This window comes from Onychostruthus taczanowskii, unplaced genomic scaffold, assembly GCF_017590055.1.
Source record: "Onychostruthus taczanowskii isolate IOZ18803 unplaced genomic scaffold, ASM1759005v1 scaffold17, whole genome shotgun sequence".
Classification (NCBI taxonomy): domain Eukaryota; kingdom Metazoa; phylum Chordata; class Aves; order Passeriformes; family Passeridae; genus Onychostruthus; species Onychostruthus taczanowskii.
Window position 1 is genome coordinate 11,771,980 of NW_024498906.1, and position 276,593 is coordinate 12,048,572.

Genomic DNA, 276,593 nt, shown 5'->3' on the forward strand with positions numbered 1-276,593 from the left:
GCCCTGTGCTGGAAGTGTCCTTTCGGACACCCACTGCCATCCACGGCTTGGACCGTCTCAATCCAAACTCAGCCGCTCCATTTCCACATCCCTCCCGTTATCATTGCAAGGCCAGAAGGAACAAGCAGAGGCTTTTTCCCTCCCTGTAGGCACCAGCAGCGCGAAGAAAGCACAAACCCCGTGCTCTCGCCCACCGCCATCCGTGCCACCCCCGGAGTGAAGGAATTTGTTATTTAATGCCATCTGCAGTGCCCGGGGCACGGCGGGCACGGAGCTCGGGGCAGCAGAGGCTGCACAGCCAGCACGCTGCCCCTCCTGCCAGCAGGAGCTCTCTGGGCTTTCTGGGGCTTTTGATGGAGGGGCTGCAAAAGCACAAAAGCGTTTCCTGGCCTCTTTTGTGCTGTTTGGGCTGGGAGAGCAGGGCTTGGGGCAGCGCGGTCGGTGATGCTCACCCTGCCCACCCCGAGCCCTCTGTGTGGACAGAGAGAGACAAAACTGACCCCAGCAGAGGCCAGGGGCTGGGCTGTGGCTTGTCCTTGGCTGTGGCTTTTCCTTGGCTGTCCCTGGAAATGCAGACAGGGCTCTGCTGCCCTGCAAAGGGGATTTGTATGGCTAGAGGGCTGAGTGGGTCCCAGAGCTGGGCTGACCCTTCAGGCTGAAGGCAGTGGTGCTTCTAAAGCTCCCAGAGGCAGCAGCAAGGCTGTTCTTTCGGGAAGTGCAAGCCTTTGCTTCACATCCTTCCCCTGCCAGCTTGGAGCAGGCACTGGGAGTCTCTCAGGAGAGCCCTTGGCACTGCAGGGGTATCCTGGGGCTTGTCCTGTGGGCTGTCCCCTCAGCTGTGCCACAGCCTGTCCCACACCCCACTGCCCACTCGACTCATTCTCTGGGCTGTACTGCAGTCTGTCCCACAGCCTATCCTCTAAACTCTGCCAGATGCTAACGTCCCACACCCCACTGCCCACCCGACTCATTCTCCTCTGGGCTGTATTGCAGTCTGTCCCACAGCCTATCCTCTAAACTCTGCCAGATGCTAATCCCTCAGATTACTCCACAGGTGATCCCCATGGCTACAGCTTCTCCCACCTCAACAGCCCTTCCACAGCACACCAGTCAGGACCTCTGGGACCCACCATCCCATACCCTGCTCTGCCAAGCACTGCCTTGATCCTTGTTTTGCTGAGTGACTTCACTGACCCAGCAGGCTCCTGAGGAAGATGGCCACGATGACAAAAATGCAGCCATTTGGAAAGAGACAACAAGAACACTCACTCTTGGGGATGCACGTGGGACATTTGGGATTGTAGGCAGGATACTGAGCTCTCCCACTGTGATCACCCATTCCAAGAGTGGTCAGACATCACTGGTGCATTTCAGGATTTGATCACACCTCACTGAGATATCTAATGACCAGAGTCTCACACTGGTGAGAATCTACTTTTTGATTTTTTTTTTTAAATGTGACCAGCTTATCCAGTCAGCAAAAGGACAAGCTCTGAAATCCAGGTGATGATCCTAGTGTGCCTCTCCACTGTCCTTGTCCTATCTACTCTCCCTGTGTATTTAAAATTGTGTTTCTTAAGCTCCAGCACACATCCCCCTCTCCCTAATTACATTAATACTTATTGGAAAAACTGCTTTGCTGTACAACTGCTGACTATTGCTCTTTTCAAGAACTTCATGCAGAAGTGAATCTTCAAAAGCTGAGCACTCAGAAATGATGACAAAAGCCTGGTGCAATCAAAGGTCCAGTTTAAGACCAAGCTTTAAAGAAGACAGAAGATAACATTCATCAAAGAGAGCGTGCAGCTCCAGCAGATCACTGCCTTGAGCAGGTTTAACCTTCCAGAGTCTCCTTATTTCAGTGTACACTGGGCAATGTGGGGCAAAAATTATTGGGAAGCATTATCCTATCTCATCAAATCCTTCAAATCCAAGAGCAAATCCAAGCAGCACAGTGCCAGACAATGATTTTCCATCACTTGCCTTAGAGGAATGTTTTGCCCAGCTCAGGGCAGTACCAGGCTCTTGTGTCCCTGACCACATCAGGTGTTTCACAGCTTGCTTTGCCTCCCCTATGTTTTTTACTGAGGCCAACACTCTTCCCTCTGTCATTCCCAGCCTGGAATGTGCCTTTTGGAGAGCTGCAGGGTCAAGCCTTGGGCCCGGGGATGTGGCAGTGCCCCAGCTGTGTCACTTACCCCGGGGGTGCTCCCAAGGGGTGACAAAGGCACTTCTGTCTCCCAGCCCTGGTGTCAGCTCCGCGTGGGTGGTGCAGAGGCAGCTTTGTAGGGTTTGCAAGGAGTAACCAGAGGATGTTCAGATCCCACATTGCCCTGGGACTGGCTGCTGTCGAGGCACAGCTCAGCCAGGCTGGCTTTGCACGGGCTGAGATCTCCCCCTGCTGCAAACCCTGCTCAGAGGGCGAGGGAGAAGCTTTAGGGATGAAAAGAGCTGCTCAAGTCGCTCTCCATGCAGGCCTGGCGTGGGGTGGCTCATTCCTGTCCCCTCCCTTCTGTGTCTTTGCCCAGCCCTGAGGTCACTGTGCTGGCACAGCCCTCAGCCCCTCTCAAACCTGGTTTTCTTGCCGCAGTCAAGAAATTCAGTTTGCAACCCTTGCAACCTGCTGTGTGCATATCCAGACCTGGGGACTGCACAGCAGGGATCTTCAGAGGGGTTGAAATGGGGGGAAAAGAGACAGAAAATGGAAAACTTCCAGTAAAAGATTTTGTGCTTTGAAAAAAAGTTTGCCTAGAATTAAAAACAGAGAACAGCATTTCTTTGAAATCAACTTTTTTCCTTACCACTTCCATATCCAAGACTTCAAGTGCTTTCTTTGCCCATTAACCCCTTCTGCTGCAGGTCCCTGGTGTGTGTCTGTCTGTCTCCAGGTCCCCACAGACCCTGAGCTGCTGCTTCACCTCCCCATGCTCCAACCTGCCAGAATGCCAGATTGCCCCTGGAGCTGGGAAGGTTTTCCTTTCCCTCCCACAGCTCCTCTTCTCCCGGCTTCACTCAGTCTTCTCTCCCTCTTTTCACCCTTTTTGGTGTTTTGCCATTTTTGCTTCTAGGTTTGTTTTTTTTTTTTTTTTTTTTTCCCACAGCAGGGAAGTCATGCAGGCTTTCTGCAGGAATGAACTTTCTGATTTATGCTGTTAACAGCCAAATGATGGCTGTGGCAGTGGGAGCTCCTCCATGCAGAGCACCCCTGACCTTTCCAGCCCAGCTCTCCCTCCTCTCCATAAACCCACGGAAAGAACATGGCGTGCTGCACATGGAAATTTTACCTCATTTCTTTGCACATTTCTTTTACACTCTGCCAGATTTCCACAGGCCCAGTCCTGGAAGTGATCATATTGAACCTTAATTAGAGAATGACTGATTATTAATATTAGGACCTTTATAGGATTTGTCCACACAGGCCCTGAACACCCTGGAAGTGGCGTTTGGTCCCTCCCCACTCAGCAGCACAGCTCCCCATCTCACTCCTGCCTCCAGCCCCATTTTTGGGTCCTGTTGCTCACCCCAGCCCCACTCGCAGTCCACACAGCGCAGCCATCATGCTGGTTTCCATGGCAAACCCCCAGGAACGTGGGCTGGAGGGAGCTGTGACATCTGACGTGGCTGGTCCGGGGCACTGGGGTGCAGGAGCAGAGCTCTGTGGGTGGGAGATGTGGGATTACTCACCCAGGAGCCAGCTTTGCTCTTCACTCCAGCAGCCTTGGCCACCCTGGTGATAGTGCTGCCTTCTTTCTCTTTACAGCTGTAGGGAAAATTCTGGTGCCTAGCAGTAATTCTTGCTGTGTCTCAACACTCAGAGCCAGTTAATGGGCTCAAATCCCGTGGAAGTGAGAGCAGCCATCCCTGGTACTTCACATAAATATCTGTGTGTGCAGTGCTCAAGCCATGGGCAATCCTTCCAATTTATGAAGCATTTGTCCAACACAACATCTGGCATTTCTTGGCTTTTCTCTTTTGTCTGTTGAGGGAAAAACCCTTTTTTCTCCTGCTCTGTGTTAGCAGCTTTTTCAGTGATCTGTTTTCTACACCACTTGCAGTTCCTGCCAGGTGCCAGGCTGGTTTCCTGGTCTCCCAGTGGTGCAGACACACTGCCTTTCCCTGCTGGGTGTGGAAGGAGCTCACTCTCCACAAGCATTTCCTTCCACTAGAGCAGAGGCACCAGGTCCTTGGCACAGCCCACCCTCCATCCTGGTTCCACTTTCCAGTGGAATTCAGTTCCAATTTCACCTCCAGGAGCCACAGGACCCCAGGAATCTCCATGCTGTGCCTGCAGAGAGCCTTGGCCACCCTCCTTTCCATTGCATCCTCTCTGCTTTATTTCCAGCCTCCCTTCCTTCTCTGCTTTCCATTTCCTACCTCTTTGTTTCCCACTGCCATCTCCTCAATCCAGCTGTCTGTTCCTAGACTTTCATTTCAAGCAGGAGAGAGCCAGGAATCCTGTCCCAGGCACCTCTGTAGGATGTGGAGCTTGCAGGGCAGAGCAAACACACACACACACACACACAGGGGCCCCAGCTGGCTGTAATGACCCTGCTGCATCCCTGGAGCAGAGCTGCTGGGAAAGCCCAGCTCCCAGAGCTGTGTTTTCATAAGGTTATGGAAGAAATTAAGAGACCCAACTGGAACTTTCAAGAGCTGATGAGAAAAAAATAAATGAAATTAAGTGTGCCTGGAGTCACCCAGTAGATCATTTAGAGGGATGAGTGCCAAGAAGTGGAAAAATCAATTCCCTCCACTGGGCAAGGTTGGCTCGTGCTCTTGGCAGCAAAGTCTGAGCAGGGGCTGCAGCCCATGATCCCAGACTGGAGGGAAGGGATGGCTCCACTTGAAGAAATCTGCCTGGCATTTTATGTGGTGCAGGAAAGTGAAGTTTCTTCAGATGCCTGTTTTTGGGAGGCTGCCATGTGAGCAGCTCGGAGCTGTGCAGTGACTCACTGTAACTCAGCTCCTCCATCTCCCCGACAAGCAGATCTCAGACATCCCCAAATCCTGGCAAGCCAAGGATTAACCCAAAGGCTGAGGGCTGCTGATCCTGCTGCCAGCCTGATGCAATCTGCCCCACAGCTCACAGAGCTGGGGACAGGGGGTGTCTGTGCAGAGACCTGGCATGGGCAGAGCACGAGGGGATCCTTGCCTCACCCCTGGGAGCCTCCTTGCCTGCTGACCACCCCTCCCACAACACCAGCACAGCAGCAGGGATGTCTGCAAAGGGTTTCACCGCTTGGGGCTGCTTTTCAGTGGGTGGGACATTGTCCCTCAGCTGCATCACTTCAGAGCCAGCCATGTGGAATTCCTGGAGGGTCAAGCCAGTCATTCCTGGAGGGTCAAGCAGACCTTGCACAGTTCTTTGCAGTACATTGAAAATTAGACTTTCCATGTTAACATTTTCAAAATAGCAGTCTTCATAAATAGCTAGATAATCTTTCAGATAGATGACATTTTTTTCTGTGATATAGGCATTTTCTCTTTTTTGTTCTGTTTGTGCAGGGCTGTTTCCATTAACGGGCTGTTTCCATTTTCTCAATAGAAGAGATGAAAGAGTCTCTCAGCTTTTAGGGAGGGAGGCCAAAAAACCATCACAGAATCCGTGTGAACAAGATGACAAAAGCCTCCAGTACCACTGAAACTGTCTGATCTGCTCTGCCAGAACATTGGAAGCCAACATGAAATGGGGACATTTTTAACTAATTCCCAAAATTACGAATACTTGAGTGTCACTTTTCCTGGGAGTCACACAACTCTCCAGAGCGTTCCTACCATCTCCAAAAGTCCCAGGTCATGACAATCAAAGGAACTAAAAAGATTGGATGGCAAATCATTACTGTTTGCCTTCAAATAACACATTTATGCCTCTTTTTTTGGTTGTCTCCTCTTCACTGAACCTCACTGTTCATCCATGTCAGGTACATTGGATTCCCTCTAGAACTTTGAGAGCCAGAAACTCTCACTGAGGAAAATTGAACTGAGATTTTCTTGCAGTAAGACAATCCAATTTCCTGAGGAAACAGTAAACATCATGGATTAATGGTATGGTCAGGAGAGAGGGCAGCGCTGAAGTAATGCAGAAAATGAAAGGGAAGTATCTTATGGGGGGAGGGAGTGCCTCATACAGAACTTGAATTTCATTTTATTTTTTGATTACTTTTCACTCTGCTTTCTCCAGCCTCCATTTGATTGGACACAACCCAGATTTCACCCCAGTGCTGGGTTTCAGCCCATGCTTCCCCTTCCCTCCTGCACCCTCCTTTTCTTAGAGGTGGCCCCAGGCAAACCTTTTCGTGAGAAGCTTCTTCCTGAGGGGCTTTGTTAGAGGCTGGACCCTCTCCAGTCACAACACAGCTGAAGCCATGACTCCCTCCTGGTCCTTCATCCTCCTCTTTCTCCTTTTCCTTCATCTTGGAATGGATTTCACTGGATTCACACTAATTCATTTTTTACTCCCTAGATTCTATCCTCTCACCTTCAGCTCACAAGCTGGACACTGGATGTGAAGGCTTTCCTCTGCTTGGACCTTAGCCCCTGCCTGAAGGACTCCAGTAGGCAGGAAGGAGGTTTTCAGACAAGAAACTGAGATCAGGAACAAGAAACGGAGATCAAGGAACTGAGATCAAGGACGTACAGAAATAAACACACAGAAATAAAATGAAAACCCAGGAGCCCTCCACTAAAAAGGACACAACGTTGTGCCTGCTCTTTTCTACAACCCCACACTTTTTCCTGCACTTTTTCTCATTTGTTTTTCCCTGCTGCTGTTGCAGCATCACCATCATCTCCTCGGGCCAGGGCTCTGCTCCCCTCTCTCTGCCTGGCTCCGCACTCCTCCCCTGCCCCACTTCACTCCCTTCAATCTGCCATCCAACCCTTCTGCCAGCAGAACCACCAGCTCTCTGCCTCCCTCTGCCCAAGGAATTGTGCCCAGGGGCAGCAGCAAAGCCCAGAATCACTCAGGATTCCTGCAGAGGAACCCCAGCCCTGCTTCCCTTGGAGCGTGTCAGCGCCTGGCGCTGGGGAGAAAGCCAAAGGCAACACACCTCACTTTGTTTCTCTCGCTAAAATGGTGCTTTTGGTCTGGTTTATTTCTCCACACTGCTCTCCCCTCCTCCCACCCGAGCACATCACACTCCCAGGGCGAGTGACTGAGGCTGGGGGAGTGTTTGGAGGATGGGAGCTGCTGTTCAGTGGAGCGCCTGGGTTGTGAGCAGGTCTGTGAGCACAGCCATGCCTGGCAGAGTCTCTGCAAAGCTTGAAGGCATAACCTGCACCATGAGCAGGCTTCCTTCCCCCTCAAACACACACACACACTCTGAGAGTGCTGGTGGCTCCATGAATTCAATACTGCCAGCGTGTTACAGCATCACATTGCAACAAACATCCCCATTAGCATTGCTGAATGTTAATTTTAGGAATTCCCACTGAGTCCTCTGCAAGGATACACAAACCTCCAACGAGATTAAGACATCCCAGCACTGCCCATGAGGAGCCCCACACTCTCCTCATGTCTTTGGGATCCAGTTTCTCCCCAGTGCTGCCTCTGCTGCTCCCTGGGTGCATCCGTGGTCCCTTGGGAGCCTGCTGGCTTCAGAAACCAGCCCTGCCTCTCACTCCAAAGCTGAGGAGGTTTAAACTCAACCAAATCCTCCTGAAGCCATCACTCAGGATCACTTTGAGAAAGCATCCTGCCCTTGGCATGCCAGCCCAGCCTCCAGCACAAGCAAGAGCTGCTGCAAGGCAGCTCAGACATCTGCACAGGCAGAGCCCAGCAAAGGCTGCTCCAAAACAACCCAGGATGTGACTCTGGGTGAATCAAACTGTAATTCACAAAGTAATTGCTTGGGCAAACCTGCTTGAAAACAGGCTCATGCCACAGAATACTAAACTTGCATGGAAGGCACACAGCACTACATCTTTATTTATTTATTTAATTTATTTCCGCAAAAATAAGACCAGCAAGGCAGTTTATCACGGGGGTGGTGGGTTTTTTTTTGTTTTTTTTTTTTGCTGTTGTTCCAAGCAGAACCCATTAAAGTGGACAATTCCAACTGTGCTTGAAAAACAGAGACAGCAAAAACAATGCAGAAGGCAGCTCCTGATGTTTACAGAGATGCACAAGGTGAATGTACCAGAGCTGCTAATCATACCTTCTGACTGCTTTTATGGGTCTGGGAAGCCTGAAAAAACCCTGTGTATGGGAACCAGTCTGCATTTTGGAATAATATTTCCCCTTTGATGACACAGATTTAGATGCTGCTTTGACAGATGCATTATTTCATTAGAGGATTTCAAGCAGGCAAACAGGGGAGCTTTGTTTTCCCTGTTACTGTAAGGCTTACATCATCTGCAACCTTTCTACCAGGAGGTCTCATTTCAAATGACAGTGAGTATTGTTGTGAGAAATGCATGTGTTAGTTCTGCTTCAGATGTCCACGGGATTTCATCCACCCCAGCTCCATTTCTAGGTGCTTTGCTGGTCATGGATTTCACCCTCCTCAGAAGATTATTTGCTGACACCTGGGGTAAGTTTAGAGCTTCATGATATGCCTGACAGGGATTTGTATGGGAATTTATCTGATTTAGCTCTAACACAGGTATCTGTCCTAAACCAAACATCCTTTGGCTTCTTTGCCTGCACCCCAGATTTGTCAGTCACCCTGGCTCTGCCTTTTTGGGCTGGGGACATCTATTTTGAGAACTGCCACTGTGAAAATCAGAGCAAGGAAACCCAAAGGTTTCTATTTTTCTGTGCTTTCAGCAACTGCACAGATTTACACAGGCAGACACACAAACCAGCTGTGACAGTGGAGCTCCCTTGGTGGCAAACAAGTGACCAAAATTTGGAAGAAAGAGTAGGCTTTTGAGATATTTTTTTACCTCTTTTGTTCTTTTTTTTACCATATTGTCTTCCTTTCATGTAACTGAAAAGCTGCAGCCAGAGGGAGAGGGGGAGGAAGATTTTATAAAGACTTTTAACAGCAATGGCTAAATTGAATCCCATTGTTACCTCTCAGTATAAAACCAAACCTGCAGATTCTGTCACAGAAGGACACAGCATTCAGCTGCTTCCAACCAGATGATCTGAGCAACTGAAGAATAAAATTCAGAACCTGCTGTACTTACTAAGCTGAAGCCTCATGTGGCCTGCGGTGAAATTGGGTGACTCAGACTGGAATATAATATATACTATAATAATATACTGTGTCCTTGCAGCAGAAAGAACAGCAGTGTGTTTGGTGGAAGATTCAGAGGGAACTCACCCCTTCCAAAGGTTTTGCCTGTGTCATTCAGCTGTGAGGGGCTGCCCACACCAACCACCCTTCACATCACAGGGAGCAGAAGGGGAGAACTCTGACATTATTATTATTGATCCCTTTGTTCCAACATGCAAACTCAGCCTGCTGCTTCCAGTTCTGGCCCCAAGGCTAGAAGCAGCTGCTGGTTTCTGAATAACCCATGAAATTCAGAGCACCTGTTCAGGGTTTAGGTACCAGATAAACCGAGAATAACTCCAGCCTTGTAACAGCATTCCAAAGTTCATTCCTACATGGCAGCACATGTGAAGTTGGTTTAGTGTTCTCCTCTGCTGAAACAAACTGGACCAAAGGGAATATTGTGGAAATGTGGGTATTTGTCAGCTGCTTTGTAAGAGAAGGAGGGAGAAGAAACCCTTTGTAAGAGAAGGAGGGAGATACCCCAGTATCATCATGAGGTGAAGAAAACATCCTTAAAATCCTCAACCTTAGGTACAGCATCAAGAGACTTGGGACACGTTCATAGCTGATCTCCTGATGCAGGAGTTGAGCAGGATCCTCAAATATGCTGAAGAAAGTTTGGCTCCTGTGTTCCCAGTTTACAGAGCAGCCAATGTTTCACTGCAGCCAAAGGGGAACTAGTAGACAAAGGAATTACAGAGGGAAAAAAAAAAAAAAAAAAAAAACACCCCAAGCATCAACTATCTCCTTATTCCAAACTGGAAAATAACCAAAAGAAGGGAGACAAAGGAGGAAACAACTAACAATTTATAACAAACCAGTTTGTTCAACTCTTGGGCAGTGAGACACAGCCCAGCACTTCAGGTCACTGGACCTGAGGCTGAATTCTACCAGCACCTAAACCCTCCCCTTCCCTCTCCCCAGCCACAAAGGAGGTGACAGTCACATTTTTAACTCAGCAAAAGTAGTTCAAGGTCCCCAGAGCCCCAGAGCAGCAGACACAACCCCCAGGAGTGTCTGCAGTCCCTGCAGGCTGTGACAGCAGGGCAGGACGTGTCCCCACCATCAGGACATGTCCCCACCATCCCCTGCAGGCTGTGACAGCAGGGCAGGACGTGTCCCCCCCACCAGGATATGTCCCCACCATCCCCTGAAAGCTGTGACAGCAGGGCAGGACGTGTCCCCACCATCAGGACGTGTCCCCACCATCCCCTGGCTGGCTCAGCAGAGAGCAAAACAAAACCAGCCTCGCTCCAAGGTGAAAAGGGTGTAGGTCAGCAATCAGAACATCCTGTCAGAGGTTGGGACAAGCCATGAAATAATCTAATCTAACATTTACACAATACACAGGCCATACATTTAGTTTAGACCAGAGAATGCCACCATTACCCATCCTGAGCCTCATCATTTGATGGAATTGTGATCAATCTTCCCCAAATTAATTCTGTATGAAAGCCACCAGCCTCCAAAAGCTCTAAACACCCTCTGGTTTAATTTACACCCTCTTACACCTGCCTAATCCTGAGCAGCACAAACCACCCCAGGCATCAGCTGCTGCAGAAACCTTCCAGCAGCAACCAGAGAACCCGAGCCTAAACACGAGTTCAGCCAGAGTCTGAGGCAGCACAGCATTGGCACAGCACGTGGGAATCCCACTGTTATTCCAAGGATGCTATGCCAGAAGCATGTGCAACCATCTCCTTAAAGGAATGGCAGAATCCCTTCTGGAATTTCCCTTACAAAACACACAGGATTAAGTCTTGGTGCACGGAGTAGGTTTGTAGAACTTACAGGCAAAAGGAGACTCAAGGCAAATTATGGACACAACACTGCTGTCCCTGCTAATTATTTACCTTCTTCCCACCCTGTAAACTCCTCCTACACACAGAGACAAACCCCCTCAGCCTGTCCAGCAACAGCCAGGGCTCTGATGAAGATTTTCACATTTTCTGCCTGCTCCCCATCAGGCAGAACAGAAATTGGGATTTGAGTCTCCCTTCTTTTGTAAGGCCCCCCAGCTATTATTTGCCTATTCCTAGGAGGCACCTCAGGCACATTTTAATCAGAAATTCTGTAACCAGGAGTTGTTCTCCTTTCCAATCAGTTTTCCCCCAGTGCATCTGTGGTTTGGACATTGTATGTCAGGCAGATGCACAAAAACCCCCACAAACATTTTAACAGAATCAAGACAATAAATGTGGGAGATGATCAGTGCTAGAGAGAAAGGATGAAGCTTTTCCATGTCAATTCCATATACACTGAAGAGGAAGCAAAGCAGACAACAAAAAAAGTCACCTTAAAAGTACCATAGGAGGCACACTCAGTCCCTGAGTCAGGCCAATGTCCCAGCAGGAATGTCTGTCCTTCCAACCAATAAATGGAGCATTTCTTCAGGGAGATGGTAAAAGATAAAGTACTCAACACTTCTCTGTTTAGAACAGAATCTATTTTTATTCAACACAGGATGGTGAACGGATAAAATTCACAATAATCAGCATTAAAAGAAAACCAAGAAACCAACCCTGCAGTTGCATTTAAATTTGGCTGTACCTACTGGTCACTCACATTTTTACATAGAAAATTTTGTCAGTCTTGCCCATTTCCAGATATAAACACCTGATACTAACAAAATACACAGTTTATTCACTATTTGGGGGACCTTTAGGGTTTTTTAAAATAGAAAACCAAATCTTTATCTTTTTGTCCAACAGATTTGTAGCTTGGAGGAACTGAAATGTAATCTGTCATTACCAGAGTCACTGCAGTGCAAAAGCTACTCAAATAAATAAATAAATAACAGCAGCAGCCCCAACAAGTAAAACCCAAAACACACTTAAATATCTTCAGAAATACAACCAAAAGCTTTTTAACATCAGACTTCAGCCCACAGGGGACAGTTTCTCAAAATCTGAGCACAGCAGAGCTTGAACTGTTTCAGGAAACTAGCATAAAGCTCAACTCATACTTTTGGGGAAGGGGACTGGAATGCCCAGCTAAAGTGATCCTCCATCTCCCTCCCCACACAGGCAGTGAAGTTGTGCCAGGACAGCTGTTTTGGGTTTGCAATGTTATTTTTGCCCCATCAGATGCTGTTTCAGCAGTGCCCCAGGTTCAGCAAGGAGGAGTTGGACATTCCAGGAGCAGTTTCCCATCCCAGGAGGATGGAAGCCCTTCCAAGTAACATTGCTGCACAATTCTGTCACATTCAACCACAGCCCAAGCACAGCAGATTTTTAAGCTCAGTTGTTGAGATCTTCCCTGGTTTACTCAAAATGTGCGAGGTCAACCTTCCCTCCAGGTCAGGGCAGGGACAGGACCCTCCTGGAGCTCCCTGCAAGGACCTGGCACCTTCCCTAAGTCCCTGCGGGGTCATCCCTGCACCTCTGCCCAGCAAAACAGCTAAAAATGAGCCCATTCTGACACTGCTCAGGTCAAGAATGATCAAAGGTGCTGGATCAAACCAGTGAAGCAACTCAAAGACTGAGCAGGTACAAACAGCCCTGGAAATGAAGTGTTAGCAGCAGCTGATGGGACATCCCTGAATATTTTGCAGGGCTTTTAAAGTGTTTTGCTAATCAAGTGTAAAGACTCTTGCACTGTCTCACAAAACTTAAAAAGCACAGAGCAAGACAAAGGTCTAGAGCTTTAATAAATACACTTCAGGATAACGCAGTTTAAATTACCTAATCTTTGTGATCCAAGTATAAACACCCCATACAAAAAAAAAAGTCTTCTTTTCACTTTGTACATCTTAAAAAAAGGCAAAACAAAATCACAGAAACATTCTGTTTGCAAAGCAGACAGCTGCACAAAGAAATGATATGTTCTGAAGACATTAAACTATCTATTTTCTGGGTAGCACTAGGTACTCAAATGTTCTCTTACAAACTACCACCCACACAGGTAATTTTTCTCCTCTGATATTTTGGCTCCAAATCTGAAATCCAGAGCCACTTGGGAGAGATTTGTGGATATTAAGGCCCAGATCTGATGAGGACTTCCACGTGCACACAGCAGCACTGGAGCCCCACAGGGACCCCTGGGCCAGTGGGCACCAGAGCAGCTCCCCCTGCTCAGTCCTGTGGTGCTCACAGCTCCCTGCCACCCCAAAGAAACCCCTCTCATGTCAGCCCAGCCTGGCAGGGAAGTTAAAATGCACAACCATTTTAAAATGCCCTGAAAAAATCATTAGAGCCCCCACTGGAAATTCTGACTCACAAACTGCTTTTTGTTGCTTAGGACTCTTTTTTTTTTGCATAATCCTAATGGAGGACTAACATCCATCCAGAGGATCTGTGAAAACTGCTAACTGCAGTACACAGCGAGAGTAAATTCCATCTTATCACCTACCAAAAGGCTGGATGCTGTCCTTGGGAAGTAGAACTGTAGCCAAAAACTAATAATACAGCCAGGTGATTATTGTCTGAGCAGCTTCAAACCCTAATAGCAGCACATCTTAACAACCAGCTGATATTGTCCTCTGTAAAGTGATGCTCTCAGTGTACACAGATGAAGTAAGAGACACATTGCTCACTGACCCTGGGACAGGCACTCACAGACTGTTAAAATTCACCTTCCTCCTGCTCTAGCTCTGCCTTGGTTGTTGGCAAATACACAGTTCATAGTTTCAATTAAAAACATCCTATCAAAAGAAATAAAGAAGGCACTTGGTATTTCTCTTTGGCTCAGCTGAGGCGTGCTGCTGAAACCCTCCCCAAGTCCCCATCTCTTCTCTGATGAGCAGTGGCCATCCTGAGGTACTTATTCATGTGCAAAGATCAGAGCTTCAGGGATTTGCCACGCCTCACACTGCTCCCAGCAAACCTGCAGGGCTCTTCACCACACAGAGACCCTTTAAATACAGAATGAGGTGTCCCATGGGGTTTTCAGGGAGCAGCTCCATCCACTGGCACACTCCTCATCCCAGCTCTGGCAGCTCAGTGCTCTTTGAACCTGGGGAAGAAAAGCAAACAGGCAGGAAAAGCTGAGGTGTGAGGCAGAACAGACACCAAAATGCAGGATCCAGCCCCTGCTGTGCATTTTTCTGTTCTTTTCCATTTTACTTCTCCAAAATTCCACAATCAAGGGGCTCAATTTAGATTTTGTGTCTGGATTCAGTGGATTTTTTTTTTCGCAATTTGAAATACTGTAAATTCAGAGTCACCCTTTTCTTTAAGGAGAATTTTGGGAAAAGTTACATTTTAAACTATTATTAAACACGGGGCAGGTAATTCTCCACCTGCACAATGAAACCCATGGAGGATTAAATATTTGGGAAAAAAAAACCCCACAAAGAGACTGTGACAGAGGTGTGTTTTCAGATATTTTTCCACAAGAAGATGTTCTGAAGGAAAAAGTCCATGGTTTGAAAACACCAAACTGAGGTTACTCTTTTGAAGCAGAATTAAACCAGACAGAAATGGATCTACACAAACCTTAAGATCTCCAGTCTACATTTAGGTTATACAGGACAAAGGCTGGAATTGATCTTGAAGGTCTTTTCCACCCTTAATTACAATTTATGGCTATATATGGAAGGCTTAGACATGTGTTTTCAAGGTGTTATTAAAGAGCAGCAGCCATAGAAAACACTTACAGGGTGTGATCTGCATGACACTGAAGTTCCTTCTGGATAAGACGGAGTAAGAGCTGCAAAAACAATCACAAAAGCTCCTTTAGTATCATCCAGATAAACAAGAAGCAGAATTATTCATTGTCATTTGGAGAGTTTCTCATTTGAAACATTACCCTGCAATGCTGAACTGAGTTAAAAAAAATAAAGATTCACAGATGCTCAGTAATGTTTGGTAGAGGAGCTTTCACAGCAATCAGGCAAGAGGAAAATAATTTCCTTTTTGCATCTGAGAGATCCATTTCTTCATAAAAACCACAATGGTTTTCTGGTTTTACTTTACCAGGAAATGTGTAAAGAAACCAGCAGAGGGACCCCGAGGCTTCAAGAAAACGTGTCAGAAAGAAATTTTGGAGCATGGGAGTATTTTAGCTGCTATTTGCAAAAACAACTGTGTGTGAAAAGCTTCATCTCACAATTAGTCAAGGTGAGTACAGACAGTCACATTTGCTTGCCTGTGCAGCATCAGGAATTTCAAGTGCACTTTAAAAGGATTATTGAGATAGCAGCAGGATTTTACAAATACAATTTGATGGTTCTCAGGTACATTAAAGACAGAATTGGAGCTTTCAGGGTTCCTCACTGTTTCAGGTTATGTTATCCTCAGAATCTCACTATTATAAATGTAAGTTTTCTCACTGCTGTAAGTATGAATGTTTTAAGAAGTTAAATATTTTCAAAGGCACAGAAGTGGCTAAGAATGACAGAACTGAACACCACACAAGAGGATAAAGCCCCTTCCAGGCACCCCTGGAAAAATAACATTTGAACACAGGTATCCTCATACAGCACTGCAAAAAGCAGGAAAAGCAGAACAGTTATGCAAAAAAGAATTTATTGCAACTGCAGAGTCAAACCTCTCAAAACCAGAGCTTTGCACAGGCATTTTAATTGATTCCTAAAAGAAATGTGACATTTTAAAATTTTAATCAATAACTGTAAGAGAAAAATAATGAGAACTTTATCTAGGAAAAATATGACCACCTCCCAAGCCTCACTCTGCAGCACAAAATACCAAATACTGAAACCAGCACAAAGCAGGATTTGCTGCTGTGGATAAAGCTGCTAACTACCAGTGGCAACACACTTCAGCTATGAACTCACCTAATTTATTTAATTTCCACAGAATCACTCCTAAACATGAAAAAATTACTTTTAAAGTCGGTGTTTAAAATGAATTTAGAAGAAAAAAGCCTCAGCTGTAACTCAAAGTCTTTCTGATTTTCTAGTGTCAGGAGGGGAATGGTCTGACACTCTCAGCTCCTCTGCAGGAGCCCAGAGCTCAGTGCTTTGGACCAAGGCAGCACCTGTGTGCTCTTCTTTCCCCAAACACCTGCTCCTGTTACTGTCAAAAGCCAGGATTGCCAGTTCTTCATCTAATTTAGTACAGCTGTTTCAGGGCCCATCTGGAAAATGTGGTGTATTAACTTTCAACAGCTTCATTATCAGGGTGATTTTGGTGATACAGCAATGCAGGAAAACGTTTTTTTAATGGCTTTGACAAACTGGCTTTAAAGACAACAGAAGTGATTCTTCTGTGAGTAGAATCCGAGGCAATTTCTAGGTCTAAATGTGAAGGTTTACTTGCAATTATGCCTGCTCTAAGCTGCTCAGCCAGCAATTAACAGCTGGGTATTTGCTCAGGAACTGAAGTTCATCAGAATTGATCTGCACTTTTGATTAAAATTAGATAAGAATTTCAAAACAAGCAAATTTGCTGTTAGACTGAAAATCTCCTACACCACTGGAAGTCCAATACAACACAGGATATTGAAATGGCAAAAGGACAATCTGCATTTTGGGATAGTTTAACACAGAGGAAAACCACATAATCTAAATTTTTAGACTTACTAGCAAGGCACATGCATCTGCCACCATGAGCATGTAAAACACGTTGTTCCAACCAGAAGGGGAAATAAGGCCAGCCAGGAGAGGCCCCAAAGCTGCACCTGAAATATAAGATTGGTATTATATTTTGGTATTTTATATTACACACTGTCAGAACTGTGCAATGTAAGATTCACTGTACTGAAATGTAGTTATTCTGGATTAGAGTATCTATTTTTCCACCTAGTTAACCAGTATTAAAACGTCCCAGTAAGTGCAAAACATTACTGGTACAGATGGGAAGCTGGAAGACTTAAGATGTGTGATAAACATGTGCCTTTGGCTCAACAAAATGCTCATCCTGTATTAAGCTGAAATTTACTCAGTTTCCCTTCCACATGGAGGGCATAAATAAAATATCCCTGATCCCAGGACAGCCCAGTGCCATCTCCTTTTGCTGTCTGTACCCAGTATCAGTTGATGCCTTGAGAGGCTGGACAGAGTTAAAGGAGTAAAGAAGGGATTTATTGAAAGGCCCTCAAAGGATGCACCTTGGGCAGTACAAGAGCCTGGCCATGACTACACCCAAGATGGGCACAAATTTTCACACTTTTATAAATTTTGGTCCATTTCCACGTTGGGGTTAATTGTCCAATTACAGCTCCAGGTTGTGCAGTCCCATCCTCCCAGATTGCTCTCCTCAATTCCCTGTTGTTTGCACTTTTTGGGCCTGAAGCTGCAATGGTGCCTTTGGTTCTCAGGCTGGAAAAGGATCATTTTGTCTGATTGAACTGTGAAGACAACTTGCTAACACTTTATATGAAGTTCAGAGTTCTGTACGAATGCAGTACAAATCTGGAAAATACCAAAACTAAAACTTAAGGCATCACAGTGATTCCCCCCCTTCCTCCCACCCTCAGCTGTGGGATCACCGGAGGTTTCAGGTGAAGTTTGTGCTATTGCCCATTTCCAAAACTGTTCTGAGTCCTGGCAAAATATGACCTGAAGAGCCCAGTTTCTCCAAAATGCTTTGTTTTGACGTGTCAGAGCTGGGGCAGGCAGCCCTGGCTTACCCACAGATCCTGTCCCGTCGATGATCGCCGTCACCGTGGACAAGGCCCTCGAGTTCCCCTTCAGGCTTTTATGGGTACCCTGGAGGGACAGAGATGGCTCAGAGCCATCCTGAGCTGAGCTCTGAAAGAGCCCTGACAACAGCAGACATCTCCCACCCCTGCACATGGGCTCTGTGCTGGGGAGATGTGGCATTCACATTCTCTGGAAAAATCCCTTCCCCCAGGACTTTTCTCCGGGGAAGCTGAGAAGCCTCAGAGAAAAAGGAAAACAATAATTATCTCATTTGCTTCTCCTGTGTTTTGCTGCTTAGGAATGTGGTTGGAGATTGTTTCATTGGTTTCTGCTGTGAATTATTTTGACTCATTGGCCAATCAGTGCCAAGCTGTGCTGGGCCTCTGGAGAGAGTCACGAGTTTTCATTATTATCTTTTCAGCATTCAGTAAGTATCCTTTCTGTATTCTTTAGTATAGTTTAGTACAGTATTCTTTAATATAATATAATATCATAAAATAATAAATTAGCCTTCTGAGAACATGGAGTCAGATTCATCATTCCTTCCTGCCACGAGGGCACCCCACAAATACAACAGGGAGATGCCTCAAGCACCTTGCAGTGTCAAGGCCAAGGATGAAATGGGCACTGCCTGGGGGTCACCTGGGTCTTGCCAACACCCCCAGGCCAAGGACAGGGCTCCACAGGATGCTTGGAGACTTCTGCCCTGCTCCTTGTCCTGTATTTAAAACATTCCTGCATTTAAGACAATAAGAGGACTTTTGCCTCTTGCTTGGTGTCCTGAAGAACCAACACATTACAAAACAAACTTCCAAAGTCTCCCTGCTGAGCAATGTTGGTGTTTTCACATGGCATTTGGCTGACCTGATCCTGCTGGAAGTGCTGGCAGCTTAATTACCTGAACTTTTTATTTTCACACACCTTTACTTGTGTGCCAGATATACCTTTCTGATGGGAATTAAATCACCAGCTCATGTCTCACACAGCTACAGCTCCCCCAGTCATTTAAAAATGCAAAATACAGAAGGGGACAAGGCACCTGCACAGAGGCCTGGCTTTGCAGGCAACCTTCAGATTCAATCTGGGCTGTCACCCACAGTCTTGTGAGTGGTGAAGAATAATTTGTAAGCCTCTCACAAGCATGGCACTCACTCATACTAAAACACAACCTCTAAAACAAATCTGAGTGGCTGAGTACAGCACTTCCTTTTTCCAGCTCCTTACTCCTTTACTTTGGGACAATGCAGCCCCTTCCCCGGTGACCCTGCAGAAGTCAAAAGGCTCTCTCTGGAGGCCAAATGTCACAGGGAAAGCCAGACTCACCAAGTCAGCAGAGACAGCAGTGGTGATCAGGGCATAAGGGCCATTCACCAGGGCACCACTGATAAGCAGCATCACTGTTCCAAGTTAAAAAATAAAGGAAAATATGATTTGCATGAGAAACTGTTCACCACAACAACAGGAGACATCACAGCCCACGGCTCCCAAGTGATTTAATCCTTCTCTGCCTCCCTGGACCCAATACAGAACTGGAAGAAAACCAACATCCATTCCTCTCTCTTTCCAGTGCTCACTCCATGATGTGAATTCTCAAACATACCAGAAGATGGGGCTGAAACAAAAAGCATTCCCAGGGTCTTTACTGATCCTGGGAGGTCACAGAAAGGGGAATATTTGACCAAACTGACCATGAGGGCAGGGGCTGCTCACAAGATACACCCACAAGTCCCTTCTCTCCTTGTAGAGCAGCAGAGCACCCTAAAAGTGAAGGAGGCCTTCAGGCAGGTGAGACACCACTGCCTCACTCCTGTTCCTGTTTCTGGTTGGAGGTAACACACAGAAAGCCACAGGTGAATTCTTCTATTCAAGTGAAGTTAATGCTGCTGTCAAAAGTACTACAGGCAACATTTAAACATCTCTGACATTTGGCACAAGGGATATTAAAAAGCCTGTGCTGACACAACAAGCTCCAGGAAGACTGATGATATTCATTAGATCTGTTCTCTTGCCACCCCTTACTCATTTCCTACCTTCCTACTTCAACCTGTAAAAAGCCTGAAAGACCAGATTTAAAGAATTTGATTCTGTACTTCCTCCTCTAAGGAAAAGATAAAATAGAAAACAAAGGAAAAAAAGGAAAGAGCATCAAAGGTCATAAATGCAAAGTTCATGGAAAGCTAGGCAAAATAATTTAAAAATACTCACCTACAGTAGCCTCAAGGCCCATTTTACTGACTGCAGAGAACATGTATAGCTGCAAAGAGAATAAATAAGCACTGAGAATTCCAACACATGGATTAATCCTGGGTTCCCCATCTGCCCCATGTTAACTACAAGATATCTTAGCTGGTATTACATGAAAGTTCCAGGTTTTACTAAACCCTTTTAGGCCACAGTAGAATGACTGATTGGATACAGAAGGGAGATAAGGGGTAGGATCCCATTCCTCTATGTCCTTTCAGAAAGAAGGGCTGTGTTATGGGATCACTCAATTTTAAACTCTCCAACTGCAGCTTCAACACAGCACAGAATACAACTCATGAAAAAAAATCAAATAAAAATGTCTCTCTCATGTCAATCTGCTGGTTTTCTAAAAATTACAGCCCAGAAATTTTAGCCTTTGAGGAGCTAAAATTCTGGCTAACAACTGAACATCATATTTTACAAGAGAGTGAAACTTTCCATATATTCTGTAACAAAAAAAAAAAAAAATACATTAGACTTGTTTAGTAAACAAGCTTGTTAGCTTGTTTAGCCCCAGTATCTATACTTGCTCAACTTTTCATGCCAGTTTTTAATCTGGCCTGGACTCTTTAGACCCAGGCTGGGAGATGCTGCCTGCAGAAGTGTCCAGGGAATGGTGTCACAGCTGAGGGACAGGGACAGGCTCTTACTGTGGGTGCCGCAAGCAGCAACATCATTCCGCAGGTCGATGCCCTCTTCTCCAGCCTGTCTGAAACCAGACCTGCCAAGACCCTGAAACAACACACAGGTGTGAGGAGAACATTCAGGGTGTGTTTTTCACAAGACATCAGTTTAATTTAATGCAACACAACCCAGTGGTTTTTGCTGCACAGTTACACAATTCACACAGCAACATCCTCATGAACCCAACCACTTCTGACCTGAAGACAACAGAACCAGAACTTGTTCCTCCTCATTATTTATGCCAAATATCCAAGGAAAAAAACCCTTTTATCAGGTGCCACATGGCCCTACTGCTGGAGCTCTGGTGTCCACACACTGGTCTCTTAATTCCTCACATGCAAATAGAAAACTTGGTTCTCTGTCCATGTCCCACTGCAACCTGGGAAATAAACTAAACTGTCTGCATTGGCATGAAAGTTTATTCAGTGGTCACCCTGAAAATTATTCAGGAATAGCCTAGTCCTTATTATTATTATGATCTCCCAATTTTATCACATACAGTTATATAAGGCATCAAGAAAAAAACAAATCAAAACACCGGTGGCCATTAACCTTTGTGCCCAGGAGATCCACACCCCTGAACAAACAGGGACAGTTCTCTCAAGTTAGACTGACAAAAGGAAGAATTTTGATGGATGGTGACTAAGATTCATGGGCCAGAGCTGATGGAGATAAAATATTCCATAATTTGTCTGTACTGGATAGCAGCACTGGCTGTGAAGGTATTTTACTAGATTTTCACTTTTAAACACAACTATCAGCTCAGTACCTTTACTGCCACTTTTCTACAGTAGAAATAATGAATATGAACTATAAAATATGTAAGCTCTGTATACCAGAGCCTTTCCTGGTGTGATCAGGAGTGAAATAACATTAAAACTTACCAAAGATCCCACCCACATCAAACAGCGTAGAAAGGTCCCCAGCTCTTTTGGCATCAAGATGCTCTGGTGAGAGAAGCAGAACATTTGTCTCATTTCTGGATTACAAAACATGGAAATTTCAGCAGTCTTGTAATGCCAGGGAAAGGCATCTTACAGCAGAATTCTTCCTTCAGATAATCCACAATAAGGTGACATTGTGCAAATTACATTAAAAAAAAAAGTAGGTATTCAGCAATACAGACTTTTGAATGCAATTCTCACTGGGAGACATTTTACCACTTTTATAACCACAAAATTACAGAATTATTTGGGTTGAAAGGGATCTTCAGAGGTCATCCAGGGCAGCCCCTCTGCCATGAGCAGGGACATCTTCACTGAGATCAGGCTGCTCAGAGCTCCATCCAGCCTGAGCTGGAATATTCCCAAGGATGGGGCAGCCACAGCTTCTATGGGCAGCCTGCTGTAGCATTTCACCACCCTCACTGCAAAAGATTTCTTCTTTATATCTACCCTTTGGTAGATATAAAGAAGAAATTTGGATTTCTTCCAAATCTACCCTCTTTTAGTCTAAAATCATTACCTCTTCTCCTATCACAACAGACCTTGCTAAAAAGTTGGTTCATCTTGCACTCTAAATCAATACTGAACAGATAAACTCATTTACATTATTTTTACATGTTTTAATAGGATACTTCAATCTTAAAAAAATTGTTAGAAAAGTAAAACTTTTTGATTTGTTTGCAAGAGCCAAAGAGACAGCATTTATGCCTGGAATTATTGAAGATAAGCCAGACACTTCTGTTTGTTTTGAAAATGCCCTCTCATAGCACTGAATTCATAAACCTGCTTTGGTGACTTACAACTCCCCTGCTACTGCAGCAGAGAAAGCCTCTTTCAGAAGCAGAAATGTTTATTTTCTTATTTATTCCAAGCTCCTATTTGCAGAGACTCTGCAGGTATAATTCTGTACCCCCTTCCTGTAAATACTCACCCACATTTGTGATGTAGAGGGGAAGCCAGAAGAGGAAAGTGTAGCTCACCAGCTTTGCAAACAGGAGACAAAGGGAGAACTCCACAACTCCCTGAGAGAACAATGAAAACAGGGAGTTATTATCTTAGAGCTATTTAGAGCTCTCACAGACCATTATGAAAATGGTTTCTAGGAAGCATTTAGGCTTTTCTTTTTCTCTCATGAATTCCCAAGAAGCATTCTTTCCCTGAGAGCACAAAGCTTGCACTCTGAGCAGACTGTGGTATTTTACTTAGATGTTTCCTTTCAATTGTACTGAACTGCCTGAAGAGAGAACACTAAAATGGTACTGAATAACCTGAGCAGAGAAGACAGAAATGAATGGGAAGGACTTTATACTGTTTGGGAACACCTGCATCGTTTATTTCCCTTAAGTAAAGTTGTTATACAGCATGATAGCAGGTTTGGAGCGTGTTCCAGAGAAACTGGCATCTTTTTGTGCTCTTTATCTCCTTCCTGCAGATGGGTTCAAGATTTTTCCCTTATTGTTCAGCTCTGTAAAAAGCCAGTAAACCAGTGTGACAGTTCAGATCAGAACGTGGTAAGAGCACATCACAGACTGAGCCATGACCTGTGCAAAGTTCCAACTTGCTCCACCCTCTTTCCTGCTGAGCACATAAAAGTGCATTTACTGCACAGAGCTGCACCTAAACTGCCAAATTACCCCACCTTCATTCCCTTCACCAAACTTCTTGTTTGAAAGCAGATTTCTTAAATCCCTGGTATGGAGGGCTGCAGTTCCCCTGAGGAACAGCACACACTCCACATGCAGCTGTGACCCTTCCCAGCAACAGGCAGGACAAACCCCACGGGCTTTCAGAGATCCCAGCTGGCAGCAGCAGCAATTTGTCACCCACTACTTCCACTTTGCTACAGGAAAAACAGTAGAGGATCAGACTGAACATGATAAAGAAGATGCAGGAATACAGTGGTTGGGTGCAGGATTTTTTTTTTTAACTCCACACATGGTCCAAATCAATCTGCAAATAATCCTACTTCTGTAATCAGGCTTCAGGTTGAGAGGAAAATCAAAAATGACAGGTTCTGACCTCGAGGAAACTTCCTTTCCTTTACCAGCAGTCCAAATGTTTGGGCAGCCTGAAACTTCTCAGACAAGAGACTTTAAAGCTTTTTGAAACAATGCTGAGGAATGTAAAAAGGGGAGCCACAGAAGGAAGTTTGACACACAGAATAGCTCAGTTTGCTATTCCACCCTTAACAACTACAAGTCTACTTTTAGAACAGACTTTGGGACAGAATAAACTATTTCAGTCAGAAGGGACCTACAGCAACCACCCTGTCCCACTGCCAGACCCCTTCAGGGCTGACACAAGTTGAAGCACACTGATAAAGTCATTATCCAAAGGCCTCTTGAACATTATCAGAGAGAGATCAGCAGCTCTGTCTCCACTTCCCCTCCTCAGGAAGCTGCAAGGAGCAGAGGTCCCATCTCAGCCTCCTTTCCTCCCAATTAATCAAGCCCAAAGCCCCTGCATGTCAAGACTGTGATGTGAAGTTAACACCCATTACTGCCCCACCCAGCACTTCATGGAAACATGAATTCTGAGGCAAAGCTCCATTCTGAAGAGGAGCAGCACAGGCACTCACAGGTATCCTCAGGGCCCCAAGGAAGCTGATGGCTGATGTCCCATGCCTTCCTTCCCCAGTGGCCACGCTGCAGTTCTCACTGTCGGGGAGTAAATGCTGCATCTCTGCATCCTGCAACGTCCCCCAGCAACAGGTAACAGAGAGAAGAGAACAAAGAAACAAAGTATGCATCAAGAAATCAAACAGCTCCAAAATAATTTTTAGAAACAAGTACCTAATTTGTCACAGAAAGCTACAACTTTAAAAATGTCTTGGTGTGGACATCCAGAGCATACAGAGAGAGCAGAGATTACATTCAGAATATCAGGTGGTACCTGTGTGCATGCAGTCCATAACAGAATCAAGTTTCTGTTCTACTGAAGAACAATTTCAAGTTGCAAAACCCCCACATAAAGAATACAATCAATGGAATAAAACAGTTTCCAATCTTCCCTCACCCCATCACATAAATGTGGTCTAATTAAAGCTGACAAACTACTCAGTCCTACAACATTGTATACAAGAAATTTCTACAAGGATACATTTCTGTATAAAATAATGCATTATCTTCTTTCTGTGCAAATACTAAGTCAGATTTTCAGGCTCTGTAACATCATCTTACTGACCGATTGAAGTACAGGCCACCTTTCCACATGAATTATAGACAGTGAGAGCTTTATGTTAAGCAATCACTTATATTTTTTTCAAGTCTGTTCCATTTGAGCATTGCAATTCCCAAAATATAAAAGCCTGGAGTTCACCAGCGTTGCCCACTTGTGAATTCTGAGTTCTTTTCTAGTACTAGGAAGGATTTAATTCAAATAATTCCACTGGCTGCTAAGAATACTTGTGGAGCAAGTTACCAAGAACAAGCCATCCCAGTGTAGCCAGGAGGGTTTATGTTATTTTTAATCCTCTACCAGACTGAAGTGAACTCTCAGAATAGAACTGGAAATTTACATCTTACAGCTGTACACAGAAAAAACCCATCAGGTATAAATAGCCCTCAGAAGTTCTTTTACAACTTGGAAAAAAGATGGGATGCAGCTATCCTCACTTTCACCTGCTTGCTGGGAGGCTTTACCAAGCTGTGCACTTTTCCTGTTTATGTATTATACACATTGTCCTCCTTCTCCTAATTCTTCAGCATCTGAACAAAGCCTCAGTGAAGAATTAAGCCTCAAATATATATTTGACTGTAGGCTAGAAAGGATATAACAGCAGGCTGTTCCATTTCCAATGCTTATTGCAAAGATGAAAACTTGGATTAATATTTGCTAAGCTGATGGGGGAAGAAAAAACCGTAAGTGCTGGAAAAATTCAATTCTGCTATTTTACATTCACTGATTCTAAATAAATTCTGTTTTTAAATAACATCATTTAGGAGAGGGCACCAGGGAACCATCTGGACACCTGAGCCCAGACACTCAGCATAATTTTAGAAGCTGCCATGCAGCATCCAAAATTCTAGACATGATTTTTAGATGGTATGCAGGACTTACAGGAGTCCAGTGTCTGGGCTCAGGAGATAAAGCATTAACCAGAAGACAGAAAAAACATCTAGGGACCTTGGACATGGCCCTGCAAACGTATGTCATGGCCCAGGAGTCACTCCATCATCATATAAACATTTCTCTTCTGAATTACTGGAGCAACTTCAAAACTTGAACTATTTTAACAAAACAAATTCGAACCATAAGCCTTTTTTTTTTTTTTTTAATGAGAGAGAGAGAGATGAGAAACAGAGGGAAAAAAGGGTTTAAGCAGTGAAGCTCCCCACCAGATTCTAGATGGTGTCTGAGTATCCCCTGCACAATCAGCACAGCAAACCCAGCCAGGGCTGTCTGAGGCAATGCTGCTCATTGCTCAGACAAGCAGCTCTCAATCTGTTTTAGAAGAATGGGCAAATATTGCAGCAGAGGTCACCAAAGTCCAAATAACTTATTTAAACTCATGCTGGAAACTTTTGTCAATGATCTGGGGGTTTTTATGCTGCACACAGCTAGAGGATAAATAAACCCAGCAGTTTGTGCTTGGCAGAGATGACTTGTACAGCCTTGCCAGCTTGTCTCAGAGCATGATTTGGCATATGGGACCCTCTTGATCACTGGGGAAGGATTCATTATCCCACAATTTTGTGTCATTTTTAAGAGGCCAACCTAACACAAGCAGCAATGGAGGCACAGAGGTATTCAGGTCATGCAGCCAAAACCACATTCTGCTTTCAGTCACTGCAGATCCTGGGTATTTGCTCCCTTTTTACAGTAATTGCAGAGGTCAATGAAAACCCAGTAAAAGCTGCCATTCCAGTGTGCTTGGAGACCAACCCATAAATGCAAAACATCTGCAGTTTGTAGAGGCTCAAGAGCTGTCTGTGAAAATCAGCTCCAAATAACTGCACCACAACCCCTGTGAAAAGGGAAGTTGTTCAGCTTGGCTCTGACAGGAAAAATTTGTTCTTCTGTCACTGGCAGAAAATCAGGAAGCCCCAAAGAGCAACAAAGAAGGGGATGTAATGATTTTATTAGCTTCTTTTTAAACCTTGTTGAGATCCCGTATTACAAACACACCCCAGCTGGCAGGGAGGAGAGAGAAGGGGGGATATTCCCAGGATTGCCAGCAGCTCCCCCAGGTCACTGTCTGTGCTGTCCCCCTGTCCTGCTCCCAAGGGACACCAGCCACTGGGACAGGGGTACATTTTCCTCACCCTTTACTAGGCAGACCCTTCACAAGCTGCAGGAGCAGAGTTATAAGGAAATCTGTCTTCTGATTTGCTGATTACTGTGGTTTTTTAGCTTTGTCATCCTAATTTAGAATCACAGATCAGATGGGGCTGGAAAGGAATTGAAGATTACCCAATTCCAACCCCCTTCCACAATCCCAAATTGCTCCAAGCCCCATCCAGCCTGGCCTTGGACACTTCCAGGGATGGGACAGCCACAGCTTCTCTGGGCCACTTGTTCCAGTGCCTCACCATCCTTTCTTCCATATATTTAAAAGAATTTCTTCTGCGAATTCCATTCTGTCTGAAGACACCTGCTGATGTTCTTACATCTGCCCTTACCTTCCAGCTGGTTGTGAAATAACACTGACAAATGGCTTCTGGGCTGGACACTGTTGTTGGGCAGCTCAAAACTAAAATAATTAACTCAGTACAGATGAGGGGTTTAAGCTGTATTGAAGTGTTTCCCCAGCAAAATTTTCAAACTTTTTTACCAACACTGATTATTCCACCCTCTGAATGCTCATTATTATTCTATGGGCAAAGGATAAAGAGAACAGGAAGTTTCTATTTTCCTGGAAAAGTCTGAAAGAAGTTTAAAAAAAAGTTATCCTCTCAGGATTACAATGTGCCAAGTGTACTGAATACAAACACGAAATTTCAAATGGAAATTTTCAGTCCATGTCCATCACAAGATAAAATGGTATTCTGCCCACAAAATGGACAAATCCAGAATTCATTTCCTAGTGAGAAATAGGAGCCCTTATGGCTATGAGTTTTAAGCAAGATTTTTTTGAATAATTGTGTATTTTTAGAACTCTCCATCTCCACATATAATCGTGTTAAGTACAGACAGCTTTTGAAAGGAAAAAGGAGACAAATGAGACCGCGAGGACAAGACACAATATACATAATTTAAATATTTCAAGTGGGCTGCCTTTAAAGTATTTTGCAGCGCATTATTTTTGATGGGATTGTGTCAAGATCACAAAATAAAAAAGACCAATTGAGCTAGCACTGCCATCTCACACAGCTCAGTTTGCATTATTTATGGCAGCTAATGTTTATTTCCCTCCTCTGAAGTTACATTTGTGTGTGAAGATGGAAGCAGATTTCACCATCATAAAAAGAGCAGCAATCTTTACAAACAGTAAAGGTTCCATGTGAGCCTCAAGAAGTCTTCTATGCTATTTTACAGCATTATTTTCTATTTTACCTGAGGTTTGCCATTTTCCTTAGCATTTAAGGTTGGCATCTGGATTCTGCAGCGAGAGGCGCCGTTCAGGAAGGATTTAGAACTCTAAAAAAGAAAACAAACTCTATTTTGTTTTCTGCCTTTTTTTTTTAAGGATTACATTAATGTCAATCATCTCTCTGGAACAAGTTTTTGTGCATTGTAACATAAACATAACCCCAACTGGAGCATCTTTAATTTGATGACCATGTGTTTTGAGATTTTCAAGTGCTTACACAGACCTGTAGCAATGGACATAAAATGCACTCACCAATTGATCTGAAGGGTTATTTCACACTGGTTTTATACAGAATGAGCTGAATTCAGAGCACAGTCGTGCTCCTCTCAACACCTTTAGCTGCTTTTTCCTCTACTGAACTTACTGACATTGCAAACAGTTTTTGCTCTTAAGCAGATGATTCCAGTAGCAGCTACAGAATTGATTTGTTTCATGAAAACCTTGATTTTTCACTTTCCTAATCCTTTTAAGAGAAAAGTTCATCCCTTTAGCTTATATTCTGGAACACTAAATTCTTTTCGCCCATAAATTCTTGTGTTCTTGTGGACAGGAGTATTGATGAGGAGTCTGAAAACCTCCAGCAAGTTCCAGAAGAAAAAATGAGACAAAAAGCTACATTTTAGGCACCAGATGGACTTTCATTTTATCCTTACTTATTAACAAGTACATTCCTGTGTCAGATCATACCAAAATTCACTGGAAAACACCACTGGAATTCAGTGCATTCACTGGAAAACACCTGAGATCTTTATCTTCATTCTGAGATCTTTAGTCTAAAAAGATTTACCAGGGACAGGTAAATTCAGATTTGTCTGCTGAATTAAATATACAGCTCTAAAGCAGGTTTGCAGTCAGGTATGGACAACCTATTGCTAAGTCCAAAAGAAGCACTGTGTATTCCTCAGGGATGAGATGCTGAAGTGTCTAATCACACACTGGATGCCACATTGAAAAACAAAAATCAAGACAGAACAATAAAAAGCCCTACAAACTGTGCCCCAAATAAGCCCCTCCTCAAGCTCACCACCACAAATAAAAAAAGAATGCAAATCCTCACTGAACAATCCAGCTCAAAATCAATCACTGGGTAATTCTTCCCCCTTGCCAAAAAAAATCAAGAGTATGTATTTCAGTGTTTTTTACACAAATTGCCCTTCATCAATCAAATCCGTTCTAAGAAGAAAAAACAGTTTTGAGGATAAACTGTAGTATCTCTGCAGCTCAGTTCAGAGCTGAGGCACAAGCAGCTTTGGACATGCATTCTTTAAAGTGAACCAACAACAATCGAGCCCCCAGGGTCTGATAAAACAGATTTTTAAGTTTTATCCTACAGAAAATCTGAGTCTTGTCAAACATGTGATTTACAAGAATCCACATGGAAGAAAATCCATCACCTAGAGACAAGTCATCTACATTTTTAATCAGCAGCTCAGCAGAGGAAAAATGAATGACTTTTTCATTTGACTGTCAAAAAATAAGATTTACTACACAGTAAGGAGAAAATGTCTAGGGAAAAGGACTAGACTGAGAGGCTGCACATTTAATACTTAGGCTTGTTCCTCCTTTCCAGGAGATAAAAATTACAGCCTGGTAATTTTTAAATGCACAAGCACTTTGCAACAGGAGTTCAAGGGAGGGAAGTTTTCCGGGAATGCGAAGTGGAGACAAAGGAAGTTCTTAAGAGTACAAAGACAAATCTGTATGAACATGATGTAACTATTGGGGAAAAAAAAGGCACAGGGAGAAAAGATGAGAAGCAGTAAAACCAGTTCTAAATCACATTTCCCAAAGGGGAAATAAAAAATTTAAATCTCTTTAAGTTTCATAAAGGAAGTGCAGCAATTCTGAATAACACCCACTGACTTCTCACTTGCATTTGTCACAGGTACAGCCCTTCAGAAAGTCAAGATTAAGCCTCCAACGCCAGCATTTAGAAGCACTTTATTGTCCTCAAGTATTTATTTGGAAACAAATTTCAGATGGGTAAATCAGAGCCAAGATGAATTCAGGCAAATGAAGCACAGCCCAGGAAACCAGAGAATAAAGAGAAAGAACCACACGCTCAAGGCTCTGTGCCTGGCTCTCCATCTGTGGTTTTGGACAGCTCAATGAAATCAGATTACTCACCACTACAAACTCTGGGGAAATATTGGGCTCACGACCATGCTGCAAATAAACATTAGATCAAATTCATCCAAGACTGACATCACACAGAGAGGACTGTGATCTCTCAATCTTAATATAAACCCTTCCCTCGTGCTGAGCATTTATTTTAGTGCTGTTTAAATTTAACTGGCCTCATTCTTCCACGAGGAGATTTAGTTTTTAGTGCAGAACTGCCTGCACCCACCCAGGACATCTGGCCAAAATTACCTGCCACAGCTTTAGGAGAAAAGCAAGTGTGTATGTTTATTGCCTCAAAAAAAGGATTTCTAACTAGTTGCAAAAGCACATAAGGTTGTTCAGGTTGAACAGAATGACTGAATAAAAAAAAAAAAAGACAGCAGGTATTTTACAGCTGCCAAATTCTGTCCCTTGTACAACATAGATAAAATATTTTCCCCTATTTTACTACATCAACCTCCCTTCAATTAGCACTCGCTTTTCTTTACAGTCAGAAGCTGTCATCACCACATCTACATCTGGACATCTTGAACTCCTACTTAATTAATTTCCTTAATTTCTAAGGCTACCTGTCTGTGGTGAACAGAAGCTGTGAGCCCCTTCCACAAGGGTTTAGAATCCTTGCAGACCCCTCAGGAGTGAAGTATTTGGGCAGTTCCAATGACATCAAGCTCCCCAGGACAAGGCAAACCTCAATCTGAGGAGGGTCCAAGGCAAGTGGAGAAGGCTTGCCTTCCTGTGATAAACTCCTCCCAGATTTCCAGATGTGACATGGGAATAGGGAAGGAAGAAGTGATGCCTTTTGCTCTGCAGGGTGAGGTTTCCAAGGAAACAGGAGGTCAAATGCATCCCACACAGTGAGAGTGAGCCTGGGGCAGTGACCCTGCTGCTGCTCTAGTGAAGGCTGAGTCAAATGCTCCTCCTTTTCTGCAACTGAGGAAATTTGCTCCTAAAATACTAAATTTTTTGTTAAAAGTATCATGATAAGTAGATATTCCATGTCAGAATTTTCCACACTAGCCCACTGAGCCATACGAGCAACACACTGTGCAGAGCTCTTTAGTTATGCTTTCCAGTTAAAGTGTATTTGAAACAAATATTATTTATTTCCATAAGGCTTAACAGGATATTCTGTAAAAATGATGCTCTGAACTACATAAAAGCTAAGGAAAATGGGACTCTTAACATAATGGAACTCATAGCAGGCAATGAGAGTCACTTAAAATACTCCCACGCTTGACAGAAGTTACTTCTAAGAAATGAAAGAGAAAGAAAAGGAAAAAATACAGAGCATAGTGTGAGCCCACCTTGTCTCACAGGAATAAAATAAGAATAGGAGTTCCACACACCATCAAAAGCATTCAGAAGCTTTATCAGAAGTGCTTCATATGAAGATAAAAAAAAATTAACTGGAAAAGAAGAGAGAACACAGACTAGAAAAGTTGCCTTCAGTTCCTATTCAAAAGCATTTAAAATGTAAAACTCTATTGATCTAAAAGCATTAGGTGGTAAAAAAAGAGCAATAAACCTTGTAAAATCTACCTGTGAGACTGGCAAAGAAAATGCAAGGTTCACATGACTCCAACATGTACAGACAATGTCCATGTGGGATTCCCTTGGGACTTTCACCAACAGCCCTGACTGCCCTCAGACATGGGAAACCTCATGGCCTGCCCTGCCAATCCCCTCTACTGCTCCAAAAAAATACCTGGAAATGTGGCAGATCTCTACTACTCCAAGAAAATACCTGGAAATATGGCAGACCTGATTGCCCAAGGGTTCCTGGGAGCCTGGAGCAAGAACTGCTCCAGGTTTTGGCCGCAGTAGAGACAAACACAGGGCAGAGTCTCGGGGAACATGAAACAACATCAACCTGTGAGCACAGTCCTGAACAAAACTGGGCCAGGAATGACATTTCTGTCAGGAGAAGTTAACACAGCTGGTCTTCCTAATGCTCTCTTTGTTGCCTTTCCTTGCTTTTTACTTTTCTCCAATTCCATTTGGATTGCTTTCCTCCTCTTGCGTTCATGAGGCAGAAAAGGAATCATCTCACAAAGTAGCTTGGGACTTCCTAGGAAAATCTTTCCACCTCTGACACAACATTCTAAAATACTTAATAAATAAATAATATTTATTACTTATTTACCTACCTTAACACTAAATACTTAAACAAAACACCCTACAAAGATGCTCAGGAAGACTGAAGAAAAGTAAGAAAACCCAAGAAAAAGCAAAAAAGAAAAAGAGATGAACAGCTTTTACTCGGCTTACTGTAAAATCAACTGTTCCAAAACAAATTAATTCACCTCTTGATTCATTTACTTTGAGAGAAAATAAGATCCTGGTTTACCAGTGAAGCACAGAAGAGCAATAATTGCCTCAAGCACAGCATCAGTTACAACAGCCTGGCAGAAAGAGCCACACACACAATGTGATTCACAGAACCATCTTAATAAATGTGTCTATTAGGAGGCAAAAATCAAAAAAGAAAATGCATTTACTTACATTGGATGGTGTGCAGGAGCAACTGACATCTTTAGGATCTGAAATGAAATACCACACATAGCTAACAGTGAAAACAAGCCTAAGAAATCTCTTAAAATACTTTTAAATAGTGTAACTTACTGACAAGAAACTGACAGCAGAGATAAAAAGTGCTACTCCGGCAGTTCAGCTAGTTACAGAATTCTAGTTATATCTGCCAAAATTCACCTCCTGAGACAGGACAGTTACAGTAAAACAAGCATTCACATCTCTCAGTCTGCACAGGGACAGGATTCCTCTTTACTTTCTAATTTAAAGTGCCAAAAGCTGCTCCCTCAGCTGCCTGCTGCAGCTGATGGCACAGAGGATGAGGATGGTGGGGGCTGAATGGCAGCACAGAACATGCACTGCAGCCAGGTGGGACCTTCTGCCAAGGGACATTTACCAACACAGGGGGCTGGTGACAGGACACTGGGCTCAGTTCTGAAGGGTCACTCTGTCAGGGGAGCTGGGGAGGGGTCTGGGGCACAAACCAGATGAGGAACAGATGATGATGAGGGGGCTCACCTGGAGAAAAGGGGCTCAGGGGTGTTTTATTGCTCTCTGGAATTCCCTGCCAGGAGGGGACAGCTGGGGGGGTCGGGCTCTGCTCCCAGGAACAGGGACAGGAGCAGAGGGAACGGCCTCAGGCTGGCCCAGGGGGGACAGCAGCAGGAATTTCCCCATGGAAAGGATTGTTAAATACTGGCAGGGGCTGCTCAGGGAGGTTTGGAGTGCCCATCCCTGGGGGTGCCCTGGGCTGGGGTCAGGGTGGGCATCAGTCAAAGCTGGACTGGGTGACCTTGGAGGGCTTTTCCAACCTCAGTGATCCTGACTGGATAAGCTCTCTGAAGGCACACAGGCTCTTCCCCACCAAGTGTTCTGGGAAGAAGCTCTCTAAGCAGGGGCACAGCTGGACCCTCCATGGCTGCATCCCAGGGAAGCACTCACGTTCAATGAGGAACAGGAAACAAACGAGCCCCATGACAGCCACGATGACCCCAGGCACCACAAAGGAGAGGCCCCAGCACGTGGACACCCAGTAAGCAGCAATCAAGGATCCCAAGATATTCCCCACTGAAGTGTGTGAATTCCAGACTCCCATGATCAAACCTCTCCTGCATTAAAAAAAAAAAAAAAAAAAAAAAACAAAACAAAACAAAACAAAAAAAAAAAAAAACCAAACAAAAAAAAAAACCCCAAAACACAAAAACATTAACTATAAGCATTAATCTCTTGAGAAAAGTGTATCAGAATAGCTGTGCAGCTGTGGTGTCAGTGAAATGTATCTCATGATCTTTACCTAATCATTTATTCATATTACAATCTCCCCCTGGCAATTTCAAGGCACCTAAATATTAATAAAACTGTTGTAAATACTCTGTGCATGACAGAATTTATCCTGCACTTAGTGGCATTTAAAAACACCACTAGGGCTTGCATATTTCTGGATAGTTTCTTTGATTAAAACAAATATGCTGATGTTGAGTAGCATGTGGACACCAAGTCTGATGCTTTTGGGAATAAAAATCCTCCTGCAAACACATTGCACTGATAATGTGATGATTGCAGGGCATGTCAGACTTGTCATGCAGAAGAAAACAAACTGTAGAGGATATGTGGAGCAAATTCAGTATTTTCTGATCCCATTCTGGACTTGCTGGGCTCTGGGAGAAGATGACACCTGCACCAGCCGCACACACCAGACTCCTGTCTGCCTGGAAATCCCAGATTAGAGCTGCTGCCCATCAGCTCCATCTGAGCTAAGGTAAAGCACAAAAATCCCACTCAAGTCATGACAAAAGGGATTTTTTTTCCCCTTTTAAGTCATGGGAAAACTGCCTCGCAGGATTTTACCTGGAGCAGCCCAACTTGAACAAACAGAATCTTTTCCATGGCCTGAAGACAAAATCTAAGAGTTCTGCTCATGCTTCATGGAATTAGAGCAGAATGAAAACAAGGACCAGGTCACTGACATTTAAACCAGAGCCCTACTCACCAGCCCACTGTGTGGCATCCTAAAAGTAAAGGATGTTGCTTTTGCACAAAGCAAAGCCTGAATAAATGTATTTATTTTGCACAGACTCCCCAGTCTTGTTCAATATTATATGATAGTTACCATTCTCTGCATTTCCTAATGGAAAATTAGTTTGAGGCTATATCTTTTTAACTATCCTGTGGTTTATATAAAAATCAAACACTGAATTTCAGTACATCCTTCTCTGGAACTGATTAACAATAATGCTCCATATTTACAAAGGATGGTGCCACAGTAGCATTATTATATGCTACGTGCATCAACCATTATCAGAGCCAGTGGGTTTGGCATGCAGCTCTTGCAAAATTTATGGAAAATGACTGTATGGTGTGACAAAATAAACATCATGAGTGATCACTGTGCAGAATTAAGATAAAAAAACCAAAACAAAAAACAAACTAAGCTGATGATTTAAAGACTGTAATAAAGACAGGTTAAATCAGTTGCCATATGTATTTTGACTTGTAAATTAAATTTTCAAGTTTATGTAAGTGTGTTAGAAAAAAGGACAGTATACAAGGGTATTTTTTACAGTTATGCCCTGACAACTGTTTTGCAACACAAATGAAAACACAGGAAATTTCACATTAAAATGGCATAATAACAGCCTTTACTAAGAGTAGTTTTAGACTGTTTATATTTACAAGAATTATTCTAATACAATTCTGAAATAATTAATCTGAAAAAGAGCTACCTCAGAACACTGTTTTGACATGATGAGGGAGACAGTTTAAAACCCATATATAAATTAAACAGCATAACAAAGGAAGCTCCTCTCAAAAAAAAAAAAAAAAAAAAAAAAAAAAAAAAAAAAAAAAAAAAACCACCAAAAAAACCCCCCAAAAAACCAACAAACCCACAGAAGCCTAAGAAAGATATTTAAATAGATATTATAATACCACTGGCAGAATGTATTGATCTGTACTTCCAAAGCTGTGGATTTTGTATCATTTACCTTCCTTTTCCAAACCAGTTGCCAATGCATGTCACGACACTTGGCCAGCCAGTGGTCTGCACCAACCCATTGGCTATCTGAAAGTATCAAAAAAAATAATAAATAAACATTTTCTGTCATAAACCAGGTTCCTCCACAATTCCTTCTGAGTGCTGCACTGGGAAAAGGAAGTCTACACAAATGCACTGAGTTTAGAAACTTACTGGGGGGGTTTTGAAAGCATTTCTTTTCCCCCCAAGAATAAAGAAGTTACGAAGTTTTGCAGAGATTCTTCCCTCTACCTACATCTCTATAATTAGTTTATGATTTAAATCACAAAATACTGTAATTCAGTCACATATTTACCAAAAATCACACTGATCTGAGCTGAAAAGAGAAGTGAATTCCCCACAGTCAAGCAGCAGCATAACACTTATCTCAACTTAAGCATATGGCAAAGCATGTTTGCAATCAAATAAAGCAGAAAAAAGCCAACTTCAGGGGAGACTGGATAACTTTAAAATGCTTAACAGACATCTGTAAATAAACTGAGAGGAGGAATTTAATTTAATATATTCAGGGTGAAGTAAGAACTATTTCAGTCTCCACATTGCACAGAACATTAACTCATCTCAACTGCTAAAAAGCTCCCTGTCTACAACTGCACCATAACACAAATATCACAATACAAAACCTCACGTGCACAGCAAGCATTTGAACATGCAACAAAAACCAACCTCAATGCCCCCAACAAAAACCAGCCTCAATCCACCCAACAAAAACCAACCTCAATGCCCCCAACAAAAACCAACCTCAATCCATCCCACAAAAACCAACCTCAATGCCCCCACCAAAAACCAACCTCAATGCCCCCACCAAAAACCAACCTCAATGCCCCCAACAAAAACCAACCTCAATCCATCCCACAAAAACCAACCTCAATGCCCCCACCAAAAACCAACCTCAATCCACCCAACAAAAACCAACCTCAATCCACCCAACAAAAACCAACCTCAATCCACCCAACAAAAATCAACAGGGCTGAAGGTGTGAGACCCCCCTGGAGTTCAGGGCTCACTGACCACATCCCACAGGGCAGAAACAGTCAGCTCAACCCTAGAGGAGGCATTTCCTGTCCTGGAAAACCTCTGATGCCAGAGGGCTGGGGCAGTGACAGGTTAACTGGTGACAAAGTGACAGAAGTGCTGTGCCAGGTTAGTATCTCTCCCTGGCACCTTGCTCACTGCCATGCAGATGTGCCAGAGGTGAGAGTGTTACTGCAACAGCACAGAAAGCAGCAGTGCAAGGTGCAGACCTGCTCAAAATGGCCCCAGTGCCAATCCTACTCTGGTCCTGACCTACATTCCATTTTTGCCAGTGGTAAAAATTCTTGTGGCACACACCTGACCAGAGTTCTGAAAGATCTCCCACAGTGAACCTGGTTACATAAGCTGCCTGCTCCCAGCCACACCAGTGTGGGAGACTGCTCATCGTTAGCAGTGTACATGGAATCTTCCTGCAGAGAAAGCCAGGATGTGTCACTCAGGTCTTGGCAGACTGACAGAACTAAACATGCTTGTTTCAAAACTCACCCCTATTTAAGCTTGCAAAGATCTGATTGCTGATTTGACACAGAGTGAAACACATTAACTTGCTTTCAAAGATTTCTTCCACTAAAAAACACCCCACCAATTTTCAAAAATAAAGCCTGGGGGTACCCACTCTATCACTTCTGCCTGTCATCAACAAGATATTCCAGCATTTACATCCTCCCACCCAACCATCACTGTGTGCAAGTGAAAAAACCTCAGTATTTCCCCAAACAGCACCATGGGAGGAACTCTGAGTGTCTAAATTCACACTGTGCCTACCTGGGCCATGATGTAAAACCACAGATTATGCACATTATAGAAATAACCCAATCCAAACATTGCAGTGAAGAGTCCACTGGCCAGCATCCCCCCTGTCAGGTAGTAGCGGATGGGCAGCCGCTCTCCGATGAGTCCACTTGGAATTGGGGAGGAAAGAGAGAGAAAAGCCATCATTAAAAATGAGATCACACCCCAAAAGCATTCACAAATGAAGAAAATGTTGTGCTGTTTAGCTCTGGTTGAGGAGAAACTCTACTGGTAACTGCTGCTTGCCTTTGCAGCAGCGGAAGAGCAATTTTTAGCACTTGACAGGGGAAAAAAAGCCCCAACAAAAGTTCATTAATTGCTAAGTTCTGACATCTGCACAAGCATCTTTCAGGGAGATGCTCATCTGGAGCATATTCAAAGTCATTTACCTACAGAGTCATCTCCAAATTATGTGTCTCCAGCCACAGAAAGTGATACTTGTCTCCCTTGCTAGCGATTCAAGTCATGAAGGTTCTGGCTTTAGTCAATTAAAAGAAGCATCTCCCAACAGCAGCTAAGACTGCACACTTCAGGATGAGTTTGGTATTATTTTTAGGAGGTGTCTGCTCCCATTCTTTGACCAAAGAAAGCCAGGACAATCATTTTAACCCAATGAGTGCAATTTTGACACTGACTGGAGATTGACTGACTGATTGATTTACATTATGAAAAAAAGACAGGCTAAACTTCAACCTGGAAAATATTCCAGCACAAGGCAGTCAAGATTGGTGCAGCTAAAAAGCTTTCAGTGTATCAAAGATTGATACCACTGGGGCTCAGATTCATGTTGGCTGAAACCCTCAGCAATCAATTTCTCACTCTCCATCAGAACCTCTGCAGTAGGAAAGCACAATGTAACACAAAATTCACACAACCTCATAAATAAACAGCAAAGAGAGTGGGGCTTTACCTTAAATACATCCCAACTGCATATGCACACAAAAATGAGTAATCCAGCGCTCCCAGTAGCTGTTTGTAGTTGCTCTTATCTAAGAATAATTTTTGAAACAAATTGTCACTTTAAATGTACTAATCATTTCCCAACCATTTTAGATACAACCAGAAAAATCTCAGTGAATGTGCACCGACATTCAATTTCCAATAGGCACATTCAGACTTCAGCAAACATTTTGCCAATGTTTTATTTAACAAAAAAATATGTTTCTGCCTCCAAAATATCAGGAAAATATTGGCAGGCTCACGCTAAACTCTACCTTATTTAAAACAGAATTTTGGAAGAGAAGAAACATCAGTTATTAGCAAGGTGCCCTTTTCTTAAAAGGCCTTAGGCAAAAGAAAATCCAAAATCCAATTTAACAGACTTGATTAAAAGTGGTAAGATAAGTTGCAAAAACATGAGGTCCTCACAGTAAAAATGTCTAAAAACACCACACCATAATCACAGAGGCTTTTAAACAATCAGCTCAATATTTTTTAAGTATTAAGTTATTTAAAATATTAAGTTATTTTTTAAATATGAGTAAAGCCTTTTGTATTTCGTTTTCCAGCTAGTCACAAAGCACAGAGAAGTTCTGCTCAAAAAAACCCCAGAGCTCTGCCCTGTAGAGCAAACATCCATCATTACACCTAAATGGGAACTGCAGGCAGGACAGAGGGAGCAAAGGGGCTCCACCCTGATGGAAACACCAAGTCAGCTCTCAAGGGACCTAAGCTCATATCCAGACAGTTTGTGCATTTATTTGCAATAAATTGCCACAATTGCTATTGGCTTTGAGCACAAAGACACAGATATTAAAACAAATTCCTTCCTCCTGTGTTTTTCTGGTAAAACTCCCAGCTTTGCCAGAAAAACACCTGAAGGAACAAGTCTGGAATGCCATTCCAAAGGGGCAGCTTGGCAATAATGTCCATGGAAAAAGGACATTTGGGCTGAGAAGTCTCCATTTAAAAAAGTCAGCCAATATTCCAGACAAACAAACTCAATTCCCCCTTAGTCAGGGGACAAGAAACACTGCCCAGGTTTAAGTGCATCTCACCTGGGGGGCTGAATTTTTCCAGCAGACCCTGCAGCAGGAGTTAATACACTGGATTTTCTCCCCAGAAACCCCAGAGCTCTGATTTTTAATTATCTTTGAAGAGAGCAGGACTTTTTTTTAATTGCTAATTAAAGACTAATTACAATGTATGGCTACACAGACTGGGGTGGACTGGCACATTGACAGAATGGACTAATCTGTTTCACTGATGTTTCTGGTGGCAATAAAAGTGTCAAGGAGCAATTCAAAGTCTCATTTAAAGTCAAATATGGTTAAATTAAAATTTAATTGTCCAGTAGGCAATTTTTTTTTCTATTCAAGTCAAATACCAGGTTCATGAACTATCCAGTGAGTTGTCAAGTCTCTCCTGCAATAAAGTCTCCCATTTTTCTTCATTAAAATGGAGAGAAATATATTCCTTCAGGTAGATAAGGACTCTGCAAAGTTCCAATTTAGATAAGCACCAAGTAATTTCACTTAAAAGATTGCTTGAATTAAACAAGCAGGAAATAATGATTGATTTTATTCTTCACCCTTTTTTTCTAAGCAGACATGCTAAAGACAAAACCCATTTTCGGACTGAAAACTGATCTACTGAAACCATCTCTTAGATATAACAAGTAAAATAATATCACTTATTTAAGTGACTTTAGCAAAAAAAAACCCTAAGGTAAGTCACAACTTCACTTTCTGTGGAAAAATCAGTGAGGACATGGAAAACAAAACACTCCTTCCATGCACATCCTTCACACATGAAGAAATAGCTAATTATGAATATATAATGATTAATACAATAATTATGAATATCAGCTCATTATTAGGAAAGAAAGATATAAAACCAAAAAAAGCCAAGCCTTACCAAATGGCTCCCATCCACACTGAGAGGCATTAAATGGCTTTTTGACAGGCTGGATCTGGGCAGCATATTCCTTGTAGGAGTCAATTTCAACTTGACTTGCACAATGCTTATGCAGCTCTCCCTGAAACAGAAAGGACATTTGAAAATAGAAAAATCACTTGCAAACTGGGGACTGATAACTCACCTACAGCAAGAAATGTAACCATTCTAGATTTATATGTACCTGTGTCAAACCTACCAAAATCAGTAAAATTGTTGGCCCTTATTAATTGCGTGGTATTTTGCTGGAGGAAGCCACCATTACATGGTTAGAAAAAAAAAATTCTATAGTAAACTGGTGTTTCTGACAGTAAAAACCTTTGAAATTCTGCAGTAACATCAAGTACTTTGCCCACTGTTACTGCTCAGTTTTATGCAATGCAGTACTGGGGGATTTGGTTTGTGTTTAGCAAGTTATAAACACTGAGGATTAAAGTAACAAACCCAGAATTTGAGAATTTGTGTCACAAGCTTGACTGGGAACAGCCACGAGGGTACAGAAAATGATGACCATGGTGCACAACAGTACTGGGAACAGTCTTGTAAATGCCAGTGGAATGTTCAGCTCATCAGTTATGAGCAACTTTTCTCAACCATAAGAATGCAAACCTCTCAAATATCCCTAATTAGATTCATTCACATGAGTTAAGTGTAGGCACAGCTGCTTCCAGCCCAAAACCCAGACTTACATGCAATATTCTAGGTGTGGTTTCACTAAAGTTTATCAAGCAAATATCACTGTGTGCCAGCTTTATCAGTCTTTCATCTTGAAGGCATTTCAAGTTAAAGGTTAACCCTGCCTTTCACAACAGGAAATACTGAAAAAGACAACAACATCCTTGTCTGACAGGAGCAGGAGGATGTTTGAACAAGGACACCACCTCTCTTACCTTCACTATACTGATAGGTTTCCTTGAGAGATGGAAGCTGGCATACAGCAGGAAGGTGAGAGAGAAAATGAAAGCTCTATACCTACGACAGAAAAGAAAAAAAATTTGAAAATTATTTTATTTAGATTTTCTTTTAGCACCAAGTCACACAAAACCATTACACAAGTCATTGATAATACTGGAATAGTGGAAGACAACTTTCTTGAGTTCTCCAGCAGCCGGAAGAACCACCCTCCCAGTTATGCTGCTTCCCATCTGCTCTGATGTGGCCTTGGCAGGGAGGCTGGTGGCACATGGGGACAGGCAGGACAACGTGGCAGGGCCCTGAGCCCACAGAGCTGACATGCCTGGGGTGCAACCCTCCTTTGGGGGCTGTTAAATGTCAGCTCAAAATTATTAAACACCAGCTCAACACACAGATTCCACACCTCCCTGTCTCATTGGGTTTGGTGGTATTGCTAGGACATAAGTGATGGCTCTCTTAATTGTCAGTTTGGAGAATTCCTCCTTTTCTTACTGCTTTTAGGATTTAATTTTGCCTTCCTCTAAAACAAGAGAAATCAGTAATTTCCAGAGATGGACAATGGGACTGACACTGGAGCACACGAACAGAATTGAGCAGCTTTGGGATTGGGAAGGAATTCTCCTTTGTGCCTCACTGGGATCCTGGGTCTTCCTCTACAGTTTAGCTGAATTAAAAGGGCATCTTAATTTCACTGTCACTGCAAGCATTAAACACAGATAATAATCTGATGTATTCTATCCTCTATCTGTGGTTTCAGTTGTTTAAGGAGAGCATTTTGTGGATTTGTGCTTTTAGAAGCACCCAAAGTGTCTCCTGGCTCTTTCTAACCTTGATCTTAAAATTAACATTGGTAAATGTAAGTACATGTATACATACAAATATCTGATTATCACACTGTCTACTACAGTCCTGATTTGTAATTGACCTTTTTCAATAATTTTTTGCCTTATGAACTTTTACACAACCAGAGTCTTGTTTTATAATTCTGGCATATTCACAGGAAAAAGAGTCATCCCACAAGCAGAGTTATTTACCCTCATGACTGAAAACATCCTCACAAGGGATAAAACTTCAATTACTTTGTTCCTGCTGCTCAACCAGTGAAAATGTCATAAAATGATTCAGATGGAAAGTGCTATTTTTTATTTGTTATTTTTTTGTTATTCAGACACAATTGACTCAGTATTCTATCTCAGGAACCACATGAACTAATGCCATAAAACTTCCTGGATAAGTTTTCCTAATGCAAGGAGGATTTCATTTTTGTTTGGTTTTGCTGGGGGGCTTTGGTAGCTTTTATTTTAATATTGCAGTAGCAAAAACTAAAACCATAATTGAACAAGTCTGTATCACGCATCAAATTACTGGGGAGAAAAGACACTTCTGGCTGAGAAAAGAAAACTTATCTTGAGCACTCCTCCCACCTAGGATCTTGAAAATGCAATTTATTCTTTCAAATACATACCTTGCACAGAAAAGGCTAAAAAAAGCTTTATTCTCTAGCATGCTTGACTAGTAAGGGTTTGCCTGGGTTTCCCAGCAAAGAATCTCACTTTTCACAGGTCAGCAATATTTATTTATCATACAACTGACTGTATGTTCTTCCTGGATGTATTAAACAATGAGAAAGCAAAAACTCTGAGCAAGGCAATAGGTACAAACTCACACTGTCCCCAGCAAGGATCACCACCACCACCTCCAGACTTACCACTGATCTCGTGAGAATGAAGTGATGAAACGGATCCCAGGAGGAAGCTGAGCCATCTACACTACAGCTGCCACCAGACTTCAGGTGACACAATTACGGACGCGTGGCAGGGTTCTTTGTTCTTCTGGAAGTGTAACAAAGATCCCCCAAAGCCTGTGGATTCCACAAATGTGGAGTTTCTGCTGCTGGGATGATCTCCTTCCAGGTTTTTTTTTTCAGGCTGTGGAGTATCTGCTGCTGGGATGATCTCCTTCCAGGTTTTTTTTTTCTTCTACCTTCACTCACGACGTGGCAAATTCTTCACTCTGCCTTTGTTTACTGCTGATGTTCAAATAAGAGAAGCTGGTAAGTAAACAGTCTGGTCGAGATATTGGGATATTTTCTAACCATAACATTTGAATCAGCAATTATCCATTTCAGAGGCAAGTAATTAACATCATTAAACTTCACATCAAAAATGCAGTGGAGAATTTTAAGCCTATATAAATTTCAGCCTTCTCTGATTTTTCTAATTTATTTTGAGAGCTCAGCATGGTACAAAGCAGTGGAGAGACAAAGGAAAGATGCACTCAGAACTTGATCCAAAGCCAGCTTATATCAGAACACTCAGCTTTTGTCCCAGAATGACTACGAACAGGCAACTCCCCAGCTCACAAAGATCTGTTTGAGCACACCAGGAACATTTATGAGCTTGCAATTTGCTCAAAAACGGCTGCAGTGTTTCCAGCCTGGAATGACAGACTCCTCCAGCTTGAGAGTGGGTGCTGCTAAACAATGCTGCCAGCAAGGCTTGACCAGCACTCCTCCTTCCATTTCCCTGGCTCAGTATCAGCACTGCACAAAGCTCCACATCATCAGAAAGCCTTGGAAAAGGAAAAACCAAGTTCTTTCACCACTCTGAGCTCCCTACACCTGCAAAAGGCAGGACCACGTGTGTCCTCAGAATACAGAGAAAAGCGAGACTGCGGCGGTTTGGTTTAAACTCTCACAAAGTTCTTCCTGTTTGTTCCAACATGGGCTGAGGCCCCATGCCAATAAAAACCCCCAGATTTTATTCCAGGTGCTGCAGCAGGAACTGGCTGCACTGTTACCTGGCAGCTGCTGAGTCAGGTGGCCAAAGGAGCTGTAGGCAAAAGGCGTGACCACAACTCACAAATGCAAAACCAGCAGGATGCCAGGGACACTCCAGGGTCTGCAACGACCCCACAACCCTCCTGGCAGCCCTCTTTAATGCCAGCACAAGCCACTGCCATGCTCCTGATGGAAAGCTGGCATGATTCAGGATGAGCTCTTCTGGTAAACAACGGGAAGTGAGTGAAAGCATGAAAGCACAGCTGCCAAACCCAGGGCTGGTGTTGACCTGGGAATTCTAGGGGCTGCCACAGGGCAGGTGAAGGTGGGAGACTCTGCTCTCATCTTCACTGCCCCATCTTACTACAAAAATCAAAGCTGCTCATCCTCAGCCAGGTAAGTGACAACAAACAGGATCTGCCAGGTCCAAGCTGGCAACTCGAAAGCTTCACCACCCACCCAGGCTTTCTCCCCAGGAAGAGAGGAACATTACCCCCTCTTTACAAAACTGAGTATCCCACCCAAAGATCAAGGCTCTGCTCCTTGATGCTAACACATTTTTGTCATACCTCTACTTTTTCTACAGTGCCCTGGTTCAGCCTGCCACCTTCCTACCCTGAAAGTGAATTGACTTGCTAATCTCGTTTGGCATGTTCCACCCCCTCCCTGGCCCTGAATCAGATTGTGCAACTAATCAAACCCCATAATCATTCCCGCCCAACACAGGTTTCCTATCTCCTCTCTGAGGCTGTTGAGGTTAGAGAAAGTGCAACCCTACCCCCTCCTCCCCTCTCCCAGCCCCAGATAAAGATCCCTGCCTCCCTTGTGTCAGACCTTGTCGTCCTACAGCCATGGCTCAGGTGCCTGATCCATCAGGAATCCTGCTCTGAAATACACCTGATCCAACAGGGAATATTAACTCATTCCATGGCCATAAAACTGCCACACAGAATAAATGCAAGGCAGCAGGGGGATAAAGACAAGGACTAAAAACTGGGATTGCCCCTTACAGCCACAGCTGGCTAGTTAGGTCAGATTTCAAAATTCCAATTTCAAAACAGCTATTTCTCATCAGTAGTCTGTGTTTGGTTGAAATGAGATGCAGATAGCTCCAAGTGGGAGAAAAAAGGTAAGGAGAAAAAGAGGTTGGCACAAGAAGATCACAGCAGGAGTGAATTTTTCCTCTGGCAGTAACAGATTCATTTCAGGGTGATCCAAACCCCACTTCTCCTCTCTCACAGTCCTCTCCAAACACTGAAGTTATTTCACCAACCACACCAAGTGAGCTGACAGAAATACCTAGTGGGGAAAAAACCTGAGAAGCCAGCAAAGAACAAACACCTGAGGTCAAACACTTCCTTAAACAGCTCTCTTAAAATATAATAAGATAGGGCAATCATCATTATAGCAAAGCAATTGTTTAGCAGGTTACTATTTAACAGCTCTAGTGCAAGCAGGAAAAGACTTCACACGTCTTACAGAAGGTTTCAGCGCTCAGTGGTCACGCCAGGTTGCGCATCTGTTCACCTGCTGCACAGATTGTACTCACACCACCTCCCAGCAGCGTATCCTCAGGATAAATCCCATCCCAAGGATCCCAGTGACACCCAGCAAAGATGACTGGACTATCAGCAGCACAGCAGCCTAACTCTATTTGACAGGCGTTGATTCATTTTATGTACTGCAGGCAGAAACACCTGAATTCTCATTTACATCTCAATAACTTGTTTCTGTCTCCACATATTTCTAAGTTCCTCTGACATTCATGTGCATTTTAATAAACATAAAAAATTTCCTCCAGATGATGCCTTAAGTTTAAACTTTCATATTTTCCAGATTCTGTACTGCATTAGTATAGAACTCTGAACTTCATATAAAGTGTTAGCAAGTGTTTTGAGACAAAAAAAATCTTTTCCAGCCCAAGAATTATAGCAGCTTCAGGTCCAAAAACTGTAAACAACAGCAAACTGAGGAGAGCAATCTGGGAGGATGGGACTTCATAACCTGAAATGGACCAAAACTTATAAAAGCGTGAAAACTTGTGACCCGGGGTCCATCTTGGGTGTAGCCCTGGCCGGGCTCTTGTACTGCCCAAGTCGCATCCTTTGAAGGCCTTTTTAATAAATCCCTACTTTATTCCCTTAACACTGTCTAGCCTCTGTTCTAGGTAGCCTCTCAAGGCATCACACATAAGCAAAGAAATTTGTGGCAATAAAACTAGCAGGTTGTAAATTTCACCTTTTACTGGAGATTAAAGCAGATTTTAAAAACCAAGCTATACTTCAGAAATCACACTAATAGGCTACAACACATAACCAGTAGTTCATCAATACAATTTTTTATTTTTCAGTTTTACTGATGAAGCCCAGGGACAACGTCCCATTTAATCACTCATTTTTTCTCTATGTTCTTTCATTTTCAGCAACTATTTCTGCCGACAGCGAAACCAACCCCCCACTTCCTCCTTGCCGTGCTACAGCGCACAAAGCCACATCCCCGTATTTACTTTGAAACAGTATTTACCTTCCGAACTCGGTATTGCCCCTTCGCTGCAGTGGCTGAAGCATATACCTTCCTCCCTATTCCAGGAAAGCAGTCACCGGGGAGCGGCTTGTTCCCCCTGCAAACACGGCACAGCCGGGATCAGCAGTGCCGGAGGGAAGGTCCTGCCCGGGCACAGAGCAGCTCCCCGGGGCTCAGATGGATTCTGTGTCTGCAGACAGCGGGTAACCAAACCCTCCCCGGGGCGTCCTTAAGGGCTCACAGCGCCTTCGCACACACGCGGATCAAGTGCAAATTGTGCTTAATACCCGGCAGCTCTGCACCTGAGACAGAACCTGCCAAATCCATCGCTCCGGCGCCTTAAATAGCCGCGTTCCTTCTGTGTAATACAGGGGGAAAGGGCTCCCCGTGCTCCGCCACAGCGAGCACACGGTGCCCCGGGACCCGCAGCACCGACCAGGGCGGCTCCGGCCATTCCAAAGGTCAAGGGCAGCGGGAGCCGAGCCGGGGAAGGGACAGGCACCGCCTTCCCCCGGGACCCACCGGCAGCGCCGGGCTCAGTCTCGGGTCCCACCCGGAGTCTTTCTCTAACCTCAGTCCCTGAGGTCCCACCGCACCAACCTGCGGTGCCACCCCCGAAACCGAGCAGCGCCTCCCGAACGACCCTCCCCGTCCAGCAGGATGGGGGCTCCGGGGAAAAATACACGGGAGAAAAGGAGACAAAAGGCGGCGCAGCGCCGGTGACAAGCAGGGTGACTGAACACCCGAGCCCGCAGCCGCCGCTGCCCGGCCCGGCGCGGCCCGACCGCCGCTCCCGAGCGGCCCCGCGGCCGAGGAGCCGCCCCCGCTCCGCCCCCGCCGCGGGCTCGGCAGGTGCGCGGCCGCCCGCACAGCCTACCCCGGGCTGCTGCTCCCGCCGCCGCCGCTGCCTCCTTCCTCCTCCTCCTCTCGCTGCCAGCCTGCCGAGCCGAGCGGGCCGGGCGCGGCCGCCGATCGCCGCCCGCCGCCGGAGCTGCGCGGCGGGACCCGGCGGCCTCGGCCCCTCCCCGCCGCGGAGGAGGAGCCTGCGGAGCGAGCCCTCGGCTTTGGGAAGAGCCGTGCCCGCAGGTCAGGGAGGTGATCCGGCTCCGCTGTTTAGAGCCAGTGAGGCTCCTCGAGTGTGCTGTGTCCAGGTCTGGGCTCCTCAGGACAAGAGAGATGTGGAGTTCCTGTAGCGGGTCTAGCGGAGGCTATGAAGATAAAGGGACTGGAGCATCTTTGTGTTGAGGGGAGGCTGTGGGAACTGGGGCTGTTCAGCCTCGAAGATGAAGGGACTGGAGCATCTTTGTGTTGAGGGGAGGCTGTGGGAACTGGGGCTGTTCAGCCTCGAAGATGAAGGGACTGGAGCATCTCAGTTGTGTTGAGGAAAGGCTGTGGGAATTGGGGCTGTAGATGAAGGGACTGGAGCATCTCTGTGATGGGGAAAGGCTGTGGGAGCTGGGGCTGTAGATGAAGGGACTGGAGCATCTCTGTGATGGGGAAAGGCTGTGGGAGCTGGGGCTGTTCAGCCTCGAAGGAGATAACTCTAAGGGGACCTCATTAATGTGTATAAATATCTAAAGAAGTGTGCCAAGAGGATGGATCTAGACTCTGTTGATGCTGAGCAACAGGACAAGAGGAATGGGCAGGAACTGATGCCCAGGAAGTTCCACCTGAACGGTGACTGAGCACTGGGACAGACTGTCCAGAGAGGGTGTGGACCCTCCCTTACTGGAGATACTCCAGAACCATCTGGACACATTCCTGTGCCGTGTCCACCAGGGAGGTTGGACCTGTGACTCACTGTGGTCCCCTCCAGCCTGACCATTCTGTGATTGTCGGACACATTCCTGTGCTGTGTCCACCAGGAAGGTTGGACCTGTGACTCACTGTGGTCCCCTCCAGCCTGACCATTCTGTGATTGTGAACTGCTGCCCCAGGCCTCTGGCAGGGCCCCAGCTCACCCCTGTCCTGCCAGAGAGGGAAAAGATGCTCCCTTGTCCCTGCTGTCCCCATCTGTCACCCCAGCAGCCTCTTCCTCTCCAGGTGCTCCAGAGTGGTGGCTGGACCCCTCTGCACTGCCCAGCTCTGCAGTGGGATGCCCAGCCTGGGCAGGTGTGCACAGGTGCTTCCCTGCAGCACACACATGAAGGTATTTCTGGTGCCAAGTGTTCACAGATCATCTGAAAGCCGAGGGAAACATTCAGGAGGACTTCATTAAAGAAGAAAGAATGCATTTACTTTAGTTGTCTCCTGGTTTCCTGATCCTTCAGTGTTTCAGAAACCCTATATCAAAGGTCAATTTATTTATATAAATGCAGACTTCGTGCTGCAGGTGTGTTTCTTCATCATGGCCACCTCACCAGAGCAAAAACCCCTGTGCTATTTCCTTCATCCAAGACTGAATAGCTGCTAAAGTTACCTCATGCAGGTTTAAGTTTATCTGTGTAAGTCTGTCCCTTGTAGAGCACCAGGTTCCTGACAAATGACCCCCTTAAGGCTTCACTGAAGTGTCTGATGTTGTTCTCTTTTCCCTCTCATCTTGCACTGCCTGTGCTGGGAATACCAAGAAAAGAAACTGACTCCCAGTGTGATGTTCCTTAGGCTCCACATGTCAAACACTTAAGACATGTGCTCAGCTTTGCTCCATGATCCCAGGGCACCTTTCCTTCTCCTTCTCCCAGGAAGTAAAGGAACCCTTCACCCTTATTTTCACATTTGCAGAATCAGGGTCTCAGAGTTGTACCTGAACCATTGCAAACACAGGTGGGTGCTGTAAAATCTGCTGCTTTAAAGCTTGTTGGTGGCAAATACTGATAACATCTTTCTTGCTGAGATTTGTAAGTGGTGAATCAGAGCTTAAAAAAAAAATTCTCTAAATGCTACAAATGTCCTACTTGGAAAGTTAATGCACTGCTCTTGATTATCACCAGTCTTACCTTCTGAGGAGATGATTTGCATGAGTCATGTGGCTGCACTTCTGCACCAGCACCAGAAGGAACCCAGGCACTGTCTATTCAGGCTGGTGCACAGACACACACACAAGAAAAAAGATTTGTCTTCTTACAGCAGAAAAGGTCAGACCCATCACAGTGCATCTGTATACATGGTTAGCCATCCCAATGATCACAACAGCTATTCATCATCATGTGAAATCCTCATTTTGTTTAAAATTGCTGTTGCCTTGGCCCTTTTTAAATTCCTTAAAGAATTTAACCTTGCTTGAGTATCTTACTATTCTGTTACAAGCAGCTTGCAAAAAGCATGATCCAAACAGCCCCAGAAAACCCTGATACTTTTCATACTTAAAGCAGAAACTGCATCTCCCATTCAAATAAATGTTTCCTGTAATCCATTCCCCTGGCATCACTGAAACCTGCTGGCTGCCACACTTGGCACAGCTGCTGTCTCTGCTATGCCAGCGTGGGTCACCAGCAGCTACAATTGCCAGAAGCCATGAAATAAGTAGGAATGCAGGGAGAGGCAGCAGCAGGAGCTCGTGCTGCTGGTTGCACAACAGCCTCACAGAGGGGCCAGAGGTCGGGCAGAGATAAAAGGAGATCTACATGGTTAAAAAAACAGAACACACACCCACAAGGTTTAAAATAACATGTGTAATCTAGAGCCTCACAGAAAAAACAAACAGAAATCACGCTTTGCAAGTTGCTTTCCAGAAGGAAACACAAATGAAGGGTTTGGTCCAGGAAATTGTTGTGTTGGGTTGAAAGTGTGGCAGCGGTTTGGCTTTTTAAGCCCTGGCAATGTTTATACCAGAGGAAATAGAAAAGGACGAGTTCTTGTCTGCAAAAGCAAACAGAAGTAAAGGTGTATGAGTTGGCAGATGCTTTCATGTGCTTGTGATGGTGCTTCTCTCAGAAGAGATAATCTAATTTCCCAGCTGACAGTTAAATTTTACTTTCACAAGTGGTGCTCAACTCCTCAAGTCCAGACAAAGCAAAACACTTTGAAGTCAGTGGATGTCAATGTCGCCTTTCCTTCACTGAACAGGTGATGCTGGCTGAGCAGAGGTCTGGATGCCAACTATTGCATCCCTTAACTGATTAAAATACTTATTTTCTTTCCAGTAAATTGCATTAAAAATACCTTTTATTATTCATAATTGCACAGTTGGAAAAGACTAATCTGTTTGGCCACAGAGTGATCACTTTGTCTTAGGGGAATAAAAAATTCATAACTTATTTACATAATAATGGGTTGTTAAATAGTATTTGGCTATCTAAAAATTGATATTTACTTAGACTTTATTCCTGATGAGTAGCAGGATTCTGAGAACTGATATAATCACGATTTTTGGTTGCCTTTATTAGTTTTGCATGCTTTGTTTTCCCAACAGAGCAGCTGGAATATTGTATAAGCTGTTGACATCAGCACTGGGTGCAATCCAGATACAACCTGCCGTCGAGCTTTGGCAGACAAAAAAAAATAAATATCCAAAGGAGCCAAAAAAAAGAGAGGCTTTGAAGGTTGTACCTGTGTGTTTGGCAGTAGATGGGAACTTGGAGGGGCTGGAAGCTGTCGAGCTGAGTTAGCACATTATGTCCTGCCTGTTGAGAAATTCTAGTGCTGGCTCAGTGCCACACTAACATGACCACAGAATTTCCACACTGGTACTTTCATTGCCAGAAATCCAGTGGGAATCACCAGCTGGAAGCTTTAAGAAAGACATCAAGCAGAGACCACTGGGCCAGCACAGGCTTTTCCCCAGCAGAGCAGGGCAGTACCTGAGTACTAAACATGACTTGTGAAGAAAACACCCTGCGACACGTGGAACACGGGCAGGGAGGGGCAGTAAAACTGTGAAAAGATGCCTACATAAAGATAGATACTGGTCAGCCTGGAGGAGACAATTAGAAATAACAGCATTTATTTGAAACCTGGGAGTTGTCTATTGGACTCTGCCTGTTCTGACTCTTCCCAAGGCTTTCCAGAGAATGGGATGGTTAAACCACCTCATGCTGTCTAAGGAAGCATCTGTTTAAAAAGTGGCTGTAGCAGCAGTGGGGTTTTTTGGGGATCTGCTGAAGGGAGCCCTGGGCAGAGCTGCTGCATGTGGCCTGGGATCAGTGGCTGCTGGAGAAGGGATGGAGGTTCCCTGGAGCAGCTCTCACACCTTCAGCCACCTGCTCAAAGAAAAATGAACAAGAATGTTCTGAGAATGCAGAATTTAAAACAAAAACACAACCAAAGCCAAAACACAACCAAGCTGTATTATTATAGATGGAATCTGTGAAACACCATGTAGACCATGGTCTGTTACAAAATGTGAATCTATTTTGAGGAACTTATCTTGAAGAATTTAATTCTGCTTCCTGCAGGAAATGGGATTGTTTTTCTTCTTATTTTGCCCTTATTTCTACTCTTAGATTTCCTGGAGAACTGGGTGGAAGTGCAAGATATGGCTACAGAAACAATTGCTGAGGAGTAAACAGAGTAAACAGAGTGAATTGGGCAGGTAGGCTGCTGGCAGATTTCCTTTCTCCTTGCTTTCAGACTTGATCACTGAAGGGTACTTAGATAAGAAGGAAGCACTGAGGCATATTGTAGCAGAAATCAAATCCCAGAACCATGGTAAAATAAAAAACAGACCAGAACAGAGCTTACATTAAAGCAATTGTCTTGCAGGTCATGAATAAGAAGAGGATGTTCGAAGGTATTGGAGCTGACAGGCATGAGGAGACAGCAAATTAGTCCCATCTACCTCAATCATTTCATTATTTCTATTGAATTAATTCTGAATTATTAGATTAGGACTTCAGGGGGTATAGACAAAAGGATTGGGCTGCTTGAGCTTTATGTCATTACAAGCTCTGCCTGAATAAAGAGGCTTAAGCTTGGGGTTTTATTTAATGCAGAAAAAACAAAAACCAAAAAACCCCAACCCCAAAAACACTTCCACAGAAAAATAGATAAAATTGTAATATTGGTGCTGCTTTATTCTTATACTGACCATAAGATTTTTTTTTTTTTTTTAATCTCATGAATGCAAACTGCTTTCTTGGTATCACTAGCAAGGCTGACTGTTGTCAAAGTCTTGAGAAAAGACATCAGCAACAATTTCCTAAATGGAACCACAGGGACCTCTGTATGTTCCCACTGCACTTTAGTGAAAAGGGAGATCCCTTAGGTAAAAGGAAAAACCTGACAATTTTCCCAGATGTCTGAAGAATGGAAAGCAGAATGGAATGGAATACTTCAAATTGAGCAGTGAGGTCAGAGAAATGGGAGGCAGGATATAAATACAACAGAACATTTTCCCTTGGATAATCTGCAGGGGGGGAAATGAAAGGTCATATTTAGCCAAGAGACAAAAAAAGCATTATCTCTATTTCAAGAATGGCTTTCACACAAACTTAGGTTTTTGAATTGTCCTGCCTTCAGGATATGCAATATTAATTGTACTTGGAGGAGGCAGTTGTAAACTGAGTGGCTAGAAAGGTCATTTGCTAGTTCTTCTGACTTAGTTATGAGCACAAAAAGAGGCTATCTTTACTTGGCATACACACAGAGTAAGCAGATTTCATTTTGCCTGTAAAGAGCTTAAAAAGAGCTGTGTGGAGAGAAGTTCCCATTTTGCAAAGGATTTTGGCATTTCAGAATCTTACTTAATTCTCAGTTGGATAAAAAAACCCAGTATGTGGAACTTGGAGAAAGTAAATTCCACTTTGTCCACTGTTTGTTCCCATTATCTCAAAAAATATTGAAAGTGTACCTGATGACATTGCAGAATATTAAAAAGACCTGAAATGCATATTCTGAAACAAGAACTCCCCTTAGGATATTATTGCAATTCCCCAATCCCACATTTTTCCTCCAAAAAGGCTGTTGAAAACAATCTGGTTTATATTTAAGTGTCAGGAGGAACAGATCTCATTTCCTTAAGTTTTTTCCTGACAGCTCCTGTTGACACTTTGCTAATATCTGTTACCAGCCATGCATTATACTTTCATAAGGAGAAAAATGGAAATTGCTGTCTTCTAAGAGGGAAAAAAATATTTCCTTGCAGATTTCTGTTCTTTAAAATCTTGTCAAGAGACATAATCCTGCCCAGGTCTGCCCTACCAAAAGCAATGAAGGATCACCTGCATCTCAAATTGAGCCCAGAGCAAAACTCAAACTGACTTCAGTGCCAAGGACTGGCCCTCCCGGAGTCACCAACTCTGTCAGGAATGACTGAGTAATGTGAGAAGTGAGGAAACCACTTTTGCCTGTGAGTCAGGCAAATTATCTCCAGTCATCCTGTTAATTTTGGTGGCAGCAGATGAAAAGGCAGCTCCTAGAGCCCCACTGCTGGCAGGGTGGGGAAGAGCTGGCCCACGAGGCACTGCCCCTGGAAGAAGGATGCATGGTAGGACAGGAGCAGAGATCAGTGAGCTCCTGAGGGCAGGAATTCCCAAGTGCACTGAGTGGGAATTAAGCAGCATCCTGTCTTTACCATATCAGAGGCTGTGTGTGCACCCTGCTGTATTTTTATCGCCCCTTCGAAGCAGGATGCTGATTGAAACACAGAGGTCAACAAATAGTCCTGTAGTTTTGAATGTTCATTGTGTGTTTTCAGAGCTTGGTCAGTGCTGGAAGGAAGTGTTCAGGTTGTTTCACAGGCCTGGCACAGCAGCATTTTCCCTGCAAAATCCCTGAACTGCAAAAGTCTCCCCCTCCTAAGAGAGAGTAAACTCCAAGGAGAAACAGGAGCATAACTGGCCTTAAAAGTGCTTTTTTGGCCATTTCTCTCTGCAGAAGAGCTGAAAACCAAAAGAGGAGCTTAAAATCAAAGTGAGGACCTGCAAAATAGGAGAAAAGGACATCCAGGGCTGTCCTCTCCCACAGGAGGCACATTCTGACCTCTTCATTCCAGCAGCCTTTTCCTTCCCTGTGTTGCTGTTCCTTCCCTCTGTTTTTAAGCACCTCTGGCAGCAATGGCTTTGGTTTTTAGTGGAGCTCTGGCTCCCTGTGGGGCTTCTGTCAAACTCAAACCAGGAGCTTCCTCAGGGTCACTCACAGCTGTGGCAGCTTCTGCTGTCCCTGCCAGGGTGACTGGCAGTGCTGGCAGCTGCCAGCTCAGCCAGCAACAAGGGCAGAGCAGGTAATCAGCACAAATTACCTCTCGGGACTTTGGACAAATCAAACTTGTATACAAGATCAGCAGGACCTTAGGAATATTGCTCCTTTGACAGAAAAGGGAAAAGAACAGGAGAATAAGGATGACAGCAGACCTCCTTTCAACAGTGACATAGCTGAAGCTTAACTTTAATCTGACATTGAAATGCATCCAAATTCAACTAGAAGACAAAAAACTACAAAATAAATTCTTCTTGTCATTAATTATATAGAAGCTGTAGCTGTCCTCACAAGACACTTTCTAGGTATAGAAGACTTTAAATTATGCCTCCCTCATTTAAGTAAAATGATCCTGTTGTAAAGACATTTATTCTATCTGCCACTTCTGGGTGTTGAGCTTTTTAACTTCTATAAAGAAAGAGTTCTTAGCTGCTTCTCAAGAAAACTGAGCTGCTTCAGACCCTTTTCCTTCTTCAGAACTCTGAAACAGTAAGCAAGAGCAGTTAATGATCATTATTAGTGGTCATCCAGGGGAGTGGCTCTGATGTCTTGTCACTGATGTCTTGTCACTGCTTCCTGTTTGTGTCACAGCTGTTCCCTGAGCCACGTCACCTTCCATGCCAAAAGACACGTCTGGTTATTTTTGTCCTCGAGTTTAACAGGGAGCACCTCCCTATGCATTCCAAACATTAATTCCCTTGTCGCTCTGAGCCTTGGTGTCTGCTTAGAATTAATTTGCCGTGACAGACCAAGTGAGCACTTTTATAATTAGAGGCATTACCTTATCATAGCTAAAAGAATTTAGCCAGTCTTAGGTGCAAGGGAGAAACAGAGGCATCACCGAGATGTGCGCTCATGTCAGCTCTGCAGGAGGTGAGCAGAGCAGTGTTTTGCATATTCTGCAATTGCTTATTAACAGTACATTATGCAAATTAGGCTTCCCTAGTCAAATGCTGGGAGTGTGCAGGAAAGAGAAATAAGCGTACATTTTGGAGTCAATACACGTCTAATGCTCTGCCAGCTAACAAAAGTTAATTTCAGCATTCTTAACTGCTTCAAAGGCAAAGTGCTCTCAAATGAGAAACTGAACGTTAACTCAGAAGCTGGAAGGGTTCCTATGAACACAGAGGTATTTAGCAATAGTCTCTTCCTTTTTTTCTTTACCCAACTGAAGTCAAAAAGAGACTTGCCACAGAAGTGACACCTTATTACTATTCACACATTATTTAAATACTGGCTATTTAGATTCCTGCTTATGAAAAGGAAGAAACCCACCTGAATATGGTGTATCTTTGTAGAGTGATGACCCTGGGTTTTTTTCTGGTTTGTGTGGTGGAGCTTTGATTTAGGGCATAAGGTGACCTCCACCCATTTTCCAGCCACTTGCCAATCCTGTCTACCTCAGAAGCATCACCTGCTCTGCCCAGTGCTTGTCTAGTTCACAGCTTTTCACCAAGAATATCCTTGCCTGGCTCCTCTTGTGAATCCTTGGCCATTAAGTTACTGTGCAAAGTGATGGTGAGGTGATTTGCCTGACTCCTGTACGAGAGAAAACAAGAAGTGGACTGGTACTTCTGAACATCAATAAACCCACACAAAAAAGAAAGGATCTAGGTGGAGGAATGGGTTTAAAATCTAAAATGTTCTTTTCAGGCCAGACCAGCTGAACTGCTGGGAGCTCTCAGAAGGCTGAGGGGGGTCTCAGGTCACATCCCAGATGTCACCAGTTTCAACACACAAAAGGTACTGGCTGGGAAAAGCTGAGGGGAAGAGGCAGAGGGCTGGAGTGACCCCTGGAGATCACCCAGTCCAACTCCTGCCAAGGCAGAGTCACCCAGAGCAGTGACACAGAACACATCCAGGTGGGTTTGGAATGTCTCCAGAGAGGGAACTCTGTGTCCTCCCTGGGCAGCTGTTCCAGAGTTCTGCCACCTTCCACGTAAAGAAATTCTTCCCCATGTTGAGGTGGAACTTCTTGTGTTTTATTTCATGGCCATTGCTCCTCATCTTGATGCTGGGCACCACTGAACAGATTCTGGCACTGTTTTGAAATGAGCCTGGGCAGCAGTGGGGGGAAATATTCAGAAGAGCTTAAATCTGTGAAATAGATAACAGTTGATGGGCAAACTCTGGGTGATGTCCATGTGTTAGAAAAACCAATTAAGAGTTTAGGGCTTGACATACTTTGTGCTGTCAGACCTGGAGAAAGAAGTTAGCAGAGCCTGGGAGGGAAATTTATTGAAGAGAACTGAACAGAATTTATAAACCACGTTACATAAAGCAGAGATGCCCTGTCTGGGAAAAAGATAATAAAAAGACTGAAAAACATGGACTAATTAGCATGAGAAGCGAGAAATCAATAACAAATCGAAGACAGAATACTAATTAATGAAGAGAACTCTGTGAATTGTAAGCTAGTTAACATTAATCTCTTTGCCAAAATGTATAAATAAATAAGCATTTTGATGACTGACACACATTGCAGGGAGCCATCCCCACGTTCCTTCAATGCCGAATCATGAATGCCGCCTTTCTAACAAGCAGCTTGGAGAGTTTATTTTTATATTATTTTTATATTTATTTATTATAAATATAAATAATAATAAATAGTATATTTATATATAATAAATAATATATTCATTAAATATATGCATTATTATAACAATAAATTATCAAATTTACTATATTATATAATGAAATATATTTATTATGAATACATATAATATTTATATTTATATTTATATTATTATATAAAATTATATTATTATATTATTATATTTATATTTACATTATTATATTTATATTATTATATAAACATTATTTATGTTATATTATTATTTGTATTTATTTATTTTATGCTTCCCGGCGCTCGGGGTTGGGCTGTCGGGCAGGCCCCGCCACCCTCGCTCGGTTGTCACAGCGACGGCGACGCCGCGGCCATGTCGGACCTGGGCTCCGAGGACGCCGACGAGTCCGGGGAGGCCGGGAGAGACATCGGGGTCCGCGGAGCCCGGGAGGAGCGGGAGGGCAGCGGGGAAGGGAAGGGGAAAGGGAAATGAAAGGGCAAGGAAAGGGAAGGGACAGGAAGGGGAGCAGCCCCGCTCGGTGGCCGCGGGCAGCCCCGGGCACGGCGGTCTCGGAGCGCGGCTGTGCCTGCCCGGCTTCTAACGCGGGTTTGGAACAACGCGTCCACGCTGTGCAGTTGTGTGCCAAGAAGGCTGGGGTGCCGAGCTGGAGCAGCTTTCCTAGGCAGCTGTGTCCCTCTGATGAGCTGGACTGTGCCAGGCCCAGCCCTTTAACCCTTTTCCCTCCGCCAGGAGTATGAAGGCGGTCGCGATGGCGAAGGGCAGCGGCACGGCTTTGGGAAGGCGCGGCTGCCCAATGGTGACACCTACGAGGGGGAATACGAGCATGGTTTGAGGAGTGGACATGTAAGACACCGAGCCTGGCTGTGGTTCTGCTTCTGCAGTCGGGTTATTTGGGCTCTCTGTTGAAACAAGCGTGAGAACTGACAGATGTTTCATCTGCTCAGGGGACCTACAGGTTTAAAAACGGTGCCCTCTACACCGGGAACTACCTTGAAAACAAAAAGCACGGCAAAGGTGTCTTTTTTTATCCAGATGGATCAAAATACGCAGGTAAAGCAATGAACACAATTGCAGGGATTTCTGTAGCCAAAAGGACGCGTTCCCCTCTCCACCTCCCCCCACAAGTGAAAAGAGAGAGTGAATTGGAGAATGTCTTATTTTAAGAAGACACAAGATATTTTCCAAGAATATATATTTCTACAAGATATGTTCCTCTTATTCTCTTTTCAGTAACAGTTCTGAGGAGCTTGGGGTTTATTTATGGGGATTTATGTCAGGACATTTATTAGGTCTATCATTGAAAAAAATAGATTTCTTAATAGAGTCCTTATTTAGGGATTGGGACACCTGAAGTTTGAAGAAGTAATGAAAGTTAGAGTTCCCCTGCTTGCTGGAGAGTACCTGAAACAATCAGATTCTATCAGTTAAATTTCAAAGGACAATATTTCCCCCCTCATTTCTAAGCTAGGAAAGAAAAGACATTCACATTGTGAGGGCTAAAAGCTGAGAACAAAAAGAGCAGCCCAATCCTGCCTTGCAGGAGCATATGCACTGATTTTTTTTTTTTAATTTAAGTTTGATTAGAAGAATAATGAAGATAGAAACCATCTAGCATCCTTCTGAATAGATGTGCCCCAATACTGACAGGACAGCTTCATCAACTGAGTCAAATTAAAGTAGCTCCTCTTTAAATTCATGTGGAAATGTCACATTATCTAATGCAACTGTGACACATTACAAATTCAAGATACAATTCAAAGATAGAACTGGGTTGTTATGTGTTCATAATGGTAATAGAGAGTGATAACAGAGGCAGGTAATTATGGAAAAATGGAAAGGGAGGTCAGGCAGCAGCATAAATACATGTGGAGAGGAACAGATGAAAAAAGAGCAGGGGACTCTAGAGTAAGTGGTGTAAGGAATAGTGAGGAATCCCAGCAGTGCCACAGCATTATTTTCTTTCTCTAATACTTGTATGATAACATTACAAACTGGCCACAGTGAAATAAACCAGCTCATACTGCTTTTATCCTTTTGTCCTTGAAGGAGACTGGGTGCATGACCAGAGACAGGGCTATGGAGAATATCTGTATGCAAATGGAGACACCTATACTGGAGAATGGGCTAACAACAAGAGGTTTGTTTCATTCCCACTGGGATGTTTCAGGTCACCCAATGGCATTAAAATGCAAACATTATTTTCAGAGCATGTCTGACTGTAGCAAATGAGGTCCAGGGGTGACCTTGGCAATTTAGTCCAGCTTGAGTAGTTTCAGCTGCTTAATTAATACAGTTTTAATATCTTAATTATAACAGCCTAAATTCTTAATATTCACTGGTATAAAACAAAATTATTATTTTCTTCCTAGGCATGGGCAAGGCACATATGTCTATAAAGACACAGGATCTAAGTATGTTGGTTGTTGGGTAAATGGAATCCAGAGTGGACCAGCTGAGCTTATCCACCTAAACCACAGATTTAAGGGCCCATTTCTCAATGGAAAGGTAAGTGTGCTTTGTATTCATCTGAACAGTTAGCATGGAATTGCCTTAATATAACCTATTTCCATTTAAAATAAGAAACTAGGCTTCTGATCTTTTGTAGTATTTCCTGTACCATAAGTGTAACATGAAACTGAATTATTCTATAAACACAATGCCAAGTTTCTTTGCAACATTGCTTTCAGACGGTAGCGTTACTGATTATTGTATGGAATTTGTAGTAAAGGATATTTTACACTTCTGTGCTTAGAATGGATTAGCTGTTCAGTTCTCCTGATGTTTTTGTATTTTTATGCAGCCTTCAGGTCGTGGCAAATTCATCTTTGATATCGGATGTGAGCAGCATGGTGAATACATACAACCAGTGCAGGTAAAAGAAATAGTGCAAGAGCACTCAGTAAATCAAATCTATTGTTGAGGAATATCTAACATGCCTTACAGACAGTGATGTGAAAGTAGATCTTATGAGTCAAAAAGGGTGGAAACTCCTGCATTCTTAAGAACTAAATGAGGTTTCATTTTGCTTTTTTTTTTAATGTTTTCTACTGTGTAAGCTTTGAAAAATACAAGGTGTGATTTTGCACTGCTTGCAGATGTGAATCCTTTCTTCTTAAAAAGAATCAGGACTTTCCCAAAACATTTGAAGCTTCAAATCACAGAGGAATATAGATATATTTGTATACACATTTAGCCTCTATTGCATTTTCTTCTGAACACCAGAAAAAAACGAGCAGTATTTTTTGTGTTTCTGAACTGCTTCAAATGGTAATTTCCATCAGAGTCATGTTTGGGAAATATGTCCTATTGTTGTTCTGGTCATGTTAGGAGTTTAATATCCACAGCTTCTAATAATTGTAGGAAGTGGTTGGGATCAAAGTCTGTTTTCTCTTCTTTATGCATGAATATTTTGAAACATATCTGTTTGATATGGTGCAAAAATAGCTACAGAAGAAATATATTCTAATATTAGTTTGATTTTTTTTTTAATGGTCACATTTTATCTTAGAGTTTGCTACCTCTGTTGTCTGACACATTAGTTCCTGTTACACACTCTTTGAAAACTCTCTGATGCAGCAATCATTCTGAAGGATAAAATAATCATCAAAATCCTATCCATTGTGATAGAGATTTGCAAAGCTTGAAGACTGTTTTGTTTTTTTTTTTTTCTTCACTAAAAGCAAGAGATCCTCAAATCAAATGCCAGATTCATAGGATTATCCAGAGTAATGTGTGTTTCATTGGTTCAGTTGGGAATTCTTAGATGAGTTTTTAAAGCAAAGGACAGTGCTGTCACTAAAGTAAGATTAAATTTTGCTCTTTTGCTTTAGTTGAAGTAATTACAGAACAAAGCCCCTTTAAAAAAAAAGAAGAAGAAATTAGCTAATAATACAGACAATGATTCAATTATTGACTCCTTCATATTTGTAGAAAAAACATTATTTTTTTGAATTTTAAAAATATTTTCCCATTTCAAAACCATAAGCTCTGTGCACAATCTTACTCCTTCCTAGATCCTTTCAAATGTCCTCTCTAGGCAAAGACTGAGGCAGAAACAGCTGGTTTTTTAGTCTATTTCTGTGTGAGACAGACAGTGGAGCATCTACCAGACAGAGCATCAGGTAGCAATCATCAGTAACAGCCAACTGACTTGATCAGGGTTCAAAGTGCAGTTCTTGCCCAAGATTTACAGCTGCTGAAGTTCCTCCACCTCCAGATAAGGAGGTTCCTCCAGATAAGGAGGTTTTAGTAGACTAACCCATCATCTCAGTTACTGTCTGTAGGATGAGATTTCATGAATTCTCTTCTAGGAAAAAGAGGAGGAAGAAGAGGATGAACCACCATTGCCTCTTGAACCAATATGGAAAGCATCAGAAATTACCAAATTAACACCCTGGTCTCCCCATGATGAGGAGCTACTAGTCCCCAGAGAAACAGCAGGTGCAGAAGCTGAAGAGGAGAAAATTCTATCAGCTATAGGTTTGTTCTGGAAACTTCATGTTTTGGCTGTGGTGACCATTGTTTTACGGGTTTAATATCAAGTGATGTGAGAGGGGTTTTGTGTTGTGTTTTGTTTTTCCTGTGATTTTCTGTGTATTGAATGTTTGGAATTTCCAAGTGCATTCATAAACTGCACAATACGTGTTTATGTGTTTTATTTCACATAGCATGAGATACAACTGTCTTGGGAAGCCTGTGAGTTATTTAACTCTGTGTCATGGCTTATTATACACACTTGATTATAAACAGAGAAGATATTGTGGGATTTCTTATGTGAACAACAACTGCAGCCTTCAGTAGTACTTAGGAGCTATTACATGGAAACAAAGGCTGAATGCCAATTTGTAAAATTGGTTTTCTTTGGTATTTCTAATTTCTTGTATTTCAGATACTGAGGAGGGTGGGGATCACCGAGCAGGTGATGCAGGAGAGGAAGGTGAGGGAAGGAGAGAAGAAGAAGTAAATCAAAATCAGGAGGATCAAGGTGAGAAATGGGGCATGTGTGCTCATTCTTTAATTAGCAGTCAGGGTTTGAAATTGTGGATGTCAATCAGCTGAAGCCATGCTGCTGCTGGGAGACCATGGGAATCTGCCTTTCATACGGAGGGCAGTCCTCTGGAGAAGTGAACTATGAGAAGTTAAATTCATATACTGCAACAGAACAAATTAAAAGTGACACTTCTGTGCATATACACTTGACAATTTGTAAGAGATTGAATTTCCAAACTATTTTTTTTTTAACAAAAATGAGAGAAAAAATATCAGACCCTGAGAAGTCTGGGAGTTTTGAGCACTTCACTTTTCTCTCATGAATACAACTGTGTATTCTTAATTCTTCCAAGTGCAGTTCAAAAGCAGGCGAAACAAATATGAAGAAACAGATTTTTGGTGTTGTTATACCTTCTGGTTTGAATAGGGTTTGTTTCCTCTACAAACCAAGGAGATTTGAAATTCAGGTGCTCAGGTTTTCTTCCAGGCAGTTCAGAAGCCTGTTTTAAATACACAGTTACAAGCAGCAACAGGGATGCATCCATGTTTACTCATATTTAGCTTATAAGCCTCCAACCAATTGTGTTCTTTCATTTATTATTAAAATTTAAAATCTTACCTATAGGATATGAAAATATCAGATAAATGTATCTATTTGTAATCAGTCCATTTTACAATAAATCCAAGCCAACCACTCCCTGTATGGATCAGAAAATACATTAAACCATATGAAAATGCCTGGAGGTATACACGAAACATTTAGGTCAGCTCTTGTAGTTTTCAGTTTATTTGCTTTTAATTTTCTGAGCACCAGCTCTGAAGGTGTTCTCCAGCTTCAGGGCAGAACAGGCAGCTGGCTGACCTGGTGTGTGGGACTGACATCTTACAGGGTTCCTGGGCTTGGGTCAAATCCATGAGAAATTTCAGCAGATTATAGCTCTGCTTTGGATTTGGCAAAAGTGCATTGAGCCTGGTTTGTCTCAAAGACCCTTGCACTCAAATAACCATTTGGACTGAACTTGATTCTAATAAATTTTCTGGCCCACCACAACAAAGCAGTTCTGGTTTTCCCAGTGGCTTTTCTAGGGTGTTTTTTGGAACAAATGAGCTCAGGTGGCTGTCAGATATGGCACAGAGGCAGATGCCAATGCCTGAAAACACAGCAAAGTGATAGATTCAAAGTTCCCTCCAACTCTTTATTTCCAGAATCAAGGAGTTGGATGATTTTAAACATTTTTCAGCATAGGTCTCCATCAATAATTAATGATGCAACATATTGTTCCCCTTGTCTTTAGGTTTAGCAAGATTAAGTTATAGGAAGAGGGAATGATTTGAAGAAAATATGCATCCTGTGAAGAGCAGATATAACAAAATCTGTTTTCTTTGCAGCCTGGTATTCCCTGCCCCTTTACCATCATTCTTTTTCCACACAGTAATTCCCTCTTTTTTGTTCTGCAATCCTTGTGATGTCATCTAACCAGGAGGCATTTTTTGGCTGTTCAGAGTTACATATGGGCTGGCTGGCAGTCAGTGTGGGTGTACTGAGTCTGTCTGCCAGCTGACAAACAATGTAAACAGCTTCAAGTACTGGCATTGAAAGGCAGTGGGTGAGGAGGACTGAGGTGGCCAGCAGAGTTCTAGAGTTATGTTTTAGATTACTGGGATTACTTTGCAGTGTTTTATAATAAAATACATCTCTATGCTCTGTCTTTCCTTCTACTCCCCAGAAATTACTGATTTTGGAGGATGAAAGAGAGGAATTGGGTACAACTAAAGGAAAAGACCCCAAAAATGAAATTTCTAAGTAGATGATTTAGTGTGGTAAGCCTGCAATATTTTTGTTTGTAAAAGGGTATGTTAAGATGTTTTGAATAAACATTTCTAGGTGCTTTGAATAAACATTTCTGTCGGTGTTCTGTCTGGAATGTGTATCTTTGGACTTTTTATACTCTCAGATTCTCACAGCAACCTCCTTTATTTAATGTAGCCAGTAATGAGGTGTCAAATCCAGTGTAGAGTTATTCTCCTCTGTGGTCCATGGCACACACTGAAATGGTCTGGAATTTTAGTTTCCAGCAAGGAAAAGACGTTCCTACCCTTTAAGGCAAAGCTCTGAAGGGGTTGAAAGCCAAATGGAGCAAGATCTTGTAATGACATTGCATGACCAGCTTTCATAACGTAATCAAGGATTGTTTTAGCATGTGGATTGGGAAAAAAAATCAGGCGAGGGTCCTTCACTGGGAGGTGTACTGGGTAAAGACAGACAGTATGAAAGAAACAGAGCAGGCAAAGAAAGAAAGAAGAGAAAGGACACAAATAGCACTAAGCTGAGAAGGTGCCACTCTGAAATCCAAAGCGGAACTTCCTGAAAAGGAATGAGACAGAAATAAAGAAATCTGAAACTTTGGATTACTATGCAAATTTTCCCTTTATCACAAACCTCCTCCTGATAACAGCAATCATGCAGCACAGTTTTCAGAAAGTCCTTAGTTCTGAATTGATGTGGCAGGCTGTGGACACAATGAAACATGGAATGGGATTTCTCCTCCTTCCAGTTACTTTGACATCCTCAGGAGAGGAGGCAGCAGGAAGAAAAGGGCAGCTTGCATTCACCCTTCAACAGGATGCCTGGCAGGGGGAGGAAAGGTCTCGTGATCTCTGTAGTTGTTCCCACAAGGATGTGAAGGCTGATACCAGAACCACAAGGGTCACTTTAAGGGGTGCCTTCTTGCATTTGTTGGGTATTGAGGGGCAGCACTGCAATTTTATTCACTGGGCTTTGTAATTCTGCCGCAAGCCAGGTGAGTAGGCCTTGGCCTCCTGGACACAAAAGATTCTGTGCTCTTTCTATTTTGGAGGAGAAAGCCAGGCCCATTGGTAGCCAAAGCCCAGTGCCCAGAGGTGACACTAGCAGGGTTCTTTATTGTATGAAAAGATGTGTGGGGCTGTTCATTTAACTCTGCAGTTGTTGCTTAGTGTGCAAACAGCATTGCTCAGTAACAGTGAGGAAGGGGAAACCTTTTGTTGTATGAAAACCGACAAAAACTCTGAATTTGACACTGGTGCCTTTGGCAGGCTGCTGAACACCTCTCCTGGGCAAGTGTCCCTAAGGAAGGTCCCTCTCACAGGGGCCTGGGCACATCAGGGGCTACAAGTGCCAAGTCTGTGGCTGCTCCATGCCGGTTGGCTGTTGTATTCCATTTTGTTTAAATGGCATGCCCTGTCTCACCCCTCCGAAATGTATGGACCCCACCTCAAAACGAACTGCAACAGTTGGCTGTTGAAGGGATGTCAGCTGTGGCCCTTTGTGACACGGGTGTGTGGTGCCAGGGCCACTGGTGACACAGGACATGATGGTGCCTGAAATAAATAGGGCAGGAGATCTTTCTCCTTTTTAATGCCTTTATCAAAAGGAATCAGCTCAGGTGGGGAGAAACCGACGAGTCACGCCCACGCCGCCACTGCTCCCAGGAGTGGCACGCAGGCATGGAGGGAGAGGGGACAGAGGGAGCTGGCATGGGTTCGGAGGCAGAGGCCTGAGGGCCAGGGCCGGGCTGGCAGCTGTTCTAAGGTGGCCGCCTCCTTCCCTCACAGCCGGGGCACAGGGCCATGGCCCTGCCCCACACAGCCCCAGCTGCTCCCCCAGCCCTGGGTTCCCCCCCAGCCCCAGCTGCTCCCCCAGCCCTTGCTGTCCCCCCAGCCCCTGCCCTGGGTGGCTGGAAGCCATTAGGGAGCAGGGGCAGGGGGCAGTAGTGGGGACAGAGCTGCCACGGCCACAGACTGTGGAGTGGGACTTGGCCAGGGAGGAGAGAGAGTGGGAGCCCTACTTGGGCCAGGAACTGCCCCAGTGGGGAAAGGAGAGTGTCCAGGAGCTAGAGCAGTGGGAATATAAGAGATACCAGGGGTTGCCCCAGTGGGGAGATGTGAGAGTCCAAGAACTGTTCCCTTGGGAATATGAGGGACATAAGGAGCGTTCCTGATGGGGAAATGAGAGTGTCCAAGAGCTGGACCACGTGGAATATAAGAGATACCAGGAACCTTCCCACTGGCAAGACATGAGAGTCCAAAAACTGTTCCCTTGGGAATATGAGGGACATAAGGAGCGTTCCTGATGGGGAAATGAGAGTGTCCAAGAGCTGGACCAGTCAGAATATGAAAAACACCAGGATCTTTCCCAATGGAAAAATGAGAATGTCCAAAAGGTCTGTGAATGGGAATATGATAGACACCAGGAGCCTTCCCAGTGGAGAGATGTGAAAGTCCATGAACTGTTCCTGTGGGACTATGAGAGACACAAGAAGCCTTCTCAATGGCAAAATGAAGGTGCTCAAAAGCTTTACCAGTGGGAATGTGAGAGATACCGTGAGCTTTCCCAATGGGAAGGCTCCATTGACCAAGAGCTGTATAAAGAGGATGTCAGACGAGACCCAGAGCTGTCCCAAAGGGGACACAGGAGAGACATAGAGGAGTTGCAGAAGGGTGGGGAAGAGATCACCGCCTGCACCATTTGGATCAACCCCAAGTACCCACAGCTCCTGCAGGACCCCGACGCTGCTCCCCAGGACTCGGCCACGGCAGCAGCTTCTCCTGCCTTGGCTGAGCAGGTGAAGGCAGCAGGGGCACAGAGCCAGGGCCCTGCCCTGCACAGCCCCTGCTGCCCCGCAGGCCCCTCAGCTCCCCAGGCGGGAGCCCAGGCCCTGAGGGAGCAGCCGGCTCCCCCCAGGAAACGCCGGTCCCGCTGCAGGCGGGCGCTGCGGACGCTGCTCTTCTGGCCCTGCCTGAGGGCACAGCCGGACAATCGGGGCCCGCTGCCCGCACCAGGCCCGGAGCCTGCCCGCTGTCACACGGGCTGCCTCTGATGGCCAGGGGTCGGGGACATCAGTTCCTTGTCGGGAGAATGGCCCGGCTGAAGCCTGGGGCTTGAGAGGCACCGGAGATATCAGAGCCGGGGGCAGGTGCACAAAGCCCGGGGAGAAGGGGCTCCTGCTCAGAGGGGACACCAAGGATGCAGGAGTGACAGCCACAAGGACACTCGGCACGACGTCCCAGATAAGGACAAAACTCATAAAGCCGCCTCAGCAACTGTGCTGAAATCAGCCACAGCTGGGGAAAAGGTGCTTCTGGCACAGGGAGATGGCGACCACCAACTCCTGGCCCAGTGACCCCAGAAACCCAGCGAGAAAAAAGAAGAGATAGACTGAGCACAGAGAAAGACTAGTTAGCATAAGAAGCAAGGGAATCTTTAAACCAGTAGAAGAAAAGTATCAATACTGAGATATTAATGCCAAGATACTAATATTAATTATTAAGTTATTGCAAATTAATATTATTCGATAATAAGATAAAATATTACATCAGTATTTAATACATACAGAAACAAAATACCATTATAAAATGCAAATACTGATATTGTATAATATATAATATTTATAATATCTATATATAATAAATATTGAGAAATAATATATTTTGAATATTTTAGGATAATATCATATATGTAATACATTATATAGAACATAATAGTTACATACAATATAAATGTAACATCTAAATATTTAGATATGATGCTAAAATGATAATAGTTCATGATAAAGTGAAAATAATTTAAACAAAAAATAATATATTAATTTAATAAGAGAGCCATATAACTGGTAGCCAATGAACACGAATGCTTCTTTTGTTCCCCTCAAGAGCAGCAGTGTCTGTGTCATCATTTCGTGTCTTATCACAACACCCCTCGGTTCCTTGAAGAATCATTTGTTGGGGTCAACCTCCTGGCTGGGTGGCCAAGAGCAGCCTCCCACAATGATAATGCACAATATTCTCTACCAGTAAGTTAGAGTCACAGTACAATCACTTCAGGTAAAGAAGTGTCACTTTTGGACGAAGTGATTTTGATGCAATATTCCATGCTGAATTGGCATATGAGAGATGTTATACACTTTACTTTTTCTTCATCATCTCTAGAACATCCATTACTTTGAAGGCTCAGGATGTCAGATTTACTACAGATAAAAATCCCAACTGAGAAAACCAGGTGGGCTTTCTTCTTCAGAGCCAAACATGGACCCAGCTCAGCTATGGAGAGGGCACATGGTCCAGTGGCTGCCCTTATTGCTGTGATCCTGAGAGGCAGCACTACAGAGCACACAACTTCCTCCCTTTCTCCTTTCTCTTCCCACCATCCTCCTACCCACTCCTGGGACAGACGGTTTTAGATTATATTAGAACCTCTACTATCTCTGTTGAGGATGCTCTTAAGTTAACTGTTGATATGAACACAACATCCATCTACTGGATATGATTACATGGGACAGATGAATCTTCCAGGGCAGGAGCACCTTTACATTTCCTGCTTTCTGTACAAGATCATTGATTTTTTGAAACGACCCAAAAACCTGAACTCATGACCAGAGCAATTGCCATGTAAATATCTGTAGTTTGATGCAATTCTCCAGACAGTGTTGTAAAGCTGTCAGAGGTGCAAACTGAACTGCTAGGGGGTTAATTAAAATTCTGCTTGTGAAGCCTGTGATTCTTCTTTGTTTGTTTGTCCTTCAGTCCTTCCCCAAGGTCTCTCTGGTGCCATCACCAACAGCAGCTCTGGACATTCCCACACCTCCAGTACATCCAAAGCTGCCAGCAGTGTCTTGCACGCTCGCACACAGCCCTCACAGTGACACACTGTGCACTTATGTCTGAGCAGGGACAAGGAACATTTCTGCTGCTGCCAGAAATTGTGAACTTCAGCAACTTCCCTCAAGGGTGTCCTCCTCCACTGCTCCACCCAGCACAGCCCCTGCAATCCCTCCACCTCAGGTTCAGGCTCTCACCTCTGCTGATATCCCATTTTCCCTCCTTAAAAGGGAGCAGTCTGCACACTTCTTCCTGCAATTCCTTGGACGTGCCACCAGGACCAGCACACACCTCCCCCAGGGAAGGAGCCCAGAGCCCTGGGAGAGGCTCGGACACAGCCTTCCCCTGCCCAAACCCTGTCTAGGCTGTCACCAGCGTGGTGCCAGGGGAAATTTCTCCCGGGTGCTGGAGATCAGGCCCAGTGGTTCATCAGCCTTGGTGTTGCACAGTTGCCACTGCTTGGAGGAGACTTTCTGCCATTCCCCAGCACCCACACAAATTACCAACAACTCTGCTTGCTCTGCTCCCATCTCCCAGTGGGAGAGGCATCCTGACAGAGCAGACAAAGCCCAGTGGTCCCTACCAGCAGGCAGATAATTACTTAACATTCAGCTAATGCAGCTTTTTGAAATAAAAAAAAAAAAAATCAAGAAAGCTTTTTTTTTTTTTTTTTTTTTTTTTTTTTTTTTTTTTTTGCAGCTTTTTTTATTTTTTTTTTTTTTTTTTTTTTTTTTTTTTAATGCAGCTTTTTGAAATCAAAAAACCTGTCAATCAGGAAGTGGCTGACGGGACACAGCAGCTGCAGAATCCTCCTAGAAGCTTCCAGAATCAAATGGAAAGACACAAATAGTAAATTAAAGGTACAGAGCAAGGCAGAGCTGCACAAAGTGTTGCACAAGCACTGAATTCCACTGACGGATGGTTTTCTCTCTTTGTGCAGGTGAATAAAGCTGCTCTGAAACTTTTTTCCCTGAGGGCCAGGGTCTCTCATACTTTGGCAATTTTAGTATGAATATTAACGGGCCTGGAGCCTTAGGTAGAGAGTTGCCAGCCAGTAGCAGTTTGCTTTTGAAGTGAAACAACCAGGTTGGGCCCACTGGGGATGAGATATTGTACTGGTATTGCTGAAACAGGACTGACATTTCCTAGCTCTTCACCTCAGAGCAAGAAATCAATATTAAATTTTTAGTTTAGCAGAAAGAGGAAGAAATTTTAACAATTTCCATTTCTCTACAACTCAGATTTCCAACAAAAATGTATCTTGAAGTTTGAAAGTTAATGATAAAAATGAATTAAGAGAAAGTGGAGATAGGGAAACCAGTCATATGAAATAGAGTTTATTACTTCTTCCTTGCAATTTTTTCTGCTGTCAGAAATATCATAGTGATAAAATTCCCATACAATCTTTCTTGTCCTATCTTACATTTTGTTTGCAATTTCTTGTCACACAGATGTCCCCCAATGCTTACCCCAGTGAGCATTTTTAGATGAATTATCTTTTCCTATTTTTTGCTTTTTTTAGATGAAGAGTTGTGCTGCATTTCCTTATTACTGTAGCTAGATCAAAGCTAACTTGGTCTGCTAGTGTTGTGGGGAGGGGTTTAGTCTTTTTATAAGAAAATTAAGATAATTAGTTTACTTGCTACTTTTGTTATAGTCTGCTGTAAATGTGAGGAATATCTGCCCAATGTAATTCCAAACTCACTTCCATTTTAACATCATCTTCAAGTCAAGCTGAGTTCATTCTTGGATAGTTTAAATTACTTTTTTCCCCTGCAGCACTGTGTGTTAGTACATGAGTGACCTCCAGTGGTATTCCTGAAAAAATAAAAAAGCCTCCTGCCTGGAATACAATCACGGAAAGCTGAGAACATCTGCATCTCTAGTGTGTTACAGGTTGCTCCTGAGAACAGGACTTGCTCCTTTTGGAGATCCCCCGTAAGTAAAAAAGATGTTAAAAATCCACTCAACTGTTTTGTTCCTGACCTGTAACTTAAAATTGTGCAAAGAATAGACATATCTACTTCTCTGACTCAGCAGAACTGTGCATATTCCTTGCACCGTGCCAGCAGTATTAATTCAGGCACAAGGAAAAAAGCTTTGGAAAAATCAGGATCAGAACATTCATAGCACGTTTTATCTCACTTTTCAGAAGAATTTGTCTCAGATGTCTTTCCAAGCTCCTCTGCCTAAAAGTAGTCCCAAACAATACAATTTTTTATGTTAATATCCTTTCAAAGGGTATGGAAGAAGCATTGTTGTTAAAAAAAATTGCTGCTCTTCCTTCTCATCCCTCAATCACACCAGACTTTATTTAGCCCTATAAATCTGAGGTTGTTTTCCCACAAGGGGTCACCATAGATTAGCCTCACTGCAGGTCTTCATCAAAAGAATTTGTGTTCTCACATTTTAAGATACAAAGAAAACATTCAGATTCTCAAGGCAGTACCAAAAGCATCTATTGAAGCACATAACTTTATAATAAAATGGATCCAGTGAAAGAAAATTGCAATGGAGCAAAGCAACAACTAATTTTAGAAGTTGCATAAAAAACTCAAACCAAACAAATAAACAAAACCAAAAAAAATCCACAAAAAAATCACAAAAAACCCCCCAAGAAACTGGAAAATAATTTCCTGTTTCTTTTGCTTACCACAAAAATAACTTGGAAGATTCCAAGGACATTTTCTTCATTTCACCTGTGTTTAGTGATTAGTCTTATGCTGTGTACACACCACATTAGGAATTCTTTCTCTCTCCCAAGCACCAGATTGTACAACCAAGAAACCTTGTATGTTAAGGGCATCATTTCAGCTCTGATTTTAAAAAGTGTTTAAAGCTGAATCTACGCTCATGGGGTCCCAGGAAAGCCAAAAGCAGGGTCCTCGTGAGTAGAAGAGCTTGTCCTTGCCCTTCCATTATTAAGACTGAGATAGTTTCAATGGGTTCCTGAGTGTGCTGCCTGTTCTTTCTGTTCATGTTCTTTCTGTTCAATTGACTCAAACAGCAGACATGGAGAAGTCTCTACAACTTTAGTACAGTATTTTGTGACTAAGCATTTGTCCTCACCACAAAAGAAAACTTAAGTTCCCAAAACCTCTTTTAAACATACTCTGAAGTTTAATTCATTGCTTTCACTGAAGTAAAATGCATTGGAGTGCATCTGTATAGAGAATAAAAGAAAAGCACAGAGGCATTCTGGTTCGAGTGCTTTAGGAATCTGCCTGTAAGTACATTCAGTTTGTCAATAGTGTTGTCCATGCACTGTGGGAATCTGATTAAATGCCAAGACTGGGTGGAGCAGTAAAATCCATCCCCTGTAAGAGACAGACAGACAGACACTTCCCCCAGCCACATCCTTCTCCCGTCCTGTCACCTGCCTCTAGGGAGCTGCACACATTCATTAAGGATAGGAGGTGCATGGATAATAACAGGATTAGAGTGCCATTAACTGGCTCTCATTAACATTATTTCTGAAGACCAGAAGGACTGAAAAAAAAGGAAGTTTCATTGTTATGTTATACACAGTGGCAGTAGCATAGGAAAGCTGTTAAAGAAAGAAGATTATGCTGTTAAAGAAATGAGATGATGCTGTTCTTACAGGTTATTTGTCACCACAGACTCACCCTGACAATACATCTGATGCCATTGGGTGAAGGGAGAGATTGCACTTGGTATTTTATTTTGGTATTTTAAAGGAAGACAGAGATTCTTAAACCAAACTGGTCTTTGCAGCCCAATCTAGGATTAATGTATAACAACATTATGGAAAAAAACCTTGTTATCTCCAGAAAGGTAAAAGAAAATTTGTAATGAAATTTAATATCACTAATACATTAAAAATGATCAGTCTTTTAAATCACTTTGCTGATTTTCTTGTATAATACAGCCCTTTCTTAGCCAGACCTGTGAACCACTGCCCTCCCTGCTGACCACAGAGGAACCAGGCTACCACCTTCAGAGGTCAGAGCAAAACCATCCCTCACCAAACCCGCCTCTCTTGGCTGATAGCAAGTGTGTCCTGGGCTGAGACGTGGAGAAGTAGCCAAGCCACAGTCCTCTCAGCACTGCAGTGGCGTCCTGCTTCCCCTGAATAAGAAAATGTTGTGGGGACCTTTGGTGTTTTAATCTTTTTCTAGGACTGCAGCTGCAGCCACCCATCTCCTGAGCTTGAGTCCTGTGCCCTTGCTCATTAAAGACCTCCTGTCTTAGCTCTGGGACATTTGACTTCCACTTCAAAATTGTAGCATTGTCAGAAAAATGAGAGTTCAAGCAACTCCACCCGAGCTGGAAAGTCAGAATGAATCATTGCAGCTGCACAGATGAGATAACAAAATATCAACACCCAAAGATAAAGGTGTCTGTCAGACTCTTCTCGGCCAAAAATTGCAATGTTGGATGGGCTCCTCTGCATGCCCCAACGGCTAATGGCATGCAGGGAGATGTCACATAGGAGCAGGTAGTGAAGAGTGAAAGTGAAAACATTTTTAGATATGCTCTGAGAGAAATATTTTCATTTTTTCCTTTAATAAATGAAACACTTGTACTTTCCTGGAGGCAGTTATCTGATAAAAAGAAAGGAAAGCAGGAGAAAAATGGACAGTGGAAAGGCATGTTCCTGTTTCTGCATAAAATTTCAAGGCTACATTCTGTTAATTAAAAAATATACTGGTTTTAGGCCTACAAAGCATTTTCCAATGTCTTTAGTTTGTACAAATCAGCAAATAGCAAGAAGCTGAGATCAGCAATTTCATCACCTTTCCAGGTGCTCCTTGGCTTCCTGTCCTTTTGGTGCTCGTCTGGAGGGAGGCCTTACCCTGGTACCAGCTACCTGATTTTGTTAAGTGCATCAAGGTTTTTATTATACAGCAGCAATTAGTGGCTTTGTTGCAATATCTCTTAGCTTTACCACAACTTTTTCTATTTTAGTCTAAGTATCAGTCCTTTTGTTACTTCATCTCTTTTACTCTTCTAGGCATCTTTTATTTCAATGCTTTATTTTGCTATTGGGTCAGAAGTTCCAAGCTGCAGCTGGGAGCACACCTGATGTCCCCCAGGCCTGTCCTCTGGGAGGGAGCCACCCAAAATCAGGGAGCAAAGGAGCCTGTCGGGCCAAAGTGGAAGGGTCTGGGTGTTATTCCCTGGGATTGCCACAATGTATTTTTAGTTATGGAGAAATGCCCAGAAATGGTCTGTTTTGTGCATCACAATGGTCCAACTAGGAATATTCATGTGTGTGAATAAATACACATTGCTATGTGGATATCCTGCTCTGCTTCCTGCTCAGCTTCTCCAAGAATGATTAAAAGTGAATGAGAAGGAGAAAATATTATTGTGCTGTGCCAATTGATCCATGTTAATTGATCTAAATCTCTGGGGTCAGACCTTTGGTACAGGGAATTTTGTTTGGGTTGAAAAGGACCTCAAAGATCATTTAAAGATCCCCAGGGTTGGGACTGCTTCCTCCCTGGAAGTGCCTGTGGCCAGGATGGATGGGCCTTGGAGCACCCTGGCATAGTGGAAGGTGTCTTTGCCCATGGAGGGCGTGCAACTGGGTGATTTTTAAGTCACTCCCAAGCCAAAACATTCCATCATTCCATGGAAAGAACTGGAGCACTTTACAGCACAAATTAATTTTTACTGACTTCTCCCAGGTTCATTTTCAGGGTTCATGTCCCGCTCCAGCTTTTCTTCAATCTCCTTTGCTTGTACAACAGCAGGAGCCAGAACCCTCAGGTGCCACCAGGTGCCATCCCAGCGACTCCAGGATGAGGAATAAATGGCAGGACTGGGAAGAAGAAAGCACCCACCCACATTTTCCAGAGGGAATGGAGGCGAAAGAAAGGAAATTGCTTTCCCAAGGCTGCCTGGGAAGCCTGGCAGGACTTCTTGCAGTGGCTGTACCCATCCTGCCTGGCTTCCTATTCCTACCTAAAACTTTGACTCCATCCATCCCTTGGCTCCAGCACCTTTGGAAAAGCTTCCCATGGGATGTGTTCCTACCCTGCCTTTTGTTGTTGCTGCTCCTGCTGCTGTGCTTTGTGTATGAAAAGGATTTTTCCAGCCTCTTTCTCTGCCCAGCGAGTTCAGTTGCAACCACGAATCCAACAAAGGTCAGAATTTCACAACCAGACTGCACCAGAGAAGAAACGCCTTGTTCAAAAGCAGGATGTGTGCCTGGTATTTGCATGGTTACCATGCAAATGATTCCAAATTTCCAGCATGGATTCAAAACTATGCCACAACCAAGGGGGAAAAAAAAAGGAAAGAAAAGGAAGAACAATGGATAAATAGAATTGTATTTTATAATTTAATAATACTTTCAAAAATGATGTGAATATTTAAACTGGCTGATGGGGCAGGTGCTTCCCTGAATTACTTTTGGGGAGATGAAGGCCACCCTGTCTCACATGTGAGCAACATTTGGAGCAGAAGGGAGCTCCTGCTCAGCTACAGCGACAATAATCTGGTTTTAATCTGCTCTCCATCCCACTAATTGCACGTGCAGGAATCTCTTCCAGCTCCCCGAGGAGCCCTGCAAAGCCCTTTGCCTTGTCCTCCCTCTCCCGCTCCTATCCTGGGGCAGCTTCAGCTCCAAAATCTCAGGGGACCCCTCTGTGTACAGGAGGCTGAAACTCGAATTTCCCCTCACCCCCAGCTTGATCCAGGCTTTAATAGAATTCCCTGATTCCTATAATGAGGATTTCTTGTCCTAAAGAAGCTTGAGGAGGGTCTGATGGTAGCAGGAAAATCCAACAGGTGTTTCCAGCCATTCATGGGGAGTACCCAACCTCTGCAATCCTGTGCATTATTCCTTGGATCACCAGCGGTCACAGACCGGATGCTGAACCTGAGAGTGGAGGTGCTCCAGCAGGATCCAGACCTGGAAAGTATCCAGAGCTGTGGGAACCCTGGATAATCTCAAGTGCCTTCATTCCCGACCTGACAGAAGAAAAACTAAGCCAAGAACTGGAACAAAAGCTGTGAAAGTTTTGGATGCTACACTGTAACCCAACCCTGCTGATGAGAAAAACCAGTTTGTGTGTGCCCTTCCAGTTGTGTTACTGGGATCTCAGCAAAACTGGGCTCTTGGATTTAGTCAGAGCTTTAAGAGACAATCCAGCAGTGGAGAATCCTGCCTGACTCTTCATCCCTCAAGTGCTGCCTGAGTGACTGAGCTTCAGAAGCTGGCTGTCCATCTGTGTGCCATCTCCAAACATTCCAAACACACCTTGGCCTTGTTTAGTGCAAGGACCTGCCTGGAAGAATCCTGGATACCCTGACCACAGCCAGGAAATATCCACTGCTAAATATGACTTAGTTTTTAAGTGTCCTCTATGATCTGTAAAGATCCTGCTTAAGTCTAATTCAGGATCTGCTTTGTTGGTCTGGGTTTTGTTCTAGCTTCACCCAAATTCTAGGTTTGCTAGTTTTGCAAGTTGTCAAACTCGTGCTGGAGTGTTTTGTTGAGCTGTAAAACTTTGTGTAGAGCCCAGCCTGGGGAAGAGAAACCTCTGGGGTGACCTCAGAGCAGCCTAAAGGGGCTGTAGGGGATCTGGAGAGGGACTTTCCATAGGGAGAGCAAGGGGGAGTGGTCTGAATTGGAAAGAGAGCAGGTTTGGGTTGGATTTTGGGAAGAAATTCTTTCTGTCAGGGTGGTGAGGCCTGGCACAGGTTGTTCAGAGATATTATAAATTCCCCATCCCTGGAAGTGTCCAAGACCAGGATGGATGGGGCTTGGAGCAGGGTGGGATAGTGGAAGGTGTCTCTGCCCGTAGCAGGGAGCTGGAATTAGGCGATCTTTAAGTTCCTTTCCATCCCAAACCATTCCCTGATACTTCAGTACAGATTTCAAATTCTTCAATTAAGTTCTTTTTAAACCAGCTTCCTGCATGTCAGGGTGAGGAGGCAAAGTGGGAGGTGATGGCTGGAGAGCCACTGCCATTCCTCGCAGGGGTGTTGATCCCAAACAACTTTGTGAAAAACAGAGTTTGCTCCTTAGAAATGTTAAACACTTAATAATAGGATTAAAAAGGACAATATTTCTAGCACTGGGATGCTTTTGATGAACAGCCAAAGAGCACCAAAAAACTTAAAACCATGTTTTCTCTGTACAGTAACATTGCTGGCGGTACATGCATATTCATTAGCTTATACATGATTTGAATATTCCTGAGAGTTTTTGATGCTGCAGGGGCTCTTTGTGTTTCAGTTTCCCACCCTGACTTATCTGTACGAGATCAAGTCAATAAATTTTATTCCTTCCTGTGGTTTCATTCCCGTTGTATCACATTTTCTGATAGGAGGAGTTAACGAGCTCTTCCCCGGTCTCCAGTGTCTTGTGTCACTGTTATCACTTGGAGAGCTCAGTCAGTGGATGGCTTTCACTGTTCCTTTCGTTACAAAAAGCCTTTTAGCATCTTATGTTTTGCTAAGGTCTAGAGTACAATACATTCATCACACCACTATTTCTATAAGTGATACAGAAATATCATATTTATTACACTACTATTTCTATGAGCTATACAGCACATACTTAAGGATAGTAAATATATTATATTATCATTATATTTATTTTATTATAGTATATTTTATATTATATTAACAAGCAGCTAAAAAAGTTATAATTTGTACCATATCTAAATACTTATGATCAATAATAAAATGCAAAAGCTAATACATAAATGCAAAAGCCATTTATGGCTTCTTTTTTTTTTAATTTATGACCATTATCTGGTCATTTTTATCAGCCTCCCATGGGGTGAACAGAAGGAAGGACAGGGCACAGATGTTTTGCAGCTGTGGTGGGGGACTCAGGGAAGGAGGAGAAGCAGCTGCTGCCTCTGGAAGAGGGAATGTGCCCTGGGATAGGGCACAGTGCCAGGGCAGGGCTTTGCACAGAACTTGCAATGTCCAACCCAAATTTATCAATTCTTTATTTCCTTTCTCTTTGTTTTTTAACTTCCTCCCCTGCTTCTCTCCCGGGTCTGTTGTGTGGGAATTGTTTTGTGCCTCTCAGATTCTGGTGCCCTTGCTGGCTGTGAAGTTTAAGGGTTAATAATAATAATGAAAAAATAATTAAATAATAATTAAATAATCATGTTGGATTTACTGGTCTTTCCATGCCATGTCACTACCACAGAATCACAGAATATCTGAGTTGGAAGGGATCTTAAAGATCATCCAGCTCTACCCCTGAGAAAGTAATTGGAAAACATCCTAAGAAATGCACCATATTTTAGGACATAAATGTTGTGTCTTAATGAGATCATCACAAATACAAATTCTTTGCTCAGTCAGACACATGCTTAGAAGTTCTGACCAGCATTTCCAAGAATAATTCTAAAATTTAGAAATTGAAATTTGAATTGGTGGCATTGCAGTTTGGAAAGGTCAAATTCCTAAAATTTAGCAAGGAAGGGGAGAGGCAGGTGGTACCAAGAAAGGAAAACAGTATATTAATGTAACACTCAATATATTTATTGTACTTAATGTAATTTTACTTAATACTTAATGTAACTTATCAGGAGTCATTGCTGAAACAGTATCATCCAAATCTGAACAGTTTTCTTTTCTCTCACCTTGAATAACTGAATTAATGCATTTCCCTTGATTTTTTTTTTTATTCCAGCTGCTTTGAGCAACCAGGATTTTCTGCCTGCATGTTAAAAAAAAATAAAAATAAAAAATTAAATTAAAAAAAAGAGAGAGAAGGGGAAGAGGGAAGAAAAAAAGGGGATGGGGAAAATGGAGGGAAGAGGGGAAGGGATGGCAAAGGAAAAAAACAAGAAGGGAAGGGGAAGAGAATCTGAGGTTCAATAATGTTTCCACAGTAGATGAATCCTTTTCAGGCACAATCCTGTATTTTACTTCCCATGGATATTTTCATTTTCTTTGTTTGGTTTGTTCCTTAGTTTGCTGTCACTGGACTAAAATTCCTCCAGCACAATCACCTTTTCCAAGCAAACAGACAGTTCCTTAGATGGAACTCCAGCCCTGTACAAATGTGACACCCAATCTCTTGTAAAAACCATAAAAATGTCCCAAAAATGCTTTTTTTCCCTAAATCCACATAGTAGTGTAACATAGCATAGCTAGAGACCATAGCATAATAGAGACTGTGAAATGTTGAAGTGCTTTTTCATGTCACTAGCTCAGAAAAAGGTGCAAAATAATTAGGTGACTTCCCAGATTTGGGGACTATCTTCTCTGAAAGACAAGATAACAGAAACAGAAATCAAAGTGCTGAAAAAATAAGAAGAATTTACTGACCCTCGTTATCAGGGAGTGAAAATACTGTAGGATGGAAACAGAAGAAGAAATAAAATATTTTAGTTTCATCTACAAGACGGCATGAAGACAAGTCAAAGGTTAAAACCAAACAAAAGAGCATCTAAACTCAAAGGAATGTTTGACTATGTATGAACTTATGAATATGCATGTACCCTGTAATGTAACAGCAAATTTAATGTATATAAAAATATATAAAAATATAAAATTATATATAAATATATAAAATACATAACATATAAAAATATAAATGTTACATTAAAACAAAACATGGTTTAAGTTAACCGCGTGCTTTTGGTAAATAGCCAAGCACCCAGCGCTCGATTTTATTCCTTAATAAACTTTTATAAAAATTTTAAATTGTGAGCCGTGTTTCTCGCATCCCCGGGCTCTCCCGGTATTTCCCGGAGCTCTCCCGGTGCATCCCCGGGCTCTCCCGGTATTTCCCGGAGCTCTCCCGGTGCATCCCGGAGCTCTCCCGGTGTTTCCCGGGGCTCTCCCGGGGCGGAGCGGCCGCAGCGGGGAGCGCGGAGCTGCCGTCCCCATCCGCGTCGCCAGAGGGCGCTCAGCGCCCCTGGCCGTCCGCCGGGCTGTACCATCTCCCTATGGGGGGGGGAGGCAGGTGACGTGCTGCGGGCTGTGGCACGACGCGACAGAGGGTGACACCGGGAGAAAGGTGACAGCGACAGCGCGTAACAACGACATCGGGTGACAACGCCGGCGGACTCGGCTTGTAGAGACAGCTGCAGTCCTCCCGCACTGCAATGCCTCGGCGCTCCCCGCACGGAGCTCGGTGGTGCGGCCCCATTGCGGGCCCGGCGGCGCGGGCGGGGGCGGCGGCATTCCATAGGGCCGGGCTTCCGTAGGCTGGGCTTCCATAGGGCCGGCTTTCCATAGGGCACATTTCCACAGGGGCGGCTCTCCATAGGGCGCGTTTCCATAGGGACTGCGGGAGCCGCTCCCGCCCCGCCGCCGCCCGCTTCCCCACACGTCGCCGCCGGCCCCGGGAGGTGCGGGGGCCCTGCGCAGGTAGGCGGTGGCGGGGAGGGGACGGGAGGGAACGAGAGGGGACCCGGCTGAGGGGGCAGCGCTGGCCCAGGCCGGGATCGCAGAACGGGCGGGGTTGGAAGGGGATCGCCCAGCCCTGCCCAGCCCTGCCCCGGCGCGCTCACCTGGAGCAGGTGCCTCAGGAGGGCTCGGAACACGGACACCCGCGGCATTCCCGGGAATGGACACGGCCCTGAGAGCTCCTTGGACAGCGCTGCCAGGGATGTGTGGGGTGGGATTGTGGGGGGTCTGGGCAGGATCTGGGTGATCCTGATGGATCTTCCCCAGCTCTGCATATTCCGTGGTTCTCCCCGTGCTCCGCCGCCTCCATGGGAAGAAGCTCTTCCTCAGGTTGAGGTGGAATTTCCTGTTTTAATTTATGGCCATCGCTCCTCGTCCTGAGCGCTGAAAAGAGCCTGGCAGCATCAGTGGTGGAAGGTGATGAATGATTATTTACATCGGGATTTGCTGAGGAAGTTTGTCACCTGGGATTTGGGTTACGCACCTAAAGGTCACTGGCAAGTGGCTTTTGTATGGTTTTTAATTATTTTATGTTATTACTTATTTTCCTGCCTTTGTGTCCAAGCACAAACAAGATCTATTTACCTTATTTCGATTATTGGATTTGATCCAACCTTGCTGGCGGCTGAGGTGCAGGAATATCAACCCACACTGAATCATCACTGCCATCCCTGCTTTCCTGGGTGGAAGTCAACCCTTTACCTGTCTTTTCACTGCAGAAATCCAGATTAAATCCCTTGAGAGCTGATGTGTGCTGTCAGCAAAGCAGCTGCCTGATTCTGAGTGACCCAGACAAACCTCTTCTCCATGGAAGTGGCAGCAGCCCTGACTTGGCAGAGAGCTGCTGGAAAAACTTCCCAGCTCCTCAGAAGTGGAAACAATCCCATTATTAAGATCCTTAGATGAGATGAGGGAAATAGAGTTCCATTTCTTGCCCAGTGTTTGTATCAGATTACTCCTGATTTTTGCTGACAGTATCTTGCAGCTTTTCCACTTTGTTGGCTTTTATGGGAGGATTGACTTTTTTTTTTTTTCCCCTTGGAACAAGCAGAGCTGGATCCCAGATCAATGAAATGTTATTCCCTGATTTCACTCTCTCTGCTGTGAGCAGCACTGCAAACATCCTGATAAAAACAGAATTAAATCCTCTTTGTAGCCAAACAAACCAGCCCAATCTGGCCCTGATGACATTGTGTGATAATTTTATTTTTCCGTGGAGGTGGATCTGGCTTGGCTGGCACAGAGTGATTTTATTGGCAATGCCTCAATCCTGCTCAGGGGAGTGCAAAGGTGCCTTAAACCTGCACTTAAAATACTTTCTGGTTTTTCATTTCATCCAGCATTTTTCTGGTTTTGAGAGTTTCTTACCAAAGCCCATCTATTGGTGGAGTTAAAGTTGTTTATTACAACATATTTAATGTTTTAAAGGACATGGAGGATGGCTTGGGTTTATTTTTATGTCCTAAACAGCAGGAGACTGAATGCAGATGTCCTTCAGAAATGTAAAATATTTTGTTCCAGAGCTGTGATTTCTTTTCTGTATCAGTGATGCAGCAGGGACTGACCTAAACCTAAGCATATTTGAACTATTCTAGAAGAATATTTTGATGTTTTCTAACAGAACTGGGGTCAGAGGTAGCAAAGGAGAGAAGGAAGGATTTTTGGGGTAGGGAAAATCCACCCATGCTTGGATTCCATTGTTCTAAACCAGGTATATTTGAATTTTTAACCTAAATATGTTACAAAACACAGGAAAATCAAGTCTGAACAGCTGATCTTTAAATATAAAAATATTTTTAAATGGTTTGTTGAACTGGAGGGAGATTATAATGCATGGCTTGGCATTTTGGCACAACACCTTGGACTTCACTTGAGCATGTGCTGCTGCCAAGTGGAGCTGCAGAGCTCTGAGAGCTCCTTGTGCTGAGGCCTGAGAGCCCTTGAGCAGAATTCCCCTGGGGGCTGTGTTTGCACAGGGAATATTCCCCATTCCGTGCTCCAGGTGACCTTGCAGAGCACAGGGATGAGTTAGAAAGGCAATTCCCAACTCCTTGGAAGGAAACTTTGGGATCCTCCCCTTTGTTACTGTGTATGGAATGGGAAAACACCTTCCAGAAACAGGAAAAAGTGACTGAAAGTCTTTTGGAAAAGTCAGTGGGGAGTCAGAATTATTTTGGGAATTATTTTTAACCTTGTATTGAAATTTTGACCTGTTTATTGTGCTGCCTGTGCTTCTCCATATTTATGATCTCAGGTGTGGCAGAACTGAAATTTGGGTGATTTTTGTAACTCTTTGCATGTCTGAGTTTTCCAGGAGGCTCCACCTTGCTATGAGCAGCCAAGATGGATCCAGAAGAGCAGGATTTACTTGGGGATTACAGATACAGGAATTATTCTTCAGCAATTGAGAAAGCTTTGAGGAACTTTGAGTCATCCAGTGAATGGGCAGATCTGATCTCTTCCCTTGGCAAGCTCAATAAGGTACAGAGGGGAACTTTTATCATTTATTTGTGATGTTTGTATTGCTGTGAACTTTTCTGGCACTTCCAGCGCTTGAAAAACTTGAAAATTCATTCAAGAAAAATAATGGAAGGAGTTAAGTCAGTATTTTTTTTATATTAATGTGAGAGATTCTGGTGAATTTCTCACATTTATATAAAAGAGCTTTCCTGCAAATGGTATTTCCTGTCTTTATTCTGCTAATTTAATTTAATTTAATTTAATTTTAATTAATTTAATTTTTGCATCAAAGAAACCCTCACTCTAGAGCAGCTAAAATAAAAGCTTTTCTAGAAAAGAGGAAATGACAAGTTTTAGAATATTTTCTGAGTCAAAGCTTTTATTTAAAGGTCACATTTCCTTGGCTGTGCCCTCCCCTTGGATTTGGGGAAATTTGGTGGTTTTTGTATGACTATGGAGAGAGACAGAAATATTGTTTTGGAGCAGGAGTTCCACATTTCTGCCTTCAGTTTTTCATCATGATTCTGGTTCTCATCAAGAGCCAGAGGCCTTCCAAATGCTTTTCTCCAAAGGGAAAATATGAAATAATAAGAGTGAGAGGAAGGGTTTGATCTTTCATCTTGACCTAGATAAACACTGAGCACCTACCTGAGCTCTTATTCAGGTACAGAATTGCCAAAATCTGTGGCAGCAGAGCAGAAACCAAAGGAAAAGCTCTCAGCTGATCCAGAGCCCATCTGCTGGGGGGTTTTAGGGATTTAATCTTTTTAGGAGCTTAAGAATTGGTGGAGCAAATCCTTCCCAGTGTTCATCCCTGTCTGTTGTCTGAAAATTAGGAGGGATGTGGCAGGGGAAGCAAAATAAGATGTCAGTAACTATGGGGATTTTTGGAGGATTTATGGGGATTTTTGAAGGAGTTTAGAAAGAGTTAGAGATGGGAATTTTGAGTAGTTTTTGATGGTGTGTTTATTTTTTGATTTTTGCATGGGTAGGAAGGGTGAGTTTGGCTCACATTGTTACAGCATGGTTTAGAAGGTCACAAGACCCTTAGTTATAAAACTTTTTCAGGAGTTATTGACTAATAAAACACTGTTAATAAGGATATTTATGGTTTTGACTCAATCTTTAAATATTTTGTCTTATGCTACAGAGTAAGCTGTAGCTAATTATTCTTAGCTAATTGTGTTATGACACACAAACCTACAGTGCTGCATTCTAATTTCTCTGTTTACTTTTGTAGTTACTTTTATTTTTTTATATCTTAAACTTCAAAACTTCAACCTTTCCTTTACTTAGCTTAACCTTTCTCTGCTTTAAACTCTAAATTTACATTCTTGCTTCTAGCACTTAAGTTTGGAAGCCTTTTCCAAGGTCTCAGATCAAATCCTGGGTTTAATTCTAAGCTTTGGCTTCCAGCCCCAAAGTTCTGAGTTTTTTGCATTTGGGATTCCAACAAGTAACCATTCCCTGAACTCCTGGCATTACCTGGTCTGTGACAGCCTCAAATATAAATATTATTGTTGAGTTTTATCAGGGCTGGGGGAGCTGCTTCTGGCAGGAAAACCTCGGTGCTGCAGGTGGATGAGCAGGAAGGAGAGCAGTGATAAAACTGTTTTTACAATCTACACGTGGCTGTATTAAAGGTCCTGGGGGTCACTTGTGTGCAGGAATAACTGAGATTAATCCCCCATGAAAACGCTGAGAAAGGGAAGGACAAAACACCAGAAATCAAGAAGTTCAGAAGTTCATTTCCAGAGCAGTGTGAAACCAGCATTGCACCATATGGGTGTAATATTTTTTGAGACTTTTTCTCCTGCAGGCACTGTTGAGACACAAACACTCTTTTATTTTCATAAAGCTCAGTGGCATCACCCTCCAGGTAACCCAAGGTCTGGAAACAGCAAGATGCAAGATGTCCTTCAGAAATGTAAAATATTTTGTTCCAGAGCTGTGATTTCTTTTCTGTATCAGTGATGCAGCAGGGACTGACCTAAACCTAAGCATATTTGAACTATTCTAGAAGAATATTTTGATGTTTTCTAACAGAACTGGGGTCAGAGGTAGCAAAGGAGAGAAGGAAGGATTTTTGGGGTAGGGAAAATCCACCCATGCTTGGATTCCATTGTTCTAAACCAGGTATATTTGAATTTTTAACCTAAATATGTTGCCAAACACAGGAAAATCAAGTCTGAATCTTTAAATATAAAAATATTTTTAAATGGTTTGTTGAACTGGAGGGAGATTATAATGCATGGCTTGGCATTTTGGCACAACACCTTGGACTTCAGCAGCAGGGATTGACCTAAACCTAAACCCAAACCTAAGCACATTTAAACTATTCTAGAAGAATATTTTGATGTTTTCCAACAGAACTGGGGTCAGAGCAAAGGAGAGACAGAAGGATCCCTTAAAATATCTTATCCCTTAAAGGTGAGGTAAAAAATGGAGTTTGGTGAAGAAAAACAACTCTGCTGCTTCACTGTTATTCCTTGATGATCTTCAAATTTCTTCCAACCCCAATGGCTCTACTCAGGATAAACTGGAGCTTGTTTCTGAGTTTCTCTGTTGCTTGTAGAGCTCAAAATAATATTTCCTGGTGACTTGTAGAACCAGGGAAGCAACACCTGAATGCTCAGTTTGGAAATCTGCAGACATTTTATTTTATTTTATTTTATTTTATTTTAATCATTTAAGGGAGATGAGCTTTATGTGACTTGACATTTCATTACAGCCAGCTTCACCTTGAATTGCTTTGAGGCAGGCAGAGGAATAAAGGGGTTTATTTTTTTGTTTTGTGACTCATCTCTTGCTTAAAGTAGGTCAGAGGAATGTTGTCCTAAGGTTGTGTGTGTTCCTCGTGGGTGTTCCGGGGAGCCTGAGGAGCTGCTGCAGTTTTACCCCATTTTCTGAGGTGAGGAGAGGTCAATCTCCTCTTCAAAGGAGTTAAAAAACTGCAGGTACCAGGTGTGAGCTTGAGAGAATTGGCAGAATTTGCTCGTTTATTTTACACCCCAAACTTAGAAGGGAAAGACCTTGGGGGGTTATTTTGAATAATTTGGGTGTAATAGATCATGATGGGAAATGAGAACCAGTGGAAAAGAATATTTGTAACAAGAATATAAATGGGCAGATGCAAATATAGAAATATTATATAAATATAAATGATTATAATATTAGAATATAAGTATTCTATTCTAATATTTCTATCATTAATATTTATATCTAACATTTTTATAAATATTACATTCTGCTATTAGAATATAAATAGTATATTTTAGTAAGAATATAAATGGGCAGGTGGATGAAACAGGCAGTAAATACGGATGTCAGTGTTTTAAAGAGGTTTCAGCTTCATTTTTCAGTGAGAAATAATTTCATACTTTGATTAAAAAGCTGATGGGGTGGAGGGATGTTTAATAACAATTAAGTTTCAACTTAAAAATAGCTGCAGGTTCAGTGTAGATGGGTTTGTCAATGCAACAGGTGCTTTTAACATCATTTTTATATCCAAAATGCCTGTCACAGTATTCAGAGTATAAACAAATAACAAATCTATAGAAAATGTTCATGGGTGGGGAATTTCAGGCAATGAAGAGGATAAAAATATGCTAAATATTTTTATAAAAAAATTTAATTTATAAAATATAATTAACAGCAAATGCTCAGTTTGCATTAGGGATTTTAGCCAGATTCTAGGCATGTGTTTTCCATCAATGCCAACGCTGGGTGTAGGCAAGAAGTGGAGAAGTGGCACAATTGGCAACATGAAGAACTGGAAAATTAGATATATTGGAATATATTAGATATAATATTGGATATATTAGATATATTGGATATATTGTATGATATATAGTACATATTATATCATATATTGCAGTAGAAGATATTGGATTTTGGTTCTGTAAGGAAATAAGGAAAGGAGTGGTTTTAGAAAAATCCCTGAAATTTGGGGTGCTGAAGCCCTGCACAGAATTCCCAGAGCAGCTGTGGCTGCCCCTGGAGCCCTGGAAGTGCCCGAGGCCAGCGTGGGGACAGGGGAAGGTTCCCTGCCATGGCAAAGGCTCATCTTTAATGAATAAATAAATAAATAAATAATAAAAATATAAATAGATAAAAATATAAAAGAATAAAGTAAAAAGTAAAAAAAAATTAAATTTTTAAATTTTAAAAAATTAATTAAATTTAAAAATATTAAAAAATAAAATAAATTTTAAAATAAATAAATGAAATTATCTTTAATGTCCCTTCCAAGCCAATCCATTCAGGAATTTCAGTATTATTTGCTCTAAAAGTGCACTTTCAAACTGCTTTTTATCCTTGCCTAAAATTGTTTATATTGATTATATACCTTTTTATATATTATAAATAAATATCTATAAAATATTTAATTTTTTAATATGAATTATAAACTAATTTTCTATATTGATTATATAAATTTCAAAATTTCAAAGTGCTTTTTATCCTTGGATAAAAATGTTTATATTTATTATATAGATTTTTATATAGCCCAAACAAATTTTGATCCAGCTCCCTCTTTCCTTACAACCAACTTTAAAATTAATTCTCCTATTTAAAAATTAATTCTATTCATGATATTTCTATAGAAGCTGGAGTTCTGCTTGGAATTTTTTTTAACTTGGAAAATGAATCAGTGGAAAACAGAATCACAGGTTCCTCTTCTCCCCCTTCCCTCACAACCAGTGTTGTTTAAACAAGAATTATGTTATTAGGTATTTCCTAATTGAAGATAATCTTAGAAATTGATGCTGCTTTTTCCTGGAATTCTAGTGATGGAAATAAAAATATTCACTTGATATGCATGGAGTTTTTATCATTATTTTTAACAGATTTCTAGTGCAGAAGGAGTTATACCAGGAACTGAGGAAATGCAAATATTCCCTGTGCTTGTGGTTTAATTTTAAGGCACAGGTGCTAATAATAGCAAATTTTCCTTTTGTAGATAATTCTGTATTTTTATAGCCCAATTTCAGAGAAATTCTGAGCACCCTCATGTGTTAATGTTGGAAAAAAAGGTGTGGGATGGGGTCTGGAGTTTATTCACCTCTACCAGCCAAAGTTATAATTCCAGCATTCCTGGATCCTCATTCTTTGCTCTTTTTCCTCTTGTGGAAGCTCAGGATATTTAAAAATCCAACTTTGCCTGTCAGCTGGAGGAGATTAATTATCATTTAAAAATCTGTCCAGCATCACCTCACTCTTATTTCAGTGAACACCTGGAGATCCCTCTGCCAATGAATGCCTTTCAAACCTCTTAAAATCCTTGGAGCTGCAGTTCTGGAGAAGCTGGGAAGAACCTGAACCTTCCAGCAGAGCAGCAGGGAGGGCTCTTGGGACAACCACAGCCCAAAAATGTTGGAATGAGGTTTCAAATCCCTGAACTTTCCAGCAGAGCAGCAAGGAGGGCTCTTAGGACAACCACAGCCCAAAAATGTTGGAATGAGGTTTCAAATCCCTGAACTTTCCAGCAGAGCAGCAAGGAGGGCTCTTAGGACAACCACAGCCTTCCAAAATGTTGGAATGAGGTTTCAAATCCCTGAACCTTCCAGCAGAGCAGCAAGGCAGCAAGGAGGGCTCTTGGGACAACCACAACCCAAAAATGTTGGAATGGAGTTTCAAATCCCTGAACCTTCCAGCAGAGCAGCAGGGAGGGCTCTTAGGACAACCACAGCCTTCCAAAATGTTGGAATGAGGTTTCAAATCCCTGAAGCTGCTGGAGATCAGGTGTTGCAGCGTGGGGTTTGGATGGTGGATGCTGCTAAATAATTCCCAGTGAGCATCTGCTGTGGAAAAGCTGCTTGGGGAGGAATTCAGGCAAAGGAAAAGCCTCACACTGTTGGGTTTTGGTTTGGGTTGAAGTTTTTGCTGCTGCTGTGGTTTTAGGTGTAGCAGCAACACACCACACTCACCGTGGCAGAAGGGCCTTTGTGTGATAAATAAAGGTTTATTCCAGCAATCCCAAGGGAAATCAGGGACAAAAGACAAACAATGGGGTGTGCACAAGGTTAAGTATGAGGTGGCACAAAGGGCACTGCCCTGCAGGGAAGATGGGGTGGCCACCAGGGATACCACAACCAGTGAGGGAATAGGGAAAGGAGAAACCAGGAGAATTTGGAATAATACGGGGAAAAGGAACTGGGGTGGATCATGGTGTTGTAAGGCTCCATGGGGAAGTCTTCTCTCTCAGCTTAGGTGGAGACTTTATGGTTTATTCTTCCAGGGGCATTTCCCTGAAGGATTCAAAGGGTTCCACAACTCCCCTAGTTTTTCTTGCTGTGGAGACTTCCCCAATGGACCTCTGCAGACACTTAACTAAACAGGGAAACATGAGTAAAACAATAAAAACAATGATTGCAACCCAAAAAATTCCTTTAACAAAGGGTGAAACCCATCCTGTCAACCCCCATTGTCCAAAAATACATTGATCCAATTTGAGTTCTCAACTTTTAATTCCTTTACTTGTGTGGATGGATTCTGAGTGTGAGGAAAGTTTGAGGGAGCACATCCCTTCAAAGTCTTGGCAGCCATGTGTGGGAAGTGGATTTGTAGGGAATTCTCCAAGCCTGACAGAGGGCTCACACAGTGCATCTGTGTGCAAACCTTGAGGTAAGAAATGCTGACTCAGAAATGCCCAGGAATAGGACAGACATTGTGGGGAGAGAAATAGAGCTAAAACAAGTTTCAAAGGATGGCCTTGCAAATAAGACTGGATACTTTGGAGAACAAAACTGTGAAAGATGCACTGTAGTGGGACCCACGAGGGGGCATTTTAGATGATTGGCTTTAAGGCATCTACATCATGGTGTGGCTAAAGCTGATAGGCCAAGAATCAATTATAGTGGATTGTAATTAGGAAATAATTGGCTTCTGGTTGTGCTGGTGTGAATTATAACATCTGTATTGTCTCACCCTTCTCGCGAGACTGAAAACGGAATAAAAGTTTTTAAAACACCTCTCAGTTGGCCCATCTCTGGGTCAGGAAAAGGGCAACACCAATGCCATGGGCAAGCAATAAAAAGTTACAGCAATGAAAAGTCTGTCACTCCTCACTTTTGCAGTGTTGTGTGCCTGGAAGTCTCAGTGTCACCAGGCAGGTCCCTGAGTGCAGAGCAGGTGACATTTGGTTCCTTGTTGAGCCAGCATTCCAAGTGAGAATGCTCACCCAGACCCTCAGCTGTGGCCACCCAAGGTAAAAATAGTGAGACCACAGCTCTCTTTCCTTTGTTCCAATTGTGAACAAAGTAATCCTGTGCCCCCAGGTTTAATTAATTAAGACTCACAAGATAATTGGTTTTTTTCCTCTCGTGGAGGTCTCCATAACATTAACAAGAAAAACTTCTCTCCCTAAGTAAACTAAATAAAGACTATTTTAAAAGTAGTAAGCTAACTGAAAATTTTACATTTTATTTCTTTACATTATCAGTGAAAAAATAAAGATTGTAGGAGAAAAATAAGTGTTCTAAAAGGTTTGTTTTAATTCTTACTACTTTTTTTTTCTTTTAGTTACTATTAATAAAATTTTCTTTATACCCTTGAAAGATTGTAGGAGAAAAAGAAGTGTTCTAAAAGGTTTAATTCTTACTACTTTTTTTTTCTTTTAGTTACTATTAATAAAATTTTCTTTATACCCTTTTAAAGTTTTAAACCTACTTTACCTTTCTCCTAATCCTATCTTCCTACCTCACAACAAAAAATAAGTACATGGCTAATTAACCAACACCAAAACATATCACACTCTTTAATACATTAAACCAAAAAAAAAATCTTAAAATTAAAGAAATCTTAAATTAACAACAAAAACCACTCCACAAAATTCATATTTCCACCCAGTTTCAAACTAAAACCACCACATTGACTATAGAAATTTTCATCAAATTCTGTGTATGATCTCTTTTGGTGTGCCAGTTCTCAGGGACAAGTGGGAATTTTTAATAAGATGGGATATTGGGAAGGAATTCCTGGCTGGGAGGGTGCCCAGAGAATCTGGGGATCCCTGGAAGTGTCCAAGGGGATTTGGGATGGGCTTTGGAGCACCCTGGGATAGTGGAAAGTGTCGCTGCCCAGCCCTGGATGATCTTTAAGTTCCTTTCCAAATCCATTCCATGATTCTAAATATTCAGTTTATCATTAAATATCATTATCCCTCGTGTTTGGGGAAGGGAGTTCTTATTTCCTTCAAACCCTTAGGAAATGTTGGAGCCAAAGCTGAGGTGCCATTATTGCTGTGGTGGAGCTGATGCACTGTGGAATAAACAGTGAATATTTCCATTTTCTGCCTGGTTGATATTTAAATTCAAGCTGTTGGAATATTAAGATGATCTTTGTTCAGTCTGAACACTGAGAGGGAAAATATTTGCTATTAGAATCTGAAGCAGAAAAAACTTTCAGAATTTTGAGCCTGTAAACCAAAATTTAGAATTAAACATAAGATTTAATCTGAAACCTTCAAAAAGGCTTCCAGACTTAGGTGCTAAAAGCAAAAATGTAAATTTATAGTTTAGAACAAAAACACGTTAAACTAAGTTAAAAAAAAGTTTAGAGTTTTAAAGTTTAAAATATAGAAAAAATAAAGTAACTGCAATAAGTAGACAAAGAATTTAAAATACAATACTATGAGTTTATGTGTTATAATTGACTAAGAAAACTTACACTGTAGTATAAGTCCATAAACCATAGTATTTCAAAATTAAGTTATAAATATCCATATAAACAGTGTTTTATTAGTCAATAACTCTTTAAAAAGTCTTATAACTAAAATTCTTGTAAACTTCTAAACCATACTAAAAATGTAAACCAAACTCACCCTTCCTACCTGTGTAAAAAATCAAAAAATAAACCACATCATCAAAAACAACTCAAAACTCCCATCTCAAATTCCTTCCAAAATTCCCCACAAGTAAATTACCACAATTTACCACTGGCCTGCTTTTTTGTAATTAACTCCTTTTATATCTCTAAATAGACAGAGAGGGTGTGGGCAAACACATGCCAAGCAATATAAATAGAAAGTTTCAAAGTCCAGCTTTCCAGAAATCTCCACAGTTCTTACAGCTCTTAAGGATTTTAATGCTGAAATAATATTCCTCATGTACCACGTGAGTAAAAGGCCCAAATATAACAGGTATCAAAAAAGTAACTCCAGAAATATGTGAAATAATGGTTTCTTTTTGGATTCTGGTTTTTATCATCCATTAAATGCAGCTCTGCCTGTGCTGGGGAGAGGAGGAGGGAAGTGAAGTGGCTCTGGGTGACACCTGTGTGTCTGCCAGGATAGGCTGACTTTGCTGTTTGCTGTTGTTGTAAATTCCCAACCTTTTTTCCTCTTGGGTAAATTTCCTGCCAGCTGCTCTCACTAAAAGGGTTTTATCTCCCTTTCCTGCTGAGGAGTGCTCAGGGTAAAGTCACCTGGTGTAGGTTTGTTCCAGGAAAGGTTATTCCACTTTCTGCTGCTTTTCCAAGTAAAACAGAAGAACCTCAAGTTGAAAAGAATTCCATAGGATAAAACCATGATTTCATTTTGGGAAGAGACAAGAATTTGCCTGATCCTGAAAATATCCCAAATGTGCACATGCTCTGGAACATCTGTGCTGGTTTACAGCTTCATTTTTCTGCCTCTGTCGAGGTCAGGATTGAAGGCACTCGAGACCACAGTTCACATTCTGGCTCAGGTGTTTATTATTTATTATACATGTTACAGTATCACAGCAGTGAGTTCTGCAGTATTTCACTAAGAAATCACAAAATGGAGCCCTGTCTCTCTCTCTACAAGGCCTTTTAAGGATAAGCTGTCCAATTAAGATGGCACCTAAATTATTTTTACTTTTAACCCAATACCCAACCACCCGTGCCCGCAATGGGGACTTTTTTATCCAATGCCACAAAACCAGGGAGAAGAAGGTGAAGAAGAAGGAGCAGCCTCCACCCTAAACCCTCCATCCTGCTTTATATCTATTACTGCATTCTAAACCCTTAAACTCTGAGTTTCCCACCCTGTGATATCACACACTTCTGTTCAAACTGCACACCCACAATCCCAGTTCTGTCATTCCATTTTGGAAGCTTCTCCAGGGCCTCAGGTCAGTGCAGTGTTCTCCTGGGGGTCCATGCCTGGCAGCACAGAAAGTCTGGAATTCTCAGCATCCAGGGTTCCAACACATCTGTTTGTGTTTGCCCATTGAGCAAAGCCTGCAGTGCCCTTGACTTGCAAATTTTCTTTTTGATTGTCTCTGACTTGAAGAGAAAACTGATTGATTTCCCTGCTGAATTGCTCTGGTGGCTCAAGGAAAGGAGTTCCTTTTCCCAAGAAGGGAGGCACAGTTTTTTCTAAAATTTTTCTAAATTTTTTTCAAATCTTATTTAAGTATTTGCTGCCCTAAACATCTTTTACTTGTACATGAATGCAGTGAGTTATCCAACTCAGTGAATGCAGCCACAGAGAATTCCAGATCAGAGGCTTTTATCCCATTTCATCATCTCCGCTTTGGTTGGAAGGTTTGTTATTTTTGTTTCAGATATTGGGAGAAAATTTGTTCCCTGTGAGGGAGGGGAGGCCCTGGCACAGGTTTTTCAGGGAAGCTGTGGGGTCCTCATCCCTGGAAGTGCCTAAGGCCAGGTTGGACAGGGCTTGGAGCAGCCTGGGACAGTGGAAGGTGCTGGAACAAGATGATCTTTAAGGTCCCTTCCAACCCATTCCACAATTCCCATGAAGGGAGATATGAGGAAAGAGAAATCTTTAATTCTTTCTTTATTCCCTAAAAGCTGAGATGCTCTTCTTGTCACTTCCCTTTTTCCCCTGAGATGGGATAATCTGGGATAATGGGATACCTTGTCCCAGTCCTGTTCTTTGACTTCCTGTTCCCTCCTCTAAGCAGACTCACACCAGGCTTTTCCAAATTTTCCATGGCTGATACCAAATGAAAACTCATCTGCAGAGTTCTGCTGTAACAAAATGCAGTTAGGAGTTCAAACTCTTCTCAACATTCTCCTCAAGCTTTAATAAACAGCTATTAGATATTTTATATTTCACATTATAACTATTTCTCCTCCTCTCCTTTCTCCTCAAGCTTTAATAAACAGCTATTAGATATTTTATATTTCACATTATAACTATTTCTCCTCCTCTCCTTTCTCCCCCAGGCTCTGCAGAGTAACTTGAAGTATTCTCTGCTGCCCAGAAGATTGATCATCAGTAAAAGATTATCCCAGTGCTTGCACCCAGCCCTGCCCAGTGGGGTGCACTTAAAGGCTTTAGAAACCTATGAAATAATCTTTAAAATCATTGGCACAAAATGGCTTGCCAAGGATTTATTCTTGTACAGGTAATTAGATTTTTTTTTCTAAGGCACAAAATGGCTCACTAAGAATTTCTTTTTGTACATGTAATTTTAATTTTTTTTTCCTAAGGCAAAACCATCTCAATCTATTCAAATTAACTCTCATTTTGTCTTTCTTTTGGATTCAAAGCTCTGGTTTGTTCCCTCTGCTGGCAAATGCAGCAATGTCAGTGAGACCTGTTCTCCTTGGCTTGTATGAGAAATATTTTCTCCCTCTGCAAAAATCCCTCCTGCCTGGTCTCCAGGCCTTTGTAATTGGGCTGCTGCCTGGCTTGGAAGAAGGATCAGAAATTTATGACAGGTAATATCAATTATTCCATATTCATTGAAGCAATATCCAGTATTTTGATTTTTAGGGAACTCTCAAGAAATTTCTATCAGATTTCTATACATAAAAGAACTTCTAAAGGGGGATGAATGGTGGGACCTGGAAAGATGTTGAAGTAGAAAAACCCATTCCTCTCTATTTTCATCCTAGGAGGAGAAGATAAGAGGAACATGAGGGTTAAAAAAAAGAGGAAAAGAAGGGTTTAAAAAAAGAGAAGAGGAAAAGGAGGGTTAAAAATAGAAATGCTGAGAGAAAAGAATAAAAAATTTCTTAAAGCTCCTCTGATTCCTAAATAATTCACCTGACTCCCCAAACCACTGCTCTGGAGATAAATTCTATTTGAATTCTGTAACATGAGAGAGCAGCTGAATTCTTTCCAATATTTCTGTATAATCTGGCAAAAATATGGAGCAGGGAGTTAAAGGGAATTGCAAATGAAATTTCAAGATGTGACCTCTGGTTTTGCACCTTTTTCCCTATTTTTGATGGCATCATTTTCCTCTTTGAACAAAGAGGATCTGACATGTATTTCATAAATCTTGAGAAATATATATGACAAAATTAATTTAATTGGGTTTTTTGTGAAATACCAATTTACATGAGGGAGTTTTTCTTTTGTTTACACATTGCAATGATTCTGTGTTAAGAATATCTTGTCAGAAGATATATTGGGTTAATTTTCAATTATTTTTCATGAGAGGCTTTCAAGTGAGTGTTTTCAGAACCTTCGATATTGAGGACTAAAATTAATCCATCTCCTGCTGTTCCTAAAAGTGAACAAAGTGCTGAGGTTGTGCTTCAACCTAGACACCATTTCCAGCTCCAAATTTCCCTGAGTTTGTGCACTCACACAGAAAATGGAAGAAAAAAAACTGCTTTGAGGGATTTTTTAATAAAGAAATGGAAAAAAATGCCATCACACTGGGAGGTGTTTCCTCTTCTGAGCTGGGCTTTTCCTCTTTTCTCAATCTTGCATTCCTCACGTGAGGTTTTAATTCCTCCTTTATGGTAAAATACCAAAGTGTTCCAGAGCAGGGCTGTGCTCCAGTCACAGGAGTCTCAGAGGAATTCATTTCAGGGTGTCCTGTGTGCAATTTATTGTTTTATCTCATGGAATCCTGGAATGGTTTGGGTTGGAAGCGACCTTAAAGATCATCCAGTTCTATCCCTGCCATGGCAGGGACAGCTTCCACTGTCCCAGGCTGCTCCAAGCCCTGTCCAGCCTGGCCTTGGCCACTGCCAGGGATCCAGGGGACTCCACATCTCTTGTTTTTCTTTATCCAGTCTCTTCAAAATTGACTCTGTTGGTTTGAAAGTAGGATTTTTTAGGATAACCTCCAGCTCCCAGATGGACAAAATTGGCTTTCAGATTTTAATACCTGCTTAAATGACTTCCAATCTAGCTTTTCACACCTCTGACAATAAACATTCTTCAGTCACAGGTGCTGCAGTTGTTTGGTCAGAGATAAATATTTGCAGATATTTCCTGAAGAACTTCACTGTGTGTGAACAGAGACTTTGTTTTAGTGACAAAGAATTCAGTGGGTTTGATTTTTTTTGTGCAGTGACATTCATCCATCACCACCTGGGATAGGAGAAGGTTCCCTGCCCATGGCAGGGGGTAGAATGAGATGATTTTTGGGTCCCTTCCAACCCAAACCATCCCAAGATTCTGTGATAAAGGGAAATATTGACAACACAAAGCTGCAAAACATCAAATAAATTATATAAACTCTATATAATTCCATTTCTGTGGTATAAAATCAGCTAACAGAGGGTTTTTTTCTCTGGCTGTGTACAGAACAGATGCTCTGCTGGTGAAGCTGTCCCTGCTGATGGGCCAGGAGGTGTTTTATGGAGCTCTCTGGGGCAGTGTCCTGGGCAGCCCCTCCATCAGGCTCCCTGCTTCCCTCTTCGTTGTCAGCCACATCAACAGAGAACTCTCTGGCAAACAGCAGAAATTCATGCTTGGCACTGATTATAAACTCACTGTAAGTTCATTTTACACCCTTGTTTGGGTTTGAAAAGCCAGGTGTCTGCTAAGGAAGGCAGGAGCCTCCTTTGACATGGAAAATGTAAACCCTCTCTTCCAAATTACTATAATTCTGAAATTAAGGGGCTCTCAGGCAAAGATATGGGAATAGGAATAACTTCTTTATTAGGGAAAAATAATTTTTAAAAATAAAAATAAAAATGTAATAATACAAACTAACACTGACAGAGTGAGAACACAACCTCACAGCCTGTGAACCCCATAATCTCAGCCTTGTCTGGAATAAATTGGGATGCCATGCAATTAAAAATATTTTGAAAAGAGAGACTGAAAGATCCATACTCTAAAATTGCTCCATCCATTTAATTTGAAGAGCAGCTTTTCTGGTTTCAATGTTTGATGTGCAGTTCCCAAAGTGTTTGCTGTTCACAGGTTTTGTGTCTTTTTATTTTTCCAGTGAAATGGAAATCTTCTGTAGGGAGTAATTTGTGTAGAGTGATGGAATAAGTGTAAGGCCAATTAGAGTATATCTGCATTTTGGGAGGTTTTACATCTTGTAACTCTGGGACATTCTGTACTCCTACAAACCCAATATTAACAATTTTTAATAGCCACAAAAATTTGTTTAAACTCACTTTGGGTGGAGGAGTTAAATTGTAATTGTCCTCTTATTTAAACAGAATATTATTCATAGGTAGCCAAATTTTCTTTCTTTCTATCCAGTGATTATTTGATAGCAAAATCAAATAAAATGTTGTGTTTTCCTTCTCCAGATAAAGTCTTTGTGCGTGTCAGTGCTGGATTCCAATGTTCTTGTGCAGAGGAACACTCTGGAAGCAATCCTCTTCTTTTTCCCATTTTATACAGCTTTGGTAAGGGGATTATTTTGGGATTTTTCTATGGAAGGTCTGTTCTGTGCAATCAGCCCAGCTCCCACCTCTGTTTTTGCCAACTGGCTGAATTTTGAACCCTCAAAACCTCAAAATCCATTAATTTTGGGATTTCTTGAGCTTCATCAGTTTGAGCAGTGGAGGAGACTCTGCTGCTTCTCAGAGTCTTTACAGCTTCCAAGGCTGAAGAAATGATTTCACAGGGGCTTTTGGGGGGTATTTGGGATGTGCTTGAACTAGTCAAGCGTGAGCAGCTCATGCAGAAAAAATATGGAGTTTATTCAAGTAGGATTGTAGAATTTAGAATTGTCCACATGAAGTGATTTCTGGCAAAGACCAGGAGAGAAAACCTGACTTAAAAGTTATTCCCATTGTTTCCTCACCTCCCTGTAGGACAGGCAGTATTTAGGATGGAGGAAGAATTTTTAAGTCTTAGGGAGAGGAGAAGCTTTGGAGTGAGCTCAGGGTGGCCTTGCAGGGCCTGAAGGAGCCCCAGGAAACCTGGAGAGAGACAATTTCCAGGGCATGCAGGGACAGGACACAGGGAATGGCTTCAAACTAAAAGATTGTAGAGTTAGGTGGGGTATTGGGGAAAATCATTCATCCCTGGCAGGGTGGGCAGGGGCTGGGATGGAATTCCCAGAGCAGCTGTGGCTGCCCCTGGATCTCTGGCAGTGCCCAAGGCCAGGTTGGACATTGGGGCTTGGAGCAGCCTGGCACAGTGGAAGGTGTGGGAATGGATGGGCTTTAAGGTCTCTCCCATCCTGTGACTCCATGATCCCACTTTTCTCAGATCCCTTGAGATTGTGTCACATTTCTTTGATTGATGACATGGATAAGGGGATTGAGTCTTTCATTAGTAAATCTGCAGACCACACTAAGCTGAGAGCTGTGTCCATCTGTTGGAAGGTGGAATGGCTATGCAGAGAGACCTGGAATGGTTGGATGGATGGGCTGAGTCCAGCAGGATGAAATTTAATAAGTCCAAGTGCCCAGTCCTGGCTTTTGGCCACAACAACGCCCTGCAATGCCAGAGGCTGGGGATGGTGTGGTTGGACAGTGCCCCTGTGCTCAGCTGGGGCTGGGCTCTGTCTCCAGGCAGCACTGACACAACCAGAGCACACAGCCTCCAGCTGCACCAAGGGAAATACAGGCTGGATAGCAGGAAAAAGTTTATTCCAGAAAGGGGGATAAAGTTCTGGAATGGCTGCCCGGGGAGGTGGTGCAGTCACCATCCCTGGGGGTGTTTAACAAAGCCTGGATGTGGCACTGGGGGCCAGGGTTTAGTTGAGCTCTTGGGGCTGGGTTGGACTCGATGGTCTTGAAGGTCTCTTCCAACCTGGTCATTCTGTGAATTCTTGACGTTTTTAGCACACAAGCCATTTTCTTGTTGATGCTTTGTTATCTTTTCCCCAGTACATTATTATTCCCAGTTCAAAAGCCCAGCCCATCACCAGTTTGACTCCTTTCAGTGCTCACCAACAGCTGAAAAATCTTTCTTTTCCACCCTAGGACTGCAAGGAAAGCACCATCGTGCTCAGGAGGGCTGATCTGGTTTATATCCTGTCAGCAGCCACTCAGACACTGCTGAGGAGAGACATGTCCCTCAACAGGAGATTGTATGCATGGCTGCTAGGTACTGTGCAAAATCCAAGGATTTTCAATGTTCTGCATACTTGAACATTTTGAACAACTTGAAAAAAAAATCCGTGTTTAAAATTGAAATACACTTCTTTAGCTGTTAATGAATGATGATAAAGTAAATTGGTGTTTATTTGCTGTTTATTAAGTGCCTTAATACAATTAAATATTTGATAAACAGGGCTTCTCTTCAGAGTTGAATTTATTTCTCCCTGAATGTCAGGGTATCTGATAAATTCTGATTCCACCCCCAACTAGTTGTGAAGTGGTTCAGTGGACTAAAAGGACTAAAAGTTACTATTTTAATCTTATTTTTCTGGAAGAAATAGTGATTCCCACTGTATTTGGCCTTGGTTTTGATTTATGTGTTTTGCTGAACATCTGGATGCCCTCAAACTGGGACCTGTGGGCTGTTGAAATACAAAAGATTAAAAATGCAGTGTAAATTCAATATAAATCCCTCAGTGCCCTGTGCTGCTCTCTGAACTCCTCCTGCCTCTGTTTTCTTGTAGGTTCTGATATTAAAGGTGGCACTTTTGCTCCAGACTCCACCACTTCTGAAGACCATGCTGTTTACTTCTTTGGAAAATACTCTAAAGATCTTTTGGTTGAGGTTGGTGTTCATTTTATACAGATATATTCCAGATAAATTAATGATCCTTGCAATTTTAACTCAAGCTGTGTCCAGAATTATTCCCAATTATTGGTTTGTCCTTCTCTCTCTGTCCCTGTGGTTACATTTCCATCTATCTCAAAACCTCTGTGCTGTATTTATCCCAATATTGGATTGCTTATGGAATCTAAGGAAACCAATGGGAAGCATCTTGGCTGAGCTACCTGAATTATTTAAAAATGTTTCTCTGGATAAGATCAGCCCTTGAGTAGAGATGATGGGAGGATGGAATTGATTTGTTTACCCTGGATGGAAATTAGACTTCATTTGTAGCCAGTCCTAAACAAAATCAAATGCAACAACACTTCAGCTCTTAATAAGATGACATTCTGTCCCTGATGGATAACATTGTTATGTTTTCCTTTTCCTAGAGTTTGATTGTGATTCTGCATCAGAAATTCCCAGAGGCTGACCCAGAGGAGCAGCACCAGGCTTACCTCAAACCCTTCCGGATCCTCATCAGCCTCCTGGACAAACCTGAAATAGGTGAAGTGTTCATCCCAAATCTGAGTAGGACTTAACAAAACCCTGCACAATCCCAATCCTGCGTTCTGTGGGAGTGTGCAGGAGGCTGTTCCTTGCCTTGGCCCTGCTCTGGAACAAATTTCTTCTCCAGGTTCTCTCTGGCTGCCCCACAGAGCCCTGCAGAGCACGGATGGATCCCAGGGAGGGAAATGCAAATCTGTGCCCTCCTGTAGGATCAGCACAGCCCAGGCTTGGGGTTGTGCCAACCCCAGCCCCACAGGCTGGGACAGAGTGTCCTGAGAGCTGCTCAAGCAGGAAAGGCCCTGGGGGTGCTGGTGAGTCACCTTCCCTGGAAGTGTTGGAAACTGTATGGATGTGACACTTGAGGACAGGTTTAGAGGTGAACACAGGGGTGGTGCTGGGTGATGTTGGACTCTGATCTTGAAGGTCTTTTCCAATGTTAACAATTCTGTGATTTGGCTGAAATACCCAAGTTTGTTTTTTTTTACTGGAGTAGAGCAGGAAGTGGAGAAGCAGGGGAGGCTCAGATTGGAGACTGGGAAAGAAAATTTCCCTGGCAGAGTGGTCAGGCCTTGGGCTGAGCTGCCCAGGGAGGTTTGGAGTCGCTGGAATTGTCCCAGAGGAGTCTGGATGTGGCCCCTGGGGACAGGGTTTGGGGTGATGGCACTGGCTGATCCTGGAGGGCTCTTCCAGCCTTGACAATTCTGGGGTTCTTAGCCTTGAGCTGGCACCTGAGGGGCACTTTAGAAAAGCACTTCCAGCCTTGTGTCAGTATTCAGCTCCATTTGTTCCTTGGGTGGATCTGCTCTTCCCTCTCTGTGTCTGTCCATGCAGCACCAGCAGGATGAGGCTCTGCCCATCCTTACTTCAAGGGCAAATTCAATTTTCTGCACTAAAGAATTAAACCAAAGTGACTTGACAATTTTTTAAAAATATTTTGGGTGGAGAATAATGTTGCCAAAGAGGTTGTTTCTGTTAGAAATATATTGATTAATCTAATTTAGAAAGTAAATGAGAGACATTGCCCTACTGGATGTGTTGCTTGGCTGCCTGACAATCTGCATTAATCCAAAGTACAAATAAAGGGATAATAAATCCTTTTTAAACCAGGGATATTTAGCTAAACTGCATTATCCAGTTTAATCTTTCCAGTCAGAACATAAAGTTTGATTCCTTGAGCCTTAAGCCATTAAGACTCTCGCTCCCTTTAGAAATGGATTTAACAATGCAACAATTATTTAAAGGTATCAAATCAAACATAACAAGTTTTGACCTTTTCTGCTATTCTTAGTCACTTAAACTTCTATATTTTCATGTTTAAAAGCACTCACTGAAATGCTTTATACACTACTTTTTATTTTTTTAAATTATTCCAAGTTTAGTGCACTGAAATTATTATTTCTTCCCCTCCTCTGTAGACAACTCCTGGATTCTTTTTTCCCTTTCCTTGCAGGGCCACAGGTTGTTGGGGATCTCTTCTTGGAAGTTCTTAGAGCTTTTTATTCCTACTGCAAAGACACCCTGGGTTCTGATCTCAAACTCAGCTACAATCAAAGTGGCAACACCCTGGCAAGGTATGAAAAATTTCCAACTCTGAGCTGAAACTGGATCATTTTTTAAGTTAAGTGGTTAAAATGAAGGAGTTTAATGAAGTTTTGGGTTGTTACAAAGTGACTTTCTGGCCAGAGGATGAAATTTTTCTCTGGTTTCCCCTTTTCTCTACACACAATGAATTTCTCTTGGATTAGCAGAGAAAAAATGAAGTTTGCTGCATGTGATGGGTGTTGAGTAACCACAATGACATCAGGCTGCTGACAGAGCTCAGCCTTGTGATTCCCATCATCTGAAAGATGCTCCAGCTATTCCAGAATGATATAGCCTTTGATTAAAAAACAAACAAACAAACAAACAAACACCAACTTTTTTTCGCTTTTAGAGAAAAGGGAAAAGAGATTTTCGACTCCATCAGCTCATGTGATGTGAATCCTCACTGACATCTGCTTTTCTTTTTCTTTTCTCTCCCTTCCAGTGCAATCAAAGAGAACAAAAATGCTTCAGAAATTGTCAAAACAGTGAATTTGTTGATCACATCCTTAAGCACTGATTTCCTCTGGGACTACCTGACCAAATGCTTTGAAGATTGTTTCAGGTGTTTATGTTGTGCTCTCAAAAATGCCACTTCAGAGCTGTCTGTTCAGGACAATAATATTTACTAAAGCTTTTAAAGGACATCACACGTGGTAGAACCAGCCAGGTCTGTAAGTTGTGTCCACAAATAATTCAGGAGTGCAACCAGGTAAACAACTAGGTGGGAATTTCAACCTGGGAACAAAAGAAATTCCTTTCAAATCAACAGAAGAAGGAAAAAGGGTTGGGAAGGGAGGTGGAGAGGTGTTTCTAGAAGAAAAATAAAGATACTAAATGGGCTTTAAGTTCTCTTCCAACCCTCTGATTAGATGATATCTCTCTTTTTATCATTTTCTAACTCTAAGAAAGAAGATTCTGCAATCTGAAAATTAGCAGCTCTTCATCATACCACACAGAGTTGAGGTTGTTTTGACAGAATATTTTCCCCTGCTCTGTTAGAAGCCCTTTGCCTCAGAGCTGTTCAGTATTTTGTGCTGATTTTAGCAAAGCTTTTTGCTTGTAACCAGAATTTTGCCATGAAAAAACCTCCTTCCACAAGAATGTTTCTTTCACTCCAGAAACAAATCCACAGGGATGAGGTATCCTCTGGAAAATGTGAGCACTCCTCCTACCATTTCAGAGCTCTGCACTCTGCTGGTGTTCCTGCTGGATGTGATTCCTCTGGTAAGGCTGGGCTGAACAATCCCTGCTCAGTGATGGAGGAGATGGGATAACTCCTTTAAACATTCATTTTGCATTTCAGGAGCTCTACTCAGAAGTGCAGACTCAGTACCTGCCCCAGATGCTCAGCTACATGGTGCAGTCTCTCCTGGAAAACATGGAAGTCTTGGGACTGCCAGAACTCACTCATGCCTTAAAAACCTGTTTTAAGGTGCTCAGCAAGGTGCAAATGCCCCCTTCCTACCTGGACATCGAGACAGGCAGTGGCAATGGGGTAGGTGATTTTCAGCCCCTCAGAGATGGGTAAAACCCTTTAAAACTCTTGGTTTAAATTATTTTGGGACAGAATTTAAAATGCTAATTCTCCTTCAGCCTCGATGACAATTGCACCTGAAGGAGCCACAGGAAAGATGAAGAGAGACAGTTTCAAGGGAATGGAGGGACAGGACACAGGGAATGACGTCAAACTAAAAAAGAGTAGGGTTCAATGGGATATTGGGAATTAGGAATTCTTCCCTGTGCGGGTGGGGAGGGGCTGGGTTGGAATTCCCAGAGAAGCTGTGGCTGCCTCATCCCTGAAGTGTCCAAAGCCAGCTTGGACAGGAGCTTGGAGCAGCTTTGGAGCAGCCTGGGACAGTGGGAGGTGTCCCTGCCATGGCAGGGGTGCCGCTGGATCATTTCTAAGATCCCTTCCTACCCAAACCTATAATTCTATGAAATTTTTAAGTACAACAATAAAGATTTTTTGAAGCTTCCCTTCTTTGGCTCCTTCCAGAGCACTCTGTACCCTTGTTACTCTCACTGGGTATTCAGTTCTGGCCTGTTTGAATTATTTGTGGCACTCAAGGAGTTTAGTCTTGTCTGCCTCTGAGAAGGATGGGATCTAAATGGTTTTGGAAACAGAATGCAGTAGCTAAAAACTGGATTTACCAAATGCAGCCCAGCTTCACAGCTGGTTAGGTCTGCAGGGCTTTCAATGAATATTTCAGTGGAACACAATGGGACATTGTTGGTGTGCAAAGGACCATGCTGAGGAATGAGGAATAAATGGAATAAAGCAGCCCCAGGAGCACAGCCTGCCAAATCTGCCAGCAGAACAAATACCTGCATTTGAGCAGAAATAATGCAACAGATGGAACACTGCTCTGGGGGGAAATGGGTTTTAAGGGAGCACATCCCTCTGTTTGATGAGTCAGTTGTGTGAGGTTTATACAGATATTTATATATAATAAAAATATATCTATTATATATTTTATGTTATATATTTATACAGATATTGGGTTTTAAAGGGAAATTAATGGAGCTGTTTATAAACAACTGTGGTCCTGAAACTGGGAATCACAAACAGCAATTTTTCCTTTTTCTGTCATTGCTGTTCTCCAAGTGAAACCTGTGTTGGCAGTGCCACATTAACCACATCCCTGCTGCTGTTGCAGAGCCCAGTGCCAAAGGAAGATATGGAAATAACCCTGGAGACCAAACCTGGGCTGCCAGAGGAGGAGGAGGCTCCATTCCCCACCCTCAAGTCAGAGGACAGTGGCATTGGCCTGAGTGCCTCCTCCCCAGAGCTGTGCCAGCACCTGGGGGTGCCCACGGTGACCCTGGAGAGAGATGATGTCTGGAAAAAAGGAGGGAGCATCCAGAAAACTCTGCACTGCATCCAGGAGCTGGTGGCCAAGTTTGCCAGCAAATACATTTTTGGGATGCAGCTCCAAGAAATGAGTCCTGAAGGGATTGCAGCAATAAATCTGGGTGGGAAGGAGAAAAAGGAGAATGGCTACAGGTTACCTGAGAGTGGCAACAAGAAAAAGAGTCCCTGGGATGGCAAGCAAATCACTGTGCCTCAGGTGAAACAAATGCTCTCAGAGCTGTTCTCAGCCCGGAGCTCGCCCTTCAGGAGCAAGAATTCCACTGCTCTCCTCTCTGAACACAAAAAGGAGAAAGAGGAGGAGGAGTGGGACCTGGAGCTGGTGCTGGGACCCCTCAGAGGGGACTGCAAGGAAGCTTTCTCTGCAGCTTGTCACCTGCTGCTGGATTGTACCACATTCCCAGTTTACCTGTCTGAGGAGGAGACGGAACATTTGTACCTTTCTCTGTTTCAGGACCCTGGTAAGAGTTTTCCTTTCCTGAGGATTTTTAGGATGGAAACAGTGAGAGCTTGGCTATTTTCCGGACCAGAGGCACTAAAAACCCTTGGACAGGGCTGAAAGCAAATTGGGAATTAAATCGTCCCCCACCTCAGCATCTCGGGTGTGCCTGGCAGCTGAGTTTTGCCAAGCTTCTTAAATTTAAATTTTTTTTTAAAAATCCACTATAAAATTTGGAGCTGAAGGGATACGAAGACATCCTGGCCTGTACAGCCTTGCATGGTTCAGGATTTTCAGGATACCCGTCCCTGCTGTGCCCTGTTATGCATGGGTTATGCCCCCAAAAAAGGATGTTGTAGAGGAAGATGGATGTAGGTGGAAAATTTGAGCTCTAAACCATAAAATCATCTCTTATCCCAAAAATCATCTCTTATCCTCAGCATTCAAAGGAGTTCAGTGTACAAATAAGAATAATTTTGTGCAGCCAGAGGCCTGTTTGTTCCTGGATTTCCAGTTCATTCCTTAGCTTTAGCAGGAGCTGCTATTGACCTGAAGGTTAACTCACAAACAGGTTTGTGGGGAATGGAGAGGTGGGAAACTGGAAAATTGGGTTCTGTTCCTCACCTCACTCATATTCTTGCTGTCTGATGATACTCCCATCATCTCCATGGCTGAGCATGGCATGGACATGGAATACTTCTATTGCTCCCTAAGGAAAAGATGGCTTGGATTGATGTCAGCTACTTCAGTTATAGTTTATAAATCCTGAAAGGAGGGGCCTCAGTGCTACTGGAAGAGCATCCATGGATCCTGAGCCCTTTGGAACTGGTTGTGACAATGGCAGCTGGAAAACAAACCAGCAGCTCTAAATAATAAACATATTAATTGGGAATATTATTGGGAATATTATATGTTATTGGATTGGGAATAAACATATAGGGCAAAACAGAAATCCTGGAAGGTTTGGGGTCCTGCAAGGGCTTTCTGCTGGGAGAAGTAGGGAAAACATGGAGAGGTTGTGGCTGCCTCATCCCTGGAAATGTTCCAGGCCAGACTTGGAGCACCCTGGGAGGGTGGAAGGTGTCCCTGCCATCTTCAAGGGCCCTTCCAACACAAACCTTCTGTGATTCCATGAACTGTTGATGACAGGATCTGGGCAGTCATTTTGGTCCTGTGATCTTGCTTAAAGGATTTTTGGGAGTATGACCCCAACCCTGAGGTTGTTTCATGTGGATTCTTTTGCTTCTTTTTTTTGCCAAGGTCAGGATTAAAGGTGTGAGAGGGTATTTCATGTTAGGACTCAGATGTTTATCAGTTCTTGTCTCTGTTACAGTCTCACAAATCCTGAGTTCTGCAGCACTTCACTCTGACAAACAAAATGGAGCCCTGCCTCTCTCTCTACAAGGCCTTTAAAGGATAAACTGTTTAATTAAGAAATGACACCTAAATTATTTTCACTTTTAACCCAATAACCAACCACCTGTTCCTGCAATGAGGACTTTTTTATCCAGTGACACAAAACCACCCAAACCCGTGAAGGAGAAGGACCAACCTCCACCCTAAACCCTCCATCTTGCTTTGTATCTATTACTGTATTCTGAACCCTTAAACTCTGAGTTTCCCACCCTGTGATATCACACACTTCTGTTCAAACTGCACACCCACAATCCCAGTTCTGTCATTCCATTTTGGAAGCTTCTCCAGGGCCTCAGGTCAATGCAGTGTTCTCCTGGGGGTCAGTGCCTGGCAGCACAGAAAGTTTAAAATTCTCAGTAACCAAGGTTCCAACAGTTCCAAACCCTTTCTGTCCCTTCCCTTGTGAGCAGGAGGTGATCCCAGCTTCCCTCTGTGGCTGAAGTCCCTGATGACGATCTGCTGCTGTGTCAATGACTGCTACGTGCAGAATGTGTCCATCTTCACCCTCCTGGAGGTCATCAACCACTCCCAGTCCCTGGCACTGGTGATTGAGGACAGGATGAAGAGGTACAAAGTGTCTGGCCACAACCCTTTCCTTGGCAAGCTGCAGATGGTCACCCTTCCTCCCATTGCTCCTGCAGTCCTGAAGATGATCTCAGAGAAAACAGATTTCTACCAGGTGTCCGTTTTCTTTTCCTTTTTTACTGCCCAGCTACGCTGACCCTCTAATTCATAGAATCCTGGGATTCTGAGGCCATTTGGGAATGCCTTCTGGCAACAGGAAGCCAGGAAGGAAATGGCTCTTACTATGAATATAATTATGAGTATATTCATATTTAGTTGTTTGCTCTTTTTCCCTAGAGAGTTGCCTGTGTGCTCTGGAATCAGCTGAACAAGGAGACTCGGGAGCACCACATTGCCTGTGTGGAATTGTTCTACAGACTTCACTGCCTGGCTCCCTCAGCAAATATCTGTGAGGACATCATCTGCCAGGCCCTTCTGCACCGGGATAAAGTAGGTCCTGTGTAGCTGCAGCTGTCTTCACAGAGAGCAAACAAACACAGCTTCTCAAGGATATTTCTTGGGAATTGCAGTGAGGAACTTTAGAGAAAGAGAAAACAATTCTTATCTTTATTTTCTGTTTTTTGTTGTTTTTATACACGTGGAATGTGTTAAGAAGATTGTTTACCTGAAGGGATTTGGTAATTAGATTCTAGTGATAATTGTTTATATTAATTAACCAATCACTGGAAGCCGTGTCCTGACTGTCTGGAGACAGTCACGAGGTTTTCTTTAGTATCCTTTTAACATCTCTTTAGTATAGTTATAATATGTTATTAATGTAATATAGTATAGTTTAATAAAGCAATTGTTCAGCATTCTGAATCAGTAGAGTCAGTACCAATCATTCCCAGATGTTGGAATCATCCTGACTCTACTATAGGTCCTGCATGCACTGGAAGCCCCTCCAGCACTGTGGAATTGTTCCAGTGCTTCCCAAAAGTCCTGCTGTTCCCTTCTCCATGTGTTCACTCCCGTGGTTGCTGTGTTTTCCAAGAGTCTGGCAGGCTCTGTCCATGCTTTTACAATTCCCTGGGATTTGTTCAGCATGGGATTAGTGCTGGACTTAATCCCTGGGTACAAAATCTAGCACTAGATATTATGTGGAGTTTTTAGTTCAAACTCAAATCCTGTTGTTTTTGTCAGGATTTCCCACTGCTCCAGCTCTACCAGTATCTGTAAAATCACTTTATTTTTATAGTATTTGGTCTCACAATAAGCTGTATTTTAAGTGAGCCAGTTATTAATTATTTTCCTTCCCTAATATAATGACAGCACAGTTCTTTAACAGCTGACAGAGCATTTTGCACAATAAAACTTTAACCAGTCTTTCCCATTGTTTTCCTGTCCTTGCAATATTGCAACATAAAAATTTGCAAACCTTTTTAAAGCTTTTCACCAGTATCCACTGCGTGGATACCAATGTATTCTCTTTTCATCCAACTTGGAAACCTCCCTAAATCTCCTTTTTTTCCTTGCCAAGGGAACAAGGCTAGAAGCTCTGTTCAGATTCTCTGTCATGTGGCACCTGACCAGAGAGATCCAAGGCAGCAGAGTGACTTCCCACAATCGCTCCTTTGATAGGTATTTCCACTTCCATTTGCATTTTTATATTTAATTATATCATGTTTTATTCTCTTTTCTGAGCTGGAGAGGAGTTCTCTGTAGGGAGAGTAAAAAAAATGAACAAAAGGAATATTTTCCATTTCCTTGGAGTTTATCTTTGCAGGGCACTCTGTGCATGCTGTGGTTTCTTTTGGGTGAAGGAAGTTGCTGTAAAAATAGAAAGACCTTCATTAAGGAAGAGTAGCTTTTCTGGAGAGCAGATATTTTTTAATCTTGGAGTGAATTAAATTTGCCTTCCAAAGAAAATAACACCAGCTCCTTGTAAAAACAAAAATCTTAGTTTAGTTTTACTTCCTATGAGATAAAATGAAATAAAAGCAAATAAGTATGGGAAAGAATTTAAAAGGTGGGAGGATTAGTGAGGCCTTGCTTGTACAATTCCTGAGCTCAGTCCAGGAAAGCTGCTTGGCCAAAGCTGTTGGGAGCAGACCTGAGCCATTGAGCACGCTCTGGGTGTGTTCCCTGCCCGGATTTTATTGCTTAATTTAACTTTTTTTAGGGATTTCAGCTGTCCTTGGTGCTGGTGATGCCTTGGAGTGCCTCCCTAGAGCAGAGGCTAGACAAGATTAAGAGAATAAGAGCAGGTATTTATTAAAGGCCTCCACAGACACACCTTGGGCACCCAGAAGCCTCCCAGAGGCCTCAGCCAACCTGGACAATGGTCACCAGTGTTTCACACAATTATCACTTTGGTCCATTTACATATCAGGGGTTAATTCTCCAATTACAGCTTCAGATAATGAAGTCATTAACCCCCAGTTTGCTTCCTCCCAGTTCACTTTTTTTTTTATATTTTCAGGTCCTGAGGCTGTAGGGTGTCCTTGGGTGTCAGGCCTAGAGGGATTGTTTTGTCTGAGCGAAATGTGAAGACAGTGATGCCTTGGGAGGCTGCCTGGAACAGAGGCCAGGCAGTGCTAAAGGAATAAAGCAGGGATTTATTAAAAAGCCTTTAAAGGATACACTTTGGGCAGCAAAAGAGCCCAGCTGAGGCTACACCCAAGATGGACCCAAGATGCACCCTGGGTCATGAGTTTTCACAATTTTATAGGTTTTGGTCCATTTCTATCTTGGGGTTAATTGTCCTATTACATCTTCAGGTTATGAAGTCCCATCCTCCCAGATTGCTCTCCTCAGTTTGCTGTTGTTTGTACTTTTTTGGGGCCTGGAAAAGGATCGTTTTGTGTGAGTGAACTCTGAGGAGAACTTGCTGACACTTCATGTGAGGTTCAGAGTTATACACTAATGCAGTGCAAAATCTGGAAAATATGAAATCTAAAACTTAAGGCATCAACAGTAACTAACACTTCATGAGCAGTTTAGAGTTATGCACTAGTGTGTGAGAAAGAGACTTGTAAGGATCCATTGTAAGACTTGTAGATCAGATTTGTAAGAATCCATTGTAAGACTTGTAGATCAGATTTGTAAGAATCCACTGTAAGATTTGTAAGAATGGATTTGTAAGAATCCACTGTAAGATTTGTAAGAATGGATTTGTAAGAATCCACTGTAAGATTTGTAAGAATGGATTTGTAAGAATCCACTGTAAGATTTGTAAGAATGGATTTGTAAGAATCCACTGTAAGATTTGTAAGAATGGATTTGTAAGAATCCAGGCACTAATCCATACACTAATGTGCAATGTGTGAGAAATCCATTTCAAACCCCGGAGAAGGCCGAGTGCCGAGTTACCCGTGTTTTCCCGCAGGTCGCTGTTCGTGGTGCTGGACAGCCTGACGTGCTCGGACGGGGCCATCGGCGCGGCGGCGCAGGGCTGGCTGCTGCGGGCGCTGTCGCTGAGCGATGTGGCGCGGATCCTGGAGCCCGTGCTGCTGCTGCTGCTGCACCCCCGCACCCAGCGCACCTCCCTGGGCTGCCTCAGGCACCGCGCCTCCCCAGGTACCGCCGGGGCTGTGGTAAAAGGCAGGGAGAAATCATGAGGAGGACTCTGTTGGTATCAGAAGGCTAATTAATTGCTTTATTGTACTGTGTTATTGTCATTCCTGCGCCGAGAATAACACAGGAACAGGCGGGAGGCGGTATTGTAGAAAGAGCAAGGAAGGCTTTATTCAAGAGAACAGTACAGTTTTATAGAGTGATACAACAGATTCTGTTTGATTGGTTAATAAAAACATCTTCCTCATACACTGTCCTTGAGAAGAACAGAAAGACGAAGTAGAAAAACACCACCTGCAGATTGCTTATACTTAACAAGTTATCACATTCTTACAACTCCCTAAAAATTCTCACAAGCCGTGTGAGAAGCACTTGCTGTTTCTCTCTCTCTGTCCCATTGGAATGCACATATTATTCTATACCCTGTTACACTACATCTAAACTGAAACTGCACAAGCACTCAACTGCACTGAAGAGAATCTCATGACTGCCTGCTGACCGACAGTCTGCACATGTGCTTGGCCCTGACAGTCCAAGGAAACACAGCACCATCACTGGGTGAACAATCTGCATATTGCATTCTACTTTGGCACAAACACAGGTGCAGCAAATAAGATAAGAATGGTTTTGATCATTCTTTGTCTGCTTCTCTCACTGCTTCTCTCAGGTTCAGAGAATGTGAATCCCTCAGGGCCCTCTGGGGCACTGCCTCATCCATGAGATGAGGCCAGCGGGGTGAGGGCCAGCCCTTGCCTTGGGTCACAACAACCCCAGGGAGCCCCAGGCTGGGCAGAGGGGCTGGAAAGCTGGAAAAGCCCAGGGGGTGCTGGGGACAGGGCTGGACACGAGCCCAGGGGTGCCCAGGTGGGCAAGAGGCCACTGGCAGCTGGGCTGGATGAGGAATTGTGTGTCCAGCAGGAGCAGGGCAGGGATTGTCCCTCTGTGCTGGCTCTGAGAGGCCCCTCGAGGGCTGTGCCCAGTTCTGCTCCTGCAGGAGAGACCTGGAGGGGCTGGAGCGTGTCCAGGGCAGGGAACGGAGCTGGGAAGGGGCTGGAGCCCCAGCAGGGGCTGAGGGAGCTGGGAAGGGGCTGAGCCTGGAGCAAAGGAGGCTCAGGGGGCCCTTGTGGCTCTGCACAAGTCCCTGCCAGGAGGGGACAGCCGGGGGGGTCGGGCTCTGCTCCCAGGGAACAGGGACAGGAGCAGAGGGAACGGCCTCAGGCTGGCCCAGGGCAGGCTGAATTTGGATATTAGGAAAAATTCCTTCATGGAAATGATGGTAAAACATTGGAAGGGACTGCCCAGGGCAGTGCTGGAGTCACCTTCCCTGGAAGTGTTGGAAACTATGTGGATGTGACACTTGAGGACAAGTTTAGAAGTGAACAGGGGCATGGTACTGGGTGATGTTGGACTCTGATCTTGGAGGTCTTTTCCAATGTTAACAATTCTGTGATTTGGCTGAAATACCCAAGTTTGCTTTTTTTTACTGGAGCAGAGCAGGAAGTGCAGAAGTTTCTGGAAGTTCCTGTCCCCTGTCCTGTGCCTGTTACCAGGCTGTGCTTTCAGCATCATTTCTTGGTGTCAGTTGACAAATAAATGTCCCACAATTAAAGCATCCACAGGGCTGCCATAGAAATACAGAGATAATCTATTCCTTCCTTGTTCCACAGCATTTAATTAAGGGAAAAAATAGCTCTTTAATTAATTAATTAATCAATCCCTCTGTTGCCATCCTTCTCATTGCCCTCCTGATCTCCACAAATATTTAATGTTCAGGAAGCATAAAAAAAGATAATTGTCACTCTTAGGGTGTCTCAGCCTAAAAGTGTTTTATGTTTTGATCCTGTTCTTTTTGCAGGAGGTTAGCACTGCTCTTTAACCACTTTAAAAGTGAAATAATTCTTGCCTTAAGAATAATTGTTGTTCATTTTTTTTAGTCACACTCATTACAATTAATACTGGACTGGAGCAAAGCAGCTTTCTAAACTTCTTAAATAAATATTATAATATTATAAAGCGTGATGTGTTGACTAAATGACCCTTAAAGGACCCTTCCAAGCCTGACTGTGATATGATTTTATGTGTGAAATAGCAATCAAATTAATAAAATCTATTTTTCAGACTATGTTCGTGATTGGCTTTGCAAGAAAAAGACCCCTCTGAAAGAGTCTGGCATCTCTGAGAGCAATTCTGAGGAAAACCTTCCCTTGAGCCAGTTCACTGCTGTGGACAGAGAAGCAATTTGGGCAGAAGTGGAAAATGATCCAGAGAAAGCAGAGCTAAAAGCTGAGCAGCCTGAAAATGATGGCTCTTCCCAGGACACGGAGGGCGACCAGGACAACAGCGAGCACACGGAGTCTGCAGACACCAGCACAGGCCATGACAGTGACAACACCTCCTCCTTGTCCCCTTCCCTGGAGCTGCAGGAGGTGAGCAGCGAGGACAAGGAGGCTGCAGCTGATGGCAGAGAGGCTCCAGGCCACGGGAATTCCCTCAGTGCCTCCGAGAGCTCCAGATCCAGCGCGGGGCTCAACCTCGTCAGGGCCGACTCCGAGAGGACTCAGGCCTCGGAGTCTCTGTCCAGTGACGAGGAGATGGAGCTGGAGCTGCAGGAGATGGCTCACTGCAGGCTGCTGAGGCAGCAGAAGGAGAAGCAGGAGCTGGCAGAGGCCCTGTTCAAGCACATGCTGCTGTACTTGCAGCCCTACGACTCCCGGCGGGTGCTCTACGCCTTCTCCGTGCTGGAGGCCGTGCTCAAAACCAACCCCAAGGAATTCATCGAGGCTGTGGCCACCACCAGCATGGACACCAGCTCCACAGCGCACCTGAACCTCATCTACAACCTCTTGGCTCGCCACCAGGAAGCTCTGGTAGGGCAGAGCTTTTATGGGAAGCTGCAGCCTCAGTCCCCCACGGCGTGTCCGCACTCGCTGCTGATCGAGCTGCTCACCTCGCTGTGCCTGAGCTTCCTGCGCTCCTACTACCCCTGCTGCCTGCAGCTCAGCCACAGGGACCTGCTGGGCAACAGGGACGTGCAGGTGAAGAGCGTGGAGGTGCTCATCAGGATGATGGCCCAGCTGGCCACCACGGCCAAGGCGGCCGAGCCCAGGAACGTGGAGCTGATCCGCGATCTGCTGGGAAGGTGCCAAGTGCAGGAGCTGGTGCTGCTCTCGCTCTCGGCCTCCATGTACGTCAGCCACAAGCGCTACCAGCTCCTGGCTGATGGGGCCAACCACCAAGAGCAAGAGCTCTTCGAGGAGAGCCTGATCAATTTTGGCCACGATCAGATCTGGAGCGAGCACCCTCTCCAGATTGAGCTGCTGAAGCTGCTGCAGGTGTTGATTGTCCTGGAGCACCACCTTGGCCAGAGGCCTGAGGAGCAGGAGAGCCAGCCAGACCTGTCCAAGGAGTGGCAGCAGGCTCTGAACTTCCAGCAGGCCATTGGGGCCATGCAGTACGTGTACCCACACCCTATCACCTCCCAGGGCTTGTTTGTCTCTGCCGTGGTGAGGGGGCTCCAGCCCGAGTATGGCCATGGCATGCATCCCACCTGGGTGGGCTTGGTCACCAGCTCCCTGCCCTACTTTGGGAAGTCCTTAGGCTGGACCGTGGCCCCATTTGTGGTGCAGATCTGTAAAAACCTGGATGAGCTTGTCAAGCAGTATGAAAATGAAGCTGTGAAGACTTCTGCCAAAACATCTGCCAGGTGAGAGCCACCAGCGGGGATTTGTTATTCCAAAAATTCCCCTTTCCACAGAGCTGGGAGTGTGAAGGAACTCCCTGGGTCAGCACCGTGGCTCCCAGAGTTTGATCCTTAATTCCTGCTGCACCTGGAGTGAGCTGGAGGCAGGATTGGTGCAGCAGCTGGAAGAAGAGAGGAGAGAGGAGCAGCAGCAACTCTGATATTTCCTGGCTCCCTCTGCCTTCCATCCAAGTATGAAAGCTCCCAGTTTTATGGATCCCTTCATTCTGGTATTCCTGATCTGATATTCCTAATATTCCCTCCAATTTTAGCTGTGGAATAGAAACAGGAATTTTTAATCAAGGGAATACCACTTGGCTTATTAACATGTTTTGGTTTTTTTCCCCCTCCCAAAGCTTCACTTCTAAAAGAGAAAATGTGACTCCTGATTATCCCCTCACCCTTCTGGAAGGGCTGACAACCATCGGGCACTTCTGCCTTCTGGATCATCCCCATCCAACAAAAAAGGTACGTGGGAATCTCCTGACAGCAGGGTCACATCCCCCTTCCTTCCAGGTGAAGAGAAACAGGGAATTGTACAAGAAAATAACCTTAGAGAGGCCTCAGAGCACACCCAAAGAACTGAGCTGACTCAAAGTGAAAGGACTGAGCTCAATTTTTCTGTGTTTGAAGACTGCAGAGGGAATTTGAAGTCATTGTTCATGAAGATCTTGGTGATGCAAATATCAGTCCTTAACAAACTGGCTTATTTTCTTTGGATTTATAATGCTTTGATGTGTTCCCTACAATTTTTAGGTTCTTTTGCATAAGAAATCATTTTAACATTGATATTTTGGGGTTTTTTTCCCAGTCATCCTGTTCAGCTGAACCTGCCAACCTGAGGAATGCCAGGAATGCCATCCTGGAGGAGCTGCCCCGAATAATGAACACCATGAGCCTCCTCTGGAATGTCATCAAGAGGGAAGACTCCCAGAAAAGACCAACTGACTTCTTTGGGACAACTAAAGGCTCCTCTTCAGTCTACTTTAAAGCAACCAAAGTAGGAGCTCTTTTAAAATGCTGATTTTTTTTTTTAATCTCCTCGTCCTCCCCAGTGCATTTTACATGGAGTTCTTTTATTGCTGTTTATTTTCTGTATATCCTGGGAAAAGAAATAATACTTTATAAAGTAGGAGATGGTCTTTGCCTTACATTGATAATTATTTTCCTCCCTTTACAGACACTAAGAACAAAAATATTGGACTTCCTGAATCCCTTGACAGCACACCTTGGAATCCAGCTGATGGCAGCAACTGCAGCAGTGTGGAACAGCAAAAAACCTCACAGAAGTCACAGTAAAACCAAGGTGAAGCTAAAGAAAAGGACCTTTTTATTTCCTATATAAAGGCAAATGTTACATTTATGGGGTCAGTTCTTAACTCTGTTTGTAGATTCTTTGGGGTTTTTTAAATAGGAGTGAAAAATCTGAAATCCTCTTAGTTAGAAAAAGCATCAGAACTATAATTAAACCTCAATAAATAATCAAATAAAACCCACATTGTGGGTTTAAATCTGAGAGTAAAATCCATTTTCTATTCAATACTGGATTGCCAAAATATAATTGGCCAATTATATTTTAAAGCTCATGAATCAGCTCAGTTTCCAGAGAAAATGAGAGCTGTGTTCTCTGGAACTCATTATTTATCCTGGGGAGAACCTTTTCCTTTCCTGCTTTCACTGGGGCAGAATCCAGTTGTGTTCATGAGGTGTTGGGAGATCTTTAATGGCAAGGGCAGTGTGTGGTTATCCTGTGTAATTTACATTTCATTTTGAGGGGTGTGTGTTCTGCTTTGTTTTCTCTTGTCAGATTCTCCCAGTGGCCAGTGCATCCCAGCTCATTCTCGTGGACTTAATTTGTGCCCTGAATACATTGAAAATTGACACCATCTTGTATCTGGTCAAAGAGGTGGTGAAGAAACCAGCACAGATCAAGGGGGAAGAGGTATTAGGTGTTCTATATTTTTTAAACAGCTCTTTTACAAAACCAAATTCACCAAGCATTAAGCATTTTTCTAATAGTACACAAACAAAAATTTTTAAAAATCCTTTAATCCTAATCAAAAACCCAAAACAAATTAAATATCCATTTCCATTAATAACCTAAAGCAAAAAGTGTACTTATATCTCCACAAGTTCAAAAGCAAACTAAATTCCAAAAAAGATCACAAACCGTATCAAATATAAAAAGTGTTAAAAACTCTAGAAACAAAAAGGTAAGCACACAAACAAAAACTACAACTAAAAACAAACACCTCTTACTTCACATACAAAAACTACAAACGTAAAATTAAATCTAATATCGCATTTATATATTTTGATTTTATTTACTCTCAACAATACAGTTTTACCCATTAATCAACCAAAACCCAATATTTAAATAACCTTAACCAATACATCAAACTTAAATACCATACCTTTAACTCATTCAAACCCTAAAAAACCATTTTCAAATTATTTAACAAATTTATCAATAACTACTAAACCAATACCAAAAACCATTCCTCCACATCCTTCACAATTCATTATAAATCCCTCTAATAAAGTTTACAGCACATTCCTTCCTCAAATATCTTGTACACAACAAAAATTTAAAAATCCTGAGTTCTATAAAAATAAATTTTTACATCAAATTCAATATTTTTATACTTAAAATATAAAGATATAAAATATGTAAATACAAAAATAAATATATAAAATAAATAAATATCATAATATAAATATATACATATAAATATACAATTATTTCAACTATAAAATTATATTACAATCTATTATATATTTTATATTATTTATATTGTTTATATTTTATATATAAAAATATAATTATTTTTATATTTATTTATTTAAAAAATAAATATGTAATATAACAACGAAAACAAAACTTCAAGCAGGAAGATAATTCCATTTTCTGAATGTATTCCAGGCTGGATGTGTTTCAATGTGTCTTTGAAGAACTGTTGGAAGGGTTTGCTTTTAAATGTGGGATTGTCCTTTGCTCCTGAATGAGTTTTGTTATCCAGATTGTGTCTGATACACAAAAAAATAGATTTTTAAAAATATTTCAGGAGATGGTGATGGGAAAAGGGGAATGGCCTCCCTCCCTCACAGGGATCAAATTTTCCCAATATCAGAAACAAAAATAACAAACCTTCCAACCAAAGCGGAGATGATGAAAGGTGGTTTTGTGTAAGTGGATAAAAAAGTCCACATTGCAGACTTCGAGTGATTATTTATTAGGTTAAAAGTAAAAATAATTTGGATGACATTTTTAATTAAATAGTTAAAAAAACCTCATCTAGAAAGATAGTCAACCATTTTGTACCTTGTTAGTGAGATACTACAGAACTCACTATTGTGAGACTGTAACATAAATAAAAAAATAAACATCTAATCCTAAATGCAAAATACCATCTCAAGTACCTTCAATCCTGACTCAACAGAAGTACAGAAAAGAAGCCAAAAACCAGCATATGATGATGTTTTGTGTGAGGAATAAAATATTGATTAGTTTTGTTTTGTAAAATTATATAGAGTTATGTAAGATAACTACGTAAGTATTAATTATTAATATTATTTAGTTAGGAGTATGAAGAAATATTAGAGTAAAACAATGTATGTAGTGAAGAAGAAATTGGTAATAATTAGGAATTAATTAGATAATATATATGATTAATAATACATATGAAATTATATAATTAGAAAGTACTATAATCAAAAAGTACTAAAATGAGATTTTGGGAATAAATCCTTCCCTGGCAGGGTGGGCAGGGGCTGGGATGTGGTAACACAAGTGGGTTGTCCTGAGTTCATGTCCTGTGTGTGGATATTGAAATCTCCAAGCTGTCTAGGAAAATTAATTAATCCTTGGAGCTCCCAGCTGGGCTTGGCAATGGGAATGACTCTGAGCTCAGCTGTGTAAAGAAAGGAGCAGAGCAGAATCCTCCTCCTGTTCTGCCTTATTTCACCAGCAGTTTGAACACTGCTTACCTGGGTGGGTTTGGGTTTCATGAGCGAACAGAGAAATTCAATCTCCCCTTCTGCTTCAGAGTCTTGCCAGCAAAATGACAGAAAATGTCATTTTACAGCCTCTGCCTTGCTTTGGCTGGCTGGGATTTGGTTTCATTGCAGCTCCTCATTTCCCTAGCAATTAAACATACCAATTAAATATCTGATGCCACTTTGGTTACATTACAGGAGGTGACCCAAAAGATTCTGGAGGCTGTGGGGACCATTGCTGGTTCTTCCCTGGAACAGACCAGTTGGCTGAGCAGGAATTTGGAAGTGAAAGCTCAGCCTCAGATTTTACCAGATGAATTCAACATGGAGGATGTCAATGGTAATGTGACTTTCTCTGACTCCTGCTGCTCCCTGTCCTCTGCTGCAGGCAGTGAAGAGCACAAGGGGTTTGATGATGTGTGCTTTGCATGATTTCATATTTCATGTAATGCCAATTTGCACATAAATGTTCTATTTGAGCAGCAGATTAGGAAACAGCAACATTTAAACCTGTCTGAAGAGAAAACTCGATTATTTTGCTTTTTTTTAGATACATCAGTGGTACCATCTTCAATGGTTTCTGCCTCTGCTCCTTCAATCTACAGTGTCCAAGCCCTTTCTCTCCTGGCAGAGGTCAGTGGGGCCCTCTTATCTCTGGGGTTTCTTAAGCTGAGGACCTCCTCACTGTGCACAGCTCCTGAAAGGTGCCTGTGCTCAGCTGGGGCTGGGCTCTGTCTCCAGGCAGCACTGACACAACCAGAGCACACAGCCTGCAGCTGCACCGAGGGAAATACATGCTGGATAGCAGGAAAAAGTTTATTCCAGAATGGTGATAAAGTTTTGGAATGGCTGCCTGGGGAGGTGGTGCAGTCACCATCCCTGGGGGTGTTTAACAAAGCCTGGATGTGGCACTGGGGCCAGGGTTTGGTTGAGCTGTTGGGGCTGGGTTGGACTTGATGTTCTTGAAGGTCTCTTCCAACCCAGTGATCCTGGGATTCTGTGTTTCTGTGAAGAGAATTTTCCTGACAGATTAAACAGGAGTGCCAGTCTTTTGGGAGCTATTCAACTCACACATTTCCAGCCTGAACCATGGCTGGAGCACTTGCTGCAGTGCCAGCCGTGGGTGTGCAGAGCTCTGTGTCCCTTGTCAGGTGCTGGCCTCGCTGCTGGACGTGGTGTACCGCAGTGATGAGAAGGACAAGGCCGTGCCCCTCATCTCCCGCCTGCTCTACTTCGTGTTCCCCTACCTGCGGAACCACAGGCCAGTCTCTCCCTGCTCCTGCCATTTCCCTGCCTCATCTTTTTGTTTTCCCTTGTTTCTCCATTCTCTGTTCCCATTCTAATGGGTTTGAGCTGGGTTTGAGCACTGTTTCCCCAGGAGCTGAACCGTTGTTGTTTGAGCTCTGCTTCCCCCACTGGGGATTTTGGGTTTTACTCAATCTCCCCTTTCTGTGCCTGTCAGGGGATGGGGATGGGGCAGCAGAGCATGGGAGGTGCAGGATCCACCAGGAAGCAGAAAAGCATCATCTGTCCCTATTCTCTCCCTAGTTTTTCTCACAAATGTGGGAGAGATGGATGATATCCAATGGGGACACAGGGCATGGAATGGTTTGGGTTGGAAAGGACCTCAAAGCCCATCCAGTGCCAGCCCTGCCATGGCAGGGACACCTTCCACTGTGCCAGGCTGCTCCAAGCCCCAGTGTCCAACCTGGCCTTGGGCACTGCCAGGGATCCAGAGGCAGCCACAGCTTCTCTGGGAATTCCATCCCAGCCCTGCCCTCCCCACCCTACCAGAGAACAATTCCTTCCTAAAATTGCATTCAAACCAACCCTTTTGTGAGCTGGGATCTGTTTTTGAACTTTAAAAAAGCCCATATTGATAATTTTTGTCCTCTCCCATAGTGCCTACAACATTCCCAGTTTCCGTGCTGGTGCTCAGCTGCTGAGCTCCCTGAGTGGATACGCCTACACCAAGAGAGCCTGGAAAAAAGAAGTGCTGGAATTGTACATGGATCCATCTTTTTTCCAGATGGACACTTCCTGCACTCAGTAAGATATGGAATTGCAGCACTCTGAGCTTGTATTCTGAATTTATAAGGAAAGGTTTTAAAGGAGAGGAGTAACACTGGGAAGAAAATTCCACTTAGTGCTTTCTTATAGGATAATGTTAAAAATGGGTCTCAGCACTAATTCTGCTCCAGACAAGAGTCTGCACACAAATCCTGCCTGGAAACCGTTTTCTTGTATGGAAAGTTTGACCCAAATTATTTCTGAGGTGAATCCACACCACAGGTTTCCCTGGATATCTAATTCCTTCTTTCTCTCCTGCAGCTGGAGATCCATCATTGATCATCTCCTCACACATGAGAAAACCATGTTTAAGGATTTAATGAGTAAGTATCAGCTGCTGATAATGTATTTCTACCTCAATTTGAAATCTATTTGCATCTGAGCCATTTGGGTGCATTTTTATTACACTGATTTATCCATAAAGGGCTGACTGCACATAATTGACCATTTTGGGAACTTGATTCCCAGCTAAAGCTGAGTTAAATCTGGATTTTGATCATGTCTAAAACACACCAGTGGAGATTTTGCTGTAGAGGTGCTTCTGTTGGGCTCCCACATTCACATTTTGCTCTAGTTTTGAGGTGTCCAAGTGTGACCTTTCACAGGAGGAGACTTTGGCAAACTCTGCAGGTGTCTGCCATGAGCAGTGCAGCAAACCTTCCTTTGCTGTGCTGTGACCTCTAATCCAGGCTCAAGGGGAGTGTGGAAGAACAAATCCTGGGGAAGGGGTGGGATGGGACCCCTTAGAGTGGCCTCAAGCACCTTTAGTCTCTTTTTCATCCTTGCTAAAAAAATAATTCAACAGTTACAACACAAGACAAATTTTATTCCGCAAGACAAATTCACGGTTGCTGACCCAAGAGAGTTCTTTTACTGGAAGATTTCAGGACCCAGGGATTATCCCCAGCCCCAAAGGCAGGCAGTTCCTGTGGGGTGGATAACTGTGCTGTGTGTTGCAGCCATGCAGAGCAGTGCCCTGAAGCTGTACCCCAGCTTTGAGCAGAAGGCCATGCTGCTGAAGCGCCAGGCGTTCGCCGTCTTCAGCGGGGAGATCGACCAGTACCACCTGTACCTGCCCCTGATCCAGGGTGAGCCTCCATCCCTGCCCTTCCCTGCAGCTGCAGCACAAATCCCTTGGGACACAGAAGCCCCTGGATCCCTGGCAGTGCCCAAGGCCAGGATGGATGGGGCTTGGAGCAGCCTGGGGTAGATGAAGGTGTCCCTGCCCCTGGAGCTGGCTGATCTTTAATGTCCCTCCCAACCCAAACCATTCCATCATAGAAATTCTGTAAGAAAGCAAAGTCACCTCTTTTCCAACAAGTGCTTCGGGGTTATTTTAATTTTGAATAAAATTGATGAATCTTTGAGTTCCAACAGATAAATGACCTCAGCAAGGAAAGGCAGGAATCTTGGTTTCAAGGCCTTTGGTCTGGAAATGGGATTATTTCATGGCAACCTTCCAGCCACTCTTGACCTGCTGTTGTTCTCTTTAAATGCCAGTTTTGATCACATTTTGTGCACCACAAACCACTTGGGCTTTGTCTGAATTACAATTCAGTTAATAGAATGCAAAGAACTTAGCCCAAAACTGATGATCAAATAAAAATTGTGATTTGCCACCTTCTACAAGGTGGAGAGGGAGCTTTCACAAGGGCTGGAGTGACAGGACAAGGGAATGGCCTTAAACTGCCAGAGGGCAGGGTTGGATGGGATCTTGGGAATTAGGAATTGTTCCCTGGCAGGGTGGGCAGGGCTGGGATGGAATTCCCAGAGCAGCTGGGGCTGCCCCTGGATCCCTGGCAGTGCCCAAGGCCAGGTTGGACACTGGGGCTTGTTGATGACTCTCAGTGTGTGGCGGGGCTACGAGGCTTGACTCCATTTCAGAAGGCTGATTTATTATGTTAGATATTATATTAAAATGCTACATTAAGACTATACTAAAAGAACGGAGAGATCAGAAGGCTCAACAAGAACGAACAGAACAGAATAGAATAACAAAAATCCTGTGACTGCTCACAGCCTTGGCACAGGTGGCTGTGATTGGTCATCAATGGAAAACAATCCACATGCACCAATCACAGATGCACCTGTTGCATTCCACAGCAGCAGATAGTAATTGTTTACATTTCTCTCCTGAGGCTCCTCAGCTTCTCAGGAGAGGAAAAATCCCAGCAAGGATTTTCCATAATATCATGGCTACAGGGGCTGGAGCAGCCTGGCACAGTGGAAGGTGTCCCTGCCATGGCAGGGGTGGCACTGGGTGGGCTTTAAGGTCCCTTCCAACCCAAATGATTCTGTAATTCCACACTTTAATTCTCAAAACAATACACATTCAGGAAAATGCTGCTTTTATTTTGCTTTTTCCCTTTTTTATGCTTCCTCCAGAACGCCTGACTGAGAACCTCCGCGTGGGCCAGACTTCTCTGGTGGCTGCCCAGATGTTTCTCTTCTTCAGAGTTCTCTTGTTGAGGATTTCCCCTCAACATCTCACCTCGTTGTGGCCAATCATGGTCACAGAACTGGTAAGAAAGAAGTTTTGAACATTTAAAAAAAAAAAAAAATTACATTTGAAAAAAAATCAGCCTGTGGTTTTTCCCAGTTTAGATTTTTCCTCTTCCCTGCTTGGAAATGTTTCCACAGTTTTGCATTAATCTGATCATGTGTGGAGGAAATGTTAAATTGTGATTAGGAAATTCCTTTTGGATTAATTTTGGTGTTGTTAACGGAATCTGTTGCCTGAGTTATTAATTTGTTACAAGTCATAAAGGTTCCTTTTCAATGTCAGTCATCACTTTTAGATGGGATTGAGTTGTATGAATATTTCAGCTTCTCAATAATTATTTCTTTAAAGATCCAGACATTTCTACAGCTGGAGGAAGATTTAACTGAGGAAGAGGAACCAGCAAAGTAAGAGCTGCCATTTGAGAGATTCTTTAAAATTAATTAATTTAATTAATGCTCTGAGATAGGGAGGAGAGTTTGAGAGATTTCTTTAAAATTAATAAATTAATTCTCTGCAATAGGGAGGAGCCAACAGGACATTTTGCTATTGGATTTTTATTTTTCTATTACTGTTAAAAAAATTTAGATTTTTTTTAGCAGCTTAAATAGTGATATGCTTAAAAATATATGTACTAATTATTAGTTGTGTACAAAAATAAATGCTAAGTTGGCAGTCAAATATTTTAACATGGTGCCATTTTTTGGTATGTTTTAGATTATTTTGCTCCTACAGAGCAAAAATAAAATGAAAATACTTGTACAAGAGCCTCCTACAGAATAAAAATAATGGTCCAAGAGCTCCTTTGTGTAAATATGGGCATTCCTCTTGTGCTGACTGAAAAACCTTGGGTGGATTGGAGTTTGAATGGACCTTTTTTTAAATTGAAACACAGGAGCAACAGCAAAATCAGCAAAGCCAAAGGCTCGGGGGATGGCAGCGGGGCTGAGATCCAGCCCAAGGAGCTGTGCCTGTACCTGGCAGCCTGCAAATTCCTGGACACAGCACTTTCCTTCCCCCCTGACAGGATGCAGCTCTTCCAAATGTGAGTCTCTCTTCTCCTCCTGTTCCTTTATCCTTTAAAGGAATTGTGTTTCCCTCACGATTTCATTTTGCCTTTCATCAGTTCCTTTTAGGAGTGCTGATATTGGATATATGGCGATAAATATGGTGATAAATGGGATTTGGGAGAAAAGTTTGGTCTTGGTATAGGAGGATTTCCCTATCCTCTTTAGGATTCCTTAACTTGGAAAACTGGGAGAGGAGAAAGGTGAAGATTGTTTTCCATCTGCACATACCTGGGAATGTTTTGGGGCTGGTTGTATTTAAATATTGACAAATTAGTAATGTAATAATTCATTAATAGCAACGGAGAACACTGATGAGAGATTTTTGTAGAAACAACCGGTACTGCACTAAAGTAGGCTTGATCCAAACAAGGGTTTTCATCTTTTTAAGGAATCAATCAATTTTTTTCAGGTACAAATGGGCCTTTGTGCCAGAGGTGGACACAGAATCATCTCCTGTCACCTCCCACCTGGTGGAAAACCACCAGGAATGCCAACCACACATCGTGAGGATCATGGATCTGCTCAGGATGAAATATGGGGTAAACAAACTTCTTATTTTTTTAATACATTAATTTACTTTTCCAAACACAAGATTTTTAGTTATTCAGAGTTATTTAGATATTCCCTGTGAGGAAGAGGAAGAGCAGCTGTGGCTGCCCCTGGATCCCTGGCAGTGCCCAAGGCCAGGCTGCATGGGGCTTGGAGCAGCCCGGGGTAGATGAAGGTGTCCCTGCCCCTGGAGCTGGCTGATCTTTGGTGTCCCTCCCAACCCAAACCATTCCATCATAGAAATTCTGTAAGAAAGCAAAGTCACCTCTTTTCCAACAAGTGCTTCGGGGTTTTTTTTAATTTTGAATAAAATTGATGAATCTTTGATTTCCAACAGATAAATGACCTCAGCAAGGAAAGGCAGGAATCTTGGTTTCAAGGCCTTTGGTCTGGAAATGGGATTATTTCATGGCAACCTTCCAGCCACTCTTGACCTGGTGTTGTTCTCCTTAAATGCCAGCTTTTAAGTTATTGAAGGGATTTTTAGATATTCCCTGTGAGGAAAAGACTGCCCAGAGCAGCTGTGGCTTCTTCTGGATCCCTGGAATTGTCCAAGGCCAGGTTGGACAATGGGGCTTGGAGCACCATGGGACAGTGGAGGAGCTCATGGATGAGCTGGATGATCTTCAAGGTCCTTTCCAACCTTTACCTTTATTACATCCCCGCTTTTTTTCTTTTCAGGACCCAGAGCACCCCGAGGGAGCTGCCAGGAATCCCAAATTCCCCCTGCTGAGCCTGCGCTCCGTGTCCAGCATCACCCAGCTGCTGCCTTTCTTCCAGACTCTGTGCTGGGCCTTCACAGCCCGAGGCAGTGACCCCCACAATTCCCACCCCTCTGCAGCTGCCTCCGTGGATTCTCTTGGCAGCAACAGCAGCAGGATCCTGCAGCAGCTGGAGGACAGTGTGGAATGTGACTTCCTGGAAAATATGGAAAGTTGAGCCTCACCTGGGACACTCCTGCTGGATCAAACACAGGGAAAGCTTGGCTGAAATTCCATTTTTTTTCCCCCAAATTTCCAGCTACGTTTTGGGATTTCTCTTCTATTATTCAGGAGCTGGTGGTAAAAAGCAGGAATCTCCTGTTGCTGTGGTGGGAAAAAAGGGCAGTTTGGTGGGAATTTCTCAGAGTTCCTGTGTTTTATTTGTTTTCCATGGGAAGGATTAAAGACATTTTGTACATAGGGGAAGAATATTTTGAACTTGGTGGAAGCAGCAGCTGTCCTGGGACTTCTCCCGGACTTTAAAGTGCTTTTGGAACTGTGTCCTGAAGGAAAATTGAAGGAAAATCCAATATTGCATGTTAGTGTACAATCAGTTTGCAGCGAGTCATTTCCTGAGGTGAAATCCCTTAATTTGACCTAAATTGATCAAATTCCAAACAAATGCCCCAAATTCCTCACAGATGGATTGGCTGAGTCTCATCATTGTGCAAGGAGCTGCAGCTTTTCCCTGGCTGTAATTTCAGCTCTGTGCTAGAACAGCATCTTCAGGCGTAGCAAATCCTTATAAATCAGAAATGTGCATAAAACACAAACCTTTGCAGGAACATTTTGTAATTTGCATTACTTGAGGGGGTTTTTATTTTAATTAATTGATTAAAAGATTTAAATTAATATTTTTTAAATTATAAACTTTTGTTCTTTCAGTGACTCAGGTGGCTGCAGCTTCTGAAATGCAACTAAATGAAGATAATGCTGTAAAAATAGAAATTGCTTAACTAAAATGAAAATAATATTCTTTTTTTGTTTTTGTAAGAACATTTTTTGTACAAAAGAATGTATTTGGCTGTTCCTGGATGGTGAGAGAGGTAGGGGGATCATCCCAGTGCTTTTCCTAAATTAAAAAGGACATGGGAAAAATTTGGTTGGGAATCAAGGATTTCTTTTTCCCAAACTCTCATAACAACGAGGGAGGCTTCTCTGCAGTGGGTTTTAGGTACAGATGGATGAGATTTTCATCTTGGGTTTATAAACTAAAATAATGAAACATCCTTTACTCTTGCACTGGAATACTGTACAAAAATAACAGCACAATAGGCTTGTGCTAAACTTATTTAAATCCTTTGCATTTTTACAGTGAACGAAAGTGGTGGACTGAGGTGTGGTCATTAAGAATGTGAATTGTTTCTATTAATATAATTTATTAATGGTCTCTAATGCTGTTGGAATGAGCACAAGTGGAAAGTTTCCCTTTGAAAGCATTACTTGAATATTGGAGCAGGCCACTGTTAAAATGTTGGTGTTTATTTCCTACCTGTCTGCAATAATTGTTAGGGATAATCTGAACACTCAGGATGGTTTGGTACTTTCAGTTTCCTGCTGGTTGCATTCCATACTTGGATCTTTCCCTTAAAATGCTCAGAAAGGAGAGCAAGGTTAGATGGGGTGTTGGGAAGGAATTCCTGGCTGGGAGGGGCTGGGATGGAATTCCCAGAGCAGCTGTGGCTGCCCCTGGAGCCCTGGCAGTGCCCAAGGCCAGGTTGGACACTGGGGCTGGAGCAGCCTGGCACAGGGGAAGGTGTTGTCCTGCCATGGCAGGGGTGGCACTGGGTGGGCTTTGAGGTCCCTCCAACCCAAATCATTCTAGGATTCCATGATTCTGTTATTCCATCATTCTATCCAATGGTGTTAAAATCTAAGAGAACTTTTTGTCATTAAACTGCTTTCAGTGGCATCAGACATTTAAGGAATTTGCAGAATCCTTCCACTTCAGAAGAAAAAGTTCTTTAAAATTTAGTATCCAAGTAGATCTTTTATAAATAGCATGTGAAAAAGGAGGAAAGGGCTTTAACTAAAAGTCCTGCTTGAGTGCTGGAGGGGCACAGTTCCACAGGTCAAAAGGGGAGTATTTTATTCCTTTATTCCATAACTATTACTTTCCCATGTGGGACTAACTGTGGTTGTTTTCTCCTACTGATAAATCCACTGAGGAGCCGCAGCAGGGCTCTCCTGCTCTGAGCTGGTCCTACCAAAGCAGAACAACCTCGCTGTCCATGAATCTGGAAACATTTTGCCTGGAACTCCAGACATCCTCTCCTGTTCCAGGACAGGAAATGCTTTTGCTTTGCTGTGATTTTGCTTTTCAGTCTAACCAAGCTCAGCTTTGTCTTTTGGACACTTCAGCTCCAATACAGCAGAAAGCGCTCAGAGGGAGACTTGGAAATATTCCAAAGGATTTCATTGTCCTGAAAGAAAAAAATCAGGAGGTGCAACCAAGGTAAACTGCTGAAGAGCAGCAGGACTTGAAGTGTAGAGCATTAAGTGATGGTTGTGTATCCCATACCATACATGAATGTAATTCTTCTATTAATATTAAATGTTATTTTGCAATGCCTTTTCAAATGCAGTTCTTATTTTTCAACCTGCCTTCACTGCTCACTCACCAATTTTAATTTTTATCTGACTCTGGAAAAGCTCCCAAATTCAATCACAGAAAAGATCTCCAAGATCTTTTCCAAGGTCCCAGCTGTGCCCCGTGCCCACCTTGTCCCCAGCCCAGAGCTCTGAGTGCCACATCCAGGGGACACCTCCAGGGATGGGCACTCCAAAGCTCCCTGGGCAGCTCCTTCCAAGGCCTGAGCACCCTTTCCATGGGCAAATTCCTGCTGAAAATCCCACCTCAGGGGATGAGGGCTGTGGATCCCAGGAGCAGGACTCTGCTGCCCCTGCCTTGGGAGAGGCTGTGCTGCTCCTCTCTTCCCGTCTCATCCCACAGCCCTGCTGCTCCACCTCCTGCATCCCTGGCCTTTACAGCCCTGGAACTGGCGCACTGAGATCCCTGTCCCTGCCTGGGACAAGCTTTGGGGAGCTGTGTCTGGAACAGGGAGCTGCTGCAGGGATCATGGATTGACCCTGGGTGGAGAGAGAGACTTCCCAGGAAATCAGGAGCTGCTGCTGCACAGCTCCAGCCTGAACATTTCACATAGCCAAGGCAGTGCCCTGGAATAAATCTCTTTCCTCTTCATCCAGAGAGAAGAACACTCTTCTGTACCATGATCTTTAACAGCTCAGGCTGGAGGAGTGTGGTTTACATGACTGTGTGTGGTAGTTTTAGTTTGAAATTGGGTGGAAATACTGATTTTGTGTAGTGGTTTTGGTTTGTTAATTTGAGATTTTTTTGGTTAATGTACTAATTAGTGTGGTGGGTTCAGTGTTGGTTAATTATTAGTGTACTCACTAGAATGTATTTACTTATTTTTTGCTGTGATATAGGATTAGGAGAAAGGTAAAGTAGGTTTAAAATTTTAGAAGGATATAAAGAAAAAATTATTAACAGCAACTAAAAGAGTAATAGGAATTAGAATAAAATCTTTAGGATACCTTTTTCTTCCAACTTTTTCTTTTTTACTGACAATGTAAAGAAATAAAACCTAAAATTTCAGTCAGTTTACGACTTCTAAAATAGTCTTTTTTTAGTTTATTTAGAGAAGTTCCTCTTGTTAATGTTATGGAGACTTCTCTACAAGAAAACAGTTTTCTCGTGATTCTCTTTATGAATAGCAGCCACCCGGGGAAACTGGTAATTGTGAAATCCTTCTCATTTTTTGTAAGTTTTCTTTTAGTTGTGTTTATGGGCTATGCTAACTTATGGGGTTCTGTTTTAAAGAGGAGTTGTTTAAAGGTAAAGGTTCTCATTATCTATCTCTGAAATCCTCTTCTTCTTGGGGGTACAGCATCTTTATCACTCTTCTTTCTCTGTTTAAAGTTCTCCCAGGATCACAGTTACTTCACCATCTGTTTATTTTAGTGTGGAGGCTACACTGAGGGAAAGCTGCTGCTCCCATTTCACCCTTCCCTGTACCCAGGGCCTCCCCTGGAACATTGTGAGGGGCTGATGTGGATGTGCCAAACACCGAGAGCTGTGGAGCCATCCAAGGATTGCTGTGAGGAACAGGATGTGGCTGGGGAAGGGGCCATGAGGAGGTGGGGCAGCAATTTCTGGGACAAATGTCCTTGTTCTGGCACAGGGAATGTCAGACAAAATTCCCAGATGCTTCTCCAGGGTCATCCTGCTCTGCTCCAGGAGACAAGCTTGGCTGCTGGGGTCAAAGAAGAGAATCCCAGGATCACCAAGGCTGGAAAAGACCTCTAGGCTCTGTCAAGATCCAGTTATTAAAACTATTAAAAATGTCTCTGCCTGAATTAAGGTGCAAACGAGACCATATGCCATGACAATAGTATGGGTTTTATCTGATAGTAAATATGAGAGACAGAAAACAAAGAGATAGAAAAGTGGTGTGCGGGAACAGGAAGAGAGTGGCAGGGACAGAATAAAGAAAATGTCACCACTCCACGGATCCCAGTGATGTTGTATGGATCTTCTCCAGAGCTCTTGGTGCGAGGATCCCACAAAAGCACAGAATCCCAAGGGTTAATGTAGCTCAGGCCCGGGGGGAATGCCCAGGGCTGTCTCTTGCAGCAGACTCCAGATCTGTTGCATCCCGTGCAGTCCTGAGGTGCAAGACTTCAGGAATGACTCAGGGGGGCATTTTGGGACGGATTCTGACACCCCCTGAGGTGTCCCTCATGTGAATGTCCCGTGGGTGTGCCCTGTGGGCTGGGGCTTTGTGTAGGGGAGGATGGATGCTCAGTGCCTCTGAACTTGGGGTGAACCTCTGAGGTGACACCCAAAAGCTCCTCCCCTCCTCTTTCAGGGACGCTGTGGAAAGCTGGCCACTGTGGGCTGTGCTCTCCACACCCCAAACCCTGCCAGAAAAGCATCTCTGCTGGGCTTGGCTCTTTTTTTCCCCTCTCCCTCAGTCCTGTTTGTCTGTCCCTAGGCTGGGATGATTGAACAACAGTGTATCTAGGAGTTCAACTTACAGTCCAAAGTCCCAGTCAGGTGGAGGCTTCTGTGGTTGCAGTTTCTTTATAGAGTTTTTGTTATAATGGGCAAAACTCTTTCACAACAACGCTCAAGGCGTGAATCATTTCAGTCCCGGAAGGCTCCTCACGCCCAGCCATGACCCCAGCACCACCACCACGTTCACCATTAAACCCCAGCCTCAAGTGCCACAACTACAAGTTTTTTGAACGTTTCCAGGGATGGGGACTCCACCACAACCCTGAGTGTCCTGTTCCAGTGTTTGACCATCCTTTCCAGGAAGAAATGTTTCCTAATATCCACCCTGAGCCTGCCCTGGCCCAGCCTGAGGCCGTCCCTCTGCTCCTGTCCCTGTTCCCTGGAGCAGAGCCCGACCCCCCCGGCTGTCCCCTCCTGGCAGGGACTTGTGCAGAGCCACAAGGGCCCCTGAGCCTCCTTTGCTCCAGGCTCAGCCCCTTCCCAGCTCCCTCAGCCCCTGCTGGGGCTCCAGCCCGTTCCCAGCTCCGTTCCCTGCCCTGGACACGCTCCAGCCCCTCCAGGTCTCTCCTGCAGGAGCAGAACTGGGCACAGCCCTCGAGGGGCCTCTCAGAGCCAGCACAGAGGGACAATCCCTGCCCTGCTCCTGCTGGACACACAATTCCTCATCCAGCCCAGCTGCCAGGGGCCTCTTGCCCACCTGGGCACCCCTGGGCTCGTGTCCAGCCCTGTCCCCAGCACCCCCAGGGCCTCTGGGGCACTTTCCCACAGCGCTCCTTCTCTCCAGGCACTCGGAGTGTTCCTGTCTGGATTTAGAAGCAGAACGGTTTCTACTTCGGCATTTCTGCTGATTCCAGGTGTCCAGGGCAGGGAACGGAGCTGGGAAGGGGCTGGAGCCCCAGCAGGGGCTGAGGGAGCTGGGAAGGGGCTGAGCCTGGAGCAAAGGAGGCTCAGGGGGCCCTTGTGGCTCTGCACAAGTCCCTGCCAGGAGGGGACAGCCGGGGGGGTCGGGCTCTGCTCCAGGGAACAGGGACAGGAGCAGAGGGAACGGCCTCAGGCTGGGCCAGGGGAAGTTTAGGTTGGATACTGAGAAATTTTTTTTCCTGGAAAGGGTGCTCAGGTCTTGGCAGGGGCTGCCCAGGGAGGTTTGGAGTGCCCATCACTGGAGGTGCCACCTGGAGGTGGCACTCACTGCTCTGAGCTGGGGACAAGGCGGGGCTCGGGCACAGCTGGCCAGGATGACGTCCAAGCCTCATCCCAATCTAACCCATCCCCTCACTCCGCCCCGCCGCCATCCCCTCACAGCGCCCTCAGCTCCAGCCCCGCCCACTGCGAGGGGGCGTGGCTTCACAGCAAGCCCCGCCCCGCGTGCGCGCGCCCGGCGCCGGAAGCGCGAAAGGCCGCGGGGAGGCGGAAGCGCGCGCGGGGCCGCGGCCTGAAGATGGCGGCGAAAACACAGGGCGGGATCCGCCTGAGCGCGGTGAGTGCGAGGGGACGGCGGGGCCGGGGCAGGGCACCTGAGGGACCGGCTCGGGACCGGCTCCTTCCAACCTGCTGCCATGGCCAGAGACACCTTCCACCGTCCCAGGCTGCTCAGAGCCCCGTCCAGGCTGGCCTTGGACGCTTCCAGGGTCACTCCCTCAGCGAGCGCCGCCGCGTCTCTGCGGGGGACGAGGGACCGGGGGCTTCCCCGCCCTCATCCTGGCTCAGAGCCGGGAAAATGCCCTGCTGTCGGTCCGGCCGGGCTGTCCGAGGGGAAGGTGAGGGCTGGGGGTGGGCTCGGTGTTGGGGGCGGGATTTCCCCGCCTCTGGCGAGCGCCGTGACCTCTAATTGCCGACTCGTAATTTCAAATCTTAACTACTTTTATTGCAAGCGGTCTAATTACATTTTAACCCTAATTGCGTCTGAGAGGGATGAGTGTTCACGCAGTTCAGTGCTGCTGTGTTGTGTTTTCAGTCGCAGTATTGTTGCTGAGGTGTTGTGGCAATCGGTTTGTGCCGATGGAAATGAAGTTAAAGCTGCTTTTTCAGGTGAAACAGGAGGGTTTTTTCCGAGTCAGTGCTTCTAAATGTCACCTGTTCCCATCGCCTTGCTTTAGAACAGTGAAAAGAAGCAGGAGTGCTCTGATGAGTAACTTAGGAAATATTTGAGTGAAAAAGGTGTGTTCGAATGCATTCAGCACTGCTGGAATTACAGAATCGTTTAGGATGGGAAATACCTCCCAGATCCTTGAGTCCAACCTCTGGCTGAAATTTTATCACCTAATTTATGTTACCCTAGTATCCATTTCTGGTACTTTAATATGAATTTATATTACCCTAATAAAAGTTGCTAAAATAAATTATTCTAGAGATGAGCCATAAATATCATCTCCTTGAAGTTCCAAAATTGCATTTTGATTTCAGGCCTTTAATTCTTGGAAGTGTTTGAAATCCAGTTGCTGTGATGTTTTATTGCAGCAGGGTTGTCCTGTTTCTTTAGATGAAGATTTAGATTTATTATTATGTTTTGGACATATTATTGGTTGTCTTGAGAGGAAAAAGTATCAAAAATCAGCCTTTGCATGTGGCAGTTCAGAGTTTAAAATCATTCTCAGGTTGAAATCACTTTGCCAAGCTGAACTCTCAGAAGTACAAACGAAACAAGATGCGCTTGGTAACTTTCTGAATTATTTTTAGGCTGCTCTTTGGTTTTGTCTGCTGCAGGCACAACTGAGAATTTGCATTCAGTGGCTTTCCAGCGAAAGCTGTAGGTTTTGTAGGGTTTTTCTTTTTTTTTTTTCTTTTTTTTTTTTTTTTTCCTCAGGTGAAGCAGCTGATGCAGTTTTGACCAGGTCTGTAAAAAGCTTTGTAATGCAGAGAATTGCGGGGAGAGCTGATAGTCACAGCTCTTTGGGATCCAAAGTATTTCCCGTGGATTCAGAGGCACTGGGAGGGCCTGGGAATTCATTCCCAGCCTGGAATTTATCTCCTGCTGGTGCTCTGGCAATATTTTTGTCCAGCTGAACAAAGAAGCAGCACGGGGAAGTGATCCAGGTTAATATTTTAAGAGTGATTTGTAATTTGGATCGGTCCCTTGATGTGGTTCATTGAACAGTGCTGACCTGGGATTGTGTAGCTGGCAGGAGAAATTTCAGGAAGTTTCATGAGGAATTTCTGTCTGGAAAGGGTGCTCAGGCCTTGGCAGGGGCTGCCCAGGGAGCTTTGCAGTGCCCATCCCTGCAGGTGTCCCCTGGGGGTGGCACTGAGTGCTCTGGGCTGGGGACAAGGAGGGCATTGGGCACAGCTGGGACTCCATGGGCTGGGAGGGCTTTTCCAGCCTCAATAATTCCATGAAAATGGCAGAGTTGTTCCCAAGAAGTTGTTAAATAAATGCAGGCTAAAGCAAGATGTATTTTCCACTCAAATGCATGAATTACTGTAGTGATGATGGGTGACACATAAAAAACCCCCAAAAATTTGTTATGTGCAAGTAATAAGTTCCTGAGATGAGGTAAACTCTGCAGGAGTTTAGGATTTGTGCACACCTGAGGATCTGCAAGGGGTGGGAAACTGAAATTCCCAAAGCTACCTGTCGTTTTTGAGAGAAAAACTGCTTTATTGAATTGTTGCTGGTTATAACTGCAGGGGATGCTGTTCTCAGGACAGTTCAGTTTCAGATGTGCAGGTTTGGCTGCACAGAAAAAATGAAATTACTAAACAAAACCCACTTAGTAACAAAATATATTTGGCTGAGCGAGCAAAACAGCTGGATTGGTAAAATGAGTGTTCAGCTCTTACTGAATCTCAATTAATTATGAGCTAATTAAAGTGGTGCATTGATGAATGAAGTGTAAGGACAAACGGACTGAAATATTTCCTGGTGAGTTCATCAGGAATTAGGGAGTGGTTGCTGACAGCTGGATTGCTCTGGAGGAAACTACAAAACTGATGGCCTTAAACCACTGTTGTGCTCTTCAATCTGGTTTTGTGCCCTTGTCTCAGTGAGGAAGGCCAGGCTGGAAGTGGCTTGGAGCATCCTGCTGAGCTGGAAAGTGTCCCTGCCTGCGGCAGGCGTTGGGACTGGGTGGTCTTCCCAGTCCCTTCCAGCCCAGACCAGTGTGGAATTCTGTGCTCAGGTGGTGCTGTGTGCTCTGAGGTAACTTTCCCATGAATTCCCCGTGGCACACTTGCTCAGCTTTTGCTGCGGGATGGGACATTGGTTCCAGTTCCCACCTTCCCCTTCCTTCGCCTGTCACAATTCCCAGTCCTGTGAACCACATGCAGCCTTTCTCAAGCCCTCCCCCAGGCAGTGATCTGGGGAATGCCAGCAGGATTCCTGTGATGTTGTTTTCAGAATTCCCACTGGTTCACAGCAGAGGAGCTGTCGTGTTACACAGGCAAGGTTTGATTTCTGTGCACACAGAATGGTTTGGTTCACAGGCAAAAAAGGACATTTATTGGTGGTGGTGCCACTGTGGGTGACACTGAGGTTCTTTCTGTCCTTCCTCAGCGTTGTCTGATGGTCAGGGGAGGTGCTGCTTCCTTTTCAGAAGGAATTTCTTCCTGGAAAGGGTGCTAGGCCTTGGCAGGGGCTGCCCAGGGAGCTTTGCAGTGCCCATCCCTGCAGGTGTCCCTGGAGGTGGCACTGAGTGCTCTGGGCTGGGGACAAGGTGGCCATGGGGCACAGCTCGCACTCCCTGGGCTGGGAGGGCTTTTCCAGCCTCAGGGATTCCATGAGACTCCCAAGTGTGAGTTGATGCCTCTGACAAAACCACAGTCAGGACTTCTTGCCAAGTCCCTCTTGCTGAGATTCCAATGAATCCAGCAGGGAATCCAGCATTTCCAGCCTCCTGTGTGGCTGGAGTTGTTCAGTGTTTCAGCTGGGAGCTGAGCAGATGCCAAATCCCTGAATGTGCATCCCTGTGGTGGGTTGGGATTTTTAAATATGGATTTGTTTTTGCCAGGGAGGGATTTCAGGTGGGGAAAACCCCACAGTTGTTTCTGGTGGATTTTGATCCCGAAGTTTAGAAAACCAAGGAGCAGATGCTGGAGAATCAGATGAGGAGGATCACCCAGGGCTCTGAGGATCCCCTGAGCTCCTGCACAGCAGAGGGAGAAATCCAAAGATCCTTTTGCCCACGTGCCGTGGCACATGTGAGGTTTCCATTAATAGCCCAGAGGAATTTTCTTTTGGATTTGGAATTACTTGGAGTGTTGTTGGGAGCACCCTGGCTTAGCCTGACTCCATGCACCAGATTCTGTAAACCTGGAGCTCTCCAGCACAGATGGCAACGAGGAAGGGGCTGTCTCCTCCCTCTGGTGCTCCATGGAGAAATGCAGGGATTAGGTTGCAGTTGGAATTGTGTCATGTGCTGCTGTGACCTGAGAATCGAGGTGATGGCTCTTGGCACGTTCTGTTGCTCTGAACCAGGGCTGCTGCTTCTCCCTGTGCCTTTCTCCTGCTCTGGTGCTGGTTTGTGGCTCTAGGATTTGCTTTTGCACCATTCCTTTTCACCTTGGAGCTCTGAAGTGGCTGCTTGCTTTTATTTGCACTTTTATGTACACTTGAGTTTTATTTATACTTCATACCTTGATAAAAGTGCTTGACAACGAGTAACTCTGTAAAAATTATGCAGTATGGATATGTACACAGTATTTATAAATCTCTCTCAGATTTTCCCTATGTTGTGGGTTTTTTGTAACTCAGTGGTACAAGGGCTGTTTTCAGTGTTTTGTGTTCATAGGTGCTGCTTTTTCTGCCATCACCACGGCTCTGGCAGGGGGGCTTGAGCAAATCTGTGCAGGGGGTTTGTGTTAAAGGCTTTGCAGGAGTGTGTAACCATGGATTTCCTCAGGGATAATGCAAACACAAGAAGCAGCTGCAGCAGTTAAAATTTCTCCAGGTGTTGCTTGGATGGGTCCTTAACTTACATGGATTTTTAGTTCTGCTTTTCCAAGTCTTGAAGTGAATGTATGTGAGCCTAGGCATGTATGTGGCTGCTTGGCAATTCTTTTGGCACTGACATCTCCAAGTTATATCCCATAAAGAGGTGTTTTATTTGCATATTTTCATCTAATTCTGGGAATGCCTGTGCCTTTGGGTATGTGAAATATGTCAGATCCAACCGCTAAAAATACAAAGCACCCCCTGAGAGGGGATTTTGGTCACCACAGACAGTGACCCACAGAGGGTATTGGGTGCTGCTCACTCTTCACATGGAGTTTGAATTCTCCTGGTTTAAAATGTGAGTTTTTAACATCTGAGAGCTTCTGTTAGTGGGTTTGGACCACGGCTTTGTTGTTTTCTTTAACCTCTGGCATCATTAGATAGAAATAATTCCTTATATTTTTATAAAGGTAAAGACTCTGAGGATGACAGCCCATGCTCAGAACATGCTGAGCCTGTGCTGGATTTCCTCTTCAAGAGCTGTGTTAATGTTCCCTGCCAATACCCAGAAACTGATTCCATTACAGCCTTTTGGTGGTGTTGTCCAACCAGCCTCATGAAATCTCCTTTATTTAACAGCCTGGTTTCTGCCTTGGAGAGCACAAACTAATGCCCTGCTTGTGCTTTATTCCAGCTGTGTCCAAAGTTCTTGCACACCAACTCCACCAGTCACACCTGGCCCTTCAGTGCAATTGCAGAACTCATAGGTAGGTGATCAATAGCTCAGTAGCTTGGAATAATTCTTGTGACAAACCCTTTTTCCTTCCTTTTAGGGGAAGACCTGGCTGAACATGCTCAGTGTTTTGCTTTTTGTTCTGGTCCTGTTACCTGCATTACCTGGGACTTGTGCATCTGTCTGTTAAGTCCTATTGATCATCTTGCCTTTGATTTTGAGCAGAAATTAATTGGACATCTCCAGTGTTCCTCTTTTCCACAGTCAGGGAATGATGAGCTGGTTCCTCAAAATAAAGGTGTGGCTTGGGCCCCCAGCCAAGCTGATTGAGCACTTTGCTGCTGCCAAAGGGAGCAACTCCTCTGCTCACTCCTTTTCCCCCCCCTTTCCTTCCCCCCCCCTTTCCCCCCCTTCCTCCAGAAAATTAACCTAACAGAAGAAAAGAGTGATTTTTCAGCTGGATGAGGCCAAAACTGTCCCAAAGGAGGGAACCAGAGCCCTGTGGCTGTGGAAAGGCCTGGCTGGTTTGGGAGTATAATCTGTTCAATCATCTCAGCTCTTTTCATACTCCAAATACTTCCAAACTTTCAGCTGTACCTCTATGTCCTCTTTTGTGATGCTGAAATACATTTTATTAAATACTTCACTGTGATGTAATTTGGACTTAAAGTTTATAGGAAGAAACCTGCCAAGGTTTCACTCACCAACCTGTGATTGCTTTTATTGGCTTGAGCTGTTTTCTGTCTCTCACCTGAACCTGCAGAGCAGGCAGTGAGGCAGATGTGCCATCACATCCCACCCTTCTTCCCCTCACAAATCCCTGGGGATGAGGGGAAAAGATGGACAAAAGTGGTGTTGGGGCAGCTGAGGTGGGCCTGGTTTTGCTGCCGGAGCCCCGGGTTCTTTTTCACTCGTGTTTGATTTTCACATCCTGTAAACAGAAAGTTGAGTCTACAGCATTTTGCAGCTCCCCTCTCGTAGGGCTGGGAGAAAGCAGGCATTGCACCAGCTGCTCTGCAGGCAGGAAACGAAACTGGAATCTTGGCTTGGTTTCATTTTCTGTTCTCGTGTGAGCTGCTCACCTCCAGCTACATCTTTGGTCCCTGTTCTGCTGTCATTGATAATCTGGGGACTTTTGTGTTGGTTTGGGTGAGGTTCCTCTGGGTTGGATGCAGCTGTGCCATCCTAACACTCTGAATGACTTTCAAATGTGTTTGCACTCAGTTGAATTTTTGTTTTCTGGTCTCCCACACTGCTTTCCTTGCCTTCAGACAATGCCTATGATCCAGATGTGAGTGCCAAACAGATCTGGATCGACAAGACCGTCATCAATGACAACATCTGCCTGACGTTCACCGATAACGGCAACGGCATGAACTCCGAGAAGCTGCACAAAATGCTCAGGTGGGAGCCTCCTTATCCCTGTCTTGTACAAATTCCACCTCTGCTTCTGGTATTGCTCAGTGCATTCCTGTTTCTCATCCGTAATTCACTGATTTTGCTGATAAATTCAGCATTTCTGAAGGTCCAGGTGAGACTCCAGAGCAGGCAGATGCTGCTAAAGCTTCCCTAACTTTGTCAGGGAACTTTTACCTCATAATTTCCTTTCATCCTTTCTCTCAGCCTTCCCTTTATGCTGTGGAAACTCTGTAGTGGCTGCTAGTGGAGATAAAGAGAATTCAAATATTTTATTTTTATTATCATCATAATCCTTATTATTATTGGAGATAAGGAGAATTCAGATATTTTATTTTTGCTTTCATCATCATTAATAATAATAATAATGATATTGATAAGAATAGTTTGGTACATGCAGTGTGTGAGATCCAAGTGCTAAAAGCACAAAGCACCCCCTGAGAGGGTCTGAGAGAGGATTTTGGTCACTGTGGGCACAGACACACTTGCTTTAATTTAAGTTAGTGAATGAGAGAAAAAGGGATATTCAGCACAAACCCACTGACATAATTGAATGTACTGCAGAAAAAATAATGTATTTTCTATATTTTAAATAATTGTCTATTTATCTTTAAATATTCTGTAGGGTTGGAACTAATTTTTCTCTTATTTCAACAGTAGCAAAAAGTTTCCTGTACTATTTCTTTCTTAGTGTAAAAAATTGCTCTGCCTGCAGATTTAAATTTGAGCAAGCTTGAATTCAAACTGTTATTTTTCTGTTAGATACCATCATAAATCCTAAATTCCATAATTTTATTTGAAGTGTGATATATTCTATATGTTTTATTTGAAGTGTAATATAGAAATGGAAAACTTGTGAATCAAACTTTTTCTAGGAAGTGGAGAGAGGAAAAAGACAGGGTTAGAGACTTTTATTAGTATTTATTGTGAAATTACAGGATAACTATCAGATTCTCATAAAAATGCTTTTTCACCTAATTCCAAACTTTCTATTCCATACTTATTTCTAAGTATGAATATTTCTGTTCCATAATTAAAAGCTGAAAGTAGATTTTCCTGAGTTTTTGCTGTGTGGTTTTAGCAGCATTGTCTGGGTGATATTAGGATTTAATTGTTCAGGAATCCCTGACCTCTAAAACAAGAGGGTTGGGTTAAATAATTTGCCAAGTCCTGCACTTGTATCTCATGAGCCCTCAAGTTTTGCAGGGATTTTTTCCCACCTCTAATGCCTTGAGAAGGCTGCCCTAGGACAGAGGCTGGACAGAGCTAAAGAATAAAGCAGGGATTTATGAAAAGGCGTCCATGGATGCACCTTGGGCAGCACAAGAGCCCAGCCAGGGCTGCACCCAAGATGAACCCAAATGGTCCCAAAATGCACGAGCGCTCCCGGGGTCTCTCCCTGGGATCAGCTCTGCTCCATGTGCACATTGCAGTTCAGTGTCCAATTCCAGCTCAGCCCCTGCACTCCCATCCTGCTTGTTTTTCTCTCTCCAGCCCACGGGGTTTGTGCTCTTGGGCTGAGATTTGGATCATTTGTCCTTGGTGCCCAGCTGGAGCAGGAATTGTTTTGTCTCCCTGCTCTGTGCACAGAGCTCACCATCCCATAATATGAAGCTCAGAAGTGCACACAGAATCTGAAAATCATCAAAACTCAAACCTGAGGCGTGACCCTCCTCACGTTTTCCCTGCTGCAGCTTTGGATTCAGCGAGAAGTCGGTGATGAACGGCCGCGTTCCCGTGGGGCTCTACGGGAACGGCTTCAAGTCGGGCTCCATGCGCCTGGGCAAGGATGCCATCGTCTTCACCAAGAACGGGGACACCATGAGCGTGGGGCTGCTGTCCCAGACTTTCCTGGAAGTCACCAAAGCAGAGCACGTCATGGTTCCCATCGTGACATTCACCAACCAACATATCCTTTCAGCATTGAAAAGTTGTGGCTACGGCCCAAATTTGGGGAACAATGTCACCCAAAGGAAGTGTTTGGCTGCTCTCGTGGATGTTTCTATCAAAATTTTCTCCTTGGAGAGGAGACAGTTTTCAAATTTATATCAAAATTTCAAATTTCTATCAATTTTTCAAATTTTATATAATTTATAACAAAAATATATTTATATGAAAATTTATATCAATTTTTCCAATTTGATATCATTTATATAAACATGAATTTATATTAAAATTTATATCAACTTTTCAAATGTATATATAGATATTTATATCAAAATTTTCACCTTGGAGGGGAGAAAATTTTCAAATTTATATCATATTTTCAAAACTGTATAAAATTTTCAAATTTGCTATCATTGATATAAAAAATTAATTTATATGAAAAATTATATTCATTTTTCAAATTTATATATAGATGTTTATATCAGTTTTCTTGGGGAGGAGAAAATTTTCAAATTTATATAAAAATTTCAAATTAGATATAATTTATATTAAAATGAAGTTATATGAAAATTTATCTCAAATTTTAAAGTTTTCAAATTTACATATGGGTATTTATATCAAAATTTTCTCCTTGGAGAGGAGTCATAAGCCAGAAAACTCTGGGAGATTCTGTAATTGGTTAAAATTTTAACTTTGTAGGAGTTCTGAGATGTGCAATGAGAAGCTGGGAAGTGAGTCCTGACATTCCCTCATTTTGTGAAATCTCTTCTCCACTCCAAGTCCCTGTCCTTAACGGTGCCCACGGCAGATCAGTGACCCAGCAGAATCCAAGAACAGCCTCAAGGCCATCCTGACCCATTCCTTGTTCTCTACTGAGGACAAATTACTGGCAGAGCTGGATGCCATCATAGGGAAAAAAGGCACCAGGATCATCATTTGGAATCTTAGAAAGTAAGATAAATCCAGTCTCTTACCTCTCATTAATTTCACATTTTCTTTCAGTGTATGCAAACATAAAAAGATTTGGGGGTTCTTTGTGTGTGGAATAACTGGAACAAGCTATGTGCAGTTTAAAAAATGGGAAGCTGGACTCAAATGTGAATTTTAGCAAATCTCTGAGGAATTCCCCTTTTTTTCCTTCTTTCCTGGCTCCACCACAACACTTCCTCTTTTATTTGCTTTATTCCACTACAATTAATACATTTTCCCATCTTCATTCTTAGAGATAAAAATGACAAACCAGAATTTGACTTTGACAAGGATAAATACGACATCAGAATTCCAGAAGACTTGGATGAAACAGGCAAAAGAGGCTACAAAAAACAGGAGAGACTGGACCAGATTGTTCCAGAAAGTGATTACTCCCTAAGAGTACGTGTTGGATCTTTAAAATTGGGTTTATTTTTGGAAGCTGGAGGGTGTAAATGTTTTAATTTTAATAGAATCTGTTTTACAGGCTTACTGCAGTATTTTGTACCTGAAGCCAACCATGCAGATCATCCTGAGAGGACAGAAGGTGAAAACACAGCTGGTTTCCAAAAGTTTGGCCTTCATCGAGAGGGATATTTACAGACCCAAATTTCTCAATGTATCCTTTAATATTTCCTTTGCAGAACTGAATTCTGTGACTGGATTTTGTTCAGTTATATTAATGAATTTTGGGTTATTTTTGGGTGTTTTTTTGTTTTGTTTTGTTTCTTTAAGTCCTACTGAAGGAATTATCTCAATATAAGAAAAGAAAGCTCTAAGACCCACTCAGAATAACTCTTATTTTTTGTGTTCCATGAGATTCACCCTGTTTTTCCTTAATATCTGCTCAAAGGCCAAAACAGTCAGAATTACTTTTGGATTTAACTGCAGGAACAAAGATCATTATGGAATAATGATGTACCACAAAAACAGACTCATCAAAGCTTATGAGAGAGTTGGCTGTCAGTTAAAGGTAAGAAATTGAGGCTTCAGAATATTTTAATGTCTTGATAAAATTTCATTCAAACACTGATTTTAAAAAAGAATATGGATGGGAAGCAAGATATTGATGTATACTTTATAAAATCACCTTTTTCACTGTGTGCAGCAGTTAAAAATTGTATGAAGTTGTTTGATTTTGAGGCTGTTTGATACAAAAATATGAATCTGATCACATCTTTCAGGACAAAAAGAGGGGTGGAGCAGAGGATTTGTGCTTTAGGGGGTTTACATCAAAGACTCTTTCTTTGGAGAGGAGTCATAAGCCAGAAAATCCTTTTTGTCCAGTGTAGATACAGTTAATAATTACCTCCAGCAAACTCTTGCAGTATTGGCATGGATTTTGTGTTGGTTTTCCTGATAAACTTTAATTCCCTGCAGGCAAACAACATGGGTGTGGGTGTTGTTGGGATTATTGAATGCAACTTCCTAAAACCAACTCACAACAAACAAGATTTTGACTACACCAATGAATACAGGTATTTTTATCTGCATTTTCTAGCCTGTATTACCATTTCCTGGGAAACACTTGATAAAGCTGCTTCTTTAAATAGGAAGAATAAAAGTTTCTGGTGTTGTGGCCAAACCTGGCTTAAATGCAAACACCTCTTTTTAGACCCTTTTTTGTCTGCCCCCTCTTTGTCTCTTTCCCTTTCCTTGTAAATATTTTTTCCACAATATCCACACCAGCCGTGTTCCTGTGGTTTTCCCTGGATATTCTTTTGTGGCTGTTCAGTAGGAGGCATTTTCCATGTGCCCAACAGTGCTTTTAATGTGGATTTTAATGTGGAAATTTTGGGCATTGATTGCAAACATTGGTGATCCTGAGCCATTCCCTGTGTGTGGCACCAACAGTCCCTTGGCAGAGGGGCAGGAACTGGGAATGCCTTTGGCAGCCACAGGGAGCAGGGAATGGTTTCCACTTGTTGGGGTTTTTTGAGCACTTCACATGAAAGGGGGATTTCCTCAATCCCTTGAGTTTGATTTGTCTGTCAGCACCCCAGGAAATCTGGAACTTTGTGCCCAACCAGTCTGTCCAAAAAATGTAATTAAGTCAATATCCAGACAGGTGGGTAGAATCAGAGGATCATTAAGGTTGGAAAAGCCCTCCAGGCCTTAAAATCCCACATCCAGTTGTTCCTGGACATAACTTTGGGGTGGAGGTATGAGTTAATCTTACAATTAAATTAAATAATGAGCCAAGTTCATCTGAAGAGTGGGATTTCACCCCAGCTGATCTTCAGCAGCAGAACAGCTTCTCCTCTCCTGGCTGCTCTGTCAGCTCCTGGTGCCATGGAGTTCCCATTCCTGCAGGGATTCCAGCAGGACCTGTGGTGTCTCCACTCTGCTCTTTGTTTATCACCCAGGAGCAGATTCCCCATGCCAGCTGCATTCCATCCAGGAAGCAGCAACTGCATTTCACCTCTGGTTTCAGTACTGTTAAATGGGAATGTAACTTCCCAGCTTTCTCTGGTTTTATCCCCAGCCACCTCCCCTGCACTTGGAATGTGGGTGGGCACAGTGACACCACACTGGAAACATCTCCTGTGAAGGTTTTTGTGCCAGGAGTGCTCCAGGTTTTCTCAAGATGTTTTTGTTTCGGGCTGGAAAGTTGTGAACCTGATGGAAAGGTGCTCTGCACTTCTTCCCTCCCCACAAAGGGAAGTGGTTCCACCCCTGCCTCGCTGCTCCTTGCCGCCCTTCTGGTGTCCCCTGGCTCAGCAGTCCCTGCTGAGGTGACCTGGATCCAAGCTCCGGGGCGCACGAGTTCACCGCACAAACATTTGTGTTGGTTCGAGGCCCGGGGCAGTGGGAGGTGCTGAGCCAGGCCAGGGAGGGCTGGGCTGGTTACTCATCCACTGGATTGCTCAGAGCTGAATTCCAGGGGCTGTCCTCACTTCCCCTCACCTGGGGGCTTTGTTGTTGTTGTTGCTCACCTCTCCCTTCTGGGTGTGCCAGCTCTGGGAGTCCCTGAGCTGCACCATGAGCCCTGAGCAGGAAACAAAACTGAGGATTACCCTGGGTTCTCACCTGCCTGAGCTGCTCCTTTTATCAGAGTGCAGACTTTATATCAAGTGTTTGCCAGCTCCTTGTTGTAAAGTTGGACATCAGCCTGAGAGTAGCCATGAACCTGCACTTGGCATGTACAGGAACAGCCAGAACCGGGGTCAGGTGCTGGATTGGTTTGCTGCTTTTTTTAATTCTCTGGTTGAGGCTGAATCCCCTCCAGGATTTGCTCTGTCCATCAGCAGCACTCTTGATTTCAGTCTTTGTGCTCTGACTTGTATTTCCAGGAATTCCATTGCTGAAAAACATGACTTCACACAATTCCTCATTTCTACAGGTTTCTAAATAAAAACTTTTTGTAAAAGAAAAAAGGAAAAGCTTTTAGAAAAGCTTTTTTCTCCACTCTTGTGCAATTAGACATATTAAAGTGGTTCATACACTTTTTCTGTCACTGGAGTTTATAAAGGTTTTTTCTGTGCTAGAGTTGGATTATTCAAGATGATCTTTAAATTCTTTTCTTTGTAGACTCACGATAGCAGCACTGGGAGAAAAGCTCAACGACTACTGGAACGAGATGAAAACCAAGAAAAACGAGGAATATCCCTTAGCTCTGCCCGTCGAGGAGATCCAGTGAGTCCCAGTGTGACAGCAGAGAACTGAGCACACTGTCACTGCTTTATCTGATAGGAGAGCCCTCTCTGGTGTGCAGATGCTGATTTCTTTTGGTTTTTCCCCAGGAAACAGCCTGACCAGACGTGGGTGCAGTGTGACGCGTGCCTCAAGTGGCGGAAGCTCCCGGACGGAATCGAGCACTTGCCGGAGAAGTGGTACTGCTCCCTCAACCCTGACCCCCAGTTCAGGTAAGGACAGAGCCCAGGGACACCTCCCAGCCCTCACAGACCACCTGGCAGCAGCAGGGGTGTTCAGCTCCTTCTGTTGTGGGATTTTTACTGTCCTCTTCCTTCCCTCAAGGAACTGTAACGTGCCAGAAGAACCAGAGGATGACGATTTAATACACCCCACGTACGAGAAAACCTACAAGAAAAAGTGAGTTCTGGAAACTTTTACAGGGCTCTCAACTCTAAAAACTACCAAGGAGAGCTGTGCAGCAGTTGGGGTGACAGCCCAGAGAGATGATGTTTCAGAGGATTTGGCATTGTGGGAATAATCAGATGTTCCATAAATAGATAAGCAATCAGTTTGGGATGTCCCAGAAGCAAACTCTGAGGGATGTTAGGAGACCTTGGCTGTGTAACTTCCAAAGGTGCACACTGAAGCATATTGAAAAGATCAATATATTTATTTAGGAATAAAAGAGTTCTTAGCTAAGGTGTATGACAAAAACTGATTTGAGTGATTGTGATGTTGCCTCACATTCCAGAAGTGGGAGTTTGGGGTTTTAAATATTTTAGTAAATAATCTAGAGGGAACTTGTTGGAAGTTAAGCTAACTTCAGACAAGCTTCCAGCTTCCTGAGGAAGTTTTCATTCAATAAACAAGAATACTTGGATTATTGTATCTAGCTGAGATGAAGAGTATTGTGTTTGCTTTTAGATCTTATATTTAGTTTTTATAATGAATGAACAGTTTGAATCTAAGCCCTTAATTTCTATTTTTTTCCTTGCTGCTGTGCAGGGACAGGGAAAAACTGAAGAGGAGACTGGAGTACAGCCACCAGGTAACTCCTGAGGCTGGCAGGAGCCTGCCCTGGGTGCCAGTGTCTGCTTCAACATCCACTTGTACTCTGGTGGCTCTGCAGGATTTGCTCACCATGAGGAACCCCAAAATCCCCTTTCTTTGCAGCCCAGTGATGGAAAATCCACCATTTCTTTCTCCTTAGGAAGGAGTTTGAGAGGGACAAAGGTCTCCTGCCAAAACTAGAGGAGGTGGCAGTCGCTGGTGGCTGTTTTTATGGCAGGACACCCCATTCTTGAAAGGGGACTTGTTGGAGAGATGTGGTGAGGATATAAAAGTAAAGATGCTCTTAGAAGTGGGGATCTCAGTGGGGATAGACAGAGGTGGAACAGCTACACTTGTGCAAGGAGACACTCCAATTCAGATTAAACCCAGATGCAGATCAAGGTGGTTGGTGGGAATGTCTGGACTCTAACTCAGAATCAAATTGTCTGAGTGGGATTTCATTTCAGTTGCATTCAGAGTCAGTTTCTGACCTAAGATCACTTCATTTCTGCAGAAGACATGCTGTATGTGCTGTTTTAACTTATTTATTTAATTTTACTATTTCTCTGCCATTACATCTCTCAGTACAAAAGGAATTTCTAAAAGTAAAATAATTGCTCATTTTAGGCCAACTGAGTGAACCCTGAGCAGCTTTCCCAGGGATGCCTGTCCTGGAGTTTTTGTCTGATGGGCAAACTCCAGACAGAGACAGAGCTTGGGAAAAGCTCTTGCCTGGGATTCTGCAGAGCACTTTAAAAGTGGGATTTGCAGTAGTCTAGTCAGCCTTTCTCATCCCAAAATCCTGAGCCTGGGTTCAAGGAGGTACTTAGCTATGACCATGTCAGAATTTTAGGTGTTGGTATATAAAGAACTGCTTAAATCTCTCCTGAAGAATCTACTAATATCTGTTTATTTCCATTCTTAACTTGCATTGTCTTATAGATCAATAATGAAATATTGTTAAAAACATCTGTTTCTTCAAGTAAAGACTTCAAAACATTCTCATCTCCGAATGCAAAGGAAGCTCTTCCAAGGTTACTTATACCAAAATCATCAGATGCTTCTGTTAGAAGATCTCTGCCTATTTTAATTAAAGTGTCTCCCCCTCATCTGGATGCTGATAGCAGGTGAGTGGACCTGTACAAAGGAGATTCCTGTTTATTTCTAAAATTAATAACTTAATGAAAATGATGGTGTTGGGGGCAGCTTCAGCTGCTGAAATTCCTGTGGGAATTCTGGGAGCATTGGAGGCTCCAGGAGACTTTGTCAAGTACAAAAGTGAATGCAAGAAAATGACAAAGGAGCATTTTTAGTGATTGGTCTGCTCAGGAACAGAATTTGTGTTCTCCTCACTCCACAGGCCATTTTCCTGAAACTGTGGGGATGTTCCTGGGAATACTGGGTCTGTTTCAGAATAATGGGGGAGTGTGTGGATGGCAGGCACTTGTTTTTACAGGAATTTATTCCTGCAGGCAAATTTCTGGAGTGGTAATTTTTGAACAGTGCTCAGAGAAACACAGCATGTTGTTGGAAACAAATGATTTTGGCTGCATTTAAGCAAATCAAGTGATTATTTTAATATTTTCCTCCTCAGTCTCAAAAGGAGGACGCAGAGCTGTGCGACACCCGTGGCCCTAAAGACACCTCGGCTCAGTGACCAAACAGTCAACAACCACGAGGAGGAGGATGATGATGAAGATGTCATCATTTTGGAGGAGAGCAGCACTCCAAAGCCTTCAGCAGATCCTGATGTTCCTGTGGTAAAAACAGAATGTATCAATTTGGATCAGGAGGAGAAGCAGAAGGAAAGCTCTCCCGTGGGGGAACCTTGCAGTGCAACCACTTCAGAGGCAAGAAGTGAACAGCTGAGCTCAGCAACACAGACAGAGCTCCCGAAGCTGGTGGTGAAAAAGGAGGAGGTGGAAGACATCCCAGTCCACATTCCTGGGGCAGGGATGGAAAAGGAACAGCACAAGGTCAATGGTGTTCCTGAGACATCTGTAGAGATGGAAAATGAACTGAAAAATCAGCTGCAATCATTGAACAGAGAAAAAGAAATGTACCAAAGCAAATGTGAAGCGTTAACCAAACAAGTGGAAACACTGGAACAGCAGCTTTTGGAGATGAATAATAAATGTGTAAAAAAGGAGATGTGCCATCAGGCAACAGAGACAATTCCCTCCTGTGGAGAAGGGAATGCTGATGGGAGGAGCTTGGCAGAGGTGACAGCTCTCTATGAGCAGGCCCTGGGGGAGATAGCAACGCTCAAGGAGCAGTGCAGCACCCTGCAGAACCTAAAGACTGAGTGCAGCAAATGTGCTGATGGAGAGAGCAAGAGTGAGGTGGATGAGATGGCAGTGCAGCTGGATGATGTTTTCAGGCAGCTGGACAAGTGCACCACTGAGAGAGACGGATACAAAAGCCAGGTACATCTGCTAAAACACTCCTGACACTTCAATTATCTCTGTTTTTTACTCCCTGTTTCACAGCATTTCTACTACACAACGTTTTGAATAGTTTTTACAGCTTTATTTTTCTTTTGATTGGCAGATTGAAGTCCTAGAAGTGGAGAAGAATCAAATGGCCTGTCAGTGTGAGGAGCTCAAGGCAGAGCTGGCTCAGTTAAAAGCTTCAATCCCACAGGCTGTAGCACGTGCAAATGATTCTACCACCAGTAATGTAGAAGACTCTGTAAATTTTTCTGATGGAGAAAGGTATCAGTTTTGTTCTTTCTAGATGTTATTTCAAGGTTTTTGCTTGTTGGTTGTATTTCAAATGTTTTGATGAAGGTTATGTGTGATAATTGTATAATAAAATGTGATGCTTGCAATTCTTTTCTACTGCCTTTTGTGACTCCTAACTAATGTTGTTGTTTTTTCTTTTTTATCAAGTGATGCTTGTGATTTATTTGTGTGAGCAGGATGGGCCACAACAGAATAGCAAACGGATACTTCTGAAAATATCCAAAATGTTGTATAACTTCTAAGCACAACTTGCAAACCAAGGAGAGAAAAGGGAGGCAGGAAAGAGGAGGATGATCATTATTTTCTGCTGTGTAATGAACTTCACTTCAGTCTGTTTTTCTCTCTTGAATCAACTGAAGAGTCTGGATTTGGAACTTTCCTGTAGGAACTCCTTGCTGCAGGCAGATCCTGTGGAATCAGGGTCCAGGGTGTATCTTGGAATTAAACAAGGGTTGAAACTTCCAGCTGGAGAGCTTGGAGCTCTTGGGAGGTGGAAATAGCACACACAGAAAACCCAGAGCAGGTGGAAGCAGAGTGAGCTGAGGTCCTTGCCAGGGGAGAATCCAAGGGGGGAAGCATCAGCTGTGATAAAGGTGAGTCAGTTAAGGGATCAATTCAGCAAATGGATCCCTGGGACCAGACGAGAGGTATTTCAGAGGGAGCTGAGGGCCTTGTAGTATCTCCAGAAATTAACATTCCTGGAAAAAGGCAGTTGTTATGCCCATATTTAGGACAGCCACAGCTCCATCCTGGCACTGCAGCCTCAATCCCAGGGAAAACATGGAATAAATCTACCTGGAAGCCATCTGCAGCCCCATGTGAGTCAAAAAGGGAGTAAGGATAACTAGCATGGGGTGACTGAGGGCAAACTGGGGATCAACAGCAAGGCCAAGAATGGAAAAGGCTTTTGCACCTCAAGTCCTGTGTCCAGTTCTGTGCCACTTTAAAAGGACATTGAGGGGCTGGAGCATGGCCAGGGGAGGGGCTGGAAAACACATCCTGGGAGAAGCAGCTGAGGGAGCTGGGAAGGGGCTGAGCCTGGAGCAAAGGAGGCTCAGGGGGGACCTTGTGGCTCTGCACAACTCCCTGCCAGGAGGGGCAGTGAGGAGGGTCAGGCTCTGCTGCTGTGTCCCAAGGGAAAGGAGGAGAGGAAATGGCCTCAAATGGCACCAGGGCAGGCTCAGGTTGGAGATTGGCACAGAAAATTTCCCTGGCAGAGTGGTCAGGCCTTGGGCTGAGCTGCCCAGGGAGGTTTGGAGCCACTGTCTGTGGGAATGTTCAGGAGGAGTCTGGATGTGGCCCTGGGGATGTCATTTTGGGCTGACTGTTGGACTGGATAATCTCAAAGTTCTCTTCCAGCCCTGGGGCTTGTGGGATTCATGGCCTGAGTGACAGAACCAAACGAACTCAATAAATTTCTGATGCCATCAAATTGGAGGGAGCTCAGGAGGGCAGAGCTGCTGCTGAGGGACTTTGACAAATTGGACAAATGAGCTGGAGAAAAGCCCACAGGGAATTCACAGGGGCACCTGTGAATTCATGCAGGAGCAGAAGCTGCAGGCAGCTCCTGGGAAAGCAGCGGGAGGAAGTGCCCGTGGTGCTGGGTGTGGCAGGGCAGCGGGAGCCGGCAGTGCACTCTGCTGGTGGCACCGCCCAGCTCCGGCTGGGCTGGGCTGGGCAAGTGACTCCTCCCTGGTGCTGGGCTTTGGGAGTGCTGGATCCACCCTGGCAGAGTGGAGAAAAACCTGGATAATTTCCAGAGACCCCTTTCAGTCTTAAAAAAGAAATTGACCCACATAAAAAATTATCTGTCAGCATTTAATTTTATTTTTCCTTATAGCTCTGATGTGTGTTTATTAAAAGAATTAGCAAATTAATGCAGGACTTGGAAGTAACTTCCCCCACAAGTTGATGGAGATATGGCAGCATTGGGAGAACTGGATAAAGGATCTGAGAGTAGAAGGAAATGGGCCACAGAAGGGATGGCAAAACAGTTTGATCAGGAAGAGGACACAGCAAGGACATCCAGGAAAGAAACCAAAAAAAGGGAGGCACAGACTTTTCCCTGGGCTATAACTCTTACTTCCTATTTATATTTTAAAGCCTTTGGGCAAACTCCTCTTTCTTGCCTTCTCCTCTCTTTTTCTCTCCTTTTGTTCCCGTGGGTTGTGGTAGTTTGGGTTTCTAAATGGATAAAAATACCAGGGCTTAATACTGCTTTGAGAAATACAGGTGGTGTGGGGGAAAGGATTGCACCAATGCTTATTCTGAAATATTTCTGACAGGAATTCCGTTTAGTATTTGTTTGAAACTGAGGGAATATCCCTCTTCAAGCTGAAAACTGAAGAGAAGCTTGGAAAAACTGATAGATTTAGGAATGATCTTGATGCAGCTTTACCTGCATCCATTTTTTTGTTGGTTTATGGGAGTCATGGAGCATCTCCGGTGTGGATTATGAGTCCAGCTTTGTTAGGTGAGCTCTGAACACAGAATTCCATCTCCAGCTAATCCTGTGCTGTTCTCTCCCCAGCCTGAAGCTCCGCTCTCTCCGAGTGAACGTGGGACAGCTCCTGGCCACCATCATGCCCGACCTGGACCTGCAGCAAGTGAATTATGACATCGATGTGGTGGATGAAATCTTAGGGCAGGTGGTAGAACAAATGCATGAAATCAGCAGTACTTAAAATCTCAGTGTTTTAGCAGAGTTTTATTGCTCTTCCATTATAACCTGTAGGTTCCAGACTGTAAATGGGGCTGCTTCACTTTATATATTTGACACAGGTGGTTCTCTCAGTGTAAATATTCCACATTTAGCTGTTCACTTCCTCCTCAAGGAACACTGTCAATACTGACCCACCCTGATGTACTTAATTAAGGATTTTGCTTTGGAAATGTATTTGTAATTAAATTTGCAGATATTTTTACTATTAGGAATCTTAATACTTTTCTACAGACACCTTTTGGTTGACTTTGGATCTTATATAAACATTAATACCTGTGAGTATTTCCTCTTCTAAAGTAGTGGAATATCTTAGAAATGCAAAAAAAAAAAAAGAAAAAAACTTCCTTGATTTCCTTCCCAGAGTAGTTGTATCCCACAGTGTTGTTCCATTGCTCCCAGCAGTGTTCTGTGTTGCATTCATGGGATAGAAATGTAAGTAGTAGGTGAGAATTTGGGCCATACTTGGGGAATATTTGTGTGGTACTACCAAAATAAGTGTTCTTAAGGGTTATATCCTGAAAACTGGGAATGGACCAATTGGATGGAAGAACTTGGAAAAGGAGGGATGTTTCTTTATCTGTGGTGTAAACAGGATGAAAATGTTCAGCTTCAACAGCTTTAGACAGTTTTTATTAAAGGCAGGAAGAGCGAATTCCTCTTTTTCACATCTCCCCTTTTAGAGTTGTGTGCTCTAAATCTTCCCATTTTTCCATGGTCATGGGAAAACCTGGAAGCAATGGTACCAAGAGAATTTCCCAGCCAGCTGCAGGGATTTCTTTCCAAGTCATTGGGAATGACAAACTGGGTGGCAAAGACAGCACATCCATTTTTTCCTCTGTGGTGGGATTGGTCACTCAAAGAGTGATGCAGAAAAATTATTCTTGCTTTGAGATACAAAAAATAAATTTAAAAAATAATTTAATTAGTATTCAATATGTTAATTCTTAGGAAGTTGTTGGTTTGTTTTTGTTTTTTTGGTTTTTTTTGTTTTTTTTAATAAAGCCAATATTGTTGGCTTTTGCACTGCTACTGTCCTGAGTTAATCCCTTGGTGTCCCTTTGAGTCGTAGTTCAGTGGAATTCTTTCCATGGACAGTATTTCAGTGGAAGATCTCTCTCTATGCCAATAATGGGAATGCACTACTGTTGTACTTTATAAAAGAGAAATTGAATGTTTGATTTGGGAAGAGGTGGCTGTAATATAACTACGTATGACTTTTGCAAAGTTTATATTTCCCATTTCTTGGTGTGTAGCTTTTCCATTTCTTAATCATTATTTATTATGTTTCATCAGACTGTAGCTGAATTTCTTGTAGACAACTGGCAAAATAGAGCACATGTCTATATTAAAAATGGCAAATTTACAATGTACATTTACACTTTGGACAACGGTGGACTTATGGAAATGGTTTCTATTTACTTGTTAAAATGTATTTTTTGTAAAAAATAAAAATATATAAATCGGAGTTTGCATTTGTTTGTTTGTTTATTTTTCTTGTGTTTGTTTCTCAATAAAGCCTGTGCAGGATGGCTGAAGTGTTGGGTGTTAGAAGAAAGCCTGGCTCAGTCTGGTGTTGGACTGGGCCACCAGTATGGAAATGGGATGGGAATGTCCTGGATATGGAAAAAGCAGCACTGGTGTAATCCAGAGGGTTTTAATGGAATAGAGCTGAATTTCAGGAAGTTCTGCTGTTGATTCATGGATGAGCTTCCTTGCCTTCAGAAATTCACTGATCACGTGGACTTATGCCATCCTAAGGCAGTTCTACTGCTGTGGAACTCCTCAGGACTTTTGTAAAAATAATTTTTAAATCCCCTATTCCATACACATCTTTCTCCCTCAGCTGGAAAGAGATGGAGAAGGAAGGGGTTGGTTTGGGGTTCCCTGGGATGTGGGGACTGGGGTTAAGGTTGATGGAGATGGGTGAGGAGGGGACTGGATGTGTCAGGACTTAATTCAATAAAGGGTCTCCAACACTGCCAAAGGAGGGAGTTCCCTCAGGATAACTCACCTAAGAGAGGAAGGGGAAAGGTTTGGAATGAGCACAGACAGGAGAAGATTCCAGTGTTCAGACAGTGGGAATAGTGCAGATGCAAGGGGAGGTGCAAGGGAAGTGCAAATGCACCAGCAAGGTGCCAGGCTTGGTGAGGCAGATCTGGGTGAGCTGTTTGGGCAAAAATTCCCACCATGGCAAACTGGGGGAAAAGGAAGCAACTGCTTTCACACAGGCCATGTCAAGTTGTGAAGGGATGGGCAGCCAGAGCCAGGCCTCAACCCTCTGTGGAGACAGGCTGCCACCTCTGCCATGGCTGCCCTGCCCAGGGATCTCGAAGGACTCAGAGCTTGGGAGCACAAGGGAATGGGGCCACAGCCCCACAGCCCATCCTGGGCTTCTCCTGCAGCCCAACACCCCTGGCTCAGAGTGTTACTGTCATTGTCCCCCACGAGGGTGGCACAGGAGGGCCCAGCCCCTGTGTCCCTGAGCAGGGCAGCTCCTGCCATGGAGCACCGGCACAGCACCAGGCTGGGAAGGATCTGAGCATTGTGCTGGGCCCTGGCACAATGTGGAGCCAAAGTAGCCCTTGGGCTGTCCCAAGGAGAAGACTCCAGAATTTAAGGGTTGTCCAGAGAGCAGGGGGACAATGACAGTGAGCTGTGCCATAGGTATGACAACAAAGAGTGCTCCCATGGGAATAGAAAGGCTGAGGGATTTGGGATTGTTCAGCCTGGAGAAGAGAAGCTTTGGGGTGACCTCATTGTGGCCTTCCAGGACCTGAAGAGAGGTGACAAGAAAGATAGAGACAGTTTTCAAAGGATGGAGTAACAGGACAAGGGGGAATCACTTCAAACTAAGAGAAACAGTTTAGATTGAATGTTAGGATGAAATTGTTCCCTGGCAGGGTGGGCAGGGATGGAATTCCCAGAGAAACTGTGGCGGCCCCTGGATCCCTGGCAGTGCCCAAGGCCAGGATGAGCACTGGGGTTTGGAGCAGCTTGGCACAGTGGAAGGTGTCCCTGCCATGGCAGGGGTGGCACTGGATGGGCTTTAAGGTCCCTTCCAACCCAAACCATTCCATGATTCTGTGATGTAGAATTAATCTTTGTCCTCTGCTGCTCCCTCCCGTGCTGTGTGAGGCCCTGTGGGGTCTGGGGAGCTCTAAGAGCCCCATTTTGGACTTCAACCTCCCCTGCCCAGAGGCTCTTCTTCCCCTGGGCAAGTAGTGAAAGCAAAAACCGTTTTCTCACAATGTAATTCGTCATTATCATGATTATATTTCTCAGGCAAAAGGTTTGCATTTGAAACAGGGAAGCTTGGAGACACGTTACCCATTAGGACTTTTATATATTTACACCGATCAAGCACAGCAATGCCTGTGAAATTAAAAGAAAAACCAAAAAACCAAACAACACTCTCTTGAGGAGTTTGAGCAAGCATTGGGCTTTTTTCATTTTAGGTTTATTCTGTCGTTTGTGCGGTTTCTTTTCCCCCCCGGCAGCCCCTGAGGGCTCCGGAGGCGGCGGGCGGGGCGGGCGCGCGCATGCGCGGGGCGGGCGAAGGAGGGAGCGCGCGGGAGCCGCGGGCGGGCCGCAGGTGAGGGGAGGGGGGGAGGATCCGAGCTGGGGGAGCCGCGCCGGGATTTGGGGTTTTGGGGCCCTGGGGAGTAGGATTGTGGGTTCTTACGGTCTGGAGAGTGGGAATGGGGATCCCCGGCGCTCCGGGAGCGTCCAGCGGCGCTTCTGCCCTTCCCCTACCCGCGCCGGGCCGCCCGTGCTCGCTCCTTGTTTGGATTCCGGGCAGGGTTGTTACTCCAAAAAAGTTTTTCTCTCAAGTCTTAAACCGATGCACAGGGCTTGATACTGTCCTCTTGAAATCCCCAAAGAGGAACTTTAGCCATAATAATCGCAACTTTTAGAAACAGCCTTCCTCAAAGCATCCTGTCAATGACTGCAGTGCAATTCCAGGCTCTGCCAGCGGTGCCTGAGAAATGCGCGCAAAGTTTGGCCGCCAGAGCCATAAGGAACAAGAACTGAAGTGGGGTTTGTTCTGTTCTCTCCAGTAAACATGAAGGTCATCACCTGTGAAATAGTGTGGCATAATAAGGAGCCGGTTTATAGCTTGGACTTCCAGCATGGAGCGGATGGGAGGATCAATCGCCTGGCCTCGGCTGGGGTGGACACAGCCGTGAGGGTGAGCTGAACCTGGGTCTGGACATGTGCAGGGTGTGGGGGGTTGCTATCCAAAATATCGGCTTGGTGTCATTATCCAAAATATTGGGTTATTGGCAGGTACATAGTTTGAGGAAAGAGTGTAAGATTGTACATAGAATTATAGGGTGCTTTGGGTTGGAAGGGGACTTTAAGCTCATCAACTGCCACCCCTGCAATGGCAGGGACACCTTCCACTGTGCCAGGCTGCTCCAAGCCCCAGTGTCCAGCCTGGCCTTGGGCATTTCCTGGGGCAGCCACAGTTTCTCTGGGAATTCTATCCCAGCCTCTCCCCACCCTGACAGGGAACAATTTCACCCTAATATTCAATCTAAACCTACTCCCCTAGTTTGAAGCCACTCCCCCTTGTCATTACATACTCTTGTAAATAGTCTCTGTAGTAGTTTATTGCAGTTGTCTCAGATAAAACTTTTTCCTTCCTCACTTGGAAAGTGACCTCTTCTTCCCTGATGATGCATATGTTTCAGGGCTTTTTTATACATATTTTAGGGCTAGAAAAATGTCAATTTTCTTTGACATAAAATATGCTCCCTGATAGGAGGGTGGAGTGAGGTGGGGTCAGACTCTTCTGCCATGTCCCAATGATTCGTGGTTACCAGAAAATGATGCATTGTGCAGGCTGCCCTAGAGCAGAGGCTGGACAGAGCTAAAGAATAAAGCAGGGATTTATGAAAAGGCCTCCATGGATGCACCTTGGGCAGCACAAGAGCCCAGCCAGGGCTACACCCAAGATGAACCCAAATGGTCCCAAAATGCACGAGCACTCACGGGGTCTCTCCCTGGGATCAGCTCTGCTCCATGGGCACATTGCAGTTCAGTGTCCAATTCCAGCTCAGCCCCTGCCCTCCCATCCTGCTTGTTTTTCTCTCTCCAGCCCACGGGGTTTGTGCTCCTGGGCTGAGATTTGGATCATTTGTCCTTGGTGCCCAGCTGGAGCAGGAATTGTTTTGTCTCCCTGCTCTGTGCAGAGAGCTCACCATCCCATAATATGAAGCTCAGTCCCACACACTGAAGCAGCAGAGAATGTGAAAAATAGAAAAGCTCAAACCTGAGGTATTGCAAAGGGAAGGGAGGAGAGGAAATGGCCTCAAATGGCACCAGGGCAGGCTCAGGTTGGAGACTGGCACAGGAAATTTCCCTGGCAGAGTGGTCAGGCCTTGGGCTGAGCTGCCCAGGGAGGTTTGGCGTCACTGTCTGTGGGAGTGCTCAGGAGGAGTCTGGATGTGGCCTTGGGGACAGGGTTTGGGGTGATGCTGGAGGTCCCTTCCCACCTTGATGGTCCTGTGACGTCCCATCTTGCCCTGGAAAGCTGTAACACTCTCCTAACTAGATCTGGAAAGTGGAGAAGGGCCCGGATGGAAAAGCCATCGTGGAGTTCCTGTCCAACCTGGCGCGCCACACCAAGGCCGTGAACGTCGTGCGCTTCTCTCCCAGCGGGGACATCCTGGCCTCAGGAGGGGATGGTGAGAGCTGCTTCTCCTCTATCTCATCCAGCATCATTTGGAAGTTAAACTAGTTGAAATCCACCTGAATGAACAAAAGGGAGTGGGAAATAAAGGAGCTTGCTCTGGTTTCTTCTACAGATGCTGTCATTTTGCTGTGGAAGCTGAATGACAGCAAAGAGTTGGAGCCGTTGGTTTTTCAGGATGAAGATGAAGCTCAGCTCAACAAGGAGAACTGGGCAGTCATTAAAACTTTGAGGTAATTTATTATTTGGTCAGTTTGGTTTTCTTTTCAGTGTTTTTGTTTTCTCAGTGGATTTTAACATGTGGTACACTTTTCAGTTTGTGTAGAATTCCAGCACTGTGTATAATTCATTTGCTCTGATATTAATACTTTTACTCCCTGTTAATGAGACTCAGAAAAAGGAGGGAGAGGGACATATTAAATAATTAGGGGCTGACAGGACAAGGGGCAGTGGTTTTAAGCTGAAGGAGCAGTTCCTGGCAGCTGCTGAGGTTGATGTGAGAAGAGTTGCAGAAGTGCTTGAAGCACCAGCAGGAGTTTTTATTTGCCTCTTGATTTTTCTTTTAACCTAAAAATTCATAAAACTCATATTCACATGTAGCTTTTAATTTTCAAATTAATAATTGGTTTCTCCTGCCTTCTAGGGGCCACTTGGAAGATGTGTATGATATTTGTTGGACCTCAGATGGAAATTACATGGCGTCTGCTTCTGTGGATAACACAGCAATCATGTGGGATGTCAATAAAGGTAAATGCTGCAGTTATCCCTTGGAATTCCAGATCTGCTGGAAGTCCTTCTTGGCATTTCCTCCCAAAAAAATGGGAAACATCTTTTTTTGTGATTGTTTTTCTGTGTGATTTTGTGGGTGTGTGAGGCCCCTCTATAAATAGATACCAAATATTCTCAGGCCAACAGAATTCATACCTGAGGACTCTGTTCACCTTGGGGTGTTTAGGAAATAACTTTATGTATTTTTTACCCCCCAAAACTCTTGCACAAACTTCTTCTATATTCCTTACTCCACTTTTTGGTGTTGTGCAGCATGGCCTGAGCTCTGTTTGTGTCTTTCCTTTTGAAAAGCTATTTATTTTCTTTGAAACTTGTCAGCTTCTGGTATTTCTTTGCAAGAAAGCAACACTTAAATAATAGAAACAATCCCACCTGGGCCAGTATTCAACAAAGTATTTCTAAAACTCTCTGTAACTTTGTCTCATCAATGTTTTGGCTCTGAGACCTTCCCTTATGGAACATCAGTGGAGTCAGAGAACTCCTGCCTTTGCTAATATTAATCTAATATTAGTTCTAGTTAATTATTAAGTTTGTAGTGAACAAACCCTAAACTGGCACTTTAAAAGCAACTATTGCTGATATTCTTATCAGCCACCATCCAGTGGACACTTGTGTGTTTAAAAAATTATTTCCCTACGTTTTGAAGCATTTTTTTGTCTTGTTTTATATCTGAAATATTTGGAAACACACTGGAATTTATGATCTGAAAGCTGTTTGTAATTTCAGGACAGAAAGTTTCAATATTTAATGAGCACAAGAGTTATGTCCAAGGAGTAACCTGGGATCCTCTAGGCCAGTATATTGCAACCCTGAGTTGTGACAGGTGAGTGTTTTTCCTAAATACTCCTTTTTCCAGGAGGATGAATTAAAAGGAAGTATGCCAGATAAACATGAGGTTTTGTTTTATTCACTTCTTTTGTGTAAGCAGGTTCATGTGAAAGTAAAGTGATATTTTAGTTATTTTTTTTTGGCTTGTGCTCAAGATTCCTGCAGTCTCTCTTAGCAGCAAATAAACTTTTGTAGGAGTCTTCCTTTAGGAATTAAGTTTTGTTATTGAACATTATTAGTAGTCTTAAGAGAGTGCTGCATGGCTGTGTTAATGAGCTGATAAATTCATCCTTGAGGATGGAGCAGTCTGGGACAGTGGAAAGTCCCTGTTCAAGGCAGGGGTGGAATTAAATGATCCTTAAGGTCCCTTCCAGCCCAGAGCATTCCATGATGATACAACTGATGGAGAAGTAGTTAATTGTTTTTAAGATGAGTTCCCACTTTTGAGGAACCTACAGTGCAGGTGAGAACAGCCTGGCCCACCTAATTTCCTTATTCCTCCAAAATCCAAGTGCTGGGACTTCCCAAAATTTGTGGAGTCCAGGAATTGTGAGGTGTTCATTGGTTCTTTGGTCATTAAAGCACATCCCTCTGGTGGTGTCTCATGAGGAGAATTTTAATGGTTAATTGGTGGTCCAGATTTACATTTTGAGGTGCTGACTGAGAAGGGAGATCCTGGGGCATTTTTGGGAAACTTGGGGTGAAAGGAAGCTGTTCATAGGAAAGGCTGGGAGAGCTGGGATTGTTCACCTGCCTTTCCTGTTATCCAGCCTGTATTTCCCTTGGTGCAGCTGGAGGCTGTGTGCTCTGGATGTGTCAGTGCTGCTGGAGACAGAGCCCAGCCCAGCTGAGCACAGGCACCTTTCAGGAGCTGTGCAGAGTGAGGAGGGCACCCCTGAGTCTCCTTTTCTCCAGGCTGAGCACCCCCAGCTCCCTCAGGGGTTCCTCTTAGGACTGGAGGGATAGGACACAGGGAATGGCTTTTTCATGTCCTTCCCAACCCAAAGCATTCTGTGATTCCCTGCTGGCTGATTCTGCTCTCCCATGCAGGGTCCTGCGAGTTTACAGCACCCAAACCAAGCGAGTGGCCTTCAATGTCACCAAGATGCCATCGGGGTCGGGAGCTGAAGGAGAGGTACCTGGTTCTGCTGGGGCTGCAAACTCTGCTGGGGGCTGTTTTATCTGAACTTCCTGTCCCATGAAACCAAAGGATCAAATATTTTCCATTCAAACAATTCCTATATTGTAGAATCATCAAGGTTGGAAGAGACCTTCACACTCATCCACTCCCAGCATCGTCGCCCTGAAACCACATCCCCAAAATTTCTTGCTGATGAAAGCAGTAACACAATCCTTTAGTTGTATAAGTTAAAAATAGTGTGGAGAAAGCAGTTCTTAATAGGAAAAACTTCAAACATACCTGGCAGTATCTGGGAGTTTATTAATGGATGTGAGTAATAATAGTTATAATGTTTTAAAGTTAGTAGTAATAATATTTTAAAGTTAACAGCCTGGAATTTTCAAGAAGATCATTAGATTTGGAAGAAAAATATGAATTAGGGATAATTTAGGAAATTCTAACCCTAAGAGGGAAAACAAAGAACTTTTTTTTTACTCCCAAACAGCTTTAAGTGATAGTAAAATAACACCTCCAGGCTGGCTGTAACTTTCTTAATTCCTTCTATTCATTCCTTTTCTTTTTGGGGGAAAACATTGGTAAGAGTTTTATAGACACTGAAGAACAGGCCTGAGAGCAGGCACTTTGCCATGAGAGAAGTTCTCTTTCAACCTCTAATCCTGGGGTTAGAATGAGATGCCTGGGCAACACTGGGTGTTAAACAATGTTGTTCTCCAGGTTATGGCTATTTTTTGATGGCTGGTTTAAGGTGACAGCTCTGGGAGTGTTTTGCTTTGCAGCTCAAGAGGGATCAAGGATTATTTTTCTTAGCTGTGAAGAATTTTTAGAAAGCTTGAGGGAGCCGTGGCTTTTAAGAGGTTTTCCTTGGAAAGTTCCATCAGGCTGCATGTTTTGTGTCCCAGGGATTGCAGCTGGACATTCCTGGCCTTCTCCACAATCCTGCTTTCTGTGTTGCAGGTGAGGAGCTTTCGGATGTTTCACGATGACAGCATGAAGTCGTTCTTCCGCAGGCTCAGCTTCACTCCTGATGGCTCCTATCTGCTCACTCCAGGTGTGGGGACATCTCCTGGGACTTGGGTTGTGTCACTGAAATTGGAAAACATTCCCAAAGTCATGGAATCCCAGCTGTCACCCATCCCCACCTTGTCGCCAGAGCATTGAGTGCCACCTCCAGGCCTTCCTTGGGCACCTCCAGGGATGGGCACTCCAGACCTCCCTGGGCAGCTCCTGCCAAGGCCTGAGCACCCTTTCTAGGAAGAAATCTCCCAATATCCACCCTGAGCCTGCCCTGGCCCAGCCTGAGGCCGTTCTCTCTCCTCCTGTCCCTGTTCCCTGGAGCACAGCCCGACCCCCCCCGGCTGTCCCCTCCTGGCAGGGACTTGTGCAGAGCCACAAGGGCCCCCTGAGCCTCCTTTGCTCCAGGCTCAGCCCCTTTCCCAGCTCCCTCAATCTATTATATCCTAATTGGAATGTTCCTTAATATTTCCTGCATCTCAGGGATGCTGATTTATCCTAATTAAGGCATTCCTCATTCTCCCTATTGAAGAAAATAAAAACTCCACAATATTCTCCATTAGCAATCTACAACATCAACTTTCTCCTGTGATAAAAGTGGTATTTATGGTATTTTGCTGAATAAATTGCAACACCAGAAGTCTTAAGACAGAAATGTAGGATAATGAATGGAGTGTTTTTGACTCTGTCCTTCTCTCAGATCATTCTGCATTCAGAGTAAAAACAGCCCAGCAAGGAGGGATCAGTGTGTGCCTGTCCAAACCCTGCTTTTATTGATGTCTGGCAACATCAAAAAGCAGCTTTGAAGAGGGAAGTGTATAAGGGAAACAAAACCAGCACTAAATAAATATTTGGGATGCCTTTTTAAGTTATATTCAGCTTTTGCCCAACTGACAAGCCTAATTCCTGGGAATTAGAATATTTCTAGAGAAGCCTAATTCCCAGGAACTGGAATGTTTGTGGACACAAGGTGTGTGCTCAGGAGCTCTCTGAGGCGATGAGTAATGTTGGAACCTTTGTTTTTGCAGCTGGCTGTGTGGAATCAGGAGAGAACGTTACAAACACCACCTATGTTTTCTCCAGAAACAATCTGAAAAGGTAGGGGTTTAGCGAGATAAAAATCTGTTTGGATTTAAAAATAAACAATTCAAGTAGTGCAAATGTGTTTTCTGAACTCCTGGCTCTCTCTGAAGGCCCGTGGGTCACCTGCCCTGTCCTGGCAAGGGCACTCTGGCTGTTCGCTGCTGTCCTGTTTACTTTGAGCTGAGAGGAGCTCCTGCTAAAGGTATGGTGTCTTGGTTGGAAAAGCCAGGTGTCTGCTAAGGAAGGCAGGAGCCTCTCCTGAAATGGAAAATGTAAACCCCCTCCCTCTGAATTGTTATAGTTTTGAAATTAAGATACTTTCAGGCAAAGATATGGGAGTAGGAATAACAGTTCTTTATTAGGAAAACTAAAAACACAAATGCAATTGTACAAAGAAAACAACCCACTGCCAGAGTCAGAGCAGGCCCTGTCCCCCTGTGTGTCAGGGTGGTGGCACAGTCCCATCCCATGGGGGCTCAGCCCTCCTGCAGTGCCAGTTGTGGTTCTGCTGGAGCAGGGATCCTGCACAAGGCTGCAGTTTTCCTCTGGAGCTCCAGGGCTGCTGGAGATGGGCCTGCTCTTCCTCTGGGAATGCAGGGCAGGAGAAAGCTGCTCCTCTGGGAATGCAGTGGGCAAAGGCTGCTGTGCTGCTCCAGGCTCAGATTGTATCCAGGTAGGAATGCTTGGCTCCTGCCCTGGGCGGAGCATCTCTCCATGGGATGATGGAATTTGATCAGCCCTGCAGGGACACTCCCTGGCCATGGAGAGCAGAGATCTCCTGGAGGGAGGATTGGCTGTGGAGAGATAAAGAAAAAACTGCCCAAAGAACAGCAGAGAACTGCCCCAGGTCTGACAGATAGAATACAGACCCCCATTTCCAACCTAAGACATATGGGAAGCTTCAGGGAGTGGGAACTCCCAGCAAATCTGGGAAAAGATGGGGCTGGTCATTATTTTATGCCCCAGCCTTTCAGAATTCCTCTAAGACAGTGCTGAGAAGCTGTTTCCTGACTCTGAGGCCCTGAGTTCACCTCAAGTCCCTCATGAGTTGCTTTTGGTAGAGTGGAGGAATGTTGTTCCTTGGCCTCTCAGGCTGCAGGAGCACTGTGATATATTTTCCCTGAACTGTTAACCATTTTGTGTTCAAAAGAAATAACCTGGTTTAGCACCAGAGGAGCAATGCAGTGAAATAATTCCTGTTAGTCTCAACTGCCCACATCACAGGGAGTTGGAATAGTTTGCTGCAACCACTGGTGTTTATTCAAGGAAGCAGTGCTGGTGTTACTGGGCAGAGCAGGAATTCTGAGCTGGGGACAGGATTTTGTGAAGTTGCACAAGAATTTATTTTGTATTTATTTAATCCAGCTTTATTGTGGGTCCAGAGTGTTTATATTTTAGCAAGACTGACATTACTCAGGTGAAAAGGCAGAGCTTGGCTCCTTTCTTTCAAGGTTAAATTTGTAGTATTCCTTACAGGATTTAGCTGTTCTATTTCCATCATAATTTTAGATCCATGGTGGTGCCAAGGAAGGAGATGAGAGTCTGCAGTTGGTCTCTGTAGCTCCTCTAAAGGGAGACTTTAATATTAAAGTTCTAATAAATATGCTGAAAAATGCCATCTGGAAAATAGGGGGAAAAATTTACAAAACAAGACAGTAGCAATCCAGAGGAGGAGAAGGGTGCTAGTTTTTTTTCAACTGAGAAAATAAACAGTAAATTTCAGACAACAGAAATGTTAAATTTTGCATTTTGTGCAAGAGCTGCCTGCTCAGTGTTTACACTGATGGATGATGTAATTTTATTTAAATTAATGGCTAAGTGCAGTCACTACCTTGCAATAAATACAAGAGAATTCTCACTGTTCATTTCTTTGCAGATGAAATCAGTCCCAAATCCCCCCCTGCCCTGTTTAACCTCCCCTATCGATTGGTGTTTGCTGTTGCTTCAGAAGATTCTGTGCTTTTTTATGACACTGAGCAGTCCTTCCCCTTTGGTTATGTCTCCAACATCCATTACCACACCCTGAGTGACATTTCATGGTAAGGAATTGTATTCCTAAGATTTATTTTGATGGGGAAATGTCCTTTTTCCATGGCCAGTTCTGCACAGCATTTGAGTCCTGCCTTGGGTTTGTATTTCATTTATGCCAGACACGTGGTCACTAAGTGTCTGAGCAGCAATCCATCCCTGTTTGCTGTGTGAATTAGAGAATTAATGGCTCTTAATCAGTTGGGTGAGGGTTGAAGTAAAATCTTGGCCTTTAATGAAAATAAATAAATCCCAAACAGGTCAAGTGATGGATCCTTCCTGGCCATTTCCTCCACGGATGGGTACTGCTCCTTCGTCACCTTCGAGGAGGATGAGCTGGGAGTGCCCCTGAAGGAAAAGCCCCAGATCCATGTCAGGACTCCTGGAGCAGCAGCAGACAAGAAAGCCAAGAAGAGCCAATCCCACAAAGTGATTTCCCCCGGCTCCAGGCTGGCAGAGGGAACCCCTCCCACCAAGGATCCCCCACTGCAACCCCGAACCCCCAGCACTGCTGGGAAGGAGCTGCCTTCCACCCCTGGAGGCATCAAAAGCACTCCAGTACCATCCCCTTCCACCCCTGGAGGCATCAAAAGCACTCCAGTGCCATCCCCTTCCACCCCTGGAGGCATCAAAAGCACTCCAGTGCCATCCCCTTCCACCCCTGTGGGCATCAAAACCATTCCAGTGCCATCCTCAGAGGAGAGGAGAAGCATCCAGGCAGGCACCCAGAGCAGCAGAGCCCCCCAGCCCAGGAGGGTCGCCCTCACCACTCTGCAGTCCTGTTTCAAAACACCCAGGTGAGATTTCTGGTGCCCCTTCCACTTGTAAATAGAAGGGCCAAGACAAGCTGTTCTTGTGCTGCATTTAAAGGCTGAGCTTTGCACAAAAATTCCCAGCCCTGGCTCTGAGTGGAAGCTCTCTTTGATTTGGAGTTTTTTTGTTGTGCTGCAAATGAGAGGTCAAAATGTCTCCTAAAGGTAGAGCTTTTAGGTTTCTTGCCTGAAATGTGAGGCAGCAAATTCACCTGAGCCTTGCCTTCATAACAGAAGGTGTCTGTCTTGGTCTTGTCTCTTCTAGCTCAGAATATTCTGGGATTCTGTCTTCAGGTCCACTTCTCTGCACAAAAATGGTACCTGAAGCCTTCAGCTGCCAGGACCTGTTTAAACACCCTTCTGCCAAAGAGTATTTTAAGAGTTCAAGTCTAGACAGGCCCTCAGTGTGGAACTTAAAACATTGATTAGGTGACTTCCTAAAAGATCTGATTTTTTAGAAATTGCCAATAATCCAGGTATTGATTCCACTGAGCACGCTGCTCCAGTGGAAGGTGGCCCTGCCCATGGCAGGGGGTTGGAAGTGGATAATGCTCCATTCACCTTGTAAAAAGAAGGGAAAATGTGCAGTAAAATATATCTGGACTACCTTTGCAGTTAAGTGATTCTATATTAATTAAATCTTGAAGTGAAATACTCGTGGAAATGATGTCTATAAAGCCATTTAACTGTTTCTGCTCTTTTAAAGGAGAATAAACTTGATTTCCTTGAAGCCAGACACCCCAGCCTCTGCATATCCAGACCCAGCCCCTGTCCCTCCCTCAGAACAGGAGCATGGTGAGTTTTTGTGGCTCTTAACACCAGCCAAGTCTCCTCCCAGTCAGATTTTTCCATTATAGGGTTATATTGTAAAAAAATCCTCACTCTAATTGCAAATTCTAAAGCTTCTTCATTGTTCTGGTGTGTCTGAGAGGTGCTTTGGGCAATATGAAATGTGTTCTCCCTGCTCTGGGGCAGCTGATGGTGACTGTCCCTACAGTTTTATAGCAGTGAAACCAAGGATAAATTCATGGGTGTGATATTCTCCAGCTTTTAAAGACTTTTGTACTTTCAGCTTATCCTTGTTGCAGGTGCTGGGCACTCTCAGACCAGGGTTGGGGTTTTTTTTTTAAATCTGAATTTATTAATTTGAAATTATTTTCCTGTCTGCTTCTTCCAGAGAAGCCATTGCCATCTGATGAGAGCCTCCAAGCTCCCCCAGCCCCAAAACGTGCCAGGACTGAGGAATTGTCCCTTCCTGCACCTGCTGAAGACCAAACCAGCTGTGAGTCCAACAAATAAAGGCTGAGCAGACCCCTCACAGCCTGAAGTCAAAGCAGCCATGTCTGAGTGCATTTCTTTTTGCAAAAATTCAATCCTCAATTCCCAGTCCAAGTTCCCTGTGCGTGTTTGATGTAGAAACATCAACATTTCTGTGAAGAAACTGCCAGTACAGGACCCAGGTTTCAGGAATGTGGTTCTGCAGCAGGAGAAATAGTTGGGAAGTACCTTCAAGAATAAGGAAATCGGGCAAATCTGGGGATTAAAAATCCATCCAGTAAGCTGTGAGTCTCCATTAGAGTCCCTAAATCCATGTTTAGAAAGCATTATGTCTTCCAGTAACTGTCTGGCAAAAAGAATCCAATGCATTCATAAGATTTGATGTGGTTCAAGACCTAAAAAAAGAGGAAATTGTGTCATTCCAGCCTTTTGGTTTATTTCTGGTGTGAAATGATGCTCCCCAGTAGCTGTGGGGTGGAGCTGGTTCTCTCTGAATGCAGCAGCAAAGCTCAGGACTGGGATGTGGAAGCAGAAATGGGAAGATTTAACTGCAAGGAACAAGAAAGCAAAAGGAAGAAATTCTCTGAAGAGCTGCTGGAAGAATGAAACAGCAGAAAGTTCTTCCTGTTTAATTTCTGGACTTAAAAAAGAAATGCAGGTGTGAGAATTTCCTGAGGCAGCAGGATTTGGGTGTGTACATTGAAATTTCCCCTTTCCTTTTCCCCCAACTTAACTCCCTTAGCCAATAAAACACAATCCAGTGGATGGGAAACTTCTACATCTAAAATTTCTTTTTAGCATTTAATGCTTCATAAAAGCAGAAATACAAATACTCCAGAAGTGACTCACAAAAGTCTCACAGGGAGGAAATATTAGCAAAAACCTCTGTCAGTCCTTCAGGCAAATGAACTCTTACTTCCAATTAAATTTCAATAATTAATAGGCAAAAAGTTGTAGGAAGCTTGATGGGATCTTTGTTTTATCACTGTGATGAGGATGGATCTTTGTTAGACTTAATTAAAGCTGGGTTTTCTTCTAGTGAAGAATTACAAAGAAATCATTCTTACATTTCTTGGGTTTCAAGTGGATTTTGGAATTTTTCAGATGGGTTTCAAACAGATTTTGTAACTTTTTAGCTGGGTGAGGATTCATGATTGTCTTGTTCTAGAAAAACTTTTTGCTGTGTAATCAATTTTTCAGATGGGTTTCAAATGGAATTTGCAATTTTTTTAGATGGGTTTCAAACAGATTTTGTAACCTTTTAGCTGGGTGAGGATTCATGATTGTCTTGTTCTAGAAAAACTTTTTGCTGTGTAATAATGGTTCATTTTGAAACAGCCACACCTTGTGCTCCTGTGCTGTTGAAGTTCTAATTCTTAGCTACCCACCTGTCAATTTATTTTGTCATTAATTAACCACTGCCTTCTGGTCAAAATTTGCTTGATCCTTGCCCATGGATTCCAAACAGACTCTGTGTTTTGTCTACACATTCCCTGTGTTTATATGAACTTTGTTAGCAAATAAAGACATAATATAATATAATATGCAATATTATGCAATATAACATAATGCAACATAATATAATAATATAAATAAAACTATAATTAAATATAAAAATATAAATAATATATGAAATATAAAGAAACAATTTATAGAACATATATAAATATTATATAAAACATAAAGACCATAAAATTAATTTTAAAAAACAAGATTTTTCAGGCATCTCTAAGTGTTTTCTGCTCTGGCAGCTGCAGGATCCTGAAGAAGAGACAGATGAATTATGTGCTAACAAAATGTCAGGAATTAAATGACATCCAGGGATGTGATTCCACCACTTCCCTGGGCATCCTTCCTTTTCCAGGAACAAAATTTTCCCTAATTTTTTTCCTAACCACAGCCCTCAAGTGCCCAGCACAGGGACAGCTTTTGGCAGTCCCAAATCTCAGTGCTGCCTGTGAAAAATGGAAACTCTGGAATTCAGGCAGGTGTGAGAGGCTCCTGATTTTCTCTGGCCACGTGGAACGTGGGAGATTGTTGGAAAGGAGGAGGGGTATCCATGGGAATGGAGGTGGCTGGGAGAGGAAAAGGGACAGGAATGGGTTAATGGGAGCTGGGATGTGCAGAGAGGCTGGGGAAGGAGACAAAATGTGTTTGAGGAGGAGTGGGTGGGAGGGGAACTGAGAGGGACAGTGGTGTCTTTGGGAATTCCTGTGCAGGACCCTCAGCCCAGTGAGGATCCTTCTTTCCCAAGAACACCTCATTTCCTAGGCTGGATTTTACTTGAGAGGTTTTTTGTGGGATTTTTTCCTCTCTGGAATGGATAGGCTTTTTTTTTTTTTTTTTTTTTTTTTTTTTTTTTTTTTTTTGCCACAAAACTCTGGTTTCCTACTCTCCTGCCAGCAGGTGACAGCATTCCCTAAAGCAAAGCAAATTGAGCAGAATTTTTCCTCGACTCCAGACTTCATCCTTCCAGACACTTTTCCTTCTCTTTATTTATTTTTTTCTACAAACTGATCATTTCAGGCTTCTTTCCACATGCTGAAGAAGCAAATGGAGTTTTAGAGGGAAGAGGAAAACACAGCAGGAAAACTTCAATAATGAACAGAGCATGGCCTCTCCTACTCAGTGAATCCAGAGGCTTTTCCAGGAGGAATTGGCACCACAGAGGGCCCAAGCAACAGATCTTGGATTAGCCATGGACTGAGGGGACACAGATTCCCAGGACTGGGAATATCCAGCAAAACCTCTGGCTGCAGGAGCAACCCACAGAGCTCCTGGCAGCCTTTATAGAGAGACTGGCATGGATTTGGGGTTTGGGAGAAAAGTCCAGCATGGGAAGAGTGTTCAGTGCCTGGAGGAGGTGACAGGAGAGGAGGGGTGACAGGACAAGGGGGAGTGGCTTTGGGATGACAAAGAGTGGGGTGAGGTTGGATATTGGGCAGGAATTGTTCTGTGGGAGGGTGGGCAGGCCCTGGCACAGGGTGCCCAGAGCAAGAGGTGTCCCTGTAATGGCAGGGGGTTGGATTTTTAAGGTCCCTCCCATCCCAAACCCATCTGTCCTTCCCAGCTATTTTCCCCTGCTTGTTCCAGACATTCCTGCTCAGATCTCTCAGCGCTCGGCAGCATTTTAACCAATCATCTCTGAAGTCAAATCCCAACATTTGGTCCCAATTATCCCTCTCCCTGAGCAGCCCCAACCCCACACAGCAGCTCTGTTCTTCCTCAGGTGTGGGATTTTGGGATGCTGTCAGGGGATCTGACAGAGCTGCCAAGGAATGAGACTGGGGATGCTGAGGTGGCTCCTTCCCAGTCCCTGTGGGAGAAGCTTTTCTATGCTCATCATCTTTGGGTCTCCCTGCAGGTGCTCCAAGCCCAGCAGAAAAGCTGGAATGGGTAAAACAAGAAGGCCAATGGCTCCTGGCCTGGATCAGGAATGGTGTGGCAGCAGGAGCAGGGAGGTCACTCTGCCCCTGCACTGGGCACTGGTGGGGTCACACCTCAAGTGCTGTGCCCAGCTCTGGCCCCTCAGTTTGGGAAGGACCTTGGGACACTGAGCACATCCAGAGGGGACAGCGAGGCTGGAGAGGGGCTGGGAACACAAACCCTGAGAGGAACCCCTGAGGGAGCTGGGGGTGCTCCCCTGGAGAAAAGGAGACTCAGGGGTGCCCTCCTCACTGTGCACAGCTCCTGAAAGGTGCCTGTGCTCAGCTGGGGCTGGGCTCTGTCTCCAGCAGCACTGACACAACCAGAGCACACAGCCTCCAGCTGCACCAAGGGAAATACAGGCTGGATAGCAGGAAAGAGTTTTTTCCAGAAAGGGTGATAAAGTTCTGGAATGGCTGCCCGGGGAGGTGGTGCAGTCACCATCCCTGGGTGTGTTTAACAAAGCCTGGATGTGGCACTGGGGGCCAGGGTTTGGTTGAGCTCTTGGGGCTGGGTTGGGCTCAATGGTCTTGAAGGTCTCTTCCAACCCAGTGATTCTGGGAATTCTGTCAACTGGGAGCAGTTTTCCCTCCTGTGGCTGCCAAGCTTCCAGCCCAGGGATGTTGGTGTTACTGAGGATCCTGCAGATTATTCCCTCAGCTGAAAAATCCCAAGAAAAGCCCCGGCCCCAAGGTCTCCGATCCTGCAACCCGAGAGGATTTGCCTCTCAGAGCATGAAGAATTAAAAAGGTTCACAGATTTCTTTTTGTCTGGAAACTGGGTATAAACCGGGGCTCTTCCAATGCCTGGGAAAACCTGATCCTGGTGCTCCTGAAAGGAGAGGAATCTGTGTCTTTTAAGTTGTTGCCATCTTTTCTGTGAGGGCTGAACACCCCAAATCTTCCTATTTTGCTCCAGTTATTTGTGTTTTCCACTTAAAATGTTTTCCTTGCTGAGAGTTGAACCAGGAAAGTTTCATTTTGAAGGGAATTATTTCTCTGTGCATTTTTCCTCCTCAACATTTGAGTTTTAAGCACAATAATGCAAAATTTTGATGCGAAATAATGTCAGGTTTTGTCTCAGCATAAACTTCGCCCCTTCAGCCACCAAAAGTAAATAAATAAGCTGGGCAGGAATTTTTGTTTTGATTTCTGCCACGCTGAAATAAGGAATTTTGAAGTGTTGTTTGCTGAGGGAAATGGAAATGGGCCAGGTTGGAATGGGAATGGCTGCGGGATCTCAGCCTGTTCAGTTGATCTCCTTCAAAATGGTACTTTGAGCTCACTGAGTGCTCCTCCTGCAAAGCAGGAGCTGCAGGAGCCTCTGGATATTTTTGTTTTCCCTTTTCCAGTGGGGTTTCACCAGCTGGATGTGCTTAAAAATAAATAGCAGGGCAGGAGAGGAGGGGTTGGCTGTGTGCTCCAATATTCCAAATGTGAAATCCCTAAAAAAATCTTCATCTCTGCTGTGGGATGGATTATTACAAGAAGGGAAAATTGATAGCCAGGAACAATCAAATCAGAGTTCTTTGACTGGATCAGCAGGAATAGCACAAAACACTGTCCTGCTGCAATATTTTACTGGATAAAATATGTAATTCTGAGCAGAGAGTGCAGGAAAAAGATGGGTTATTGTCCATGGCAGTTATTCTTTGGAATGGCAAATCCTGTGTAGTGGCAAAGGGTGGGCATAAAACAACTGCACTTTATGCCCAGGCAGGGTTTTCCACCAAAAAAAATTGGAGAACTTTGCCAGGACCTGGGATGTGCTGGTTCCTGGAGCAGGTGGGGTGGTAAATTCACCGTTGCTTCTGTTCACTCTCAGCTTCCCAGAAGGAGGGAAGAAATTTTCCAAATAAATCACAGAATCACGGAATGGTTTGGGTTGGAAGGGACCTTAAAGCCCACCCAGTGCCATGGGCAGGGACACCTTCCACTGTGCCAGGCTGCTCCAACCTGGCCTTGGGCACTGCCAGGGATCCAGGGGCAGCCACAGCTGCTGTGGGAGTTCCTTTCTTTGGATTTTTCTTGTCAGCATAGAAGAATTTATGTGATACTGCACAGAACGGTTTATAAGAGAAAATATAATAAAATCACTGAAAATCACAAATTATTATAGCAGTCAGGATAAAGTAATTCAAGAATTGGAGCATTAAAATTTCACTTTCAAGCCATGTCAAATATGAAGAGTATTAAAACTGATTCCTTGTCTTTTTTTTCCCTTCTCATTTCTGCAGGAAGAGAGGATTTTCACTTCTAGAATTTCTGCTTGGTTAACTCAAAATGAATTTTGGAGTGGGGTTTTCAATATAATTTATAAATACCTGAGGGTAAGGAGCACAGGCAGAGGTGTGGTTTCACCTTATCCACTGCACACACGTTCTTGCTATAAAAATAATTACTCTAATTATATCCTGTAATAGTAACAACTTTCAACATTGTCTCTGAGTTTTACCAGCAAGATCCAGGTGGAAAATGCTTTCTGATGAATAAATTCAGGCTCATGCCTGAGCCTTTTCTGGGAGCAGCCACATGATGGCAACATTGCTAATCCTTAACTTTGTTCATGGCAGCAGCTCCTGGAGCTCAGCTTTGCCTCAGAGCAGGGAGTGGAGCTCTGGAGTTCTCTGGGGTTTCGAGGAAACTTTTCCTTCGTGGTTTGACCTGGAGAGGGACATTTTCCAAGGGATGGAGTGATGGGAAAAGGGAGAATGGCCTTAAGCTGAGGGAGGGCAGGGACAGATGGGATTTGGGCAGGAAATTCTTTATTATGAGGGTGGTGAAGCACAGGTTTCCCGGGGAAGTTTTGGACTTCCTATTGGAAGGTGGGAGCAGCCTGGCACAGTGGAAGGTGTCCCTGCCATGGCAGGGCTGGCACTGGATGGGCTTTGAGGTCCCTTCCAGCCCAACCATTCCAAGATTCCATGAAATCAAACTATTATGAGACACTTTGTGGCTCTCAGCTCAACATGGGCAGATTTTTAAGAGGCAGGAGGAGAAAATGGCACTTTCCTCTTTCTTTCCCCTCCTTTTTTTTTTTTTATTTTTTATTTTTTTCCCTTTTAATGAGCTGCAGTGGAACCTGTAAAACCTTTTCCCTGGTGACAACCAAGCAATTCCTAAACTGGTGCAGCTCTGAAACAGGAGAACAGGATCTGGCACTGCTGAAGGAGCTCAACCAAGTTCAAGCAAGATCTTCTTAGATCTTGGACATGATAAATATGGGCGAGTTTTGGTGGAGACTGGAAGAAAAACGTGTCCTTTCAGCCAAAGTAACTCTTATCCCGACAAACATTTTGCTGGATTGTTATTTGAATGAATATTTAATATAAAACATGCAACCTGCTCTAATAAGAGCACATTCATAATTTTGAGCCCACTTTCCTCTTTCTTTCCCCTTCTTTTTTTATTTTTTCCCTTTTAATGAGCTGCAGTAGAACCTGTAAAACCTTTTCCCTGGTGACAACCAAGCAATTCCTAAACTCCCTTTTAATGAGCTGCAGTGGAACCTGTAAAACCTTTTCCCTGGTGACAACCAAGCAATTCCTAAACTGGTGCAGCTCTGAAACAGGAGAACAGGATCTGGCACTGCTGAAGGAGCTCAACCAAGTTCAAGCAAGATCTTCTTAGATCTTGGACATGATAAATATGGGCGAGTTTTGGTGGAGACTGGAAGAAAAACGTGTCCTTTCAGCCAAAGTAACTCTTATCCCGACAAACATTTTGCTGGATTGTTATTTGAATGAATATTTAATATAAAACATGCAACCTGCTCTAATAAGAGCACATTCATAATTTTGAGCAGGCGAGCCCTGTCCAAAATTCCCTTGGCTTTGGTCTGGGTAAGGAATAACTTAAGAAGGAAATGTTGGACTGCAGCTACTCTTGGCTGAAGGACACAGTACAGCAGGAACAGCTGTGGAAGCAGATTTACTGCAAGAAGTGAGGCTGCTAAAATCCTGACAGTACTTTGATTTTTTTCTGGCTTTTTTTAAATGAAAAAGTCCAATATAGAGTTTATGACTTTTCATACAGTTATTTATTTTAGGAATAAGAGAGCTGCCAAACACAGCAGGTAGTTAATACCCAATTCAGACTGTGTTTAAATAGGGAAGGGGCTATTGGCTGCATCCTTTGGGATTCTGTGATTAACCCACAGGGAGCTGGAGGTGGCTTTTTCCAGAGGCTTTCAGGTGAAACATGAGTGGGATTGGCTCCCTTGGAGAGAAGTGAAGTTGGAATCAGATGTAGCAGATAATTCAGCTCATCCTGAAATGATTTCTCTACTGAAATGAGCTTTCCCTTTGGACAGGGGAGATGGAGCTGCTGGAGATAGCCTGGAGCTGGGATGGAGATTCAGTCCCTGCCTCTGTTCCAGACATGGATCTTTCCTGGTGAGGGTGGTGAAGGTTCTGGAGAGTCAGTCCTGTGAGGAGCAGCTGAAGGAGCTGGGAAGGGGCTGAGTCTGTGGCAAAGGAGGCTCAGGGGGCCCTTGTGGCTCTGCACAAGTCCCTGCCAGGAGGGGACAGCCGGGGGGGGTCGGGCTCTGCTCCAGGGAACAGGGACAGGAGCAGAGGGAACGGCCTCAGGCTGGGCCAGGGCAGGCTCAGCTGGGACAGCAGCAGGAATTTGCCCATGGAAAGGGTGCTCAGGCCTTGGCAGGGGCTGCCCAGGGAGCTTTGCAGTGCCCATCCCTGCAGGTGTCCCCTGGAGGTGGCACTGAGTGCTCTGGGCTGGGGACAAGGTGGCCATGGGGCACAGCTGGGACTCCATGGGCTGGGAGGGCTTTGCCAGCCTCAGGGATTCTGGGATTCTGTGACTCCTATACTCAGGAAGGAGGCTCAGGCTGCTGTGCCCCAACTGAGCTGCCCATGAGTCCTTGGTGGGACACTGGAGGGTGATTCTCCCTGAGTGTCCCATGCCAGGCAGAACTTTGGGATCAGCTCCAGGGGCTCTGTGTTTGGCCCCTGCTGCTCCCAGTCAGCTCTGACATCTCAGGTTTGGGGGATGAGAGGGTTCAGTCACATCCCAACCCGCAGGGGACTGGGGGGCACTGGTTAGTGCTGAACAGTGGCACTTTTTAAACCCCTTTAATGAACTTGGCAGCATTCACTGAACTCTTATTTTTGCTTAGTACTCATGTAAAAAAGGAGGGATAACAATCCTTGCATCCCTCCTGAGTGTGCTCTGAGATTAAATCATGGAATCACAAAATTATTTGGGTTGGAAGGGACCTTAAAGGTCCCCTGATTCCAACCCCCTGCCATGGGCAGGGACACCTCTCAGGAGGTGATGGAACTCATTAAGCAGAAAACAAAGAATTCAACAAAGTTGGCCAAAACACATCTTCAAAATGTGTTGCAGGAGGAACAGAGGAAACTTTGGCTGGGAAAAAAGAATCAGATCTTGCAGCAGGGTCTACAGAAATTGCTGCAGGTCTGGTCACACTGAGGGAAAGCTGGAGCTGATGCCCAGACACCATAAAACCTCCAGAGGAAGGGTGGGTGTTTAGTCCATGGAGTGTCAGCTTCTCTAAAAACCTGTATTCTCCTGTTTGGGTCTTGGAAGCAACAAGACATTCCAGAAAGTTCTGTTGACAGCCCATTTCTGGTTGTACGGATCAGTTTGCTCGTGTCTGCCACGTAACTTCTGCCAGGAGGCAGAACCACAGCTGGGAGAGCCCAGATTGCTTTGGGATTCGGGAGAGGAGGAGCTGAGGCTGTGGCAGACCCTGAGGTGCCATCACTGGGATTCTGCTGGCTGCACTGCATATTCCAGTGCTCGGGATGTGCTGCTGGACACGGGATCAGCACCAGGAGCAAAGAGATCCCAAATGAGGGCACGTGCCTGGATCCAGGTTCCAAAGACTGGATCCAGGTTCCAAAGACTGGATCCAGATTCCAAAGACTGGATGAGTTGAGAACTCCAAAGAGCTTCACCCCAGGGGTGAGGGAGTGGCACTTCTGGTGGGACATCTGCCAGCTCCTGGTGCCAGGAGTTCTGTGGGGTTCTGGATCCAGCACAGCTTCATCTATTATGTGTCCAAGTCACTAAAGGAACACTTGGATATTACTGGGGATGAGAATTCCTTTCCTTTGCTCCCACTTTTCTCCTGCTGGCTGCTTGCTTGATGCTTTTCCCTTGTAGAGGAAGCAAGCACCAATTCCACAAAACTCTAGAAAACATCAACAAGTGCAAAGCTGGTTCCCTGAGTTCATAGTGTTCAGTGGAAGGAAAATATTTTACTGAACTGTCCCAATTTCCAGATTCTTCATCCTCTACTTCCTCTCAAGAGTGAGTGGGCTTAAAATGATCTAACTTTGCAAACATGATGTAAGCCAAATCTGGTGTTATTTTATCTGATCTTTACAACGTGTTTCACAGAATCATCCAGGTTGGAAGAGACTTTCAAGATCATCCAGCCCTGTCATGGCAGGGACACCTTCCACTGTCCCAGGCTGCTCCAAGCCCCAATGTCCAGGCTAGCCCTGGACATTTCCAGGGATCCAGGCACAGCCACAACCTCTCCCAAGCACTTTAGTCCTAACTCTGATTTTCAAGGCTTCTTTTCAAGAATTTTGCTCTCTGTGTTTTCCATGGACTGATAAAATATGACCAAATGAAACAAAGAGGCAGTTCAGGGCAGGGTGGAAGGCTGGAATTACTCTGTCCATGATCCCTTTTCTCCCACAGAGAGCCATGAAAAGCAGCTGAGGCTCATTAGCAAGGCAACCTAATTGGGCTGGAATTGCCAGGGATAGCAATAGTGGTGATAGCCTGAGCCTGGATGGGTTTGAGAGCACCCCTGGTGATCAATACCAGTGATTATGACATTTTTAAAATAAAATTGCTTGTCCTTGACTCTAGTGGAAGGGAGAAGTCCCTCACACATCCCACGGGCTGCAGCTGCTCTGCTCAATACCAAACACTTTGTGAAATGGCCAACAAAAGCCTTTCCTAGCCATCCCATCCCTCTGAGGGGGCAAAATCCCCCTGACTTTGATTCTCTTTGCTCTGGAGGCCTTTTAGTTAAAAGCTCTCTAATAGATTTGGGAGTATTGACAGTAATAATGAGCTTATGGGTGAAATTGTGACCTCAGGGAAGTCAATGGAGCTGGAATTCCAGCGTTTTAAATATCCACACTCTCTATGAAGTCTGTACATGTGCTCCCAACAGGTCAAATCTCTGCATTGATTCACTCCCCTTTCCAACAGTTTGCTTACCAAACATCTTTGAAGTGTGAGCTAATGAAATTAATGTTTTTTCCTCCTGCTTAAAGCAGAAAATAAAATTAACCACCTTTTCCCCCAGGAAAAAGGAGGGAGGTTGGGTCTGTCCTGCCTTTCTTGTCCATAGAGCATTTTAAACCCATTTAGATGTTTGAGTTTATGGGAAACTGTCTGAAGAACAGTCAGGATTCTCAGGGAAGGGTTTAAACATTACTTCAGATGCCATGGGCTGAAGATTTGGAAAGGATGATATGAATTAAGTTGGGAATCAACATGTTGAGGTGCCCCTTTAGTGATAAGAACAGGGAATGAGGATAATAGGAATGTGGGGACCAAGCTGTATTTGTAATTTTTAAGAAAACAAATGAAAAAGAACATCTCTCTCATGTTACATGGCAAAGCAAGGCATGCAAGGAAGGATAATGTCTTTTAGTAGATCAAATAAAGAAAAAAAGAAGGAAAAGAAACAGAGAGAGGGAGGGAGGGAGGAAGGAAGGAAGGAAAAGAAAGAAACTGGTGTCAGTTTTAGCATGGAGTGAGATCCCCTGGTTCACAGCTCTGTGAAAGAAACTATTTCCCTCTCTATTAACATCCCAGCACTTCCAGGAATTTTTACCAGGACTTTATAAACTGTTCCTGCTCCTGTCACATATTCTGCCTGGCTGGGGATTGCTGCAGTAAGAACAGCCCTGCACAGGAGTATTCCCACCACACCAAAACCTGGCAAGTGAATGAATTTATCAGTAGATGGCAAACACCCCCTGATGACCCACAGCCCTTTCCTCCCTTGGAACTGTGCTCCAGCATTCATGGCTGTCCAAAGCCCTGCCTCAGGTTGATATCCAATCACTTGGCAGCACCTCTTAGAATGGAAACACAGGAAAAGCCCAAGATTTTGACCACCTCCATTGGGCTGAAAAAAGCATCCCAGAAATCCATAAGGAACCATGAACAGTTGGTCTCCATCTTCTCTAAGAAGCTGTTGTGCACTTTGTGTCCATTCCCTACTCCTCAGGTCTCTAAGATGTTTGCAGGGTCATTGATCACAGAATTTGGGCTGCAGGGGACCTTAAAGATCATCCAGTTGCACCTCCCTGCCATGGGCAGGGACACCTTCCACTGGTGTCCAGCCCTGTCCCAGCACAGGGAGGAGCTGGTGTGATTCTATGAATATGCACACCAGGCTGCTCCAGCCCCAGTGTCCAGCCTGGTCTTGGGCACTGCCAGGGATCCAGGGGCAGCCACAGCTGCTCTGGGAATTCCGTCCCAGCCCCTGCCCACCCTGCCAGGGAACAATTCCTTCCCAAGATCCCATCCAACCCTGCCCTCCTTCAGTTTAAAGCCATTCCCTGTGTCCTATCACCACAAATAACCAAAGTCAGGTCCCAGATCACTTTTATTATTGTTGGTCTCAGCAAATTGCTTAGAAAATCCATTTATTTTTAAAAAACAGTGGTGATGTTAACATGAATCAATGCTGAAAACCCTCTGTCCCAATCCAAATCAACATGAAGCCAAAGGCAATGGTGATCAACCACAAAAAGGAAAGTTCAGAGTGGAACCAGGGTAAATGTTGAAAATCTCCCAGCTTTGGAGGTGACACAAGGTGACAATATAATTGCAAGCAGATTTTTCTTTTTGCCAAATGAAGAATTGTTGCATTATAGATCTTGGAATTATTTTTTTTTTTCAGTGTCTTGGTCCATCTGTTGAAAATGGGAGATCTATAAATTTCTGGTTTAAGAGAAATCAATTGATTCTGTTTTTTGTCATAGTTTTATATGCTAATATGTGTGCCTGGGACTTCACTATAATGTGAAATGGAGAGGGCTGGGCTTCTTTGCTAATTATTTTGATTTTTGCTTGTTTGAATGCAGGAAGGAACAATGGAGTTTTGTGAGGATTTTAGAAGGACATGTCTGGATTTGGTACTCCTGACAAGCAGTGGTCACAGTCCATGAGTGTTGGCATGAAGGGTGCCTTGTGCCCCAATGAAAGTTCCCCAAAAATCGCTGGAGGGGATGGAAATATCCTTGCCCACCCTAATGCACCTTCAGGCACAAAATACCAGCATTCATCCTAAGAAATGAGCACATTTCATTATATGGGATTTATGAAATAGGATTCTATAAACTGTTTTTCCACTCCCCATAATGCATAGATTGTGTGGAATGCTAAATCTGCTTAAAAGCTAGAAGTGAAAAATTCTGAGACTTTTTAATTCTAATTTTTAAAGTATATTTAATATCAAATGTCTGGTTCCATTCTATTCCTGACATTTGTAAAAAACCCAGTTCTGAGCCACTGAGAGGGTTAGTTTCCCTTGTGATGCATTTCAAAAAATGCGCTGAAATTTTATTTTGATCAGGTCAAAACATTGTAATATAACTTCAAATATTGGCTGTAACAGGCTGTCAAATACATCTGTCACAGTGCCACTGAAATTCATATTTTAAGGGACTGTAGAAAAACAAACAAGAAGTTAAGTGAAAGCAAAATTAATACCTTGTCATGACGAAACGTTCATGAATTATGGAAATGAAGAACCGAGCAGGCAATAAGTGCTGGAAATAACTGTGTATCCCCAAGAAATTCCAGGTTTTAGGGAAAGCTGTCTTTTTTTGGGGAAGAAACAGCGATGTGGCCAGTTCTGCTTCACAGTGCACCAACTCCAAACCAAACCATTATTTTTACCAAAATACGCCTTGAATTACCTGGAAAGCTGTGATGGGAGGTAGACAAGGATGTGCTGCCTTGGGAATATCTCAGCCTCCTTTGCCTTTATTTCCCAGGTTTTGCAGGCAGCAGTTCTGCGTCCACATCCTTTCCTCCTCCAGGAAGAAAAGGAAGGAATAGACAACGGTAAAGTTCAACATCCATTCCAAGTTCTATGGTGCCAGGCACAGAATTCCCGAGGCAGCTGTGCAAGATCCCAGGAGAACTCACACGTAGTCGCTCAGTCTGTAGCCGCTGTGGGACGCAGATGTCAGGGAAGGAGCGTGGTTGCCCTTGGAGGCACTCGGTGGCCCGAAGGATGGAGGCGCTCCGGAATGCGGCCGGAAAGGCGCCTCATTCCCGAGGCACGACGTGCACAGCAGGGCCCCACCCAGGATGGTCAAGGCCGAGGAGACAAATCCCAGATAAAGAGCCTGCCCTATCTCATACTTCATCCCAGCGGGCAGCGTGGGGTTGTAGAAATCCACGACAACATCATTGGTGCTCCACGACACCGGCACCAGGCAGAGCAGCCCGGCCGCCACGAAGCCGATCCCGCCAGAGCCAGCGATGGAGGCCTTGGCGGGGCTGCCCTCAGCGCAGTGCGTGCACCTCATGCCCACCACGGCCACGGCGGCCGCCAGCACGGCCAGCAGGCAGGAGATGACCATCATGGCCCGGGCGGCGCGGAGGTCGGCGGGCAGCGCCAGCTGGGAGCGGTGCGCCTGGCACTGGTAGACGCCGGTGCTGTGCCACACGCACTCCATCCACAGGCCCTTCACGTAGGCCACGGCCGTGATGATGTTGGTGCCCACGTGCGCCGAGCGCCACCAGTGCGGCAGGATGGTGGCAATTAACGTCCCAATTAGGCCCAGCAGGCTCAGGGAGAAGCCGAGCAGCTCCAAGGCCCAGCTCGCCATGGGAATGTTTGTCCTGCGCGGTTCTCTTAATGAGGCGCCTCCGCTCGGGTTGCCTTGGAAAGCGCGAGCTTTACTTGGAAGATATGCGGCTGTTTCGCCCCGACACCTCCTGCTCTCCTAATAAAAGGTAATTGAGGGAAAAAGGAGTTAATTATTACCCCAAAGCATTGCCTCTCCAGCCAGTGAGGTGCATTTCAAGTGCAGCGAGGGCAATAATTAGCATAGTTATCGCTGTTAATCGTGTTTTTGTGGAAGTAATGGGAAAGCAAGCTTCCCTCTTCCCTTATATAAACAGCCTTGTGCTGCCCGCTGGGAAGAGAACTCAAGACAATTTATGAAATGGAAAAAAAATATTTGAAATGCAAATATTCCTCTTCCCAGCAGGCTCTTCAAAAAAACAAACATGATTTCCTCTCTAAAGCAGAGAATTAGGTAGTGTTAACACTTGGAATGAAGGAGATTTATAAAGTAGGGAACTGCAGGTTGCTTAACATGATGAAAACATTTCCAGAAGGTCATAGCAGGACTAGGAAAACAATAAGGGTGTATTTGCTCAAAGTAGGGAGCAAAAAGAGTGATTTAAAACCTGTGGAAGAGGATAACAAATATTGGATTAAAGTTGCTTTCCTGACTGGCCAGTATTTCTTGAGGTTGCATTTCAATAAAGTAACTCAAAGGGGAATAATTTTCATTAGGATCTGGGGAGTTTCAGGTCATGATTTCAGGTTGTGGATGAACTGCAGAATCAGGCAAACATCCTGGAGCTTCTGAGGGACAACACCTTCACAGTTTGGTCGTGTATAAATCCAAGCTGGAAAACAAGGAATGGCAACTCTTCCTCCTGTATAAATCCAAACTAAGTGGGCTTTTCCAGTGGCTGCCTTGCCAGCTCTGTTATCCATCACGCATGCTGTGTGTGGGCAGAAACATGATATTTTAATATATAAAATAACCCTTGCATCACAATCCAGCCTGGAATTCAGAAACAGGAACAAGTTTAGGCTCCAGCTCTGCCAAGCCCCATGCATGTGCTGAACTCCTGCTCAGAGGAGAAAGTGGAAGTGTTTGCTGGAGCTGGCCCGAGCAGGAAAAGGGAGGAAAACCATCTGGATCAATAATCAATGACATCAGGACAGCAGAAGGAGGCAGAGGGAGCAAAGTGAAAGCTGCTCCACGTTCCCATTACCTCAGATTTGTCTCTGAGTCTGGAGTGCTTGGGGTGACATCAGTGCCAGGGTTGGTCTCTGTTGTTGTGGCATTTATTGATCTCTGCCTGACAGCAGAATCATGGAATCATGGGATGGTTTGGGTTGGAAGGGACATGAAAAATCAGCCAGTTCCATGGGCAGGGACACCTGGGTCGTCTCTTCCCAAAACAATCCGTTAGACATTGTGAAAAGAAAGGAGAAAATGGAAAAGAACAATGATTTTGTGGCCTGGGCAAGAAAACACCAGAGGCTGAGTACTCTGTGCTTCTACACATTCCTTTTATTTGGAATGTGCCATGGGATGGGCAGGAATGGGATGTTGGATTTGCTGCCTGGAAGGCAAGAGCAAACCAAAGAGCAGCTTTTCTTTAGTGTGCCTGGTTTTAGGAAAATTTTTCCTCCTGTTGCCAGTTCCTGGCCTTTCAGGTTCTCTTTATGTAACAAATAAATGAAAACACCTGAGTTTATGTGGCTGCTGAAGGAATTTACCTCATTTGCAGATTCTGAGAAAATCACAGAAGGTTTTATATCAGAAATCATCATTCCATGGGAGGTCAGGCTGCAGATTTCTCTCAGCTGTCACAGATAGGACAGGACATGAATTAGGGCCAAGCACAGCACAAAGGAGAAAATTGTTACCTCCAGCACTACTGGAGATATTTTATTTCTGTCCCAACCACGAGAAGTCCTCAGCTTTGCCTTGCAGATTATTTGGGTTTGATTCCCATATTAAGGAAAATTAAGCAGTACTTTCCCTTTTTATATTATTATTATTTGTTTTCTGTGAGGTGCATCTGGATCTAAGCATGCCACACATCTCAGGGAAATTACCCTGGGAATATTCCTCCAGCATCAGGGAGATCTCCACATGGTTTTGGGTCACAGCAGGACCAAGAGGTACCTCAAGACATCTCAAAGACATCAGCAACAAAGCTGGAAAGGGAGCTTGGGTCTCCTGTGTCCTTAATCCCAACACCACATTCCTCATCCCTGTTTTTGCCTGGTCTGGGCAAAAGACAGAATTCAAAGAATTACAAAATGACCAGGCTGAAAGAAATCTTCAAGACCATCGAGCCCAACCCAGCCCCAAGAGCTCAACCAAACCCTGGCCCCCAGTGCCACATCCAGGCTTTGTTAAACACCCCCAGGGATGGTGACTGCACCACCTCCCCGGGCAGCCATTCCAGAACTTTATCACCCTTCCTGGAAAAAACTTTTTCCTGATCTCTAGCCTGTATTTCCCTTGGTGCAGCTGCAGGCTGTGTGCTCTGGTTGTGTCAGTGCTGCCTGGAGACAGAGCCCAGCCCCAGCTGAGCACAGGCGCCTTTCAGGAGCTGTGCAGAGTGAGGAGGGCACCCCTGAGTCTCCTTTTTCACTGCCTCATGATGAGCACAACCCAAGATTATCCTCTCCAATTCCTCATCCCACCCAGGACATCCACACCTTACCCACCATCCTGAGGAGTGATCCAGCTCACTCTGGTGCATTTGCAAAGAGGCTCCCAAGGTCAGGCACGAGGCTTTGCAGCTGATCCTGGGGAGAACAGGACCTCAAAGGAAAATGTGATTTACACCACCAGTCCTGGGAAATGGACCCCCGAATTAATGCAGGTCAAACCACTCTGGGGCTCAGCAGCAGCTATTTTTAGATGTCATTAAGGTGTTATTTTTAAACATTATCCATTAAAAGCTTTCTAATTTAAGCAGCCAGCATTAATTAGCCCCGCTTGCTCGGCATCATGTTTTCCATGTGCCTCCCTCAGCAGTTCCAGCTGCCCCTGGTGCTCAGTAACACTTTCACTGCTGGGCACCAGCCTTCCCCTCCTTGCTGCCAAGTGGTGAAAGCAGCAGGAACTCAACACGTTTTATCTCCAGGAACATCAGCAGCCTGGTGGAAATGTCTCACTTTACAGCTCAGCTGAGGAACATTCCATGGGATCAGGTGAGTGGTGGCTTGGATGTTCCTTGTGGGCTGAGACAGACAAATATTAAATAAAAAATCAGCCTTTTGTTTTCTTGTGTGGGTTGTGTTTGTTGCTGTTTCTTTAGAAAGTGAGCAAATTTTGCTTTCTCACTTGGTCAGAGTCACCCTTTTCTAGCAGGGAACAGGGACAGGTTGAGAAGGAAAGGCCTCAAGCTGTGCCAGGGGGGGCTCAGGTTGGATATCAGGAAAAATTTCTGCATGGAAAGGGTGCTCAGGCCTTGGCAGGGGCTGCCCAGGGAGCTTTGCAGTGCCCATCCCTGCAGGTGTCCCCTGGAGGTGGCACTGAGTGCTCTGGGCTGGGGACAAGGTGGCCATGGGGCACAGCTGGGACTCCATGGGCTGGGAGGGCTTTTCCAGCCTCAGGAATTCTGTGTTTAGGATGAGCTGCTCAGACATTGCCTGCAATTCAGTCTGGGACAAACACGGGAACCAAAAAAAGCAAAGGAGTAAAATAAAAGATGTGAGCGGGCTGTGAATGCCCAGGCAGCTGCGGGATGAAAGTTTATGGGGCCGAGAGGGGGGCAGAAGGGAGAGGGGAAGGGTGCCCTGAGTCCCTGAGCTGGAGATGATGGGGAGCCACCCTGCTGGATCCTGCAGCTCAGCCTGGACCCAGCACATGGCCTTGCCCTTCCCCTTCCCCCTCCTCGTGTGCAGCATGGCAGCCCAGATCCTGTTTCAGGGCTTGTGCTGGTGCATTTTTCCTCCCTTAGATCTTTGCACGGGAGAGCTCCAGCCCCTCCATGTGGGACAGCAGCACCCCCGGGGCTGAGCCTGGGGAAGGAGGGTCAGGAGAGGGGCTGCGCTGCCTCCAGGAAGCCACCAGCAATCCTGGCAGTGAGAGGAGAGCTGAGGATGCAGACCCCCAGCAGGTTATACCACTGGCAACACATCAGATTTCCTTTTGGTCCTTAACAAAGCAATGGTTGAAATGTTGGACAGTGAGATGATTGGCTCTCACAATTAAGGGATGACTGCTGTGTGACTATTTAGAAAAGCTTCAGTGATGTATAGTTATGTTGCTGTAGTTTAGATGTCCTCTGATCTCCCCATAGTTCCCTTTCCCCCCTGTATTGCTGCCATCAGACAGCCTGGGTTGTCTAGGATAAGTAAAAACAAGGTGTGCACATGTGTCCCTTGCATGGGGCAGTGGGGAATGGCAAAGCTTGGTGCTTAGGGGGGGCATGGCAACACCTGATCTCCAATCCAGTTACAAGAAAGCAGTTTCCACTGATAAATGGCAAAGAGCTGACTGACAGACTCTGGGAGGGGCAGGGCTGGCTGATGCAGCCCCAGGGGTATAAAAGACTGAGCATCCATCCTGAGGGTGAACCGGCCACGTGGCATCCACAAGGGCAGTTCCAGCATTGTAACTTTTTTCTTATGTAGTCCTTTTGTTGCATTTTTGTTAAGGATTAATAAACCTTTTTAAATTTCAAAGTGAGCAGATGTTTCTCACACTGGGAAGAAGTTTCTGGAAGCACCTGCGCCACGGGATGGCACTGACCAAGATTTTGGGTCCAGTTTGGGGATCACAATCCCCTCCTGAGACCAGGCTGTGCCATGGTTGAAGGGACAAAGGCAAAGCCCGAAACTCACAAATCCTCACGAGAAAGGTGAAGTTAAATTGGGCTGGAAACCATTTTAAGCACTATTAAATAACATAAACAACATGAGAGTGGGGAGCAGGAGTGAGCCAGGTGAGACATGGATAATAAACAAGGCAGGATTGCTCTCAGTAGATATTGGCAGAACTGCACATGAACGAGGTCATTTGTTTGGGCTGGTGCAAGGAAATCCAGCTGGAAGAAGGAGCAGCAGGGTTGGGTTTGGCTCTCGGGGTGTATTTCTGTGCAGTGCAGAAATCTGCCACAGGAAATGTTAGAAACTCCAAGGCTTCAGTCAGTTAAAAACCCAGTGGGGAAAATCACCCAGAATAATTTGGAGGGAAATGCTCGTGGAACTGGGCAAGCACACAGGACTCTGAATTACAAGAGGGGCTACGAATTACAATAACTCTGATACAATTATGTATATATATATATATATATATATGTGTGTGTGTGTGTGTGTGAAATATACATATATGTATATATAATTACAATATATATAATAATTACAATATGAATAGAGGGCTATGAATTACAGTGACACAGATACAATAATATAAAAATATAATGTATATATTATAATTACTATATATATATTATAATTACAGTATGATTAGAGGGCTATGAATTACAATAACTCCGATAAAATAATATAAATTTTATATATATATACATATATAATTTATAATAATTACAATACGAATAGAGGGCTATGAATTACAATAACTCCGATAAAATAATATAAATTTTATATATATATACATATATAATTTATAATAATTACAATACGAATAGAGGGCTATGAATTACAATAACTCCGATAAAATAATATAAATTATATATATGTATATATATCTATATATATATGCATATATATAATTTATAATAATTACAATATGAATTACAATAGCTCAGATACAATGGGCAGCCAGCAAGTTGCACACATGGAATGGTGGGGGGACAGAGCTCCAAACTCTGCCTCCCAAGCTCCCAAATCCACGCTGCTGTGAATTGGTGACCCTCTTTTCCCTGCACCGTGGTGTGGGGATGATTTGAGCCCAGAGCAGAGCTCCTGACCCCGGGGCTACCCCGGCTCCATCACCCCCTGGCATCCAGGGTAACAAATTCCCTGATTTATCCCGGGGCTCTGGGTAATTTGCCAGCAGACAGGAATCCCCCAGGGCACGGAGCCCCCCGCGGGTTCTGCGTCACTGCAGCCCCAAGGCTTTGTGCAGATGTTGGAGCCCCCCTTCCCCTCTAATCTGAGGGGCTGATAAAAGCCCAGCCTACGCACAGCCTGGCCCTGGCTGCACAGATCATGTTCCACAACTGGATATGCTTGTTTCCAGCACGGAGACTTTCTGAGCTTGCTTTGCCTGCTCTTATTCGGGAAGGAAAACTGTCCCGCCACACAAAAATATTCTATTTTGCTTTTTCTCACATCTATTTTTTTTTTTTTTTTGGCAAAGATATGTTTTTACTTCAATCCCATGTGTAAATATTGAGATAAACTCTTGTCTTGTCTTTTCCCTGTGTATCAACTTATGAAGAAATGCTACATGAGGTTCAGAGCAATGGTCTTATAAAAAAATGCTATGTGAAGTTTAGAGCAATGGCTCTGTGGTCCCACTGTAAAACATCAGGGATTCAATCACCCATGGATTTACCTTCAGCTGGAGTTATTTTCATGGAGGAAAAAAGTCAAAATTATCAAAAAAGTCACCCAGTGTTTGGTCAGTGGAACCTGTTGGATTAGAGATGGGGCAACTGAGAGGCGTTTTACAACTTTGGTCCATTTTTAGTCTTAGAGAAAGGTGAGACAATACAGAATAACAATTAGAAGCTATTTCTTAATTGCAGTACATTATAAGTATTTCTTGGCCTATCAGCTTTAGCCACACCATGCTGTAGATGCCTCAAAGCAAATAATCAAAAATTAACCCTCGTGGGTCCCACTACAATGCATCTTACACAATTCTGTTTCTCTAAAATCTCTACTCTTATTTACAAAACCATCCTTTAAAACTTAGTTCTAGTTCCATTTCTCTCGCAACAAAGTCTGTCCTATTCCATGGCATTTCTAAGTCAACATTTCTTATCTCAAGGTTTACATACAGATGCACACTGTGTGAGCTTTCTATTAAACTTTAAGAAATCAATTCTATAAATTGATTTCCCACAGAACCAATCACCTGATTTTAATATCACTGAGCATTTCATCACCTTGCCTCAACAGCCACTGACTTTTTTGTTGTGTTTGGTACCCCCTGGAAATGAAATCTGGCATCTCTGATCTGCCTAAGCCTCCCCAGGAGCTTTGGGAATGATTCCTTTCCCTGTTACCACCCAGTACTCCAGACCAAATGAGGGGTGGGCTCTAATGGAAATAAATGTTGACTTATCATGTTCATACACAGGATTTCATCGTGTTTGTGTGTTTGCAGACAGATCGAAATTAAGATTATCCAGACAGGAACTGAGAACTCTTCCAAAGCTACAGCCAAGTGAAAGAAAACAATAATTTTTGGGGGTTGTTGACTCCTCCAGCAGAGTCTCACAGGCAAACAAACCCCTCAGGATTCAGTAAACGAATTAATTATTTTAATATTATTATTATTATTATTATTTTATTCCAGTAAACCAATTCCAGTCACTTTCTGAAAAGAAATGAAGGGTTTTGGTGTGTATTTTAATACTATAAACAAAGGGCATAACTAAATAGCCTCATTGCATGCAGAATGTACTTTCTACATGTAGATATAATAAATTATAATATCCTCCTCTCTGTTATCCCATGGTGGATGTTTATTATCATTCAAAACTAATAACCTTGGCTTCCTTCAGCAAAAATATGAGCTGCAAGAGCTTTTGTTCACATGCCAACCAAAGAGCTAAATGTGAATATCCCTTCCTCTGACCACATCAATCATTTTATAACCACAGTCAGATCGTTTTGCTCTTTCACTCTTTTTTTTTTTTTTCCACACCAAAGATTTTATGGGAGGACTGAGAGGCTGAGTTCAAGATGTGACAAATGATCCACCCAGCCACCCCAAAAAGCAGGTGGCAGCCCTTGAGGGGGCTGGCAATTAATGCCATATGTGACACAAAACTCTCCCTAAATGTACCTTCCTCAGCCACTGGTTATCTGTGGGACTGAGGGGACAAAACTCTAAAATTTGGGGACTAAAATTAAATGGAACCAAAATGTAGACCTGATTCTGTTTTCTTTGTTGCCTTTCCAGGTTCTCTAGGTCTAGTGACTTTTAAAAACATTCAGGGTGAAGAAGAAACTTCCAGTTTCCTCCTCTAAGAAAAACCCCAAATAACACACCACGAAAAGCTGCATAATTCCGTGATGGAGACGAAACATTTGGTGTCTTTTGAGGAGTATTTCAAAGAGAGAGAATTTTAAATCCAGCAGAGATGATGTGGCACTGGTCCCAAGCAGGAATAAACCATGAAATAAAGCCAAGACAACCCCAAAAAACCTTCCCTGACACCCGGGAGGAAATTTGGGGAAATGAGGAGGTGGGTGTGAGTCCAGCTCTAAATCCATGGAGGTTCCCACCCAGGGAAGGTGCTGGAGGCTGCAGGGATGTGAGCAGGGCTTGGGGCTCCTGCTGCACATCTGGCAGGGAGAGCAGCAGCTGCACTGCCCTGATCCGTGGCAGAGGGGGTGGGAGTAGGTGTAGGATCAGGCTGGGTTACAATGTGCCTTTCAAACCTCTCTTCATTTCCTAATCTCCTCTTTCAAAAAGCAAAGAGGGCTGGGAATGAAGAGAAGAATTTTGCTGTGAGCCAGGCAGGCCTTGCTTCCCCTCTGATCTGCCCACCCTCACCCACATCCAAGCAGGGAGCTCTTCTTACCAGCCTCTTTTTTTTTTTTTTCCCCTGAAAATATTTGTGAGAGGGCCTGGGAAGTTGAAACAGCAGAATTTACAATGCCAGGGTGTGGAACCTCACTCACCTGTCTGGTGAACATTAGCACGACCCAAAGCTCTGATCCTTAAACGTTAATTAATCAAGCTGTGAGAGATTAATCAAATGAAATTAATTTTTCAAAGTTAAATATGTATATACTTAAGGGCTTGGCTTCGCTGAGGTCCAGCAGATGGTAAGAAGGACATCACATCATTTTGCGCTCCCAATGTGGAGGCTGAAAGGGATTTCTGGCATTTCTGAAAGAATTGTTGCAGAATTTGAGGGTGCTGAAGGTAAAACTGAAGCTGGGAAGGGTGCACAGGGAAATACCAGAATTACTGGGTCAGAATTCCCTGGCAGAACCACCTGCAGCCCAGGGAAGGGGCACAGCAGCCATGGTCTGCACGAGAGGAACAGCTCAGAGGTCTGGAGAAAGAGCAGGAACAAAAGGATAAGACAGATACAGGCAGGGAAGCAGTAAAATGAGAATCAATGAAAGAGACAGCAGTAAAACATGCATCTGTGATTTAATCCTGGGTAAAGACCCAGATTAGTGACATCAGATTCTGCTGTTTGTTTGGAGTTTACTCTGGAGCCGTGGCTCCCAAGGCTGAGGCAGCTGGGATGGAGCCCATGGATCCAGCCCAAGGATTTATCCCAGACATGGCCGTTCCTGTGCAGAACAGGCATCAGGCTGAACTAAAGTTTGGATGGAAAAATTGGCTTTCGAGCCCTTGTGCTTATAAAAATAAACCTGGCATGAGCTGGCAGGGTGAGGGAATTCAGAAGTTTCATAAATTGTCACATCATTTCACAGTCACTCGGTGCTCAGCTGGGCCTTGAAGGTCATGAAGGCTAAACATGGACATTGTGTCTCTTTTCTTCTGTTGGTTTTTATCCCAGATGCCATTTTATTGCCACACAAAGGCTGAGTCTGGTTGACCGAATCCCAGAACCATTAAGGCTGGAAAAAAACAGGATTATGGAGTCCCAGCTGTGCCCAATGCCCACCTTGTCCCCAGCCCAGAGCACTCAGTGCCACCTCCAGGGGACACCTGCAGGGATGGGCACTGCAAAGCTCCCTGGGCAGCCCCTGCCAAGGCCTCAGCACCCTTTCCGTAAACAAATTCCCCCTGAATTTACACACAGCTGTGTGAGCTGCACAAACTGCACCACACCTGAACAGACGGTGTTGGTGGCACCTGTGGCACCCAGGTTTGGCAAACCCCAGGAGCTCAGCTGGCATGCCTGCTCCAAATGCATTTCTGGAAGGGGCTTGGCAGTCCCAGACTGGCCAAACATCCCCATTGCCCTCTGCCACCTCTGAGAAGAGGTTTGGACTGGCTGGTGTTGGTGTGAGCAGAGAGCAGCTCCCCCAGAGCCCTTCTGATGGAAGGGATGGGATCAAACTTGATCCAAAGATCTCCTCCTTTAGGTTTTGCCTTAACTTTGCACTGGTGACACTCACGGGTACCCCTGGATCCCTGGAAGCATCCAAGGCCAGGTTGGACAGGGCTTGAAGCAACCTGGTCTAATGATTGGCATAATGATGGGCCATGATGCCCATGGCAGTGATGCCTCAGGTTTGAGCTTTTCTACTTTTCAGATTCTGTGCTGCTTCAGTGTGTAGGGCTGGGCTTCTTATTATGGGATGGTGAGCTCTCTGCACAGAGCAGGGAGACAAAACAATTCCTGCTCCAGCTGGGCACCAAGGACAAATGATCCAAATCTCAGCCCAGGAGCACAAACCCCGTGGGCTGGAGAGAGAAAAACAAGCAGGATGGGAGTGCAGGGGCTGAGCTGGAATTGGACACTGAACTGCAATGTGCACATGGAGCAGAGCTGATCCCAGGGAGAGACCCCGTGAGCGCTCGTGCATTTTGGGGCCATTTGGGTTCATCTTGGGTGCAGCCCTGGCTGGGCTCTTGTGCTGCCCAAGGTGGATCCATGGAGGCCTTTGAATAAATCCCTGCTTTATTCTTTAGCTCTGTCCAGCCTCTAGGGCAGCCTGCACAAGGCATCACCAGGGGGTTGAAGTGAGATGGTCTTTAAGGTCCCTTCCAAACCAAACCACTCTGGAATTTTTGATTTTACATGAAGTTTTAGGTCCTGCCCCTTGCATACCTCCATGGGAGACATTTTATTCCCAGGCTGACCGAGTTCCATGACCAAACCAGCCCACAGCTGACTGACACAGAGCTCAGGACGCTCGTGGCTTCCTGCACCAGACCTGGGGCACTGAACCTTACATAAAAATCTCTGGAAGGACCAAAATGTCATTTTTCCTTGGAGGTGAGCCATTGTTGAACTCCTCACCGTCACACTTTAACCTGTATTTGTTCCCTTAGCTGTGCCTTTGGCCGTGGGTGAAGCTCTCCTCACATTTTTGATATTTTCATTTGTTTTTCAGAATGACATCAGCACAACCAGCGCTGTCAGCCACAAACTCATTCATCTTTCCTGTGGCTCTCAGAGAGTGCCATAATTATTTAGCTTCTTGAAACCTTCACACTCTTACAGCTCTCATAAAGTAGTTATTCAGCTCTTGATATTTTCTCCCCAGCTGTGATGATTTAATCTGGCCTGGGGTTTGAAAGGCTCAGCCAGGAAAATCCCAGAGCGCAGTACAGCTCATTTATAAGGCTCAGCATTTCTGCAGTACCCAGCCCGAGCTGGGCTCTCCATCTGCCTTACCTAAACACTGCCATCACACTGCATTTAGGCTTTCATGGGAAGTTAAACCACCACACAGAGCTCCTATATCTGGCCTGGAAATATCATCCTCTATTTGAAACATTTTGTGGCACGGCTCGGTATTAATTCAGGTAGAGTGTGTTTGTTTGGGGAGGTTTGGTTCTCCTGCCAGCAAGGGGGAAAGCACTGTGGTCTCTTCACCATGGAAATTCTTAAAAAAAAAAACCCCAAAAGATTAGTTCAGTTCCCTAACTATATAAATCACAGCTTTTTATAAGCATCACAGAGTTGTTCTGAGGTGATTATAACACAGGTGAATTTCCCTTTCTTTCCCAGTGATGACAAAATCCCCCAAATAACTCAGCTACGCAGCAGTGCCATTTTATTTCAGAACCAAGCCCCCTCTGAATTCCACAGCCAGGAAATTCTCATGATTAAGATGCCTCTTCAAGACATTAAATAACCAATATAGTTTATGCTGCATATTAATGGTCAACAAGAAGACTTTTAAAGTTCAAATTTCACACAGAAATTGCAAGTACAAACTCCTCTCACTACATATATTTGCTGTTGCTGAGCTAACATTGAAAGACACGTACTAACTTTTTAAATTTCCTGACTTTTATGATTGCTCAATTTTGCAACCTGAACATTATTTTGAAAGTAGGATTGTGTAAAATTTCCCTCAAGGGACTCAGAGAGCTCTGTGCTTTTGAAACGTGGCCTTGCTGTAGCTAATTTCCCTCGTTTTGTTGGAGGGTGGGTTTTTTTTTGTGGTTTTTTTTTTTTTTCCCAACCTTGCAGACAGGAGCAAAATTGCAGGACCTCAAAAATAATCAAGCATTTTTCTGGTACCCTGGTGCCTTAATTTTGTGCATTTGCTGAGTTTTCATTCTGCAGTGCAGGTGCACATCTGCTATGGATCACAGCCCTGTCCAGGAAAGCACTTGACATCCCCAGAACCACTCAGGCCTGAAGTGAAACTTTTGCTTAAGGGCTGCCCTGGATGGGGGAATATCTTCAGAGATATTTCAAATTGAAAGGAAACTGAATTTAATTTTCCTATTGATTCAGGCGGGGTTTAAACAGATGACAAATTACAGGTAATGGCTGCTGTGTGCATGTTCCCTGAGCAGGAGTGTGAAATGGATCCTTTCTGTCTGCGTGGAATTATAAAGCAACACTGTAAGAAGGACCAACTGTGTTCATCTGCAACAATCACAGGCTGTTCTCAGCCTGCTTGGCATGGCAAGGTGAGAACTGGGTTCTGTGCCCACCACTGCCTGGTTTGCTGGAGGTGAGCAGAGAGTTGGAGTTCCTCCATTAAATGGAATTTTTAGGTGCAATTTCTCCCCTTGTGAAGGGCCTTAGAAATACACAATATTTAAACCCCTCAAGAGAGGATTATTCAGTGTCTGGAGGTTAATGCTGGCTCTCCACAATGAGGTGGCTTTTGGGAATGAGAATTTTGACAACAAAGGAAGGACAACATCCCTCAGCCCAACACGGAGCAGCGCCAGGCACCTGCATCTCACCCAGTCCTCTTCCTCTGGCAGCAAGAATCCCATAAATCCCATAAATCCCATCTGCACCTGTCTGGGCTGATCTGGTTTTATTACTAACCTTAAATAACACCCAGAGCAGACACGTTCCCCACAGGAACTCACCCCTACATGGTGTAGGACCAAGGGCTGCAATGGAAAACCAAAATCTTCTTAAACAACAAGAAAATCACTCCAGCTACAAAGCCCACAAAACCTGGTGGAAGCAAAGGTCTTCCAGAGGGCTCAGTGTCACACAGGAGAAAATGATTCACACTGCTGGTTTGCAGAAATCTGTACAAGGATGGGGGGTTACATTTGGGAAGTGCTGGGAGGTGCAGGTTCTTCTCCTTTGAATATCCCTTAATGCTTTCCCTTTCTTCCTTTCTTTTCAGAGGAAAACACCAAGCAGCAACCCCTTTTTGTCCACAAAATGAAGGTATTGTTTCCAGTGCCTTTTTCCAGGCATGGAGCAAGTTTTCCTATGGCTGAGGAAAAATTTGCAGTGTCAGCTTTTACAGGGACTTGAGGATTCGACCATTACAGCATCACTGCCTTATTAATCTTATTACTCCTCATCTCTCACTCCTATTTCCATGGTGTCAGTACCCTTTTCAGAGGCAGTTTAATCTTCCAAGGAGTTTATCAGTGCCCATCCAGAGGAAGAAAAAGGTGTTTGTTGTTCTGACTGAGCCTAGTGCAGGAAATACCCCTCCAGTCCTTCCTTGGAACTGCAACTCCGGGTGATGAAAGCTCCAGACCTGCTGGCTCCAAGGAGTTACTTTTTACTGGATCAACTTTTCACATGTCATAAAAAGCAGAGCCACACGAGAAATTGAAGTTATCTGTGTAGCCCCAGGTCTCAGGGAGCAAAAGACTTCTAAAGCAAGTGATGTGATTAGGAGAAATAAGGAAATGAAATCATTTAATGGGAATGTGCTGCGCGGAGAAGGAATCAATAAATAGTTCCCAGGAGTTATCAAGGGCCATTTAATGCTTTTTTTGGGTCTAAACTCTCTAATCCCTGCCCTTTCTGGTTTATTTGTCCTGCATTCTACCACGTATCACTGGGCTGGGATGCTTCCTGAAGATTCCAGCAGCTGCTCAGCCCTGGGATGGAGGTGCAATGGAAAGGTCGAGTTTTCCTCGAAGCCCATCTTGGATTCTCCCTGAGAACTCTCTGTGTCTTCACAAGTGCTTTAAAGGCTCATTAAGGATATGGATAGAAGCCTGTTTCCACACCCACTGAGTTACCTTCCTCTTCCTGTGGATTAATACCTGCTATGGAATCATCATCCTTGCCCAGTAGCAGCGAGTCCATCTGGATGCTGATAGACAAAGCAGTGCCTGGCTGCTGAATCACTTAAAAAAACAGTTCTTGCCAAAAAGAAAGAGGTAATAAAAGCCTACAGGCCTCCTGTGACATCTCTGTGACCTTGCTGTGACTTCATGGGCTGTCCCTGGATGTTTTCTGAGTTGCCTACCTGGGGTTCTTTGAATGACATAAAAGAGATAAATGAACAAGGATTGGAAACTGTCAGGCCTGAATTCAGCAGCCACTGAGGTTACCCTTCCCTTGGGCAGGTCCTGGGCCAGGATTTTCATTCTGGGTGGTGTCACATTATTCTCTTGTCACTGTTGACAACAAGAAACTTCATGAGGGTGAATGCTGATCAAAAGCTCAAAGAGGAACAAATTACAGACAGAATTTGGGCCAGCAGATGCTTTTTATGCAAGGTTGTGTTAAGCAACATCAAAATATTTTGTTTGGTGGTGTCCACCCGAGCTGAGGAAGGTGTGCCAGCAACCAATGGGGCAGGTTCAATTCTGCCCCTGAACCCTTGTCACACATCTTGATTTTTGACCCTTGTAACAGCCTGTATTCAGTCAGGAGCATGGCTCTGTCCACTGATATTTATCATTGCTGGAAAAACTCAAAAATGTTTCCCTGAGGGCACAAGTATTGCTTGCTCTGCTGGAAGCTGAGCCAGGGTGTGCAAAGCTCAGGAAGGCTTCAGGCTTTGCCCTGTTCTCCTGAAGATTAAAAGGTATTATCTGTGGAAGGCACAAAGTTTTACCCAATAACACAAAATTCATTTTTAACCAGCCTGAAATCTGAAGTCAGGATATCCCTACACCCAGTAATTCTGTGTGCCATGGGATCTCAGCAAAACCTGAGCATGAACACATCTGATTTGGGAGATCTGTGTTATGGTTTAGACTGAGTTGATAGCTGAAGTTGCATCTCCACACACTGAAGACTTTTTGTGTGAGTTTTTCTCATTCTCTGCCTCAAAAAAATCTATTTTACATTTATGAATGTAAAAACTCTGTTGGGTTAGATCAACACAATGTCCCAGCACTGCCAATAGCTGTGGATTAAGAAATAAGTAAAAATAGGAAAAGGACGTAGCATGGCTTTTGCAGAATATTGTCCTTACAAGCTGATCATCACAGATTTCTTGACCCTAAAGTGTTACCTTAATGATTCACTTTAATGAGTTTTTCTTTCATTGTTCTGTCCGGTTATTTTTTGAACCCATGAAGGAGTTTGATGTCAATTATCCTGTGACAAAAGGGACAAAACTCTTTGTTTTCTTAATATTTTGAACCTTTTCCATCCCAGTTTTATTGTATACTCCTTTCTTTCTGTATTAGAACCATAAAATAGTTTGGGTTGGAAGGAACCTCAAAGATCATCTCATTCCCAACCCCTGCCATGGCCAGGGACATCTTCCACTAACCCAGGTTGTCATTCCCAATTTAACATCTCTGTGCTGCTTTTGGAACACAGGTGCCAGTGGGAGGACAATCCAGACTCATGGAGTTCAAATTTATTTGATATCAGGAGATAGAAACCAGTTTGGCTTTTCATATTGAAGCTCCTTTTCCACCTCTTTCCTCCCCTTTTTCCACCGTTTTCAACCTGCAGTTCTCAGCACAATAAAAGGTAACAAGCACGAGTTCTTGGCAGATGGAGGGAAGTTATTTAATGCCTGTGGAGAATCTGTCCCCACATGTTTAATAAATGCTTTCTTTCAATAAATGTATACTCAGCTTTAAGGAACATGGAAAACTTCAGGGTTTTTTTGCATCAAGTGCCAAGATAATAATAATCTGGCAAGTGACTGCTTACTCCAAGTAGTAAAAGACCAGTGAAGCCAAGATTCGCTGTTACCACTATTTTAATCATTATTTGCTGGTGACCACCAGTCTTCAGTGAAAATTTCAGATGCCTCTGGTATTTTTCAATTTTTGCTGAGTGCCAGGTGACTCAGGGCCCAGCTCTCCTGCTCTTTCTCACAAAGTTTTATCTGATTGAAAATTAGCCTCCAAAGATTCGAGCTGGAGCAGAAAAACCACTCGTGCTGAGGAACAGCAGCAGAATCTGATCCCATGTTTCTGGTCTCTAAATGGTTTTTGAGTAGCTGGCACCAAGGCTTTACATTCATCTTTAAATACTGGAGGTCTGGGGTTATTACAAAACCTTGGAGGTTTTGTTTTCTGTTTTTTTTGTGTTTTTGTTTTTTTTTTTTTAATAAAAGTATGTTATTTCTATTAGATTCTGTTTGTAAAAATTACATATTGTTAGGCTGAATAGTGCAACTCCTGAAATGGAAAGTAAATGACAAATTCAGACTTCTGGAATTGTGTAAGCTCCGCTGAGAAAATAACCCTGAAACCTCACCAGCCACATCTGTGTATATCACTGCTCAATTATTACCCTTTTACTAGACTGCAGGTTATTTTGCCTTACACCCAATGGTCCAGGGGAAAAAGAAAAAAAGCAGCCCTTATTGACAATCATGGGGAAGAAGTTAAATCAATAAAATGAAAAATTATCTGACAATAATTACAGTTGCAAGGCTTGCTCCTGGGCACACCATGAAAGCAATCTGAACTTCAAACCTCTGTTATTGCACTGCTCCAGTTCAGCTGTACAGAAATCCACTTTGGGCCTGGGAGTGCCAGATGCTGAAATCACTTTTGGGGGGAAAAAGTAGACTAAAAAAATTTGACTAAAAAAAATAGACTAAAAAAAAGGTAGACTAAGAGTATTCTAAAAGCAAAGTCTGAACAAGGTTGGTGCCTGAGTGGATTTGTGTTACTGTGGAGCTCAGCCCAAAGAGAGTCACCCATAGAAGGTGTTGCATTTGCTGCTGGCAAAGTGAAATGGGGGTACAGAGATCAAAAAATCATGGAATATCCTGATTTGGGAGGGATTCCATCCAGTGCCACCCCTGGCCTGCCCAGACCCCACCAACCCCACCCTGGGCATCCCTGGCAGTGCTGGCCAAAGGCTCCTGGAGCTGTGGCATCCTCGGGGCCGTGCCCATTCCCTGGGAGCCTGGGTAGTGCCAGCACCCTCTGGGGAAAAACATTTCCCTAAAACCCAACCTAAATCCCTCCTGGCCCAGCTCCATCCCTCCCTGGGTGCTGTCCCTGTCCCAGGCGCAGAGATTTCCTCTGGAGGAGCTGCAGCCCCTGAGGAGTTTCCCCTCAGTCTCCTCCAGCTGGACATTCCAAGCTCCCTCATCTGCTCCTCTTCCCTTCCAAACCCTTCCCCATCCTCCTGTCCCTCCTTTGGATGCTCCCTAATAATTTTATCTCTTTCTTATATTTGGTCACACACAAGACTGGGAGGGGTGGTTGGAACTGATTCCCACATTTCCCATTTCCTGAGGAGGAAACTTCTCCAGACAAAGCTGAGATCCCTTCTGAGGGCACAAATTTAAGCCCAAATCTTCCTGGCCACACCTCAGCAGCAATTCTTCAGGACAGGCTCCACAATGTGGTCTGAAACGTCAGCCCAGTGAGGAAATCCGAGGCAAGCAAAGCTTTGTGCTGTGGCAATGGCTGCATCTTCCTCTGTCTGGGAAGCCTCCCAAAAGAGAATTACAGTAATTCCAAAATGAGGCCAAGAGAGCAAGCACTGCTCTTGAAGGATAATTGCAAAGTAAATAAGGGTGCATACAACATTTGCAAATTTTACAGACATTTAAAAAAAGGAAAATGAAACCACTCTTGTGACCCAGAGCTCAGAATCAAAAAGAGCCAGGATAATCTTATTAAAACCCTTCTAATTGCATTCTCTTCTGATACACACGACACAAACATGTATCAATCACCTACACATTTGCATTTGCTCTGCACTATCTGGCTTTTCAAGACTGCAGAACCCAGATAAGGGTCATTTCCACCTCCAGAACAAGAGCTCGGCTGTAGGATATCAGTGAGCTGATAAAATGTTCCATGCTCAGCACAGCCTGAGTGAAAGGCCTCAGCAAGTTCTCTGAAATGCCAGATTTCAAACCCTGCTTGAAGTGACTCTCAGCTGAGTGATGAGTGTTTCCATGTGTCAAAAGTGGTGTGAGGCCCGTGTCAGAGGAAATCTTCGAGGACAATCCGTGATAAATAACCCGAAAAGCTGCTGAAACGTGCTGCCTTGTCAAGGATCCATGACATGGATCCTGTAGGAGCTGACAGCACCTCAGCAGCAGGGAAGAGACCTGGTGGGAGAAGATCAGCTGGTGGGAGTGGGCAGGAAGGCTCTGCAGAGGGATCAGGACAAGCTGGACCCATGGGATGAGGCCACCACAACCCCGGGGAGCTCCAGGCTGGGCAGAGGGGTTGGAAAGATGGAAAAGGCCCTGGGGGTGCTGGGGACAGGGGCTGGACACGAGCCCAGGGGTGCCCAGGTGGGCAAGAGGCCACTGGCAGCTGGGCTGGATGAGGAATTGTGTGTCCAGCAGGAGCAGGGCAGGGAACGGAGCTGGGAAGGGGCTGGAAAATTCCTGAGGGACCTGGGAAAGGGCTGAGCCTGGAGCAAAGGAGGCTTGGGAGTGTTGCAAAAAAAAGGAGAAGCCACCAGGTCTGCAGGAGCTGTGGTTTCATCTCTGCTGTCAGGATTTGTCCTCCTGCAGCTCAGGTGGATGTGGGCCTAAGGTTCCCACTGCTCTCTCTGCTTCAAAAAACCAAAATAACAACAGGAAAACCTAACTTCACCTCCAACTAGCCAGGAAATCATGCCACTCATGTTTGGATGTGGAACTTGGTTGAGCAAATTAGGCTTTCATCACCTTCAAGTTCAACTATTGCAAGGAATGTATTCTCAAGGTGGAGTCAGCCCCAAATTGCACTCAGAACCAATGGCTGGTTCAGATTTGTATCCTGAGTCAGACATGCCAAAAAAGCACTTCACACCAGTGCCCTGAACTCCTGGTCCAGCTAAAGGTTCAGCAATCTTGTCTTTCATCTGTAAAATCTCAAAATGGCCCAAGTTTGGCTCACGGAACTTACCATTCTTCCTTCTTGTTCTGTAAGGAAGAGGGATCAGTAAGGGCAGCAGTCACCATTTTCCAAAACATCAACAGACGTTATGAGGAAAAATTTGTTCCCTGTGAGCGTGGGGAGGCCCAGAGCAGCTGTGGCTGCCCCTGGATCCCTGGAAGTGTCCAGGGCCAGGCTGGAAGGAGCTTGGATCATCCTGGGACAGTGGAAGGTGTCCCTGCCCATGGCAGGGGTGGCACTGGATGATCTTTAAGGTCCCTTCTAAGACAAACCCTTCTGGGATTCCATGATTTAGGAGCTTTTATCTTTGTACTTTGCAGTGGCTTTATCTTCTACCACTCTTGGATATTTGTGAAAGTTTTATCTGTGTGAGGAATCTGGAATTTTGAAGACCTCATGTACAGGGAAGAGGAGTTCCCAACAGCTGAGCCCAACTTCAGAAAAGAATGGTTTGAATGTAAAGCAAGGATTTAGGATCCCACCACCCCATGATGTTCTTGGCATCAGAAAGCAGGTGGTAGGCACATTTCCTGAGGACAGATAAAATAATCTCCCCTGTCCTCCTAGAGCTCAGGGAAGGTGACAGGTTGGTGATTAGATTCTCCCTGGAGCTGCCTCATGGCCCCACTCTGGAAGGTTCAGGAGTTTACTTGGCTTCTGTGCTTCATGCTGAGTTAAAAATCCCACAAAAAGTTCTTTGTGTGTGGAAGTAACCCAAAGGACAGGAGATAACATTTTCCAACCAAGTGGAGTACTGGAGGACCTACATCATTTCCATAATAGTTCCTACCACATGATTCAGCAGAAATATTCAAAGAGTGCCTCTGACTGTATATTTAAACAATTACTCCATAAAAATTTACAGACAATTCTATTATTTTCCTTAAATTCAAGCTTTTCCTTTTTTTCCTTTTCAGTGATCTGGGGATTTGAGAAAAGAAGCTGTTGGTTGGTACAATGACCCATGCCTTGAGAAGAAGCGAGGGAAAGAAAATAAATCTCATTGCAGATCAGGATGGTAGAACTCAGACATGAAGCAGGGATAAGGAATAATAAAAAACACCGAATGGGAGTGAAAAGGAAATGTGACAGGAGATCCACAGCCCTTGCCACAAGGGAAGAGGAGGCAATTCCTGGAGCAGAAAGGCAGGGAAAGGAGATGTGGGGCAGGGGATGGAGGACAAGAGCTTGAGATGTGTGAAACACATTTGGTCTGCAGTGATGTTCTCCCTTTCCTCCTTTTCCTTTTGTAGCTGTTCCCCATGACTCACATGTCTCGTTTTGCCTCTCTCAGGGCTCTTTTCTTGTTAAAAAGGCTGAATTTTAAAACATCTTGAAGACAAATGGAGCCAAACGTGTGATGGTTGCCGTGGCTCAAAGCAAGTAGAGATAAATGTAAAGGACAGACTAAAAAACCGACAGGAGACATCCCCGGGGACTCTGTCAAGGAAGTCTTTTGATCAGACTTGCATGAACCTGAAAATCATGATTTTCCATCCTGAAAAATGTCAAAAAAAAAAAACAAACTGTTGATCTCCTCTAGTTAAGGCTGGTGGGGTAGAAAAGATCAATCCTTTTTTATTTGTCTGCTGTACAACTGTTATTTTCTGATTTTACACTGTACTTTTCTTAACAGGTTAAAAACTTTCAAGAATCTTCTAAGTGGTTTGGATCTAATAAATTCTTTTGTTTTGGGAGCCAAGTCTTCTTGTCTTACTCACAAAGAATAGTCCAAGTACCCACCCTGCAGTCCAAGAAAGTGGAGTTTTACTCTGTAATGCAAACCCTGTGACTGATTGAATTGCCCCTGCACTTCATACACTGCATGTCATACTCCACATTTATCCTAAACCCATCTTTTACAGTCCATTCTAATTTTTTTTTAATTCAACAAGGAACAGACAAAATTTCTTCTACCATCTTTATCATTACTGACTGTCATTGTACAAAAGCTTAACCAGCGTGGTAACAGCAAAATCTGGGTTAGTTTCCCATCACATTCAGTTCCCAAGAAAGAAATTATTGAAGTAAAATCTGGGTTGGTTTCCCATTCCATTCAGTTCCCAAGGAAGAAATCAATGGAGCAAAATCTGGGTTGGTTCCCCATCACATTCAGTTCCCAAGGAGGAAATTCATGGAGTCATTCTTGCAGTTATTCCATGACCAGTTTAGTTTTGAGCTGTGGGGTTAACATGTGAGGGGCAAAAAGAGAGGCAGCCACACAGAATCTGAATATTTTCTTTCTGCAGCTTCTTTCACATAAACTGCAAACTTCTTTTTGTGGCTAGAAATGGTTCCAAAGAGATTGTGGGCAATTCTGGTGTAGGAAATTCAGCCCAAATGCCAAGGTCTAAGTGGATGGGGCCAATATTTAACGCAACAGAGTAAAACAGAGGACACCAGGAGGAATTTTTTCATGGGAAGGGTGGTCAGGTCTTGGAAGGGGCTGCCCAGGGAGGTCTGGAGTCCCCATGCCTGGAGGTGGCACTCAGAGCTCTGGGCTGGGGACAAGGTGGGGATGGGTCAGAGCTTGGGCTTGGTGGGCTGGGAGGGCTTAATGGAGAGTGGAAGGATAAAGATCCAGCTGGGGAATATTGAATCTGAGTTTTGGGTGACTGACAGCAATGGTTTTTTGTTTGCTGAATATTGGAAATGGAGGCTTCAAGCCAGTGTTTACAAACAGCTCTGAGAAAGGAATCTCTCTCTCTCTCTCTCTCTGTGTGGAAGTAACCCAAAGGACAGGAGATAACATTTTCCAACCAAGTGGAGTACTGGAGGACCTACATCATTTCCATAATAGTTCCTACCACAGGATTCAACAGAAATATTCACAGAGTGCCTCTGTCTGAATATTTAAACAACAATTACTCCATAAAAATTCAGGAGGAGTGAGTTTTTCACATGCAGGAGTGTGAAAACTCTCAGCCTGGGGTTGAATTCATGTCCTCAAACACTCAAAGTGGATCCTTCTGTATAATAAGGGCTTTTCCAAATCATTTTCTTCCTCCTGGGAAAAGGAGGAATATGTAGAAACCTTCAGCTATCACCACTGCTAAGCACACACTTCAGTTTGCTTTCCAACAGGAAAGGATTTAAGGCTCTGCCTCTTCTCTCACACAAATTAATTATCACCTCTTTTATCTTTAAGCAAACTTAGGGTAGACCCGAGGAGAAAGACAGAAATATTGTACTGCAAAGGCAATATTGACATGATTATTAAAGCTGTAATAGTCAGGCAAGGTGGGATGAAGGTGAAAAATCTCCATTAGCCAGACCCAGAGCTTTATGGCAGCAACCCTTGCCTGTAAAAGGAGGGATGAGGAATAAAAGCTCTCACTCAGACTCATAATATGTTATAGTTTCGGGTTTTGGTTTAATTTCCCCTTCCTTCTTCTGAGACTAAGAGTAAAGGGATTAAGTTTATCTGTGCAGGATGCAACTGGTTCAAGTCTTTGTCCCCCTTACACCTCTTACCCAGGTATTTAGTTACAGCCACTTAAACATTCCCATCATCATTACCTTTGTGATAATAACAATAAGCACAAGCATTTCTTATCACACACATTGATTTTATGTGTGTGCATAATTACACTAAATCAAAAATGTCTCACTTCTCCAAAATTTAGCCCAATCCTGAAAATTGGATATGAAAGAGAAAACATTGAGTTTTGTGGCAGGTGTTTTTAGCCCACCCCAAAAATTCAGCAGTTACATACTGCTGGAAGAGTAGGTGCAGCATGGGAGGCAGCAGAAATTAAGTTCAGGTGTTATTAATTTTGTTACAGACCTTTTACCCTTAAAGACTGAGGGTCAGGGTTATAAAGCAGGGAAAGAGAGGTGTTTGATTTGTTTGGGTTGTTGAGGACAGGGCAGGACAGGACAGAACAGGACAGGACAGGACAGAACAGAACAAAACAAAACAAGACAAGACAGAACAAGACAAGACAATCCTCAGCTCTGCTTTGTTGGGAATTAAAATGCAGAAGAGAGTGGGAAAAAGCAGGTTCAGACTTAGTCCTTCTGTATTTGGGGGAGGGAGCATTAGAAGAGTGTAGCTCTGTAAAAAAATAATATAATTTACTCACTTCTCCTTGCAAGGGCTCTGGTTTACACAGAAGTTTTAAAATTCCCCAGTTTTCTGGCTGTGGCTGCCTTCACTGAGCCAAACTGCTTTGTAGCTGGAGTGAGAGCTCATGTGAGGATGGCTTTGGCTCCCAGCTCCCTTTTTGCTGTTTAATTTCAGAACCTGAAAAAGAAAATATTTTCCTCTGCTCATCTCTGTTGGGACAATGAATGAGCTAAGGCTGAGGAAATTTGGGGGTGGGGAGTTGTAGCTAACCTGTGGTACTTTAATTTCTTAGGGAGATGAGGGGGTTTGGGTAATTGGTGTGAGAGTTGGGACTTACTTTCAGCACCCATCTCCCTCTGAACAACCTGTACAGCTCCAAGGGTTCCTGGTTTGGATTTCAGCAGTTTTCCCAGCCCTCAGGATGATCCCAACCCTTCCATCACTTGGTCTGTAACAGGGTGAAGGTTTGATAGCGCAAGAACAGGCTCAGGCTGTGCCAGGGCAGGCTCAGCTTGGACACCAGGAGGAATTTCCCCATGGAAATGATGCTCAGGACATGGAAAGAGCTGCTCAGGGAGGTTTGGAGTGCCCATCCCTGGAGGTGGCACTCAGTGTTCTGGGCTGGGGACAGGGTGGAGGTCACAGCTTGGACTTGGTGACCTCGAATGTCTTTTCCAACCTCAATGAATCTGAAATTCTAAGTACCTGAATTCATTAAGAAGTGGGCTGAAAAATTGTGTTTCCTGCAGAGCACTGAGCATCCCTGTGGTGAACTGTGCTGTGTAGTAAATGCAGCTCTGCTGCTGCTTTTCCCACCCTGGAATCATTCCTAGGACAGTTTTCTCTGCCTCGCTGTTTATTTTCATAAAATGTTGAGGATCCTGGTATCTCAGAAGCTTCTACTGTCTCAAGGCTGGTTGATGAGCTCAAAATTAACATTAAATATGTGTTTCAAGCACAGTTGCAACTGCTCTGCTATGTGGGAGAAGTGACATCCAGGTCACAAGTTTATCCTGAGCAATGACCTAACAGGGAGTGTTTGTGAGAGACAAACACAGCCTTATTGATGACATTTGCTATTTCCATCATATAATTATGGATCTGACTCAGGAACCGAGATGCCCTTGTGTCCTGATTTTCTGTAAGTTCTGAAGGCTTGTGAAGGAAGTTTGGTTATTACTTAAAAAAAAAAAAAAAAAAAAAGAAAAAAGAAAGAAATATAGCCTGAGTAGAGAAGAAAGGCAGGGGGATCTCTCAGAGGTTTCATTTTGTGTTGTGTTTGCCTCTATTATAAAATTGTTAACATACTCTCTCCCTCCTCCAGAGGAGTAATGGCTATATTAAAGCCACTTTTACAATTTTCATCCTGTGTCTAAATCCTCCCTCATCCTGCTGCCTTCTTCCAGGCCTGAGCTTTTCTCCAGTGTTCATTACCCCTCTCCAACAAATAAAACACCCCACACCTGCGAGTGGAATTTCATCTGGGCAGGAATAATGGAAACTTGGTCCTGGTGGAGAAGGGTTTGTGCAGCTCCTGCCACTCTGAGAGGCATTGCTGCAGCAAGGAGTGAGCTGAGGATGTTAAACTGAACACTCTGCACTGGCACAGAGCTTGGAAAATAATGCCAGGGGGCTCAGGTTACTGCATCAGCATTTGAAATGTAGGCCAGTGGATCTTAACAAGGTGGATGTTCCCTATCCCCCTTCTGAAATAGCTGGGAAAAGGTGAGCAGGTTTTTGTGGCTGCAGAGTGTGAGATAATGTCCTCAATTCTTGAGTTCTCCTGCTAATTACAGCTCCCTTCATCCCTGTATTGTAAAGTTTCACCCAAACACTTAAAGCAGAGTGGGAAAAACCATCACAAGAGCAGCACAGACCAAACCTGCAGGAGCAGCAGACTCAGCACCTGCACTCTGTGAATTAATAAGTTCTTGGGCTTTATTACAGGCTGGCTCTGTTTGGGTTAGTGCTTGGCAGAGCTGTGTTCAATTTGTACTCAGGAGTGTGTGAACCAGTTCTCTGGATCCTTTCAAACAGTTTCTGCTCGTTCAGGACTGTCTGCACTTGTCCAAAAGCTAAGAAGGCTCCAGGAAACTTTGGCAACCTGTGATGTGAACAGAGCACGAGAAAATGCTCTCCAAAACCTGAAGTTTGTACAGAAATAAGGTGGCAATTTCTGCAAAATGAAACTTTGCACATCTGGGCATCTTTGGGTCGACTTTCATTTAGATGTAGAGGATGTTGTGCTACTATTATTATTAATAATAGTATTATTATTTAAAAGTCTGAGCCTTTCACAGCTGGACCTAAAATTCAGTGCAAACTTCTGATGTTGACTTGTGCAGCTGTGGCAGGGGAGCTGTTTAGAAGCAATCAGTGGGGTACCAAAAAATTCCTTTGGCTGGTGCTGTTTAGTTACAAACAACAGGAACAACACTAGGGAGCTAAAACAGCCCTCTGTGCTCACAGCAGGCTGGAATAAACTCTCTATTTCCTTAGATGAAAATAAAAAAAAAAACTAAAATCACTGCCACCCCTCTTTCCTTGAAGTTTCATACCCTCTTAACACATGGTGTTACCCTAATTTTTGCTCCTGTTCTTTATAAGTCAGGAGAAGAGGAATCTTTATTTGGAACAGCACTAAGCAAACATCCCACTCTTAAAAACTCAACCTGTGAAGGAGCTGGAATTTTTTAAAACCCTAATTAAAACATAAGCTTATATATTTCCTACTGCTTTATAAATATTCAGCTTGATATTGTTCAGGAAAATAGGTTTTCTCATCTGTGCATTTAACAGGAAAGACAAGAAGCGCCTGTTCTCCACCCTGTGACTTACGTGCAGCTCTCTGACATCCCAGCAGCTCTTCCGTCTTCTGTGCTTCAGGAAGATCAGCACAGCTTGTGGAGATGACCCCTGGTGGGCTACAGGAGCTGGGGAGTGGCAGCATCACCCCCTTGACTAGGCAGGAGATGTTCCATGTTCTCTGTGGAAAATCCGTGGCAGGCAGGGAAATGCTCACCCCATCCTAGGGCTGTGCTGCTGTGTGGAAAGTGAAGAGCTGGTCCTGTCTCTGCATCAGCTGCTTCCCTACAGAGATCTGACACGGGGCCCTCGGAGGTGACACTGATCACCAGGAGGTGACATGGATCCCTCAGAGGTGACACGGATCCCTTGGAGGTGACATGGATCCCTCAGAGGTGACACGGAGCCCTCAGAGGTGCCATGGTTCCCTTGGAGGTGACACAGATCCCTTGGAGGTGACATGGGTCACCAGGGGGTACCATGGATCCCTCGGAGGTGCTATAGATCCCTCGGAGGTGCCATGGATCACCAGGAGGTGACACAGATCCCTTGGAGGTGCCATGGATCACCAGGAAGTGACATGGATCTCTCAGAGGTGCCATGGGTCCACTGAAGATGACACAGTTCCCTTGGAGGTGACACGGATCCCTTGGAGGTGACGTGGATCACCTGGAGGTGCCATGGATCCCTTGGAGGTGACACAGGTTCCTTGGAGGTGATGTGGATCACCCGGAGGTTCCATGGATCCCTTGGAGGTGACACAGGTCCCTTGGGGGTGACACAGATCCCTTGGAGGTGCCATGGATCACCAGGAGATGCCAGGCAGGACGAGCCCGGCAGCTCGCAGAGATCAGGGTTCAAGGAGACCTCGAGAGCAGGAATTCCACACTCATCTTCCCACCATGAAATGCTCCAGGCAGATTTGCTGAGGAGAAGCCTCGTGTCAGTAGCCAGCTGGGAGGACATGACCCAAGCTGTCTAAATTTGTCACGGTAGGGGAGGTGGCAGAAAGCAGAGCGTGCCTGCTCCGGGCAGGATACAATGCTGGAAAAAGGAGCATCGGGTTCAGCTGATTGTTTACAGTCTCCTAGAGACCAGGGGCTGGGAGTTCTGGAGGGATGGGCACTGAAATGGAGACAACACTGCAGCTGGGCAGGACTGGCTGAGATGGGCTCATTTCAGTCTAATATCCATGATTAATTCCCTTTTTCCCTACAGCAGTGTGGGTTATGGCAGGGAATTCAGCTGCAGAATCAGACCAGGATGAGTAATTGATTTTCCTATGCCTCAAACCCAACACCAGAGCCCCTGGTTTTTTGTAACATGAACTTGGAGGGATGTAGCTAAACTAAGGAAGAAAGTCATACTGAAAGAACGTACATGAAAATATTTTGCCTCCACTTTTTCTTGTTCCTTTCTCCTGCTAGGTTCCCCTACAAGGAGTCACTTCCTTTTTCAGGAAGGTGTGTTGAGTTCTCTTATCCTGCTCAAACCCTAAAGGGAATTTGTCAGTTGCACCTGGAAAATAGCTGGAAGCCGTGGCCAAAATAGGGATGGAACATGGAAGAGGCTCAACTTTCTCTGTGTTAATCACAGAATGATTTGTGTCAGAAGGGACCTTAAAGATCATCTTATCCCAATCCCCTGACATGAACAGAACTTTCCACTAACCTGGGGTGCTCCAGGGCTCACCCAACCTGGCCTTGGACACTTCCAGGGATCCAAGGGCAGACACATTTCAGGCCCTGCCCGATGGCTGAAAATCGGTGAGCTGCAAAAGGCTTCTGTGAACTTTTTTTGGGGGGGATTTTTGCCAGCACAGGAGACAAGGCAGTGCTTTCCCCAGACCCCACTAGATGTCAGTGTGCTCTGCGGCTCCGGGAGATGCTCCGAGCTGAGCTCAGACCGCTCCGGTTTCCACGGGAATTTGTGCTGTTGTTGTATCTGTGCCTTTGGGAATCACAGGCGTATCAAGGTGGGAAGAGCCGTTCAGGATCATCCAGTGCTATCATCCCAAACCCTGTCCCCAAGGGCCACATCCAGACTCCTCCTGAGCACTCCCACAGACAGTGACTCCAAACCTCCCTGCACAGCTCAGCCCAAGGCCTGACCACTCTGCCAGGGAAATTTCCTGTGCCAATCTCCAACCTGAGCCTTTCCTGGTGAAATTTGAGGCCACTTCCTCTTCTCCTTTCCCTGCCCCTCCTGTCAGGAGTTGTGCAGAGCAGTGAGGTCCCTCCTGAGCCTCCTTTTCTCCAGGCTGAGCCCCTTCCCAGCTCCCTCAGCCTCTCCTCATCAGATTGATGTTCCAGCCCCTTCCCTTCTCTGTTCCCTTCCCTGGACACGCTCTAGCCCCTCAATCTCCTTCTTGAAATGAAGAGTCCAAAACTGGGCACAGGACTTGAGTGTGGCCTCACCAGAGCCGAGTACAGCAGGAATGGGCACTCGGATAGGTGAGTACACATTTGGGCAAGCCTTGGGGTGGTTGAGTCTTGTGGATGGACAACCCTTCCCAAAAGAATGGGCTTGAAACTCTAAACTGCCTTGGAAACATTGCAGACACTAATATCTGAACTGGAAACCTCAATATCTGAACTGGAAACCTCAATATCTGAGCTGGAATCATGTTTGTTCACCACTAGGCTGCATCACCCAGAAGCATTTATTAAATGACTCTCCCAATACTCTTCTGGAATAAGAGGCTGTAAATTTTCCCTCTGTTTTGTTGATGCCTTGTGCAGGCTGACCCAGAGCAGAGGCTGGACAGAGCTAAAGAATAAAGCAGGGATTTATCAAAAGGCCTCCATGGATCCACCTTGGGCAGCACAAGAGCCCAGCCAGGGCTGCACCCAAGATGAACCCAAATGGTCCCAAAATGCAAGAACGCTCACGGGGTCTCTCCCTGGGATCAGCTCTGCTCCATGTGCACATTGCAGTTCATTGTCCAATTCCAGCTCAGCCCCTGCACTCCCATCCTGCTTGTTTTTCTCTCTGCAGCCCACGGGGTTTGTGCTCTTGGGCTGAGATTTGGATCATTTGTCCTTGGTGCCCAGCTGGAGCAGGAATTGTTTTGTCTCCCTGCTCTGTGCAGAGAACTCGCCATTCCCTCATATGAAGCCCAAACCCACACACTGAAGCAGCACAGAATCTGAAAAGTAGAAAAGCTCAAACCTGAGGTATCGCTGTGAAGGCTGCCACTGGAAGGATCCTTTGGGAAGTGCCAAGCCTTCCAAGAGCAATCTTTGCATCAGCCACTAAGCTACCCATCCCTGCCTCCCTGCAAAGGTCAGGGATGTTTCTGCCTGATGCCTTTGGTGCAAATCATTCCAAAGTGAAGAACTGGCCCGGCATTGGATCCAGATGTGGCTTCAGAGTCCCTGACCCTCCCTGTCCGTGCTGGACGTGTTGGAGCTTTCCTCATCCCATGTTCTGGGCCTGCCTCAATCGCAGATGTTTCACTCTTGATTTATTTTTAAAGAATAAAAATATTCCCACTGCCACTATATCATCAACTCCTGGCAGATCTATAAAAATCTAGTTGTTGTGCTGTTTCAAGGGACTGTCTCTCAAATAATATTAAAATTCCTGAGGTTTGGTATTTAACAAAAAAATCTGGGTCAAAGCACTGCTGGTGATGAGGCAAGAGAGGATCCCTCCTTCAGATGTTTGATGTACACCTGAACTGGAAGCTTGGCAGAGCCTTCCCAAAGACTGAACAAGTATTTGGGTCAGGTATTTGAGCATTTTTCTCTTTTATTTATTCCATGATGGATTTACAGGGCCAGCCTGAGATGCTCTCTAAGGGAAGAGCTGTGCTGTTCAATGTAAAGCAGATTAGGGGATGTAAATTCAAACTGAAATGCAGCAACAGGGAAATATCCACCCTATTGATCTCATCACCACATAAAATATTAGGGGAAATTCCTGAGCTGACCAGGCTTTCTGGACTGTGCAAGGTCTCCCCAAGGTGGTGATGCACTGGATCCCTAAATAGCATCCCTAAATTAAAATTTAGAAAATCTTTCTATTTCAGCAAACAGCAGAGGTGTGTGATCAGCTACTTGTAGAATCACTCAATGGCCTGTGCTCTGAAATGTATAGGATATTTAGAAATTATTAATTATTTAATACATCTCAATAAAAGCAAAAATACATCTCAATAAAATTCCTCCCACGAGGCATAGAAACATTCTTCTACCCCGGAGAAGTCTGACATGGTAATTTTTTTTTGAACTCTCAAGCCCTTTCACAGAATACCAGAGTCACTGAGGCTGGAAAAGCCATCCCAGTCCAGTTTGTGACCAATCCCCACCTTGTCCCCAGCCCAGAGCACTGAGTGCCACATCCAGCCTTGGACACCTCCAGGGGGAATTTGGACACCTCCAGGGGAAATTTTCCTCAGCAATGTGCCCTCATGGTGCTGCACAATTCCTAAACCACAATATTTCTCATTCCTGGTGTTGCTGTGACATAATTTTCCTTTTGGGGCTGGATTTTCTTGAAGAGAATCCTCAAAACTCCACAGGCTAAGAACCCACAGCAGACGCTGAAATAATTCTGAGTAATTAGAATAGTAAATCATCATTGTTGGTAAGGTCAGGAGTGGACAAAGTCAAGGAGGAGAAGGCATTTTGTGCTGTGTGAAAGGACCAAAGTGTTTTTGACCCAAATTGTCTGCTTAGACTCTGCTGAGTGGTCAGAGCTCAGCTGGCTTCTCATTAATTGCCCTTGAGCTGCTGCAAAAATGGAATGTTCTGCTCCTGAGAACAAATTCCAAGGATGGAGGTTAAAATGGAGACAGGAGGGATTTCACAGCCCTGGGCAGTCAGGGATGGGACTTCTCAGGGAAACTGCTGGAGGGCAGAGGTTCCTCTGGAGGCTGAGACAGAAATATCTGGATTTTGGATGAAGAAACACAAATCTCTGGATTCTGGACCAAGAAAGTTTCTCAGAAACTCTGTCCTGCACTGTTGAGTGCAGAACTTGCTGAAGGAAGCTTCTCCTGGAGGAGCTCAGTCATTGCAGGAGAGCAGGACTCTCCCATGGGAGAATTTGGAATTTTAATGAAAGCTCAGGAAAGTGGGAATCAGCTGAAACCCAGTGGTTTGCAGAGGGCCACGTCCTGCTCCAGCCAACCATCACTCCAATAGTCCACAACGGTTTGAAAAATCCTTCTTTTTGTGAATCCCAGGTGAAGAACCCTGAATTCTCACACCTTAGTAGACAAAACTAGAAGAGGGAGGAGTGTTTGTGTGTGTGTTTTGTTTGGAAATTTTTAATTCTGGATTTTTAAAATCCAGATATAAATAGGGATGGGGTTTGTAGCACATATGTTTGAATTTCAGGCAATGAGGAGTGGAAATATCTGCCTATACTCTGAGGTGTCTGTTTTGCTTCAGAGCAGCCAAAGGAGCCCTCACAGATGTCTCTTGATTGACTCCTTCCAAATCTTTTTAGGTTTTCCTTCAAGAATTTCTCAGATACACGTTTTTAATTTTAAAATTAAAAATGTTGTGTTCTTTTAGGTTTTAACTAGGTTTCCCCAAGATATTTATTTATTGGTAACGAAGGTGGGGAAATGTTTTATTTTCCTGTGGCGTCAGACTGTGGGCTCTACTTAACCCCATAGCTTGGTTGGAGAAGACCTCCAAGATCATCAAATCCTACATTTGACCTTTTATTTTAAAGAAAAATTGAAATTCTTTTCCTAATGGGAGCAGAGCACCAGTCTGGCTTGGATGGGAATATCTGACTGCTGCCTTTGCTATAGAGAATAAATTCCTTAAAAATGGCTTTTTAAAGAGTGTGGAAGAACCTCATTTGCAGCTGAATTCTCCAGGTTCCCTGGAGCCCCTCCAGACCCTGGAAGTGCTGTGAGGTCTCCACACAACCTTCTTTTCTCCAGGCAGCTCCAAATTTCTCATCCTGTCTCCACAGGGAATTTCTCTCCATTCTCCTTATCAACTCCATGGCCCTGTGGGGGTCACCAGTTCTGTGTCCCCTCCCAATCTCCCACTCACCCCCAGTTTCTGCCAGAGTGGCAGAATGAAAACCAGAAAAGGTCTTGGCTCTGTGTAAGCCCTCCTCAGCAATAACAAACAAAAAAACCCTCTGTATTTTTCCTCCTGTATCCAGCACAAACCCAAAGCACAGCTCCATCCCATCTACTGGGAAAAAAAAATAAAATTAAATTTACCCAGCCAAAACCAGCAGAGATGGCAATAATGACAATTATGAGTTTTGGGATGCAGCACAGAAATTAAATCCAAAAAAATTAATCCAAAAATGGTTCATATTTAGCCATTGGTAACTAAGACACATATTTCCCCCCAGAACTGGCAGACTGACTATCAGCAAAATGATTTTTGTATCACTACAATTTGCCTCAGGGTATGAAAACCATGAAGAAATTTGTAGGTGACGATCTTATATATTATTTTAAATAATTGAATCTCCTTGCAGGTTATGTGGAAAGTAAACCCTAGACTTTGTGCTTTATTTTCTGTGTGGTGCCCAGGCAATAAAGGTTGTTTTATCACCAGTCCCAGAAGTCACTGTGCCTGTTGAGGTTGGCAAAGCCTCTTAAACACAATCAGTCAGGCTTTATCACCCAGAAATGTGAGACAAGAAAGTTGGTTCTGGTCTCAGTTTCAGCAGATACCAATCTGGTTACTGGCTGGGATCAGGACTGTGCAGGAGTCTCCTCAGTAAAATTATTTCTGAGGTAAAAATTCAGGTCTTGTTTGGGTTATTTTTAAGGGTTATTGACTGATTTGGGAGCGGAGTCCCAGCTTTATCACCTTCCACAAAGGGATACAGGCCCATGTGGAGGTAATTCTGAAATCATTGGCTCTTCCAGGGATCCCTGGAATCAGATTCCTGGAATCACACAATGGCTTGGGTTGGAAGAGATTAAAGTTATTTATTCCAAAGGACCAGGTTGCTCCAAGCACCATCCAAGTTGTCCATTTTCTGTGGATCTTGCTGAGAAATTTCCCAGTTTGGAGGAGCAGTGTGGATAAAGATTGCTGAGGATGAAGGAAGTGAGGGAGCAAAAGAAGCTGCAGCATCAGCCCGGGGTTTTTCAGCAATCCCTGAGCCAGTGGAGGAGAAGTCACAAAAAGAAAACATCTCGCAGAGGCACAGCCAATAATCCTCACATTACATGCTGAAATGGAGCCTGTTTTGTTGTGATCCTAATCTCAGCCCTCTGTTTCCACATCCAAACACGGCTGGGTGGAAGAGAAATTCCCTCTCCATCCCAAGGAATGCAGCAGGTACGGAGCCTGGGCCTGCTGCTGCTGCTTTAAACTATTATCTTCACTTTTTTGTCCTTTTTTTTTTTCATATTTTAGAGTCTGACTCTCAGCCTCAGCAGCTCTTCAGCCTGTCCGAAGGTTCCTCAGAGGGTCCCTCCTCTGCAAAGACCACGTCAGGAACATTAAATCTGTAATTACAGACAAAATTAGCCTTTGCTGGGCACGAGGCCTATCTCTAAATCAAACTGGCGTGAGGCAGGGCAGTGTTACTGGAACAGGCTCAAAATCAAGTTATGAACCATGACTTGGCTCAAATTCTCTCCCTAGTCCTCAGTCATTAGGTTTGATATATACAGGAATTTTGCAGGGACACACTGGAATTTCCAATTTATTTTTGATCAAAGTCTCCACAGAACGGGGCAGGAAAGTTTTGGCAGTTCAGGGACAAGTTCTGTTATCACCGAGATCTTTCTTAGGTTCATAAATATAACAATTTCAATTAAATGTTCTGATAAATTAGGAAACATGAATTCCAACCTTCCTCCTAGATCAGACTGACACTTAATTAGGCTGCAGCTACTTCAGTGATCTCCTGATCATTGCCACTTAGCACGCTTTGGCTCAGAGCACAGAGCAGGCTCTGAGCACACAAACTGGGCTCTTTTTGGGTTAAATAAAACCACACAATGTTCCAGTGTTGCTCCTAATTCTCCCCAATTATTTCTACACATTCAGCCTACAAGCTCAGACTAAATCCAGCCCCTTGAACATCTATCATCCCCACATCAGATACTCAACACTGGTTTTTCACTCTATAAATCCACTTTTATCAAGCCTTGTGCTCACTGACACAGATTCAGCCTTAAGTTTGCAGTTTGTTTGACAAAAATCACTTGGAGAACGTTTCTGAGGGGTCTTCAGACTCCACAGTGAGGCTGTTGGCTGTGGATCCATCCCCCTGTGTGAGCATTTTGGATTTAAAAGCTGCCTTTAAAATCCTTGTGCTGTCAGAATTTGCCAGAGGTTGCAGGAAGCGCATCTGGAGCGTGGGATTTGCAAGTTGTCCCTTTTGACAACGGATAACAAATGAACATCCAACGATTCCTGAGCAGCATGATGGGGCCTGAGGATGTAAACAAAGCTGAAAAGCTTGGATAGAAGGGATAAAATCCAAAAATATAGGCTGTGTTGGGCGAGTGGTCACCTCTGAATATTCAGCAGTGAGGTTTCTAAACCTTGTGGCGTTCTTGTGGCATTAGAATTATCAAAGAAAGAAAGAATTCATCAAACCATCCCAATCCTCTTGGATGGATGGGAAAAGACTGTAAGGGACAGGAGCAGGGGCAGAAACAAAGGAAGGAAGCACTTGTGTCTCATGGCAAACTGGTTAATGTGAAAAGAACTGGGATAAAACAGCCATGGAGTCACAACTTCCTCACCAGGAGTGGTGGAGAAACACTCTGAGAGCAGGGACAGGGCCTGAGGGAACATCTGGAGCAGGGCCTGGAGGGATTTAGGTTGGATTTTAGGGAAAGGTTCTTCCCCCAGAGGGTGCTGGCACTGCCCAGGCTCCCCAGGGAATGGGCACGGCCCCGAGGCTGCCAGAGCTCCAGGAGCCTTTGGCCAGCGCTGCCAGGGATGCCCAGGGAGGGATTGTTGGGGGTCTGGGCTTGGATTGATGATCCTGTGGGTCCTTCCCACTCAGGATATTCCATAATTCCATGATTCTTTGATAAATAGAGCCTGAAAGTCTGTTTGCCTTCAGGACATGAGTCTTTGGCTGATCTACATAAAAGCTGCCAAAGCAAATCTTTCTCTTTATGTAGTAATAAAAAGATGCCTTTAATTTGGCGAAAACTTGCTTTCAGCTACTTGTCAGCTACATAAACTCAGTTCAGATTAAACAAAAAGAGAAAAAAACTCTTTGTTTTTCCACAGGTTCTCGTTAAATTAACTCCAACAATTACTCCTGGAATTGTTCCTCCCAGCTGTGATAATGCCACAGACATGGACCACCCTGCCAGCCTGTCAGCTTTAAAATATTACTCCTGGAATCATGAAAAATTGCCACTTTCTCACTATAGCTTCATGATTTATGTGCAGTTCCTCAGAGATTGATCCGTTGGTTTGTTTCCTTACCTGCAATGAATGATGAATATTTTAAAAAACACTTAATGCTGGATCTGGTGCAAATGAGATAATTTTACAGTGACTTGTTTGGTTGTTTCCAGAATAATTGGACATTATTACCTGCCTACCATGCGTGAACTATGGGTCTCTGGAGGGGCTAAATGCCTTCAGTGGATGTTTCCTTAATATTTCCATGGAGTTCATCAGCTCTGTTCCTACAGGAGCTTTTACCAGATGGCTCTCCAGCCCCAGAATGACATTTCACATTTTCCATCTATTACTCACCGATGGAAAATGGAACTATTTGATTTGTAACTTTTGACTGACTCACTTCTGTACCTGCACTAAGGAATCTTGTTCAGAGTGTCCCAGGGAGGTGGAATTGGGAAGGAGTTTGTTGTGCCTGGGGTGGGATCAGCACAATATTGAAAGGCACAACAACTTCTCCTTTATGATGGAAGAATGAAGTGGGGTTTGTAAGGCTGGTCCTGGGATGGTTTGGCAAATAAAACAGAAATTTTTTAAAAAAATTCATCAGGAATCCATAATAATTTGGAACTGCTTCTGGGAGAGAACTAGGAGCAGAGGTCACCTCACCTTCAGGGCTTTTTGAGCAGTGGGGAGCTGAGGGCAACACATAACCCAAACCTACCATTGTTTCCAGCTGGAAAATGTTTAGACAGCATTATTTTATTATTTTATTTTATTTTATTTTATTTTATTTTATTTATTTTATTTTATTCTATTTTACTATTTTATTTTATTTTATTTTATTCTATTCTATTGTTTTATTTTATTTTGTTTTGTTTTACTGGAGGGTTCTGTTATGCTTTTTTCACATAAATAGACCTTTGAGATATTCAGTGTCCTTGCATCCAATAAACCACCAACATTCCATTTGTCATCAAAGATCTTCAGCATGGATCAGGTAGCAGGAAATGGCCACTTTTGAGAAGATATTCAGAAAAGTGCTGTTCCCAAACATAATCCTGCCTGTGCTGTCAGGGTTTGCAAACCAGGAGCTGGATCTGAAGACAAACAAGGCAGTTTTTTGTTCCTGCTACCTTGGTATTCTCCTTTGAAGCTATACTTCTTTAAATTCTTCCTTGTAGGAAGGAGCTGGAGCTGCTACAGAGAGCCCAGAGGAGGCTCCAGGATGAGCAGAGGGATGGAGCAGCTCTGCTGGCAGGAAAGGCTGGCACAGCTGGCATTGTTCAGCTGCACAGGAGAAGCTTTGGGCTGAGCTCAGGGTGGCCTTGCAGGGCCTGAAGGAGCCCCAGGAAACCTGGAGAGAGACAATTTCCAGGGCATGCAGGGACAGGACACAGGGAATGGCTCCCACTGCCAGAGGGCAGGGCTGGATGGGATCTTGGGAATGAGGAATTGTTCCCTGGCAGGGTGGGCAGGGGCTGGGATGGAATTCCCAGAGCAGCTGTGGCTGCCCCTGGATCCCTGGCAGTGCCCAAGGCCAGGTTGGACACTGGGGCTTGGAGCAGCCTGGGACAATGGAAGGTGTCCCTCCCCATAGTTGGAGTTGGATGATTTTTAATCTCTTCCATCTCAAACCCCTCTGTCCTTCCAAGGTATTTTCCCCTGCTCACTCCAGACGTTCTGCTCAGGAGATTCCTCAGCCCTCACTCACTTGGCAACGCTTTTGCCAATAATCTCCAAAGTGTTTGAAGAGGTGAACGAGGAAATCACCCACAGCTCCAGCCACAGCTAAAGTGTGAAAAACTTCCATAATTTGAAGTGGAACATGCATTGGGATGGCAAAGCGGCTTCCCAGAGCTTCTCCAATCCCTTGGGGTGTCTGAAAAGTCTCCACTTTTTAGTAACCTCATCCTACAAAAACTTTTTGCCCCAACATCTCATCCTGGCTCAAGTCCTCTTTTGAAGTGGGGGTTACTCCTCTCCAGAGATCTCTGGCCTCTAAAAATATTCTTGACTGGAATCTTTGGGATATTTCTGAACACAAGATAAATGTTTATGCTGGGAAATCATTCTTTTATGGTGGCAAGGAGTTGGGTGTGGGGAGACTGCAGCTTGTTCCTTGAATTGTGCTGTTTATTGGTTTTGTCTGTGTTATCTCCACCCCTGTCTTCTCCTCCCAGGCAATTTTGGGCCATGAGTACCTGTTATTGTGTCTGCTTTCCCAAATAACCTCGCTGGAGCCTGGAAGTGTTGCTGAAGCCTGTTATGAAAATTTGACATGGTGGAAATCAAAGTAAGGAGCAGATCGTATTCAGAGTTGCACCATATTATTTTGATGTCAGAAAATCAAATGGAAAGGTCTTTTTTCCACTTTTCTGAAAAAAAAAAAAAAAAAAGAAGAAGAAAACCTCATTTTTATTCATCAAAGAGGCTGCTTCTTTAGCTGGAAAGAATTTTCCCCCCTCTCACTAGGAATATAAATAATGCAAGTAGAAGAGAACAGAGAAGCCACATTAATCATGCATGTATGGATATATTTTATTTCAAAATTATTTTCTTAAATCTAAAAAACATCCATGACTGTCTTATTCGAGTACAGTAGTTTTTATAATATAGTGGACATATATAAGTATTTATTTCTTCCCTCAGAGACCTGGGTTTTAAAACATTTTTCTTTTTAATATCCAGAATTCATGTAAGGTTTAGGATTGACTTAGGCTGAGGCCATAATTCTTCAAGGGCTTGTGCATATGCCTGACTGGAGGAATGTAAGTCCCTCTCAGTTCAATAGAACAACTTTGTCTAAGTTAAATGCTTAAGGAAGATCAAAGCCTGAGCCTAACTTCCCAAATACAAGTCAGGGACATTCGTTATAATGATCTAAGCCATGCAGAAAAATAAAAATAACCTTTGGAAAAGCCACTGCAGTTTCAAACATGACAGGATAAACCAGAGGTGAGAGGTGGAGCCCGGATCCGTGCTGCTCCCAGGAGTTATCCCCACAAGAAAATCAGCTTTTGCAGGAGAAGTGGGAGGCAAAGCAGGGCAAGGGAAACCAGGGACTGGAAAAGAGCTGAGCTCTCTTTCAAGAGACTTTTAAACTACAAAAAGAGATAGAAAACTACGCTGAAAACACTCCTGGCTGTGACTTTCTGTGCAAACCCTGGTGGAAAAACCTTCAGCGTGTAACCCATTGCAACACTGAGATGTAAATATTGGTAAATATTTATTTTGACTTGGAAAAAATTGCAAGGGAGACCCAGAGTGGCTGGACCTGAGCTCTGTGGTGAGCTGGGAGGAGGTTTCCAGTTTCCAGCAGGGAATTCAGCAGACAGTTGCTGCTCCTGAGGCATCTTTTCCCCTTTTTTGTGTGGGTCGGTCTTTTTTTCCATCTGTGAGGTTATCAGGGAGTTCATGTGGCTGCTAAAGAAGTTGAGGGCAGATTGAAGGGAGGGGCGTGCTGGAAACTTTGAAAAAAAATTAATTTCCTGTCGAAATATGTTTTGTGCCTCGGTGAAATAGCAGGACCTGAACGTGCCTCTGGTTTTAATAAAAATGTTTAGGGCTTGGTTTTTGTTTTTTGTCAGTGGGAGAAAATTCAGCCATCTCCACTACAAAGCCTCTTCTCCATGTGAGGGAGCAGATGGGAAGTTTGGATGCCCAGATGGTGAGCAGGGATTCTGCAGGGGTGGATGGACATTTTCCCTCCTTTCCCATGGAGATCTGAGCCCATTCAGTTCCCCAAAGAGTGAAGGGAAGGCTCCAGGAGCAGCTCCCGTGTCAGAAATGATGGAAGGAAGGATGGATGAGGCTGAGGGAGGCAGGGAAGAAGAGGGAACATCTGAAAATCCTGCAGCAGTCATGAGGAGTGCAGAGGAGACCACAGATGCTCTCTGGGATGCCAGAGGAGCCCTGGAGTTGTGGTGCTCACCCCAAAAGTTGTTCTCATCTTCGTCCCCTCTCTGCAGCCTGGGTCACTGACTGCCTCCACATCAATTTCCATCTGCAGGAAGGGAGATCTTTGTTAGAACAAATCCTCCAGGCACGCCAGGGGATATTTTCTCTCCAGTCTTTAAAACACACACAAAGCCTTGGTATAGAATAGGATGATGTGAACATTTCCCATTTTCTTGCAGGGAACTCTCTGGGATGGGCTTTTCATCAGGTCTTACTCCATGGCCACTAACCCTAAATTGCATTTATTTACTACCAAAACCATTTTTTTTCTTTAATATTGCTCTGCAGCATGGCTGGTAAGAGGTTTTTAAAGCAGTGGTTGTTCAATAGGAGGCCTGATTTTTTTAGTTTTTCGACAGAAACAAACTGAGTAAAACTTGAGGAAAAAATTCACTTTATTGGCTTTACTGGCTCCTGAATGCCTATTAGCAATTTGCAATTACTTAACACACACTTGTCTTAATTTGCACAAAAGATGTTTTAGTGTTTTTTGCAGTTATGAAGGTTTTTTTAAGAGTTTGATGTAGACTTTCAGTACTTCATACTCCAAATTTGAAATTTGTAGAACAGTTGAGTTTTAGCACCAATATTAATGCATGTTCTCTGTTACATCATTAAACAAGTGCAGCTTTTTCAACATGGAGTGGGGAATGAAGAACTTAAAGCCTCTCAAAGTTTTCCCCAAGTGAAGAATTCTTCTATTTCCTTAAGAATAATCAGCAAAACAATCCCCTTGAGACAGGTGCTGATCTAGATTTAAAGATTAAAAGCACAAACCATTGTGTCCTACACCTTACAGAGATTTGGTTACAGAGGTCACTAAGATTTGTTGTCTCAAAATATGGAGTTTCAGGGGGAAAGAGTGTGATAGGAATATCATGGCTATACAAGTTATGGAATATCATCTACAGGGTGGAAGCTGGAATGTGCAAAGCAGATTTTCAGCTCTTTTGAACTGTGGTGGTGCCAGCGAAATAAATCAAGTTTGGACAGTCAGCATGAGCTGAGTTCCTCTTTTGAGGTATAAAATTTGGACATGCCAACGAGCAGCAGTGAGGAAGATGATGGAATCTGTTTGCAGCAACATGTGGCAAAATACATTCAGGCTCAGAAATAGATGGTTGGAATTTTTAAATTTTGGAAGCAGCCTGAAAATCCACAGCTAGCAGGGAAGGGATGGGGATTGTGCCCCTCAGGTGGGAGCCCACCTGCAGAGCTGCCCCACCCCTGTCCCAGCACAGGCAGGAGCTGGAGCTGCTGCAGAGAGCCCAGAGGAGGCTCCAGGATGAGCAGAGGGATGGAGCAGCTCTGCTGGCAGGAAAGGCTGGCACAGCTGGGATTGTTCAGCTGCACAGGAGAACCTTTGGGCTGAGCTCAGGGTGGCCTTGCAGGGCCTGAAGGAGCCCCAGGAAACCTGGAGAGAGACAATTTCCAGGGCATGCAGGGACAGCACACAGGGAATGGCTTCAAACTGATGGCAGGAAGGCCTATATTGGGTATTAGGAAGGAATTCCACCCCAGCCCCTGTGATGCTAATGAAGGGCTGGGATAGAATTCCCAGAGCAGCTGTGGCTGCCCCTGGATCCCTGGCAGTGCCCAAGGCCAGGTTGGACACTGGGGCTGGAGCAGCCTGGCACAGTGGAAGGTGTCCCTGCCATGAGAGGGGTGGCACTGGGTGGGATTTAAGGTCCCTTCCCAACCCCAACCATTCCATGATTTTGTGATGAATCCAATCAGGTTTCTCCCATGGATCTGTAGCTCCTCATAGAGACAATCTTTGCCTCAAGGAGTCAAAATCTACAATAGAAGATAGGAAAGGCACAGACACTGTGATTTCCCCTTTTTTTTTTCAGTAGATCAGCCTCAACTCTTCAACCATCTCTTCAAACTGTTGGGACATCCTTGGGTCACACCCTGGGCTGAGGCTGGGCACTGCCCATGGGGATAAAAATGAAAAAATGTTTAGATAGTTGTATTTTATATCCCTCGTGTCATTAAAATGACATTATCTAGGGCCATGAGGCAACAGAGAGTCAAAATAATTTACCTGAAGAAGGGTTTTGTTTTACTTTATTTCTGATAATAATAATATTGCTGATATTGATTTACATTTAATAAAATAGATGTTAAAATAGATAATATATATAATAATATATATTATAGAATATATAGTGTATAATATATAATATGTAATATATGTTATATATTATATATTTATATATTTTATATAATACAATATGTAACATATAAAGCTATAAATATCTATATTTAATAAAAATATTTCTGACAATAATTCTGAAAATACAGTAAAATTGTGAGCATGGGGAAGCCCTGACATGGCAGAACCGTATTTTAAATGGTGCAAAAGGAGAAAGATCCATTTGGTGTTGAAATATGAATGAAAGACTCAAATCTCTGCCTTCCAGTCCCCAAGATAAGGTGAGATAATTTCACTGACTTGAGGAGTAAGTGCTTAATTAATGATTCCTGCAGGAATTCTGCCTGTGCTGTTCCTTCAGAGACATTTTAGGTTTCCCTCCTCTTTGGTAAGCTGGGAAATGAAGAGTTCTTGAACACAGCCCTAAATAAATTGTAACTATCCGAGTAATCCCTGGTGGAATTCCTATAGGAGAGCAGAGCTTTGGTCCTCCTTGTCCCTGCTCCTTCTGAGAGTGCTCAGGGCCAGCAAAATTAAGAAATTGTAAAATATTCCATCTCCAGCTGTTGGTGCAATAGCAGCTCCGAATTACTTAGTCCTCGCCTTCTTATCTTGATGGAAAAGTCTTTGTACACTCTTCCCAAATGCACAAATCCTCAGCAAAACACCTCTGGCTGGTTTTATTATTTGTGTAAATCACAGCTGATGTGGTGAGTGGGGGGAAAAAAATCAACAAAATGAGTAACTTTTAACAATAAACAAATTTGGAACTGAAAAGAAGGTGAATCAATGAACCAGGGCAGTGCAGGGACTGTTCTGGGAGCCACTGATTTTTTCCTGAAATAATGAAGTGAATCATTATGAGGGGAGAGAATGCAGGGATGAAAGTGGCTTTTATAAAGTGCAAAGGATGGCAGGTAACTGCATTTTGACACTGGGTTTTCTTACAGTTGAAATTGTCCTGTTACTTCTTTAAAAAGTTCATCACTCTAATAACCCTGCTGTGTTTATTTTTATGAGCAGCAAGCCAATAGTGGAGTTAAACAGCTATTTTTGATAATTTTCAAAAGTTTTTTGGTTTGGGTTTCGAGGGTTTTTTGGGTTTTTTTTTGTTGGTTTTTTTTTGGGGGGGGGGTTTTGTGGGGGTTTGGGGGTGGGTTTTTTTTTTTTTTTTGTTTTGTTTTTTTTTTTTGTTGTTTTTTGTTTTTTGTTTTTGTTTTTGTTTTGTTTGTTTGGTTTTTGGACCTTCTGTTCCTGGAGGTGGCACTGATCATAAAAAGGGAAAGTGCTGCTGTCCCAGAAAATATCCAAGATTTGCTAATGGTAAAAAATAGGATAAATGGTAAAGTTACTGCATTCATCAGTCAACCACCCCAAAACATTTGCAACCCATTACAGATTTCAAAACTTGGCTGGGAGTCCTGAGGTTCCTTGTAAGCAACTTTCTGCACTTGTGCCAAATGCAGGAAAAGTAGAAGGTACTGATGAAACATGTGCTGACAAAAATACCTGACTCTTTGCTGCTGCAGTAGTAATAATAGTAATAATTAGAATTATAATTATAATGGGCCAGAAGTACAGGAACAGGTTTGGCCTGGTAGTAAGAGGACTGTAAAGTTACAAAAATTAACCATAATAAAAATGTCTCATGCATGGATCATTTCCTATTTTATTGTCTACAAGCTGCTGTTAAACCATGCTCAGGTTGGGGCTCTTCCTGCTCTTGCTGCAATATTTATCATGAGAATGAGGTGCCAGAACCTGAGGATTTGTCCTGGGAGAGGGAATTGTCACTCGGGGTTTGTTCTAAGAGCCTCCACTAATGGTGGTCTTCAAGTTCATAATATTTTCCTTCCTCCTCTTTCCTTTCTCTGACTCATGTCTGGTATGTCCTGGATTTATAAAAAACCTTCTTACCCCACACATTGGATACCACTCACCCCTTTCCCACTCTCTCACACCTTCCTTCCCCTCATTTTTCCTCTTCAAGGATGTCAGGCTCCCACAAAGACTTTGGGCCATGAAGTCTTTGTTCTTTCCCCCAGCCTTGCCACCAGGGATGGTGCAGAAAGCTGAACTCCTTGGGTGTCTCATTTCTTGCTCACTGGCCTCTGGGATGTTGCTGTTTTCTGTCTGTTCTGCTTCAACAAAGGTAATTTTAAAATTTCTGGTGGTTTTTAGGCCGCACCCTTCCTTCCCTGCGCTGTTCCTAAGTGATTTTACTGCCATTTCTAGCCCAAAAGGGTGGGAGTGAGCTTGGGACATCCTTCAGGATTGCAGTTGTAAAGAATATTTCAAGCAATATGCACAAGAAATACTCACAAAATCATCTGTGTATTGGAAATATGTGGGACTTGCCTGTGCAGTGGTTCCCGAGCGATTATGACTCAGTTTTAATTACCTGTGATACAGATTTTGGAATATAAAATCCTCTACATCTGATGCATTTTTTAAAACTCAAGGCAAGGCTTTGTCTCTTGCTGCCTTCTTGGAACAGATGTCATTAGATTGGTATTCTGACCAATTCTGTGGTGATTTAGTATCACTTTTTTTGTTGTTTGCTTCCCTCTGCTCAGGTCCTCCTGCTAAATTACAGGGCTCTTCTTGCTCTCTGTGACTTCTGGTTCCAATCAAATTCCCATTCCAGCCCACTGAAGTATTTTCAGTAATATCAGAGTGCCTGGAATCGAGCCCCAATCGAGAGCAGAGCAGACATTGGTGAGCTGAGATCCGTGTCCAATACTGGCTCCTGGAAATCCTGGAAGAACGACCCAAAAAAAGAACAGGTTGGGAGCTTTGAGCTCCTGAGTGGTTTGTGCTCAGGCAGTCAGGCCACCTGTTTGGGTTTGGGTTTTTTTCAATGTGTGTTTTTTGCATTTTGAACAATTTGGGGAGCTGTTTTTACACGAAATTTCACTGATTAGCTCCATACCAGTCTCATCTTCTTTAGAGGAGCTGTAAGATGGAGATCTGGGGTGTCCTTTTCCACCAGTTTCTTCTCTGGACAGCTCAGATCTGACCCTGGAGAAAAGGAGGCTTGGGGGGACCTTCTCAGTCTCTACAACCACATGAAAGGAGGGTGTAGGAACAGCAACAGGAGGAAACTGCCTCAAGTTGTGCCAGGTTGGACACCAGGAGGAATTTCGTCATGGAAAGGCCTGGAATGGCCTGGAGTGCCCATCCCTGCAGGTGTCCCCTGGAGGTGGCACTGAGTGCTCTGGGCTGGGGACAAGGTGGCCATGGGGCACAGCTGGGACTCCAAGGGCTGGGATTTTTTCCAGCCTCAATTATTCTTTAATTTTGGGATTCTCTGATCCCAATTTTAAAGCTGAGCCACTTTCCTGACCTTGAACCACTGCAGAGTGAAGAAGTGGCTGGCCCCACAGCCAGACCCAGGAATCTCCAACCCAGGCAGAGCTCTCCTGCACAGAATTTGTGCCACATTTCACATGGGCCTTGTGGACTTGTTGCCTCATTAGCCATGAACAGGCAAAAAATTAACAGGTCCAAGGCCATCATCTACATTAAAATTAAATTTTAGGCAAAAATGGTCTGGAGGGTAGTGAAGAGGAAGCTGCTTCTGAGGAAACCTTTGCTCCTGCTTGGATTATCCTGATATTTCAAAGGCTTCTCCAGATTTCTCCATGACTTCTGCACTGCTCATTAAAATTGCTTCAAATCAGAAGTTCAAATTATGAGGTCATCACAAGTCACATTTAAAATGAGGAGAATTTATTGGCTGATGTTGCTTTTTGTAGAAAAAAAAAAAAAAAACTAAGTGAAAACACGTCCAATTTCTAAAATCCACCCAAACTGTGCTTAATTCCTGGGTCATGACAACCCCAAACGGATCACAAGGATTTTATACCCTGTTTCTAGGAGAGTTTGCTTCAGACAATACGTCATCCATGCTGTCACCTATGCTGAAAGTCTTCCTGGGCTTGGTTGTTATGTCTTTAAAGCAGTTCAGGAGCAAAAATGCAGAGAAATGCAATTTAATTGAAGGCCTATTGGCTAGAACAAAGGGGCACAGAAACAGATGCTTCCAGCTCCTCATCTGGATTGTGGGGATTTTTTTTTCCTTCCACTGCATCTCATAGGTGCTGGATTTGAGGAAAGGGATGTGGAACACAAGGCTATCATTCTTCCTAACATGATTACAAAAATCTTATTGTATTAGCAGCATTCCAGATTCCCTTACAGTGTGCTTAAGTGAATTAGTGAGTTTTATTCTCGTGTGAGAGCCTACCATTATTTAACTCTGTAATTTACTATGAAATCCTCATTGCTTTGTCCCAGGAGTTTTATGATCGTTTTCTCCTTAATGATCAGAGTCTCCTTTGCACCAAGGAAGTTTGAAGGGACTCTTTTGTTTTTGATTTAATCATGGTCTTAAGAGATTTGAGACTTCAGGGATTAATAAAGGATCTCCCAAATCATAAAGCAAATCACAGCATACCAAATCATTTCTCCTTTGAGACCGGTGCCAAACATTTTCTGTGGTGTTCCAGTGAAACTGGACACTCCCAGCCCAATGGCTAGTAAAGTCAGGCAAGGGGGGAAAAAAAAGGGACCAAATTTTATTTTCAGTGCATAGCTGGAATTTCAGCCTCTCTGCACACAAGTCCTTGCCATTACAATTTATTAGAAGTTTTATGCAGCAGATTTTATTGAATGATTTAGGTAGCCTTGACTTGATCCTTTCCAAATGTGTTCAACAGTATTCGGCTACATGCAAAAAGTGTTTTTACATTCTCACTTTCATGTAACCAAAGCTCCCCAAATCTAGATGGAGTTACCCGCCTGCTGCAGGGATTGTTTTGTTTTCAGAATTAGTTTGGAAAGGCCTGGCCTGTGCAGCATTTTCCAGAAGATTTGGGATTATAAATCAGCTAGAGCCAGAAGGAAGAAGAGGGGCACTGGAAGCACCAAGCTGCCTGAGAGCTGTGAAACTCCTGGGAGTGGGAAGGGTAGGGATAAAAGGAAATTGAGAATATAAAGGATGCAGGAAGTACATTTTCCAGAGCATTTCTTGATTCTGTGGTGGATCGTTGTACAGCCCTGGAGTCTGTCAAATGCAATACCTCATCTCCAAAAAAAAACACCTCATCTCATGGAAAACACCAGGGGAATGAGGGACACAGCCCCAGGAATTGCTCCCCATGGAACCCAGGGAATTCCTCTGCTTCTGTGCTAAGTGTGGAACACAAATATTTGGATTTGCCTTCACGCGCAGCCACACCGCAGCAGGATTTATAATCTTTGTTCTGAAGGAAAGGGAGAAGCTTTATCCTCCTAAATCACCTTGTAACAATAATTCCTCTGGAAAAAAAAATGGTTTTTATGATATACAGAATCCCTTATGGCAGCCTGGACCTCTGCTGACAGTCACCAGGGCCAGATCTAAGGAGATTTTATTTTAAAAAGCTGCTTCAAAATATAGAAGTGGCAATTCTGGTATTTTCAGGTGTTACAAATTCCTTATCTGAAGGTAACTTCCTCCCAAGTCTGATTTAGGTCTTAATTTTTAACTTCAACCAGGGCACCACTCAAATTCTCAGTATAATACAATGGATTAAATTGTCCAGAGCAGCTGGGGCTGCCCCTGGACCCCTGAAAGTGTCCAAGGACAGCTTGGATGGGGCTTGGAGCAGCCTGGGACAGTGGAAGGTGTCCCTGCCCATGGCAGGGGTTGGAATGAGATGATCTTTAAGGTCACTTCCATCCTAAGCCATTCCATTATTTTAATCCCATTCTGCTCCTCTAGCAATTCCAGATGGCCCAAAAAACAACATTAAAGGCCAAAGGATTTAATCCATGGAGCCAATTTTGGCAGGAATGAGCAGTGATCTGAAATATACTTCAGTTTCACTTTTTGGTTGCTCTTATAACATTTGTAATAAATAAATTGGATTTTTTGGTGTGTGTTTTGCTCCTATAAATTCACCAAAGGTAGGGGGGAAAAGGATATTTCAGCTTGAGCAGGGAACTCACACTGCCAAACCAATCTAGAGAATGTCCAGGTCCCAGTCTGCCCTGCTGAATGAATAGATAAAAAATGAATGTATAAAAAAGTGAGCAAATCCTCAGTGGGATGAAAATGGCCACTGCCTCCACAGACTTCTATCAGTAGAATTTCAGGTGCAAATATTTCCACCAGCTCTGTCTGTGCTGTTCTCATTCCACTGCTCCTTTATTTCACTGCTGAACTTTCTTATCAGCATCATTCCAATGTGCTTTTAAATTATTTGTGGTTGCTGGTACCTTGAATTTTCATTTATTTCAGTTACCTGACTTCTGGAAATAAAAAATATCAATGTTTTCAGCTAGTTTTGTGCCTTAAGGGATGCAAAGTGAAAGGGGTAAATGTCAGGTTTATCAGAAACACCTCCCTCTTCAGCTGAATTGAAAACCAGGCCAAATGTTTTCAGGGTTTCTTGTCTGGCCCTAAATCTACGCATCATTCACTTTTACAATTTCGTTATGTTTCAGTAAATTGCATTTTTTTGGTGTGTTTTTGAACTTTTCCAGACCAGGCAGGGAAAGCTGAGGGCTTAACATGGATGTGGCAGGGGGATATTTCTGGAAAAAGCTGCAGCATCATCTTTATTGCTGCAACCTCATATATAGAATATTTTCTTTTAGACTTTGTGCTCCAGGTCAGCTTATTTATCTTCCTTTTCTCTTTTATTTTTGTGGTGGAAGGGATGAAAATGAGGGGCAGAGAGCACTTTAGAGGCTTCATTATTGCCGTTGTGGTAACGAGGTGTTTAAGTGAAGCGAGTTCTTTTCAGAGTTACCATTTTCAGCAGCATAAATCCAAATGATCCTGGGGCTGAGCCTGATCACTCCAAAGAGGGGCTCTCCAATGATCATTTAAAATAAATATGTAATCTTTTAATCATGAGGAAGCTGGTTCATGAGAGTAATTGCTCTGGCACTAATCCAAGCTGGATGCTATTAATGCACTAATTGGCATGGCTGGAACTCCCTGATGGATTTTTAGGGCTCCATGGTCCAAGACTGAGGGAAATTCAGGCTCTCTGCCATGAATTTCCCAGTCTGGAATAAGAATTGGGGCTAGCACACAGACGAGAGGTTGGATTCCTCGGAAGTGGAAGCAGTAGTCTGAAATCTTCTCTTCACCAATGGTAAACTGAATTATAACTGAGCAGAAGCAAAGGAACCAATTCTGAGACAACCTGGTGATCCTACCCATATTCCACTGTCAGATTTGCACACAGCTCACACCTTTTGTTGCAATTTGTGATTTCTTTGGCACGTGGGAACTGTTCCACACTCTTGAAGAGCAGCTTTGTGGGATGTATTTTTGATTTCTGAAGGATTTCACACGGGACTGTGTTGTTGACGTGTTTGTGTTGGAAAATAAAACATCATCTACATGTCTGAAAAACAGAGATTGTTCAGAGCAGAGATCTTTCTTCTCTCCTGGAGCATGATTACAAATGCCAGAGGGCTGGGACAGGTGGGATTTTGGGAAAGAATTGTTCCTGGAAGTGTCCCAGGCCAGGTTGGACACTGGGGCTTGGAGCAGCCTGGGACAGTGGAAGGTGTCCCTGTCTGGAACAAGATGACCCCTAAGGTCCCCTCCAACCCAAACCATTCCATGATTCCAAGACAATGTTCCCATTTATCACACTTACAGGACTCTTGCCATGTCATTAAACACAGATCTTCCACCAGACCAGGCTGATCAAGGTGTGATCCTTGGCTTCCCCTCCTTGCAATCCTCATTCTCAGCTGCCCCTCAGCTGAAAGATGCCCTGAATTTCTCTTCTTTGTGTCGTCCAGCTGCAGCCCAAACCCAGCTTTGCTGAGCTTCCTCATCAGGCCCAGCTTGTCAGGATTTCTTTGAAAATCAGGTTTTGTTAATTGCATTTACAAGGTTCCCTCTCAAATCAGATTGCTCTGCCGAGAAAACACAGGGATCCTGTGAGTGCTCTGTGCTTCCCTTCTGGGTTTTATTCAAAAGGTCTGACTGAAAATTCAGATTTAATTCCCAGTTTTCCATGGCTACTCTTTGCCGTGCCAGCCTGGCAGTGCCCAAGGCCAGGTTGGACACTGGGGCTGGAGCAGCCTGGCACAGTGGAAGGTGTCCTTGCCATGGCAGGGCTGGCACTGGATGAGCTTTAAAGTTCCAGCCCCAACCATTCCATGATTCCATATGGAATAGGAGAGGCTCTCCCATTACCTCAGCCATGCCTGGATCAGCAGCTTGTCTATTATTTCTTAGAAAATGCTTTAGACATTCAGCATACACAATTTTCTTATAAGACTCTGTCATTTGGCTGATAATAAAATATTTTCTCCCTCTATTGCTCACTATTTTCTCTTCACCTGTCAGTATTCGATAAAAAGAACCTTCAAAATAAAAAATACTTTTAAAGTATTCAATAAAAGAGCCTTTAACACTCACACCTCCTGAAATACAGGATGTTTTTCAAAGTCTGCCATGATCTCTACAACAATATTTTTATATCCAGTTGCATTTATTTCTTATTGAGATTGGGTCAATGTATTTAAAGATGCTCTACTCTGGCACCTCTCATAAAATACAGATGCTCTGGCTTCAGAACAACCCCATTTTTTTTGTGGTTCCACTTCTTCATTTGATCAATTTAATAAAATTTCTTCCAGTGAAATTGCAGTTTCAAGGCCGTGACTATTTCTATTTTAAAGTCACCTTCCCGTGTGGCCTCACATTATCAACAACAGCAAATTTCTCACCTGATGAGGCCAGATATTAAAGGTCACCTGAATCTCAAATGAATGATCTTTAATGCTTGACTTATTCTCACTGCATGTGATTTTTTTTTTTTCTTCTATGGATATTCTGGATTAATATTTTGCTATTTGTTTGAGATTTTTTTCACCTGGTTTAGAGCATCACCCCCTTTCCCAACAAAGGGGGAAAATCCCTGATTTCTAAACAAACCCATCACAACAAAGTGGTTTGATTCCACTTACAGAGCAAGCAAAAAACAAGGGGAAAAATTTTTTTAAATCCCAATTTTGGAGAACACAGCCTGAAGCAAATTGATACATTCATCCCCAGGGCAGACTTTTTGGACACTGATTACTGGGCTCTCCTAACAGTGTTTGCAGGACAGCTTATCTGCCAGCTTATCTATTCTCCTCTTAGAAGAGACACTGTTCAAAGAGCCTGAAAACACAGCTGCCTCTTTCCAGGCTTTCCCTCTCCCTGAAAAGCAGGAGAATCCCTGGATGCCCTCTGCAATAGAATCCCAAAATTAATCTTCATGGAAAGTGGGTAGCCTTGTTTGGAGGCAGCAGAAAAGGAAAGCACTTGGAGGGGAAATCTGCTTAAAGACCAAAGGGAAAACTTGGAGGGAATCCCTGTGAAAATGCAGGGCTGGGGAAGCTTCCTGGGAACAAAAGGAATGAGATCTCGGGATAAAAGGTTGGAATGGGAGAGTTTTCACCGTGGAGAGGCAGTGCAATGCCAAAAGTCTGGAAAAAGATGAGATTTTAATGTGTTGTTGGAGCCTCTCTGCCTGGCACTGGCAAAAATTTCTTCACCTTTTCCTTCTGAGCAGGAGCTGTGACATCAAATCCATCAAACCCATTGAATCTATCAATTCTATCAAATTTATCAAATCAATCCCGTCAAACCCATCAATTCCATCAAATCCATCAAAATTTTCAAACCTATCAAATCTATCAAATGTATCAAATCCATCAATTCCATCAAATCCATCAAATTTTTCAAACCTATCAAATGTATCAAATCCATCAAACCCATCAATTCCATCAAATTTATCAAATCTATCATCAAATCCAAATCCATCAATTCCATCAAATCCATCAACCCCATAAAACCCATCAAATCCATCAATTCCATCAAACCCATCAAATTTATCAAATCTATCAACCCCATCAAGTTCATCAAATCTATCAAATGTATCAAATCCATCAATTCCATCAAATCCATCAACCCCATAAAACCCATCAAATCCATCAATTCCATCAAACCCATCAAATCAATTTATCAAATCCATCAACCCCATAAAACCCATCAAATCCATCAATTCCATCAAACCCATCAAATTTATCAAATCTATCAAACCTATCAAATCTATCAAACTTATCAAATTAATCAAACTCATCAATTCCATTAAATCCATCAAATCTATCAAATTTACCTAATGCACCAAACCCATCAATTCCGTCAAACCCATCAAATCCATCAAACCCACCAAATCCACATCTGCTTCGTCTTCTCAAGAAAACAAGTGACAGAAATAAGTGTATCCTGACATCTACAGGCAGTATTTCCATAAATCCCAGCTTTTTCATGATTATTTTGGTCAGCTGGGCAAGCACAATGCTGGAAAATGCTGCACAGGGACATCTTTGCCAAGGATTGTCAATCTTGATGTGATTTCAGTTCCCACTGTGGGCAGGAGAGAGGGTTTGATGTTGTTTGAGATATTCAGGATGTTTTCCAGAGGGAAGCACAGCCCTCATCCCTCTCACCCTGGTTGCTGCTACCTGGAATCCCAGATAAGGAACTGGAATGGGACGGCCAAGGTGGGAGGACAAGAAAAAATCAAAGCAACAAAACAGGGATGAGAAAAATGATGTTGCAAGAAGGGGCAGCATCTTTTTATAAACACATAACCCAAAGGTGATTTTAGGGAAGATCAGCAGCTTTTTACTCCCATTTTAAAGAATTTTCATAGGAAGTAAAAATCCTCCTTTGCTTTGTGGCAGTCTTGATGCTTTGCACTCTCACCTTTGCTCAAATATATTACTGAGGGAAGTGATTTGCCTTTTGTTTTTAGAGTTCTGCTCTAAAGGAGGATTTTTGGTACCTAAAAATCTAAGACCAAGAGGAGGTGATGCACCCATGACCTTGTGACAAATCTGCTGCACCAGGGCTCGTCCTGCTCTTTTGAAAGTGACTCTTTTGCATATCTGGAATTGAGTGTCCTGCCTGCATTTTTGTGAGGAGTGGCTTAAATATTCTTATTTTCCATCAAAACACCTCTTGTTTGCTCCCAAACCGTGGGGTTTCCGTATGCAAAGCTCTGCACCTGAGAGAGTGATATTTACCTGTTTTTTAATTGGGTTTTTTTCCATGCTGGTTTTCATTTCAAAACCAGGTCTCTGGTGAGAAGAACAGCAGCACTTGTGATATGAGTAGTGGTGAGTTTCCCTGGGGGTTTCCAGGTCCCAGTTTTGCACCTCAGCAGAAATTGTTCAATTTTGTTTCTGCTTGAATTATCTGCGAGATCCACAACCCAGCCTTGTCCTACCAACAGCTTACGAGCTGCCACAAGCCCATCCCAGGGAATTTGCTTCTATGGAGGCTGCAATAACATGTGAAATCATGGCATTGACCCCCAGCACCAGTGATTTGAAATCAGGTTTAAAGATTAGAACTCCCAAGTGCTGGTCCCAAGTATTCCCAAAGTCCAGTGGGGTTGGCTGCAAGCAGAGCAAAATTCCCACTTCCACATAAAGTCCTTTTCCCAAGCTCAGCCCAGCAAAATGCATCAGGCAAGGATCTCTCTCTGCCTTTGGAAGCAGGACCACCCATGGGCTCCTCTGAAATGATTCTGAGAGAATGTGGCTTGAGTGGTTTAGTGCAAGGTCAAGGATTCTGGCTTTTTAAGTTTTCCTTTTTTCTTTTTCTTGCATCTCTTCTTCCTTCCTCCCATTTCCCAATTGTGGAAAAAAAAAGATCCCACTTTGACTTAAACTACAATCCCACCCAATATTCTTCTTTGCACAAGATAAAAAAGGAAAATATTTTAATGGCTCTGCATAGTTAGATTCACTTAGGAAACAAAACTGCTTTTGAGCAACAGTTTTATACACAACTGTGATTTTTAAAATTTTGTTTTAAGTATTGGTTATTTTAAAATGTGCCATTTCTCTTTGTTTCTGGTGCAACATTTTTGGCTGGGGATGATTTTCCTCACTGGACTCCATAGAAATGTTTCTTATGACTAAACTTGGCTGAATATAAATTATCAGGCATGGAGGATTAGTTGTGGCTTTAGATGTAAGGAATGATCACAGGTAAGAAGTAAAAGAAATATTTTTGCAAGCAAGCTCTCTTCTGGAAAGATTTCAAAAACCCCAATTAAGATGAAAATGAATTATTAACTCATGTTCTGCTTCAAAAGATGAAAGAGATTAATACTTTTTCCTGCCCAGAAATTCATTGAATGGGAAATTATCAAGTGCAGGGACTCCAGACAAATTCCTGAATTCAGCCTTCTTAACTTCCATTTCCTACAGAACAGGAGAAGCAACCCATGGGACTGGAGAAAGATTAATAAATGGCAGAATGAAAGAAAAAAGGGAATAATTGTATTATTTGGACTGCAGACATCCCTCAGCTGCTTGGTCCCAGTGCTGTTTTCCACAAGAAATGTTCTAAGAGATTTTTCCACACTCGGTTCAGGGTAACAGCTCGGACTGGAAATGGAGAGTGCAGGCTCGGAGTTGTCCTTCCACCCCCATGGAGTACAAAAATCCACGGGGAATTCCATCAGAAACCCCTCAGAGATTGTTGGAGTGTATGAGTCAGAAGTCTCTCTGAATCCCTCAGAGAGAGAAAGAAATATAGGGGGTGAATTAAAACCTTTAGAGAAATTAAGATCTATTAAGCCACACAGATATGAAGTAGAAGCAGGGGTGAATTAAAGCCTTTAAAGAAATTAAGATCTATTAAGCCACACAGATATGAAGTAGAAGTGTAAATTTAAGTTTTAAGTAAGTAGAAGTTTATGGTTTTAAGTAAGTTTAAGTTTCAAGTTTTAAGTAAGTAGAAGTGTAAGTTATAGTTTTAAACAAGTAGAAATACATTCTAAGTGTCTTAAGAAACTGTGTTAGCCAGTAAAAGCCCTAAGGCCTAGTTTAAAGTTCAGTAACTTAGCTCCAGACGTAATAAAAACATGGCAGAACCTTGCCACTAGAATAGATAGAATTATTCACCTAAAACAGATAAAACCACATGAGTAAATAGATGGAACTATTCATGTAGATAGATTAACCTCTTCAGTAACTTAGCTCCAGACGTAACAAAAACATGGCAGAACCTTGCCACTAGAATAGATAGAATTATTCACCTAAAACAGATAAAACCACATGAGTAAATAGATGGAACTATTCATGTAGATAGATTAACCTATGCATAAATTTAAAGTAAGAAAACAGATAGTACATTTGAGTGCATTTGCGTAAATAGGTAATATTCTATACTTCGGGTTTTAGATAAGAAATGACGTTAGTTTCATATCACTTTCACACATTAGAATTAAGTTTAGATTGGTTTAGAAAGAATGTTTTAGAATCGTGGTTTTAGCTGGTTGGATGTTTTATGAATAAAATGCCCTGTAGCGGGGTGTGATCATCACCAATGACCGCCACAACCACAACCACCAACACCTCGACAGCAAGAAGAAGGCAAGAAGAAGAAGAAGAAGGTCAAGAAGAAGGTCAAGAAGAAAGAAGCCTGCTGCCACTGCTCCTGCTCAGAACCTTGGACTCTACTCCAGCTGATGCCTCAGGTTTGAGCTTTTCTATTTTTCACATTCTGTGCTGCTTTAGTGTGTGGGGCTGTATGCCGGTAGGTTCCAGCCGGGCTATGCCCGGTGGACTGCTGAGGCCAGGATAGTCTCAGCGGAGGCTCAGACTTGGTCCGATCTCCCAAGCCGTTCCCAGCTGCAGGCAGCCAAGCAAGCTCAAGTGATTTCAGCTCTTAGTGATTATCAGCTCTGTGTGATTATCAGCTCTTTTGGCTTGCTTGTGGCTGTGGCAGCAGACACAGGGACAGAGAGGAGAAGCGCTGTATAGGTTCCGCAGGATCCTTTATGAAGGCATCACCAGGGACTCCTGAGCTCCTGCAGCTCAGGGCTTTATGTCAGAAAACTTTGAACACAGACTTCAACACCTTAAACTCTTTGCCTTTGAGACTGATGTATTCCAGCAATAAACAGCTTTACTACAACCAGCAACTGCTCCTGTCTCTTTGAAGACCCAGTAACGCCTCCACACGAGATCCCTTCCAGGGTGTGCTCTGCAGGGATGCCCTTCCACAGCTCTTCTTTCCTCCTAGTTCAAACTCCCTTGGAGAATCAAATTATCCATGGCTTCCCCAAAGGCTGTGGGGAGTTCTGCTGATCCTATTGGTATTTTCTGCTGGATAAATCCTGTTTTGAGCTTTTCCTGGGCTGTGTGGAGTGGTTAGTTCCTTCTTTGGCCTCACTTGGGCGCCAGAACACATCCTGGAAAAATGAAGGAGATCTATCTGCACATTCAGGGAAGAAGGAAGGCGTTTCTCCCTGGGGTTTGCTGCCCTCTCACAGACACTTTGATCCTTGTCCTCCCTAAATTCCTGCTATCCCACCAGGAGAAAGAAAAGTCTGCTCCTTGTGACAGGGACAAGACCTGAGGGAACATGTGGAGCTGACCCAGGAGGGATTTAGGCTGGATTTTAGGGAAATGTTCTTCCCCCAGAGGCTGCCGGCACTGCCGAAACTCCCCAGGGAATGGGCACGGCCCCGAGGCTTCCAGAGCTCCAGGAGCCTTTGGCCAGCACTGCAGGGATGCACAGGGTGGGATTGTTGGGGGTCTGGGCAGAACCTGGAGCTGGATCATCCTTGTGGATCCCTCCTAACTCAGGATATTCCATAATACTATGAGTAAATAGGACGTTCCCAGAAATTACTAAAATCCACATGGATTTTATTCATTTTTTTCCCCCAAAAGTCTATCTTTAAATTAAAATGTTTAAAAGCTTTTTTCAAAAACAGCTTAAAAATACCTTTAAATAAGATTTTCTTTTCCAAGTACATCTCTCTAGATTCTTGTGTTGCAATTACGCCATTTTTTCCCTTCATTTTTGCAGACTTCACCTGCTTCTATTTCCAGCTAAATGTACCTGGTGGAGCACTTGGCAGCTGTTAAACCCAAAGATACCCTGCTACTTTTGTGTTTCCAGACATCACCTTCCTCCCCTCCCTCTCCCATCATGTCTTTATCTCCATCACCTGTCCCAAAACTTTCTCCCAGCCCATCTGTCACTGCCCTGCTTGCACAGGGCCTCTGACGTGATAGAAACAGTGATCCACAATCCAAAATTGTGTTTTTCCAGGGAGTTAATCCTCACACCTCCTCCTGCAGGTCAGGCATAGCTCTTGCCCTTCAGGGAGAAGGAATCTCCTAGCCCAGAGGTGCTGATCCTGAAACTGAGCTCCCACTGTTCCCCAGGGACAGAATCCATCCTGTTTGGTCCTGATGTGGACAATTCCAGCTCCCAAACTTCCCTCAGGGGTCTGTATTGGAACCAGAGTTATTGAATCCCTTAATTAATCAATTAGACCAAGGGATTGAGGGCACCCTCACCACATGTGGAGGTGACACCAAGCTGAGGGTGCAGTGACACCTCTGGAGGTGAGGGTGACATCCAGAGGGCCCTGGACAAGCTCCAGGAGTGGATCCATGGGAATCCTATGAAGTTTCACAAGGCCAAGTGCTGGAGCTGGCCTTGGGATGGGGCAACCCTTGGGATCAACCCAGGCTGGGGATGAGCAGATGGAGCAGCCTGGGAGAAGGATTTGGGGGATGAGAGCTGGACCTGCCCCAGTGTGGGCATTAGGAAAGGGATTGGGATTGGGTTTTGATTTGGGATTGGGTTTGGGATGGAATTGGGATGGGGATTGGGATTGTGCCCCCTCAGGTGAGAGCCCACCTGAGAGCTGCCCCAGCCCTGTCCCAGCACAGGGAGGAGCTGGAGCTGCTGCAGAGAGCCCAGAGGAGGCTCCAGGATGAGCAGAGGGATGGAGCAGCTCTGCTGGCAGGAAAGGCTGGCACAGCTGGGATTGTTCAGCTGCACAGGAGAAGCTTTGGGCTGAGCTCAGGGTGGCCTTGCAGGGCCTGAAGGAGCCCCAGGAAACCTGGAGAGAGACAATTTCCAGGGGAGGCAGGGACAGCACACAGGGAATGGCTTCACATTGATGGCAGGAAGGCCTATATTGGATATTAGGAAGGAATTGTTCCCTGTGATGCTAATGAGGGGCTGGGATGGAATTGCCAGAGCATCTGTGGCGGCCCCTGGATCCCTGGCAGTGCCCAAGGCCAGGTTGGACACTGGGGCTTGGAGCTGGGTTTTTCTCTGGAGCACAGATGGGAATTCTTTGCTCTGAGTCTCCTTTTGAGCATCCAGCACCTCCTCACACCTCTCATCTCTCTCCTGTAGTCTTGAAATCAAATTTAACTTCACATCCACTTCACCATTTTGGAACTCTAATTTCCATGGACAGTTTAAATTAAAATCTCCCTTCCTGAATGTGTTCCAAAGTTTCTGTTTGAAGCAACAAAACAATTCTTTCTCTCAGGAATTGTCTCCCCAGAAATAGTTGATTCAAACCTTTCAAACCTGAAGATATCTTTTATAATATTGGTTGATTAAAACCTGCTGGCTTCCTTTGCCTCTGTCTTTTTTTCCCTACAGCTCCTGGATCACATCCCACCATTTCTCCCTTTTCTTCTCTGTACCTGCAAACCACACCAGATTCCCACTGGAAAAATTATGTTTTCAGATTTTAATAAAGAAATTATTTCCAGTAAGTGTTGTTTTGGTTGGGGGGGGGTTTTTTTGGTTTTTTTTTTGTTTGGGGTTTTTTTGTTTGTTTGTTTTTTTGGTTTTTTGTGGTCTTTTTTTTTTTTTTTGTTTGTTTTGTTTTTGTTTTTGTTTGCATTTTTTTTTGTTTTGGGGTTTTTTGTTTGTTTGTTTTTTGGTTTTTTTTCCAGCGAATTCAAATTTCACCAAATTATTTGCATGCCTATTTAAAGAAATTTCCTAAAAATAAATTGAGAATATGATGGTTTAGGCCCCAGCTGAGCAATGTGCTTAAACCCATCCATTAACACGTGTTTGAGTGTGGAATCAATCCCTGTGCTATTTAATACTTTGGAGAGCATTGAAGTATTTTTGTGATTTCAAATCCTAGTCCTCCTCAGGAGGAGAAAGAAAATTAGATAAAAACCCTTTAATTTTCTTTTAAAAAACTATTAAAGAGGGTTGATGGTTCTAATATGGCAAATGTTTTGGGGTGGGGAGGTGCCAACAGGGAATTTGCCTCATTGTTGTTAAGCAGGACTTGAATTGCCTCCTCCTGCAGGAGCAGGCAAAAATTTTGGGTTTCCAACAGCTGCCAACACATTTTCACCTCCTGTTTTCTTTTCCAGCTCTGCTGATTAAAAAAAAAAAAAAAAAAAAAAAAATTTTGGGTTTCCAACAACTGCCAACACATTTGCGCCTCCTGTTTTCTTCTCCAGCTCTGCTGATTTAAAAAAAAAAAAAAAAAAAAAAAAAAAAAAAAAAAAAAAAAAAAAGAGAGAGAGGAAGGTTCTGCAAATGAAACAAAAATCTCTGGTTTTAATGTGAACTTCAGGCAACCTTCAACTCTTAGCAGTATCTCTTTGAAGGAGCTCTCTGTCAGCTCAGCTTTTGGACAAATATATGATGAAAGTTTGATGAGACATGCAAAGAAAACATTTTAAAATCTCTGTGCTCATTGAGGAGGGTGGAGAATTGTTTTTCCAAGACAAAAGCCACATTGAACAAAATAAGAGGGTGGCATAACTCTGCTTCTCTTTTGGCCTTTACCTGAGTCCTGAAAGAACTCAGGCAGAACCTGGATAAGCCTCTAAATATGACTCAGTCCATTCACACAAAGTGCCAAGAAATCTGTATTTATTTAAAGAAAACTCTCCAACAATAGCTCTACCTGCTGCAGCAGGCAAGCCTGACTGTCAGGTAATGCCAGGCTGGAGAAAGTTTTATTTTAAATGCAGGATTTCCCCTCTTGCTGGTGTTTGAACAGATGGGTTTGTGGCAATGACTTAATGTCTCTTTTTAGTATTATAGTTTGTTTTTTTTTTAGTGTAAACTTGTTTGAAGAACAAGCTAGTAAAATCAGCAGAGTATTAGGATTGGAAGTATATCAGTGTTAAACTCAAAAGGATCTAATAAAACACCCAAGGGAATGATCATTAACCATCCCAGTATTCTCCCTGCCAGTGCCAATGCTGGAAATGCCAGGGAGAGCTGGAAAACTCTGGGATTTTAGCCCGAATAAAGGACACAAGTGTGGACACAGGTGGGGCAGGACTCCCTGGAATTTAAAGGGAGGAGGGATGGAAAGGAGTGCTGGTGATGGGCGGGAAGGATAAAGTCAAGGGGGTTGTTTTCCACAAAAATCAGTGCCTGTGCTTGTCAGAATCCCCAGAGAATCAGAAAAGGAATCAGAAAGGAGCCAGAAATCAGAAACCAGAAAGAATTCCATCACCTGTATTGTAGGGTCAGCAGCAGGGGCAGTGTCCCTTCCTGTTGGAACCCTGGATGCTGAGAATTCCAGACTTTCTGTGGTGCCAGGCACTGACCCCAGGAGAACACTGCATTGACCTGAGGCCATGGAGAAGCTTCCAAAATGGAATGACAGAACTGGGATTGTGGGTGTGCAGTTTGAACAGAAGTGTGTGATATCACAGGGTGGGAAACTCAGAGTTTAAGGGTTTAGAATACAGTAATAGATATAAAGCAGGATGGAGGGTTTAGGGTGGAGGCTGCTCCTTCTTCTTCACCTTCTTCTCCCTGGGTTTGGGGGGTTTTGTGTCACTGGATAAAAAAGTCCCCATTGCAGGAACAGGTGGTTGGGTATTGGGTTAAAAGTAAAAATAATTTAGGTGTCATTCCTTATTGGACAGTTTATCCTTAGAAGGCCTTGTAGAGACAGAGACAGGGCTCCATTTTTAGTTTGTTAAAGTGCTGCAGAACTCAGGGTTTGTGAGACTGTAACAGAGATAAGAACTGATAAACATCTGAGTCCCAACAAGAAATACCATCTCACACATTTAATCCCAACCTTGGCAAAAAAGAAGCAAATAATCCATTTAGTGGTGCAGTCACAAGTCTTGCTTCCACCATTTCACCAGCCTCTAGGGAATTCTGAGTTCCTTTTATTCCTTTTTTCTTGTTTCTTTCTTCCCCAGGGATTCCCACATTATCTCTGTTTCTTCAGGGAGCTCCTGACCCTGGTAGGTGTCCTCCTCACACAGGAGCTGGTCCTCCACAGCAAATCCTTGAAGTAGCAGCTCCACAATTGTGAAGATTCATCTTTTGAACTCAGCCACATCTTCCCAACTGCTGCTGGAGTCCTTCCTTCAGCTCAGCCCCTCAGGGAGCAGCATTCCTCAGGGGATTTTTGAAGGCGTTTTGGATGAGGATGGTGGCGTTAGAGATGGGGTTTCTGAGTTGTTTTTGATGATGTGGGTTATTTTTTTATTTTCTACATAGGCAGGAAGGGTGAGTTTGGCTCACATCATTATAGCATGGCTCAGAAGGTCCCAAGACCCTCAGTTACAAGACATTTTAGGGAGTTATTGACCAATAAAACACTGCCAACAAGGATATTTACGGTTTTGACCCAATCCTTAAATATTTTGTTTTATGGACCCATGTTACAGCGTGAGCTTTTTTAGCCAATCATGTTCTGACACACAAACCCACAGTGCTGCATTCTGAACTCTTTGTTTTCCTCTGTAACTGCTTTTCACAGAATCCCAGGATCACTGGGTTGGAAGAGACCTTCAAGACCATCGAGTCCAACCCAGCCCCAACAGCTCAACCAAACCCTGGCACCCAGTGCCACATCTTATATTTTTTATACTTTTATTTTTTCCATATCTTAAAATCTAAAGCTTTACATTTTCCTCCACTTAACGTGTCTCTGCTTTAAACTACAAATCCACATTCTCCCTTCCAGCACCTCAGTTTGGGAGCCTTTTCCAAGGTCTCAGATCAAATCCTGGGTTTCATTCTAAGCTTTGGCTTCCAGGCCCAAAGTTCTGAGAGTTCCCTGCATTTTGGATTGCAACTCATCCCTGGCACCCCTGGCTGCTGCCCCCAGCCCCAGGGATCCTCCCTGCAGGATTTGAGGCATTTATTCCCTGTGCAGCCACCCTGGAGACCTGGAGCAGCCAGGCAGAGCTTTCAGATAAGTTTTGGGATATGTTTTGGAGGAGCTCAGGTTTATCTTGAGTTCCTCTCTGCAGCTTTTGGGAAGTTTGGAGCCATTCAGGGCCCTGTTGCTCCATGGGAAGATGGAAAAAAGGATGGGAAAGTAGCCCTGACCCATGAAGTATTTATTCTTTAGTAGAAAAGGCTATTCTGTGCTTTCTAGGAGAAAAAAGGTGGGTAACTGACCCAGGTTCAGCACAGATATGAAACAGAAACTGAAATAAATCTGGTGGGTTGAAGGGAGATGTTGAAGCAGGAGCAGATACAGCACCCAGGTAAAATCCTGCTCCCATTTGCCAGCCAAACACCCCTGGTTTTAGCAGCTCTGGGTTTGTGTTGTCTGCAGCCACTCTCTGGACTTCAGTCATTGTGAATTTTGAGAAAGATGTGTGCTTAAATCCCCAAAATACTTGTTTTGCATCAAATTTAGTCCTTCTAGAGCTTTTTTGTGATCTCTGCAGCCTGATTTGAGCTCCACTAACTGAAAAACTGCATTTCTGCTTCTGATAATTAAGAAAGAAGATGAACCCAATTCCACTTTAAGACTGAGTCTTCAGGGCTAGAAATTGTGCAAACACTGCTGGATATAACACAGAAAACAGAAATGAATTCCCAGTAGCACCTCTTTTTACAACATCATTGTGGGCTTTGTTGACTTTAGACTGGCTTTTTTTTTCCCCGTGGATGCCATGGAATTTGAGATGACTTGAAACACTCAAACGAGCACATTTAAATGTGTGTGTTTATGGGCGAGGGAGGGGGATTCACACTTTAAATCCTAAGTGCTGGAATTAGCTCCAACAAAGCCCGAGTGTGTTGACTTTCAAATGGGTTCAGCTGATGGAGCAGAAATTTGCTGGTTGACTTCAAGGGTTGTCTTTTATTTCCCTCCTCCAAGAACATCTTTGCCATTTTTTTTTTTTTTTGGAAAAACAGAATAAATGCAATGTCTTTAAAAATGGAATTTTGGTTCCAGAGTGATTGGTGGGGTTTCTCTGTTGGGTTTCATGATCCTTTTGCTGGTGGAATTTGGGGTGCTGTCCCTGCTGTCCCTGCTTTGCAAATGCAGAATTCTGCCCTCAGTCCCAAGTCCTGCACTCCAGGGGGCTGGGGCAAGGAGATTTGGGCAAATTCTGCTCCAAAAAGTGAAGGTTTTCATCAGGGTGCCCAATTGTTGTGTCAGGTTTTTGTACCAGGCATTTCCTTCTCCCCTTTTACAGCAGGTGATAATCTGGGATGAAATGGGAATCCATGCTGGAGATGTCACCTGGATCCAAAATCTGAAAGCTGGAGCTAAAAATGAATGTTCCAAGGTGCAAACCGTGTTGGTAGAAGTGTCTTTAGAGCAGCTCTAGAAATCAGATTAATTGTAGGAATTGCTGCAGGTTGAACCTGAAACCAATCTGGCAAGTCACCTCTTCTTTGTGTGGTTTGGGAATTTTCATTTTTAACCTCCTCTGCATCACCTGTCACAGTTATTTTTGCACAATCCCATCTTCCTGGCTTTTCTCTTGGCCATGGATGGTGCAAACACCAGCTGGATGCTGTGGGCAGCACGGTGCTACCTTGAGGGGCTCACACCGAGGGTTTTTAGGAGGCTTCTCCACCCTGCTGACATTTTTTGTCTCCAGGCTGTGAAAGAGAGACATCCCACGAAGATCAGTGTGCCTGCCAGAATCCCTACAGCCCCTGGCACTTGCTGGGGAAAAATAAAACCCAGCTGAGCTTGCCCCTTCCTTCAGGAGAGGAAAACCTACATCCCCAGTGCACGTTTTGCTTTATGGGTGCAGTGTGTGAGCAATTTATTTATTTATTCACGTTGAAGGTGATTGAAGTTCATTTACCCCATTGTCTTTCTCACCCCAAACCCACTGGAACACGAGGATTCCCAGCAGTTTGAGGCATTATTTGGTGCTCCTGACAGCTCAGGATGGCTCACAGGGGGGTTGTGGGGGGCAGAATTTCTGTCCCAGAAAAGCAGCACATAATGCAAACATTGTGTGCCTGCCATATTTTTCCAACAGAGCACTAAGAAAATACTGGCTACCTGAAATATTTCTGTAAGTCACTGGAGCAAGCAGCCCAACATGTGGGTTACATTACACTCAGGGCTGATCTCAGCTTTGTAACACACACTAAACAGCAGCACGGAGGAGGCTCAGCTTTAATAAAGCCAAAACTTTCTCTGCTGCGTGCAGCCAATAAAGATTTAAACATGCTGGGCATGATCAGCATACTAATTGCTGCATTAATAAATCCTGAGGCCTGGCTTGTTTTGAAAGGCAAATAAAAATATTGTAGAAAAGCTGGAAGAGCATTTACTCAGAAAAGTTAGCCTGTGTGTGCCCTGGGATGTGTGGGGATGTGAAATGCCAGTGAGAACATTGAGCAGAGGGTTTGCCATGGATTTTTCTGTGCAATCAGGATTCCACATCTGACGTTGAGTTGTTCTACCCCAGTGTTTACTGACAAAACAGCACCAAAGCCAAGCCTGTTGCTGGAGCTGCAAGTGATAATGGAATTTATCTCTCAAGTGATGATAATGGAATTTGTCTCTCATTTTCACCACTGCATTGAATAAGGGATCCCAAAAATGGATGGGATTCGCTAGTGAAGGGATCCCAAAAAATGAAGCTGGACAGAGTCTTCTCTTCCATTAAAATTCTCATTCCATTAAATTTTCTCATTCTACAACCACGAGCAAAAGGCAAAAGGGAATTACCCCGGCAGGAAAAATCATGCCAGGATTCCCAAAATTCAGTATTTCCTGGGGGGCAGAGAAACTACAAGAAAAATCATGCCAGGATTCTGTTTCCCAAAATTCAGTATTTCCTGGGGGGCAGAGAAACTTTCTGCTGTGGAAACACCACCTCAGGTGGGTCTGAGTTTGGGCCAGCACTCAGGGGCTTGTCCAGCTGTCACCAAGAAGTTCTTCCCTCTCTTTTCTGCTTCCCCCACTCTGCCCAGCTCACTCTGGCTTTTAGCAACAAGATGTTTTCAGCTCAGGAAGGTGGAAAGAAAGAGTAAAAAATTAGCCCTGAGAGTTTACAGAAGTGGAAAGTCCTCGGTGCATTTCCAAAGCTGGTGATGGAACGAAGACAGCTCGACACGCAAAGCAAAAATGTAAACAAGTGTTTTATTTTATTTTCACAGGCAGCTCGCTTGCCTGGCAAAAAGCACACCCCACTCTTGGTTGCTTCTGAAATAAAAATTGTTTATTAAAAAGTTTGGATTTTTTTAAATGAATGGTAAGATTAATGAGCCGTGCTCAGGCAGCAATGATTCCTGCCAGCTTGTGCATTAGTCAGCTATTAACATCCTTCTTGGGGAACTTGAAGGCGTTTTTTTCATAGTGCAATGCAAATCACAAAAGACTCGTTGAACTCCACAGGATCCTTTCCCCATTTCCCTTCCCTTGCAGCATGGGGCTGTTCCCAGCACATCCTGGCTTTTTTCCTCACTTTTGGTGGACAAACCAGCAAATATTTGGAGGTGAAAAAAGGCTTCCTTTTCTAGACACCTCATTTTTAGCACAACGGCCATCCTAAATCTCTCTCTCTCCTCTCCTGCTGTAAGAACAGAGAAGTGGGATTGGAGGCAGAGGGGATGAAATAAAAATAAAATTGCCTTTTTTCCCTCATCAGCTGCTGTCTGCCCAGCCTGGTAGAGATGAGAGGCGAGGGTCAGGCTCCGAGTGCTGCATCTCCAGCAGAAGATTCCCAGCAGCACATGGATTATCCAAGCTCTGCACCAGATATTCCCTGGGAGAATTTTAATTTTTGTTAAATTTGGGATTGAAGTTTTTGAGATGATAGCTCGTGTTTAAATTTAGGTGTTTATTATTTTTATTATTATTTATTTTAATATATTATTTATATGCCTTATATGGCTTATTAATATTATATATTTATTATTATAATTTATATTATACGTTTATATTTTTTATTCATATCTCCAGCAGCATGTGGATTATCCAAGCTCTGCACTTGATATTCCCACTGGGAGAATTTCTATTTTTGTTAAATTTGGGATTAAAGTTTTGGAGATGATAGTTTGCGTTTAGATTTAGGTGTTTATTATTTTATTTATTTCTTTATAATATTAATATTATTTTATTAGTATTATATATTTTTATTATTTATATTATGAGTTTATATTTTTATTTATATCTCCAGCAGAATATTTCCAGCAGCACATGGATTATCCAAGCTCTGCAACAGATATTCCCACTGGGAGAAAGTGATGAGCAAAAATGTGGTTTGTTATTGTAGTGTCAAAAGGAAGCTGGAGGAGCTGTGCTGTTAGCTTTTGGGGGTTTTTTTTAATTTTATTTTTATTTTTGCTAAGTTTGGGATTTAAGTTTTTGAGATGATAGTTTGCATTTAGATTTAGGTGTTTATTATTTTTATTTATTTATTTTTATTTTTATCAATATTTTATATACATAAAATTTGTACTATAAGTTTATGTTTTTATTTATAACTCCAGCAGAATATTTCCAGCAGCACATGGATTATCCAAGCTCTGCAACAGATATTCCCACTGGGAGAAAGTGATGAGCAAAAAATGTGGTTTGTTATTGTAGTGTCAAAAGGAAGCAGGAGGAGCTGTGCTGTTGGTTCTTTGGGTTTTGTTAAATTTTTGTTAAGTTTGGGATTGAAGTTTTTGTGATGATAGCTTGTGTTTAGATTTAGGTGTTTATTAATTTTATTTATATTATAAAAGTTGTGAGTTTTACAGTATTTTTAATAAGTTATAAAATAGTTAACTATTTTTATTATAAAGGTTTTAAAAGATAAATTATTTCATCAACAAATAATATTTAAATTATTATTATTTTATTTTACAAATAAATAATTTATATTTTCAATATACTAATTAATTATTTCAAGTCCACAAGCAGACTTTTTTGTTTCTGTACAAAACATTACTTAAACTTATAAAAAAGAAAGTAAAGAAATATAATTAGTTACTATCTTTAAATTTTTTTATTTTATTTTATATATATTGTTTTATTGTTACATTAAATTGTTTATTTTGTAATATTATATGTATTTTAATTAACTATATGTTTGTAATCTTAATGTTATTCAAGAATTTTAGAAGGTTTTTTTATCATGCATTAAATTGTTTATTTTGTAATATATGTATTTTAATTAACTACATATTTGTAATCTTAATGTTATTCAAGAATTTTAGAAGGTTTTTTTATCATTTTAAGTTAAATATAGTGTATTTTTTAAGAATTAAATTTTATCAATATAAAAAATGTTAAAATTTTAATATTTAAAATTCTGACACTGTGGTTCCTACTGAAAATCAGGAGTGAGATATGAATGTGGGGCAGTGGGGCAGGGAAGTGGGATCACATCACAGGAACTGCACCCAGATTTTGGAGAGCAGGCAGGGCTGGCAGGGCTGCAGCAGCTTCTCCAGGGGGTGTGGAGCAAACTGATCCTCCTGTGCCTCAGTTTCCCTGTTGTTGAGGCGGGGGAGAGAAACATTTGGGGTTTTTCTAATATATTTTATCTCCTTTGCTGGTTCCCCTCAAAAAAAAGTGACCAATTTCTAGAAATCATCTTCTATCAATCATCTTCAATTAACAATCTTCTACTAATCATTGCTGCTGTGGCCAGCAGGGCTTGCTCTCAGCTAGATCTGGTGCCATTAATCCCACAAAATCTTGGGATATCCTGAGCTGGAAGGATCATCAAAGTCCAGCTCCTGGCCCTGGACTGATAAACCTTGGTTTTGGATCGCACAGGGTACATCTTTGCAGTGCCTCACGCCCTGAGGCAATGACAGCAAGTTTTAGGCTTCACTTCACCTCCCAAAGTCCCTTTTTCCTGTAAAACAAGGAAATAGCCCTACTTTATAATCCTATAGGGTTATTTCTCCTATTTTTGTTAATATCCTAAAAAGAATATTTTCTCCTTTTGTAACAACTGCTGCATCAGGCAGAGATTTCCTGGACTCCAGCTTCCCCAAAGGCAAAGCTCAGCTCCCAAACACATCCCAGGGGAAATCTGCAGCTCCTCGAGGCACCTTTCCCTCCTTTCTGCTCCCTGAGTGTCCCACAAAATGATGCTGAGGACATCACAGCAAGAAATGGCAGAGCTATTCCAATTCAGCCCTCTGAGCAGAGTGGGATCCTCCCAAAAAACCCTGTCTGGAGCCATTTCCCACAGTGATCAGCTGTTGAGTTTTATCTTCTTTTCACCAGGGTCGGGATTAAATGTGTGAGATGGTATTTCTCGTTGGGACTCAGATGTTTATCAATTCTTATCTCTGTTACAGTCTCACAAACCCTGAGTTCTGCAACACTTCACTCCAACAGACTAAAAATGGAGCCCTGTCTCTGTCTCTACAAGGTCTTCTAAGGATAAACTGTCCAATTAAGAAATGACACCTAAATTATTTTTACTTTTAACCCAAAAACCAACCACCCGTGCCCACAATGAGGACTTTTTTATCCAATGACACAAAACCACCCAAACCTAGGGAGAAGAATGTGAAGAGGAGAAGGTGAAGGAGGAGTAGGAGAAGAAGAAGAAGAAGATAAAAAAGAAGGAGAAGAAGAAGGTGAAGAAGAACAAGGTGAAGAAGAAGGAGCAGTCTCCACCCTAAACCCTCCATCTTGCTTTATATCTATTACTGTATTCTAAACCCTTAAACTCTGAGTTTCCCACCCTGTGATATCACACACTTCTATTCAAACTGCACACCCACAATCCCAGTTCTGTCATTCCATTTTGGAAGCTTCTCCAGGGCCTCAGTGCAGTGTTCTCCTGGGGTCAGTGCCTGGCAGCACAGAAAGTCTGGAATTCTCAGCATCCAGCGTTCCAACAATTAACCAGAGTTTGCTGCATGATGGAGAAATTCCCCTTTCCCTGTTGAGAATCTGGAAGGTTCCCTGCAGGAATCCCTGTTCCCATAATGGGAATTGGTGGCTGTGGCTGCTCAGCAGCTGCTGGGGATCCTTCAATGCCCCAAATCCCCCATTCCCAGTGTCCTCATGGTAACAAGTCTTCCCTTTCGGATGCTTTCACTTGAAATGGATCTGACTCCTTCAGAAATCTGTGACCAGAGCTGGAGGAAAACATTCCACACGTGATCCCAAAACGTGGCCTTGTTGTCTTGGGAAATATCACAAAATCCCAGAATGATTTAGGTTGGAAAAGAGCTCCAAGGTCGTTGAGGCCAAGCTGTGCCCCATGCCCACCTTGTCCCCAGCCCAGAGCACTCAGTGCCACCTCCAGGGGACACCTGCAGGGATGGGCACTGCAAAGCTCCCTGGGCAGCTCCTGCCAATATTTCCCAACCCTTTCCATGAGGAAATTCCTGCTGGTGTCCAACCTGAGCCTCCCTGGCAAGTTCTCCTGTGTATTCCAGATTTCCTGTATTTCCCAAGCAGAATTCACTCCCCCTCCTGTTGCAGCTCTCTGTCCTTTGTAACAACAGAAGTTTATTCTGTCATTGTATTGCCTATTATTTTAAAATAACAATTTTTAAATATATTAATATTACTATAAATGTTAATATTAAATCATATATTTATAATATTTAAAATTCTATATAACGTAATATAGAATATATTATATAGAATACATTGTATTTATATTTTATACATAATATATGTACATATTGTATAATATACATATATACATATACATATATATACACCTATATAATATACATATATAGTTTAATATATTATTTCTATAGATATGAAATATATAATTATATATTAGAATTTATAGTGCCTCACACCACGAGGCTGCTTCCTGACCCTGTTTGCTGCTTCTGAACCCCATGTTTGAGCTCAGTTTAGCAAATTTTAGGCCAGCACAGCCTAAGGTTTAAGGAAACCTGAGTTAAATCATTACCCTGCGTGGAAACTGCCAAAAACGAGAAAATAACTGAGTTTCTGTGGGTTGAGTTTTGGTTTCATTTGAACAACAAACCCAAAACTGAAGATGATGAGATTGTTTAAAGACTACTCCTGCATTTGCAGCACAAGCATTGGGCCATGCTCAGCCCAAGATAAAAGTGAATTTTAATAAATTAATTCTGTTTATTCAGACCTCCAACCACTACAGGTATGCTGGAAATCTTTTTGCTCAGTGAGATTTACTGGAAACACCATGAAAATATTCAATTTATTGTACTTGTTTTATCACTTGTGATCTTACTCAAACCCAAAAATCAAAAATTGCTGTGCTGAAATGGCAGATACTATTTTTAAAGCCTGCTAATCTCAAGGTTTTATTGCTTGGCATGAATTTCTAGGTTTGTTTTTATTTTATTTGAGAGGAAAAAAAGAGAGGGGAGCACAGAAATTGCTAATGACCATAATTATGTGCTGCCCAGACTGAAAATGCCATCATGGCTTGCATGGCTTGGGGGAAGATTCCAAAATATTCCAAAGTATTCCACCTTGTGACTCTGACAGAAGTGGAAACACACTTACCAGGGGTTTTTAGCTGCCTGCCAGCTCCATGTGTAATTAGCTAAAATAATAAGGGCTGATCAGTTAAAAAAACTGGCACTGATTTAAAATAAAAAGATGTCGAGTCCACTCAGTCTGCACTCTACAAAAACAAAATGCTGCCAGCAACTTCCTTGAAATAAATCCTTTTCAAATATCAACAGTAATGTGATACACCAGATATAACAGAGAGGAGAGAAATTTCAGTATTTTTACTGCTCCCTAAATGAGACACCTAAAAGGAGATATTCACCATAAACCTGTGCTTATGAGCTGATACCCAGGTGCTGATAACAAATATTGCTGATAACCAATTTTTAGTGGGGTATTTGGTGTTGCAGCTCCTCCCATACTTCTCTGGGTGCTCTGTCCCCCACAAAAAGTAGGAAAGTAAGCTATGAAAAGTAGAATTTAAAAAAAAAAAAATATTTGGATTTATTATAGAAAAACTAAGGAAACATGCCCTGCTTATAACCCAGAGTAAATAAGAAGCAAAGAGGGCTTTTGAAATTAAACATATATTTAAAATATCTCAATCCAGTCCGTTTATACATCTACCCAAGGTAAGAAATTCCAAATAATGGACGGGGAGAAAGGCAGAATTAATAATTGCTTGGATCCAGGATCTATCTGTGCTCCATTTGTGCTGCTGTGTAAAAACAGGGAGGCTCTGTGACCACTGGGCTCTTTGCTCAGGGAGAAAGATGGATTACGTGGCTCAGCCCTCTTGGCAAGAAAACACACGGCCCCCACATGTCAGCAGAGGAATCCTCATCACCACTCATGTAAAATCTAATCCCTGCCTGTCATGACAGTCTCCAAAACATGGAGCACTCCCTGAACCACGGCCAATTTTTCCGTCCAGGAGCAGCACTCCCTGCTCTGTGTGCATGTTACGCCTCAACGTAGAAATAGTCCCACTTTTAATACAGAGATTTAAAGCTGAGAGGGGCTGGAAGTCAGTGGGAATCCCATGGGATTCCTTTGGAGGGCTGACACTTGAAACTCAGAGGTTTTTCTCCTCTCCCAGGGGAATTCCCGAAGGTAGGAACGTTTCCCCCAGCCTCATTTCGGGAAGTGTGAGTGAAATCCAGGACACAATGGATGGATGGGGCTGCTTTAAAGAAGCCTTTGTCCGAAATTCCTGCAGCAGTAAGTCCTCTCAGAAACTGGATCTGCAGTGAGCAGCACGAATACATCAGGATGTGTGGTGAGCAGGACAAATGTGGCTTGGCATAAGCAGCTGCAGGGCTGCAGACGTGTGCCCTGACGGGAGGTGAGTGCTGCCTGAATTGCTGCTCTGCTCCAGAGGCACCTGTTGAAATAAAATACAGCCCAGGAGCACGAGGGGCTGGGCTGACGTGGGGATCCTCAGGAGCACGTGGGTGTCTGAGCACCAAACCATGGGAATTGGGGTTTTGTTCCAGGTAATCTGTGGGTGCTGTTGGGTTCCCATCAAGAGAAGGCTGGAGAAGGAGAGGAACCAAGGCAAGCCATGGATGATCTTCAAAAGGAGAAGAAAAAAACTCCAGATGTGCCAGGGGAGGCTCAGGTTGGACACCAGGAGGAATTTCCTCATGGGAGCATGTGGGTGTCTGAACACCAAATCATGGGAATTGGGATTTTTTTCCTAGGTAATCTGAGGGTGCTGTTGGGTTCCCACCAAGAGCCTGGAGGTGGAGGAGGAGAGGATCCAAGGCAAGGCATGGACCCTCTTCAAAAGGACAGGAAAAACCCTCCAGATGTGCCTGGTTGGACACCAGGAGCAATTTCCTCGTGGGAGCACGTGGGTGTCTGAGCATGAAATCATGGGAATTGGGGTTTTTTTCCAGGCAATCTGAACGTTCAGCTGTTGGGTTCCCACCAAAAAAGGACTGGTGGAGGAAAGGAACCAAGACAAGCCATGGGTGGTCTTCAAAAGGAGAAGAAAAAGCCTCCAAATGTGCCAGGGGATGCTCAGGTTGGACACCAGGAGGAAGTTCCTCATGGGAGCATGTGGGTGTCTGAACACAAAATCATGGGAATTGTTTTTTTTTCCAGGTAATGTGAAGGTGTTGTTGGGTTCCCACCAAGAGTCTGGGGCTGGAGGAGGAGAATAACCAAGGCAAGGCATGGATCCTCTTCAAAAGGAGAGGAAAAAAACCCTCCAGATGTGCCTGGTTGGACACCAGGAGAAATTCTCTCATGGGAACACATGGATGTCTGAGCATGAAATCATGGGAATTGGGGTTTTTTTCCAGGTAATCTGAACGTTCAGCTGTTGGGTTCCTACCAAAAGAGGGCTGGAGAAGGAGAGGATCCAAGGCAAGTTATGGATCCTCTTCAAAAGGAGAGGAAAACCCAGAAGCAAGAATTTGCCCATGGAAAGGGTGCTCAGGCCTTGGCAGGGGCTGCCCAGGGAGCTTTGCAGTGCCCATCCCTGCAGGTGTCCCCGGGAGGTGGCACTGAGTGCCCTGGGCTGGGGACAAGGTGGGCATGGGGCACAGCTGGGACTCAGAGATCCTGGAGATCTTTTCCAGCCTTAATCCTGGGGTTCTGGGGCAGAATCTGAATTATGCAAATGCCGCTGAATAAATGGGGTACCACAAGCAGCACTTTGGTGCCTTGATCAAGTTTCAAGTTGTTTTAACAGGCATGAAAGTTCTGGAGAGGTATTTGGTATTTCCTGGTCACTTTGGCATCTCGTCCTCCACTAAGAGCTGGAAAATTCGCAGAAAAACCTGGGCACTGAAACACCAGAGGGGAAAATAATTTTATTCTTCTTTGCCTCATAGGTAGAGGGTAAATTTCTGAGGGTGTTACAGCACTGCTTGAAAAGAAGATTCTCCCATCAGTGGCCTGCACTGAACACGAGTTCCATGGCCCTGGGATCATTGAAGATTCTTGTTTTCCTCCCCCCTGGCTGAGTGTTAACACTGGATGTTCCAAACTCACCAAAAGTTTCAGATAAACAGATTATCTGGAATTAAACAGGTACCACTTAGCAAAAGAGTGAAGCAGAAGAAAAAAGAAGTGAGGCTCAAGCTGGGTTTGCAAGTTTTTTACTCCTTAGTGTTAATCTTCCTCTTAATGAGGCTGAAAACCCACACAGCCTCAGGACCTGGCTCAGCGGGCAGAGAGAAGAGGAAAAACCTTTACAAACTGTGATTTTTAGCAATATTTTTTTTTGAGAGAGTCAGAAATGTAAGGTTACCATGCCATCTGAATCATTAGTATTATTATTTTAAAATGTTTTTTATTATTTTTATTATTATTATCTTAATGGGTAAAACAAGAGGAACACCCAGAAAAGCTGAGAGCAGCTTGTTGTCCCTGGAGTTTTTCAGTTTTCTTCATGGGAAAAGCTTTTAAGAACTCCTAGTCAGGGTCAGCTTTTGTTACTCCAAACAATTTATTACTTGTTCATATCCACATCTTTAGATCCATATTGACAATACACAATTTTACAATGTATTTAGATGGCTTTATTCCATAAATTAAACATGATTTTGGTGAGATAAACAAAATGTTTATAGTCACAGTGATATTGGAAATACAGCAATTGTTGGTGTCAAGCACCTGATGGAAAAGGAAAAGGGGAATGGAAAAGAAAAGAGGAAAGGGAAAGGGAAAGGGAAAAAGGAAAGGAAAGGAAAGGAAAGGAAAGGAAAGGAAAGGAAAGGAAAGGAAAGGAAAGGAAAGGAAAGGAAAGGAAAGGAAAGGAAAGGAAAGGAAAGGAAAGGAAAGGAAAGGAAAGGAAAGGAAAGGAAAGGAAAGGAAAGGAAAGGAAAGGAAAGGAAAGGAAAGGAAAGGAAAGGAAAGGAAAGGAAAGGAAAGGAAAGGAAAGGAAAGGAAAGGAAAGGAAAGGAAAGGAAAGGAAAGGAAAGGAAAGGAAAGGAAAGGAAAGGAAAGGAAAGGAAAGGAAAGGAAAGGAAAGGAAAGGAAAGGAAAGGAAAGGAAAGGAAAGGAAAGGAAAGGAAAGGAAAGGAAAGGAAAGGAAAGGAAAGGAAAGGAAAGGAAAGGAAAGGAAAGGAAAGGAAAGGAAAGGAAAGGAAAGGAAAGGAAAGGAAAGGAAAGGAAAGGAAAGGAAAGGAAAGGAAAGGAAAGGAAAGGGAAAGGGAGAAGGAGAAGAATATTAATTGGACTTCTGCTCAAAATCTCTTGATCCTGGCTGGTTGAGTTTAAATGCCAAAAAGAGGGGTCTGAGTTCCCAGACTGCAGATGTGGAAGTTTTATGTGACATGGATTTGTGAACTCAATTTCACCTACAAAGGGGAAATTTTTCTAAATGCTGCTGCATTGTTCTCCATGGGAAAAAAAAAAGAAAAAAAAAGAAAAAAAAGAAAAAATAACCTTACAACTGTATTTTAACTGCTTCAGTAGCCAGCGAGTCAGGTCTTGCAAATAGGAAACAATTACTTGCACAGGTAATTATTGTTTTAGTTTGAATGTCAGCTAATATTTACTTTTCAACCAGCAGATTCTGATCCTTGCAGGAGGACAGGAGAAATTTGCTGTAGGCTCCTCTATTTATAATTCTACAGCATTTTTGTGGCTTCTTAAGATAGTCATGAAGCTGAATTGATTTTGTCCATTAATATTGGCTTTGCATCTCAGCATATCTGTACAGTGGTTTTTTTTCCAAATGAAAAATTCATTTTTGCTTGGAGCAACCTGGGATAAGGAAGGTCTGTGCCCATGGCAAGGGATGAAACTGGGTGGTTTTTTTAATATGAACAGGGAAGTTTTTAAGCACAAAGAGTTGACAGTTTCTGATTCATACAGGTATGGACAGAAGAGGCAAACAAGTTTCTGTAGGAATATATGACATTATTATGAACTGCCAGAGGTCTGGTGGCACATATTAGTCAGTGAGAAGGATCAAATTTCCAAGTTTTTGTTCCAAATGGCACAAAATTTGTGCCATTTCCAGGTCACGAAGCAGTGCCTAAATCAGGAATCCTAAAGCACCCAGTGCCATGAATCATCATTTTCCAAAGGTACAAAAGAAAACATACAAGCACTATTTGTGTTTTATATACATTCAATTCCTGATTTTTCTTGCATTATTATGTCTTAAAATATCATAGAACAACCATGGCATTTAATCCATCATAAAAAAAACTCAAAAACCCCCCTGTATTTGCTCTTAATGTAGCTGTTGCCTTATGGGCTGTGCAAACATTAAAAAATGAAAACAGTAATTCTGTGATAAGCACAACAGGAAATTGGAGGTTGCTGCTGATGAAACTGATATCCAGCTGGTAATCTGAGCAATGAAGTCACTAAAGCTTTCCTGCGCTATAAATTTTATTTCCTGGGATGTATTTAATGTTTTTGTTAGATTTTTGGGATAGTGCACACTGGGGTCTTTTCATTTTAGAGTCATCACCGTGATTTTGTGGGGTGATAAAATAAATGCTGTGATAAAAAACATAATGTGGGGCAGAAGTCTGAAGTTTGCTGATGTTTTAGTGTCAGAATTTCCGTGCAACAGGGGCTGTTGTGAGACAGCAGCCAGGAACTAAAAAGAGGAGGGGGTTTGAGCAGTGCCCACTCTTTACAAAGCTGCTTAGTAACCCCCAGCCCATTGCCTCCCTTCAAGCTTGGTGTTTGTTCAGCTATTTCATTAAAAACCAGAAAAAGCCCTTCTGGAGGGGAGCAAGGAGGGAAAGCAGCAGCCAGAGAAGGGGAAATGTAATTCCAGGGCACTGAAGCCTCTCCTCAAAGTGGAGACAGCGAAAGTTACAGGGTCTTTGTGAGCTGCTGATAACCCTAAAGATGGGACAGCCATTCCCTGGGGCCTGAGACCATTTATTTATTTCTTTTGTACTCAGATGAGCTCCTGAGAGGAGAATCATCTCATCAGTCAAAGCAGCTGGAGTGCTGCTGGCTTTCGGGAACTTACAAATCCCAGAATCCAAAAATCCCCAAATCCCTGAGGCTGGCAAAGCCCTCCCAGCCCATGGAGTCCCAGCTGTGCCCAGTGCCCACCTTGTCCCCAGCCCAGAGCACTCAGTGCCACCTCCAGGGGACACCTGCAGGGATGGGCACTGCAAAGCTCCCTGGGCAGCCCCTGCCAAGGCCTGAGCACCTTTTCCATGGGCAAATTCCTGCTGCTGTCCAAGAGACATTGTCCCAGTGATCATGTCTCCTTTGGCTGCTTTACAAGGAGTGCTTTTAATTGCTTCAGTCTCAGCAGAGAAGCTTTGGAAGTTTTGTTCTCCTGTGGACTGAGAGCCAGAGCTGGGACCCAGATGGAGAATTGGGATTGCTCAAATTCTCTGGGCAGGGACACCTTCCACTGTGCCAGGCTGCTCCAAGCCCCAGTGTCCAACCTGGCCTTGGGCACTGCCAGGGATCCAGGGGCAGCCACAGCTGCTCTGGGAATTCCATCCCAGCCCTTGCCCACCCTGCCAGGGAACAATTCCTAATTCCCAATATCCAACCTAAATTTCCCTTCTTTCAGTTTGAACCCATAAAGTTTCTGGAACTCAGCACTGCCACTCTCCAGCAGAAGCCCAGGGTGACAGCAGCTACTGCCCTGAAGAGCAGAGATGGACATTGAACATCTTCTGGGGGAGAGAGGTAAATCAGCTGTCCAGAAAACTTGAGGGACACAGTTTTGTCCACTTTCTTTTTAATGTGTTTATTTTAAGGTCAAAGAAAGCTGTTAGGGAGGAAACTTTCCCTGAGGCAATTCTGGGGGCTGGGGAGGAACTGGCTCACACAGAAAGAAACTTGAGGAAAGAGGACTAAAATGACAGAGCTCACATTCAAGGGGAAGGAAAAGCAAAAGAGAAATAATGAGAGGGTGGGCAGGGGCTGGGATGGAATTCCAGAGCAGCTGTGGCTGCCCCTGGATCCCTGGCAGTGCCCAAGGCCAGGTTGGACACTGGGGCTGGAGCAGCCTGGCACAGTGGAAGGTGTCCCTGCCATGGCAGGGGTGGCACTGGGTGATCTTTAAATTCCCTTCCCAAACAACCCAAAAAGAGGACTGAAATGACAGAGCTCATTCAAGGGGAAGGAAAAGCAAAATAGAAATAATGAGAGGGTGGGCAGAGGCTGGGATGGAATTCCCAGAGCAGCTGTGGCTGCCCCTGGATCCCTGGCAGTGCCCAAGGCCAGGATGGACACTGGGGCTGGAGCAGCCTGGCACAGTGGAAGGTGTCCCTGCCATGGCAGTAGTGGCACTGAATGGGATTTAAGGCCCCTTCCAACCCAAACCATTCTATAATTCTATGATTCTGTGATTTCTGTGGTCAGAAGCTTTGTAGGACCAATCTCCCAGGAAATTGGTTGAAGGTAGTGTGAAGGATCCTTCTGGAAATTTTTGTTATACACCAAAGGAATGGGAAATGGAGTAGAGAAGGCCCAGATGAGTAAATTGTGAGTTCTTTTCACAGGTCTGAAACACAAATGAGAAACTGGATCAGGGACTTCCAGATGAGCACAGAAACTCAGCATGACCATGATGAGTGATGAATTCAGAGAGGCCAAGACACAAAATAAATGCAGTTTTGGGAAACCAAAAATATTGGATGAAGAAAACCACGGGCAGGGAATGCTCACGTGGATCCCTGTCCTGAGGCAATGTCCAGCCCCAATAATTGAATGGAGAATCTATTTGCTTCACCAACCTGAAGATATCAAATTATATCTGGAATTCCGTAAAAATCCATGTCCTCTTGCCAAAACCTCTCAGCAGCCTCTCAGCCACAGGAGGAGGGTAGGAGAGGATGGAACACAGACCCAGGACCCTGCCAGGGCACAAAATGTCTCATCATTCCCAGAACATGGCACAAAAATGCTTCGTGTTGTTGGGAGCAGAGGGGAGATGGTTCTGGAAGGTTCCAGAAGCAGATGGATCTGGAGGACAGGGCTGTGCAAAAGCAAAAATCACAGAATTATGGAATCATGGAATGGTTTGGGTTGGGAGGGAACTGAAAGATCGTTTTGTCCCACCCCTGCCATGGCAGGGACACTTTGCACTGTCCCAGGCTGCTCCAAGTGTCCGACCTGGCCTTGGGCACTGCCAGGAGCAATTCCTTCCCAAAATCAGGGATGGGGCAGCAGGAAAATATCCCAGCAGGAAAATATCATCAGGGGTTGGGTGGGAGCAGAGCCTGGATGTGATCCACCCTGTCCAACACAGGAGGAGTCAATTAGAGGGAATTCAGAAAGAAAAAAAGGATGTCAATAAACAGAGATAAAGAAAACATGTCTTGCAAAGAAAAATTCGAGTGAATGGGAGAAGAAAACATGGAAATAAGATCTAGGGGGAAAAATAGGAATAAGAATAATAATCTGTTAAATATTTCAGAGCTTTTAGTTTGTTTACACAGGCCTGTTAACATTAGCAGGAATTTGTGGTTTATTTCCAATTATTTTTTAAAAATCTTGTGACAGCTAAATCAGACTTCTGTGACTGAGAGAACTTCAAAATTTTGAGAGGAGGATTTTGATTCAAATCTTTCGGAAGTTCTGCAGAAGAGAACGAGCTGTTTTTGCAAAACACAGCTCTGATGGGAACCTCCAAATCTGTGAGGGGACAGGAGGTGTTGTTCCTATCTCTGCTTCCAGGGTGAAGTCACCACAACAGCAAAGCTGAGTCTAACCCGGGTGTCCGACAGCACCTGAGGTGTCCCTCTAGATGGTTTTTAGATGCTTTAGATGGTTTTTAGTTGGTTTTTAGATGGTTTTTAGATGCTTTAGATGCTTTTTAGATGTTTTAGGTGGTTTTAAGTTGGTTTTTAGATGTTTTTTAGATGCTTTAGATGTGTTTTTCTGTCTTCCCTCGTGGCTCAGGTCCGGCCCTGCTTCTCTTGCCTCCCCAGTTTGGAGTGAAAAAGAGCTTTAGAGAGCAGCTTTTGGCTCCTTTTGGGGGCTTTAGGCTCTTAACCCGGGCTGTTGTTCCTTTCAGAGACACAGCCAGAGGTCACCCACCCCTTTTGTCACCCTGGCTGGAAAAGAGCAAGAGGTTGCAATGCCCACAAAGGCCCTTTGTGCCCCAGCCCAGCAGCTGAAGCACTTCTGAGCCCCCAGGTTGTGCCAGGCGCTGCCCAGATATAATAAAGATATAATTTTTCCTTTATCCCCTTTTAAAGTTCTAAACCTGCTTTGCCTTCCTGCTAATCCTGGCTCACAACAAGAATTAAGTGCACTGGTAATTAACCAACACTGAACCCACCACGCTGGTTAGTGCATTAGCTAAAAATAAAAAATCTAAAAATTAGTAAAATGTCTAATTAGCAAACCAAACCATCTGTGACAGTGACAGAGCCACTGCTGGGGCTCTGTTTGCTGGGTCACACACAGAGAAAAAGCCTTCAGGGGTGGCTTGAGAAGGACAGGGATGTTCCAATCAGGTGCTGCAATGTACATGGTGGCTGCAGTGGAGGAAATTGAGTAATGTGCACAAGTACATTAATTAAAAGCTCTGAAATATTTAACTTATTTTGCTTATTATGCTGATTATTGTTATATTATATTATATTATATTATATTATATTATATTATATTAATTATCATTATACTATTATCTTGTATGTATTATAATGTATATATAAATAATATAATAAAATATCATAATATTATATAATAATAAATTATTATATAATATTATTATATTCTATTATATTCATTATTATTATATTCTATTATATTATATTATATTATATTATTTTGATTATTCCTATTTTCCCCCTAGATCTTATTTTCTTGCTTTCTTCTTCCATTCATTCAAATTTTTCTTTGCAAACCCTGCTTTCTTTATCTCTGCTTATTAACATTTTTTTTTTTCCCTGAATCCAGCAGCTCCCAGGAAGGGTCTGAACCCAACCTGGACAGTTCTTTGGGGCTGGCAGCCACTCTGGCCACATGCACAAGGAGGGATTTTAGGGCTCTCAAAACCCTTAAACTGATATGGAGACAAATTTGATAATTTTCAAGCTCTACATGAGCTGATTTCCCACCTATGGATGATGTGGATGATCTGTGCAGTGCAAAAACTTCAACAGAAAAGAAGAATAAATCTCCACAGAACATTCTGCTTCCCTAAGCAAATCTTCAGCACAGACTACAACACAATCCCTTCAAAATACTTGAAAAGATCTTGGCAATCAGACAAAATACTGATTAAAAATATTGATTAAAAATACTGATTTAAAAATACTGATTAAAAAACGATATATGAAATTATTGCTGACTGTATTTATGAGCAATGCCTGACCAAAATTTAAAAACATAAATTAATTAATAATAATTAATAAATTAAAAATCAGAGTGCATCAGTGGGTTTGGGTGAATCCACCTGCCCAGGGTACTGAAGTGGCTTTCAGGGCTCTCCCAGAGGTTTTGTTTTGGGGCTCAGCCCCAGAAATTCTGGTTTATGTCATGAAGTAAATAAAATATCCTGTCTATTCCTGAGTGCCAGCAGCAACATGGGGGCAACAAAGCCTCAGTTGTTGAATTATTTATGAATGCCAACATTATTCATTTAGTCCTGGGGTCTCCTCTGTGTTGTTTATGCACACATTATAGATGTCATTTATATGGAGACAGCACGAAGAGCAGAAATCTGGACTATTTCCCTCTGCAGTGGATGGAGTTCAGTTTGCTCCAGAGCCTCAGGACCTCCTTGCTTGTGAAATCCTCTCTCTGCTCATTTCAGAGCAGGATCTCTGTCAGAAGTTACCAAGAAGTGATTGATGAGAGCATTTTCACATGGCAGCAACTTAAGCATGGCCAATTGCAAAAGAGAAAATCTTGTGTACATTACTCAAATTATCCAATTTTTTTCTCCCCTTAATTTTTTTTTTTTAAATTCTCTTTAACAGGAATTTTTTCTTCATTATAAAGCATCAGAGTGCTGGATGAGAGAATTCTGAGTCTCCACTTACATTTATATTTTAGGAACTGTAAGAATTGTGGTCATCAAACTCCAGACCTTCAACTCCCTGCTTTTTCTGGTGCAGAAAGATAACAGGAATTTTTTTCTTCATTATAAAGCATCGGAGTGCTGGATGAGACTGAGACAATTCTGAGTCTCCACTTACATCTATATTTTAGGAACTGTGAGAATTGTGGTCATCAAACTCCAGACCTTCAACTCCCTGCTTTTTCTGGTGCAGAAAGAGGAAAATTTTTTGCAGTTCTTGCATGTATTTCTTTTATTACAAGCTGTAAACTCCTGTGTCAGAACATGGTGAGCCACCTTCAAAGAGTTTATCATCGATTACACAAAATTTTGCTGCCATTTCTGTTCTTTTCCTTTATATTTGAGGAGAATTTCATCTCCAACGTGGAGCAACCCTCCTGAAATCAATAAATGCTCTCCTTGTGAGCCAGGAGGAGCAATTCCATCTTTCCATCTGCTCAAACTCACGGGGAAGAGTTGTTGATGGGATTTTTTTTTTTGCCCTACCCAGCTGTCCCCAATTCCTGATTGCTGCATCCCTTTGGGTTCCATTGGAATGACTCTCTCACAAAAGTCACCCCTGACTTGGTGTCCAAAGGCTCACATTTGTTTATTAAAATGCTCTCAGGTCAATATTCTGCAAGCATGGAATCCCAGGCAGGATTTTCCTGGAAGTTATTGGCATTATGCTCAATAGCATGATCCTGACAGCGAATTTATTGCAACTTAGGACACCCTGTCAAATCCTGATTTTAGTGGAATTGAAGGGCAAAACTCACCCTTGGACAAGAGCATTTCACCCTGTGGCTCAGCAGGGTTTGCACAAACCCTTTTTTTTCCTCTGTCCACCTGATTTTCTCCCTTTATTTATATTTCCACTCAACCACATCCAACTTTGTGGGATTTCTGGGCATTATGGAAGGAATCCATGGATGCAGCTTCAGTTTTATGACAACCCCACAACCCCAAAATGAATATTTGGCTCTGTTTGGTTCAGATCTTAAAAAGTTCTATCGTGTACAGTAATCATCATAATCATGTGGGCAGCCCCTTCCCCAGTTCCTTTAGCCCTGACTTTTGCCCTTTTTTCTTGATTGATAAGTGACAGCTTTGCATTCTGGGCCTTGAAATATATATTTACAGTAGTCTAAGAAATTTGTCCTTAATCAAAGGAGGCTTGACTTGCCAGCACATCTTTAGAATATTATTGAGTAACTCATTAAAATGTTAATAGCTTCTGTCAGGATTTATTGATCCTGATGTCAGCTTTTCTCAGAATAAGAAATAAAGCTGATTTTTATCTCATCTTCACACCATGCTGAGTGATCGGGACTTAAATAGAATAATGAGAAGGGCTTGAGGAGAATAATCAGCATTTATCCAGCACTTGTGGATACAGACAGAGCCCTCCAGACTCACAAGTGGATTTTCTGTGGGTTTGAAACACTGGGGAACAGAAGGAAAATAAGGAGGACATTTTATCTGGAACATTCTGCCAAATAATTTTTCTGCTGAAGCAAAGAGAGAGAATGCAACAACATCAAATGTTTCTCTTGAATGAAACCAGATTTTTTTTTTCCCAGCTTAGTAAAATAGAATTCTGAGTTCCCTTGTCACTCAGTTTCTATTCCACTGAATCCCTAGAAGACAAACATTTGATGTTGTCAACATTTTTTGGGGAATGTTTGGCACTGGACAAAATCCTGGCTGATCCAGGGAAAGAGAGAGAGGGAAAGGGGTTTGTTTTCCAAAGGTGTTTTTTTTTTCCCAAACTGCTCATCTCAGGATCTTTCCCAGCAGGAGCAACAAGAGGAAAACAGCAAATCCCACACTGAGCCCAGCAGAGGCTTGTCAAGGGTCAAGATGAATGAAAAAAATAAGAGAGAAGAATCTGTCTTTTATATCTTGCTTTAAAATTTATGAAGTCAGGACTTTCCTTGTGAGAAGGTTGAGTGTGGCACAGCCTGAGCAGGATTTTAGCTCGTGGTGGGAGATTTGCTAATTCAAAAGGACCCTGATGTAGAAAAAATTACTTTTTCAATTCAATTATGCCCTTAAAAATTGGTTTAAATAGCTGCCTACAAAGCAATTCCCTCTGAGCCTGGCATGTAGGGGCTTTCCCTGGTAAATACCTGCAAGGTGAGAGGCACTTACTGGCTGTAGGACTGGGGCATTGAAAATGGGCTAAAACCTTTCCTGGCTGCATTTGTGCTGCAGTCAAAAGCCTAAAAATGCAAATGTTTGTGAGAAAAAAGGCTCAGCCTTCTGAGACAAGAGATTCCTTTAAATCCTGTGCTCCTATAGCACAGAAATTAGAATTAAAATTAGAAAAAAAAATATGGAATTAGGGGGGGAAAAGAGTGGGTTTTTGTAATTTATGTCTAAAGGTAAGAGTCAACCAAGAGGGTGAACTTCAAAAAATGCTGCAAAACTTAAGAAAAAAAAAAAATAATAATAATTTTAAGACATCCTGAGAGAACCTGGTTCCTAAATCAGAATGCCTTGTCTGGATATTTTGAGCAGAGTCTGCAGTAAGGGAGAATTTCCAGGAGTTATCGCTATGAGTGATATTGTTCTGGATTTATTCAGCTTTACCTTTTCATCAGTTTAGCCAACATAACACGACGATGAAATTTGGCCAAGCAGCCAGATGTCATCACGTGCTTAGGGCATTTTAATCTGGCATTTCCAGTATTTGAGACTCAAACATGGAAAAACCCCAAAATGATGCCTCGTTTATGTGACTTGCAGCTCTGATTTTCATTAACACTTTTCCTGTGACTCTTGCCAATAAATCCCGGAATTGCTTGCATTCCTTTAAAAAAGGAGGGAGGCAACAGCTGTGAGGATGCAGACAAGAAATATTATTTGGTGTGTGATAAAGAGCATGAAATCTGGTTGATTCCTTTATTTAACATCTTAATTTTTATGTATATATTGTGTAATTAATAATAATTTCTCAGAGAGGCATTTATATATTAAGAAATTCAATATGCCTATAAGTAATTATACATTTTTGTGCAGTCCTGTTCAAAATTCAATATAAAAGTTGCTTGTACATGGAAATGACTTTAGGATCAAGGTCAGGGTTTTTATGGAGTGATTTGAGATTCCTCAGGATAAAAATGCCATCTAAATGTAAAGATACTGTTTGTTAGGCATTAATGCTTTACAGACAGTAAATTTAATGGGCCTGATTTTCATTTACCTTTACAGGCAGATGAGGGATCTATTTTGGAAAAGTCACCACTGTGGGGAAAGAAAAACAATAGCCAGGAAATTGCTAATGTTAATGTGATGTAAAGTCAAGCAACCATTTCCAATCTCGTTTAAACTTTGATTCAGGCGGGGCCTGAGACCTGCGCTTCATTTTAATCATGTCAGCAGTCCCAGCAGTGGGGAGACCACTTAAAATTAGGATTTTTTTCTGCCTGCACAGAGGCCTCAGTCAACAGACTCCAAAATACATTAGCATTTCTCATCCCAACTTAATGGATGGATGGTCTTCTCCCAAAACACAGGCACGGAATAGATATTTAATGGAGCAGAAAAACTTCCCTGGTGGAAGGAGATGGAGAGGGGGAGGCTCATCCCTGGAAAGAAAGAGGGAATCTTAAGGAAAATCCCAGGTGAGGTGCTCTGAGTGATGCCTCAGGTCTAGCTTTTCTATTTTCATATTCTGTGCTACTTTAATATGTGGGTCTGAGCTTCATATTGCTGTAGGTCAAGGCATCAGAACAAGATGCCCACACTCCTTCCTTAACCTGGAGAAACACCTAAAGTAAGAAGGAAGGGATTTTTTCCAGAGGTTTCTCTGCCTTCTCCTACCCCCAGGGGATGTAGGGGATGTATCTTCTGTGGAAGATAAGACCCCCAGTCTTATCTTCCACAGAATCCCAGAACAAGCCAAGCTGGAAGGGACCCACAAGGATCATCCTCTGTGTCAGCAATAAATAATTTCATCAAAGAACTCCCCACAAACAGAGGCGCCCTCAGAGCTGCCTCCCTCTCAATGGTGCTATTCAAATTATCTGTATTATTGGTCATTTTAAGGATTAATCTTGCCAGGGAGCTGCTTGGAGTGTCTGCCAAAAAACAATGTCCCCTTGTGCCTTGGATTTAAAAATAAAGCACCCATTCTGAATTTCAGAGCATGTATTTATAAATAAGACACACTCACAGTCCATATTTTGCACTTTCAGTTTTTAAGCGCTGTGTGATCTCGATTTTGATGGGCTTTGGGTTTTTTCCCAAACACAAAGATCAGAAAGACCCATTTGATGCTGTTTCTAAAGTAATGATGTGCAACTTAGCGTTCTGCACGAGTAGAGATATTTTTATATATTGTGAATATGTGTTTATCCTTCCAGCTTTGAAAGGCTGCTCACAACAGGAAATATTTACACAATCCTTCAGGCATCTGCACTCTTTTGAAGAAATCATTAAAGTAAAACTTGCCTCTGACACTCAGGGACTTGAAGAACTGTTGTGTGTTTTGGGGGCTCTTGGAAGCTTCTTTTTCCCCTTAAAATTGGCAAGATGTATTTAGCTGGCTTGTTTATATATATATATTTATATATATATATATATATAGGTATTTATATTTATATATTTATATTGTTTATATGTGTATTTATATATTTTGATTTTATATATATTTTAATATATTTATATTTAAATTAAATTAAATATATTTATGTTTGTGTTTATGTTTATGTTTATATGTATTTGTGATAGATAGATAGTTAGATAGATAGACAGATAGATATGTATTTATGTATTTTCCTAATAGAAAGTAGGGATTGGATGTGATTATGGCTAAAAGAGGGGATTGAAAAATCTTATAAATATCTTCCTGCATGATCCACGACAATTTTGTAGATTTTAGGATTGGAAAGGATCATCACAATTTTCTCTTTCTTGAAAATATCCCTGGCTCTCCAGCCCTTGGGATGCCACACCCCTGTGACTTGCCTGTGTTGAACTTTGTGGGATTTGAATTAAATGCCACTTTCAAGGCCTCAAATTACTGGAAATTTATCATATTCCATGGTAATAGTTGGTCTATTCCTTTACTGGAAATAAAAAATATAAATGAATAGAATAGAATAGAATAGAATAGAATAGAATAGAATAGAATAGAATAGAATATTTTTTAAATTAGAAAATAATAAAAATAAATATTAAAACAAAATTAAAAATTAAAAAGAAAATCAAAACAAAATAATAATAAGCTCCTCAGTTTAAACTCTAAAATAAATCTTTGCCTTCATTCAGTAATTTACTTATCTTGATCTCTGTGTGAATCTGACTCGCAAGAGCCTTGAGCAACCACACCAAAAAGTGCTGCTGATAAATATTCAGCTGACCGTGGCCTGGCCCACGTGGCTTGGCAATCATTCCCAAACCAAACTTCACAGCCAACAAAGAATTGTCCAGAGAACTTAAAAATAGTTTGCCTGCAAAGAGCATGAGGACTGAGATTTCATGGAACACAATCAGAGATGTGAAAATGTTCCATGACAGAAATATTGCAAGGATTTTTTTAATTTTTTTTTTTTAATTCCATCTCCTTTAGCTAAAATTTGCTTCAGAAGTTTTCCACTTTCAATCTGAAATCCAAAAATCCAAAAGGTTGGATTTTAAGTGATTTAAAGTGACAAAAATAACAGGTCTAAAGGGGCAGCAGGAATTAACCAAACACCTTGACAGAACAGGGAATTTCTCTTTGAAGGGGAACATTTCCCAGAGAATGTGTGGGATGAACAATTACACAGCAAAATTTCAATTCCTGCAAAAATTGCTGCAAAAATTGCTGGAAAAGTGTGTGAAACACAACTGGATGTATTCAGGCAATGAAGGCCTGGACAGAGGGCAGAGGTGGGTGCTTTGTGTCCTGAAAACACTTGGAGATTCTGTGCCCATGACCTGCAGCCACTCAGACCAAAGAGATCCTAAAGGGATCTGGGGGAATCCTCCCCGAGAATCCCCCTGATGGGGAGACCCCTGAAAATTTCTCTGCCAGGACTGAGATATAAAGGGACTTTTGGTTTTTTTTGGTCTTCAGGTTGTTTATTTCTCTCTTACCAACAGCTCGGCATGCAGTCTGCACACCAGACTTAGGGTACAAAGAGAAGGCACCAAAAGTCACCAGACACACAGGTTCAAGGTCTTCTAAAGCTGTTTTGTTCAATTAAATCTTAGAATGTATTTTATTTCTACCTTTCTACCAATAACTAATTATTTGTCAGTTCACACAACATCTGCATTGTGGCTCTTTCTAAGCAATCACCCTGTGCCAGCAACTCTGCAGAAAATGGAGCAGATGAAGGATAAGGAGGAGATCAGACAATGCCCCAAATCCATCTTGTCTTCTACCCACTTCCACACTAAAAACCCAAAATTCTGAGTTTTTCACCCTGTGATAAACTCTACTACTGTCTATTTCACACACACAGATTCCAATTCATCCCAAAGTCTTGGAAGATTTCTCCATGGATGAAGGTTAAAAACAGTGTTCTCCTGGGGATCAGGACTTCTCAAAACAAGCAGAGAAATATTCCCTGTGCCCTGGGTTCCAGAGGGATCCTAAATAATTCCCTGGAATTATTCAAGGTCAGGTTGAAGGGAGCTCTGAGTACCTGATGGAGTTGAGGATGTCCCTGCTCATTGCAGTGAGGAGCAGATGACCTTTAAGTGTCCCTTCCAACCCCACCCATGGTTCTGTGGCACTCATCACACCAAATGATGACCCAAGCCACTAAAGGAATTTAACAAGACATTCTTAAAGACATTCCTCTGTCTCTTCAGGTTGAAAGATGAGCCAGGAGACAAACACAAACCCCTCTGGCTGCTTAGAGCACCCAAGCAGACAGAAATGATGCTGGAAAAAGTCTGATGGGTTGATTTTTTTTCCCCCTCTGCATCCCATAAAAAGTGGTAATTGACATTTTAATGCATGACATGTCGCATTCCTTCATAACGCTGCCGTAATTGAATCCACGTGAAACTGGAGTGCTCTGGGTGACCCCGGAGTGTGCCACACACCTGGAAGCAGTGAAGTTCAATTAATATGTCATTGCTACTAATAACAGCTACTACTGAGAACCTCCAGCCAGTGGCTGCTCCAGGGGAAACAGTAATCCTTGGATTTAGGCAGATAATGTACAGTAAACACCAAGGAGCCATTGTTTACATGCGGGGCTGCTTTGGATCAGCACTTAAAATCTTGCTCTCTCAGTAATTTGCTTTTTTTTTTTCACTAAGCTCCACCATTTAATTCCACCCTGTGCTGCATTTGTCCGGCTGGGTGTGCAAAAATTTGCAGCTCCTAAAATAAAATCAGCTGAGGGCCATTAGTGGAGTGAATCAAACAGCGCCGAGACAAAGGCTCGTGCAATAAAAAGGGAGCATAAATCACACCCTTGCACAGAGAGAAAAAAAAAAAACTGTGATAAAATGACCTTAAGGATTTGATTTAATCTGTCAAAACCCAGGAAATTTAGAGTGGAAGGTTGAGAGTCCTTCTTTTACTTGGCTTGTTGTTAAAATGAAGTTATCAAAAGTCCTACATCGAGGAAATGGATGTGCACACACCAGGAGCCTGAATATTCCCTTCATTAATTTACTGGTCCAGCCGTAAATTGAGGTTGAAATTCAGGAACTGCTCCCTTTCCATGAGAGGAAAGGGTTGAAATTCTCCTTTTTACATATTTCAGCATCAAATCTGATTTCAATGAGTTGTGGCTCTGGAGACAACCTGTGTGTCCCAGGGGCTGAAGCTGAGAAATTATTAAACCACTTATCCAGGAGGCAGTCAAAACTGATGGAGCTCTGAGTGACTTGGGCTGGTGGAAGGTGGATGTGGATGATCTTTAAGGTCCACTCCAACCCAAAGCATTCTAGGATTGCTCCTGAATCCACAATTTCACTCAGCGTGACACTCAATTTTCACTCAGTTGTGTCTCTGGAGACAGCTTGTGGGTCCCAGGGGCTGAAGCTGAGAAATTATTAAACCACTTACCTGTGGGTTTTTGGCTTCTTTTTCTACCTCTGCCTCTGTCAAGGTCGGGATTGAAGCACTTGAGGAGGAATTTCATGTTCAGACTCAAATGTTTATTATTTCTTATCTATATTACAAGAGGTGAGTTCTACAGCATTCTACTAACAAGGCACAAAAAGGCTAATTATCTTTCTCTACAAGACCTTTTAAAGATAAACTGTCCAATTAAGAAATGACACCTAAATTATTTTCACTTTTAACCCAATAATTAATCACTCAAAGTCCACAAGGGGGACTTTTTTATCCAATTACACAAAACCACCCAAACCCAGGGAGAAGAAGGTGAAGAAGAAGGAGCAGCCTCCACCCTAAACCCTCCATCCTGCTTTATATCTATTACTGTATTCTAAACCCTTAAACTCTGAGTTTCCCACCCTGTGATATCACACACTTCTGTTCAAACTGCACACCCACAATCCCAGTTCTGTCATTCCATTTTGGAAGCTTCTCCAGGGCCTCAGGTCAAATATAGGTTTTTTTGTGAGTCTGTTCTTCAGCACAGGAAGTCCAAAATTCTCAGCAGCCAGAACTCCAAGACTTCCCCAGTAGGGAATCAAAATTGATGGAGCTCTGAGCAACCTGGGCAGGTGGAAGGTGGAAATGGACGACCTTTAAGGTCCACTCCTGTGGGAAATTAATTTGTAGGGAATTCTCCAAGCCTGACAGAGGGCTCACACAGTGCATCTGTGTGCAAACCTTGAGGTAAGAAATGCTGACTCAGAAATGCCCTGGAATAGGACAGACATTGTTGGGAGAGAAATGGAGCTAAAACAAGTTTCAAAGGATGGCCTTGAAAATAAGCCTGGATACTTTGGAGAACAAAACTGTGAAAGATGCAGTGTAGTGGGACCCACGAGGGGTAATTTTAGATGATTGGCTTTAAGGCATCTACAGCATGGTGTGGCTAAAGCTGATAGGCCAAGAATCAATTATAGTGTATTGTAATTAGGAAATAATTGGCTTCTGATTGTGATAGTGTGAATTATAACATCTGTATTTTCTCACCCTTCTCATGAGACTGAAAACAGAATAAAAGTTTTTAAAACACTTCTCAGTTGCCCCATCTCTGGGTCAGAAAAAGACTTAATCCAACAAACTCCAACCCAAAGCATTCTAGGATTGCTCCTGAATCCACAATTTCCCCATCCTGGCTGGGATTATGGAGGAGAATATCGAGTTTCAAACATTACATGACTTGGAAAAGAGTGAAAACACTGAAGACCACGGTGGTGATTCATGAGGAGCTTGGCCTCTTCACAGGACCCCTGTTTGCAGCATCAGCCCTGTGAGTTTTTACTGGTGTCCAGGCAAATCTCAGGGGAGTTGTAGTTTCTGTTTGTGTAATCCCCAAAGATCCCAGTTTTTATTGAAAATGGGGTTGAATTTGTGCAGAGCTCCCCTCCTCCCCCAGCACCTCTCATCACCACATCTATTTTATTCCTCCAACCACGCTGGGCTCTCATCTCAAATTTGCCTGAGATTTATCTGTCAGCTTTATCTGCTCCTAAATTCAGTTCAGCTCTGCAGCTGATTCTCCCAGGAATTCATGATAAATTATATTCCCTGTGTTTTTCATGCTCCTATTTCCCCTCTCTCTACTTTTGTAAATCTCAGCTTCAAGCCTGCTCTACTGACCTGAAATCCCACATTTATGGGTTTAGAACCCAAATTTCCCCAGTGATGGTGGGCAAAACAGCTGGGAGAATATTTCTCTCCTATTAATGATACAAATTTAGCTAATTCTGAGATCCTCTCTGGTGTTTTTTTTTGAACTCTCCAGTCCATGCTGCATTTTTTGAGGGTCACAGGCATCGGTGGAATCAATCCCACTGTATTTGCACTGCCCAAGACTCCCAATCTATTCAGGGTAAACATTTCTCTGCCAATCCCCACTGCAGGAAGCTTTCCCAAGATATGCTAATGGCAATTCTCCAGTGCTGGAAAAACCCCACAGCAGAGAAAGCTGGGGGGGAAAAAAATATAGAGAAGGTTCTGGGTTCAAAAGGGAGGAAAAAGGAGAAAAGCACATTCAGAATTTGTCTTTTGGTAGGAGGAGAAATAAAATAATTTCTGGAGCCACTCAAGTGACAAAAGGAAGGTTTGGAGACAACAATTTGGACCAGTTAGTGTTGGTGCAGGGAATCTACTGATTTATTCCCTCAGAAAATGAATGTATTGGGAGACCTAAAGCCAAGGATCTGATTTAGCTGAGATTGGTTTTATAGAGAGCTCAGTAGGAGAACAGCTGATTCCAGGAATTTTTGCAAATTTCTAATAAATAGTACAAGAAAACAGAGGGATAATTCCCTATATTTGTCTATAGCAAGGTGAAATTTTCTCCTGTTTGGTTGTTTGCTTGTTTATTTTGGGTTTTGTTTGGTTGGGTTTACAGAGTTGTTTTTTTTTTAATACATAGGAAAATATTAAAAAAAAAATTACTTTGAATACTAAAACCAGGTTTTCTACTTCCTTGTGAATAATCCAAATCACAGCATAATTTCCAAAGTCATAAATTGCTCTGGGATTGGGCTTTTTCAAGTGAATGTATAAAATAACAGAGTAGGAGGAAGTCACAGGGAGATTGTAAAGGTACTGGGCTGGTTCTTAGAACCTTTGTCCTACCTCAGACATAAAATCTTCCTCATCCTGACATTTCTCAGCTGGAATTTTCTTTTCATTTTTGTTGGGTTTTGGGTTTTAATTTTTTTTTCCCTTTTTTAGGTTTGAGATTTTAAGAGAAAAAGCAAAAAGAAAACAGAGTTCAAGCTCTAAGTCTGGATCAGAACTCCATTTTCTCTCATTTTCCTGTGAGTGACCCTAAATTGATGAACTGAGGGAAAAGCTCAGTTGTCTTTGAGGGATTTCAAACTTTGATCTCCATCTTTTCCACAAAAAAATGTGGAGAGAGGAGCCCAAACTGGAGCAGGTTTGCTGGGAGGACCTGTGATCCCACAGGAGCCCCAGGCTGCAGTAGCTCCTGCAGGACTGACCCCATGGGAAAGGGATCAATTCCTGAAGGACTGATCCCATGGAAAAGGGATCAATTCCTGAAGGAATGACCCCATGGGAAAGGGATCAATTCCTGAAAGACTGACCCCATGGAAAAGAGAGAGATTCCTGAAGGACTGACTCCATGGAAAAGAGAGAAATTCCTGAAGGAATGGCCCCATGGAAAAGGGAGAAATTCCTGATTGACTGACCCTATGGAAAAAGGGAGCAGTTCCTTAGGGACTGGAAAGGACCCACACTGAAGGAGTTCCTACAGGACTGACCACATGGAAATGGGATCAGTTCCTACAGGACTGACTGTATGGAAAAGGGATAGATTCCTGCAGAACTGACCTCATGGATAAAAGGAACAGTTTCTGCAGGAATGACCCCATGGAAAAAGGGAGCAGTTCCTTAGGGACTGGAAAGGACCCACACTGAAGGAGTTCCTACAGGAATGACCCCATGGGAAAAGGGAGCAATTCCTGCAGGACTGGTCCCATGGAAGTTGGAGCAGTTTCAGAAGGACTGACACCATGGAAAGGACCCACACTGGAGGAGTTCCTAAAGGACTGATCCCATGGAAAAGGGATCAATTCCTGCAGAACGGACCCCATGAAAAAGGGAGCAGTTCCTGAAGGACTGACCCTATGGAAAAGGGATCAATTCCTGCAGAACTGACCTCATGGATAAAAGGAACAGTTTCTGCAGGAATGACCCCATGGAAAAAGGGAGCAGTTCCTGACAGACTGACCCCATGGAAAGGACCCACACTGGAGGAGTTCCTACAGGACTGACTGTATGGAAAAGGGATCGATTCCTGCAGAACTGACCTCATGGCTAAAAGGAACAGTTTCTGCAGGAATGACCCCATGGAAAGGACCCACACTGGAGGAGTTCCTACAGGACTTACCCCATGGAAATGGGATCAGTTCCTGAGGGACTGATCGCATGGAAAAGGGAGAGATTCCCGCAGGACTGACTCCATGGAAGTTGGAGCAGTTCCAGAAGGAATGACCCCATAGTTAAAAGAAGCAGTTCCTGAAGGAATGACCCCATGGAAAAAGGGAGCAATTCCTGCAGAACTGACCTCATGGATAAAAGGAGCAGTTCCTGAAGGACTGACCTCATAGAAAAGGGGTAAATTCCTGCAGGACTGACCCCATAGGAGAAGCTCCATCAGGAGCTCCCCCGGAGCCACTGGAAAAAATCGAGAGCATTTTGAGGCCAGGAAGAAGAGATGGGTGGGGGAATGGTATTTTTTAAGACTGACTTTTTATTTCTCATTATCCAAACCTGGTTTGACTGGAAATACATTAATTTTTCCCAAGTCAAGCCTGCTTTGCCTGTGGCAGCAATTCCTGAGCGTTCTCCCTGTCCTTACCTCAACCCAGGAGCCTTCCATGGTGTTTCCTCTCCGTGTCCAGCTGAGGAGGGGCTGGCAGAGTGGCTTTGGTGGGGGTCCAGCACCCCGGCAGGGCCCACCCACCACGAGAGGCTGTGGTTGAACCTCTTGGGACAAAGAGGGAGCTGAGCCTGGATATTCTTTGTCTGACTGGTTTTGTGTGCAAAACAAGGACACTTTCTGCTGCTGGAAGTGGGGAGGGAGAAGCTTTCAGCATTTGCACTGTGTATTCCTCACCAGTTCCTTGGGTTTTGAGGTTCAATTTCAGGATCAGCATCCAAAGGCCAAACAGACAATTTTAGAGGGCAGCATCTTCTGGTTGTCTTTCCAGTGGTGACAGAGACTGAACTTGGGTCATCTTTGTTTAGGTAAGATTGAACCTATCCCAGATTCCCATAATAAAACATGGAAACATTGATGAAATGAACCATCACTAAAGAAAGAAGACAAGAAAAGCTGGAAACAATAACAAGGAAAAGCAGCAAGTTCCTCTATGTGTGAATTTTTACTTTTCCCATACCAGAACTTTCCAACCAGCCTGATAGCACCCGCAAGGAAGCTTTTCCTTTCCCCTTTCCCTTTTCCTCTTTCCCCATTTCCCCATTTCCCCTTTCCCCTTTCCCTTCCGTCTATTCCCGGTGTTTCTCCTGCCTTGTTGAGGCTGCACTCTGGGAATTCCACACTGGTTTCAGCTCCTGCCTGGGAGATTTGTCTGATCCTGATCCATGTGCAGGGCTGAGGTCTAGAGTTCCTAAAAGTGACCTTGGCCAGAATTTCTGTTTTCCCTCTCCATCCCCTCCCTGCCCCTCGTGCTCCAGTCCCTTGTGAAAAGCTCATTCTTTACTTAAATTTCTCTGTCTGTCCATGGTAAAAAACCTATCTAGAAATCAAAGGTGCAGTTGTTAATGACAGCACATTCATTTGCTTATGACTGTGCTCAGAAGAGAGTAAAACATCACATAATTAGGCAGAAATAGCATTATGCATAAATAACATTTTCCATCCATCATTTCTAAATCATGACTAAAGTATTTATAAACTTTACCATCAAGTTTTACCAAAGTCCTCCTGACAGTCATTATATAATGTATTGAATGCCAAGCAGCATAAAATACCACCAAAAAAAAAGAGAGAAATGTTTTTGAATCAGAATTCCTCTATTCCTCACAGATCCATTATTCATCTCCACTAGATTAGTCACACTGCTCATATAAGCCAAGGACCACTGAGAAAACAAATCTCTGAGCAGAACTTTGAAAAAGTAAATAAAAATACTCACATTGACTTTTTAGAATGTTCAAAGGATTTCAGACAGATAGAGTAAAAATGATCCAGTGTGTGCTTTTCCCACTAGGTTTTTTCCAGTTTCTCCAGCCAAGAAGCTTCCTCTCCCTGATTGATACACGCCCTCTCCTATTCCCGGCTTTTGCCTTTTAAACTATCTCCCATACTTTAAAAAAATATGGTTTGCAGCTTGTATTAGCAGCAGCAAATGTTTGGTCACGAAACTTTGGGTGTCATAATTAATACCAATTATAGGAGCCCTATGAAAATACTTTCGGAAAATTCATCGAATTCCAGCTCCGGTTGTGGAGGGGGAAAAAAAAATTAAGTTGACCTTAACAAAACAACTTTATTCTCCTTAGAAAACTGAAATTGAAAACCTGACCCGAACATGAGCACTGAGAGTTTTTAACTTGGGCATATTTTTTGCAAATATCATCCATTTGGATCAGTCCATCAACTCTGACAGCTCCTGCAGAGCTGCACGCCTGCGTTATCACTGCACAGCACACACAGCATGCACCCCGTTCTACAGCAAGGACAGCAAAAGGAAACCCCCACATTTACAAGTCTGAAGGGCAAAAATAAAAAAAAAGACCCCACAACACTTATTTCAGTTTTAAGCAGCCGTATTTTTTCTGGATAAGAGCTTTTGACAAACCCCCCAAATGCTGTCTGAGCAACAAGAAAGAGCCTTGAGATTTCCTTCCCTCCACCCTGATTAGAAATGGGATCCATGCCCCAGCTGGATATTTCCAATTCATGCCCAGTAGAAATAATTTTCTGTCCTATTGCCAAACGTGTCCCATGTGGCCAGCAAAGGTTGGACAATAGCAGCAATACAGCTTCCAGAAAGGAGCTGAAAACGATCCCCTGCAACCGGAGGCCTCGATTCTGCATAGCTTCATAATTCCAGCACCAAGATTCCGCTTCCTTTTTTCCCCTTTCAAGTATTCAGTTCGAATCCATCCTATTGCCAGTGCTTACGGCTCCCACCTTGTCTGAGGGGACATGTCCGAGTGGCACCCTAGAAGGCTGATGCCAAAATCTTCCACTTCACCAGTAATCCTCAGGCACACCAGTGACCCCACTGAATATCAAAATAGGATGGCGGTGCCGGGGCAAGTTAAACAAATCCTGAGGAATCTGTTTTATTAGCATTTATAGGATTTGCGTGTGTGAGCGGCTGTGTGTGTACAGCCACACTTGGGAGCGGTAGTTACAGGGAAAAAAAAATCCGGGGGATTCCTCCGGGGACGATCAGCGCTGCTGCTCCTCGAGCTGGGAGCGGTGCTGATGGCGCAGAGTGGAAATGTTCAAATATCTGACGCTGTTTTCTTTCCTGTGGAACTTGGTGGGATTTCTCACAGTTAATACTTCAGCTAAGCACATCAGACTAAAGTTAAGCCCCGCTCTGTGCTCGGCTCCTCAGCCCCAATTTCCTCCCCAACCTCCATGGGGGAGGGGGG

At 43.6% G+C, this 276,593-nt stretch overlaps 6 protein-coding genes across 8 annotated transcripts; 4 read left to right on the forward strand and 2 right to left on the reverse strand.

Annotated features, from left to right (window-relative positions):
* Positions 1 to 11,655: 11,655 nt before the first annotated feature.
* SLC37A1 (solute carrier family 37 member 1) lies at positions 11,656 to 43,418 on the reverse strand. Its single transcript, XM_041399880.1, has 19 exons — positions 43,209 to 43,418; positions 41,476 to 41,557; positions 40,547 to 40,667; positions 38,601 to 38,679; positions 37,664 to 37,799; positions 35,814 to 35,890; positions 33,772 to 33,938; positions 32,803 to 32,840; positions 28,137 to 28,220; positions 24,220 to 24,330; positions 22,573 to 22,663; positions 21,578 to 21,644; positions 20,664 to 20,745; positions 19,975 to 20,023; positions 19,093 to 19,166; positions 17,757 to 17,835; positions 16,708 to 16,805; positions 14,821 to 14,873; positions 11,656 to 14,177 (listed from the first exon to the last, which is right to left on the reverse strand). The coding sequence occupies exons 1-19, from the start codon at positions 43,262 to 43,264 to the stop codon at positions 14,162 to 14,164; spliced, it is 1,560 nt and encodes a 519-aa protein (XP_041255814.1). The 5' UTR covers positions 43,265 to 43,418; the 3' UTR covers positions 11,656 to 14,161.
* Positions 43,419 to 57,814: 14,396 nt separating this feature from the next.
* RSPH1 (radial spoke head component 1) lies at positions 57,815 to 64,202 on the forward strand. The gene is made up of 9 exons (XM_041399964.1): positions 57,815 to 57,874; positions 58,193 to 58,306; positions 58,408 to 58,513; positions 59,510 to 59,600; positions 59,833 to 59,968; positions 60,264 to 60,335; positions 61,774 to 61,912; positions 62,343 to 62,447; positions 64,180 to 64,202. Exons 1-9 carry the CDS (start codon positions 57,815 to 57,817, stop codon positions 64,200 to 64,202), a joined length of 846 nt encoding a protein of 281 aa, XP_041255898.1.
* Positions 64,203 to 80,027: 15,825 nt separating this feature from the next.
* On the forward strand, positions 80,028 to 127,924 carry DOP1B (DOP1 leucine zipper like protein B). The gene is made up of 34 exons (XM_041399709.1): positions 80,028 to 80,407; positions 82,761 to 82,927; positions 94,061 to 94,242; positions 94,388 to 94,558; positions 96,387 to 96,576; positions 97,352 to 97,450; positions 98,981 to 99,104; positions 99,622 to 99,722; positions 100,154 to 100,268; positions 101,722 to 101,842; positions 102,298 to 102,417; positions 102,974 to 103,079; positions 103,159 to 103,350; positions 104,513 to 105,185; positions 106,990 to 107,258; positions 107,441 to 107,593; positions 108,624 to 108,724; positions 110,472 to 110,662; positions 112,778 to 114,362; positions 114,755 to 114,866; positions 115,210 to 115,398; positions 115,579 to 115,704; positions 116,206 to 116,340; positions 118,593 to 118,734; positions 118,945 to 119,027; positions 119,546 to 119,655; positions 120,297 to 120,443; positions 120,726 to 120,787; positions 121,424 to 121,552; positions 122,850 to 122,986; positions 123,316 to 123,371; positions 123,860 to 124,009; positions 124,444 to 124,573; positions 125,265 to 127,924. Exons 2-34 carry the CDS (start codon positions 82,790 to 82,792, stop codon positions 125,520 to 125,522), a joined length of 6,597 nt encoding a protein of 2,198 aa, XP_041255643.1. The 5' UTR covers positions 80,028 to 80,407; positions 82,761 to 82,789; the 3' UTR covers positions 125,523 to 127,924.
* A 3,791-nt stretch (positions 127,925 to 131,715) lies between these two features.
* On the forward strand, positions 131,716 to 152,873 carry MORC3 (MORC family CW-type zinc finger 3). 3 transcript variants are annotated; one of them, XR_005952294.1, is made up of 18 exons: positions 131,716 to 131,862; positions 136,946 to 137,018; positions 138,256 to 138,388; positions 140,095 to 140,309; positions 141,091 to 141,238; positions 141,511 to 141,658; positions 141,744 to 141,875; positions 142,110 to 142,229; positions 142,637 to 142,734; positions 144,788 to 144,892; positions 145,000 to 145,122; positions 145,235 to 145,309; positions 145,898 to 145,940; positions 146,885 to 147,069; positions 147,537 to 148,368; positions 148,493 to 148,656; positions 148,834 to 149,279; positions 151,217 to 151,352. XR_005952294.1 is itself a non-coding variant. In XM_041399851.1 (17 exons), exons 1-17 carry the CDS (start codon positions 131,824 to 131,826, stop codon positions 151,368 to 151,370), a joined length of 2,787 nt encoding a protein of 928 aa, XP_041255785.1. In that variant the 5' UTR covers positions 131,716 to 131,823; the 3' UTR covers positions 151,371 to 152,873. The 3 variants fall into 3 exon arrangements, 1 of the variants encoding a protein (XP_041255785.1); XR_005952295.1 differs by lacking the exon at positions 151,217 to 151,352 and adding an exon at positions 150,527 to 151,202; XM_041399851.1 differs by lacking the exon at positions 148,834 to 149,279 and having other exon boundaries at positions 151,217 to 152,873.
* Positions 152,874 to 154,973: 2,100 nt separating this feature from the next.
* On the forward strand, positions 154,974 to 166,131 carry CHAF1B (chromatin assembly factor 1 subunit B). The gene is made up of 14 exons (XM_041399838.1): positions 154,974 to 155,000; positions 155,467 to 155,597; positions 156,966 to 157,098; positions 157,219 to 157,336; positions 157,747 to 157,850; positions 158,619 to 158,715; positions 159,771 to 159,855; positions 160,816 to 160,909; positions 161,901 to 161,970; positions 162,066 to 162,157; positions 163,832 to 163,994; positions 164,244 to 164,780; positions 165,502 to 165,590; positions 165,973 to 166,131. Exons 2-14 carry the CDS (start codon positions 155,472 to 155,474, stop codon positions 166,092 to 166,094), a joined length of 1,830 nt encoding a protein of 609 aa, XP_041255772.1. The 5' UTR covers positions 154,974 to 155,000; positions 155,467 to 155,471; the 3' UTR covers positions 166,095 to 166,131.
* Positions 166,132 to 179,670: 13,539 nt separating this feature from the next.
* CLDN14 (claudin 14) lies at positions 179,671 to 180,363 on the reverse strand. The gene has a single exon (XM_041399906.1). The coding sequence runs from the start codon at positions 180,361 to 180,363 to the stop codon at positions 179,671 to 179,673; it is 693 nt and encodes a 230-aa protein (XP_041255840.1).
* Between the last annotated feature and the right edge of the window lie 96,230 nt (positions 180,364 to 276,593).

Coding starts and splice junctions, on each gene's coding strand:
- SLC37A1 (XM_041399880.1), bottom strand. CDS start 43,264: ATGGCTCAGCTTCCTCCTGGGATCCGTTTCATCACTTCATTCTCACGA. Junction 40,668..41,475: donor AACCTATCAGTATAGTGAAG/GTAAGAGAGGTG, acceptor TTTCTGTTTCAG/GGAGAGCTGCATAAGCATTG. Junction 32,841..33,771: donor TTTCCTGTTCCTCATTGAAC/GTGAGTGCTTCC, acceptor ATTTCATTTCAG/ATCCTAAAGATGTCAGTTGC.
- RSPH1 (XM_041399964.1), top strand. CDS start 57,815: ATGTCGGACCTGGGCTCCGAGGACGCCGACGAGTCCGGGGAGGCCGGG. Junction 58,307..58,407: donor ATGGTTTGAGGAGTGGACAT/GTAAGACACCGA, acceptor TCATCTGCTCAG/GGGACCTACAGGTTTAAAAA. Junction 62,448..64,179: donor TCAAAATCAGGAGGATCAAG/GTGAGAAATGGG, acceptor TCTACTCCCCAG/AAATTACTGATTTTGGAGGA.
- DOP1B (XM_041399709.1), top strand. CDS start 82,790: ATGGATCCAGAAGAGCAGGATTTACTTGGGGATTACAGATACAGGAAT. Junction 114,363..114,754: donor TCTGCCAAAACATCTGCCAG/GTGAGAGCCACC, acceptor CCCCTCCCAAAG/CTTCACTTCTAAAAGAGAAA. Junction 114,867..115,209: donor ATCCCCATCCAACAAAAAAG/GTACGTGGGAAT, acceptor TTTTTTTCCCAG/TCATCCTGTTCAGCTGAACC.
- MORC3 (XM_041399851.1), top strand. CDS start 131,824: ATGGCGGCGAAAACACAGGGCGGGATCCGCCTGAGCGCG. Junction 137,019..138,255: donor TGCAATTGCAGAACTCATAG/GTAGGTGATCAA, acceptor CCTTGCCTTCAG/ACAATGCCTATGATCCAGAT. Junction 141,876..142,109: donor ACAGACCCAAATTTCTCAAT/GTATCCTTTAAT, acceptor ATCTGCTCAAAG/GCCAAAACAGTCAGAATTAC.
- CHAF1B (XM_041399838.1), top strand. CDS start 155,472: ATGAAGGTCATCACCTGTGAAATAGTGTGGCATAATAAGGAGCCGGTT. Junction 161,971..162,065: donor TCCAGAAACAATCTGAAAAG/GTAGGGGTTTAG, acceptor CTCTCTCTGAAG/GCCCGTGGGTCACCTGCCCT. Junction 164,781..165,501: donor TCCTGTTTCAAAACACCCAG/GTGAGATTTCTG, acceptor GCTCTTTTAAAG/GAGAATAAACTTGATTTCCT.
- CLDN14 (XM_041399906.1), bottom strand. CDS start 180,363: ATGGCGAGCTGGGCCTTGGAGCTGCTCGGCTTCTCCCTGAGCCTGCTG.